This window comes from Malaclemys terrapin, chromosome 11 (genome assembly GCF_027887155.1).
Source record: "Malaclemys terrapin pileata isolate rMalTer1 chromosome 11, rMalTer1.hap1, whole genome shotgun sequence".
In the NCBI taxonomy this organism is placed as follows: domain Eukaryota; kingdom Metazoa; phylum Chordata; order Testudines; family Emydidae; genus Malaclemys; species Malaclemys terrapin.
The window spans coordinates 71,797,951-72,030,659 of record NC_071515.1 but is presented as its reverse complement, the minus strand read 5'-3'; the positions used below and the strand labels follow the sequence as shown (position 1 = coordinate 72,030,659).

The following is a 232,709-nucleotide window of genomic DNA, read 5'->3' as shown; positions in this document are numbered from 1 at the left end:
GAAGACTCTTGCTAGCAGTGTCCGTTAGCCTGTGCCTGCACCCCTCTCTTCCTCATGCTCCAGATTAAAGGCATACTGGGCAGTGTAGACCAACCATCTCTCCATTTCTTTTTTACCACCTATGGTCTGAGATGGAACTTCCTCAGTGTCCACAGCGCTGGCATAGCTTCTTCTGTCTCAAACTGTAATTATGTATAAACAGTTTTTAGATCGTTTTTTATAGTTAAGTATAGTTTTGAGGAGTAAGGGCCAGGGGGTAGGGAGCCTTCCCGTACCTCCATATGAGGTGATCAGTATGTCTAAGATCCCAGGATTCAAGAACTGCATCTTCTGCTCTCTGGCCTTCCTGGTCGACGACAACCACCTCTACTCACATCCCATTGAAGTGTGGCATTTGCAATCCTTCTCTAGATCAAAATCTCCTGAACCTGCGCCATCAATGGGCACTCCCAAATCCCCTCTGTTCCCCCACAGCAATTTCCATTGCAAGAGGAGCAAGAAACAAGGTTTCTCCTGAGATTAATATTTCATCATCCTCTCTGAATGAAATGATTATGTCCCTTCCTTCTACTGTTAGATTATGTCAAACAATTTCAGAAGTTGATGAAAAGGGCAGCAGACAGTCTTCAAATACTGTTAGAAGAAGTCCAAGAGACTCTGCATGAGTTCTTGATCGTTCTTCATGCATCATCTTCCGCACAGGTGGCCCTTTCTATAAGTGAGGTGGTGGTAGAACCTGCCAAAACAATTTGGCAGACTCCTGCCACTGATCCCCCTCCCCCAACAGCTAAGAGAGCAGATTAAAAAGTATGTTCTGGCTAAGGACTCAGAATTTTTATTTTCTCATCCAGCCCCTAACTCCTTGGTCATGGATTCAGTAAACGAATGCAACAGGCAATACCATTCCAAGGTTACACAGTTTGATAAGGACTTTTGGTCCCTTGATCTCTTTGGACATAAAAGTTACTCGCCTGCCACCCTGCAATTCAGAATTGCTGATCACAGGGTGATTCTTGCAAAAGGACAACTGCATTAACTGTTCAAATTTTCATTTATTTAACATCTCCCTCAAAAGCATAGGGAGCAATTTTAGGCCCTCGTTGCAGAGGGACAGCTTCTAGTGAGGACAGCTTTACAAGCTTCTCTCAATGTAGCTGACACTCCATCTCCACAGCTGTGGTCATGCATTAAGTCTCATGGTTGCAGGACTCTGGTGAAATCCAAATCACCACAGAGAACCTCCCCTTTGGTGGTCTTAAATTATTCAACAAGTCCACAGATGAGTCCCTGCATTCTCAGAAGGATTTCAGGGTGACCATTTACTAGGCGTAGATAGGCCTGCAAACAAGAGAAGGTTTAGTAAGTCTCAGCCAGCTCATGAATCCTGATCAGCTGTTTCCCAGGTACCAAAGGTGTTGGAGTCACTTAAAAAGAAATTCATAATGCAGAGGGCAAACTATTGCAACCATTGCACCTGGATTTGACACAGCAGACATCATCTACAAAGCATTCATGTTGATGCCTTAGTTGAGGGCCTCAAACACCCCCATGACCTGAATCTGATGCTGCCCCATCCTCCCTCCCACCTTTTGGGGATCATCTCTTCCATTTCTTCAACATGTAGGAGCAGATTACCTCTGACAGATGGTTTTTGAGGTTATAACATTGGGCTATTCCATCCATTTTCACTCCATACTCCTGCATCCCTTTTCAGGGATCCATCTCACAAACCTCTCCGTCATCCACATAGGAGCTGTGGAATCAGTCCCCAGTGAGTACAGAGGAAAGGGATTTTATTCCAAGTACTTTCTGGTTCCCCAAAACAAGGGTGGATGGAGGCCAATACTAGATTTCAGGATGCTGAATACCTTTGTCAGGGTGCAGAGGTTCAAGATAGTAACACTGTAGCTATCATTCCATCCCTGGATCCAGAGGACTACTTGACCTTCAGGACACATGCTTTGATTTCACAATATAGCCGTCACAAGAGATTCCTATGCTTTGTTATAAGTCAGGACCACTTGTCAGTATCGAATCCTCCCTTTCGGACTCTCTACTGCCCTCAGAGTATTTACTTATTTACTTCTCAAGCATGTGGCAATGTGTACCTTTGTCACACTATACATCCACTATACCACTACTTTGTTCCCAAAACTGGCTCAGGGAGAGTTTATGCCCCCAACAGAGACACTCTGAACAAGTTGCTCTCCATCCCCAGCCATGTACCCGTCTCCCTCAACGGTGAAATAATCTAGACAAGGTATGCTTAGGAGTTCCCTTCAACCCCTCCCTCCCACTGTCACAATAGTTTTGGATGCATCCCTCCTAAAGTGGGGAGCCCATTTACAGTACTACACTTATCCAGGGCAGATGGTCTGCCCAGGATTCTACCCTTCATATCAACATTCTGGAGTGCTAAGTGGTAAGATAAGTTTGCCAGCACTTCCTTTCCATGATAGGTCAGGCCGTCTGTATAATGAATGACAATAGGGCCTGCTATGTACTACATAAATCGACAAGGGAGAATGAGATCCCATTTCCTCAGCTCAAAGACAGGTGATATATGGAACTGGGGAGAAGCCCACCACAGCAGACTATCCCTGAATCAGCAAGAGGTGATGCAATTTTAGACTAGGTTTTGGTAAGTAGTATGGACATCACAGAATAGATAGTTGTAGGAAATTACCTTGGATTGAGTGATTAAATTAAGTGGAAGGATAATCAAAGCCAGGTCATCAACTATGGTTTTGTATTTCAAAAGGACAGGTTTGGGGAAATTAAGGGAATTGGTTAAAGAAGTCAGCTGTACTGAAGGAGCACAAGGACTTAAATGTGGAAGATGCTTGGAATTTCTTTAAACGACTATACCAAAAACTATCTGAAGTTTGCATCCTAAGCAAGAGGAAAAACTTGTAGAGAAAGGCTCCAGGTCCAGCTGAGTGAATAATATAGGAAATGGAAAAAGGGATTGATCATAGAGAAAGCTACCTTGTGGAGGTTAGAAAATATAGGAATAAAGTGAGAATTGTTAAAAGTCAAGCTGAATTAGCTCTTGCCAAGGAAATTAAAATAAATAAGAGGGTTTTTTTAAAGAGAGAGAAAGAGAAAATAAGGATGAGGTTGGGCCACTGTGCAGTGTGGATGAGAAGGAAATGAAAGATAATCTAGGTATGGCCCAAAAACTAAATGAATACTTTGCCTCGGTGTTCACTAAGGATGATCATATGGAACATGTGCATGAAAGCAAAAGGGGTGATGGAAATAAATGCCTAGACATGGAAATTGCCGCATCTGAGGTGCAAGAAAAACTTAGAGCTTAATGCACTCTAATCAGGGGAACTGGATAATTTCCCAGGGTCTAATCTTAAGAATTTCTGCTACAGTCTGGGGACTCATCAGTTGGAAGTGACAGAGGAGAGAGACTTGGGTGTGTGGGTTGATCACAAGATGACTATGCCACCAATGTGATTCGGCTGAGTAAAAGACAAATTTCAGAGTAACAGCCGTGTTAGTCTGTATCCGCAAAAAGAAGAACAGGAGTACTTGTGGCACCTTAGAGACTAACAAATTTATTAGAGCATAAGCTTTCGTGGACTACAGCCCACTTCTTCGGATGCATCCGAAGAAGTGGGCTGTAGTCCACGAAAGCTTATGCTCTAATAAATTTGTTAGTCTCTAAGGTGCCACAAGTACTCCTGTTCTTTTTTTAAAAGACAAATGTGATTCTAGGATGTATCCGGTGATGCATTTCCCTTAGGGATAAAGAAGTATTATTGCCACTGTATAAGGCACTGGTAAAACCTAATTTGGAATACTATGTTCAATTCAGATCACCCACGTTTAAAAAAAGATTAATTTAAACTGGAAAAGGTGCGAAGAAGAGCTACTAGGATGATCGAGGAATGGAGGGCCTTGGGAGACTGAAAGAACTAGGTTTTAGTAGCCAAAAAAAAAAAAAGGCTGAGAAGGGGTATGATTGCTGTCTATAAATACATCAGGAAGGATGCTGAGCTATTTCAGCTGAAGGACAATGTTGGCGCAAGAACAAATGGATATAAACTGGCCATGAACAAATTCAGGTTGGAAATTAGAAGAAGGCTGTATGACTGGGTTGTTTGTGATGGTAGCAGGCGGGGCTCAGCCGCCCTGGGGCCCACTTCTGGTTTATGTCTTACAGTACTAAAAGCTTATGCTTTGGGGTTTCAGCTGGCCACTGGCAGGAGTCAGGAAACTATTTTCCCTCCTGCCCAGGTATTGTGGCTTTGTTTTTGTTTTTAATGTCCTTTCTCTGAAGCATGGGGGATAGCCACCGCAGGACATGGGACATTAGATGGGATGGGCTGTGACATGGCACCAAATATTCTCCCTCTCAGGTGCTTGGCTGGCTGGTTCTTGTTTACGTGCTCAGGATCTAAATGATCGTCATAATGTGGGGTCAGATTGGCAGTGAACTTGTATTTTTTTTTGGCCTTCCTCAGCAGTATGTGGTTATTGGTCACTTGCCAAGGTATATCTGGATATATATTGTTTAATTATTTCCCTACCATTGCAGGGGCCTCAGGCACTGGTGCACCTTGGTCCCGCCTATTCTCTGTGGCACATAAAAATCTAGTTTCCTTGGGGACTGAAATTCTTTGGTTCAATTTCAGTTGGGGTTAGCGGGTGAGTACTGTGTGGTGATCGTGGCCTGTGATCTCCAGGAGGTCAGACTAGATGATCTGGTGACCCCTTCTGCTTTGAACTCTGTGAATCTGAACAGTTTATTTGCCTGGTCTTCAAAACACCATAGCTGACGCCCTCCACAGACAATTCACTCAGGATCATGAGTTGGGATCTCAGCACATCCACCCGCACATAGATATTCCTTACTTGGGGTTTTCTGTACATAAACCTTTTGGCCAACACTGCCAAGAGAAATATGCAAAATTCTGGTTAAGGGATGCCTCAGGTGCCATTCCCTTGGGGATGCCTTTTTTCCTTTCCTGGATAAAGTGTTTGCTGTATGCCTTCTCTTCAATGCTGCTAATCCTCAACAAAACCAGATGGGACAAAACTACAATAATCTTGATTGCGCCAACCTCGCCGAGACAGGTGTGATTTCCATATCTGCCTTGCCTTTCCTTCTGGCAGGCCAGCAGATTCCCAGCCTCCTCCTTCAGGACACGGGAAACGTTTGTTATCTCAGCCTGAATACTCTCTGGCTCAAGGCGTGGTACCTAAATGGCTCTCGGGTTAGAATTCTCCTATTCTTCTTTGCGTATATGTCCCTATGAGTGCTCCACTGAAGGATGTGCAGTGCCTGTGAACTTTCGATGAAGGCTGTAAAGCAGTGTTCATTGGTCCATGCCTATGCAGAGCAGCAATTTGTGCTCCCATATGAGGGCATATAGGGAGGCGTGGGCATGCTGCCACTCGGTTCCTTCTTAACTACCTGATGCTTGAGATGGAGCATTTGGAGTCTGCTGTTCTACAGTTTTCTGCCTTTTCTTGCTTACTGTGAATTTTTTTCTCGTTGTATGGAGTGATGTGTTAAAGGGACATTTGTTCATTGGACCTTCCCACCACAAGGTGGGAAACTGAGGAACAGGGCACTGTGGGGTCTTGATTTTGCTTATGGCTACATGCTTTTGAACGTGGTTTTGGTCTTTTCCCAAACTAATGCTTGGTTCCTTTTCCCTTTTATTAAAAGTTATCTTTTGTTATACACAGACAGAGGCCTGGTCCAAACTGAAAGTCACAGACAGGTCACAGGCAATAAATGAAAAATCACGCAAGTCCATGGTATGATGGGGATGACTGAAGTCCATGTGGGGGCGGGGGCGGAGGGAGGGAGAGAAGAGAGGAGGAAATTCAGCACCCACTGTTGAGGAAGCTCAGAGCTCTGGGGTCCTCCCATGGCGGCTTGGGGCTCTGGGGTCCCCCCGCCACCCACAGTGGCTCGGAGCTCTAGGTTCCCCCCATCCCCCGTTGCCCATGGTGGCTGACAGCTCTGAGTGCCCCCCGAAATCTGCTGAAGCGGAAAATGTTACTGAGGTCACTGAAAGTCACAGAATCTGTGACTTCCATGACCGCCGTGACATAATCTTATCCTTAAACGTGGGTCACTGTAAGTCTTTCCTAAAATGGTCAGCCAGTGTTTAAAGTCGTTTGAACTGTAGGGGGCGCTGTCATGAGAGCAGCAGAGGAGGAGGGAGAACTGCTTACCTAGATAGGGGGAGGAGGGAAGATGTGCCCCACCCATCCCCCTATCCGTGTTGCTATCTTCTGTGAGACATAAATATGTGACAAGTTCAGAGGGGTAGCCGTGTTAGTCTGGATCTGTAAAAAGCAACAAAAAGTCCTGTGGCACCTTTAAGACTAAGGCCTTGGGTACACTGGCAATTCACAGCGCTGCACTTGCTGCGCTCAGGGTTGTGAAAAAACACACCCCCTCTGAGCGCAGCGAGTGCAGCGCTGTAAAGCACCAGTGTAATCAGCGCCTGCAGCGCTGCACGCTCGCTCGCAGTGCTGCAAGCTATTCCCCTCGGAGACTACACTCGCCGAGGCAGCGCTGTGAATCCGCAAGTGTAGCCAAGGCCTAACAGATGTATTGGAGCATAAGCTTTCGTGGGTGAATGCCCACTTCGTCAGACACAACGTAAATATTTAATTTTATTTTCTTTAAACTAAGTGTCTAAACCTTAGGGTAGAGGGGGTAAAAAAACTTGAACATGTGACCGGGGTGAATCTTAAAGACTCAAGAAGCAGAAGGTAAGTTACAACATTTTTTTTTCTTTTTCTTTTTTTTTAAATCTCATGGTTAGTGGAGTCTGACTCATAGTTTTTGAATGGCTGGGGTTGGCAGTGCTGCATACTGTCACTCCTGTAATCACTGTTTAACTGAGCCTGGAGAACTTTGTTCAGGCTGCTCCTGTGCCTTTGGTAGTCAGAGGGGTAGGAACAGTGGTGAGTTTCACTATCATTGCCACCAGGGCGGGCGGGGGGGGGGAAGGGAGGTGTACTGGGGAGGGCGCGGGGGGGGGGGGGAGGGAGGTGCACTGGGGAGGTTCCATGACATGTCAACTGTAAAAATGTCTTAATTAGGCTTCAGAGTTAACAAGAGCCTAAAGTAGGGGTAGCACCTAGTAGGGATAGCACCTCCCCCTCAGACTTTGGTTGCAAGCGTGGGGCGTGCCCCGGGGGAGGGGTCCTTCACTTAAAAGGGAGTTTCCCCTGCTCCTCCAGCCTCCCTCCCCAGCCCCACTGGAACTGCTCCTGCTTCTCTGTGGTGACTCGGCCTGGTGGCACTGTCCTGCTTGGAGCGGCCCTTTTAAGAGGAGCAGATACCACAGGGCCCCTTAAAGGTCAGGGCTGTTGATAGGAGCGCGGGTATAGGTAACAGGACGGGTTACCTATACCCGCGCTCCTATCAACAGACCTGACCTTTAAGCGGCCCTGTGGTGCGTGGCACTGCCCCTTTAAGGGGAGCTGTTCTCTGGGGGGGTGGCACTGCCCCTTTGAGGGGAGCTGTTCTGTGGGGGGTGGCACTGCCCCTTTAAGGGGAGCTGTTCTCTGGGGGGGTGGCACTGCCCCTTTGAGGGGAGCTGTTCTGTGGGGGGGCGGCTCTCTGTGGGTCCTGTGGCGCGTGGCACTGCCCCTTTAAGGGGAGCTGTTCTGGGGGGGGTGGCACTGCCCCTTTAAGGGGAGGCGGCTCTCTGTGGGTCCTGTGGCGCGTGGCACTGCCCCTTTAAGGGGAGCTGTTCTGTGGGGGGGTGGCACTGCCCCTTTAAGGGGAGGCGGCTCCCTGTGGGTCCTGTGGCGCGTGGCACTGCCCCTTTAAGGGGAGCTGACGCCCCCGGGCGGCATAGTACCTTTAAGGGGAGGCGGGGGAGGGCTCTCCCGGGGCCGAGCGGCCATTTTTGGCCCGCCGGCCGGTTCTGTGCCCGCCCCCGAAACCGCCCCAGTCTCCGCCCTCCGAGCCTGAGCCGCCGCCGCCGGGGCCGCCTCGCACTGCAGCAGCCGGGGCCGCCTCCGCTCCCGCGCGGGGCAGCAGGTGAGAGAGGCGGGGCGCTGCCGGGAGGCCCCTGCCCCGGGGCCGCTTCTCCCCGGGGCCGCTTCTCCCCGGGGCTCCCCACGGGCCCCGGCAGGCGGGGGGGGGCGGCTGTCAGGGCAACCCCCGCGTGGTGTAGTGTGAGGGCGAGCCCCCCCCACCCCGTTGTACCGGGACTCCAGCCTCGTGGGCACCCCCCCCCCCCCGCGCTGTGCCCTGGCCGGGGATTTGCCTCTGGCTGCTGCGCGAGGGACCCCCCGAAACGGGCCGGCCCGTCCTGGGAAGAAGGGGAGCGGGGCTGCCCCCGTCTCGGCTGGCTGGGTCAGGGCCGCTCAGCCCGGCCCTACCCGCGTGACCGCACTGGAGGCGCTGGGAGAGTCTCGGTGTACAGGGGGGAACCGCTGAGCTCCAGTGCAGTCAAGACCTCTTCCCTCGCCCCCCTCTGGGACTCTTTCATTGCAGAGCCGAGGGAGGCAGCGAGCAATCCCATCTCCAGCGAGGTGTGACACGAGGTGTCTACACAGCCCCCAAAAAACCTCCTGGTGACACAGTCTCAGAGCTCCTGGCTCATGCGGGGGCTAGAAACAGCCGTGCAGATGTTTGGGTTCAGGCTGGTGCCCCGGACCCAGCTCAAGCCCGAATGCCTACCTTGCTATTTCTCGCCCCGCAGCAGAAGCCAGGGTCAGTTGCCCCAGGCGCAGAACCCGCTGCCCTGGGTTTTTGTGTGTGTATTGAAACTCTTGGGTGGACCTAAAAAGAAGTCTGTGACTGTCTGCTGTATAAGGGGCATACGTGCATCAGCTTTCTCCTCTGAAAATCCAGGCAGGCCACATATGCTTTTTGTAGTTTGATTGCATGTGTTACTTAGTGATTATTCATTTTCTAGTTTTAAGCGCTTCAAGTGTTATTTAAAGCTGTTTCAATGGTATTTTTATGGGCATCAGATAGGGTAAGAAGCGATATGTATCTGTTTTCTAAGCAACAGAGCTCTCTTTTGTAGGCAGCTGCTGTACACAGGAATCGGTTAAAGCTAGCGATCGATCACTGGAACAGTCCAACTTGTGAGGCAAAATAGTTTTGTACACTGTTTTGTTTTTTGTGTGTATCTTCCTCTTCAGTTGCTTTTGTCTGGGTGGATTTGCCAAGCATGAGCATTGTCGGGGAGGGCCAGGGGAAGTCTGAGCTGCTCAGCAACTCCTTGCAAGCAACCTGTCGGATGTGTCTGTGAACAGTGATAGCAGAAGCATGTGGCTTCCCACAGTCCTGTTTAAATACTGAACTGCAGTGGGTATCTTTGTAAATTCTGCTACTGTTTTTTGGGGGTGGGGGGTGAAGACAAATCGGAGACAGGGCTGGGGCAGGAGACAGAAATGAATTGATGTTCGATTAGTTAGGTTTTCTGACTCTGTCCCTTTAAACCATATATTTTTCATTTTAATTAAATATGAGACATAGGCCTCATCCTTCTAGTCTACTGGTTTCAGTAAAACAGACGTTATGAATGGCAGCAGAGGTTATTAGATTATGTTATGAATGGGAGTGGATATTACTGTGTGCTTAAGTCATATTTGTAATTTTTTTTTTTACGTCTTTCTGTTGGTCTTAGTTAACCTTATAGGAATTTCTGATTTGCAACGTGATAGCATGTGGCAGGCAAGTCCAGACAGAAGACGAAAGATACATTTGGTGTTTTTTCCTTTTGGGTTGTGATTAAGGTTGAAACTTACAGGGAACCAGCTTGTTTTGTCTCGAGTGTGATTCATGCAAGGTGCAAATTCCCAGGTGCTTGTCATAGCACAGTTTAAATCACTCACTCAGGGTGACCAACCCTCCCAATAGCAGAGTTCTGGGCCTTGTGTGCATTACAAATGCTATGTGGTTTGAGCATTGGCCTGCTAAACCCAGGGTTGTGAGTTCAATCCTTGGGGCCATTTAGGGAACTGGGGTAAAAATCTGTCTGGGGATTGGTCCTGCTTTGAGCAGGGAGTTGGACTAGATGACCTCCTGAGGTCCCTTCCAACCCTGATATCCTGTGACTCCATGGAACCTGACTGCAGAGGAGGCATCACATGAACTGGTTATAAACATGTTTTCACTTTGTAATGTAGGCTGGCTATTACCCGTGTTTAATAACCAGCTTACGCCTTTTGTGTGTTTAAGGTCCAGATCATACTACAAACTGGATCAGCTTTTAGGTTCCCTGGTTCTAAACAATTGAATCCCTGCATAGAACATAATTGAAGTCAGCGGGCCTGTGCTAAGGTACAGGCTTCCACCTGCAGGATGGTGGCCCAAGCTTGGAACTAACTTAGGAGACTGTTGTGACCAAAGTCCCTGATGGGATTGTATTTGTAGTTTAGACAGGAACTTGCAGCCTGGGTAGGTTTGCCAGCTCAAAAGGCACAGACACTCATCCACCTAAATCAGCATTTCTGTGACTGAAAGGGAGTAAATGTGTAAAAATCGTCTGATTTGTTTATAAATTGGATTTTGTGTAAAATCCCAAGAGTATTATGAAGAATTGTTTGTAACTTGTTCCATATGCAAAGGGGAGCGTATCAATCAGGAAAGTAGCCTGGGAGAAAGCGTAACTAACTAATTTAGGGACATGGAGAAGTTTGACTGGCATGGGTATAAGCTCACTGTTAACCGTCTGAGATCTGAATAAGGAGTCATTGGATTTTCCTAAAATACTTTACTTTAGGCACCTGAATTGTCTTAATATGGTGCTGTGAACCAATCCTTGACTCCCATTCAGTGTTTCACTACGACTTATAGTTGGGATTTTCTAAGGAGCCGAAAGGAGTTAAGCACTCAGATCCCTAAACAATTCAATTGAATTTGAGTCCCTAATTCCCTTAGGTCCCCTGGAAAATCGCAGGCTTCATTAAGTGCTGTCTTAGATTCTTTCACTTTCTTGAAACGTTAATATCTGTCCTTTCTGTGTCTTGGGGCTCCATAGCAAAGATGTTACGTTTCTTTCGACGGACTCTGGGGCGTCGGTCTATGCGCAAGCATGTGGAGAAGGAGCGGCTAAGAGAGGCCCAAAGAGCTGCAACCCACATCCCTGCAGCTGGAGATGCAAAATCCATCATCACTTGTCGAGTATCGTTGCTGGATGGAACCGATGTCAGTGTGGACTTACCGGTATGAGAGAGAGACAGCTGCTTTTTAAACACTATTGACTTGCATCAGTCAGATTGAGTTCTTTATTTTCTATGAGCTGGATAAAGATATGCCTGATTGTCATAGCAACCAACCCAGATCTATTAGCCTCTGAGTATAAATAGGTGCTGAAAGGATAATATAGTGGTTAGTCAGTGCTGTCAGTTAACATGTTCATAGAGGTATCATAGTGCTGTAAATCTTGAATGTTTTTCACTGTGCTACTGTGTGGTGGCATATTGAGGGTATGTCTAGCTTAGAAGGAGAGATGCTTAGCAGCATTTGGGGTGATTCATATTCCCTTTTCAGTCCTGTGCATGCACATTGAGGGAGAAGTTAAACCCCTTGGTGTAACTCAGTTAATGGGAGTGATGTGCAGGGAAATGATGATGGTTTCTGAAATTCTGCAACCTTTTCATTCAGCAGCTTTCTACTTGATATATATGGAGACAGATCACTGTTGGCATGTACCAGACTATTGAAAGTTCACATCCTTAAAAATCTGAATGCTGACTTCTCTGATAAGCTTGCATAAAGAACCTTAAATAATCTATTTGATTGTGTGTAGTGTGTCTGTTTAAAAATACAGGGCAGCCTAAAGAGCTGAAGATAATTTGTGAGTGCTTGTTTGCCAGCAAGACTGACAATGGTGACTGCTGCCACTCACCTCTCTTTAGTTTATAGCTATGTCAGTGATGGCTTGTTTGAGTTTGACCAACCCAGTGTTGAGAAGCTGTGGCTCACTGCGGCCCTCTTAACATATGGCTAGATCACGAGAGCTGTTGACTTCGGTGGGAGTTGTTCTGAGGCTAAAGTGAATGCTCAGAATGGTTGCTCCGCATGTCCTGTCTTAAAGCAAATGGATTTTCTCTCGTAATTAACTGTTCAAGAATATGTTAAAATTAGGGCTGTCGATTAATTGCAGTTAACTCGCGTGGTTAACTCAAAAAATGAATCACAATTAATCATGGTTTTAATTGCACTGTTAAACAATAAAATACCAGTTGAAATGTATTAAATATTTTTGGAAGTTTTTCTACATTTTCAAATATATTGATTTCAGTTACAACACAATACAAAGTGTACAGTGCTCACTTTATATTATTTTGAATCCAAATACTTGCACTGTAAAAATGATGAACAAAAGAAATAGTATTTTTCAGTTCCCCTCATACAAGTACCATAATGCAATCTCTCTATCCTGAAAGTGCAACTTACAAATGTGGATTTTTTTTTTTTTTGGTAACTGCACTCAAAAACAAAACAACATAAAACTTTACAACCTAGAAGTCCACTCAGTCCTACTTCTTGTTCAGCCAATTGCTAAGAGAAACAAATTTACTTACATTTATGGGAGATAATGCTGCCCGCTTCTTATTTACATCACCTGAAAGTGAGAACAGGCGTTCGCATGGCACTTTTGTAGCTGGCATTGCAAGGTATTTACGTGACAGATATGCTAAACATTCTTATGCCCCTTCATGCTTTGGCCACCATTCCAGAGGACATGCTTCCATGCTGATGACACTTCTTAAAAAAATAATGCGTTAATTATATTTGTGACTCAACTCCTTGGGGGACAATTGTATGTCTCCTGCTCTGTTTTACCTGCATTCTGCCATATATTTCATGTTATTGCAGTCTTGGATGATGACTTAACACATGTTCTTCGTTTTAAGAACACTTTCACTGCAGATTTCACAAAACGCAAAGAAGGTACCAATGTGAGATTTCTAAAGATAGCTACAGCACTCAACCTAAGGGTTAAGAATCTGAAGTGCTTTCCAAAATTTGAGAGGGACGAGGTGTGGAGCATGCTTTCAGAAGTCTTAAAAGAGCAACACTCCAATGCAGAAACTACGGAACCTGAACCACCAAAAAAGAAAATCAACCTTCTGCTGGCTCAGATGATGATGAAAATGGACATGTGTAGGTACACGCTGCTTTGGATCGTTATCGAGCAGAACCCATCATCAGCGTGGAGGCATGTCCTCTGGAATGGTAGCCAAAGCATGAGGGGCATACGAATGTTTAGCATATCTGGCACGTAAATTGACAGAATTAAACCATTTCGTAAATCCCCTAGGCTATTTGTTTCTACTACCGAGAGATCAAAGGGTGAGGCTATCTCTAAGCAAAGACTCTCCAAGTGGATCTCAGACAGCATCAGATCCTGCTATCAGACCCAGAATGTTCAACCACCAGAGAATGTTAGGACTCATTCTACTAGAGCAATGTCAACATCCACTGCCTTCCTCCACAACGTGCCTATTACAGACATATGCAAGGCGGCCACTTGGACTCTGACCGCACATTTGCCAAACGTTATGCTATCACACGGGATACCATGGCAGACACCATAGTAGTCCATATGGTGCAGTCTACCATTGTCCCTCGCGCAACTCCAAAATCCCACCAAGCATAGTGAGTACTTCTTCACATTCACCTGGAGTGGAGCACCCACAGGGACAGCACTTGAAGAAGAGAAAGTTACTCACCTTGCAGTAACTGAGTTTCTTAGAGATGTGTGCCCCTGTGGGTGCTCCACTACCCACCCTTCTCCCCTCTATTTTGGAGTACTAATCAGACAACTCTACGGTAGAGAAGGAACTGAGGGGGGTGCGGGACGCGCGTGCTCAGGCAGACCCTAATGACACCGCGAGACAGCAGCTGAGCGCGTGCGTCCCGACCAGGCACTGCTACCAAAGATCTCCGATCAATGGCGCTGGGACGCACCGTCACCTAGAGTGGAGCACCCACAGGGACACGCATCTCTAAGAACCTCAGTTACTGCAAGGTGAATAACTTTCTCATCAGTCTCCTTCCTTTCCTGTTTGAATGTTTCCATAAATATTGTCAGATTTTAAATTTTCATCACATGCTCTCAGCCTACAAAAAGGGTATTTTGAGCAAATGAATATGCATTTGCAAAAACACATTTCATGACCACAAGTGGCAGTCCTGAAAATTTGGCTCTCTTAGTTCAAGGATGTGGTCCCTAATTCTCAAAGCCTCAAAGTACGTCTTTACCGGTGGAGCACTGAAACTGAATAGGCAGTCCTAAATCATATGACATAAAAGGATAACAGCGAACATTGTCAGTGACACAACTTTCCAGTTGAATTGAATAAAGGTTTTCATTACTGCAAACATGATGTGACTCTTGTATGCTTCTATCAAAACAAACTCCTGAAAGATCCATAAATGGGATAAAAAATAGAATTCTTCCATCTGCTGAAGCCGAAGCGTGAACAACTTAGCTTTGTGGGCCCCCTGTGGTGTGGGTCCCCAGGCAATTGTCCTGCTTGCTACCCCTTAATGCCAGCCCTGGCTTTTAATCTACTGGATGTGCGAAAAAAGAGTTGTTGTGGCACAGCTGAGCTGTGGAGTTTTTATAGCATGTCGGGGGGGGGGGGGGAGCTCAGAAAGAGGTTGAGAACCCCTTGCCTAGAGGACAAGTGTGGTAGAAATATATGATAATCCCTGCCCCAAAGAGTTTACAATCTAAAGGACAAGATATAGCAGGTGGATGAGATAGGCAGGTTAGGGCGGAGTGTTTGGTAAATGCAGAAGGGACGTTTTTTTTTCTTTCCTGTCAGAGTATCAGAGGTCAGTTATCTTCTACAGTTCATTTTTCCTAGAAGTATTGTGACTGCAACAGGGAGCTGGTTTGGGGAAGAGTGAGTTTAGTAGACTTAATGGAGATGCGGTGGAGATCTTGTGTTTTTCAGGCATAGAGAATCCTTTCTTTCCAAAAGGGGTGGGAGTGCAGGAAAGAAATTACCTCTAGATAACTTCCTTGGGTAGTAAAATGGTTGTGGGTTTAAAAAAAAATAAATCTTTATTTTGGGTTATTCACAGGGGAGAGATGGGGGGCAGCAGTGTAGAATAGTAAAAGTGTGAGCTGCCCAGCCTGTGAAAATGCACTTATCCGTACAGTGTAAGGGTCATATCCTCAGGTGATGTAAGTTAGTATAGCTCCATTAAAGCGGTCTTACACCAACTGATGATCTGACCCAATTACTGGGAACTTTTTTTTGGAAGGATGCGGGTTGTGAAGCACTCCCGTTTTCTGAAACTGAGCAGGTGCTGGCTTATACTGCAAGTACAAATCTGACACACACGTGAACATGGCTGATGGTCCATAAGGGTACCCTTCACCACTGGTGACCTAGATATGAACCTTGGTTTCCTTACCATTGACGATTGGTTGTTTAACTCCAGTCTCTGTATCACCAAACAACTGCACGTTAGTACAATTGTTGACCTTTGATGAAGCAAACCATGGGACTGGACTAGTAAGGGGTGATGCATGGGAGTGTGCAGTACTGCATCCTCCATGGAGGAGAGGTGAGAGCCATACTAAAAGGGCTCCTCCCCATTGTTAATTTTTTTTGGGGGGGGGGGGAGGATTATTTCCCACTATGAGGACACTTCATGTGTGTCTGATATAGAAAGTCATAAATATCCCTCAGTAGAAGCGTTTGGGGATCTAGTACGTGGTATTCCCTGATTGTTTCCTCCTAAAGAGTGGTGTCTCACTCTTCAGCAGGAAGCTGACAGTTGATTTAGGCCCAGGGCTTGTCTATGCTTGGAAACTTACCCAAAATAGCTGTTCCAAAATAATTATTGTGGAATAATTATGTTAGCATAAGCCCTGTGTGGATTAACCTAAACGAGTAAAGGGCACTCTTATTCTGGAACAAGCGTGTCCACACAAGGCATTATTCTGACATAGCTATTTTGGTAAATTTCAAATGTAGACAAGCCCTTAGCTGCCCTGCACTATTTAAAGACTTATTTAAACAACCCAGCCCACTTGCTGGCTTTCCGGCTGTTAGAGGTTTTTTTTTCTCTCTCTCTATTAAACTAGGCAGGAGGTAATAATCTACATTAATCAAGCGTTGGGATTTCAAGCAATTAAATATACATGAGGAGGTTAATTTGACCCCTGAAGGGAGAACCAGTCACAAATTTAGGTCTGTTTGTGGGTGAGGTAGTTAATACTTTATTGGAAATCATTAAGCAACTTGGAAGTGCTTAACTGCTTGTCCTTTGAGGTAACCCCAGGTCTGCCAAAACACACAAGATAAGAGTGAGATCAAAATGCCACTTAAATAAAATTGAGTGTTTCTCAACTGAGTTGTTACTTTATAGTCTCTTGAATGGAAATGCAATAGAACTGTATCTTTGCTATTTCTTTGGAGCGTGCTGGGAATGGCAGTTTTAATGAACACAAGTAAGTTTATGTGACCCCATAAAAAGTAACTTATTGTAGAGTATTGTTCATCCATTGGCTTCCATTACTTAAACATAGACCGTATGAGAGTGGTTTAACAAACCTTTGGGAATGTATGTGTGGCTCCCAGCCGTGGAGTTTTCAACTGAAACTTTAAAATTTGTTTAACTTACACCAAATGGGTATTTTACATTTATTGTTTGGTATAAGTTGTGTACATAAAACTGTGCGTGAGGGATGCCTGTAGCTAAGTCAGAAGCACAGTACAGGCAGTAATGCAGGCTTTCCCACCAATGCCTTAAATCCCATTCTTGAGGGACTGCCTCCCGCGGAGTTCAGTCTCTGAGTCCATTTGGTCCTTTGTCCCTCTGCTTAGACTGCCAAGATAGGTGCCACTTGTGATGTGGACATCCTTCCACTGGGAAATAAACATCCATGAATTTCAGGTGTCACTGAGTGGCTTTTGGACAATAAAAGCTTTTACAACCTGAGCCAGAGTCAAACTGACATCCTAGATGGAGGTAAAGGACTCTCATTACCTGTTTGTTCAGCTATTCGCATTATAAAGCTTGAAACGTAGCTTGAATAGCTGTTTATATATATATATATATATATTTTAATAAAAGTAAAATCTAAAATGTAGTTGTTGTGGAGGCTTTCCCTTGGCTTTAGACCAGCACCAGGCCCCTAGTGTGAGCTGATGCCTTTTGTAACTTCACCTTTCCCAAAACCTGAATTTATTTCACTTTGATCAGCCTGTCTATTGTTTATGCTGCAGAAAACATCCACTTGTTAAGATAAAATATTAATAGCTCAATGTCTTTTGGAAGAAAGAGGACCTTGGCTCAAATGTCTTTAAAAGTGGAAGAAATTATTATTTTAAATAAACAGATGAGCTCCTGTTGGTTCAAGAGTTGTAACAAAGTTGTTTGGAGAGTTTTTTGGTCAATGTTTAATACATTTTTTGGTAATAATGAATCTATTAACTGAAACTAACCGAAGGGACTGATGCACTGTCCCCAGTGCCTCCTCTTACACTTGATTATTGCTGTGCATATATGTGAGATCACTTGTTGTTCCAAGTCCTCCTGATACTTAGTAACAAGAGAGTGACAGAAGGGCATGACAGCCTGAAATCAGTATCTAGGCCAGAGGTCCCCAGCTGAGAGGCATGCCCCCCTAGGGGGGCCTGAGCAACATTTGGGGGGGCGGCGGGGAGGGAGCGCCACCCAGCCCCGCTTCACCCCTAGCTCTACTGCCACCCTGGCTCCTGGGCCCGCCCCCAGCTGTGGCCCCAGCCTCTGGCCCCTTACCCCTGTCCATGGACCCCCACCTCTGGGAGCCGCAGCCCCACTTCTGGCCCCAGGGAAGGGCATGGACAGGGGTGAGGGGGGGCATGACCCTGAAAAGTTTGGGGACCACAGGTCTAGGCTTTTGTCATTTGATTTAGAGCTTTCAGTATAAAATGTAAGTTTGAATCATATTGAAAAAGAGGTTTAACCCAGGTTACATTTTATTTAAATGCAAAGTATTTAAAGATCAGAGTACTATATAGGGTGGTGGTAAGTTTGCTTGCTCTTTTTAGTATGGGATTTAGTGGTTGAAGCAGAGATGGAGGAACTTCTGAGAATAAAAATTATAGTTAGCTCTCTATTACTTTGTAAACAAAGCAAATTTTGTAGCAGAAATCATTAGAATGGACTCAATGGCTTTTATATCTGTGTTCAACTCATTTGAATACTTTTCCCAACAAACATAGCCAAGAATTCTGTGATACAGACTCTCTCAACCTGGTAGTGAGCTACTAGTGAGTTGGCATATAGTATGGTACAAAAGTTTTTGGGTTTTACTCAACTCATAAGTGTATACACCTGTTAAAGTTGCTGAGTGACAACAGTGTATTGACAATCACATCAGTTGTTTACAAAACCCAACCACTTACAAGCAAGGAAATAAATAGTTAAGGACCTTAAAAGTTTACACTGCCTGACTAATAAACATAAATACATTTATTTCTACTTGATGATAATAATATATCTTTCATCACAGCATAACAATCTTAACTCTTACCCATGGATTTTCTTAATGGATTTTTATTATCTTGGTGTTGTATCTAAATATTTTCTCTTACAGGAGACTAAGTGAGAAATACCTGTCAAGATCAAGCAGTAGACAATAAAAGTTTTGATAAAGTGCTTCCTGGAGAATAGTGTTATTAAAGGAATTGACTAGAAAAAGTGTGTAGCATTTTTATGTATATGTAAATTTGACTTGTTTGAAGCTGATCAGTTGACACAATATGCCAAATTTTTAATGTTTGATTTTCAAATGTTTTCTGTTCATACTTTATAGATGAGGCTGTTGCCAGCTTTGTGTTTAGAAACATTTTTTTGGCATACTCAGTTTGTGCATTCGTAGCCTTGAAAAGGCAACTGCAATAACAAATCTACCTGTTTCATGCTAATTCATTTTGCAATTTCAGAAAAAAGCCAAAGGCCAACATCTGTTTGAACAGATCATGTATCATCTGGACCTCGTTGAAAATGACTACTTTGGACTGAGGTTCATGGATTCCGCACAAGTGGCAGTGAGTAACAAAAAGGCTTGTTTTTTCTAGTGACAGTCATTAAGTTTAAACCTTAACGTGACAGACCAACAGACTACCAAAAAGCAAATGTTTGTGGTTTAAATTATCTTGGATGCAAAAACTGTAGAGCATACCAAAGTTTAATCAACCCCATGTTGGCCACCACAGTCCCTTACATATTCTTGTCCTTCACTTTTCTGACCCATTCCTGTCTCTCCTTTCTGGTTTTAAAGTCAGGACAGTTGTTGCAGAAGGACTTTGATACCACAGTACTTTTGTCCAGTAAATGTTAGTTACTAATGATTGCAGAGTGGAACTAGCTAGGATTGGGTTTGCCTGGTCTTTCTTCTATAGGCAGTGATGCAGTGAGAGGCCTTCTCTGCCAGTGCATGGTGCCACGGGCATTTTTATCTGCAATGAGCATCCTGTCAACATCCACTGTCAGGTTAAGGGCAGGAAGGCAGACAGCTGGCTTCTTTAATGCCATATTAATGCCCAATCCTGCAACTAATCAGCACTGAGAACACCTCTTGCCTTAGTTAGAGGTAAGGGGAGAGGTGACTGCAGCAGTCCGGTGCTTTGCTATTTAAATCTTTTGAGAGATTTGAGCAAAGATTCACACAAGTGTGACTTTAAAGAAAAAAGTAAGGTTTTTTTTTTTTAAAAAAAAAGCAGCTTTTGCTTTTGCAACCACAGAAAGGGACTATTAAAGTATTTGTCAGAAGTGCTGAGCACCCACAATTCTTGCTGACTGCAGTTGGAGGTGTGGGTGCTCCACTGTTCTGAAGATCAGGCCCCTAGTGAGAACCAGGCAATGCGACTTTTGGACTGGCTACTTAGCTAGCCTTCCTTTCTCCATTTTGGTTTCATTTTTCTCCTCCTCTGGAGGGGAAAAGTGACACTTTATACTGACACTTAAGTGTTTTTAAAATAAATAGCTATGATGTTTCATGAGGAGCTAGGTAGGGAATAGATTCGGATCTCAGTAATGTAACACTTTAACCTGACCCAGGACTAACTCTTCCTGTAACAGGAGGGAAAAGTGCCCTTCTAAGATAAGGGGCTCTGTATCTAGATTTTCAGATTGCTTGGGTGTCCATCACAGATCTCTTTGGTACAGCTGACCAGGTTGTCCAGGCATTTCAAAATCACTTCAGATTTATTTCAAAAGTAACACACCAAAGTCAGCAGGGTAGGAAAGGCAGCTGCTGGTGAGCTAAATAGCTGAACTGCTCTAGTTCAGTCTGCAAGATAAAGGTACTGACACTAGTCCACTGACTTCTGAAATATTTGTCAAAAGTTGAAATTTTTAGGGGCAGACATGAACTATTTATCTTAAAATAGCATGTTAGTTGACTTGCTGCTAAAACATGAAGTTCTCCTTGTTTCCTCCCCTGGCAGACAAGGCAACCAAACAGGCTGGCTGGCCTCTCTAGATTCTGGATGAGCTGTCCCCAAATCCCTGCATATCTTGGTGGTATCCTACATAAAGCAGGCTCCATGGATCTGTCGTCACACTTAACTTGTATTGCAGAGAGGGTTTCCTTTAGGAAAATAATCTGACCTTGAACATTTGATACTTAAGGCCAATTTCACAGATGACATGAGTAGGCGCAATTCCACTCAAGTTCTCTGAGTGGCATTCATTTACTCCAGCAGTGAATATGGCGCTTGATCTCGTGGATTACAGAGGACATCTTGCACTCTGGGAGAAAAGTCATGGGTTCTCCTTCCACCCTGGAGATGCCAGCAGGGATGGTTGGAGCAGGATCTGCCTGCCTGCCTGCTGGTGACTTGTCAGCAAAAACACTCGTTTGGAAGATTGCTGGAGGGCTAGTGATGAGAAATAATTTTCAGCACCTGAGGTCACCTTGGTGGAAAAGTAGTTAAAGAGGAGGGTGGGTACATACATGCACTACCAAAGAAAGACGTAGGCCCTCTGGCAATTTTACTAGATAAAATACACTCCAGCAAAAATACTGAGATCCCCTTCACTATTTTGCACTTTAAAGAAAATGTTCTCTTACTTCCCTTTCCTTATCTGCACCTGTTGCTTCTATTTATCCATATGCCATGGAACATTTAGATGGTTACTATCCTGATATGAGAGACTATTGAAACTGCTTTTAAGAATTTACAAGCCCTGTACATGTCTTTGTGTGCTGTATTGCTACACCTGCAATACAAATCTAGCCCCTTGAGATTGTTGCACTTCAATTTGCTCATAAACTGTTCCATCACACTTCTGTGTTCTTTTCACCAAAATAGCATCCTTTGTGCATTAGGGCATAGAGATAGTCTAACTGATTTCCATGCTGTCATCTTCCCTATGAAGAGTTTCCATGTGCCAGTAGCTTTTATTAGAGCTCAGAGTTTATTCAAGTCCACTTATTAAGCCAAGCTGTGTGACTATTTTTCCTACCCACCATCCCAAAATTTGGGAACACTGACTCCTCCTCAGGTGATGGGGTTGTGAGGAAGTATCTTTCCTACCCCAAAAATAGCTGATGGGTTAGGTTTCCTGGATGAGTTAGGTTCCCTCTGCAGGTTAGTATTTCCGGTCCAGGTGATTCCTGGTGAGTATTCATCGAGACAGTGTAACATGCTACCTGCAGGCAATTCAGTTTGGTTTGTTTCCTTTTTATAACTGTCGTGCGCATTTACACGCACTGTTTAACATGTTTCATTTTAGACCCTCGTTTATTGTAAGGTTTTTAAATACTGTAGTAAGCTTCTCATTTTGAAAAGACTAGAGCCAAATGGCAAGAAGCAAACAGTTTAATATTTCTGAAGAACTGTCTGCCTATTATGATGTCAGCTTTTCATTCAAAATGGAGCAAGTAAATTAGTGATAATACTATCCCCGTTCTACTGGTGGGGAACTGAAGTTCAGAGAGATCAAGTGACTTGCCCAAAGTCCTGCAGGAAGTCTGTGTCAGAGTCAAGTATCAGAGGGGTAGCCGTGTTAGTCTGAATCTGTAAAAAGCAACAGAGGGTCCTGTGGCACCTTTAAGACTAACAGAAGTATTGGGAGCATAAGCTTTCGTGGGTAAGAACCTCACTTCTTCAGATGCAAGCAATGGAAATCAAAGTTCTTGCGTAGTGACTGTCCAGTTTGGCCAATGTACATAGCAGAGGGGCATTGCTGGCACAAGATGGCATATATAACATTGGTGGACGTGCAGGTGAATGAGCCGGTGATGTTGTAGCTGATCTGGTTAGGTCCTGTGATGGTGTTGCTGGTGTAGATATGTGGGCAGAGTTGGCATCGAGGTTTGTTGCATGGGTTGGTTCCTGAGTTAGAGTTGTTATGGTGCGGTCCGTGATTGCTGGACAGTCACTACACAATAGGATAAATGGTCACAAGTCAGATATCAGGAATGGCAATATACAAAAATCTGTAGGAGAACACTTCAACCTCCCTGGCCACACAATAGCAGATGTAAAGGTAGCCATCTTACAGCAAAAAAACGTCAGGACCAGACTCCAAAGAGAAACTGCTGAGCTCCAGTTCATTTGCAAATTTGACACCATCAGATCAGGATTAAACAAAGACTGTGAATGGCTATCCAACTACAGAAGCAGTTTCTCCTCCCTTGGTGTTCACACCTCAGCTGCTAGCCGAGCACCTCACCCTCCCTGATTGAATTAACCTTGTTATCTCCATACTGATTTATACCTGCCTCTGGAAATTTCCATTACTTGCATCTGAAGAAGTGAGGCTCTTACCCACGAAAGCTTATGCTCCCAATACTTCTGTTAGTCTTAAAGGTGCCACAGGACCCTCTCTGTTGCTTGTGTCAGAGTCAGTAATTGAATTCAGACCTCCTGAGTCACAGCCTAGTGCAGCATTTCTCAAATGCAGTCACCAGGGGCTTTTCGTGAGGCCACAGCCTCCTGGGTGGCAATGTGGGGGGTGAGGGTGGGGGAAGCAGTGGCCCCTCCCCAGGGGCTGCCAGCAGGAGTTGGGACCTGTCCCCAAGGCCAGTGCAAAGAAGTTTTGCGCTCTAGGCAAAACTTCCACCTTGCGAGCCCCCCCATCCCCAGCTAACCGCGCCCCCCCCCACCGCAGCTAACCGTGCCCCCCCCCACCAGAGGAGCCCCCCTGCGACAGCTAACCCCGCCCGGGGAGCCCGCCCCAGCTCACCTCCGCTCCGCCTCCTCCGCTGAGCATGCCGGCGCCGCTCTAATTCTCCTCCCCTCCCAGGCTTGTGGCGCCGATTGGAGGAGACTTAGAGCGGGGGCTGTGTGCTCAGCGGAGGAGGCAGAGTGGAGGTGAGCTGGGGCGGGGAGCTGTTCCCCGTGCGCCCCTCCCTTCTTCCCTCCCCTCCCCCCGTTACTGTGGGCGGTCCTCCCCGCGCCAGCTCACCTCCACTCCACCTCCTCGCCTGAGCGGGCTTTTAGGCGCCCTCAACTACTAGGCACCTTAGGCAGCTGCCTAGTTCGCCTAGTGGTTGCACCGGCCCTGCCTGTCCCTCTCTGGAGCCACAAACGCTGAAGGAGCAGGCAGGTGGTGGGGCTTGGGCTTCAGACCTGGGGTGGTAGGCGGCAGGCTCCATTCCCTGGCCATGGGCTTTGAGCCCTGACCCCGGCCCTAGCCCCAGGCTCACCCTCCCCCCCCACCTGCTGCCTCCTCTGGCCCTGGGCTCCAGCCGTGAGGCAGAGGGCTCTGACCCCCCCCAGCCACAGGGTTTCGGACTCCAGCCATGGGGCCGCATGGTCCAGCTCTGGCCCCTAGCTGTGCGGCAGTGACTGATGGCCTCAAGCTCACCCTCCTCCCCCATATTGCCCCTGGCCCCCACTGTGTCCTCTGGCCCCAGTCCGCATCTGCAGGGCTCCGGTCCCTGGATTCATCACCCCTGACCCCCATCTGCCTCCCTACCCACCTCCCCATCCAGGGCCTAGTCCCAGCTTGCCAGGGCTGAGTAAGTCTGTTGTGAAAAGTGATATTTGTATGTTTAATATCACTTTTCACTGCCTCCCAGTTAGCTAGCAAGTCTGCTGCTGTGAAAAGTGATATTAACAAAATACAAATATCACTTTTCACAGAAACAGACTTACTAGCTAGCAAGCCTTAAAAAAAAAAAAAAAAAAAATTACCAAAAAAAAAGCAAAAGAAACAACAAAAAGACAAGAACATGGAAAACAGATTATTTGTTTCTATTCTGTTTAGATCCAGTAAAGAACAAAGAAAACTGTACATTATTTTCATTACTCAGTCTGTGAAAAAACCTACATAAATAAATTACAACGATTTGAACATGTATCTCTGCATATTTATTTGTTTTTTCCTAAAGTTAATTGAGTATTTTAGGAAAAATTATCAGAGCGGCCACCAACAATAACTGGTGGCTGCACTCTGAGGCCACCAAAATTTTTCTTGTGAAAACCCCTAGTCTAATGCCTGAACCACAGAATAATTCTTCATTTCAGAGGCGGCTAGCCATTTCTGTTGTCCTAGGCTGAGACTAAAAATTGCTTCACTGACCAGTTGTACCTAAATGAAGGATATCTTTAAAAACAAACAAAAAACCCTCCCCTGGCTTTTTGTCTGAGGTGAGGAGGGTACGTAATGTAGTAATGTGTGTGGGTGTGTGTAATAAGCAGTTATATACACACACGAGAATTTGCTTAACTACAAATAAAAGGAAATTAGTACCTAGTCTAAACTGTTAACAGGTCTGTTTTAACAAATGAAGTATAAATAAAATGTTAAGAATATCCCTTTTCTCTTATTTTTTATCTCTGTCTGTTGCCCTGGGTCTTGGTCTACTCTACAGATAAAAGCATCAGAGTTAGGAGGGGAGGTGGCAAGGAAAATTACTAAACACTCTTGCTAAGATTTTGCAATTTGAGATCCAACCACTGACCTATTTTCTTCGAATAAAATTTTGCAATCCCGTGTGAAGTGAAAGAATATCTTGCTCACCTGACCTCTGTATTCATTTTTAGTCTGGTGATTAGGAATATTTTTTGTGCTACAAAGATAGAAGCTGGCAAAAAGGAGTGTTTGTGCCTGTTTCTAGAGCATACGGGATTGAGCCAAAGCTCATTGTGGTCAGTGGGAAGGCTACTGTTAAATTCAAGTACTCTAGCTTTAGATCAATTCAACGTCAAACAGTATAACCCAGCCTAGAGGTGTCGAAAATAAAGATGACATGAGACTTGTTAGGCTAATTAGCTTATCCTTTAATAACATAGAAAACATAGTCTGTAACAAGAAGGAAGTGCTGAACTTTAAACTGTGGCAAATTTATAACCTCACTCTAATGTAGAGAGAGCATTATGGAGTCAAATGGTACATAAGTTTAATGCATTGTGGAATATACTGTTTTTGTTATACTCTAGCAAATACTTCAGCTATGGTAGTTCTTAATACTGAACGCGACTTGCATAGCATTGTCTAAATTACAGAGCAATTCATTCCACATCGCAAGAGAAGAGCTATTACTTCTTGTCAAACAAGATTTATTCTTACCACTTTGTTTAAAAAGCTGCTGTTCCTATTTATTTTGTCTCCCTTTCTGAAGTGATCAATTCCAAATTGTTTTAAGAATAACTTTTAGCGCTTTTTGTTTGTTCAGTATGCAGTTTTCATTGGTCATTAGTGATTCATTCTTCTTTGTGACTGTTAGATTTGGATAAAGGTACTAGAGCATGTAGAATAAACTCTCTCATCAAAATGTAAACTTTATGTCAGCCCCATTTGCATTCCATCTGAATCACTTGGAATAAATGTAGCCTTCTCTCTTTTTTTTTTTTTTTTTTTTAAAGTCCCTCCAAGGTTTCCTATGGTAAAAGCAGTTCTGTTTCCCCTTCTCCCATGGTCCCCTCCCCCCTTACCATTCACGCTGAACTCCTGGAGGCATTGGTGTTAGGAGCTGAGTCAAGTAAAGTGCTATCAGTGCCTGTCTCCGGCCTCTTAACTGCCTACCACTGGAATGTGGAGGAGATGAAAGAAAACAGATTGGAGATTAAACAGATGTGCACATATAGTCCTGCAGTCTGAAAATGGCCTTCCTCTCCTCCCATCCCCATCTTACCTTCTGTGAAGTATCTGAATCACCAGGCCCCTGTGTGAGCAGCGTGACCCGTAGTTTTACCAGAGGAGCACTGCTGATCTATGATCCTCAACTGTATTGGTAGCAAGGAGACATCTGAGATCAGCTGACTGAGATGCCTCTTTCAGCATTACATTCCAGCCAAAACGGTGTGCCTGGTACCTTTTTCAGCGGTTCAGCCACTGTAGTTCTCTTCTCAGATAATGCAACATCTGTTACCTGCCCTGTCACACGTTTTGGACAGATCATGCCCCTTTGACATGGGTCTGTGTTGTCATTGTGCATTGGGCCCAGCTCAGTCATTGGCCCATGGTACAACCTCTGCAGTACCGGAAGTACAGCTGCACAATTCCTTCCGGACACGCTGCATGCGTGCCTGTGCCCAGGTTTCTTTCTTACGTGTGGATGTGCAGCCTTTTCTCCTATGTGTCTAATGTGCGAACATAAGATAAGTCATGATTTTTCCCTCTGAGAATTAACTGGTATCTAGCTTATAACTAACGTTATTGAAATGATGTTGTATTTTCTACTCCCATTTTTTTCCACCGCTAAGACTTTACTATCTCATTTTCAGCATTTTTAAAAGTTATTTGTTATAAGTATTTTTCAATAAAACCAGAATTTCCTCTTAAGGAAAAGGCCCCATGTATAGTCATTAATAAATAGCACCAAGGCTTTGTCTAACCATGTATGCCTAGAGGAAATGTTTGTGAGGGAGAAAAATAATTCCTTCATTATTTTTCCCTTCCCCAAAATGTAGAACACAAACTGAGGCAGGTATCAGACATTGAAATCCTCATTTAATGCGATGTGAATTTATCTCTCACTGTCTGTGCTCCTGCAGGAATTGATTTGTTCTCCTGGAAGAATGTGGTGTCATTAATATGGATTGTTTGTGTATCAATACTCCAGACAGATAAATGCTCTGTTGAGGACTGACTTTTACATGTTGTATTGCTGCATGGATGCTGTCTGCTGTAATCACTTGAAACTAATTCTGTGCCTTGAGTTTATTTCAAGTGAAAATGATCTTCTAATGCACTGTGATGTGGTGCTTTTGTGATCACTTATTCCCCTAAAGAGTCTGCTTTATGACACACTTTTTGTATGGGTTAACCCACGTCATTTAGAATAAAATGCTTTGATAAGCAGACTGGGGCGTTAGCCATAAAGGATTCAGATTAGGCTTTGTTTTAGTGGGACTGCTCGCCATTTTAAGACAGTCCCTCCTAATGTATGGCTAACTTTTGTGACTTGTTTTACATCTGTGTTTCTTTTTGTAAAGATTTCTCCTTACCTTATGATAAAACAATTTCAACTCAAGGATTCTGTGTCTTTCAGCATTGGTTGGACAACACAAAGAGCATTAAAAAACAAGTTAAAAGTAAGTGTCCTTTTAAATTTCTTTTTTCGGCCAATCAAGTAGCAATATACGTTGTGGGGACATGTAGTCTAGTGTATTTGCTACACTAGAAGTCATCCTGCCAGGAACAGGCAGTGTTCTGAAAGGGATGATGTGGTGACAAAATCTTGGCACATGCCTACTGGTGACTTAAAAATATTCCATGGATCCTGTTACTTAATTCAATATACTTTCCTTAATGCTGGGGGATCATTAACTATGAAATGATTTATTTAGCATCATAGCCTTGCAGTTTCTTCAGCAGATGTAGAGCCTTGTCCTCACTAAATGAAAAACTGTCTCACAGCCCTCTCTGGTGGGTTATAGAATACCCTAATCCGTGTGTGGTCTGCCTATCAAATCACCACATATGGCATAAAGTTTGGTAACAGTTTATTGGATAGATTCAGTGAAGCACACGCTGATAATTTTGGATATTTTAGTATGTCAGTTTTGGCTGACTTTGTTCAACAGCTTCTTCGCTGCCAACTGTATAGTCTTTAGAGTCTTGCATGCTACTTTAATAAAATGTAAATCTTGGAAGGAATGTTAGAGAAAAGGATCCTAGTTTCAATACACAAATCCATCTAGAGCTCTGCAGTTTCAAAGAACCGTTAATCCAGTCTTTGTCTGGATTAACTCTCTGCCTTCTAGAAAGATGATGCTCCCACAGAGGGACTGTTAAACCCCACCAAAAGGGGTCTAAAACTCTGTGGAATATTGTGGCATAACCTGTCAACAGCAGGTACTCCCCAGAGCTCTGCAAATGTTTTACATAGGTCAGCAGAGTTTCTAAGAATTTGGCTGAGTGCACAGCCAAAATCCATGGCTAAGTGATGGATAGAGTGCTTAAATATTGGGATTAACCTAGATTTGTCTGGTCTTGGCAAGACAAATCAATTTAATGGTTTAAGACGGCTAGGTTGACTTGTAATATGTAAAACAAACTATTTAGTGTGTCTGTTAGTGTGTGAATTTTTTTTTTTTAATTATGTCACAAGGGAATTCTTTTCTCGAACACCTTGTGCTGGGTCAAAACCATTGATAGGCAGACTTTTGCTGTATATGCTTCTATTCTATAACAAATTTGGACCTTCCCCGGGTAATAGACCTGTTGTTATCAATTTCTTCAATTCATTTACTTTGCAGTTGGCCCACCATACTGTCTGCATCTTCGTGTAAAATTTTACTCCTCTGAGCCTAACAATCTCCGTGAAGAGTTAACAAGGTAAATTGAGTGTGATCTCCACAATTGTAGGGCATATGTTGTTTCTGTTAGCAGAGGTTGCCTACTTAATACGAGTCAACAATGCGGCGCTGTTGTGAAAAATGCAAATGTCATTCTGGGATATATTATCAGGAGAAAGGGAACTATGAAGGGAGAAGTGAATGGGGCCACGCTGAAGGGTCGGGGGAGAGTGGAGTGGAAGACTGCAACCCTGGAGTATTGGCCCCCCTGCTGGCTAGAGCCCCCTTCAATTCGGCCCTCTCCACTTCCCTGTACAGGCTTTGTCCAGTAGAGGAATCAGATTGGGCTCTGTGCCCTGGGCCACTCTGAAGGGCCGAATCAGGAGGAGGATCTGTGTGGCTGTACTGTGGGTCAGTACTTCTGAGGTCCATCCTTCCACTCCCTACTTTCAGAGTCTCTGCTGGCCTCACCAGCGGAGAATGGTAACTGCTGATTGGTGGCTGCTGCAGCTGCAGCAGTGGGGGGAGAGAGCCTGGTCCTCGCAGCCAGAACTGCCCACACAGTGCTCCATTCACTTCTCCTGCTTGACAGAGCCCCCTCTGACCTGACCCATCAGCACGGCCCGTCAGGTCTTCACGACCCCCTGATAATCCAAGGGAGCACTCTCCTTAGTTTGGGAACCTCTAAACTAGATGACCCCTTGGGATCTCTTCCAAGCCTGCAGTTCTATGACTAGAGGTGTTTGGCTGCTGTTGGGATTTTTTGAATAATATGTCTATTGTCCTTTTTCCACAATATTCATTGAATACATTATTTGACATGAGGGTTTGTTGGGTTTCTTGTTTTGTTTTGATTGCCTTATTTAATAAGCTCTGCTAATAGGATGGCCATAGGTTCGGAGCCAGTGAGATAGTGGGCAGCTTATGTTTTATCCCAGTCGTCTTCAGTCTCTTATCAGTTGTGGTTAATTTAAAGCTATGTGATATCTAGCTATGTTTTTGGACAGAAAAACATTAAAATGCATTTGTAATTGGGGATTTCTCTCTGGTATAAGTGAACTCAGGCCCCATCATTTGCAGGATCTATACAAAGCATAAGCAAAGTGAAGAAGATTATTTCACTATCATATTGAGATGCAAGTCCATAGTAGTACATATGCAGGATTTAAGTCATGGCTAAACCTGAGTTTCAGTCAGAAAAGAGCTTGTTGAAATCCCTGGGAAGTCCTCCTTTTCATCTGGGGCTAACCTACATATATATCTTGACACCACAAGATTGCTTTATAAATATATACCAGAAGGGTCATTGATTTTCCCAGCTGAGTTCAGAAAAAGAGCGAAACTTACCAGATTTGGACAACAGAGATTATTTGTAGAAGATGATTCTACTTCTGCAGAGTGGGTCAGTCCTATTAGTGGAGAAACTCTCTTGGCAAGAGTGGTCAGTTCTTACTCGTGTTCTCCTATTCCCATTAATTGTAAGCATTGCAGATCTTCTGTTACTCATAAGCAAGGCAATGGTGCACTGTTAGCTCAAGTAAGTGTCAGTGTGGATCTCAGTTTAAATGCATGTTTGCCTCTTGCATGTGAGGCTAGAGCTTTTTTTAATAGCAGCATCTGGGGCAGCTCATGCACCTTGTGCTGCTTTGCACTTCTATACCAAGGGATAAAAGACAGGGTGACTACAAAGCTCCCTCAGTTTCCTCTTCCCATGGGAGCAGCACCGACCTGCTAGTTCTCAGCTCAGGCTAAATGTCTACAAATCTTTGAAACAATCTTCAGAATTACTTCTGATTTTCTGTATCTGCCACCATGAGCCATCCCCATCTGTCTGAACTGAACTCTGCCAATCAGAGCTTGCTGAACAGTGAACTCAAGCTTAGCATGGTGAACTCAAAACCTGGGGGCTTTAAGCCCTGTCCATCCTGCGATGAACTAATTACCCAGAAAGATAAGCACAGCTGGTGACTCTTCTGTTTGGGGGAATTTCATATACTGAGCAGATGCTTGGTCTGCTTCTCGTTCTCCACCAGAACATGCAATCATAAGATGTGAGGCTAAAGTTCCCTCTTCTGGAACAATTCATTAAGATCTCATCAGACTCAGAGGAGGCAAGTTCTAAGAATTCTGCTAGCAGACAAACCAGTTTCACCTGCTGCCCCATCTAGCATACGAACAATGCCTAAGATCGGTGCAGAGAAGACAGTACCAAGGAATGACCTCTGGTGTCAGTCTTGTACACAGAAGTGCCACTCCAAACACTGAGGCACAGACTCCAGACAGAGCTCAGTGTTTTCCGAGAAGGGCAGGTGCCATAAAGCCTCTGGAGATAAATTCAAGCCCTACATGGCATCTAGGGTTGAGAAGGAGCACCCTATGATTTGGCAGATTCCTCTAGCAGTGACTCCGATTCCAGTGATGCATCCATCAGCATCAACAGACTGAGGAGGGTGAGCTAAGAGGAGAAGCAAGACCACTGTCGGTACCAAGACACTGATTTGCACCAATACAGACTCCAGTATTGAGAGCACCATACTCTTCGATGCTGCCCCTGGAGGAGATCGGTGGTTCACCATCACTGGGGCATACATACCCTCCATCTTCCAGTAGAGAGACTTCTTCTCTGAGGTTAGTGGTCAACACTGCAGATAGTTCTGCCTACAGATAGTTACCCTACAGGCTCAGCTTCCACCAGCTCATCAGGAAGAGCTCTGGATTGGCCAATATCCAACAAGCCAGCCGCACTTCTATGGCATACCACCATTGTCCTATTGGGGTACCCAGGGCCTGTCATCTCAGGCATTGAGAAGCTCATCTCCACTCCTCTTGAAAAAGAGGCAGAGGATGTTCCTCATCAACATCCTTGGCCAGAGTACCAGAAAGCCGTATCCAGGGACACAGCAGTACCAATACCGTGTATTGTTGTCAAAGGACTAGTCAAACTTGTCACCTGATGAAGCAGTATTTTCCACAGCAGTGCCAGCACCAGATGACTAAAAAAGCATTCCAGAAGTTCCTTTTGATGATTGTAGAGACTTTGGAGATCAAGACTTTGGAGTTCAAGACGACAGTCATATCGGAGAAAACCCGCAAGCTTTTTGATACCTTGTTTGCCTCCAGTTCTGCCAGTATTGCCTTCCCTATAAATGAGGGACTGCTTGGCCCTGCAAAAGTCGCTGTGGCAGATACTGTGAAATGAGTCATGAAGAGGTATTAAGTACCTCCTGTGGGGTTTGAGTGTTTCTAGGCTCTCCTCACCCAGTCTCCTTAGTTGCGGTACAAGAAAAGTTGAAGTTAAGAGTTACCCAAAGGACCTCAAAAGGCTCAACTTATTTGGGAGAAAGTTGTACTTCGCTGCACATAGCTGTGGGTGGCTAACTGCCAGTCCTTACTGGCCAAATATGGCTTTTTAACATGGGACAGGGTGACACCCTTCCTTGCTATCACAGACCTGGTGAACCCATTGGTGGACACACACCAGGCTTCTGTAGTTGGAACCATGTATTGGATCTGTGTGCTTCTAAACCCCCATGAGACTGGACAGATGCCAGCCACAGTCTCTGGCCTCTTGTGCACACGTTGTGGTCTCTCTCACTCTCTCTCAGGAATGGAACCCAATGGTCCAGGTCAGACAGGACAAGGCTATAATCATGTCGATAGCCCCATGCTGGCCAAGACAGTTTGGCTGTTTGACATACTGCAGATGTCCTTGTGCCCCTCCCCCCCCATACACTTTCAGACCTGCTTGCACATAATATCTCAGCACAACAGTGAGATTCTGCACCCAGATCTGCAGTCGTTGCACTGATGTTTTGGATGTTGACTGGTTGAGCACTACTGACAGACTGCTCCCTGCAGGCGCAGGAGATTCTCAGACAAAGCAGAAAGCCTCCCACTAGGAAGACTTGTTCCTCCAAATAGAAAACTTTTCTATATGGGCAACCGAAAACCAGATCGCCCCAGTGGAGGCCCCAAGACTGATGATCCTTGTCTACATGCTGCACCAGAAACAGGTTGGATTAGCATTTAACACTCTCTAAATTCACCTGGCAGGAATATCAGAGTATCACAGTCCAGTACAGTCATACTCAATCTTCTCAAATCTGACAGTATCAGAATTCCTCAGTGACTACCTTCATGCTTACCCTCTGGTTAGAGACCTCACTCCCACATGAGACCTCAATTCACAGATCCTCCCTTTGAACCACTGTTGGAGTGTTCACTACACCACCTTAACATCACAGTGGTCTTTTTTTATGACATCACTTCAGCTCTGAGTCAGTCAGCTCCAACCTCTTATGGCTGAACTACCTTACACATCCTTTCATAGGGACATGGTGGGGTTGAAACCATGCCCCAAGTTCACCCTAAGAGGGGCGCATGCCCAGCCCAGACAGATGCTGCTATTTTAACAATACCTCTCCAGTCTTCCACACGTGAGGCATATGCACACCTACAGTGAGATCCACACTGACTACAGTATCTAGAAGAACCACAGTTATTGTAGGGTAAGTGACATTTCTTTCATGTAGCTTCTTCTTGGGGCATCCCCACCAGAAGAAGAATAAAAGGGTAGTGCTGTTTTTTACTGCCAGGTACACTAGTCCCCCCCTTCCTTCCCAATTCAAAGGAAGAGCAGTCTGTAAGCCAAGATTTTCTGCAGGGCCTTGCTATGGAGAGCAAGGTAATAACCTGACACTTTACTTTCTTCCAGTTCCACTCTCCTGTGACCGGTTTTCAGGATGGGATCTAGGCAAAGGCACTTATGAGAAAAATTTTAGACATTCATGCTTTTGAATGAATGGTGGTGCTGACCGTCAAATGGTGCATTACTGAGTCCTGGTGGGGCAAGTGAGAGAAATGAGCAGGACTAATCCTGCAGCATCTTTCTCTTGCTCCTTTAGGTCCTTGATCTGAATTCTTATACGTCATCATTTGGGTTTTTCTTCATTTGCACTGGGCTCAGTCTATACAAGCCCAGACTGAGAGACCTTGAAAGATGAGTGTGCAGCATCTTAAATCTAAGTTGCACCTTACTGAGTTCTTAAATGTCAGGTTATACCTTCTTCTGTCCACCTTGATTTTGTCCTTTTTTTTACCTTCATAGGTATTTATTTGTTCTTCAGCTAAAACAGGATATTCTCAGTGGAAAGTAAGTACCATTAGTATTACTTCAGGGGGAATTCTGTGCCAAAAAATTCAAAATTCTGCATATTTTATTTGTTAAAATAATGCAGTATAATCACTCTGATTTAAATAAAGTACAGAAATAATTGAAACTACAGTACAATGAATGGAGAATGGGAGTGGGGCGCAATGGAGGAAATCCCCAACCCCCCTTGCCAAATAGTAATGTAACTAGATTTGACCCTTTATATGTAGTTATTAGTCAACAAATATATGCAGCCATATGCTCAGTGTTACATCATAAGCAACTGAAGAGCAAGTGAGGGCTGTGGAATCAAACTCACAATTTATGTTGGCTACTGACAATCTCCAGAAAGGTCAGTAGCAAACAGTTCATGGAGCACATTTTGAAAGGAAATTTTTTCAGTGCAAAAATTTAGACCAGTTCTAATCACGAAAGCACCATGTGCATTTATAAGGCCATACTGTCCTTTACACCCCTCTGGCAATGTGAAGGAGCCTTAAAATGTTTACACCTCTTTTATACTCCTGGGGGAATTCACAAAGACAATGGAAACAATTCACTAAGCAGGCATGCCACTACATTCTGCTCTGCCTGAGGGGATAGAGCCTGCCCCATGCCTACCTCCTCAGAAACACCCTGAAGCCCTGCCACTCCACATGGAGTGTGCTGCAATAGTGAGCAAGAGGGCCAGTGTGTGTGTGTGTGTGTCTCTCTCTCTCTCGCTTGCACGACTGCCCAGCCCCCCGGCCCCTTCAGCGGTTATTTACATCTCTACGAGCTTCACCGGGCACCCAAGCCAACCTGCCTCTGCTGCCGGGGAGGGGGCGCATGACCGCTCTTGCAGCTTCCCTTTGCTTTCCTATCAGAAGTCATTTTTCTGCGGGGAAGCAAAGAAATCTGCAGGGGGACATGAATTCTGCGCATGCGCAGTGACGCACAGTTCTCCCAGGAGTATAGTATGTGTGCTGCATTGAGTCTCTCTGGCAATTACAATGTGTTTAACATGAGATTTAACAACACAGTTTCTTAGGAAAACTAGGAAACCCAGCATTCAGTTTGTTGAGAATATATTTTTCTCTTGATACCTTGTGTGTATGCAAATGCGTATTCTTGGAGTGCTGGCTCAAAGAGTCAAATTAGAGTAGCCTGGATATTATAGTGCTTATCTCAAGCATCAATTTACCAAAGATCCGACATTCACTGGAACCGCAGCTCCTCCGCTCTCAAATGCTTGAGTGTTGTCTCCTCTTTGCAAACACAGTCACTCAAAGGTTTGTCTAATGAGCCATTTTTCCTGTGGCAGGTTGGAATGCCCGTTTGACACAGCAGTCCAGTTGGCAGCTTATACCTTACAAGGTGAGTGGGGTGGGGGAAATGACTGTGTGGACTTTTCCTTGTAGTCTTGCTCCCTTTTCTCTCTGCCACTGTGGTGCAAGGATAAGCCTCTTGCCCAGGGCTCGATAATCCTAAAGTGGCAAAATCTTACTTTCCTTGCCTGTTAATTTGTCAGCATATATTACAAAGTGCTTTGCCACATCAGGGAAGGGTGCAAGGAGCTTCTGAAGAAACCATTTCCTTGGCTAAAATGTAATTGGCACCAAGCACTTTGCAGAATGCAATATGAACTGGACGTGTTAGGTTTTATTTTCCACTAAAACTTTCTTTCCTCAGACATGTAAGTGTGTCCACTTTCAGACTTCAGAGTAGCAGCCGTGTTAGTCTGTATCCGCAAAAAGAACAGGAGTACTTGTGGCACTTTAGAGACTAACAAATTTATTAGAGCATAAGCTTAGCAGTTCACAGGGCACTCTGCTTGAACTGCCCTTGTACAGGAACAGGGCTGTCCCTCTGGTGTCTCAGTGAAGTCACTTCCTGAGGTTCCGTCCTTGGTCTGATGGAATCACACACCAAACTACAATGGTTCCAAACAGGGGGGTTGTTTACACACACATTGCATTGGTTTAACCAACGCTGTGATGTTGCACCAGTCTAGTTAAACCAGTGCAGTTTTGTGTATGGACACTCCATGTTGGTTTATACTTGGATCATGTGGGTTTAGCTCACGCCAGCCTCGCTACATTGGTACAACTTCTATGTGGACCAGGCCGCTGTCTGCTTCCTTCCACTTGCACTTGAGTTGACAGTTCTAGGGTGGATGGGATCCACACAGAAATGGAAGGCTATAGTTTCTGTTTGTTTTTATTGGTGCAAAGGGAATTGTGCAGGGAAATTCTTTTCAGTTATGTGATCTGTGTTTAATATATCAAACTCCGCTCTGGAAAAATGTCCCGCTCTATATACTCCAGATACCTTATAAAAACCTATTTGGCACCATGCTTGTTCTTGCTGTGATTCATAAACAAGACTAAGTCAATCACTGAAATCTTTTATTCTCCTAGGTATTTTCTAAAACATCTGCTCAGCTCAAGTATGAATAGTGCTGTAGAATCTACAGTGTAGATCAGCGGTTCTCAAAATGTGGGTCAGGACCCCAAAATGCGACCCTGTTTTAATGGGGTCAACAGGGCTGGCATTAGACTGGCTGAAGCCCGAGCCTCACCGCCCAGGGCCAAAGCATGAGCCCCACCACTCAGGGCTCAGGCTTTGGCTTCAGCCCTGGGCAGCGGGGCTCAGGTTGCAGGCCCCCTGCCTGGGGATGAAGCCCTTGGGCTTTGGCTTTGGCTCCCTGCCCAGGGCAGTGGGGCTTGGGCAGGCGCAGGCTTTGGTCTCCCCTCCTGGGGTCGAGTAGTAATGTTTGTTGTCAGAAGGGGGTTGCAGTGCAATGAAGTTTGAGAACCCCGGGTACAGATAGATAATCAGAACCAGTAGTTAAGGTAGGGAGTGCATTGCAGAGAAACCTGTTGCTTTTCCCTTTAGATTAAACAGTTTTTGAATGCATCCATTCTAAGAGATACTGGCATTGATAAATGCCTTTGATCTAATAGTGCAGTAGATCAAGTGTTTAGAAACACAGGGTGAACTTAATAGGTCATATATCCTATTCTTAAATATTGGCATTTCCTTCCTACTTTCAGTCTGTTCTTAATTCCACAGTGAGTTCTCGAGCAGTGCTTTAATCTTACTGCCTGTTGGAAAGCTGAGCAGATTTTATTTAAATCAGCTGGAACCTAAGCAGGCTTTGACAACATTCCTTTCAACAGAGGCAGGTGGCAGAGTGGGAGTAAATTACTGTAGATCTACAGACTTCCTCTGGGTCAAAGTCTTTTTTTCAAAGTATATGAAAAGGCTGTGTAAAGGTATTGTGTTCAGAACTCCAAGAAATAAATGTGTGTATAGTAAATACAACAAAATATTGAATTAACTCAATTTTTACACCTTTCAGAAATTTTAGATATTTAATTGGCTTTTCCATTTTTTTTCCAAAAAGTTTTTCCCTTTATTTTTTGCACAAAAAACTTGCACTTTTCAAGCAGGTCAGTTTCTTGCTTTCACTTTTGACCAGAACTTGGGGGCCCAAAATTAGGTTCCTGATTCTCAGAGGTGAGTGAAGCACCAGCTACTCCCTTGAAGTTATTGGAGGCAGTGACTGCTTAGCCCCTCTGAAAATGAGACCACGTTAATTTAGATTTCTAATTACAAATATCATCACTCTTCTTTAGGCAACTATGTTTGGAAAAGGTTGGCCTTTAAGTGTTAGCAGCCGTGGAAAAAGGAGTCAGTTCTCTGATGTCGTGCAGCCATTGTGACACTAGTGTGCTTACACTGATAGAAAGAGGAAAAATAGTTTCTCTTCCCTACTCTTGCCTTTGCACCCCTAAGTTATTTTTTTGCAGAGAGATCTGTAGGCATAGCTGGTTGAAAAATGGAAAAACCGTTTTGGGGGAAATTTTGAAACTCCTTTTTACAGGATTGAAAATTGGTCCATTTTCTTGAAAGTTTTACTTTTTTTCTCTTTTTTTTTTTTTTTGGTAAGTCAACAATTTTTACTGAAATATTGCTTGGTAACTATTTAATAAATATAGGGGATAGGGAGCGGGAGAAGTTTTGAGTCTCAAACACTTAACAAAGTAAACAAATCATGGTAGACACTTCAGCTCATGCTAGTTCTTGTTATTGCCCTTGAGCTAGGAGTTATCTTGAATGGAATGTCACTTCACTGAGTTCTTTCTTTGTAGCTGAACTTGGCGATTATGATCCTGCTGAACATGTTCCTGACCTGGTGTCTGAGTTCAGGTTTATGCCCACTCAAACTGAAGAGCTGGAACTGGCCATTTTCGAGAAATGGAAGGAATACAGGTACTGTAGCTCCAGATCCGTGCTTGCCAAATCAACTTTCTGACTCTTCCATGGGTAAAGCATATGCAAATGATACAACGGGGATGATGCTGACATTTCTATGTGGTCTTTCACCCAGATGTAATCTTAATGTGATTCCATCATAGAACATAAGAAACCAAATCTAACAGTTCTTGATTGAGAATGTAACATGAAAACCGATATTTTTACATGTCTGCCTCTTCAATGCAGGGTGAAATTCTACTCCTGTCCATGAATGGTAAAATTCCATAATTTCAGTAAAATCATTAATTTGTCTAATGCTTTGTTTGAAAAAGCAATCAGTGTTTCAGATTAAAATATTCAAAGGTGGCCTTGGTGCTCATGTAAAGTTTGAGAGGGAGCCAGCAATGTTTGCTTTTCGCAGACCCACAAACATCAGTTTTTCCCCTCTTTCTCTCTCCATATGCTAGTTTTTCTTTTCATTGCTCGTAATTTTACAGGATTCTGCTTAACTTTAAACAAATTTATTTCAGGGGGCAAACGCCAGCCCAAGCTGAAACTAACTATTTGAACAAAGCTAAGTGGCTGGAAATGTATGGGGTGGACATGCACATAGTCAAGGTAAGGGTGATGACCTCTTTGGAAATGGTTATTCTTGCAGACCAAATGTTCCAAGTGTTGTGCAAAGCTAAAAGTGCCGTATAGGAAAACAAATGAGATTAAGGTAATAATATGGTGCTTTTCTAAACTGTATAGCACTTAGGCTGATTATGTGCAATCACTTGGCACGAACTAATTTGTGTGTGTTTCTAGAGGCTGTAATTTTAATCTATCTATGTTTATATTGTGTTTTAAATATGTAATAGGTGCTGCAGATTTCAGTCAAACTGAAACCTATGTGAAAATCATAGTAAATTAAATCAAAATTGGACTGGGATTTAATCTGGTATCAATTCACAGTTGTCTATAGAGAGACTAAATAGATTGTAAAGGAAGAAGGGTAGAGAATAACACAAGGAGGTTCTTTAGCCCATAAGCATATAAAGAAACCCTTTCTTCTCCTTCCCTCTTTATCCTGATCTCTAAAGAGTTGTGGAGTAGAATAAGCTATGTAGGAGGCTTTGTAGAGTTTTGTTGTTGTAATAAAATAACAAATAGTATTTAACCTTAACACTGAAGGAAGGGATACATTGCCCATTGGAATGATTTATACATACGTGGGATCCTACACGTGGGACTCAACACAACCTGTTTTGGTCTGTGATACTTAGGCGAGGGACGGCAATGATTACAGCCTTGGACTGACCCCGACAGGAGTTCTGGTCTTTGAAGGTGACACCAAGATTGGTCTGTTTTTCTGGTGAGATGGCTAATTGAAAGACTTAAAACTGTGCATTGTAAAATACCTAACTCTTTTACACTAGCCAAGAATCCTTGACTGTCACAATGTCTGAGACCATTAGTCAATATTAGTAATCTGCAAAATACTCCATAGCTCAAAATTATGTTGGTTTTTTTTAATGTCCAAAATGTTATCTTCCTTGGTTAGTGTCCTTGACAAATATGTGAGTGGGTTTGGGGTGTTTTCATCTCTCTCCCGTATGTCAGTGCTAAATATATACACAATGAAACCCCTCCAGCATCACTAATAATATCAAGTATGCCTTCCCAGGTTGTCAGGCTGCTTTATTGGATTCATGGTATATGTGTTTAGTACTGGATATGTGGGAAAGCGTTCAACCAGTCAAGCTGGCATCTTAGCAAAATGTTTTCTTTTTCGGGAGGAGGTGTGGGTATTGCAATCCTTTGAGTGCAAAACATCCTCCAGGTGGTTTCTTCCTTTTTTGGAAATGACCCCTTTCTGCCCCACATGTACCACAGAAATGGGTTCAGGCCTAGATAAAAGCACATAACCATATAGTGTGGTAAAGAGTTGAAAATGCTTACCAACACCTGTAGTTCCATTCTGCAGGCTTTTGTTGGGGTAACACGTTTGTTGGAGGTATTTGGAGCAGTTCCATAGGACTTGTACAGTTGCATATGGTTGAAAAGCGGGCGGAAAGATGGGGAACCCACTTTCAGATTTGGGTGTAGGCTTAAGCAAGGCTTAAGGGTCCAAAGTTGTTTTCCCTGGTTCCTGGTCCCTATTTCTCATGCTTATTCCCCTGCTGGTTAGGTACAGGCAGGAGGGTGGTCAGGCAAGTTTGTTTGACTGGATCCAATCTAATTGTATAAAACACCGTTTGCCTTAATTATCTTCTCCCTGCCCGGAAACAATAGACTGTACTGATGTCAGCTAAAAATCCATTTTAAGACTCCCTATAGAAGCTTCATCTTTTTAAAAGTTGCTATAGTTTTTGAACTCTCCTCAATTCGTATCTTCTTAATGACAAAGTCTTAAACCACCGGCTAATACACACCTCACTGGGACGTTTATTGTAGGATCTCAGTCTGTTTATATCAGTTTTTAAAATGGGTGAGTTCTAGAGCAGAACAGTGAATATGACTCTTTTGTATGGACCAACAAAGATGTGTTTACACATTTCTATTCTTCTTCATCTGACAGGCCAAAGATAACCAGACTGGACTTCAAGAAGAACAAATTAACACTAGTTGTTGTTGAAGACGATGAGCAGGTAATTAAAATTTGCTGTTAGCTCTTTTAGCTGCTGTGTAACTAAGATTCACGGGCTCTAGTTAGTCACTCCTGCACTCATTTCACACTTAAGTTTGCAGGAGTAACATGGCAGCATAGGAGTGGTTTTAGTTGTGACTTCTTGGGGGCGGTGAGTTTACATGTAAAAGAAATTTAGCAGTGTGTCTGATTTGCTTTTCAGCTTTTAAAAGGGCAATGCCTTGCTTAACTAGTATGGGCCAGAGAATTTGGAAAGAGCAGGTGTACTTTGGTGTGTTATGTAAGAAAGCTAATAAAGGTAGGCAGTGTAAATGCCACACAGTTGGAACTCGTTCCTTAAACAAATGCCAGAAATGCCCCCCAAAGGAGAAATTGCTCTGACTTGAGCAGATTATAAAAGTGAGGATTGGTATCACATGGAGGTGGATCTGATTTGGAACAAGAACCAGGAAGTCAGCCACAGCGAGAAGTACCTTTATGTTGTGATATTCCTATCAGTCCACAAGTTGTTCTGAGCTTGGCCTCCTAGGGTATGTCCACACAAGGATGAAAAACCCACGGCAGGCCTGGGTCAGCTGACTCGGGCTTGCAGGGCTAAAAATTGCTGTGTACACGTTCAGGCTTAGGCCTGAGCTCTGGGAACCTGTGAGGATGAAGGGTCCTAGAGCTCGGGCTCCAACCTGAGCCCAAATGTCTATATAGTGATTTTTAGCCTTGCAGCCCAAGCCCCATGAGCCCAAGTCATGACCTAGGCTAGGTGCAGCCATGCTGTGGGTCTCTTATCCCTGTGTAACATTTTTCATCCATCTTGCATACAAATCAGTTTATTGTAGGATCTCTTTTGAGTGCAAAGTTGCCAACGTACATTTTAATACTCAGTTTCAATGTTGCTGCCCCACAACCACATACTCTAATGCAGGGGCAGGCAACCTATAACAAGCGTGCAGAAGGGGGCACACGAGTTGATTTTTCAGTGGCACTCACACTGGCCACGGTCTGGGGGTGCTCTGCATTTTAATTTAGTTTTTAAATGAAGCTTCTTAAACATTTAAAAAATCTTATTTACTTTACATACAACGATAGTTTAGTTATATGTTATAGACTTACGGTAAGAAACCTTCTAAAAACGTTAAAATGTATGACTGGCACGCGAAATCTTAAATCAGAGTGAATAAATGAAGACTCGGCACACCACTTCTGAAAGGTTGCCGACCCCTGCTCTCTAATGTGTATACGTTTTGGGCAGGCCAGGTTGGACAGTGACCCTTTTAAGATGCCTCGTGCAGTGAATTCATTGTTTAGTTACAGTGCTATTTGCTAACTTGTCAAAAGCAAATCTTAGCTGATGTTGGTGATGCCCTGATGTATTGCTCCTAGCATAGAGCTGTCCTGGCACTAACAAGTATATTTAATCGTAAATTTATTCCATGAAAAAGAAATGGCCAAATCCAGTTGTTCCAAGAGTTAAAAATACTGAATATTCTCTCTAGCAATTGCACTTGTATTTGGAGTATTTCATCTATCTATTCTCAGGCAGAGATGAAGGGGGGGGGGGGAGATTTTTCACCACAGATGAATAGAAATTTTATTGAGCATTCATTAAATTGTGGGGAACTCTGACTCACTCGAGGCTGTTTGAATTCATGGTGTGTTTTATGTGCTTTAAGGGGAAGGAGCAGGAGCACACTTTTGTGTTTAGGCTGGATCACCCCAAAGCCTGCAAACACTTGTGGAAGTGTGCAGTGGAACATCATGCTTTCTTCCGCCTAAGGGGACCCGTCCAAAAAGGCTCAAGCCGATCAAGCTTCATTCGGCTGGGATCACGGTTCAGATACAGGTCAGAGTCATTTCTCATTCACTGTGTCTCTTCTCTCCCCATTTCCAGTCCCTTGGGTAATGCACAAGTGAGGAAAGTGGCATCCAGTTTCCATAGTGTACAGAAGATTGAATGTCACAAACTGCATTTAGATAAATTATTTAAATTAGGCTTTTAAACTGGCCAAAATAATGCACAATCTTTACTAAACAACACTTTCCAGATTTGCTAACTGAACTTAGGCTTTTTCTGATCTGTGCAGTAAAATGTACTAGGGGTAGTTTCCCAAAGTCAACAGGTGGTCCTGTTTCTTACATGCAGTATATTCTACCTGTGCTCCGTAGACGATCCTGGCTTCCCATTTACTTCCAGGTACAGTTCAAGTGGTTGGTTTTGGTTCATGAAGCCGTGCGATTTTGGTTCTGGTTGAGAGTCCACTTCGTGTCCCATATGGTGCTTGTAACTGACACACTGTAGACTTACACATTTGATGGCAGAGCAAGGCTTTTGACTCTGGAATTGGTATTATTTGTGTTGCGGCAGTGCCCAGAAAGCCCAATTGAGATCTGGGCCCCACTGGTTCAGACACTGCATAAGCATATAACGAGGCCTCGTCTTTGTCCCAAAGAGCACACTGTACAGGGTCTTTTACCTACGGGGTGGATTTGCTAGTGGAGGCAGGTTTAGTTTCCTCTGTTTGGGATTTTCTTTTTTAGTTCTCTTTATTGGGCCCTGGGTCAATTAAGCTGTTATCATTTCGCTTTATTGATCATGTGAAGTCCATCTGCGTACACATTGTGATAAGTGCGTTGTGTTAATTGAAAAATATAATAAACATAGACATCATCACCATTTGTAAAGGGTATGAGGGTCACTTTAAGGACATTGTCAAATAGAAGTAAGTAATTTACTTGCCCATCTCTGGAAAGCATAATCTGCAGTTTGGGCAGAACCCCTAGAAAATGTTATAGAGCTATTAAGGAAGTGAATGTAGGGCATGTTGAAAACATTGGCTTGTCAGTTCCGGAGAATGAAGTGACTTATATTCACAGAACAGGTAAAGTACAAGCAGCGACAGTGCAAACTCACCACGTGCTACCTTGCTTGAGCATACAGGTGGTTCAGCTGCTCCCCAATCCTTGGCCTGTCTGCTAAGCAAAGGAGCTGGAGATGGAGGCTCTGTATCACAAGCCCAGGGTTCCTCTCTAAGTAGGAAGACCGGGCTCGAGAAAACAGCATAGGATTGGGAGTCAGAGCATCAAAGTTCTAATTTCTAGCTCTATTATAGTCTTTCTGTACGACACTGGCTGAGTCTCTTGGGCTCTGATTTTTTCCAAGATGTGCACACAGTTACTGTGATTGCGTGTTTAAAATGACTGTGTGTATCTTGAGGAATCTAACCCTTAAGGAATTATTGCTTCAGTTTCCCCTGCTGCAAATGGGGATAATACCTCCCTCAGCAGGGGATGAGACTAAAATGTCTGCAAAGTTCTTGAGTCCTTCTATTGTGCCTTTCATCAGAAGTGTAAAGTTGTTTATGTCTCTGCAAGTTAGGACTGCTGAGCCATAAAGCAAACACCTACAAGTACGCCAGACAAGGTATTTTGTCCTTCTGTCTATATTCTGCCTTTGTAAACAAGTGCTTTGTCCCATCATTGTATACCTTAACTTGCACTTTTAGTGGGAAAACAGAATACCAGACAACCAAGACCAACAAAGCTAGAAGATCAGCATCCTTTGAAAGGAGGCCCAGCAAGCGATATTCAAGGAGAACACTACAAATGAAAGGTAAACTGTGACCACACATTGTGGGCAGCACAGGCCACAATGAGATTGATAGAGTAACATCTTGTGCTGATTCTAGACAGGAGTTCTTGTGTGGATGTTTCTCCTCATCTTGGATGATGATTTTTATAATGATCCATCTTTCCTTTGAGTCGTTGCTCTTGGGACATATTTGCAACACAGCATGCTTAACAAACTGGATGACTTCAAGTTGTCTTTGACGTTTTGTGAGGTTACCTAACAGCTAAGTCACCTGTGACTACTGTAAGATGTTTATATAGAAAAATAATTGGTCTAATAAGTAAAGAATTAACCAATATATGACCATGATCCCTCACTGAATCCCTTTGCGGTCTGTCTGTACTTTGTGTATTAGCTTAAAACTCCCCATCCTTGCAAGACCCTGAACAACTCTTTCCCTGCTTGCATCTCAGCCATTGTCCCACCTTGTGACCTACTTGCTGCCAGTTTTTCTTGCCTTGATATTCCCTTTGTCTCCTTCTCTCACTCTTGCTTATGCCTGGAATGACCTTCATGTCTGCTTTCAGATCCCTTCATAAATCCTAGTCTCCAGTGTAAAAATGTGTTTTGTCATGCTTCATACGTATTTGCTTTGCAGCTCCTTATTTGTCTTTACTCTAGTCTTTTCCTGTGTTTGTTTAATTTAGGTTGTAAGCTCTTTGGGGAAGAGATCTTATTTTTAAATGTCATGGATATTTATGGTGCTATATAAATACTAACTAACAGAATGAATGCAAATTAAATTTGTAATCAATCTTGTCTGGATTTTTTTGCAGCAAACGTTGCTAAACTTGAAGAAACAAGGTAGGAGACATTCTGCTACTTAATTTCCTTTCTGTTCAGTCTGTATTTAGTCATGTGTGTATATGGAGGCAGGTTATAAGGTTAGTTCAAATCTAAAGGAGCACTGTTCAATTAGCTTTTAAGACCAGAATGGACCATTTGATCATCTAGCCTGACCTCCTGAATAACACAGTGAAAGTTGCTTTTTCAGTTTGGGTAGGTCCTTCCTATTTTTCAGTGGAGAGCTGCTGGTTTTAGGTGATGCTGTCTCATTGGAGGATATTGCCAAGCATGCGTCCTAGCAGGCAAAAATACTTTTGAATTCTGGGGTAGTGGGTTTATGACTAACTCCAGCCCACACTTGCTTTCAAGTGTTGGTGAGGAGGATAGCAGGATTTTTCTGTTGTGCCTTGTGAGAGGGTCAAGCAGGCAGGAATAAGAGGATTTCTTCTTGCTGACGTCTGTCTACTACAATGATGTGATTGAATTACAAAGCTTGTGGAATTCAAGAGTGGGGAGGAATACTGTAGAACTAGACACTTCCACGAAAATTATTCTCTTCATTTTTACACTTATGCCTTGACCTGTAATAATAATCAGAAGGGAGAGTGCCTAACATTTTAGGAGTGAGGCTGTAATTTTCTTCTGCATTTGTACAGCCCCTAGCCCAGTGGAATCCTAGTCAATGTCTGAGACTCCTAAGTACTACTGCAATACAAATAATAAGTAACGTTCTTCAGTTCACAATTCTCTTTCTACACCTTAGAAATCAACCCTTTTAATTATTTCACATTCCTCCTCTTCCTTCTTGAAAGAGGTCTTCCAGGATTGTATTATCATTATAGTAGTAATGTGCATCTCTAAAGCTCATATCACTGTAGTATCTATGCTCTTTTCACATAAATGTTCACATCCACAAGGAACAGCGCTCTCTTTTTCAGCCCTCAGATTCTGGTAACTTGTAGAGTCATATTCCAAATGCAGTTGGGGCAACCCCCTCAATGCCTACTCAAAGGAGTTGTGAAATGTACACCAAAAGTGGTAAGCCTTGGACTCCACTGGTTCTCACCTCTCTCCCTTGCATCTCCAAGACCTAGCATAGAAGGCCCTCCCATTGAGGGCCTGCGTGTTGCTCTCTGTCAGCCAGAAAGGGTCACAAGGAAAGCCAAGGGGTAGGTTTTGTTCACGATGGTTTCTCACCTTTATTCAGTTTCCAGAGTCTCTATCCCGCCCCTTGGTTGAAGGACCCATCTTTCTCTGCTTGTAAGAGCTCTGTTCCATTTTGTCTGTCTAGTGATGAATGCCAAAGATGGCTTCTGTCTGCTTATATCTACTTTGTTTCAAGAGGCAGGATGGCTTTATGCTGTTTTTCCTTTCCTGTGGACTTTCCACCTCCCTGTATGTAAGTAGGGCTTCCACTGTTTTGATTCCACCATGCTGAATTTACGTAGGAGACAGGTGAATAACTGCTTTCTCTCCTGTCTGGGAGGGAACCTGTATGGCCACAGACACTTAACGATATTATACTTTACTGTCTGTATTTCCTTATATTATAATAATACATACATTTCACAACAATATAAATTACCAGTGTAATTACCCCACCCCCTCCCCCAATGTTTGTACACCAATGTTTTTGAAATGAATTTTTCTGAGGGTTACGCTCAAAGTAAAGTTTAGTCAGGCTGTGAGGAAGCTGACATGGAGTCTACTGATGAAGGAAGCTCCATACTCTTTCTTCCCCCATTTGTTAGCTTGATAGCTTTTTTTTACCTAATATGTAAAAAACAGACCTTCATTGTCTTTGCCTGAGGATCGGTCTGGTCAGAGAATCAAATACTCATTCCTTTGTCTAAGGGAGACCTGGTTACCAGCTCCCTCTGATATGCCCAATTTAAATACACTTTAGTCATAATTCCAGCATGCAGCCATAATTCTTAATACAAACCATGTACATACATTATGCAAGAATATAAATGATCAGTGAGTTATTAGTTTTCAGATGATACCTTACAAGGCATATTTTTGTACAAAGATCAGTACACTAGTGGGTAGAGTGTGAATACTGGGGTTCTTAAGGTCACACATGCTTATAAATACAAGGTAACCCACTCAAACACTCAGTGTACTCGCACTCCAATGCCCATGGTACATAGGCCTGGATATTTTCCAGTGTGAGGCTGGCAGATCGTTCTTCCCCCACAGTGCCTCCTGTATAATGACATTCTATAGGGGCTTCATCTATTTCCAGAGCCAAAATCATATTCCTTTCGAGGCTGACTAGATTATTATAACAAGTTATTGGCTCTTCTTCCGTGACTCAAGGGGGAATTAGGTTTGTTTAGCTCATTGAATTTAATGTTTCAGAGTAGCTGCAATGGCCTCGTTTTTCTTTGATTTGTTTCTTCCTGTTCCTTAACATTCTCCCCTCCTTTTCAGTTGGGTTTTCATTTAGTAACTCCATGTGAATCCAGCTCATTAGGTGGTGCTAGCATGGGGACTGAGTGGTAGAGCAGAGAAGAAAACCCAAGGTGAATGCGGTCACTTCCCTGGCCTGTCTGATTGCCACCCATTAACTGGCGCCAAAGAAAGCAGATTGAAAATCCCCTTGTTGAAGTATTACATAAGATTTAAAAACATCATAAAATCCTCAGTATTTTGTTTTGTTGTGGGCTGTTTTTTATTCTCCACCATTCAGTAATCACTGATGCTGAGGGATATTTGATCTGGCAATTTCTGTGGGTAGAGGCAGATGAAATTTAAAAGCAGTAAAAGTGCAAATGCATGCTGTGGCAGGGAAGCTCAAAGAAAACCGGGTGGAGGTAAGATTGGGAGAGCGGAAAGAGTTTTTAAGGTGAATTTGTGTTGGAGAAAGGATAGGCAGTGTTTTGAGTAAACTATAGGTTACAGTAAGGAGGAGATTTTTTTGAGGTGAGACTTGAATGGTATGAAGGATAAGCCTACACCAGTGGTTCTCAACCAGCGGGACACGTACCCCAGGGAATATGCAGAGGTCATCCAGGGGGTACGTCAACTCATCTAGATCAGTGTTTCTCAACCTGGGAGTTGCTGGATGGGCTTTGGACGGGGAGGTCGCAAGTCCAGGGCTGGCATTAGCGGGTGGCAAGTAGGGCAGCTGTCTCGGGCCCCACGCCACAGGGGGCCCCCCAAAGCTAAGTTACATGCTTGAGCCCCGAGCAGTGTGGCTCTGGCTCCTGACTCCTGAAAGGGGTATAGTAGTAAGGAAAGGTTGAGAACCACAGCCCTACACAGATAGGCCACTGCTAGTGAGAGAATGAGATTCCTTCTCCATTCAAGATATTCAGAGTAATAGCAACTGAGGACCAGATTGGAGGAAGTGAGTGGGTAGATATGAAGTCACAGAGAGCGGGTTAAGTGTAGCCATACTTCGAAACTGAAGTGACAAGGAAGCTGATAGATTCCACAGAGCAAGGTTGCTTTTGCTCCATCTTCATAGATAGAGGGTTGTAGTAATATTTGGTTAAGGGGCTGAGCCTCTGGGTTCTCTCCCTTAGTATGGTTCTGGGCAAGTCTCTTCACTATTCTGGGCATCATTTTTCCCCATCTGTAAAATGAGGTTAATACTGACCTACCTCCCAGTGATGCTGGGTGTTCGAAAGCTTAATTAAAGTCTGTAAAGTGTTTTGAAATCCTCTGATAGGGGTGGTAGATGTATAGCTTATTTATTAGTGCTAATAATTGCTCTTCACATTTTGTCAGTGTGCCATTTGACTTGAATCTCATGTTCAAACCAGCCTGGGTGCAGGAAGAGGAGCTCAATACAATTTCCCCGCCTGCCTGTGCTGAAGGCTTTAGTTTCCCTGATACTCAGCTTGGTGTTGTGTCATGGCACATTCACCCCCAGAGCAATCAGTGCTGTTTCTGAAACTGCACACTCAAGCATCACTAATTAAAATGCATCATGAAAGATGCATGTTGTTCCTTTCTTTTGTATTAACTCATCGGTGAGGAATGTGTTGATTGTACAAGCATTCCTCAGTATTATTTTTTTAAAGGTGCAGTATTCTGTGCTTGTAATGCCACTCTGCACTTCTCCCTCAGTGCAAAGAGCGTGGTAAGAGAACAGCCAGAGTGCAGCTTGTATGATCTTGGTTGGTGTTATACCTAAAAGGCTATTCAAGTAAAAGGACTTCAACAATATAGAAACCAGTTTACTTAGCAGGTTGACTGACAGGATGGTTACTCTATGCAAATGATACCAATTGTCCCAGGCCAGAAGCAACTGGGGCATTTATTGAATTAATAGAATCTGGTTGAAACTCTTTTTTAAGTGGGAGATTGGAAAAGAAGCTTTTTTAGACCAAGTCTTATTTTTGGTTAAGAATCACAATAGCATGAATGTGTGTTGTTGTGGTGTTTTTCTCTTCCATGTCTTTCTGCCCCACGCCCAGCATGTGAGGAAACCCTATCTGAGACTGAGCCCTGAATTCCTTCAGCATCCCCTCCCCTAAACCCGTTATTACAGCTGCCATCCATCTAGTGAAGAAGGCAGGAGGGAAACACATTTGGATTTCCACTTCTAAATGGATTGGACTCAGTGTTACCATCTCCCAGGATATATATTTTTTTCTTATAGCCCCAGCTCTTGGAGTCATGTGAATACATGAAAATCTCAGCTTTCATTTAAATATAAAAAGTTTCTATCCCTTATAATTGTGGAGAAGACCTTAAAAATGTGAAGTGTGCGCATTCTACATACTGAAATATTCGAAGACAAATAAAAAGAATCCCAAATGTATTTTTTTAACTCATGAATTTTTTGGTGGCCTGACTCATTATTTTTGAGTATCTGACTAGGGCTAGCAATATTCTGGGCTTCTGAGGAGAGTAGCCTTGTAATATACAATGTGAACGGTTGCTTTAGAACCTTCCTTCTGAGCAACTTCATGAGACTTCAGGTAATAGCAGTTATTTTTGTCCAAAGTTAATTATACAATGAGCGTATAACAGTAAGTAATGAATAGGGAAGGTATTTTTGCCATCTGTCTTATAAAATCTGGCTCTGTATATGCAAAAATTGCATTAAGTGTTAAAGGCATGCCTTAGTGTTGTCCTCGCCTCAAGGAGATTTCATATAATCCAACTAGACATCATGCAATGGGAAGGGGAAAAGTGAGACAGAATATAGTGAAACTCCAGCCGTAACAAATTGGGAGTCTGCTACCCCTGCTCTCATTGGCCTGAGGTTGCTGACCACAAGCGTAAGGTTTTAAACTTCATTTGGATAGTGATTTTTAGATTAAATGGGGGTAGAAAGACCTCTAGTAAATTGGCATGCTACTTGAAATCTATCTGATTTTGGTCCCCCACAATATTTATAAACACATATCTTGATCCCTGAAAGATTCTGATTTTAAATTTTTCTTGCTTTTCAGCATTCCGAACAATGTCTTACATCAAAATAATGGATCACAACAAGTAAGGCAACCTCTAAGTCATTCATTTCTGAGACTGTTTCCCTAAACACTAAAGCTTCATTGGTCTTCACAGGTTTCAAGAGTTGGGGCCTTATGTTAACCTTTTTAAATGCAGTGGCTTCCTTTGACTCTGACTCTAGATTCTAGAGTGACACATTAAACTAAACTCTTATTTCAGCTACTAAGTGACAAATGGGATCATTGGTTAACTTGGCATGGAGGATTTTAGCTAACTACCTGGAGAGGGAGATTCCCCACCCCCTCCGACATGTAAACATATTAAATTATGCATAAATTGTTTAGCTGTGTATGATCTTTGAGTACTATAGTAACCCGCAAAACTGTACTAATGCTCTGTATGTTAAACTGCACACAAAGGAGAAGGGCAGAGCCTGCTGGCAGTTTTGCTTCCATCTCTTGCTAGTGTTCTGGGCTACTGCTCTGGTATTTTTGAAGGGACATGTACTTCTGCTACATCAAGGATAAATTACTGGCAAAATCTAAATTTTTTTGTGTTTTTAATAAAAGTTTTGATGCACTCATCCCCTCAGCATCTGTGCATGGTAGGTGCTTTGTGTCACTGAAAATAACCACTACCAAAACATAACCACCTCCCTCCAGAGTTATTAGAATGATACACCAGAGGGGTCAGGTTCCAGAGGCATGGACTCTTCGATTGGAATGCCCTGCCACCCATTCTGGAGTATGTTAGCTGAAAGGGCAGACAGTAAGTGCAACAGAGCAGATCACCACAGATAGATCACCCCCTGGTGGTGTCCTCCTAGGATTAAAAGTATAATCCTTTCAGCCACATCTGGAAGCAAACAGATGTGCTGGTGCTCTGTGTTCATAACCAGTGACTCGAAAGGTGAGCTGCTTTATTCAGCACCAGTTGGTGCTTCCGGATGCTATTCAGGGCTACATGAATTGCAGGAATCTAGCTTTTAGGTTACAAAGTTGTAGATCACTGTTGCAGAGCTAGTCACAGAGGGGAACAGTTGGTGCATCCAGGTCAAACCATGAATGAAAAAGGGCGCTGCCGCTGTTACCTGCAAATGCAAGAGCAGCGCTCTATCCAGTATGACCCTGGTACTGTTACCAGCACTTGAAAAGTGGGACATTCATCTCCAATGGGGGGAAGTATCTATGGGAGAAGTCTTGTCAAGCCTCATGTTTGGGCAGGAGGAGGAGTTGTGTTTTTCCAAGTGTCATTGTCATGCAGTAAAGTGCTTAAGATGACTTGCTTGTTTTTGTTTTGTTTCCCAGAGCTGGAATGCAAAGCCGACCCTGCCTGTCAAAATGACAGTTCCATCTGGCCCAGTCTTAGTGGAAATAGAAAATCTTCCTAGGAGCCCTGGAGCCAGCCAGCAAGACATGAAATGGTGCGTTCTCCAGGCCCTTCCTAGTTTTTCTTTGATTGAAAAGGAAAGGTCATTTGCTTATGTACAGTCCAAATGCCTTTCTTTTTATAGTTAATCTGCGGTTAAACTACTTGTATTGTCTCTTTGAGGAGAATAAATTGTGAGTCAGGTTAGTGGTGATAAAGGTGGATCAGTGCTTTGAGACCAGGCTGGGAGTGCTGCAGAGGCACCCGTCTCAGCTTCTGAGGGAATCTTTGCTGCTATTCCTATGGAGGAATCTGCTGCCGCATTTTCTAGCTCTGGTGGGAGTTGTTCCACCCTCTCCAGCCAACATAGTCTCTGTAACCCAGTGCCTGGAGGCATGCAGCCCAGGAGCAGAGACTTGTCCTGTTAGATCCTGGGGAAAACGTGCCAATCGTAAATCAAGTTCTTTCTGGATGTCTCCCAGAAATCTTATGCAGTGGGTAAACTGATTCTACAGTGCAAAGAGAGGAGGAGTTTGTTTGGGGAAACTGAAATAGTTGAAGGATAAGAGCTTGATTTCATTTAATAAAATGTCTGCTCTTGGTACTCCAGCATTTGGGTGAGATTGAGAGAGTAGCTCGTAGTCTTTTAACCCATTGTATCCTCTAGCATGGGTTGTGACTTCAAACGGGGATACAGTAATCTCAGAAGTGGAGCTCTGATTTGTTAGGCTTTGAGGAGCAGCTGTGATGGGATGCAATGGATTTAAAGCTCTTATCCTAAGCGGTTTCAATCCTCAAAAGAAAAGGTCCTCCATTTGGCTAGAATCTGATTCTCTTTTGCTTGTATGTCTGTTAAAGACAAAACTATGTAACTATGGTTAATACCGGACAGTAATGGTGTAAAGAAATGCATTATACAAATCTAACTAATTACATATTAAGTGGGGTTTTTTTTAAATATACTGGATCTTAGATTTAAAGAGGGAGAGTAATTCTGCTCTGCATCTGCTGCATTGAAATTCTGCTGCAAAACATTTGATGAAATGGTGCTTTCTCTTTTTCTTTTGCCCATGATTTGCCTAGTATCTGAAATCTCTGGGTTGTCTGTGGTGATCTCGTTGATCGGTCGATTCCTTCCCTGGTGGTGGTGGGTGAAAGGTGGTTGTATCTTTATTCTTTCAGCCTTCTCAGTATGATTTTGTTTTGTATTTACTCAGTCTAACTGCAAGGTGCTTGCTAGAATCTGGTAACGTCTTTGTTCGGAACATTTGACTCCAGCTCCAAACGGCTCTACATAGGTGTTTTATGGTGGTAGCAATACTGTTATGTAGCAGTAATAAGGTTTCTGTTCTACACTAAAGTTCCATTACTTCTGTCCAGAAGCTGAGAGAACTTACAGGCCCATCTGTGGCAGTTTTGATCCCAGTGTGCCTGGGTTGGGATTAAGAGCCTGAACCTGTGTTGCTGACAGACCTTGTCAGGAAACCTAGGCTTCTTTGCTAGATTCAGCTGCAGAAGGAAGTTTGTCTGTAGAAGATGCTGGCTGAATATAAAATTTATCTGTGTTACCTAATGTAACATACCCCAGAAAACATCCATTCCTACTTGACACAGTTTTAATATATTCACTCAGAAGAAAATAAAACTTTCTCTGTGTTTATAAAAAATATTGTAGTAACTCATGGAGCCAGTTTTCTTTCTGGTAATGTGGTTTTAACATGGTTTGCTAGCAGCTGTTCTGCCTGCTGTGGTAAGGGATGAATCTAGCCTTAAAATGGGGAAATAAAGAACAGTTTGGAGTTGTGTTGTCAACTGTGTGTGCTGCATTCAAGTTTCACAGGCTGGAAATGGGGTTAGGTGGACGCATTGTCGGAACGTATATGTCTATTTGGAGGGCTGTGACTTACATGACTTGATATCTTAGTGTCTTGTTGCAGCTAATGGGTTTTTTCCTAAACTGCCCTCTGCCTTTCATTGGCCTATTTCCGCATGAATTGGCTTTGGCTTCTGTCACAGAAAAACAGTCCTCCTTTTTGAAAGATAATGTCCATGGATAGCTGAAAACACTGAAATATTTCAGGTTATTTTTTTTATAGCGGTGGTTGGGGTGAAGGGATTAGGGTTAAGGATCTAACCTGTCAATTTCTGGGTATTGTTCCTTGCAGATATCTCTACTGGCTACATTACAGCCCTTCTTTTAATTTAAAACTGGAATGTTGCAGGTGTTGTCAAAAATGATAAGCCAGATCATAAGAAGGATTTTCAGTCTTTTTGTTCTCTGATTTGAAATCCTCTGCTCCATTGTTTAAATTCCTCAGTACAGAAGAGGTTTCTTCACCCTTTTGGCCAGACAAATCAAAATGTAACCTTCAAACAAAGTGAGGTATTAGCTGCAAAACTGGAGGTCCCCAAACACAAACAGCATCTTTCTGGCTTTGTGCTAGACTAAAAGAGTTGCTTCTGGGATAAAATAGGGGAAGAAGCAATAGCAGGTTAGCAAGTCTATTTCGGTGTCAGGGAGCAGGCAGACGTCTTACTACCTCCTACTGTGAGCAGTTTTTAATTTGGTTTCTTAAATTATGAAAATTAGGGAATAATTTACAAACAAACCATTTGATGGCTGTTTTAACTTTTGGACCTCATATGCCATTTCTTCACAATATGAATTGCAAAGAACAAAATTCTGAGCACCTATGGGTGAATATCATGCAAATTTTCTCTCCTTTCTGAAGGAGGACTGTCTAATCATTTACCCCTGTTGTGAATCCTGCATGTCTTTTCTGCTTTCCTGGCTAATGTGATCTTTTAGCTGCCTGCTCAATTGTTTTGGTGTGGTTAAAAGTATTAAACTGAACTTACTGGGGCATGAGAACTCATGAAATAGGAACACTTTGTAGCTGTATCTGATGATCCACTGACTTGTTTATAGTTAAACTAAATGACTGACTCTAAAATTACCCTATTTAAAGGAGGATATTTTAGGAATTTGCTCCGTTGAATAGCTTAGAGAGAGAGCTTGTTTTTTTGTGAGCAAGTCTTACGGAAGTGTACTTGCCTCACGCAAACCATTCTAATGCAGGGTTTCGAGTCGGCTAGAGAAAACGGCTGGAGCAGTCTCTACATGTTGGTTCATTTTTTCCATCTTGAGGCTTCTTATAAGAAAACGCTGCATGATCTGATTTTGGAATTATTAAGGTGTGTCTGTTTCAGTGGAGCAAGTTAATTATCCCAAGGCCTTATTGCTTCCCACATAAGAATTACTTGGCACTTGCATAAATATATTAATGTCAGGACAGTGCTTTATACATGAATCGTGCTGTATCCTGTTAGTCTTCCTAACCCCTTGAGGACTTTATTCCCAGTGTGGAATGCATTCGCACTGGTTATGTATAGTCACTTTTGTATTACTACATTTTTCAAACAAATTGGAAAACAAAGTCTTGGCCTTTTCCTAAAATAATCCACCTCCAATCATATTCTCATATTCAAGGTAATCAAGTACAGCTATGATCAGGTTCTTCAGTAATGTCCACTTCTTTAGTGAAGTCTGCTAATGAAATGTGAGAGATGTGCTGTAGTGGGTAGTGCTATAGTCCCCCTTTTGACTATAATGCTTGTTTTTATGATGTCCTCTTTCCTCCTTTTCCCCCCTTTTCATTTGCCTTGAGAACCTGCCTTCTTTGGTAGCTTTGAACCTTGCTGTTGCATGTAGTAGCTTGTTTTCACTGTGCATTGAGACATGTCATTCAAATCCTTTAATGCTGCTAAACATGTAAAGCACTCTGTCAAAGAGGTGTATTCCTTCATATCTTTGCCTGTTTTCTCATCTGTAAAATGGGGATAACACTTATCTTTGTAAAATGCTTTGGAATCTGTAGATGAAAAGCATATTGTAAGTTACAAGCATTACGTACATGGGATGCCTTAACTTTCCGTTTTGAAGCTTTTGCAGAACTACATGTACAATCTGGCAGCAGCAGTGAAGGGGTTAATTTGACATTCCAGCTATTTTATTCTGTGTATATCCTTGCACACTTCCTTTATTAGGTGTTTGACATTCGGCAATTTAGTTCTTCCTTATTACTCTTTTTTTCACATCATTCTTCCCTCCTTTCCTCTCACCTCCTACTGTCTTCCACCCCCTTCCCCTTCCGTTGCTAATTACTAACTGTGCCCCCTCCCAATCCCCAATGATCCAGGCCCTTTGATGCTGCTGACTGCCGTCAACGTGGTGGAAGTGTTTGGAACGCATGGGCCCCGCCCTCGACCCAGTCTGCGGATAGACACTACACTGATTTTGTCCATGAGCGCAATGTGAAGAATGCAGGAATTCATAGTGATGCCATTGGTTATGCTGTCCAAACTACCATGACCGATCTATGAGACGTTGGCCTTTTTGGAGCTTGAGGCTGTTCTGTAACACAGGCTGGAACGTTACCTTTTCTGAGTTGTCTCTAAGATAAGGACAATGGACCCAGAGCTGATTAGGAAAACCCAGACCTTGTGCCAAGGCCCCTGCATATGGTGCTGTTGTATTGAATCTTTTAAAGAAAAAATAGCATATACACTACTAGTCTGTTACCCCAGGTATTCTTGTACTGAAAAGAGTATGTGTATCTTTTTAATTGTGTTAAGATTTTTCTTAACGATTAAAGGATTTTAGCTGGTTGTAACTCTGAGGACCCCTGCAGGAGTTTGCATCTGTAACAAAGTTGGGTATTGCACCTGTGGTATTAAGTGTGGTTTCAGGAATCAAACTAAATCAGAGGACCATCACTGTGTATAACTGCCCTTCCTATTGCACCATAATTGTTTGTTTAAAAAAGCATGGGAGAAATGGGTGACTTACAATTCACGCACTCTAAGTCTGTTGGTAACAAGTTCTGTAGTTATTTTACTTGAAAATGTTTCTTGGAAATTAAATGAAATTGTTTTATTTAAAAAAAAACAAACAAATCAGAGCCCCTGAAAAGGTAGAGTCCAGAGTCGAATTGGGGGAGGGAGGGAGGGACGGGACAGGGAGAGTATATTTTTGAAGGATGTCTTAGTTGCTTGTATAGGAAAACCATGTTTATCCCCGGTTTTCACTGTAGGGAAGGTTTTAAGGCTTTTGCTATTAGTGGGACAGCTCAGTCCATATCTATATGTACACTTAAGAAGAGCTCAGTTCTTAATACACTGAACCATAGGCTTGATTCTATGCCTGTTGTCAGTGTCCTCCTAGCAACACTCCACCCCAGTTTGGATAAACACTATTACTGCTACTCCAGAAAACAGTTTGCCATGAGTTTTTTAGCTCCCTAGTATTTTGGTTATTGTTACTAAAATAAGCAATAGTTTGGAAACTGCTCTAACTTTGGGAAAATACCATTTTAGTCTCTGTAAATGTCAGGGTGAGTTTACCTCATAAACGGAAACATTTTGAATAGTCTGAAGTAAGAGACGCGCACGTATGTGAGGGAGAGAGAATGAGAGAAAGATCTTAGGCTTGGTCTACACACAGACTTACGTCGGTATAACCGAGTCACTCAGGGTACATCTACACTACAGCGGGGAGTTGATTTAAGATACGCAAATTCAGCTACGTGAATAGCGTAGCTGAATTGGACGTATTGCAGCCGACTTACCCCGTTGTGAGGACGGCGGCAAAATCGACTTCTGCCGCTTTTTGTCGGCGGCGCTTACTACCACCTCCGCTGGTGGAGTTAGAGCGCCGATTTGGGGATCGATTGTCGCGTCCCAACGGGACGCAATAAATCGATCCCCGAGAGGTCGATTTCTACCCGCCGATTCAGGCGGGTAGTATAGACCAGACCTCAGAGGTGTGAAAAATCCACAGCCCTGAGAGATGCAGTTGTACCCATTGAAATCCTGATGTAGACAGCAATGTGTCAACGGGAGTGCTGCTCCTGTCGACAGAGCTACTGCCTCTTGGGGAAGTGGAGTATCTATGCTGACGGGAGAATCTCTCCCGTTGGTGTAGGTTATGTCTTCATTACGCGCTGCAGCGTAAACTTGCTCCACATTCATAGTCAATACAATATACTATCACGTTGGATCACAGATTTTCTTTCCTTATTTGGCAATTGTCTCTACCCACGGGTCTGCTACACCCCTCTCACCTGATTTAGGAATAGGATCTATGGGCTCTGAAGGTCATGCCATACAAACATCTTTGGTCTAAAGGGAGTTTGCCAAACTACAAGGTCTATAGATGCCTCTCTGTTCTCCATCCTGCCAAAAGAGGACATTTCCGCCTTAAAAATGGCAATGGACCTTCTATTGTTTGTGGTCTTGCAATTAGGAAATACACTTCTTAAAAAAGTCACTTACTGACATCCGAACCAATAACTCAGTTCACTGGCTTAGTGAGAATCTTGAGCCTGCTCTAACTTTGTTGGTTTTATAGCCAGATGCTGCTGCAGTTTGGAGTCTCAGAATTCACACTAGAACAAGGACGGGCAAACTTTTTGGCCTGAGGGCCGCATCGGGTTTCGTAAATTTTATGGAGGGCCAGTTAGGGGAGGGAGTTATGGCCCCACCTCCTATCTGCCCCCCTCCCCGGGACTTCTGCCCCATCCAATCCCCTTGTTCCCTGACGGCCCCTGGGACCCCTGCCTCATCCACACACACCCACTCCCTGTCTCCTGACTGCCCCCGGAAACCCTGCCCCTGCCGCCCCATCCAACCCCCTCTCTTCCCTGACTGCCCCCCGTAACCTCTGCCCCCATTCAACCCCCCTGTTTCCTCCTGGACCACCATCCACACCCCCGCCCCCTGACCACCACCCTGAACTCCCCTGCCCTCTATCCAACCTCCCCCCCGGCTCCCTGCCCCCTTACCGCGCTGCCTGGAGCATCAGTGGTTGGTGGCGCTACAACCACACCACCGCCGCTGCCACCACGCACCACAGAGACCTAGTCAGGCTGGGCTCTGTAGCTGCGCTGCCCCATGAGCTCTCAGCCTCGCGGCCCAGAGCATTGCGCTGGTGGTGGAGCGAGCAAGCTGAGGCTGTGGGCAAGGGGGAATAGCAGGGGAGGGGCCGGGGGTGAGCCTCCCGGGCCAGGAGCTCGGGGGCCAGGCAGGACGGTCCCGCGGGCTGTAGTTTGCCCACCCCTGCACTAGACCCTTTCAGATAATGATTTTAGCTTCAAAGGTGTGTGAATATTTCCAGAAAATCTATGGAGTGTATCCCAAACTCATCTGGGTTTACAGAAACCATATGCATTATTAAATGTCTTTTCTCCCCACCCTTACCTGAAAACAATAATAGAATTATGTGTGACCTGCAGCCATGAGGACCTGAAACTGCACCCTTTGCTCATGCACGTGGTCTCATTGACTCTATCCAGAGTCAGAGACCACTCAGGTATTTAAAAACTGACAGACTGGTCCCAGGCGTCAAACAAGTGTTACTGACCATCAAACTTAATCTTTTTCCAGGCTAAACTATAACTTCTCTAAAACATATATCAAAATGCAAAGCTGTGACACTGTTTCCTCTGTGCTTTTGTCCAGTCCTTACTGCTGTGCTCCAGATGAGATGGAGCAGGCTGCCTGAAGACCACCCATTCTACCGAATGATCCATGGAGACGACTGTTGGGTCAAAGGCTACAATTCTTGTAGGGGAATTCTCTAAGTTAGTTCTTTTAAGAACAGTAATGCTCTCTACCTCCTGTCCAAAACCAAATGGGAAAATGGGTACAAAGGTCATTTAAAAATTCTCCTCCGTTCAGCTTTAAGAGTAGAAAGTGTCCGTGTTGCTGAACGTGTTTGATCCATATTGTTCTATGAATAATTTTCAAATTGCTAATTGCAAATTTAAAGGTAAAAGTTCCTTTTAAAACGGATTAAAGTGTTTTGCACATGGAAGGTGCTAACAAACTAGGTGTAGTCAGGGCATAATTGAAATTTCTCCATAGATATTTTGGCAGCAGTGTAGAAGGGGAGATAAAATCAGATTACTTATGAAATTTAAGTTTTCATTTACTATTGTATTAAAAAAAGGATAGGATCGCTGTGTATAAATGATCTATAAGGTGAGCAGAGGTGACTAGAGTAGCTTCAGACTCCTTTTAGTTAGTTTTATTTGTGCAGGCGTTTGATGGTAGTGGATAGTAGGTTCAGACGAAGGTTTTCTTACTAACGCAAATACTACTTCTTTTCAGTGTTAGTTTCTGTATTTCAGAAGTACTTGAAGAACTTAAAAATGAAAACTATCATACCAAGCAGGTACAGCACTCTACCTACCAGCTAAATAGTTCATGAGTGAGGGAGAGAGTGTTTTTGTGTGTATGTAATGGAATGGCATGGCAAAACATCCCACTTTTTAAAAGTATTTTTGGATCTTTGTCATAATGATAAATACTTATTTTATTAAAAAGTTCATAATGGCTTTATGCTTATTCTACTATGTTATCCAAGAGCCTGTGTTTAGCTCCAAGGTAAACATGTTGGTTGTTCAGTTTACTGCAGATACTGACTGAAATCCAGATGGCAGAGAGCACTCGGTGGAATGAAGAAATTAGCTACCGCTTCTAGTGGGCTGTGGTATAATGCACATTGGGTGGCTATTGTGTTACCGCAACGCTATCATTAAAGCTTGGTTGGCATATTCATTAGATAAACCTTGGTCTGGAAGGACGGCTCAGCTCGTTCAATTGTGAAAAGTCAACTCAGGCTAATGGTTATCCTGGAATGGACTAGCCTGGAAATGAATTTATTTTTGGCATTGTATATGTTACATATTATTGCCAGCTGGGTTTGAATCTCACTTTCTTCCTAAGGATCTAATGCTCCTCTGTCACTGTATTTACACTGGTGCAATTCAATGGAGTTACTGCTGCTTTCCATTAGGGTAAGTGACAGAAGACTGAGGACTCAAACTAGCAGACTGAGAACTGAAGACCTTTAGTGGTCACATTGGCCACTTTAGATGTTGGTAACACGTAGCCTGATTTTTTTTTTTGAAGGAGCTGAATATCGGCTACAAGAATATCCAGAATTGTTACAATAAATGCTAAAACAAAAGATGGTTTGGAAGAGAGGATAAACCTCAGAGATCAGTTTAAGCCAACCTCACTATAAGGGGGTAGGAGGAGAATCTCATGGGGGACAAATGATCAGACATGTATAACCTGCTGCAGAGTTTCTTGCATCTTCTTCTGAATCATCTGGTGCTGTCCATTGTCAGAGTGGATAAAGGGCTTAGACAGTCGCGCAGGTCTGATTCAGTCTGGCAAGTGCAGTGTTTGTCATTGACTGCAGTGGGAAGTGCAAATGTTCAGCACACTTGAAAATCGTGTCGTGACTCTCGGCATGGATGAATTTGAACTGGTGAGATAAACGTAAAAGGTTCTGTTTCCTATTTCCCATCCCCTGGCTCATATTTCCCTTTCAGAAAAATATCTTTTAGCCTGGAATGTATGCAACATGATAGCCGAATCCTCCATTAGTCAGTACCAATCTATTCAAGTGTCTGATTCTGGGATATACATTTTCAATTAAATCTTTAATAGCAACTGTCCTCCTACATTACCCCGGCCTTGTGGAAACACCCAGAAGTATTGCCACATGGTTTAACGGTGACTGCCCACACAACATTCATCTCTCCATTGCAACCAGCACCTGTTCCTAAGGAGCTCCTCTCCCCTTGTAACAGATGCCAGCCTGTAATACACAGTCAGTGTTGGAAATAATAATGAATGGCTCGTAACGTTAAAACAGCTTGGGAGTTGCCTTCGGAAAAGTTCAGATTTTGTCAGTCCCTCTACAAACACATGGGTGAAAAGAAGTCTTAATGATTGTGTGACCCTATCTGTTAAATAGCAACAGAGAGCTTGCAATCCACATTTGAAACTACATGTTTCCGAGCACTTTTTCTGCTTTCACTTTAGAAATCTAGGAATGCTAAGAATGGCCTTCCTTAGTTTTTCTAAACACCTTCCATTTCTTTGTAGAAACTTTAAAAAGGTCACAAACCTACTTCCTCCTCCTTCCTTTTGCAGGTCACCTTCTAATAACCAAAAATGAAAGAAGTAAAAAAGATACTCAACTTCTTAATGCATGATATACAAAAACTACATCAAAAGAACATTATTTGAGTTGTGAAGTCAAGCACATGGAGGCTAAGAAATGTCAGAATTAAGGTCGTCTGTGCAATCTTAATTTGGCTCACTTGTGCATATGCATTATGAGTCAGTTGGTAATTGCGCATTGACATAATAGTTTTTCCACAGCATCTCTTTCAGTCCATAGGCAGGACCCCAAGAGGGCTGAATTAAGCCACAGCAAATCTGGCAATTCTTAACTTTCAAGTGCTTGACTGTGCAATCTAAATAATGTTCTTTTAACATTTTTGCATGTTATTTCCCATGATTTCTTGAAGGAAAAAGGTTAAAATACAAAACATCCTATTGTGTGCAGCTGTAACAACCCACCCCACTCACATCATCACGGTTTGAACCTTGAGTACCACCGCACAGACAGCTTCCTCTTGCACTACACAACTAACTACATCAGCTGGCATCAAGAGAGAGCTGTTTTCCCAGAGGGGGAATGAAGAGCTGGGTCTTGGGAGTTGTTAATGGGAAGGAGCCTGTGAATGGATTGCTTGCAGAGGAGTGGGGGTTCCGTTATTAGAAGAAATCTTGCCTGGTGTACTCTCACACACTCCCTTCCCTCCCCTCCTTTAAAAAAAGATTAAGGGTACTCCATCCCCATCTGCTGCCACTGGAGGGAGGAGAGAGAGATGGGCTGCTGGGCTCAGCACCCCAGCCTGGCCCATGAGCCCTCAGCGGTGACATGGGTCACTGGGTTATGTGTTGGGTCCAGAGGAGGTAGGGAACCCAGTCCCATCTTTCTTTCTCCACTCCTGGTATAAGTGCTCTGTCAGTTCCCAGTCACTCCCCAGCCGCAGCCACAGTTCTGGCATAAACCTGGCCTCAGAATGTTTGAGTTTAGTTAATTGTTTTGGTAGGTGCATTAATGATAGTGTTTTCCAGTGTGCAACAGTGCTACCTACCTGGTTTGGCTTCAGGCTAGCTGTGGTGTCAGTTTATTCAGTCAGGTTGTATCTCCTGAGCGTCCCAGGAAGGATTCACTGCCATGCTCAAGTCTCTTTCTGAGCATAGTTCAATTCCTAAAATGAAAAACTCCAAAACCAAAAGCAGTTCCTTTGCCCCCTCTGGGCTACAGCTCCCATGGGCTTTTCCCCTTCAGCACTAAAAGGAGGACCTCCCTTCAATCCCCCTGCTTCAGAGACTACTGCTGGAACCCGTCTCCCTCCTGCACCTCCTCTCATTTGAGCTCTCAGCCCTTTATAGGGATCTGAACCCTTCCCAGTTAGGTCTGATAATTGAACCAGATTGGCTGGCCCTTTAAAGGGGATGGCCACCCTGTTGGTGTGGCTGTTGAGAAATCAAACAGAATCAGGAAATTTCAAAAGCTAAGGTTCTCTCTAACTTTCTTTTAGTTACGTTACAAACTTTGTATATTTTGTGACATACATTGCTATCAATACATTTAACAGGCAAAGAGGAATACAGAACACTACAACCAATACTCCTGGACAGGACATGTTATTGGAGATAGGAGATTTTAATGTGACAGTAGGATCGGATTGGATTTCCTAAATTGGAGCAATCGGCAGATTTGGAGTAGGTGGAGAACATGGAAAAAGGAGAGAGGCGATTAAATTTCTGCCTAAGTAACAACCTGGTGATAACACACTAAGCCAAAGAGGAAGTGGACATGGATATCACCTGATGGGCAAACAAAGAACATGATAGATTTTGTACTTGAGAATTGCAGATAGAAATCACGTGTGGTTGTGGAGATCAGTTGCGGCCGATATCGGAGCAGACTATGAGTTACTGCTGTGGCTGAAAGCAGTTGAAATAGTGCCAAAGAACTAAGATCTATGATGTGGAAAAGTTGAAAGAGCAGATACCAGAAAAGACTAAAAAGAAGCCATGTGGAAAAACATCACCTCTCTGATGAAAGAAGTGAACATTGAAGAGATGTGGAACAGTCTTAAAAAATGGGATTATGAGAGTGTCTGAAATTGTGTTGGGCAACGAAGTCAAAACAAAAAAATCAAGGTGGTAACAGATGAAGTGCAACAAGCGTAGGAAGCTGATGGATTATAAAAAGGAGGATGAAAGAGCTGAGTTCAATAGAAATAAAATAGAAAGCAAAGAGACCTAGAAACAACTGGATAAACAAACAGTGTAAATAAGCAGAAGAATATTTGAAGAGAAATTTGACCTGTGTTTTATCGCACGATATGAGAACTAAGCCATCAGGCTTTTGATAACTTGCTATAATCCTTTCTACCAAATGCTATGATAATGTATGATTGTGACGGGTTCGGTAACAGACCCCCTTGAGACTGTCACCTGCTGTGCTGAGATTACCTCTGAGCCTGTTTCACCTGCCAGCTTGGGACTCCAGAACCCTGCCTTGTTGAGCCAGACACGCTAGCCCCAGGGTCTGAAACATGCCCCCAAAGCTGAAGACTTTAACCAAAAAGTGCTCGGCAGGTCACCTATCTCCAGCACCCAGACACCCAGTCCCCAATGGGATCCAAACCCCAAATAAATCCGTTTTACTCTGTATAAAGTGTATACTCATAAATTGTCCGCCCTCTATAACATTGATAGAGATGCACAGCTGTTTGCTCCCCCAGGTATTAATCAACTTAGGGTTTATCAATAAACGAAAGTGACTTTATTAAGTATAAAAAGTAGGATTTAAGTAGTTCCAATTAATAAGACAGCACAAAGTAAGTCACCAAGCAAAACAAAACACACAAGTCTAAGCCTAATACATTAGGAAACTGATTACAGATAATATCTCACCCTCAGAGATGTTCCCATAAGCTTCTTTCCCAGACTAGACTCCTTCCTAGTCTGGGCCCAATCCTTTCCCCTGGTACAGTCCTTGTCAGTTCCAGCAGACATCTTAGGTGGAAACTAGGGGTTTGCTCATGATTAGAAGCTCCCTTTGTTCTGTTCCACCCCCTTTTATAGCTTTGGCACAAGGCAGGAATCATTTGTCTCCCTCTGGGTTCCCACTCCTCTTTCTAAATGGAAAAGCACCAGGCTTCAGATGGATTCCAGTATCATGTGACATGTTCACATGTCCTGTGAGACCCCCTCCATTCTTCCTTGGCTGGCCCGCACATGTACAGTGGAGGCTTGCAGGTAAACAGAGCCATTTACTGTCAGTTGTCCTAGTCAATGGGAGCCATCAAGATTCTAAACCACCATTAATGGGCCACAATTTGCATAATTACAATAGGACCTCAGAGTTGTACCTCATATTCCTAGTTTCAGATACAAGAATGATACAGTCATACAAATAGGATGAACACACTCAGATTATAAGCTTTGTAATGATACCTTACAAGAGACCTTTTGCATAAAGCATATTCCAGTTGCATCATATTCACACTTACAAAACATTTTTGTAAAGCATATGGAGTGCAACGTCAGAATGGTGTTCCTGAAAAATTGATTAAGGTGATAGAAAACATCTACTGTAAGTCAGTGAGTACAGTGGGAGTAGAAAACTGATGGAATGGTTCAGGACAACTGTAGGAGTGAGACAAGGATGCACACGATTACCAGATTTGTTTGGCTTGGTACTAGAACCAATAATGGCTGTAGCACTAAGAGGTGAAATGGGAGGAGTCGCGTTATGGGGTAAGACCGTGCATAATCTGAGATTCACAGATGATATTGACCAAGGAGGATTTACAGAGAATGACGAGGTAGACCAGGTGTGACATTGTGCAGTCTATATGGTTTTATAAAAACATAAGTGAATATAATGCAACTGGGATATGCTTCATGCAAAAGGTCTCTTGTAAAGTATCATTACAAAGCTTATAATCTACCGAGTGTAATCATCCTATTTGTAGAAATGTACCACTCTTGTATCTAAAACTAGAAATATAAAATATAACTCTGAGGGCCTATTGTAATTATGTAAAGTATGGGCCATTAATGATGGTTTGGAATCTTGATGACTCCCATTAATCAGGACCATTGTCTGCAGATGGCTGTGTTTACCTGTGAGTCTTCCTGTATATGTGTGTGCTGGCAAGTGGGCAATGAAGTCTTGCAGTGACATGTGATCATGTCACCTGAACTGGAATCCATCTTTAACCTAGTGCTTTTCCAGTGGGGGGTGGAAACCCAGAGGGACAAAAGGTTCCTGCCTTATGCAAAAGATATATAAAGGGGTGGAAGAGAACAAAGGGGGAGAGGAGCCATCATGAAGAATCCCCCACCTGAGCTGGAACAAGAGCTGTACCAGGGGAAAGAATTGTGCCTAGGCCTGGAAGGTGTCCAGTCTGAGAAAAACTTACTGAAGCATCTCTGAGGGTGAGATTATTTGTATTTAGCTTGATTAGACATAGATTTGCGCATTTTATTTTATTTTGCTTGGTGACTTACGTTGTTCTGTCTGTTACTATGTGGAACCACTTAAATCCTATTTTCTGTATTTAATAAAATCACTTTTTATTTAGTAATTTACTCAGAGTATGTATTAATACCTGGGGGAGCAAACAACTGTGCATATCTCTCTATCAGTGTTATAGAAGGCAAACAATTTATGAATTTGCCCTGCATAAGCTTTATGCAGGGTAAAACGGATTTATCTGGGTTTAAACCCCATTGGGAGTTGGGCATATGAGTGCTAAAGACAAGCACACTTCTGTGAGCTGTTTTCAGGTAAACTTGCAGCTTTGGGGCAAGTGATTCAGACTCTGGGTCTGTGTTGGAGCAGATGGGAGTGTCTGGCTCAGCAAGACAGGGTGCTGGAGTCCTGAGCTGGCAGGGAAAACAGGAACAGGGGTAGTCTTGGTACAGTGGGTGGCAGCTCCCAAGAGGGTTTCTGTGTTTCAACCCGTCACACCAGGAAAGTAGAAAATTTAGATTGAAGATCATCACAGAGAAGACAAAAAACATGGCATTTGGAAGACGAGAGAGGTAAAGATCAAACTCTGAGACAAGACGAGAACAAATGGAAAAACACGTGTACTTTGGAGGACTAGTATCAAAGAATGAAAATGGTGAAGATGACATAAGAGGAGTCAGAGTAGCTGCTATTCCATTTGGAAAATTCAGAAAGCTCTGGAAGAATAGACATTTTGAGAAAAACAAAAATTAGTGTATATGCGACAACTGTCATGCCAGTACTGATGTATGAGTTGGAATGCTGGAATATGAGGAAAGGCAATGAATGAAAGATTTTTGACAGCAGAAATGAACTGGCTCAGGGGACACTTTGAGTTTCAAGACTGCAGAAAATAAAAAATGATAGGAAATGGCTAGGGCAAGAAATAACACTTACCGAAGATTCAAGAAAGATTACTGCAATTGTTTGGAAGTGTGTCAAGAATGGACCCAGAGATAATATCATACATGGTGATACATACCAGAGTGCAAGGAACTAGAAATAGAGGAAGACCAAGGATGCTTTGAATGTAATTGAAGAATAGCATAGAACAAAAAGGTTTAAAGATTAATGAAACTGAAACTGGCACAAGGTAGAAAGTGATTGATGGATAGACTTCATTTGGCCCCATCATCACTTTTGAGTTGACGGATGGGAATCAAAGATGAAGACAATGACCAGATGTTACATCTGGCATTTGAGATGCCACCATTATTTCCAATTCAAAGCATAGGGCAATCTGTGGTACCTCGGATCCCAAGGTGTGGTATCTGCTGGCAAATATTTACTCTTTTGTGGCAACCACTATGCATCTAACTGGCCATGTGAGTGCAGATTTGATTTCCATGAGCAGATGTGGTGCTTCCACACACAGATTAGGAACACACAATTGTACGTGCCCGTCTTTGAAAATCAGGCTCTAATCTCCATACCCATCTGCAAAATAAGAATAAATAATATCTACCTCACAGGGGTGGTGTGAGTCCAATCAAAGCGCCTTTTAGATCCTTGGACATAGAGAGTAGTCTTACTGTCTTTGCCCTTGTCTTACCCTTTCCTCATCCTCTCCCTGTGTTCTGGCCTTAACTTAGATTCTGAGCTCTTCTGGGGAGGGGAACCCATCTTTGTTCTGTAAAGTGCCATGCATCTCTATAACTCTTTTTAAATAATATTAAGAAGGGGGGAAATTTTTTTTTTTGCAAAGGGATACATTCTATCTTCGTTTTAAATTTTGATTAAAAAGTACTCAAGGATTTGACCAAAGCTAAATTTACATAGCTGCTTGTCCACCTTTACAATGGATAGATCTGCTTTTCAAAGCTTGGCTCCAGATCTTGATTCGGGTTCCAACTTCCCCATAGCTGGGAAGGATTTGGATTAGCTGTTTGAGTATTATAAGAAGTAAAGGTGTCGCACAGCACAGCCATTCCCATTTGCTATGTTTGCATGCAAACTCCATATAAAAGACTTCAGTGAGATTGTTTGTAGACACTTTTTTGCTTCCAGTCTGGTCATGCTGTGCTGATGATCACACTTCACAGAGAATTTTTCCTCTACTATGAACTGATTTTTCATATAGCGGAAGAAGTGAAGATAATATATGGACCTGTCCTGAGTTTTGAAGCTCGTTCTTCAAGGTATCTACCTTGTAGATTTTAAATTCCCTTGAAACCCAGTGTAAATTTATCTGAAACACTTTTTAAAGAATGTGCATGGGTGCTTAAAAACAACAGGCAAAGGAAAGTGACCTGCTTTTTTTACCTGAGGTTGCATATTTTAAAACCTTGCCTTGTGTTGTCACCTTTCTGAAATGATTCTACTTATCTCTGTCCATCTTCCTACTTTTGCAGCATGCCTCTGATTGTTGATTTACTAGACAGCAAGGAGTTGCTGGAGACTTGCATTGATGAGCCTGCTGCTAGTTTGACAGCAGGAGTTCCAGAGGAGGCAGATCTTAGCTTTGTTCCTCCGGGCACAAAGGAGACAGCTGCTGAAAAAATAGAACCTGCTGGTAAGGAAACTTCCTGAATTATTGCTGTTCTCATCCCATATAGAGACAGTAATGGAATTATTGTGATGACTGAGTACTTTTCCTCCAAAATCCCCAAAGACTGTACAGATGTGACACACTACATATATAGGAGTCACTTTGCTCAGCACTGAAATACAGCCACCTCCTGAATATAATATAGGAGCTGTTTTAATAGCACACAGCAATATTGTACCATCGGTCAGGAAAGAAAATTAAGTATCCCTGACAGTACAGGCGAAAGGTCTTGGTAGATAGAACATGCTGTATAACTATATTGATGATTCCAGTAAAAAATACATTTCAGGATTCAGAAACAGCACAAATACTACTGGTATGTTTACCACAGCCTGCATTTCCAACCATATTGTGTGCTGATTGCATCAGGGCTTATAATCCTGATAGTACGTGATCCAAGCTGTCACTACTAGAATCATGGTATTATTGGTGTATCTATCCTATCTATCTATCTATCCTTAGATACTTAAATAGCTCCTGTTACCTTAGTGTCTCAGTGCCTCACATTTTCAGTGTATTTATCATCACAAAACCCCTGTGAGGTAAAGAAGTGCTGTTATGCCTGTTTTACAGATAGGGAACTGAGGCACAAACAGATTAAATGGCTTGTCCAAGGTTTCACAGGAAGTCTGTGGCTGAGCAGGGAGTTTGAACCTGGATCTGCTGAGCTTGACAGTCAGTGGTTTCAGCTGGGAGCAATTTATTTCTCAAATCAAGTATGTATGAGTACAGAACCAAGAGACAGTATAATGGTTCTTTACAGAATATGTGAGAACACCCATAAATGGTATAAATGCACTCTCTTCTGAGGAGCTACTTTTGTACTTGCAAATAATTCCTGAGAGACAGATTCACTTACCTTCCCACACTTGCGTTGAACTTTGTACTAGTACAAGACTCCCTCTTTTGGATTCAGCGCATACAGCCCAATCCATGGAAGTTAAATTGTTCAAGTGTAAACAAGCAGCTTTATTTCATACTGGCCCAGACAGCTTGATCTTCTGATAATTTGCAGTCAGGAAGGTTAAGGTGAAATGCCAGATAACCCCATAGCTGCACTAACAGGGCCTTGGGTTGTCTCTGCCATCTTTTTCAGCATTCGAAGACACGTTGAAACTGAAACATCTGGAGACAGAACCCAGCCCGATGCCAGCGCCCCGCTCCAACATAAACATCAATATCAATAAACAGGTACTCGGGTTGCATTCCTGAAAGTTGCTGAGCATGTTGTGATGATTTTGAGAACCCTTTTGCTTTCTGGTTAATGTGTCCCACTTGCAGGCTGTTTGAAAATGTCTATCAATGATGTTGGGAGACACAAGAAAATCAAATGCATATACTTTGTTTTATAGACTGTTTTGCATGATAAGTGAATAATTTCTGCTGGAAATTAGCTAAGGACCAGATTTACAAAGGTTTTGTAAATGTCTAAACATGTAGGTATGTGCCTAGTCGGGTTATCAAAGGTGCTTAGAAACCTAACCATGTATGCAAATTGTGCACAATCTAGTACACTACTCAATTTCATACAAGGACAGAGTTGAGGGAGGAGGAGAGAGGAGTTTTTTTAACCTTTTAGTATTGTTTCCAATCCAATACACAACAAAGCATACACTATAACAACAGTTACTTCAACTCCCTGAAAAAAAACTCTCATTGATTTCAGTAGGGTCAGGATTTCACCCCCTGCACCTCATGTTCACCATCTGCAAAATATTATTTTTATTATTACATGGGGATAATAACTTGATCTTTGATGGGAGACCACTTCTGTTAAATAACCTATATTTATCAGTCCTTTGAATATTTAGAGCAGGTTTCACTGTGCTTATTTTCCTTACAGGAGAGTTGTGCATCTTAATTCATTAATGTCAGTAATGCCCTCAGAGCAAATATAAGAAAAGGTACTATGGGGGGCAAGGCATGGGGCCATGGTCTATAAAGCATTAGCCTAATAAAAAGTATTTATAAACAGACAGATCACATAGAATAAAAGGTGACATGTCTGGTGACATCCTTTGCCCATAACAGTCCCACAAGCCCGTTGGGATTTCCCAAGAATTTGGGTTAGTTTTCCCTTCAGATGCTGCTACAAAGCAATCTGCTTAAAAGCAACTCAGTCCTCTCCCCCTATGTTACAAACCCAGGATACTCACTGTATTTTGAACAGGAAGAGCAGGCAAAAGAACACACACCACACCACAGAATTAGCCCAGGAAGGCTAAGGGTTTGCTCTACCTCCCATTGAAGTCAATGGGGTTTTCTCTTTCAGTTAAGTTGGCTCAAGATCTGTTAAAGATTTGGAGAAGTACATGTGTAGGCTGAGCCCATTCCTATGTTTCTTCCTTGTTTTAAGAAAAGTCCGTTGCTTCTATATGCTCATAGCTACTGGGTGTGGTGTTCATGTCTCCTTTAAGGGCTGACAACTGGGATGCCTTGTGTACCTTTCTGTTTCGCGACTGAATTACAAAGATTACCAAATCTCTAAGAAGATTAGTGGGTAGCTGTGGGTCTTGTTATGCCGAATGTAAACAAAGGCAAATGAACACCATTTATTTCAGAATATCTTGACTTATTCATCTCCCTGTTGGCTTTAAACAAAGAGGGAAACAATTCTGTAGATTAAATCAAGAGAGAATAGAATGAAACCCTCTGTTCATAGTGTTAAATTGTGACTACGGTAAACTAAACACACTGAGACTTGTATAATGAGCTAGTCTAACAAACAGATGCCTGTACCGTACAGCCCTGATTATGCATATGTCACACAGGACACTGAATAACTTTGGATAATGGAAGTTCTGGATAATCAAAATAATTTTCAGTTTAATAGCTATTGGGCAACATATTGCTGTTTAGATTACGGAGTTTTGCACACCTCAGGTCTAGATAATTAAGGATGAATTATAATACTACTACTTAGTTTTGTAAGCAAAGACACCTATCAGTAAGGACCTGCGGATAACATTCTAAAACTGATTATTGAAAATGTAAGGTGTAAACTCTATTTGAATCAGTATTTTTCCTCTGGTAGAAAAGGAGAAAGTTGTTTGGCTAAAGCTTTTCAAGCTAGGCTGACTCTAAGCAAGTGGTAATTTGAGAATGATGGTTAAAAACAAAAAGAGCTAGAGATTGTTTGAGGAGGTCAATTTTGAGCTGGACAGAAATTGCAAGGTCATTTAGAGGGTCACAGCTCATAGATCAAATGTTTCTCATGAAATGATCCCCAAAATGGTGACCCAAGAACAATAGTTAAAACCAGTTTGGGAGTTGCCCACTTTTTGTTTTAAACCTACTGTTTTTGAAAGCTGCTTCAAAAAATCCTGTGTATATTTTATACATAAAATCTATTACAAAATGCATATGTACAAATTATGGACCTGATCCTGCAAGCAGTCCCATTGTTATCATCTACTCTGCTCATGTGAAAAAGGCTTGCAGTACCTGTTCCTGTCAGACAAGTATAAATTGCCACAGTGTATTACTATAAAGAGAAATAATTAAACTAAAATCTTGAAGTTAACTATATTTTTGATTATTTTATTATCCCAGCTATTTCTCTTTCTCTGTTTTTACTTGCTAATTTCAGCATGCAGTGTCTTTTTCTCTTTGTAATAATATATAAAATATCTCCAGTTTTGTTGTAGCATGCTGGAATGTACAAGGCAAGAGATTGTAAGAAGCATGACAAATTGCATTGCCAGCAGAATGGGTCAGTAGTTCTCTGCTTGTGAAAGCAAAGCAGTGTCTTGTACTAGTGAGCAAAAGAACTTCACCAAATGCCAGTGAATTGTTCATCAGCTCTGTTAGCTGAAAAACTTGAACGTTCTTCTCTAAAGATCAGAGCTTGTCTCTCAGAATCATCTCTAGATAATTCCAGATTTACATCCACTCTTGATTGGTTCTTTGGTAGGGAAATATCTACCTATCTATCGGTCTCCTTAGAAAGGGCAGAAACTATCTGGAATAAGAATTTGCAAATGTGGAATGAATGGCTTTATTCTTCCAAGCCAGTTGCTGGATTTTCATAGCTGCTCGCTGCCAAACTTTGTTTGAATGGAAGCATGTAACTTTGTCATTCCCAAGCTTTTGACTAGCACATTGGCCGAATCTCAGCAGCCTAACAAAGGAGAGCAATTAGTTCTTAAATACACTTTCATCAGCTTCTAGAATTAAAAGAACAATGAAACCTAGCCCTAGTTCCTGAATAATGTTTTTACTCCCAAGGTGGTTTTTTGGGGTTTCTTAGTCTTGTGCTCTTTAAACTGTCATAAAGAAAAGTGGGCAAGTTACTTGACAGTGTGGATGTACCAGACTCTGGGAGATTTTTTCAAAGGTACCAAAAGCAAGCAAGTGCCAAGCTCTCATTCAGAGTCAATAGGATTTAGTTTCCTAATTCTCATTTGTGCCTTTGAAGATCACCCCCTCTGTCATTACACTGAAGTGTTTGTATAGTCTTCGGATGTAATTTGATGTATTATAGATATCCTTTATAGAACAGATACCTACTAATGAACAAACAGTTAGTCTATGCTTATTCCAGTATGCAGGAACAATGAGAACTGCCATGGACCTGGGATATTTACAAACCTGCAGAGTTAGGTATCTTTGCCAACTACCCAAATTAAGTGTCATGTGCCAAATACTTTTATCCCCCACCATTTCTGATTTCTCTACTCTGCCCTTTCGTTAAACACAGAATAAAACTAGTGCAGGGAGATGTATGTTAATCTGAATAGAAATGTTTTCGTGTCATTCAAAGAAAATCAACAATACTTTTTTATTTAAATATTTCCCCAACAATGTTGGGAACCTAAACACATGCAACTGCATGAGAACCAGAAAGTGAAACTGGTGGTAAAGAAGAGTGAAAGTTACTGGGCTAGATTCATTGTCCATACTGAGGAAACTGCAACAAAAATAAACCACAGAATAGTGAAAAGTAAATATATGTATATATTTTTAGTTTTAATGATCAGTTACTGTAGCACCACTGGAAAAATGAATTGTAGAAATTCCATACTATAATACCGATTGAGAGTCTCTAGATTTTTTGTAATTCCAATGTTTTCTGCAGAATGTAAAGTTTTCATTTATAAAACAATCTGGTTGCAGCAATAACCTTTTAAATGTGAACCAGACAGAGAAGATGTAGTGAGTCTGCCGACATACTTGGGGCCAGATTTTGAAAAGAGCTCAACTCTGATTTAAGCCTTATGAGTGCTCAACATGAAGCAGCTCCCACGAAAAACAATAGGAGCAGCTGGGTGCTGAACATGTCAGAACATCTGGCCCCATTTGTGGATGCTATGCACTTTAGAAAATTTGGCCCTTAATGGTCAGCTCAGAGAGATCAGAAATGTCTCCTGTTCTTTTGAGTGGGATGTTAACTCTGAAACCCAGTGTGGTTGGATTAATTTGTAAGGATATTCCACAGGAATAAGGTTGGAATGACATTTATTAGAGACTTTATTCTGTTGAAGTCAAAGCAGTGAAGGAGTCAGTATGACGACCATATGTGTGATTATTTTACTTGCTTCTGTCAAATATTGACCACTGTATCCACAAAACACTCTAACTAGGGCTGGAAAATTATGTGAAGATGCTGCAAGTATCTGAACATTCTAACTTTTTTCCCCTTGGCCCTCCACGTAGCTCTCAGCAAGAGTGGGCAGTAGGGAAGATATCGCGAGATGGAAAGACTGAGAAGGAAAGGATAGATCTCAAGGATATGGGGAGAATTAATGGGGAGGGTTAATAACTTGGTACAATAGAAAGCTTGTTTTTGTTAAACTATTCCATAAAGTTATAAACCATCCACTAAATATTTTTAATAGCATTTCATATATTTAGTGTGAATGTGTGTCTTTCTTCCTTCCCCCCCTAAAATTTCTTTTGGACATAATGATTGGAAACAATTAAAAACAACTTATTTTACATTGACAGTAGCCCTTTAAGGTTGGCCCAACTTTTGCCTTTGGGTATTGCTGATTTAGGCCAATATTTTAAAATCTGTGTGCCTAAAGTTAGGCTTATAAATCCATACTTGGACATCTAAATAAGTGGTCTGATTCTCAAAAGAACTGAACATCCAGCAGCTCTCACTGAAAATCTTCGTTTGCAATTCCAGTTAATTGACAAGGTTAAGAGTGAAGGGGGGATGTCAGTCAGCAGTGAAGGGGTTACCTTTCTCTTGTTGTCTTTGGTGATGAGCATGTGTAGGTTTCCGCTTACAAGCCTATGGGCTAAATACTGCTCTTTCTATGCACGCCAACAGCTCCTCTGGCTTCAGTGGGATTTCTCCAGTGTTTAAGGCTTGCAGTATTTTGGCAATATGTTGAGCACTGTAGGGGGAGAAGATCTGCCTAAAGAAGAATCAGTCTTGCTTATCAAGTGACTAAATATATGGTGAGGAACGTAGGGCTCTGGAACTTCCCCTGCTGAGTCGCACCCTGAAGAGAAGGGTCATAAGGTTTAGTTTCCACTCAGTTGATTAGCCTCTGTCACTAATCAAATAGCAGTTAGCAGATGGAAAACTTAACACTTTGCAATTAAGAAAAATAGTACATATAACCAAAAAACCCCAAACTATTGTAGAATAGATATTGCAGATTTTGACTGATCTCAGTGTGTGTCTGTCTAGTACTTTACTTCTGAAGTAATTTAGTGGGAAAAGTATTGTGATAGCATTATATGTCTGGCAGGTTAGTCTAATATACTACTGGAGTCTAAGGAAAAAAATCTCTTGAAGCTGCATTTGAGAGCAAATGTTCAGCTGCCTACTTAAGATAAATTGATTTAAGATGGTAGGTACCTTATTGTTTACATTAATAGGATTTAAAACTGTATTAAAAATCCCGTCTGGTTGCTAGGTGAGTAATTCCATATTGTTCCACTCACCAGAGTGACATAGTGTGGAAAGTTGTGCATTGCTCATGTAAATTCTTAGCTCCTGATTTTCAAAAGCCTTTATATTCGTACAAAGCATTATGTGCACAGGGTTGTAGAAACAGATCTGTGCCAAGATGCTATTAGTAAAACGCATCATTTTTCTAATGATAGGATTTAGAATAGTTAGCACCTTTCCTCTTGAGAGTGTTTTGTAAGCACCAAGGCCTTGATCCTGCATGTCCTGGTGTACTGTCCAGTATTGTGCACAAGGGCTGTGCTCCACAAGGCAAACGGACGCTGCACATAATACAAGTAAGGTTAAGCAGCAGGCACAATCATCTGCACTGAGCAGTGGGTGAGTCTAAGACCCCCATTGTGCACCTAGTCCCTTATTCACCTGTGCAAGGTGGAGAAGAGCTGAGTGGGGCTAACAAATGACTAAGGAGACATGGGCTAAAACATGTTTCTCAACATGGTAACGAAGAACTTCACTCAGTGCTCCCCCGAAGTCTCACTGCTGTTAGGAGGTGTTACTGTGGCCTTGCAGCAGTATGCTCATTCTTGCGGGATCGGAGTCCCATGCTGTCCACCTCTTGCATACTGCATCTTGCCTGGCTTTAACTGCAACACTCAACCCCTGTGCTGTGTAGGATCAGACCCTTGCTAGTTAACCCTTTAACTACTGTTTTACAATCAAGTTTCAAAACAAAGTCAGAAATTGTTTCTCTGTTTGAATATTCGCCTTTTCTGATATTTTTTTCCACTGAAGCCTTGCTATTTAACGTTGGGTGTTGATGTTTATGGACTCAGCCCAGCCCAAGTTTTGTCATGCAGGGGATGTTCCTAATGAACATTTTCCATTTCTAGGATGAGGTGGTGAAGTTGACAGATAAGTGTCTTAATAACGCAATTGAGAGCCCAGTAACAACACCAGAGCGTCTTCCTGCAGACATAAAGAGCAACATCCTGAAGGCGCAGGCAGAGGCAGTGCACAAGGTACATACTTTGCTCAGAAGGATTATGCCATTCTCAGGTGTTCCCCTTAGGACTGGCTAGAAGGGACACCATCAAGAAGCCTCAAAGCATAACCCTCTGCTTGAGTTTGACTCTCTTGATAATCTGCTGTCCTGGAGAGGCTGCTGTATGGGACTAGTCTTTAGGTATAAAGGCTCTGTGTAACTAGGGGGTCAAACAGTGGCAGAGTGGAACTGCCCTTCAGAGGGAGATCCACTGACCATTCTGCCAGTCTTGGGCCTTAATGGGGTCCCTCTCAGCATATTCCAGCTTTTCCTTTCGACAGAGATAAGGATCTGAATATGTTTGGTGCTTGCACTGCTAGCAGATGTATTAAGAAGTGATAATTGTTTCTTGGAGGACCTGGCTGGATTGTTTTACATTAGCACTGAGGTTTTCATGAGAGAAAAATAATTGACTGTTTTTTGTTTGAATAGCAGACACATTGCGCACTCTCCCCTTGGGAAGGGAAACTCCAGACTTCCGTGAGTCTCTAAAGTGAGACAAAGATGGAATTAAATTTTGGAAACTTATTTTCGTGTTCATTTCCTTTTAGATCACAAGAGAGGATAGCATGTTGGACAACAAGAAAGCCAATATTCACGATGCCACTGCCAGGTACTACATAGGGCTGGAGGAAAGAAGCAGTGTGCTCACGTGACCTGAGCACAGGACTGGGAGTCTGGAGTGCTGGAGGCATACTCCTGGTATTCTTACCAGTGGTTTAGAGCAAGTGATTTAAGTCCACCTGTGAAAAGAGGACAATTTAAGTTTCCACAGCTGTTAATTTAGCGTCTTATAAGGTTTAATTCTTTAATATGTGTAAACACTTCAAAGAAAAACATCACTATGCACTGTACTTGCCAAGCGTTGTTTGTTATGTACAAGATAATTCAGATACTCAATCTGAGCTTTCCATCTTTTTCTTCCTTAACCCATTAATGGCTTTTTTTAGGTAATTTAGCATGGTGAAAGTTGCTACCTGGGCAGTTTGACACTGAAGTCATATCCTGATACACAGAACAAGCACAGTATGCGCAGTGACCCTGCATACTGTGCCACATTGCCCCACTAGAGTTAGCCACACTGCTCAGAGTGCCAGCAACCATATCAGTTACAACGGAGTTTATATAAAGTGAACACCTGTGTGCAAAAAAACTGGCACTGACAGCTCATTTCACACAAGTCATTGCCAGGGTTGGCTGGATTTGAACTAGGTACATAGAGGTTAAAGCAGTAACTTTGTGACAAGTTATCTGAGATAATTATGTGGCAGGCCCCAGAACATTTGCGTAGTCAAGTAACTGACAAGAGTTTGGTTTAGCAGGGAAGAAAATGTCTCTCCTGAAGACAGATAAAGAACTGGCAATGAGGAGTTGTACCTGTTCCTTTTTGCAGGGGCATCCTGATCTCAGGGAAAGCACAGAGCAGCCTGCTGGCAACCAACCCACTATTTCAGGAATCAAGAGAAGTGCTGAAAGAAATCCCTGCCTCAAATGCCTTCCTTCCGTAAGTGCTCTGGGAAGGAATGTTACTGGGATAAGTAAACAGCTCAGAGATTAGCCTGGGAAAGATGAGAAACAGCTGTTAGCTAGCAGGATGAGCAGTCAAACAACACTTCCTCACCAATGAGAGGAGGAGGAGGAGAAAAGCTTGGCTGGCTTCATCTGCTGACTTTTCTTTATCACACACTCACTAGGGTCTTCAGGGTGCATGAAAATAAATGGCAACAGAGGAGAATGCTGCAGCAGGGATGTGCAGAAATTGTTGTTCTTAATATTATCCTTTAGCCTGTGTAATTGCCTGTTAAAATATTTAAAATCAAATAAATAGCTAAAAGGAATTTGATCAAGGAAGTGCAGTCAAAAACATACCTGTATAATTGCCTGTTAAAATATTTAAAATCAAATAAATAGCTAAAAGGAATTTGATCAAGGAAGTGCAGTCAAAAACATACCAAAAGAGAATAGAAATACAAGTGTGTGTGAGGTTTTGTAGATTGCGGTGAGAACAGGGTATTTTTAGTTTAAACATCCCCACATGAACCTAAACGCAACAGCAGTGCCTGAGAACTGATTGGGAAAGAGAGTGAAATTAAGCAAACTAGGAACGAGCACCAGCCCTGGAGTTAGGAGGCCTGGATTCTATTCCTGCTCTGCCAATGACTCACTGAATGGCTTTGAAGGAATCATGCCTCAGTGTTCTCATCTGTAAAATGGGGATTAATGCTTACCCACCATAGAAAAGTACTTTGAGATCTATGGATGAAAAGGGCTAAAAATGGTCATTACTTGTTTTATTTGCAGGCCTTTCTCTGACACTCAGCTCTGTAGCATGTGAGCCATTCATTCAAATTAATTTATCCTCACAACCCACCTGTGAGGCCAAGCAAGTATTATTCCCATTTTATAGATGAGGTACTTAGGCTCAAAGAGAGAGTGTGAGTGTCTTACTCGTGATCCAACAGGATGTCTGTAAATGAGTGGGAACAGAACACACATTCCCAGTCCAATGCCTAAACCACATGACCTTTTTCTTCCGGTAGAGTTAAGTTAAACTCTGACAGTAGTTGGTCCTCCAGCGCCTAGAGAGCATCACCTGTGCTAAGAGTCACTAGTTTAACTATGCTGGCTGAGTGGAATGCAAAAAGGTAAGCAGCATAAATCATGGAAAAGGTGTGCATTAGCTTTTAGTGATGTGTGTAAGTGTTTCTTCCCCAGTTAGATGGATCTGTATCCAGCTCTCAAAATAGGGGTGTAACTAAGATCAGCATTTGGCCTCTAGTGTCCTTTTTGTAAATGATTCTGTTGATATGCTGAGATACATTAGTACACCAGCTTCATTCTAGTCACATCTCTACAACCTCCATGGAAATCAGTGTGTTAATGAAGATTTTCAGTAGTTTGTAACATTATTTCTTGAGCTGCTGACCTTGATGCTAGACTTCCCTTGTGCATAGACTAAATACTATAATTACACGTGTTTATGGTGGGAAATGTGTATCCATGTGGTTCCTCATTTGCTTAATCTATTACCAGGTAAAAGTGAGGATTTTTTGTGATTTACTGCTTGTAGTGCCTTCATTTCTAAGAGGTTTTTCCAGCCGTATCACACACAAACATGAAGAGCTGATGAGCATTTTGGCAGTTGTCTGAAGTGGGGTCAGCAGCACCCCATATCAGAAAGAGAAAGTCATGTAATCTGAGAGAGCAGATAATCATAAGATTTCCATAGGGGACAAGGATGATTTGTCGTCTTCGTTCCTATACTTAAATAAATTTGTCTGCATTCTCTCTTTGTACGAATAACTCCTGTTAAGTAGGAACACATTAATTGCTAGACTGGATCAGACCCGTGATCAGTCTAGCCCAATATCCTGTCTCTGTTAGTGGCCAGTCCCAGATTTTTCAGAGACAGGTGGAAGAACCCTACAGTCGGTAGACATAGGCTAATATCCCCCCATGAAGGTCTCATCCTGATCCCTTAGTTTGAGACTGGCTGAAACCCTGAAGGCACATGGTTTATATCTGTTCCAAATAAGTGGTTTGAGCATTGGCCTGCTAAACCCAGGGTTGTAAGTTCAATCCTTGAGGGGGCCACTTAGGGATCTGGGGCAAAAAAAATCAGTACTTGGTCCTGCTAGTGAAGGCAGGGGGCTGGACTTGATGACCTTACAAGGTCCCTTCCAGTTCTAGGAGATAGGATCTCTCCATTAAGTTAAATTTTTTGTTAGCATTAACTGTAACCGCTCTGGAAATTCTTGTTATCCACATAAATGTCCAATCCCTCTTTAAACCTTACTAAATTCTTTACCTCAATGGCATCGAGTCCCACAGTCATTACATGTGGTGCGAAAAAGTATTTCCTTTTATCATTTTGGAATTTGTCATCTTTCAGTTTCATTAACTCCTGTTGTTCTTTTGTGTTGTGAAACAGTGAGAACTGAAGTTTCTGATCTGTCTTCTAGACCATTCCTTGTTTTAGCACATCCCCTTTTATTTGTCTCCTTTGTAAGGTAAACAATCTGTCTTTTCAATCTCCCTCATAAGAGTGTCTATCCGTGTCCTTGATCATTCTCGTGGCTGCTTCTGTGAACCCTCTAATTCCGCAGTACCCTTTGTGAGATGGGGTGACCAGTACTTCACACTGTAATCTAGATAAGACCATATAATTTGAGATGGAATTGATTTATATAATTGTATTATAATATATTCCTTATTCTCCATGGTACTAGTTGTGCATCCTGACCTCGTTTGCTTTTTCTCATCATAGGCTGAGGTCTTCATTGAGTTGTCCAGAGTGATATCCAAGTCTCTTTCCTGAGTTGATACAGTTAATTTAGAACCCTGTAAGGAGTAAAAGTAGATAATTTTTTCCCTTTTAATGTGAATTAGTTCGCATTTATCAACATCGGCTTCATTTGCCATCAGTGTTGCCCATTCACCTAGTTTAGATTCTGAAGTTTCTGACAGTCTTCTCTAGACTTGACACAGTTATCTAGGTTAGCCATCTGCAGATTTTTCTACCTCACAGCCTACCCCCATTTCCAGATCAGTAGAACCTCAGAGTTCAGTTGTTCATAACTCTGAACAAAATGTTTTGGTGGTTCTTTCAAAAATTTACAGCTGAACATTGACTTAATACAGCTTTGAAACTTTACTGTGCTGATGAAAAATACTGCTTTTAACCATCTTAATTTAAATGAAACAAACACAGAAGCAGTTTCCTTGCCTTGTCAAATCTTTACTTAAACATTCCCTTTATTTTTTTGTAGTTTATGTTTAACACAGTAATGTGCTGTATTTGCTTTTTTCCCCCTTTGTCTCTGCTGCTGTCTGATTTCTTACTTCCAGTTCCAAATGAGATGTGTGGTTGACCAGTCAGTTCCTAACTCTGGTGTTCATAACTCTGAGGTTCTACTGTAATTAATAAATATATTAAAACAACACTGGAGAATCGAGAGGGCTTGTATACATACAGAAATTGCAAAGGTTAAATTAAAGATGTGATGTTAAACTGATGCCACTTTGTATATGGGCACTTTTACCTTGGTTTCAAGTATATGTGCAAACTAAACCAGTGTAAGCTCTGGCTAAACCAATGTAAGAGTGTCCACACACACAGCTGAACCAGTTTAACTAAATGGGTTTAATGTTATGCCTTTAGTTAAAATTATACAATTTCTGCATATAGACTTGGCCTGAGTGTGGGCATACACGCATTACAAAGCAGAAGGGGGAATCTTCTGGATCTTTCTGAGATTGCCATGCTCTCTCTGAGAAATCTGAAATACCTGGCATTCTCCAATTTTGCCCCTAAAGATGCAGAGGACACAGGTGAGAAGGAGGCAGCCATGAAACTCCAGTTCTTCTTCAACTAGTGCCCTTATGGGTGCTCCACTGTAGGTCTGCTTGCGTCCCTGCGCGGCTGATTGGAGAATTTTGGTAGCAGCATCCATTCGACCCACACGTGTTGTTCCCCACCCTTGTGCTCTGCCACAGGGCTAACCAGCATTGCATGGGCGAACCCTCCTACGTTCTTTCTCAACTGACCCTGGCTAGAGGCAGCGCTCTAGCTGTCAGTTAACAGATTAACTTCTACAGACTTGCTAATCGTTTCCCTACTTTAGATACTACTTAGAGTTTTCTTTACGTTCTTTTGGTCTTTTATTTATTTTTTTTAATCTTAAAATTTTGTTTTTGTTCGACCCCCCTGGACATATGCCCGGTTCATCACGTTTCAAGAAGTGTCTCAGTGGCAAAGAATCTATCCAAGGGACTGGTGGACATTCTTAGTGTGTCCACCGTCTGGGAGAAAACCACATTCCCCAGAAGTGTGGTTTATGCCAGCAGTTGAAACCCAGATCCAGAAAAGATAGAGAACTGAGACTTAAGCTTCTTCTAATGGAAGTGGCCCTCCAACCAGCCTCAGACCCGTGCCAAGACTTCACACGTCGAGAATCCTCATTGCAACCCTCTACATCTAAGGGAGAGCCTTGGCCTTCTATTTGGACAGGACAAAGGTTTTTAGAAAATCTCCTACGCTCTTCCTCTCCATTGGGGATAGGTCTCAGGGCACAGCGATTTCAGCTCAAAGACTCTCCAAATGGGTCTCAAACTGTATCAAACTCTGTTATCGGATTTGCAATTTAGCGCCTCCATCCGTAATCCTTATGCACAACATAGAATTCCTCAGCTGTTGCATTCTTCAAAGGTATCTCTATATCAGAAATCTGCAGAGCAGTTACCTGGGCATCTGCACATACCTTTGCAGAACACGGCGCCACCCTGGGGGACTCCGCTGCAGACGCCAGATTGGGCACCCCAGTACTATCATCCATAACAGACTCGACTCTGAGGCCCCAGTCACTTATAGGGGATGCTGCTCAGGAGTCACCGACAGTGGAGCACTCATAGCGACATACTTGAAGAAGAAGAGGAAGTTACTCCCCTGGTGCAGTACCAATGGTTCTTTGGTTCAACCCACCCTCCTTTCCTCTACTTTGGAGTTCTCATCATAAACTCTGTGGTAGAGAAGGAACTGAGGAGGGTTTACCTGCATTAACACCGGTTAGCGTTGTGCGGAGCACAAGGTGGGGACAGGACACTGCTACCAAAATTCTCCGATCAGCAGCACAGGAACGCAAGCACACCTACAGTGGAGCACCATGGGGAGGGGACACCTTAAAGAACTATCATTACTGCACAAGGTGAGTAACTACACAAGTTTGAGACAAGCGCTGTAAAAAATCCCCTCTGGGATGAAGATGTTGACATTGTTCACTGCCTGGGATGTCTGCAGTACAGTGCAGTGGCAGGTGCTGAGATGGCTACAGGTACTTGGCAATCACCTCCGCATCTTTCCTCTTCATAAGCATGAATCTCCTCCTTGCCCTATATTGATTTGTTATGTTTCTAGGCTAAACTGTCATAAAAGCAGCACTGGTTATTTCACACGGCCTCTGCAGTGTGGTGAGAATGTTTTCTTCTTTCAGTAATGCATTAGAAGAGGATAATGCTGCCTCTGGCCCTGAAGAATCACAGATTCCAGCTATTCTGGCTCCAGCAGAGGAGACTGCAGTTTTAAAGGTATACACCACCTGTTTGTCTGTGTGCAAGGCTCTTCATTTCACACTGAGACACTGACACTATCCGTTTAATACAAGAGGAACGGCTCTGTGCACATAATAAACTTTACAGCAGCATATTTGTTGTAGCCACACATTTACCAAATCGTGATTTCTGCTGTAATAACAAATACCATATGACCCCATTTTAAACCCCTCTCTGGGTTATGTCCTTTTGTGTTGGCTGTCCAACTCTCCGGTTTCCATAATACTCCAGGATGGCAACCTGGAGCACAGTATTTTCTAAACTGGCGTGTGGATGAATCTGCTTTATCCCACAGTTTTGGTGTCTCAGGGAACAGATTCTAAGAATGAAATTCTGCCACTTGACTGCACAGGTGTAGTTCCCACTGAAGTCAATAGCAAGGGCAGGGTTTGATCCTGAAGTTTTTATTGTGTTGCTTAGATTTTTATTCTGATTCAAAGATAGTGTGTTCTCCATGGGTGCACCAGTGAGCACAAATAGTAGATGTTTTATGTGCATTTGACATGGTCAGCATCTCTGTGTCCATCTCCAGACAATTAAATGACAGTGACATGGAACTCCTGTGATATTTCACTAGGCTAAGGGGTTCCGTGTATGATTCTGGATCCCCAAAAGAGAAGGCTTCTTAGCTGCTGCACCGCTAACCGATTTTATGCTGCTGATTCCAGTGCACGGCTATATCCACTTTTCCCAAGTTTAGATCTTCAATCCAGAGACTCCACTTAAACAATTGTATCATCCACATGCACAAGTGCAGTGGATGATTTTACACCTACACAGCAATGTAGGTGTAAAATCGTCTAGCACAAAGCCTAGGCTGGAGAGATGAGAACAGAAGGACTTGTTAGTAAAGATCTGATAATACTCGTTTTTGTTTAAAAGATTAACAAAAATCAGGCCTGGCAATGGAACGGTAAATTGACGAGGGCGCTCAGGAATCAAGAAATCACTAAAATACTCCATCTGGTGACTAATGGGGATTTAATTAATAACTGATTTATTTTACAGAGCAGTCCAGATGACCTTGATGTTTTGTTAACATCACTGACGGAGAATCTAATTGACTTTACAGAAACCATTCCTCGGGTAACTATGTTTCAAAACCAGTTGCTTAATGGGAGTCTCCTTCATGCATACAGATTTGATTTAACTATTGACTATTTCTAAAGGAAAATGTAATCTATTTCTAGATATGTCATTTGGTATCTGTCCATTGGATTTGTGTCTGATTGTAGTAGTAGCATGGTTGCTGGTCTGATAATCCATGTGTGCCTTAGGTTACCACTCTGATCTGTTGGGGCACTATATGGGTGCTCGCCACATTACGGCTCTGGACCAGAAGTGAGGTCACCTGAATTGGTTACAAGTATCATAGTTTAGTTTGGAGCAGTTTTCTGCCCTCCCCACGAATACTGCACTGCTTATCGGTGCATTCTGGAAAAATCTGGACAGCTGCCCCAAGCACCTCAGCAGGGATAGGGAGTACTTGGAAGGCATGCACCCAAAGCAGCACCCATGACAGTGTGCTCTGGAGTGCCTTTACTGCACAGAGAGCTGGGGAGGAGGAGGAAGACCTGCCAAACCAGTTGCAGAAAAGGGGTCCGAGACACACTGCAAAAAAAAAAAACTCCCAAAAAACTGGTTACTGGAAGGCAGCTATGTGCTGAAACCTAGTCAGCTGACCATTGTACTAATCAATTAGCCATGTGATGTGCAGACACAAATCATGTTTAAAGTCAGTCACTGCTACAAGCAACTTGATTGAAAACCATAGTGATGGATGGGCCCTTAGCAATGGTGCAGGCTGACAAGAAATAAATAATGTGATAGTGCTGCTAGCAATAAATTAACTTTTGCATCAAATTGTTTTGAGGAAATAATGTTTCTAAAGCATTTTGCATTTCATTGAAACTTTTCCAGCATGTTTATTTTCCTTTGGCAGGTGTCTTCCCAGCCCACAATTACACCCAGGTGGATCGTGCCAGTGAGTTATTCAATCATTCTTTTTATTTATAATTCAGAATGAAGATTTAATGGGATGTTCTCAAAAATAGTTTAGTTTTGTGTTAAATTTTATTTAGGTAGCTATTTTTATGGGATTTTTTTTTTTTTAAATCTGTGCCAATGGGTTTTTAGATGTAATCATTCCTCTTTGCTGTTCAAAAGCCATATACAACAGTATTGTGCTGTTGGGATCCAGGCAATGAAACTGACAAGAAACAAAACAAAACTGACTTGCACAGTTTCATTGTCCAGTCTGAGTGAAATGAATCTAACAAACATAGGGTAACAACATCAATAACACATTTGAAACTCCTCCTGGCCATGACTAGTAATGCTCAGATGTGGGATTATTTCTATTTAAGAAGATAAATTTCATTTTCACAGTCTTCTATTTGAGTTATTTTCTATAAAGTTTCTTTAATGATTTCCATTTGGTTGACACCCCTTCCTTCCCCCCCACCCTCCCAAACTCTAGGAGCAGGTTCATTTCCTCTAACATTGTGACTTCCAACCAGTTAGGCACTACTGACAAATGTACTTGTCCCCTCACAGCAGTGCTTTTGACCCCAGTTTCCTTTTTCATTCTCCCTAATTCAGAGTGGGCTGGTTTCCAATGGGCCTTTGGGGAATGATGTTGTTTTAGCTCTAAAGGCAGTGAAAGGCAGCACCGAAGCATTGTCACTCCCAGCTGGATCTCCCTCATCACAGCAGTCAGCTGAAATCCTTGCAAGGTAAGGGCTCTTTCCCAGCTATCTGATGCATTGAGTGGAGGTTGGGGAGAATGGTGTCCTGCTCAAATTCCAGCCTGAGTGGTTACATTCTGCCCATTCCTGCAGCTGGGTATAGTATGTTTCGTTTCCTCTCCTAAACTTCCGTGTACTGTGGGGGTACAGTGGTTTCATTTCACCTTGCAGTGTTTAAGTAATTGCTGTGTATAGTTTGTATATCAATAGATAGAGCAAGTGATGAAAAGCACTGTATAAAAAAATAAGCTTTTTATAAGAAAAGACGTTAACAGACCAGGAAAAGGAAGTACAATGAATAATAGAAATGCAGCTGTAGAGTTCAGAGGTAAATCTGTCCCCATACAATCTGCCAATAACAAAGCAATTTACTCAGCTGTGTATGGAAAAGAAAAGGAAACAGAAGTTGTGAATTTCTGGAAATCTCTTCCACACCCCACTGGAGCAATATAAAACAACATATCCAGCAGGTTTAAAAACCTAAAAGACATCAAGAACAGGCACATCATCATTTACAGGTACAACCTTTGAAACTGATCCCCCATTGAAAAAGAAAGATGAAATACCAAATAAGCATAAGACCAGCCATACTGGGTCAGACCAAAGGTCCATCTAGCTCAGTATCCTGTCTTCTGACAGTGGCCAATGCCAGGTGCCCCAGAGGGAATGAACAAAACAGGTATTCATCAAGTGATCCACCCCCTATCACCCATTTCCCAGCTACTGGCAAACAGAGGCTGCCTATCCTGGCTAATAGCCATTGATGGACCTATCCTCCATGAATTTATCTAGTTCTTTTTTGAACCCTGTTATAGTCTTGGCCTTCACAACATCCTCTGGCAAGGAGTTCCACAGGTTGAGTGTGCGTTGTGTGAAAAAATACTTCCTTTTGTTTGTTTTAAACCTGCTGCCTATTAATTTCATTTAGTACCCCTAGTTCTTGTGTTATGAGAAGGAGTAAACACTTCCTTATTTACTTTCTCCACACCAGCCATAATTTTATAGATCTCTATCATATCCCCCCTTAGTGGTCTCTTTTCCAAGCTGAAGAGTCCCAGGCTTATTAATCTCTCCTCATACGGCAGCTGTTCCATACCCCTAATCATTTTTTGTTGTCCTTTTCTGAACCTTTTCCAAGTCCAATATATCTTTTTTGAGATGGAGCAACTGCATCTGCACCAGTATTCAAGATGTGGGCGTACCACGGATTTATATAGAGGCAATATGATATTTTCTGTCTTTTTATCTATCCCTTTCTTAATGATTCCCAACATTCTGTTCGCTTTTTTGACTGCCGCTGCACATTGAGTGGATGTTTTCAGAGAACTAGCCACAATGACTCCAAGATCTCTTTCTTGAGTGGTAACAGCTAATTTAGATCCCATCATTTTACATGTATAGTTGGGATCATGTTTTCCAATGTGCATTACTTTGCATTTATCAACATTAAATTTCATCTGCTATTTTGTTGTCCAGTCATCCAGTTTTGAGAGATCCTTTTGTAGCTCTTCACAGTCTGCCTGGGACTTAACTGTCTTGAGTAGCTTTGTATCATCTGCAAATTTTGACACGTCACTGTTTACCCCTTTTTCCAGATCATTTATGAATATGTTAAATAGGACTGGGCCCAGTACAGACTCCTGGGAGACACCACTATTTACCTCTCTCCATTCTGAAAACTGACCATTTATTCCTACCCTATCATTTAACCAGTTACCAATCCATGTGAGAACCTTCCCTCTTATCCCATGACTGTTTACTTTGCTTAAGAGCCTTGGCGAGGGACCTTGTCAAAGTCTTTCTGAAAATCTAAATACACTATATCCACTGAATTCCTCCTTGTCCACATGCTTGTTGACCCCCTCGAAGAATTCTAGTAGATTGGTGAGGCATAATTTCCCTTTACAAAAACCATTTTGACTATTCCCCGGCAAATTATGTTAATCTAGGTGTCTGACAATTTTGTTCTTTACTATTTGTTTCAACCAATTTCCCTGGTACTAGAGTCAGGTTTACTGGCCTATAATTGCTGGGGTCACCTCTGGAGCCCTTTTTAAAAATTGGCATCACATTACCTATCCTCCAGTCATTTGGTACAGAAGCTGATTTAAATGATAGGTTACAGACTACGGTTAGTAGTCCTGCAATTTCACATTTGAGTTCCTTCAGAACTCTTGGGTGAATACCATCTGGCCCTGGTGACTTATTACTGTTTAGTTTATCAATTTGTTCAAAAACCTCCTCTAATGACACCTCAATCTGGGACAGTTCCTCAGATTTGTCACCTAAAAAGAATGGAGGTTTGGGAATCTCCCTCACATCCTCAACCGTGAAGACTGATGCAAAGAATTCATTTAGTTTCTGCACAATGGCCTTATCATCCTTGAGTGCTCCTTTAGCACCTCGATTGTCCAGTGGGCCCACTGGTTGTTTAGCAGCTTCCTGCTTCTGATATACTTTAAAAAAAAAAATTGCTATTACTTTTTGAGTCTTTAGCTAGCTGTTCTTCAAATTCTCTTTTGGCTTTCCTACTTATATTTTTACACTTCATTTGCCAGAGTTTATGCTCCTTTCTATTTTCCTCACTAGGATTTAACTTCCACTTTTTAAAGGATGCCTTTTTGCCTCTCACTGCTTCTTTTACTTTGTTGTTTAGCCACGGTGGCTCTTTTTTGGTTCTCTTACTATGTTCTTTAAATTTGGGTATTCATTTAAGTTGAGCCTTATTATGGTGTCTTTAAAAGCCTTGTTATGGTGTCTTTAAAAAATTTCCATGCAGCTTTCAGGGATTTCACTTTAGGTACTGTATCTTTTAATTTCAGTTTAACTAACCTCCTCATTTTTGTGTAGTTCCCCTTTCTGAAATTAAATGCTACAGTGTTGGGCCGCTGTGGTGTTTTCCCCGCCACAGGGACGTTACATTTAATTATATTATGGTCACTATTACCAAGGGGTCCAGCTATATTCACCTCTGGGACCTGATCCTGTGCTCCACTTAAGACTAAATCAAGAATTGCCTCTCCTCTTGTGGGTTCCAGGACTAGTACCCCAAGAAGCAGTCATTTAAGATGTCAAGAAACACTATCTCTGTATCCCGTTCTGAGGTGACATGTACCCAGTCAATATGGGGATAGTTGAAATCCCCCATTATTATTGAGTTTTTTAGTTTAATAGCCTCTTTAATCTCCCTGAGCATCTCACAGTCATTATCACCATCCTGGTCAGGTGGTTGGTAATATATCTCTACTGCTATATTTTTATTATTTGAGCATTGAATTACTATCCATAGAGATTCTGTGATACAGTTTGGTTCATTTCAGATTTAAAAGCATGTTGTAAATGAGAACAAATCTAGATCTCATAATTAGATATTTGGTCAGAACTGTTGCCAGAAATTCTTCAACTGAGTGTATACAATCTCCAGCCCTTGCCTTCATTTTTTTTCCAATTCACTTTGCAAGCCAATAAAATGTGCTGATTATCATCAAAGTTGTAAAAGCCCCATGCTTCTGATCTTTAAAAAAAGAATTCCTATTTTGCCATACTGCTCCTGATAATGTCCACCCACCCCCTCTTGAAATTGTTTTGTAATGAACATTTTCCTCTGATCATAGGCAACTCTGACTAAATCAGGAAATGTATTTATTTCTTTAAGCCAAAGAATACTCCTTTGACTTCAAATTAACAACATAATATGTTGTTTTTTTCCCTCTGTGGAGGAAAAGGACAGAATTAACGCACAAAAAAGTTTGCTTAGAGCACTGATCAGAGACCCCTTCCACATGAAAGGACCTAACAGATTCAGCGTTGGACATGTCCATATCCAAGTTAAAGGAAGAATAATCTGGGCCTCAGCTCTGTCAGCTGTTCTGTGCAGATGTACCCCCATCCATACACAGATTGGTGTAGCCTCTGTGTTATGTACGTTTGTTATGAGATTTACAAACATCTCTCCCTTGCGATGCAGGTGCACATGTACCTGTGTATGGAATCCTAGGAGTGGTGTAGATTAATCAGTTTCAGAATGCAAAAAGATTTCCTCTTTACATGATTTTGAATCTACATCTGTCTCTCTCTTTGATCTCCAAATTAACAGTTTGTGGCATTTTAAGAATCAAACTTTACCTCTAAGCACTTTGAGATCTATAGATGTAAAACTCAATACAAGGGCTAAGTATTGTGTATTATTATTGAAATAAGCTAATTGCTTGAGGGGTCTTTGAGGTTTTAACAGCACTCATAGGAACGTCCAAATCAGAAACATTTGCATTCACTGTCAGAATGCTATTACACATTCATTGGATCAGGGATGGGGTGGGAGAAGGGTTGATGCAGAGAAATAACCACATGTGTACGTGTGTTATGGGTTCATGATGAGAGTAAAAAGTGTCCAAGCGAACTTGGAATTACTTCATTCTTCTGACACCTTTAGGTGATATTATAGCTATAATTATTATTGCCCAAAATATAAAAATCAGGCAACCACTAACAGACCCCAAAAGAGGAACTCTGCATAAAATGTCTGTCAAGCACAGATGGCAGTTATTATAGAGAGCAGCACTGTTACAAATACTCAGCAGAAAATCCTTGCCTCTATCACTCAGGCCATTCATTTAAAAAGAGGGTTCTAGCCACACTCCCCAAATGGAAACATCACTGTAGGCAAAAATACCGGAGAGGAAGAAAACCTCATAATCGGCCTCAACACATGGGTCAGATTTCAGTTTCTGAGAGCAAGGATTTCAGTATCACTATGCAAACAAGGCCACCAAACCTCCAACACCAAAAACAATGAGCATGTTTCTCTCCTTGACATGGTTAACTCCTCTGATGCCAGGGAGGGGACTACTAACTGGAAGGCAGACAACAGGAGCCCATTGGTAGGTGACTCTTCTCCCCCATGGATCACATGCTAGTTGGGTACTTGGAGTAGCAGGGCTTTCTGTGATTCTCAGCATGGCAGTTCCCACTCTGAGTTTCAGCTCAGTGGATTTTTCTTCTGTTTTGTACTTCACTACCAATAAAGATTCTGCAACCAGGTCTCAGCTGGCAGTGCTGTTGCTGATGCACAAGGCAAAATCCATTCCAACTTGTCCTTCTGCAGCTGGTCCCTTTTGGAGAAAATAGAAAGGTCTGTTCCTCCTCCCAGTTATTATACAAAGGGAACGCAACCACTGAAAACAACCAACACAAATCTGGATCTTAGACGTTTGCTGCATTACCATGGAAGCTGCTAACGTTCATAGTTCTCTTTCAAGCAGAAGTAAACAATGTGCAACATTGCCTGCTCTCAGAAATAAATACAACTCCTAACGGGCAGGTATCTACACCCCAAACATAGGCCCTTACTGAAGTTTGTTGGAATCTCAGAGGAGAAGCTATGGAGACTGAACTGCCCTTCATCCCTAGGGACCTCTCCAGGTCCCAGGTGAGATGCACTGCTGAGCTAGTGTGGGGAAAGATGGTACTGCTGCTACTTCACCGGCATACCAGTACAGGTGCAGTACAACTGTCACCCTGGCTCCTTTCACATGCAGTTGACTCACTTCAGATGAAAAAATAACGTGCCTTAAATTAGCATTAAAAATCTGCACCCTTCCCTGCAGTCAGATTTGGAGCAGAGTTAAACCATGCTAGTGTGTGTTGGTCTTGGAAGTCCAGGTGTGCCGAGACATCATAGTGCTAATCGTTCTTCTGAACCTTCCTCTTGAGCAGCCAAGAATGTAGGCTAGCTACTAGGTGTACTTCAGGCAGCAGACGGTATCCTTTTCTCCTCAGCAGCTGTGAGCTCTTACCATCCAGTCAGTGCCAGCTTTCCATAGAGTTGTTGGAGCACAGCTAAACTCATGGTCTTTGCCCCAGTAGTAGCATCCTGCACTCCTCCCAGCAGATGGTTCCATGGAAGAGCATATTTACAGGGTCTTTGCTTTGCTTTCCTCTCTTTAGCCCCGTCACGGAGGATCCTGCGATAAAGCCGAAATGTTTACTCACCACTGAACTCTGAGAGGAGGGAGCTTCAGTGCTTCCAATCTGCTGAAAACTCAAACCTTCTAGCATCTTCAAGGAGCCCTTTGGAAGGACCTACCTGGGATTAAGCTCTTGCTGGATGTGGCCACAAATGACCAGCTGCTTTGCTGAGAATCTGGAGGGAAACGTTCATCTTTATTGAAGTTCAGATAGAACTATAGTATAAACTAGGATGTAAAGCTTCAAGGATGCATGAGCTTCTCTCAGGAGCGATGAAACACACACTGGAACTAGTTCTGGGCATGAATAACGAAATCTAGGAGTGTTCTATCCATATTCGACTTAGTCTCCTTACTTTTTACTGCTTCATAGATGGAAAGTGTTCATCTGATATCAGCCCACTAGCTTTGTGAAAAGTCATGGCCCAGAGCTTCATAACTTGACACTTGGGGAAATTAGAAGAACTTCTAGGGCCACCTGCTGGTTATGAATATAAATGGTGACTAATAGCGATAATGGTAATTTTATACAGTCAAGGCCATTCTTTTCTGTGTGAATGTCCCTTCTCTGTTTTTCTTTGTACCAACGTGGACAAGCCTTCTTGGCCTTAACCCCCTTTGTAGTCTTTGCACCTTCTCTTTACAGCACCTGGAGAGAACTGAAAATCCAGCCCATGGGTGCACATTTACCCCAGTAACTGGATTTAAGCTGCTCTTCATACCCAGAGAAAGGAAGAATTCTTCTGCCAAACAGTTTAGGATTCCCAGAGAAAGGTAGGGAGGTCCCATATTTTGCCCCAGGTATCTTCATTTCCTAGAAGACTTAGCAAACATGTTTTGATGTATTTTAAGCCATAGATATGCATCCTAGTTTGGATCCTAAAGCGAGACCTATGGATGAAGGGCATGAACACTGGGACTCTCCAAAGGCTGGTCTCTGTTATATATTTTAGGGCTAGGAGGGACTTTTCATTGTTCATCTTGGTTTGGTGGGTGTTTCCAGCTGCTGTTGTTTAGGAACACTCGACTAGCTTGTTAGTGACACAAGTGTACAAACAGAACAGTTAATATCCCGCCTGTATTCAGTTCCAAACTTCAATATCAGGTGTGGATGGGAGTGAGAGTGGAAAGAGGTCAGCTGGGGACAGAATGAGGATCAAGGGTCAAATGTCTCCTAATGGCAATTCACCCATTTGGATAGGTGGAAGGTAGGAGCATTTGTGCAAGAATGGTGACCGGACTACACACTGCAAAGTGCTGACCTTCCTGTACTAATGGTAAACGTGTTTGTTACCACGTACTAAGGAGGATTAAGATACAGACAGTAGGTCAGCTTGAAGAGACCATTAGGGCTGCTGGCAATAGGGTCCCCAGCAGAAACCACACAGATGAGTATTTAGATACTATGGTGACGAATGCCATAGAAAACTTTTAACAAAAGGTCAAAGGAAAGCAAAAAATGGGAGCCCAATTGGACAATAATTTGATGTCCTTTATCATGCCAGGGTCCTAACAGGAATGCCTGGTTGAAATAGCAAGGGGGCTAGGTTTCTGTGTTTGTGACTGTAGTGCTGTATTTTATAAATATTTACATGCAGATAGTTCATGTTGGCGGAAACACTTTTAAAGACAATTCTTAAACTTTTGCCCAATTTCACTCCTGCACATTTCTAAATGTGGAAAATTAAAAACTGGACTAAACCACTGTAGTGGTGTGAGAGAATGGGTTAGTTTTGGGCTGGTTTTCCCCTCAGCGTAACAGAGTTTGCTGCTGCTGAATGTGGCTGGTTCTGTCAGGGGCTTGTGCTTGTGTCTGCAAGATGCTTATTGAGAGTAATGTTGTTAAAGAAGGAATGGCTCATTGTACATGGCCCACTGTTTCTCCTCAGTCTCTTCTCCCCTCTTCCCCCTCCAAAAAATAAAATAAAATACAGCCTTACATAGGGAAGAATAGAAAACATAAGTAGCAGTGGGGCTTGGAAGACCAGCCCGTGACTGTGCGTGGATAGTGGTTCCCAGGCACTGCTACAGGAACCAGTGCTAGGGATTTGTGACTGGTACCACAGGTTTTCCCACGCACTGATTGTGAGAGGAATTGAGCTGCCCAAGTCCTCACTGACTCCAGCACTTCTCATCCTCAAAGTGAACTTCTGTCATAGGCCAAATGTGGTGGTTCTGCTCACTCCCCATTCAACTGTATCCACTGTAGTAGAGCTCTGGATTGTTTACTCTTCATGCCCAAGCTTTGTTGCAGGGTAGAATAGATATGGCTTCCTGGCTCATATCTTAGTCTGGGTTACTACATTTGCCCAAAAAGGTTGCTTCAGCAATGGGAAGCTACAGGTGCAGGAACAAAGCCATTACTGTGATGGAGAAACTTGGCACTTCCTGTTAACCTGTTTGCCCAGTAGCATCACCTGCCAGAGAGATTTGTTGGTTTTGTCAACAAACAGAAGACTGTAGAATTTTAATTTAAAACAAGTTGTTAATTGATACAGCAGGTTGAGGTGAACTGTGCACTAGCCATAAGAGCCTCTTAACAAAATAAAATAATTAAGCATAGAGCATAGTATGTGCAGTCCCTACCCAGTGACCATCTGTGTCCAATAAATTATACATGGTGGTGAAAATATTGTGCCCCTAAAATCTAAATAATTTAATGCTGAATTAATTAGTGTGATCTTTTTAATCCCTTCTGTGGCCAAGATTTTTCCAAAGTAACTAGTGATTTTCAATGCCTGCATTTTGGTGCCCAGCTTCAGTTATTTGGGATGAAATCTTGGCCCCATTGAAGTCAGTGGCAAAACTCCTAATGACTTACAGAGGGACAAGGATTTTACCATTAATTTTCAGAGAGTGAGTGCTCCCCACTTGCTGAAAATTAGGGCCTTTTAAATATCAAGTTGGGCACCCACAATTGCTAGTCACTCTGGAAAATTGTGACCTGTAAATCCTATTCTGTTCCAATGATGATCTGACGCTTATAGTTTTGTTTCACTAAAATGTTACTTACAAAATGGCAGATGTAAGTGCAGTAGCCATGATTGGCTGTTGAATCCGTATTGTAACATTACAGAGGACCCATATTTACCAAAACAAAGAAAAATACAGGAACCGTGAAACCTACAGAGTATCAATTACTGCCTTTCGTCCACTCAGAAGGGGACATTTCTTATCATTTCTTGTTTTCAACTGGTTGTGTAGAAGGCCCAGCTAGCCTGTAAAATGTTGCCCATTGGCATTTAGTTATTTTAACTTGAGTGATTCATCTATAAAATTCTGCCGTCCAGGTTTTGAATTTGTTGTTCGGACATTTGATGACATTGTTGAACAGTTACAAAGTACAGCAAAACAGCCCTTTTAAAATTTGAAAAGAGTGAGAAATAGGCAATTTGTACCACCCAATATGTGGCGTTCAAAGAGGGAAAAACCCAGTTTCCAGAACCAAGGAGTTTATTTCCATTTGAATTACAAAACTATCACCCCACTTTTTACTGATGCTTATTCCAGTTTATAGTAAGTAATTAAATGTTGCATTTTGCCTCTTCTTTTACTATGTTGGTGTTTAGTTTCTAGATATCAAACAGAGCGCAGGATCTTGGAGACCAAAACCACAGGCCTCTTTACCACTTTAACTATGGCTCTGCTAGTAAGAAAGACAGTATAAAGCAGTACTTACACATTAGCCAGTTACAGGACATACGCAAGGATGAATTTCTTCAAATTTGAGCATTAGCCTATGTAGCACAGTAGGACTTTATTTTGGACTGTTATTTGAACAAATAACTTTGGGAAGGAAAAACTTCCTGCTCCAGGAAAGAGACTCTGGATCATAGCCCAGTTCAAATTTGGGTTTCGTTCTACAGCCTCTTCTTTTCAGTCTTGTTCCCCTTCCCAGTCTCTCCCCTGCCCCACACCTCGCTTTTTGTCTTCAGCACATTCCTGCCTCTTGCAGGAGATGCTGTACTACGCGATCATCCTTCCCCTTCACAAGCAGCATGGGGCTATCTTGTCAAGTACTAAACGTGCGCTGCTAGAAACCAAACCTGCTATAGGTCAGGGCATTCACCTAGCAGGTGTCTCTCTTGACCAACTGTCAGCCCAACACCTTGTCATGTGAGATGTCTTATCAGAACTTCTTGGATTAGCAGCAAACTCTGTTAGCACTACTCTGTCACACCCACGGCTTTTCACAAATAGCTGGACAATAGTACATTTTTATTTAAAAAATCCTTGTCGTTAATGGCCTTTTAATGATGCAAGTGTAACCCAGTTTAACACAGAGTAGCAAAGAGCATGGGTTGCACAAGATGACTCATCAGAGGCATGTTTAAAAATTTCTATAACAGAACAGCCATTTGAAAATGTGAAAAGCTGGGAGCCACATTATGGTCTGCTAAGCTCTGGGAGTTGTTTTCTGGCCCAGAGCAGTCCTCCTTCTACCTGAATCTTTCTTAGGACTTTAGAAATATTGCAAGCCCCTTACTCCAATGCATTAAAATTAAATGACTTTTGTAAGCACACTAGGTTTTTATGATTAGAGAGCGAAATCCAGGCAGTTTGAAGAGTCTGCATTTGAGACCTGTGATCTGGAACACTCGGCATTAGCATTTGACACTGGGCATCAGTATGTTCCCCTTCAGCTCACGTGCTGAAGCCCCATGTAACTGTTCGCGGTAGGGAGCGGGTATTGCACAATGTGGGAGGAAGGTAGGAGTCTTCTGTGAGGTTCTCAGCCATTTTACTTTCTGGCTGAGCACTTCATTTCTCTGGTTTCCTCCTACACACACACAACTAATTACACTTAACTGGACAAATGTATTTCGAAGTATGCAAGAATATTTTTTAGCTAGAGAGTTTTGTTAATCACCCTAGCTACTGTATTTTTACGTTTTATATGTAAAGCTTGACAATAGCTCAACGTATAATTTATTTGTTTTTTATAAAGTTCACCCTCCTGCTTCACGACAATAGCCAATGTATAAACTGTATTAGAGGCACTGCACTGAGCTTCGTATTGCGTCTGTACATGGGAACAAGAACTGTGATTTGTAGTCCACTCAGAATCAATTGTGAATTGTTTTTATTGTAGTTTTCTCTTAAATATACCACATCTGTGCAAAACAGTCTCCCAGAGTCATCTTTCCTTCGAATGTCACTTCCACAGAATTGTAAGGCAGCGAATGTGACTTTAGCAGGACAGGCTCGCCAAGAGTCGGTGTAAGAAATTAACCATCGGAGATCAAAAGACTGCTCCAGTGAAACCAAAGCAAAGGGGCTTTTTGCAGGTAAACGGTATGACTGTCAAACACTCTATCCTTGTTATAGTTCGTGTATCATCTATAATAAAGCTTTAGCCCCAGCCAGTACAAGCCACATGTTTCTCCCCAAATGTTAAGGTTTGCTGGCAGCCCCTTGCTTGAAATAGCGTTGCTGAAGATACTCTGTTCATGGAAAGACTTTTAACTCATACTCGGCTAAATAAGTTAAGACTCTGACCCCCATCGCAGACTTGTCTGTGACCGTTTTGTGACTAAAACTAAAATGCAATTTAAGTAAGATATATTAAAACATGTGGATAACTCAGAGTATTAAGTGCCAGATTTTTTAATGGGGCCTATTGGCAAAACATTTGTGAAAAACTGGCTATTTAAGTGTGTAAATGGGAGCCTGAACACGTTTGAAACCTCTGTCACAGGGTGCACTCACTGCTGGTGGTGCTTCCTCCTGGTCGCACTGGGGATTAACTCAGGTGTTGTACTCTCCTCAGGCAGTGTCCCTCCCGGCATCCTCTCACCCTGCAGACCCTCCTCTTCGTGACTCATTCCTCCAGCCAGGTCATGGTGTGTTTGCCTCTTCTGGGGGAAGTGGGGGTGTTACCCAAAGTCTTTCCACAATGTATCAGGCAGTCCATTGTCCTCTGCCTGTTGATGCCACATCCCTAGTGGCTGGTAGAGGAACCTGGGCCTACCTCTGCTCCAGCTCAGGGGCCCTTCCGTCAGCAGCCAAGGCCTGCAGGGCCCTGCTTTGCTGCTTCCCCCCTGAGCCTCTCCTACCTTCCTGGCTTCCCCCTCTGGGTTCACCAGCCTCCCAACTCCCTCTTCCCAGGGAGTGCCTGCTGCCCCTTTCCATTGCTAGCTCCTGGGTTTTATATAAGCCCCTCCTGTTTCTGTCCTACTGAGTCAGCTCCCAGTCAATTCCCTGGCTGCTCCTCCAGGTGCAGCCTGTGGAATTAATTAGCCCACCTGGCCGTCTTAACCCCTTCCAGTCTTGTGTGCGCTAGACACCCCATCACAGTCCCTAAATGTACAGCTTAGTTGGAGGTTTATAATATCTCTTTTTTTATTACTAGTTCCTTAGCCCAAGGTAAAGACTTGGAGATGTCAAAAAAAAAAAAAAGGGGGGGGGGACTTGGGGGGGCTGGAAGACCTGTTTGTAGACAAACAAACATAGGCCAATTATTGCTAATTAAATTCAGGAAAGTGTCAAAATAAATGGCATTCTTTTTTTGCTCGCACTCTCTCCCCTTTCACAGCTACATCCATTTAAGAACATGACTCCCAAGAAGGCGCTTCTGCTTACCCCTTACTGGAAAAATGTGAGAGCTGAGCAGGTCAAAATTGTCCTTTAGCCATGTAATTAAAGGGAAGAGTGGGTTAAATCAGAAGGAAGTGAAGAGCTCTAGCAAAAGCTACAAAGTTTCCATGTCCTCTAACTCAACTATATTTTTCAAACCTGCTCTAAAGTTTATAACAAAATCATGAAACAGGTTGACTTAACATACTTTTATTGAATTAGAAAACGTACATTTACTTTTGCCTCTTATCATTCACAATAAAATGTCCATTTTGCAGCTAACTGCCTTGCCCTCGATATTGATACACAGTTTCTTCTGTTGCTCAGAAGTAGCCAATGGTAAACAAAGAATCAGAATATTCTGACCTAATGTAGATTTACTGTGTCTTACAAAAAGTTATTAAATCAATAAGGATTTGTTCTTATATCTTAATTCTATAAATATACTAGACTTTAAAATAGTCTCACTTTTCAAGCTATAACAATACATTTGCAGTTCCAGAACAGGTTAATACAAATAGCCTGGTTATACCCTTTCACTTTATAAAGTGAGTGTACTGCTTAGGAAATGTTTCAAGCATTGGAAAATAGTATGTTTAGGCAGTGAAGAGGTCCAGAACAGATGGCAGCAGTGCAAACTTCTGCCACGCTGGCCTGCTCCCTGTGCTTAAGTGAGCAGCTCTAGTGGAGAAATGAGTCCCTTCACCCGACTTGCCAACAAAGATGCTAATGGCGGTGATAGCTACTAACTGGAGCTAATCCACTGATTATTTCACACAGACCACTGCAGTGCCACCAGATGGTAATGACTTTTGGTCATTACTAACTTGGGCCAGAGTTAAACGAATGACAATTCGTGAATCCTTGCCAAACGCATATATAGATAGGGTGAGCAGCTGTAACGGGGTTATGGAGCGTTTTGTTCAAGTCGGCTAACTTTTCCCCTCCTTTTAGAAATAAACATTTTCATTAAAAATCTTACTAGGTAACAAGCAAGGGGAAGGGTGACGCTATTCAAGGTTTCTGGAAAACATTACCGCAGCCATTAACTACAGTAACTGTTACTAAGGCACTGAAATGCAAGCTGCTCCAGTTGATAGTAATGCAGTGCTGAAAGCAAATATTGCTTACTGAGGGCTCAGTTCAAGCTGCTTGCAGCAGGCTAGGAATACAAACATTCATGGCAAAAAGGCACGCGTGCCCCCGCAGAGGAGAGCTCTTGTCTGTAAGGGACTGTGACGCACAAGGCTGATCTCTTTGAATTTCAAAACCTCCCTTCCAGGATCAAATCACATTTGATTTTAAAGATTTAGAAGCAAGACAGCCAGCGAATGAACAGTCTCTGCTGGCATCTAGGGGTGATCTACAGCTGCCCTTTGCAGCTACATACCCCTTCCCTCCCCAGTCAATCCTAGAGAAGATAAAAGTCAATATGGTCCATACAGCTCACTCTGGCTGACATAAAAACAGACCCATCAGTAAGCCAGGGAAAAACATGCATCTGATTTAAGATTAGTGGGCTCTGCCTATGCTTAACTCTGATGTCACTGAGCCCAATTGTTAGGGAGCTGGGTTCAGTCAGAGCCTGCGCTGTAACCAGTCACTTCACACCAACCCAAAAGATAGCACATATATACATCTCTACTGAAGACTTGAGACTGTTTTGTGGGTCTAGGCAATCCTAGAGGCTCCTGGAACCTCCACCGTCTAATCAGTGGTTGGAAATGTGTCTGTGTCAAAAGAGGTAAATTCCTTGTTTGATGTTTAGAATGTGTAAAAATAAGTCCGTGATTCAGACTAGAAACCCCTTTATAGAAAATCACGAATTAGAGCGTAGAAAAGTAATGGAGGCTTAGTACAGTAGAACCTCAGTTACGAACAGACCTCTCAACCACATGCCTCGTTTGGAAAGAACATACTCAGGCAACAGCAGACAAAAAAAAGCAAGTACAGTATTCTGTTAAACATAAACTACTAAAAAAAGACAGGGAAAGCAGCATTTGTCTTCTGCATAGTAAAGTTTCAAAGTTGTATTAAGTCACTGTTCAGTTGTAAACGTTTGAAAGAACCACCATTCAAACAAGTTACAAACAACTTCCATTCCCGAGGTGTTTGTAACTCTGAGGTTCTCCTGTACTCTGATGGTGTAGTTAGAACTGTTCCTTTTCCAGATGTAGGAATTAATGTACATCTCAGCTGCCTTCACAGCGATCTGAAATAATTCCATGGTTACGCAACTTACTACCCTCCTCCAACCCAGTATTTGGATTAAGTACCTGGTATTAAAATAACACTGCTACCAGTATCGTTAAAAGTTTGACTTCAGTAATAAGAGAAGCTAAAGATTAACCATTAAGTTAAATAACTCTGTAGTGAATTTATATGGAAATATCAAATAGCTCTGTGGGCTAGGCTGACAAATACATGATATAAAGGCAGAAGTTTTGTGACAGTATTTTAAAAAGTGATACATCTAGTTAATGAAACTAGATGGAGGGGGATTTTTTTAAATATACTAAAATCCTAAATAAAATGAGGGCCCAAACACTTTTGCCATATATCTGCACCTCATTCATTTATGCTACATTTGGCCTTCGTTACAAGTTGCACATTCAGGGGTCATAAAAATACATTATTAAAAACATCATGAAGTTGAGAAAAATAGCCTGAACTTGCCAGGTACTGAATCTCCTGAAAAGTGCTGAATATCCCTAGTTGCCTTTGACTTCAGTGGCAATTGAGGGTGCTCCAAACTCTTCAGGTTCAGGCCATGAGATGGCAGCATCTGGCAAAAAATGTTTGCAATAGCTTGTGTATGTACATTCAGTACTTTTACCTTTCAACTTTTCCCAGCATTTGCAGGAGAGCCACTACTGAGTTCTATGGAGATGCTTTTTTTCTTTTCTTTGCACTCGCTGTAGAAGGGAAATGTGTGATATGCACTTTGCTATTTTAAGGTATGTGAAAACAGTTTTTTAAAAATGACAGAGCTGGAGGATTAAAGCAGAAATTAGAAAGGAAGTGGCATTTCCCCTTGACTCTGGCCCCAATTTTTGAGCTCTGTCAGCATGAACAGTTTCTCAGTCAGTTTTGTTGAACCAAAAAGCTCACTTAAAAGCTCTCTTTTTCCAGTAAGAAAATGTCCAAGCCTTTTATCATGTCCTTGGTCCTAGGATCTACCTTGCAGCACTATGTTATACCTTCCCCATGGCCACATATACTTCCTGCAGGATGGTGATCAGTACATCACAAAGTATTCAACTAGGGTCTAAGTACCACCAGGGCCTAACAATATAACTCCTTTGGTGTTATTGTCAGTCCCTGTGTTAATACAACTCAAGACCTCATTTGCTCATTTTATGGCTGCTGTATGCTGGTCTGTCTCTATTTCCAAAACCCCCAAATCTTCCATTTAAATAGCATAATACTGCTGCCCACTTGGCCCAGACAATTAGCCAATATTCAGGACCTTGGAGGTTTGTTTCAGTTAGAAGGATAAATTGGTAATATGAGTCAGGAATATTTTTTTGGTGCAATCTTGTTTCATTAAAGAGACTGAACACAAGGTCCTGTTTCCCTGAACACAGCAGAAATAAACAGGCAGATTCTTTATTAACAATTTCCAAGTCTTCCTCTGCAGCAAGCTCTCTCTCTGGGATCTCCTCACTTTCTTTTTGAACACATACACAGCTTGCCAAATAATCTTCATGAACCACGACTGTATAAAAAGTTCAGGTCAGTTATTAGGAAGACTGTTTTTCACCCAGAATGTGCAGTAGGCCACTGAATATAATACTTCCTGGTTAGTTCTGCTGAGAAGCAGGTGGGAATGGCTCTCTTCTCCCTTCTTATGTGTATGTCATTTAAATGCTGTTCAGCTCCATTTGCCAGAGTGAGATTTCACAGAGACTGGACAGGGGCTTGCCCCCAATCAGGAGCAGCATATCAGGATGGTTGGTAACTGCCATGCTCCCAGGTCTCTCAGGCTGACAGTCAGTTCCTCTCCTGTTTTTTGTAACTTCAGCGGCAGTGAGACCTTGTTCTTGGGAAGCGATGAGGTGGGAGAGATGCTCATTTTTGGAAAATATGCTCTGTGCTTTGTCTGCGCACAGTTCTGCCTCGGAAGAGGTTTGGAATGAGCAAAAGCCCAATGGCTCCAGAGGCTGGCTAAAGGTTTTCATTTCTATCTCGTTGCCATCGTCATTGCTGAATGGTTGGTGTACAGGCTGCTGGCGAAAGTAGCCATGAAAATGGGCACACTGCTTTGAGACCGCCGCCAACTTTTGAGGCTCTTTCCCCTTTGGACACCAGTGATTGATGGGGGATACCCCAGAGAAACCTGGCGTCAGTTGGAAACCAACACCAATTCCCAGGATGCGGTGATACCTTTTAGAAGAAAGAATTACCTCTGTTGTACTAGCCAGTTTTTCCCATATCTGGGAACTGAAATGGTACTTCCACAAGCTGTTGTTAGGCCTAGAGTTTGAAATCCCTCCGCCAAAAGTCAGCATGGAGTCTTGAAAGACCACAGAAGAGTGTCCCACCACTTTTGGAGGACGTTGGCTAAACACAAGGACAGGCAACATTTAGTGCTTATAAGAACAACAAGAATATTAATTATTTCAGTTGGAAAAGAAAATGGTCATAACACTTCTGCCTGCCCTGGGGCATCAAAACTTTGTCCGGCTAAGAGCTGCTTTGGCAACTTGCCCAAAGATCAAGGATATTTTCCTGACATAAAATGCAGCAGACTGCAGCCACCTTCATCTTTATATGGAAGGGTGATCCACAGAGACAAGAGGTCCCAGGATGCAATGCTCCCTCTCAATCTGGACCGTTTTTACTTCGATTAAAATCGCAACATCCCACCCTGGGCCCAGTAGTCTCTGCAGCCTGCCTCTTCCTGTTAAAGATAAGGGCAACCAGAAGCCACACCATTTCCATCCTTGCTGTATTTCCCTGTGTCTCAAACTCAAATCCAAGGAACAGTGAAACCTGATCCAATGTAGTTAGCTTAAATCCCTAAGAAATCATAGAAATTGCAAAGATTTTCTTGTGTGTTACAAGGGTGAACAATTGTTCCAGGTATTCTATTCCTTAGTCCTCTGTCTAATTTTCAAAGATTCAAATACTTCCACTACTTTAAGCGCCGTTTGCCTGGATACAGTGCCATGGGTGGGGCCTCACTCTTCTCTCGCTAATTTAGTTAGTATGACAATGAATGAGGTTTACCTTGTTCTGATAGTGGACCACTTGCAGCTTGTAAAGTCCCACTTCCATAGGTCCCTCTGTTCACTCAGCCCCATCAGTCCTCCGAACAGGTACATGCCCGTGCCGTAAACCACAGCTGAGTGACCATGCCGGGGTCCTGGACCAGCGTCACAAGTCAGTGGAGATACCTGTGACCACTCTCCTGTATCTGAAAGCAAAAGGTAACATTACAGAGATATCAAAAATGTTTGATAACTGAGAAAAACAGTATTTAAAGACCAAAGCAACATGTAGCTATGAGGATAGTTTCATTTCCTCTCCATTCCCTAAAGTTAATCCGGCATGAGATGCCATAGTAAATATATGAAATCAAAAGTATAGTGGATAAAAAAACCCAAAACCTATTTTGAAGTGTTAGTGTTAATGAAAGTTCCAGATGGGCAACCCTGGAGACTGGAGGCATTTATTTACAGAGCAAGTACTGCAGGCTTCCTAACACTGCCCTGCCCTGCTATGCGCTTCAACTCTGAGCTGGAAAGACTGCTTTGCTCTCCAGGGATGAGAGGGTACATCAGTCATCATGCACACTTACTCATTAGTGCCTCTGCTGGCAATGGGTAGGAGGAACCCAGGATGATACAGATACTCCAATCCATTCCAAACAAGCCATTGAACAGCCATTAGATGACACATGCTTTCAGTCACTCTGAGCCTGGGATTTTCTGGTTTGCAAACCAGGATAATAGAGACTGGTGATGCAATATGCAGATGAAACCATCCCCTGCCAATGCAGGATTTTGGTTCCTGTTGTATTTTATACTGAGTCCGAGCAATTAGAGATGCTTAAAATTCTGCAGTAAAACACACTTTGTCAGAGCAGACCCTGTCTGTTGAACAGCTTTTAGACACATGACTGAGGGCAGGTCTTCACTACGGGGGTGGGGGGGTTGATTTAAGATACGCAAATTCAGCTACGCGAATAGTGTAGCTGAATTCGACCTATCGGAGCCGACTTACCCCGCAGTGAGGACAGCGGCAAAATCGACCTCCGCGGCTCCCCGTCGATGGCGCTTACTCCCACCTCCGCTGGTGGAGTAAGAGCGTCGATTCGGGGATCGATTGTCGCGTCCCGACAAGATGCGATAATTCAATCCTCGAGAGATCGATTTTCTACCCGCCAATTCAAGCGGGTAGTGTAGACCTAGCCTGAGAATAGCTGTCTTCCTTTGCAGTTTAAGACTCCAGTTGAAAAGCCAGTTGCAACGGCACCAATTTATGGTAAAGAGTGGCAGATTAAAAGTAGGGTTCTAATTCAGGAATTGAATTCTGTTTACAGAGTGGATGTTTATGGGGATGTAGATAAGGGTTCACTTCTAACAAGCATTGAGGCCTTGCCCTGAATATTAACACCAGTAACAAGCCATTGGTATTGCTGCACCTTTACAAACCCCTAATGTAGACACGCAAAGCCACTGAAACAGGGATAAGATGCACCAATGCAAATTGCAGCTTACCCAGCCTACATGAGAGGTTTGAATGAGTGCAGTTATAGTGGAGAGTGACCACTGAATCGTGGAATCAGGGAAGATCACCATTGTAGCTGAGGCTTAAGGTTTTTAGTAGTCCTGTTTGAAAACTTGAAAAATATGACAGTAGACAGCAAAAGCTATTAGCTGATCTCTGTACAGTGAACTCTCTGAAATTGTGTTGGAGACCACAGCCCAAAGGACTAGTGCAGAACAGGCAGACTCCTTCAGAACTACGTTGCCCTGCTAGCATTAATTCCAGCCTAAAATGGGTTTTCTCTGCAATCAGAGTGTGAGGGGAAAAAAACTTTTTAAAATGAAGGATTAAATTCTGCCCACCATAGCAAAATCTGAGGATTTATACAGGTTTCTATACCATCCCTGTTGATAAAGGGTTTCTTAAGAGGCCGATCCACATCCCACTGAAGTCATGATGGAGGCTTTCCATTAACTTTACTGGGCGTTGGATCAGATCCTAAGAGAAGCTTTAACTTACCAAAACACAAAGCCCAAAACTCTTGTGAAATCCCTTTGATGTCGAAGTATCCCCCATAGATGTACATGCTGGAATTGTACACTACTGCGCTGTGGCCCTTTCTGTTAGCTGGAGCAGTGCTCTGAAAACATTTTAGTAATGAAATGAAAAATCACTTTAACAAACTTTGACATATAGACATCCTGGATTTATGTAGGTTTATCTCAGTACCACTTTCTGCCCCCGATTAAGAAAAGAAAATCTAGTGATATCTGGGTGAAAATCGTAGCCATTTTGATTTGGGTGATTCCATTTTCCGAATTGTATGAAATATGAATTTTTGTACAGAAACATGAAAGTTCAAATCTTCAGATGTGCTGATGTGAAAACTGATCCCATAGCCGAACAAAAAGTCAACATTTACATTTTGAGGTTTTTATTCAAAAACAGGAGTGGGCTTTTTGTTTTTGTGTGTACTGATTCACTTTCATCCAAATAAGTCTCTAATTTAGACTGAAGAAATGAAAAAATTGCTAGATTTTTGTGAAAACAGTGCACATCAAACTGAGGTTTATGAATATCGTCAATATTTTTAAACAATCCTGGTTTTAAGAGAATAAGCCTCTTGTAAAGTGGCAACCCAGGCTTAATATTGGCCCTCTTGATTGAAGTGTTTTAAAAGAACAGTAGAGTTAATAACATTCAGCATTTACATCCTAGGATCAAAGTGTTTTGCAAAGGTAGGTAGTATCCCAGTTTTTCAGAAGGGGGAAACCTCAGCTATTAAAATTGAAGGGAAAGAAAGCAGTGTACTTTACAGCAACATATCCCTGAGGAGTCTAGTCTGGAACTGTTTTGGGGAACCCATTTTAAAGCAATCAACATGCATTTGATTCACGCATTCCCTGGCTCCCCTTACCTCAATCTCCACTGCTGTGTGCCTGCACTCAGTCCATCTCGCTGAATCTAAAAGGATTTTAACAAAGTGTAGTTTATATCTAAGAACACAAGAGGACACTGTTTCTTAAAAAAAAAAAATCTGAATAGCAATTTAAAAGTGGCATCCTGGTGTATTTACCATATAGCAAGGATGAAACACATAACACTAACATAGCAGTATCGTGAGCTACCAAAGGGCATATTGTAATCGCCTTTATCTTAGTTGTCTTTTCATACTCTGAGCTAAGAAAATATTAGATTGTATTATAGACTTCCTACTTGGGTGACCAGATGTCCCAATTTTATAGGGACGGTCCCAATTTTTGGGTCTTTTTCTTGTATAGGCTCCTATTACCTCCTCCCCCCCCCCCCCCCCCCCCGGGTCCCAATTTTTCACATTTGCTGTCTGGTCACCCTACTTCCTATACCAAGGTTTCTCAATGTAAATATCACCATCACTATTCTGTATGTTATTCATTAAAAGTTTGTGTTTTCTGTTGGGGAATGCTCTTCTTTTGTAACATCGTAATGTAGTCTAGATGTTCAAAAGTTCCATTTACCTTGAGATCTTGGTAGTGAATATTTTTAATAAGGGGAATTTAAAAAAAGTCAATCTTTAACTGATACTCTATAGAGTCCAATTTTTACTGATGGGCAATTTAGTACTATGACGCAGGGAAGCCTATTTCATGTGATGCTTTACACTTTGATAGGCGTTTTCATCCGAGGATCTCAACATTCATTAATTCAGGTAGGTGAGTGAGTATTTCTACTTTTCATGATGGGAAACTGAGGCAGAGATAGGCAAGAACTTGCCTAAGATCACATAGTGAAATCAGAAGAGAGTAGTAGCAAGGGGGCTTCACTCCCAGTTTTCGCCTCTAGCCACTAGCCATACTGCCCCTCGTGGGAAAATATATATACTACGCTTATGTAATGTTACATTGAACTATTAATAGTAAATTATTTAACAGCATATACAATTAAATACTGTAATATTTCCCAGGGAAAATATGTAAAATATTATTGGCTATAATATTAATGTCCCATTGCCTTTATTAGAGCTAAATCACTGATAATACAAACAAAAATTTGGTCCTTCAGAAAATTTTCAGAAATGCAGTTTTCATTTTTCCCTTTTCTTCATCTCAAGTAGTTTTCTACTTTATTTGACCTTTTTAGGGCATGTCTACACTTACCGGGGTTCGACGCTGCTGCAATCGATGCACCGGGGGTTGATTTAGCAGGTCTAGTGAATACCCGCTAAATCGACCACAGATCACTCTCCCGCCGACTCCAGTACTCCACCGGAACGAGAAGCATAAGGTAAGTTGACGGAAGAGCGTCTCCCGTCGACACAGCGCAGTGTAGACACCACCATAAGCTGACCTAAGCTATATCGACTCCAGCTACGTTATTCACGTAGGTGGAGTTGCGTAACTTAGGTCGACTTACCCCCGTAGTGTAGACAAGGCCCTGGTGCCAGCCCTTCTAAGTGTTTCTCAGAATGCAAAATATGTTACTATTTTTCTCCCATAATAGACAAAAACTTGTGTTTTCTTTACCATTGGACGTAACTGAGAAAAAAAAAATCCCCTCATCTCTAAGCCTGCTATTTCACTGCTAAAGAACTTTTTAAAGATCAGCTTATAAAATTCTAAAAGTCAGGAGTCTAATGAAAACGCTGAAAACCTGGAGTACAGAAATGTTGCTACAAAATATTTCCCAGTGGAAAGGAAAATTGATTGTTTGGCAGTTTCACAGCCTAATTTTTAAGACAAAATTCTATCTGTGGTTTTGTGTGTAAAACTCCCAATGAAGCCAAAGGGAAATGTGAGCATGTGTACGTACACGTACATCAGAGAACACAACTGGGCCCTTACTATTTATTACCCTCTGTGGAATTACTGTATATTTGAGCAAGCCTGTTTTGTTGCCTCTTGGAAGAAAACTGGTTATCTTGTTCCATACCAATGTCATACATCCAGAGAGGGATCTTCGCCTGTGTAAAAGCAGAATCCAACATCCCACCGAAAATATAGAGGATGCCCTGCAAGCACAATGATATTCGTGTATCACCCAGAGGCGGCCAAGTGCAGTACAAAAATCTAAAAATAATTTTAAAAGGACAAAGCCCCCATCACCAAATAAAGAACCCCAAAATGCACAGCCACCAGTGAACAGGAGTGCGACTAAGCAATTTTTTTTATTATTTGAGTGCTGTATAAGGATAGCAAAAAAAATCATCCAGTGATACAGTTAGTGATAATATAGTAATTCTTATTTATCTCCTTTATCAAAACATTTTACAAATGACATACAGATATCACCACTGAAATGCAACCACATCTGTGGGGGAAGGTGACAACTATTTCACAGGGCACAGCAACACTCCTCAACAGTTTGTGCCACAGCACCAAAGAAAAACATCTATTAGGAGCAGGACTAATTTAAACTTACCTGATAAGCCACCATTGAATGTTCTTCCAGTTCTTCTGGGCCATCTTCTGAACAATCCAGTTTTTCCCATTTGTTGCTTGCTAGGAAACAAAAGGGGAGCTAAAATGGATACACACAAACCACGTGGAAGTCAGCAGTAGGGTGAAAATGAGATGCTTTGAAGGAGGCATCTTTGGTTCTGCCTGCACTTCCAAAATGAGCCAAGATTGATATTGGGATCAAACACATTTTTCCCCTTGACTGGTGTGGGAAGGTAAAAATGTAAACAACTTTAACTGGATTGATCATTCTCCATTTTTTTTTTCTATTAGCATGGAAGGTTGAATTAATTCCTCCCACAAAATAGGTTTGTACTTTTCTATTTGGCAATCTTCTCTCTCTCTTGGTTTGAACAGAGTTAAAATTGTTACTGTTTTTTATATATTGTACAAAGCCAATATATTTTTTATATATTGTACAACAAAGCCTTGGTACCCCACAAGCATCAATTTCAGCATAACATTGGGATTCATGCTAGTTAACTGATACTATCTGGGCCAGAATGGGGAGCCCAAAACACTGAGGTGTTAAATGAACTTCATAAAAAAAAGTGTTTGTTTTTATTTCTTTGTAATGGAAGTTGCAAATTTGATAATTCAGCCTTACAATATCCAGCTGTTTCTGTACTAAAATATTGTAGTCATTGTCTGTATTTTTAATATGTAACTTGAATCAGAGTATTTTAAGGAAAGCATTATTTTTGGCTTAAAATAACTCAGGGAAAACAAATCCCATGCTTCGGTGTGTAATGACAACAGGAACATATGTGCACCGCATTGCATAATTATCTAGGTGCATTATGGGCTTTTCACCTACGCCACAACCATTCAGCGCTGGCACTTGCAAGAAGCAGAATACCAGCTTCGATGGATCAAAATGGCAAATCCTGCCATTCCCAAACTGTGGAATGTGAACTTGATATTCCATCTATTCACTTTACAATTTAAGAAGGTAGCAGATGAACCATTAAAGTTTGGGAGCCGGTGGCCTAGAGACTTCTTATGCCATGGAGTGGCTCCGATTTCACAAGGATCCATGTGTGACTGCATCCAGTCATACAGTGGAGGGACAGGCTTACCTATATTGTACCGCCAGAAGTCACTTAGGCTGCTGTTGCACCGACCCCCGTAAAGATAAACAAATCCTCTGCAGATGCTGCAGGCATGTTTGTACCGATCGCATGGAAAAGGCTTGCTCTGTGGTACAGGTTTCCATAGGCACATTGCGGTGTTCCTTTTCATCCCTACATCTGGGTTCTTGCCAAATCTCATCTCATCAGGGACCCAATCTCATCTTGGTAGGGTCTGCGAATGAGAGTGAGGGAGAATTGAAAATAGTGTCAGAACTTTGATGCAGCCCTATGATACAAAATGTTCTTGATTTCTTCCTATCCCACCAAAACTTATACCATTTAAATTATGTCAGTCAATGAACTCCACAGCAACATCACTTCTTTGGTCAATTGGGATAACACACTGATTATAATACATTTGGACTTCAGTAAAGCATTTGATACATTGACTCACAAAATCTTCCTTTCCTAACCCAGCGTTTTTCAAAGTTCGGGTCATGACCCAGGACTGGATCGCGGCATGTAAGGCACTGGGTCGCCTTGCTCAGCACCCAGGGACCTTAGCGGCTCTGGTCAGCTCTACTGACTAGGACATTAAAAGTCCCGTCGGTGGTGCTGCCCACCTAAGGCAGGCTAGTTGCCTACCCGTTCCGACACAGCACTGCGCCCCAGAAGCGGCCAGCAGTGGGTCCAGCCTCCAGGCAGGGGGACAACAGGGCTCCATGCGTTGCCCCTGCCCCGAGCACCAGCTCCACATTCCCATTGGCTGGGAACTGGCCAATGGGAGCTGGGGGGGGGGGGGTGCCGCCTGTGGGTGAGACACACGCGGAGCCACTTGCATGCTTCGGCCTAGGAGCCGGACCTGCTGCAGCTGCTTCTGGGGCACAGTGCGGTCTACGGTGCCAGGAGAGGCGGGAAGCCTGCCTTAGCACCCTGGCTGCTCCGCTGACCGGGAGCCACCAGAGGTAAGTCCGTGCCTCAATCCCCTGCCCCAGCCCTGAGGCCCCCCCAACCCGAAGCCCCTTCCTGCACCCTAAATCCTCATTCTCGGCCCCATCCCAGAGCCCTGACCCCCTCCCGCACCTCAACCCCCTGCCCCAGCCCAGAGCCCCCTCCCTCACCCTGAATCCCTCATTCCCTGCAGCCTGCACCCCAAATCCCTGTGCCCCAGTCCACAGCCCCCCCCGCACCCCAAATCCCTGTGCCCCAGCTCTGTTGGGTTGCAGGCATTAACAATTTTCTTCAACTGGGTCCCCAGAAAAAAAGTTTGAAAACCACTGTTTGAATTTAAGACTTCTGTGAATTGAAAAGTGGTTGAAAGATTGCAAATAAAGGGCAGTAACAGACAATGGGCTTAGTCTGGGAAAGGTTACAGAAATAAAACCACAGGGACTGTGGCTAGGTCTGTTTTACATCCTCTTGTAATCTGTGTCTGATACCAAATTGGAAGGATAAAATATAGAGATGAAAGTGGGGCACAAGAAGTAACCCAGACTGAATTTAGACGGCCACACTCAAAGGCATCTGGAGTCAGGGTAGACCTGGAGAAAACAAAATAATACTTTAACCTAATTTGCCACAAGATGTCACTGTATTCGGTGCAAAAACAGCAACAGCAAGAGCATTCATCTACCATTTTTTTAAAGATTTAACTTGTTGGGGCATGGCTAATGCTTAAGGCTGCTTATTTTATGGTAGCACAGATCATTTTAATAGTGGCAGCCGTTCAGTTTAAAAGACACACCGTTGTGAAACTGATTGTGCCACTCTTGGTGTTGGCCAGAGTCCAGAATGACAAGAATTGAGAAAGAGGCTAAAGGTGGAAATCTAAGGTTACAGATTACAGACTAGCAGGCAAAGCACAGTTGAAAATATCAGTCAGTAGTCAGAGGTGTGCATGTAAACTAAATAGCTAGTGCTCTAGGGAGCCATCTGACCTGCTGCAGGACTAAGTGAAATCTACTCATGGGGCATCTGCTTTGACTATAATAATTACAAAGCAAAAAAGAGGATGTGTTATCACTCTCTTCAGTGACTGAGGATCTGGAAATATCCTTAAGCTAACTAGATGAATGGGTCTGAAACCCTTCCTTTGCCAAGATAAACATGCCAAGCCAAAACCCCACTCATATGCAAAAGTTTGCCCTTACCTTTACATTAAATCTATGTGGAAAGTAAAGGATTATGGAAGAGGCGAGCTGCCACTACGGAAAAAGAAAAATCTTTGGGAAGAATAAGTCAGTGGTTAATAAGATTGCTCTCCTTGTTAAGTGTTGTAGGGAGGAGATGTCTGCTTGGTTGAGAGTTAAAGACAGCAGAATCCATGGCTAACACAGGTAGGGACCTGGTGAAGCTCATTTATGTGGATAATTTTGGGACTTTTAATTACTGCTGTGTTGTGGATATTCTTGGATTTATCACTTCACATTTTGAGGAACTGAATGTGTGTTGTGATGCTATAAATAACCTGGGGTTTTAATATTGCTCTATCAGTTCTCTTTTGTACTACTGCTTCTGTGGACACAGGGGTATTCTGTACTATCCTGTAGACAGGAAGATGCTAGCCGTATTTCTGATCACTTCTGCTCCTGAAAATGATCATGGCAGGGTTTTTGTTTGTTTGTTTGTTTTAAAGGGGGTATAAAAACAGTGGTGTTTTGCTAAAGGACAGCCCTTATTAATAGTACATGCTGCTAATCTCACTTCCTCCTTATAGTCTTAAGGGACTGTGGCTACACTTCACTTCCTGTCCACTATTATTGTACACTGTTACTGTGTGCTGTGAAATAGTTGCTGCATCTTAGTGGTGAGAGAGGCTATTCCCGTGTACAGTATATGAAGCACTTTGGCATCCCAATGGATCAGAGGTGCAATTTAAATCTGAATGCGGTTTGCATATAAAGCAATTACCTCATCTGAGTCTGTAGCCAGAAAGCTCCATTGCCTCTGTTGCTGCTCACAGCTTTCCTGAGCGGCAGCAAAGTGAAATTAACAAGAGTGGAAACTTTCATAACTCTGTGCCCAGTAGTGAAACTGTCACTAACCCTGTCAGTTTCATGCTTGGCAGCAAACAGTAGTAAAAGCAGGTACTGGAATTGCCTATCTACTTCTAGCTTAGTGATTTAGTTCTCTAGCTATGGGGTTCTCGCAAAAAAAATTTGATGGCCTCAGAGTACAGCTAGCAACTTTTGCTGGTGGCCGCTCTGACAATTTATCCTAAAATACTTAATTAACTTTAGGAAAAACAAATAAATATGCATGTATACAGGTCCAAATCATTGCAATTCATTTACATAGTGTTTTTTGCGGCCTCAATAGTAAAAATAATGCACAGTTGTCTCTGTTCTTTACTGGACCTAAACAGAATAGCAGCACAAATAAGGTGCTTTGCACATCCTTCTTTTGTTGTGGTTTCTTTTCTTTCTTTCTTTCTTTTTTTTAAGACTTGCTAGCTAGTAAGTCCGCTGTTGTGGAAAGTGATACTTGTCTATTAATATAACTTTTCACAGCCTCCCAGCTAGCTACTAACTCTGCTGTGAAAAGTGATATTAACCAGCATACAAATATCAGATTTTCACAGTAGATTTGCTCAGCCCTGGGTAGGGAGGAGGGGGGACCAGGGACGATGGGTGTGTGTGGGTGTGTGTGTGTGTGTGTGTGGAGTCAGGGGAGGCAGCTGGGGCTAGGGGCAATGGGGGGGAAGAGGCAGTGGAGCCCAGGGTCGAAGCCAAAGCCTGCCGCCGGGTGGCCACAGCCCAAGGCTGGAGGAGGCAGCAGGGGCCAGGGGTGATGGGGAGGAGTGGTGAGCCCGGGGACAGAGCCCACTGCCATGCGGTGGAGCCTGCCACTCATCACCCCAGGGCTGAAGCCTGCCCCTGGAAAGTGGGGAACTCACTGGGTGGCTGCTCCTCTTGTGTTTGTCTCCAAAGGGGAGCAGGGCCCAACCGCTGCTGGCAGCCCCAGGGGAGAGTCCACTATTTTGTCTTCTCTCCCCCCACCCCCAAATCACTGCTCAGCAGGATGTGGCCACAAAAAAAGCCCCTGATGGCCGCAGAAACACTGCTCTAGCTACTAGGTGCTTAGTACATTTTTCAAACCTGCTTAGTAAGTTTTTGAGGCTCACTCAAACTATACAGCTGTAGTAGTACCATTCAAGATCATTTTGGCAATAGGACTTATTCTTTATATCTTCCTGTTTGCAGAACTAACAGAGGCATCCAGTATTGCTTCACGGGCAACATAATCAAACAGGCTCATGTGTTATTCGCTACAATTCTACTAGAGGCTTCACGGAAATCCCATAAGAAGCAGCACCATAACAAGCAAAGTGAAAATAACGGGTAAGTTCGGGAAAATATTTTTTAAATGGCAAAGGACAAACCATATTAAACTCCTCTTTCCATCAAAGCAGTGATAAAGCTGGCAATGCATTTATCCAAATTACCTCACATTGCAAGAGTTTCTTCTTTAGATTTATTTCTCTCCTAAACTTGGGATGAGCCATCTCTTGAAGTGGAATGAGGCTTGTGAGGATCTGTTCCAAAAAAAAATATTTTGCGCCATTGAACAAGGTATCGTCTCTTAATATCAGCTTTCTGTTATCATATATAGACATGAAGTTTCATCCATGCAGGTGAGGTCACAAGGACACAATGTAAGTGGCAACACATTGTTACACACAATTTTCTTTGATTAGAAGCCACTTTCCGGAACAGGATTTGATAAACTCAGCTTGCTCTGGGCCAAGATGGCACTTTGCAAACACAGTGATTAGATTCTAAAGGGCCAGTTTCTCAGACCTACATTTAGGTATTTCTATCGTGCTCATCCACATAGTATAACATAGGTGCCTGATAGTTAGCCATACTTAAGTCAATGAGGCTCTGCCCAGGCACACAGGTCTGCTCCCATAGCTGTGATTACAGGACCAGTGCCATACAGTGACACAGAAACTACAAAAGAACTTGGACCTCTGTCAAGTTGCCGTTTGTTCCTATGTTGTTATAAAAGGAAAACTGATGCTGCACTAGATTCAAGGATTAATGAACTCTTTAATACACAAGAAAATCCTGATCACAGAAGGATCCCGTAAGACTGGCTCTCTGTGTTCGTAAACACGCTGGCTGAGTAATAGCGGTCAGGAATGATCCAATTGCATAATCCTTTGTTTGTTCTTACAACCTCCTATAATCAACCTACCCTCTTTGTTTTCCCCTCTGAAATGCTACCGAATATCTTAGATTTCACTACCATGTTGGAACCCAAGCTCTTGTTTAGTAGCGTTCTAAGTATTCAATCACATATGCCAGCCTCCCTCATTCAGAGAGAATGTCACACACAAGGAACAGTACAACCAGACTTTTTCAAACATTGGGTCCCCTATTCATTTCCAAAACCCATTAAAAATGGCTGTCCTGGTTTTAAAAAACCTCCATGGATTTATTCCAGGAAACCTCGTGGCCCTTATTTGTCTTTTCTTCTTTCTGCTCCTTCCCTCTACTCATTAAGCACTACCTTCTTCTTTGCCCCTTCAAACAATCTCTCCGCTGTTAGTGCAATAGCTTCATTCTCTGCAGCTCCTGTCACCACCTTCCTATATCTCTTCAACTCACATCAACCGTCCATCTTGCCTTACATTTCATATTTAAAAAAAAAAAAAGAAAAAAGTTTCCTCCTTTGCCTATACCTCAATCTCTCTCTTCCTCTGCTGTTACTGATCTCTCTTCATACCTTCATTAGTTACACATGTAAAATAGTTCAGGATACAGTTTGTAACAAGTATGGTGCACAAAGTGAATCTATACAGCACAGCGTAAGGCGTTACCAGGACTCTGGAGATCACAATAGCTCATGCTCAGATTATTGCCTACGTACTGTTTGGAATAAAAAAAATCATTTTTGATTTTTTTGAATATTCTATTTGCAACAAAAACCAGCAGTGTCGTGTAGGGGCCTGAACTACTATACTAGTGAGCATAGTGCTGCCTATTAAAGAACACCACTGCAGTCCCTGGGACTAAACTCACCAGTACTGTAAATGCAATTTTGATAGCTAGTGTTATTAGAATGTGCTAATCTGTTTTATACAAAGTAAGCAGAATTTTATAGCTACACTGCAATCTCCTTTCCTTAGTAATATTTTTAAACACGCCTCGAACACAAAGTTTAAGGACGCTGCTTAAGAATGAGTGTGTCTTTTCTTTCTAGCAAGGCCACACCAGCAGGTGTCACTTTGAAGGACTAACCAACTCGATGCTTGTTTAGAGTTCCTAATGTTTTATGGTGTAATGTGGCCTACTGGATAAAGCACTGAATTGGCACTCAGGAGACCTGAGTTCTATTCCTGGCTTCGCTATTGGCTTTTGGGTAAGTCCCTTCGCCTCTCTATGCATCAGTTCATGTGTCTTTAAAATGGGGACAGTTATACGTACCTATTTTGCAAATTGTTTTGAGATCTACTGATGAAAAATGCTATATGACAGCTACATTTCTTCCATATGTTAGTGCAAACATTCAGAAAGGAAGACATCCCGGTATCTATGTGGTCCATTATGGATCAAATCATCCTTGCCTTACTTGAGTCCTATTCTCGTCATTGGAACTACTTACGTCGTGAATAAAGTAAGGTTAAAAATGGAAAACTGGGGCTGAACGGAATTCATGCCTTCTACAATTTTGTTTCTTGTGCACTATTTCAGGGGTGCCCAACCTACAGCTTGTGGGCCGTATACAGCCCACCAGAGCATTTAATAAGGCCCACAGCTTGCTTCACTACAATATACTAGCCGTCGATTCATTAGCTTTTTGTTGTCATGTTTACATCATTGTAGTTTACACAAGGAAGTATCAGAAAATGTGATAAAGAATGGGTTTAATTAAAAAAAAGTGTCACGTTTCATATAAGCGCAAACCTGTAAATAATAACTCTGTTCGCAGCTCAGATATAGGGCAACCAGACCAATACTTCCTTAGCGATTGTTGCTATAAAAATTCAGGAAGACGCCTTTGGACATGAGCATACTAGCTATAGCCTGTCCCAGATGCAATACGTTTGATGGGCGATGCGAAAATGCCTCCAACAAAAAACAGAACATGGACATTGAATGTTGTTTTTTTCACGGTAAGTGGACCAATCAATTCTTTTTTGTGCCCCATCAAGACAAATCAATAGGTCTGATTTGTAAAGAAGCAGCTGCGGTATGGAAGGAATATAACGTCAAGAGACACTACGACATGAAACACAGGGAAAGTATGATGACTACAAAGGTGCACACTGAACTGCAAAGATCACGTCTTTGGAGAAAAAAGAAGTTGGAAGTTTACAGCAAATGCTAAGAAGAAAATGCAGCAGCAGTGAAGGCAAGCTACAGTTACGTATTTACTAAGTGTAAATCTTTTTCTGACCGGGAGTTCATAAAAAAGTGTATGAATGTGGTTATGGAGGAAATGTGTCCTGACAAAAGGGAACTTATGGAAGCAGTAAGTCCGTCTCGCCAGATCATTACTTGAAGAAGATGATATTGGTGCAGATTTAAAAGAACAGCTCTGCGATTTTGAGATTTTTTTTCAGTGGCTTTGCATGAAAGCAATGACATTACTGACCGTGCTTAGCTGCTAATTTTCATTCATGGAATAGACGAGGCATTTCAAATCACTGAGGAGCTTGCAACACTCCAGACGCTTCATGGGAAAACTACAGGTGAAGACTTGTTTTGGAGATTTGCCAACACTATTAGGGAACTCGGTCTGTCTTGGAATCAACATGGTAGACCACAAGACTGGACTGACTGGGCTGGTGCATAAGGAGATTGATTTGTGCAATGCTGAAAGGCCAATGGCGTTGCATGGTATTAATCACCAACCTGCTCTGTGAAGGAAAGTTCTAAACTTGGAAAATGTAATGAAAACTGTGGTGGCCACTGTCAACTTGATCAGGGCACATAGGTTGAATCACCACTCTTTTCAAGCATTCCTGAAGGAAATTGATTCAGAATAATGAGGTATGTTGGCTTAGTCATGGAAATGTGCTCAAACATTTCTTCGCCTTGCAGAATTAAATCAATATGTTCATGAATGAAAAGTCTAAAAATGTACCTAAACACTCAGATCCAATGTGGTTGTAGGGATTTGGCAATTCTAACAGATTTAACACACCATTTGACCTATCTCAGATTGAAGTTGCAAGGTAAAGAAAAGCTTGTTTCCCAGTTATACTCAGATGTGAAAGCCTTTCACGCAAAACTGAAACTCTTGTGACAACACTCAGAGAGGGGAACACTATCTCACTTTCCTTCTTGTGAAGAACTCAGGATGAAAATGTCAGTGTTCCGGTTCCATGTGCCCAAATGGTAAAATTACTAGAGCTCTTGGATGAGAATTTTGAAGTCAGATTTTCCAAATTCAAGTCATATGCAATTGACATCCATCTGTTTGAAAACTGTTTTGTTTCTAACGTGGATAATGTCCTTGTCTCTCTGCAAATGGAATTGACTGAACTTCAATTTAACTCCTATTTAAAAGACATATTTCACAAAAAGAAACTGGTGGAGTTTTCCTCACTGCTGCCCAATAATCGTTTCCAAAATCTGCGCAAATTTGCTAGATGAATGTGTACAATTTTTGACAGCACATACATCTGCGAACAAATTTTCTCAGTTATGAAGCAGAATAAGTCTAAGCTGCGGTACCTTCTAACAGATGACCACCTGCATGCTGTATTTCAGATGAGCGTCTCTGACTTTGAGCCAAATTTCAACAAACTGGTTGCTGAGAAACCACCTTAGACTTCTCACTAACTCAGAAAGTGCACTCTTTGTTTGTGATTACGGAGACGGTTATTTGTTCTTTACTGTTTACTGTCATCCTGATACACATTTTATTCACTGATTTCTTTGTTTTTTAAATAGACAACACTGTACATAGAAACAACCTGTCTAAATATATACAAAACAGGCTGAACTTAAAATATAAATTAATACAGGTGACTGTAAATCTTACGAAAATATGTAGAATCTGTTTGATCCACATAAGGTTGTGCTTAGGGTTATGTGGACCTCTCGTGTAGAAAGGTTGGGCACCACTGCTAAATGACCTTGCAATCTCAATGCATTTGGCCCCTTAATCTCCTAATTCAAATAATTTCTGAGGACTCTGACACCAGGCCCACAAGCCATTAACTGAGCTCTCCATCCCATGATTTTTAAGGAAGAGTGTAAGAAGGAAAAGAAAGTTTTATTAGAAAATATATGTAATGCTCTAACCACTTTCTCTTCTGGGTCTCCCAGTGAGTCTTGCCTTATCAGTGTCTGCATTTTAAACTGTAAACTTCTTGGGCATGCATTGTCTGCAAATGTGCCTTTGTTCTATGCCCATCACGAGTGCTTAATAATCTCCATTTAGAGTGCTGATTCCAAAGGAAAACTGCTACATTTCTGAAATGAATGGCTATAGTGAAAACATTGCTGAGCAACAGTTATTGTCCCTAAGGCCTGGTCTACACTAGGCGTTTATGTCGAAGTTAGCGCCGTTACATCGAATTAACCCTGCACCCGTCCACACCGCGAAGGTATTTAGTTCGATATAGAGGTCTCTTTAATTCGACTTCTGTACTCCTCCCCGACGAGGGGAGTAGCGCTAAATTCGACATGGCCATGTCGAATTAGGCTAGGTGTGGATGGAAATCGACGCTAATAGCTCCGGGAGCTATCCCACAGTGCACCACTCTGTTGACGCTCTGGACAGCAGTACGAGCTCGGATGCTCTGAACAGCCACACAGGAAAAGCCCCGGGAAAATTTGAATTTGAATTCCTTTTCCTGTCTGGCCAGTTTGAATCTCATTTCCTGTCTGGACATTGTGGCGAGCTCAGCAGCACTGGCAATGATGCAGAGCTCTCCAGCAGTGATGGCCGTGCAATCTCAGAATAGAAAGAGGGCCCCAGCATGGACTGATCGGGAAGTCTTGGATCTCATCGCTGTGTGGGGTGATGAGTCCGTGCTTTCCGAGCTGCGCTCCAAGAAACGGAATGCAAAGATCTACGAGAAGATCTCTAAAGACATGTCAGAGAGAGGATACAGCCGGGATGCAACGCAGTGCCGCGTGAAAATCAAGGAGCTGAGACAAGGCTACCAGAAGACCAAAGAGGCAAACGGACGCTCTGGATCCCATCCCCAGACATCCCGTTTCTACGAGGCACTGCATTCCATCCTAGGTGCGGCCGCCACCACTACCCCACCAGTGACCGTGGACTCTGAGGATGGGATATTGTCCACGGCCGGATCCTCGGACATGTTAGCGGACGGGGAAGATGAGGAAGGAGAAGAGGTGGACGAGGCAGTCGACAGCACTCACAACGCTGGTTTCCCCGACAGCCAGGATCTCTTCATCACCCTTACAGAGATCCCCTACCAACCGTCCCCAGCCGTTACCCCGGACACAGAATCTGGAGAAGGATCAGCCAGTAAGTGTAAGTAAGGTGCCACAAGTACTCCTGTTCTTCTTTTTCCAGTAAGTGTTGTAAACATCTAAACATTTATTTTTAACAGAACAGGAATATTAACAATTAAAAAAATGGGTTTCTCATGATTAGTTTGCCCTAGGCGCTTAACGGTTCAGTCATGGGCAGTGCAACTATTGAAAAAAAAATCTAGCAATGTCCAGTTTTGCATGATTGTCCTGCCCAAGCCGCTCTACTGTTTAGTCACTGCTACAGCAGCTAGAGTAAAATGCGGTCTATATGTCCGGGGATGGAGCAGAAATCCTCCTGTGACATCTCAAGGAAGCTCTCCTGGAGGTAATTGGAAATCCGTTGCATTAGGTTCCTGGGGAGAGCGGCCTTATTGGGTCCTCCGTAGTACGACACGTTGCCGCGCCACGAGACAAGCAAGTACTCGGGAATCATTGCTCTGCACAGCAGGGCGGCATACGGCCCTGGTCTTTGGAGGCTTTCCCGGAGCATTCTCTCTTTCTCGCTGTCAGAGATCCTCATGAGGGTGATGTCGCTCATGGTGACCTGCTTTGAATGAGGTAGGGGAATGTTAGTGTTGGGACTGCTTTACCGTTCCTTTACAGAACTGTAACCGCTGGTTTGCAGCCACGCGGTGGAGGCGGGAGAGGGGCAGCCGAAAGGGATCGTTCCCGGGGACAGCCGCGAGGGTGTGGGACAGGAGCAGAGTTCCTGCTTGCCGGATTGCTGGCAGCAGGGACCGACATTGATTTCAATGTGAAATGAGGCCATTGCTAATATTAAAGTTTTAAGCTGCCACGAGTCTACGGCTTACCATGTCTGCCTGCAACAGAAATTCCGTTGTCCTGACACGGTTCTCAAATGTGCTGTGCAAGACCCCAGGCACTGAATGCGAAGGCCGAGAATTCGACCTTGTGCTGAGTGCGCATGTGATAGGTGCTGTGCATGGTCTTGTTCACAGAGAAAGACTATGTTCTTTGTTCACAACTACATTTATCTTTCTGAGGAATTCACTCCCTTTTTCCCATTCCCACAGCCCCATCTGCGACTGTCTCACAACCTAGCCTGGCATCACACTCCCAGAGGCTAGCGAGGATTAGGCATAGGAAGAAGAGGACACGGGAGGACATGTTCTCAGAGCTTATGGCCTGCTCCCGAGCCCAGGCAGCACAGCAGACCCAGTGGCGGGAGAACTTGTCCCAAATGCAGCAAGCAAACATGGATCGGGAGGAGAGGTGGCGGCAGGAAGACCAGCAGGCAACTCAAACCCTGCTTGGACTACTGAGGGAGCAAACGGACACGCTCCGGCACCTTGTGGATGTTCTGCAGGAGGACAGAGCCCCACTGCAGTCCATCTCTAACCGCCCTCCCCCGCCACCAAGTCCCATACCCCCTTCACCCAAAGTGCACAGAAGGAGAGGCGGCAGAGTCCACGCCAACTCTCACTCCACCCCTGCAGAGAGCTCTAGTAGCAGAAGGCTCTCATTCCCCAAAATTTGACAAGTTCTTTCCTTCCCGCCTGACACAAGCCCCCGTCCAAGTTTCACCTCCCAGTTCCATGTGTAGTTGATAATAAAAAATATGTTTCTGTTAACTAATGTTTCCATCATGTTCTTTTGGAGGAGGGGGGGAAAGGGGGATGGTAATTGGACAGGACAGTCACCTTTGGCAGGGTACATAGGCGGGGGCAGGTACAGCAGCAGGGCACATACACAGTGCAGTGACTAGTTGCCCTGGTCAGTCTGGGAGGTGGTTTTCATGTTCTGTAGTGGGGGGTGGGTTGCTCTGTGACTTTGTGGCGGGGGAGGGCAGTTACAGATCTTAAGCGGCGGTCCTTATGCAGGATCACAGAGCCACACAGCAGGAGATCTGTAACCGTCCTCCCCCTGCCACAAAGTCACATAGCCCCCCCATACACACAGTCCCGATCAGGAGGGGTGACAGGCTCCGTTGAAAGAACCAGCCCACCACAGCGGAGCCTGTCAATCCTTGAGTTTAGAAGCTTTCTTTGCGTCACTACACTACACCCGCTCCGCACCACAATCCGCGTCCCAGTTTTAAAAAATTCCCGCGAAAACAGTAGTAAAGAAAACGGTGTTCATTAACAAAGTAGAACTGATTTTATTTCGAAACGTGTGTTGGAAGGGGGGGAGAAGGGGGTATGTAACTGGAGAGGATAGTCAACATAAACTGGGTAAAGAAACGGGGGCAGGTTCGGCTTCTCTGTACACAAACTTTACAGTCACAGGTTACCCTGCTCACTCAGGAACTTAGCTTTCAAAGCCTCCCGGATGCACAGCGCGTCCCGCTGGTCTCTTCTAATCGCCCGGCTGTCTGGCTGTGCGTAATCAGAAGCCAGGCTATTTTCCTCAACCTCCCACCCCGCCATAAAGGTCTCCCCCTTGCTCTCACAGAGATTGTGGAGCACACAGCAAGCTGCTATAACAATGGGGATATTGGTTTCGCTGAGATCACAGCGAGTCAGCAAGCTTCTCCATCTCCCCTTGAGACGGCCAAAAGCACACTCCACCACCATTCTGCACTTGCTCAGCCGGTAGTTGAAGAGTTCTTTTTCACTGTCCAGGGCGCCAGTATAGGGCTTCATGAGCCAGGGCATTAGCGGGTAGGCTGGGTCCCCGAGGATGATTATAGGCATCTCCACATCCCCAACAGTTATTTTGTGGTCCGGGAAGTAAATACCTTGCTGCAGCCGTCTAAACAGACCAGAGTTCCTGAAAACACGAGCGTCATGAACCTTGCCCGGCCATCCGACGTAGATGTTTGTAAAACGTCCCCTGTGGTCCACCAGTGCTTGCAGCAACATGGAAAAGTAGCCCTTTCTGTTAATGTACTGGCTGGCCTGGTGGTTCGGTGCCAGGATAGGGATGTGAGTTCCATCTATGGCCCCACCGCAGTTTGGGAATCCCATCGCTGCGAAGCCATCTATGATCGCCTCCACGTTTCCCAGGGTCACTACCTTTGGCAGCAGTACATCAACGATTGCCTTGGCTACTTGCATCACAACAACCCCCACAGTAGATTTGCCCACCCCAAACTGGTTCGCGACTGACCGGTAGCTGTCTGGCGTTGCAAGCTTCCAGAGGGCTATGGCCACTCGCTTCTGGACAGTCAGGGCTACTCGCATCCGGGTGTCATTGCGCTTCAGGGCAGGGGACAGCAACTCACAAAGTTCCAGGAAAGTTCCCTTCCGCATGCGAAAGTTTCGCAGCCACTGGGATTCATCCCAGACCTGCAGCACTATGCGGTCCCACCACTCAGTGCTTGTTTCCCGTGCCCAGAATCGCCGTTCCACGGCATCAACATGACCCATTGCGACCGTGATGTCCTCGGCGCTGGGTCCCCTGCTTTCTGAGAGGTCTGTGCTACTCTCAGACTTCAGGCCATCACCGCGGTGACGTAGCCTCCTCGCCTGACTTATCTGCATCTGCCTCAGGGAAAGGTGTATGATAAGCTGCGAGGCGTTGAGAGCGGCCACAACTGCAGCGATGGTCGCAGTGTGCTCCATGCTCGCAGTGCTGTGGCGTCCGCGCTGTCACTGACTAGAAAAGTGCGCGAACTGATTTCCCGCCGGCGCTTTCAGGGAGGGAGGGCGGGAGTGATGGACGGATGACGACAGTTACCCAAAAGCACCCTGGACACATTTTTTTTACCCAGAAGGCATTTGCGGCTCCACCCAGAATTCCAATGGGCAGCGGGGACTCCGGGAACTGTGGGATAGCTGCCCACAGTGCACAGCTTCCAATGTCGACGCTTTCCCCGTTAGTGTGGACTCACAAAGTCGAATTACTGTCCTTAGTGTGGACACACACGTTCGACTTTGCAATATCTATTCCAAAAATTCGATTTAAGTAAAATCGAACTACTCTCGTAGTGTAGACAAGGCCTAGGATTAAATACTGATCTCCGTTTTACCTTTGTGTAAATATTCACTTCTCAAAAATAAATCTGGATAACAAAATCTGTTGAGCTGAACGTTGCTTATTATTTGAAACTTCTGATACTCTCCCATCTCTAAATAGCAGATGTTTATTCAAGTAAAAAAACCCCAAAAACCAGACATACTTGCAGTTGGCAACACACACAGAATGCACATGCAGATCTGCATAAAATCTCCTCTCCAAAAGAAAGTGCCACCTTTGTTGCCCAAGTGCCAAGTAAACTAATAAATTCAAAATCTTTTCAAATGACTGTTTCCAAAGCAGTAGTAAAGAACAAAAAATGGCTGCTGCTTTTAGAGCCCTTTTGCCCCTTCATTCTTAATACCTACCACACAATCTAATTGCAAGCTTGGAGTGTGGGGGAAGAGGAGCTTTTTCCCTAGAAGGCAATAATACAAAGTGTTGACCATAGCACAGAATACACTTTTGAATTAATGGTGCCCCATTGGTATTTCATAATAGAAAAATTAAGAAACAATTTCAGGAAATACAGGGGGGAAAATAAATAATTTCAGGAAAGGCATATTACATGATCATTAAATAGCTATTTGTATATTTACTAGAACATGATTTCTCAAGCAGATGAGAAGCTCATGTTTCCTGTAATAAAGTATTAATTAATTGAACTATACAATCTGATTTCCCAGCACCGGTCTTCTGATTAATTTTCCTCTGTTTTTAATATGCTGTTGAGAAAAGTTTCAGATTTTAAGAGACTCAAAAGATTTAGAACTGTAACAATTTCTCATCCCAGCATGTATGTTTCATGTGCACAGAAACAAAGAAAATTTCTGTTAAAGTTTTTTCTACTTGTTATTTTTTTAAATAATATTCAACATCTTATGCATGCAATCCTGCAGCCTTTCCACCCAGAACTCCCATTGCAAATGGTACTGTTTGTGTGTTTTTCATATTGGGCAGCCAGATGTTATAGTGGTGGCACTTTTTAGAAGTGTATATATACATTACAGCTTTTGGTGAAACCTCATGAGAGAACTTATGCTGCGAGCCCTTTCTCCAGTGAATAGTCTTATTCATGCAAATATTGCTGTTGGGCTCCTTGCATGAGAAAGGATGACACTATGAACATTGGTTTGCAGGGGGGATTAGGAAGTATTACCCTTTTAAAAAAAAACCCACCTATTTAGAATTAATTGATAGTCCCTACAGAGGTTTGGTTCCACTAAATCACATTTGCTTGCAATGTCAGAATATTTCTGTTACAAATTTCAATGTTCTTAGGATGCAATTGTAGTTGTTCTTAAATTGTGACTCTATTAAAATCATACCACATTTCCCAGGATACAAGGCCTAATTTTCAGAGCTGCTGAAAATTCAAAATGAAGTCTGATGTGGCTCTGGGTACTAAGCACCTCAGAAGCACAGGTCTGTTATTTCTTACATACATTTTGATTCTTTATTTATATCAGAGTCAGGCCTAGATGCCCCAGCCAAAGTCAGGGCTCTCTTGTGTTTAGGTGCTGTGACAGTCTCTACTTTGATGAGTTTACAGTCTAAACAGACAAGACAAAGGGTGGAAGAAGGAACTACTGTTTCCCCATTTTACAGATGGGGAAAGAGGCATCATGAGAGAGCCAGCAGCTGGGTTCAAGAGCAGAGTTGGGTGGTGCTCCCTCCCAGCCCAGCATGGGGGCTGGCCCAGACCTCAGCCACACACCCCTCAATGTGCGTCCATGCCCTTTGGCATGACATCTCATCAAGATTAAGCCACTGCAAATCCAAAATGCTAATACAAGGTTATTAAGGAATCTTTAAAAAAAAAAAAATCGGAGTCCAGACAAGGAAATTCCATAAGGCTATGTGCTGCAAAGTTTGATACTAATATAATTGTTACACCAGCTCTCTTACAGAACTCAACAATAGCAGAGTGTACACACTACAAGCAAAAGAAGTTGTCAGAATTAAGGCTGTGTCACTTCCTGTATAAGGTAAGCACTGAAAAGTTGTTTGCTTAGTTTTGCAGGACTTTAGCATAATGTTATGTGTTGAATGGGTAATTTTGCTGTGTTCTAAATATGTTGGGAGGGAAAAAGACTCGCAATCCTAGTGCTTCAAGATTAAAGGAATCCCTCTGTGAAATCAAGAAGAGACTCCCTCTTGCACAATTCTCACATTTTTGCACCTCCCTTTGAAGTATACAGCATTTCCCACTATTTGAGGCAGGGTATCTAAGTAACTGAATCATTGGCCTTTTGGGAGATGGGCAATTTTTGGTTCCTAGATTTCATTCAGGGATGTCACAATAACTGCAAGCAACTTAACCACTAGTCCGATTCCTCCAAGCTACAATAGGTTAAATGCCCTAGAGACTGAGTGCCATAAATCTGCAATCAGTTGTGATTGCACATATCTTCCTAATAGTGCACGAGGTTCTGTGAAGTAACTCCCAAACACTTTATCTCCTAAGGGAGACTCTGCTTATTGCAACTTCCAAAATCCTCAAGGCTCCGGTGAGATAAATAGATTTATTATAGAAATTAATGGCTATTTATTCCCCTGCCATCAAAAAATTAGGCCAAAGTTCATAGAATGTGTGTGTACTTTGCAGATGAACACATACTGTACTTCTATCTTCTGTAGAGTCCACAGTGGAATAGAATCTTATAATACATTTACTGACAATCACTAATTTATGCAGCACTCTATAGAAGATATAATGTGCATTCCTTGCCCCCAAAGAGCTTTCAATCTAAATAAAACATAGGGCAATGGCATACGGCATGGCGCGTCAGTGAAGGTATTAATTATGATAATAGAAATAGGGTTACTTGAAGGGGAGTTTTAAGCAGGGATTTGAAAGTGGGGAGAAAGGACACTTGACCATGAAGTCAAGAACCAGATGGCAGAAGCTAAAGCGCTCAAATGGGATGTCGATGGATGTATAAATGTAAGTTGGCAGTGGGGCTAGCATGGGGAAAGTACTGAAAGAGAATGGGGGAAAGGAGCTGCATGGCGCAACGGGGAAGAGTGTAGGGAATGAGTAGAGGACAAAATGAGAGCTAAGACGTAGCCTGGGACAATCTTCAGTAGTAAGGACATTACAGAGGAAGATGAGTTTAAATATTACAAAGTAAGAGACAAAAGCAGCAAAGAGTCTGTGGCACCTTATAGCCTAACAGATGTATTGGAGCATAAACTTTTGTGGGTGAATACCCACTTCATCAGACGCGTGACAGAAGTAAGAGAGAAGCCAAATGGGAGATTCAAGCGGGGAGGGAGGTGAAAGGTTGGACTGGTGAGAGAAACAGATGGATTTTGGTCTGACTTGACTGGAGAGACCCGAGAGGCAGGGAGAGAGGCCAGGTAGGAGAAGGCTACAGTTATCAAAATGACAAGGGCTATTGTTTGAGTGCACCAGCAATTTAAAACAATCTTTAGTTGATTAGCTTATCCTTACCCTGAACTACAAGGGCTGCGTTTCAGGATGTTGTTGTTTTCCTTTGACCCTTGGGCTGCATTATGTGCATCTCTGTAATAGAGCCTGCAGCTGCAGACACTGAGGGCATGGATGTGAGTGACATTTACTCACAAAAATAATCCCAACAACTTCAGTGGGATTACTCATGTGAATGAAGTTGGTGATGTGCATGTATTTGTAGGTTCTGACAAACGACCTTGCTAGAGGGCTAGCAGAAAGGGTGGCAAGTTGTTCTCACATCAGATAAGGACCAGAAAGAGAGGGTCTCTATTATCATGCATGAGCCTAACTTTCTGAAAAATTCTCATTTACAACTAAAGTTGTCCAAGCTTCACCTCAGGCAAGAGGTAGCTGGGGCAGGGCAGGGCAGTAAGAGGAAGTAAGTAAAATGGTCTTGAAGTGAAGGCACTGAACTGAGACTCAGAAGATATGGGTTCAGTTGCTGGCTTTGCCATAGACTTTGTGTATTTTGGGTAAGTCACTTAGTGTCTCTTTTCTTCAGTTCCCCATCTGTAAAGTGGAAATAACACTTCCCTTCTCTCACCTTCTGTCTATCTTTTGTAAGCTTTTAGGGGCAAAGACTGTTGCTTACTACGTATCATTACTGTACCTAGCACAAAGCAACAGAGGGTCCTGTGGCACCTTTGAGACTATCAGAAGTATTGGGAGCATAAGCTTTCGTGGGTAAGAACCTCACTTCTTCAGATGCAAGTAATGGAAATCTCCAGAGGCAGGTATAAATCAGTGTGGAGAGTACCTAGCACAGTATGCCCTGATCTCAGTTGGAGCTTCTGGACATTGTCAATTCTGATAATCTCATCTATTTTTGACCCCTATGAAGATGTGGAAGAGAATGTACTTTTCTACTGTAAGAAAACATCAAGAAGCTACTTTTTGGCTTACATGTTACCACCTGAAATGCTCATGTTGACTGTCCCTTAGCAGGGTCTAAATGCCAAACTCTTCTAACAGTATGAATGGAAATGCTGTAGCCTCATTGATTCTACACAGGGTGGGATAGGATGGCTTGCCCCTTTAAAGGCTGGAGGTCTGGAATCAGCCAGCCTTGGCCTCTTACTCCTGCCTGTCACACCTGAGATGAGGAGTGGGGTCTAACTATTAGAACCAGCTGAGCATTTAGGAGCTGATTCCCCAATGAAGAGCAACAGAAAGCTACAGAGTGAGAAATGCTTAAGGAAACTAATCACCACTATGAAGTGGGAGTGAAATACACCTCTACCCCGATATAACGCAACCCAATATAACACGAATTCAGATATAACGCGGGAAGGCAGCGCTCCAGGGGGGTGGGGCTGCACACTCCAGCGGATCAAAGCAAGTTCGATATAACGCGGTTTCACCTATAATGCAGTAAGATTTTTTTGGCTCCCAAGGACAGCGTTATATCGGGGTAGAGGTGTACTATAGAAACTGCTAGGAATGAACAGAACACAGTAGCAAACCTTGAATCTTCAGGGCAAAGTTTTCAAGCAGGAAAGGCCTAGGAGTATGGTCTTGAGGGGGATTCTGAGAACTTAATTTTGGGAACTGTTTTATGTTAATAATTTTAGCTCTGAGCTGGGGTGTTGATGAATCAGAGATAAGTTTGTGCTGATAATCTGAGTTCAGGGGCCCTGAATTAAAGACAAGAGAAACGGAGGCAGGGGCCTGCAAAGCAACCTCAGACCATGACAGGAACAGGGGGCACTTGGGAGGCAGCCAGTCGGTTCACATGTGTTCTGGCAAATTAAGGGATGGGGATTGTTGTTCTGAGAGAATTAATATAAGGGATGAGTTAATGCAGTCTACATCATTTCCCCCCCCCCTTTTTTATTACACCATATTTTTGCAACCATGACAACTGGACCCTTGATAAGCTGCCAACCCAATGCACTAATCAAGCAGTTCAGACCCCTTTTGCAAAAGCAGAAGGGCTCTGGTGTTCTCCCATAGCACAAACTGGCTCTCTTGTGCTCTCTCCCAAAACATATCCTCAAAGCAGGGGATCCAACTCCATCCCCCAAAGTCAGACTCCAGTGCCCACAGACGTGTGTAACTTTTGGCCAAGATGGAGTCTGCTCTGCATCAGGAAAAATCCCTTCTACCCAAGGGACATCTGTTCCAAACCCCCCAGAGTGAACACACACACACTGGAATAGTACAGTGAATATAGGAAAGGGAAATATTTATTCACAGAGGGATGAATGGAGGAAAATAACGGGGAAAGACATGGAGAGCGGTAAAACAGAATTGCATTCAACACAAGGCCCTGCACAGGCCCAGTGGTAGCACAGTCTGAAAGGGCAGACACTGAGCAATGCATCTGCACTCAGAGTTCGGGAGCCCTGGGCAAAGTTCCAGTCCCGTGGTGAGTCTTGAGTGCTCCTGGTCGTCTTCGGCGCTAGTGAACTTTCCCCAACAAACCCCTCCGGGGCCCTCTTCTGCCGCTCTTGCAAAGCCACACAGAACGACCCCCTCCCCACTTAACTAGCTAACTGCCTCCCTCCTTATCCCCAGTGCAAGGCCACAAGCTCCAGTACTCACAGCCCCATGCAGCTCTGGGCAGCAGTGACACCGGGTCCAGCTCCGGCCTGTCTTCGGGTGATTCCTCCCTGGCCCAGTGCTCCCCCTGGCTCCTGTCCTGGGGTGTCCCGGTCGCTGCTCTGTCCCTCGCAGACTCCGGCTGCTGCTTTCTGTGAGGGCCCCGCTGGCTGCAGCCCTTCTGTCTGGAGCTCCAGACACACACCCTGTCGCTCTTCCCCCACCCCCCTGCACTTCCTCCTTCAGGCACAATCAGCACTCCCCCCCCTCAGGGCAAAGATTTAAAGGGCCATGCGCTCTAAACCCCAAGGGGTTACACACAGGTGGTGTGTACTGGAGCCTCAATCTCTACCCACCTCACACAAGGCCTTGGTGCCCATAAAAAAAACACACTGGAGGGACTAGGCACAGAGAAAAGCCCCCCTCCAATCTACACAACCACTGAGAGGCTGGGGACAGAGCCCACTCTGAACAGACACACTGAGGGGGGGCAGGGATGGCCAGGGACAGAACCCCCTTCACAAAAACACTGAGGGGGGCAGGTTAGGAGCAGAGCACACCCCACAGAACGGGGGAGGGGGGAGGCAAAGCCCCCTCCCCAACCCAACCAGTGGGGGGAGGAGGAGAGGGAGGAACAAAGGCCCCTCCCCCCACCCACAGCTGCAGGAAACGGAGGGAACCAAAGCTCCCCCAAATAGCCAGCAGTGGGGGGGAGACAGCAGCCTCCTCAACTAACAGCCGGGGGGAACAGCCCCCCGCTCTCTCTCTCACACAGAACGGTCCCCACCCCCGTATAACGGCTCTGGAACCCTTGCCATGGGGCAACGCACACCTCAGCCTTGGGGCCAGGGCCGGCTTTAGGCCAATTCAATCAATTCCCCTGAATCGGGTCCCACCCCTAAGAGGGCCCCGCGCCCAAGCCCCGGTACAGCGTACCGGGAAGAGCTGGTGTGCTGGACCCGGGTGGCCTGGCTTCCCCACACCCCCTGCCTGCAGCCAGCCCCTGCCGCACCCCCTGCCCTGTCTCCAGCCAACCCCTGCTGCATGGCCCTGCCCAAAGCCAGCCAGCCCCACACACACCCCTGCCCGCACCAGCCTTGCACCCTCTGCCCTGCCTGTAGCCAGGCCCGCGCCCCCTGCCCTGTCTCCAGCCAACCCCTGCCGCACCCCCCTGCTGCCCATCGGGGATGGAGGTGAACGTGGTAGCACATGCCAGACAGGTTTGCAAGGCACATGCTATAATTAATGTAACCAGTGCAGGGTGTAATAAGTAGGGATGGGTTAATAAATCTACAGCAATATACTAGTACAGCTGTTCACATTTTAATCCTTGCTAGCAAACAAATGCTGAAAAATTCAGCCCTGATAGCGTGGCTGCAATAGTGCAATGCCGTAATCTTATCATTGTCAATAATAATTAAACCCTGAACTGATAAGCCCAATGGAGTGGCTTTAATGGTGCATGCAGTAATGTTACAATCATTAATAATCAACTGGTAAAATGATAACCCCAATAGCTGCTGTAATAGTGTGTGCAATAATGTCAAACTCATCGTTAATAATCAAACGCTGGAACAATAAACCCAATAGCAGCTGTAATAGTGCATGCAATCGTGTTATAATCATTAATAGTCAAATGCTGCTAGAATGATAAACCTAATAGCAGCTGTAATAGTGCATGCAATAATGTGAAAATCATCATTAATAATCAAACACTGGAACAATAAACCCAGTAGTATGGCAGTAATGTTATAATTAATAATCAAACCCTAGAATAATAAACCCAGTAGCAGCTGTAATAGTGCATGCAAAAATGTTATAATCATTACTAATCAAATGCTAGAATGATAAACCCAATAGCAGCTGTAATAGTGCATGCGATAATATGAAAATCATCATCAATAATCAAATGCTGGAACAGTAAACCCAATAGTATGACAGTAAGGTGTGCAGTAAACTTATCGTCCTTGATAATCAAACAGTAGAGCCAATAGAGGGGCTGTAATTGTGCACTCCATAATGCCGTAATCATAATTAATAATTAAAGGCTAGAACGATAAAACCAATAGAGCAGCTGTAATTGTGCCTGCAGTGATGTAATAATCAGTCTGATTAATCAAATGCTAGAACAATATTTCCAATCACTAGAGCCCTGCGCAGATACAAAATTTGTATCCACAGACATGGTCCGCAGATGTAAAACAGATATCTGCAGATTTGCAGGGCTCTGCCAGTCACACACCTCAGTCCTTAGGCTCCTCCCTATGCTCGCTGCCTTGACAGTATAACCCAATTTCTTTTTTTATTTCCTAGTGGTCAGCCAAAAACATTACTTGCTGTAATTACAGCTGCTCTTTCTACCTGCTCTCAGAAAAGGTGGCAGTACAGAGCAGTGGCTCTCAACCTTTTCAGACTACTGTACCTCTTTCAGGAGTGTGATTTGTCTTGTGTACCCCCAAGTTTCACCTCACTTAAAAACTACTTGCTTATAAAATCAGATAAAAATACAGAAGTGTCACAGCACACTGAAAAATTGCTTACTTTTTCATTTTTATCATATAATTATAAAATAAATCCATTGGAATATAAATATTGGACTTACATTTCAGTGTATAGTATATAGAGCAGTATAAACAAGTCATTGTCCATATGAAATTTTTGTTTGTACTGTCTTTGCTAGTACTTTTTATGTAGCCCATTGTAAAACCAGGCAAATATCTAGATGAGTCAATGTACTCCCTAGAAGACCTCTGCATACCCCCAGCAGTATGTGTAACCCTGGTTGAGAACCACTGGTATAGAGCATTGAGTGACTGCAAAAAAAGTGATTGCTATGTCAGCACAGTAGAGGAAGTGGGTAACCATGCTCAATAGCTGTTTTGAATAGGGTTTTCAGGTGTCCAGCAGTGGTTTTCGACCAGAATGGCTAGTCAAAAAGGGACCCGGCCTCCCAAAGTCCGGTCGGTGGCACATCAGGGCCAAGGCAGGCTTCCTGTGGCTCCTAGAAGAGGCAATATGTCCTGTGGCTCCAAGGTGCAGGGGCATCCAGGGGGCTCCACGTGCTGCCCCTGGCTCCGCAGCTCCCATTGGCTGGGAGGCTGGGAACTGCAGCCAGTGAGAGCTGCAGGGGCGGCACGTAGAGCCGTCTGGCTGCACCTCTGCTTAGCAGCCGCCCAGAGGCATATGCTGCCACTTCCGGAAGCCGCCTGAGGTAAGCGCTGCCTAGACACCGCACCATGCACCCTAACTCCCAGCCCTGAGCCCCCTCCTGCACCCAAACTCCCTCCCAGAGCCTGCACCCCCTCCCACACTCCAGAGCCCCCTTCTGCACCCTAAATGCCTCATCCCTGGCCCCACATAAGAGCCCGCCCCCGCATCCCTCTCCCCCCCCCCCCCCCCCCGCATCCCAATGCACGGCCTTAGCCCGGAGCCCAATCCCACACTCCAAACCCCTTATTTCTGGCCCCAGCCCAGAGCCCATACCCCCTCCCACACCTCAGCCTGGAGCCCCCTCCTACACTCTGAACCCCCCAGCCTCATCCTGGAGCTCTCACCCCCTCCTGCACTCCAACCCCATGCCCCAACCTGGTGAAAATGACTGAAGGTGAGGGAGAGCGAGCGACGGAGGAAGGGGAGATGAAGTGAGGGTGCGGGGCAGGGAGTGGGGCAACGGTGTTCGGTTTTCTGCGATTAGAAAGTTGGCAACCCTAGTTTTGAAGCTGATGTAGAAGGCTTTATTAAGGGCAGACATTCCTGCATGTATACATATAACTCCACACCACTTAGTCAGAAACTCTAAGCTCCTGGGCAATCAGTAATGATTTCTGTCAGGGGTACAAAACTGGCAGCCAGGTTGAGCACTGATCAGATCCAGCCCAGCTTGCATGGAGAAGATAGGAGCTGCCAGAGGTAACCCAGACTAATTTGAGAATTGGATCTCAATACAGTTTCCTGTAATTTTACAAATTAGTTGGACATTATTGGTCTGCAGCAGTTATATGTTAAGGTGTCTTTATTGGCCTTAATCCCAAGAAGGAAAATAAGTATTTTTTTATATAGCTGTGGATTATAGTTAAGGGGATAGGGAAGTTTGCTACTTGCCTAAAAGGCTGCTACCTTATTCTGGTTATTCCAAGAAGTACGCTTAGAATTAAGTAAGTAGGGCAATTACATTTGTGTGATATATCTATTGTTGAGATGCAAGGTATGGCCCTGTGCCCTGACTAGTAGAGCACCAGTCAGATCTAGCCCATTCCTGCAGGGAGAAGATAAAGCTGCCATGGGTAACCCAGACTGATCTGTGGTTTGGATCACAGCAGCTTCCTGTAATTTTACAGAATTCAGTGGAATTGAGACAGGGGAAACACCATAAAGAAGCAATTACAGACTGGAGGCCAAATGTCTTTGGGAGGTGTACTACATCACTGAACTAGACAGTGTGTGAGCATAACAGCTACAGTCAGTGTAAAGGTTTTTTTCTTTCTTCCTTGAAGTTGTGTAAATCCTTAATTATGTGGCTGCTGAAACAACTTGTTATGCAGAACAGCTAAATGTTTTATTTAATTGTCAATATAATACCCAGTGTGGGCCTAGATGAAAGCAGAATCTCTCTGATTGTCAGAAATGCCAATCCCTATATTGATTTTGTAAGATATTATATTAGGGGGTTAGGGCCTGTGTTATATTCTTTATTTTAAAGGAAAAATAACAAATCTTTAGTTAGTGATGTTAATCTAACTAGGGTACATTGTAACTGCTGTGCTGTAACGGTTGATCTTCGGCGTGTTATAAAAGAAATCTGAAATTATTACTTGTGAATGGGTAACTGTCTTATGGTAAAGACTGGTACTGGATTCCTAGGAAGAGAAAGAAAGTGAATCCTATTATAATTTTCACTTCTGGTATTTGGAAAGGATCCTACAAAAAATCCTTGTAATCGCTTGCAAGGATAGAAATTCTTGGTCTGTGCAAATACTTGAAGTCAGAAAGAAGAACTCTGTAGCACAGAATTGGTAAGTAAATTGACTTACCTCCCCTCTAATAGCTTACAGTAGTTTTGCTTCGTTGTGTGTCTCCGTTGTTGTCACCCCCACACAAGGTAATTTGGAAAGCATTTTATGGTAGTGCTCTGACAGATAAGGAAAATGGGGTTTGCAAACCTGCTTCAGCTATTTCCTTCCCCATCCCAACAAAGACTATGACTATCTCAGGTGATTTTCAAACTTTTCCATACTCTGACCTTCTGTTAAAAAGTTTAGGAAACCCCTTCCTGTTTAGCTATAAAGAAAGGGAGGGTGGTCTCAATCCACTGGTCATGACCCCAGGTTGAGATCTATCCAGCCTTTGCAACTAACTACGCACCCTAGCACCTTCCCTTTTGTTCATTCAAATTGTTCAGTAAAACACACATGATCTAAGTCCAGTTCTGCTGGTTCTCACCTATTTAGACAAACCAGTATGTCCTTTGGCATGCCCCACACTCTAGACTGTTCTTGACATGTCATAACAAAGACAAATGCAAAGTGCTTAACAAAGACAAATGCAAAGTGCTCCACTTAGGAAAGAAAAATCAATTTCACACATACAGAATGGGAAAAGACTGTCTAGGTAGGAGTACGGCAGAAAGGGATCTAGGGGTTATAGTGGACCACAAGCTAAATATGAGTCAACAGTGTGATGCTGTTGCAAAAAAAGCAAACATGATTCTGGGATGTATTAACAGGTGTGTTGTGAGCAAGACACGAGAAGTCATTCTTCCGCTCTACTCTGCTCTGGTTAGGCCTCAGCTGGAGTATTGTGTCCAGTTCTGGGCGCCGCATTTTAAAAAAGATGTGGAGAAATTGGAAAGGGTCCAAAGAAGAGCAACAAGAATGATTAAAGGTCTTGAGAACATGACCTATGAAGGAAGGCTGAAAGAATTGGGTTTGTTTAGTTTGGAAAAGAGAAGACTGAGAGGGGACATGATAGCAGTCTACAGGTATCTAAAAGGGTGTCAGGAGGAGGAGGGAGAGAACTTGTTCACCTTAGCCTCTAAGGATAGAACCAGAAACAATGGGTTTAAACTGCAGCAAGGGAGGTCTAGGTTGGACATTAGGAAAAAGTTCCTAACTGTCAGGGTGGTTAAACACTGGAACAAATTGCCTAGGGAGGTTGTGGAATCTCCGTCTCTGGAGATATTTAAGAGGAGGTTAGATAAATGTCTATCAGGGATGGTCTAGACAGTATTTGGTCCTGCCATGCGGGCAGGGGACTGGACTCGATGACCTCTCGAGGTCCCTTCCAGTCCTATAATCTATGAATCTATGTTCTAGTCTACAGCACACAAAAGGGCTGGAAAAATCTTCCTACTGCTCGCCATGCACTACAGGAACTGACACATCTGAAAGGAACTGTAGAATATGAGGTGACTTTTTATGGCCAGTTTGTGGGTTGCAGATCAAAACATGAAGGTAGAGGGCCAAGAGGGTGTAGCAATATTACTGCTAAACCTACCATCTATGTGTCTGTCTCTCTCTCTGTTTCACTCTAGAATGTCGGCCCAGAACCTTCACCTGACCCTCTGCCTGGCTTTCTGCTATTGGTTCAAAACAACAAACCACTCCTCACACAATGGGAATTCTGAGGCCATTTGATAACATGAGGGAAGCCCTCAACTCATCATTCATGGAGGACTCCTGACTCTGGCCAAACACCCACTGACTTCAGTGACAGCAGCAGTCCCTTTGGCAAGATGCTAAAACAGAAGCTCCCTCAGAAAGTATTAGCAATATGACCATGCATGTGAGGGGATACTACATGGCCCCAGTGGATAGAGGACTGGACTGGACTAGACTGAGACTCAAGAGACCTGTCCAAGCTCTGCCACTGGCCTGCTGAGTGACCTTAGGTGAGCCATTTGCCTCGCTCCATGCCTCGGTTTCTCCATCATAAAAATAGGGATAATGATACTGATGTCTTTTGTAAGCGCTTTGAGATCTAATGATGAAAATTGCTGTATGAGAGCTAGGCGTTTCTTGATATTGATGAATCGGTATTTATTTTTACCATTTCTTAAACACTTTATTGAAATAAGACTAAATGATAGTTTCAGTCATCTTGGTGGGATGCTACATTGCCCTCACTAGAAACAGAAGGCGACGGTTAAATCGGTCCAGCTACATACCACATCACTGTGGGAGCTGAGCACCTCTGCTGTTCTGTATGGGCTGATCCAAGTGTCCTGAACTGATGCACTACTTACTGACTGGCCTTTTTGTGGACTCTGTAAAGATTCTGTCTCTCTTACCCTCAAAGTTGGGCCTCTGTGCAGCAAGATTTTATTTTTATTTCTAAACATTAAGCATTAGCTGGGTTTAGAAGATCATAATCATCAAGTAGCATTTCAGGCAGAGCAGCTTGGTTTGCTCTATCCCCCATATGTGTTCCAAAGCTCCTTCTGAAAAAAACATTAACCCTGTCTCCGCTGCTAGCAACTGCAGTCTCTCAGCTGCAACAGAATATCTGCATTTCAGAAGAGATATGTCGCATGGGGCAGCAGTTTGCCCCATGTGACTTAGCCCTATTGAAGGGCTTAGTCCAATAAACTCATCTAGACAAGGGATACTCACCTGAGTAAGGATTTGCAGGACTGGGGCTTTCTTAGGCAGATATAATGTAGTTAGTTACAATTCTTCCAATCAAACATTAAATTATCTTTGGAATTAGTGTAATAGATTTTATTTTTTTAAGCATGAGACTAAATGTGATCTTCTGATGTTTTGAAAAAGTCATGGTTTTCACTGTCGTTTGCATGAGCCCCCCATTAGTAATGTCTGCGTTGATTTAAAAAAAGTTTTAATTTTTTTTTCTGTAATATGCGTAGTCTCAGGAAATGTACAAAGAGCTTAACCTATTGATCAAACTGTACAGTAAATCAAATTGATTACACTATGCTATCCTGCTTAGGTCAGATTGTATTAATTTTAGTCCAGAGAAACTAGACAAATTTTCAATGTTGAAAGTATTTGTTCTTCCGTGGAGAATGTCTTTTTTTTAACCCTCCCCAACATTTTAGAGATGTTTGGATATGAGAATTTAGTTTGGATCTAACTCTAGTTAAAATACGATCAAACAATTTTAGTGTAATTTGGTGCATAATTCGGCATCCTCTAGAACAGAGTAAAATGTGATGCTGAGAAATCTGGGGCCCCGCCAGTCATGACAAACGTACAAGTGCTCAAACACAACCAACTAAATTCCTCTCTCTGAATATGATCCTGCTCCCACTGAATTCTGGCAAAAATGCCATCATTTTGAAGCCAGTGGCAGCAGGGTGGGATCCTTGTTTGCTGGGTTCCAAACTGAATTATTATCCATGCAGAAAATAAAATGGGTTTTACATAGATGTAAGATTCCTCTTTCACCAGCTTTTTCTAGCTACTGAGAGGGTCCACTGCAGAAACTGTTGGTCTCTGGGAAGCAACTCTTTGCCCTACAAGGATTATCTGCAGCTCTGACCTCAGAACTCCAGGTAATTGAATTTCAGTTCAAACTAAGATGAATGTGGAACACTAACAGGAACACTGCACAAAATGATTTAATCAGTGTGCAATCAGGCCAAACAAATCCATGAATCATTGTAATGCAGCTGTACTGCATGAGATGCCGATAACTACAAAGGGAAGCATTACAGACTGGAGAGAAAAATGTAAGTGGATCATTATCTTCCACATCAAATGAGTGGCTATTACCAGAATTGTTTTGAAGCTGGGCAAACTTACTTTAATGGACCAAATTCACATTGATGGAGGAACTCCGTTGACTCAAATGGAGTTCCAACTGGGAGGAACTGGAACCGATGGCCCTCTGTTGTACCCTGTGGTGGTACTCAATAGAAGTTTGCAAATCAAGTAGTTGGGCATCTAAATGGGTGCAGAGTGCCATTCTTTGTCACAATTTAGCATTCATGTGCAAGTGCAGAAGAAAAATTTGCACCTGCAGTATTGGAGGCCCTTCATTTTTAAAATGTAGGTCAATGACTTTAACAGGGAAGGATGGGTAGTTAAGAGAAACTTTACATTTTCTCTTGACCTCTGAATTGTCAGCTATTTAAAGGGGAGTTTGCATTGACTCTTTGTTTTTGAGGTTCTCACGTTTTCAGTTAAATATTTCTTCATATTTGGTTTCTGGCCAGCACTAGAAGCAGAAAGATCAGGAATCTCATACCCAAGCTTGTTCTTATGGGACTTCCAGCCCAGTTTTGCAGACCAAATAAATTCCAATTATTCTCAGAACAGCATTTATACATCAGGATAACAATTCCACTGAACCCAAATTCTGAGTCTTTTGCTTCACCCGTTTCTAATCTTCATAGTTATTTTTAAACAAACAGCAAATTTAAATTTTGTGTCTAAGTCACTTCATTATGGGAAAATGACTAAAACCAGTTACCTTTGCCCAAGATGATCATCTTGACCCAGGCAGTAAATGCCCAGATTAGTTCTGATTATCAAATTTAAAGAGCAGTCTTTGGCTACTGATAACTTCCCTTGGGACAATTTCTGTAATGCACATTTTGGAATAGCCACTGGATGGCACTGTTGTGCTATAGAGTATACAATTGTATGTGATTTTATTTGGCTGTAAATATAGAGTTCCTTTAAAGACAAAAGACCAACTTCATCTTTTGTATGCATCATAAATTTGAAGTAACTTAATCAAGGGCAGTGATGTTATATTAGATTTACACCAGTGTACTAAGAGCAGAATTTGAACCAGATGATGGAAAGCAATATTTTGGATTTTTTGTCAGTAATGTTTATAGAAACAAAATATGTGCACCTTAAATATATACAGCAGTCACAGAAATAGGTGCAAAAGAGAGAACATCCAGTCCCAACTCCACCCATGGTGATAAATGCTAATCCTTACATTGAATCTAATAATCTCACCACGATGGGGCTGGAACTCACAAACATTTTTTTAGGTGGTCACAATGGTTTATCCTTTAGACCACTGGGGCTATGAAATCAACTACATTTCAATTCAAAACAGACTCATCTTTCTTTTTTAAATCATAATTTGAATTTTTTATGGAAAACATTAATGAAGTTTTAAATTTACCAATGAAAATTTTTGATAATGTTTTTGTTTAAAGAAATTGAAAAATGGCATGACATTTTTCACACAAAATATATATGTGTGTGTGTGTGTGTGTTTTTCACAAAGAGATTTCATTTTCAAATGAGACGCTTATTTCTGATGAAACTTTTAATTCAAAAAACTTTGACCAGCTTTGATCTCTAGTAGGGTGAAAAATAGAATCATGAATATAACAATTTATTGTTCATGTGAACCTATTCTGATTAACACACCCTGCATGTGTTCTATATCAGTATGGGATATGGAAGAGTGTAAGAGATGTTCTGTAGATATATTTGAAGAACAGGGAAGTAAATTTATGCCATGTTGTGATTCTTTTCCTTTTCTTACGGTGATGGTGGGCAGGGTGGTGGAATTCCTTTCAATCTGATGAGCATGGCTGCCCTCCACTGCTAACCAGTCCATATAGCACCCTGAAGATCACGGATGGCTGAATCAGTCCAGGAACTCCTTCACCATACTCAGTGGAAAAAACCCTGCCCTTTTTCATTTTAGGGCTGTTTCTTTACTTCTGGGTTCCAGCCAGGGCTGGAAGTAGAAGAGCCCGAGCACTGTGTGGGAGGTTGTTCTCATGATCTTTCTGCCTAACCAGTAGCAGAAAGTATGGTGAATCTCGGGAGAAGTCTGTTATGCTGATCCAAGAATTTGGGTTCTATTCCTGGATATCACTGATTTGCTGCCATGTTTCTGTTCCTCTGCTTATCTATTTGTAGAATGAGTATAGTTTTGATAATATTTGCAAACCTCATGAGTTCTATGGTGCTTGATTATTTAATGTCTATAAGTGCTGTATGTGTATAGAAGCACAGAACAGAACTCGTAGCCCCTGGGAAAGGCGGGAGAAGGTGGCTCAAAGCCAGCTTCGGTGCCCTCCTGATTCTGGGCTGCTTTGGGGGTCAGAATGGCCCCCTGCATAATTTAGAGCAGCTCTGGGAGACTTGCCTGGACTGCTTATGAATAGCTCTGCATCTTGGATCTACTTAGAATGGCGTTAGCACTGGAAGGGAAGACCCTGCTCCAAACACTCCCCTTATATTTTTGCAGTCCCACCCCTTATATGGGCTGGGAGGCTCATAGGGCAATCTGCAGCTGACTTACCCAGTGACTCTACCAGGGGAGTTCTCCTCTCCTCCAGCTCATCAAGGGGCTCTGATAGCTCTGTACACTGTTTCCACCACCACCTGAATAACTGGTAGTGAACTTACTTTTATTACTTCTTTACAGTAGCATCTTGGGGCCCTGATCTCAGCTAAGGCCTCTTTGTGCTAGGCCCTGTACATACACATAGCCAGAAATTCGCTGCCCTGAAGAGTTTACAAGCTAAATAGATAAGGCAGATATAGGAGGTATTATTATCCTCATTTTACAGATGGGGAACTGAGGGCAAATGAATTACAAGTTAAAGTAGAAGACTTTGAGTCAGAGTTCCTGCTTTGTATTCCCAGAACTGATGCTTACTCTGTAGCCTTTTCTACTCTAGGCCTTTTTCCACTGCTACAATTTCCCATTATTGCTATCATCAGTTGAGTTCCAGGTGGTAGCAGGTTTGGGAGCATTAGTGTATACAATGCGCCAGCAGCCCCTGGCTCTCCAATCACTGTGTCTTCTAGACCTACTCTGAGAAGGGTTAGAAAACACAGTGATTAATACCCTGGAACCTACCATACACTAGTTCACCCACCATCCCACCATTTAAGGCCAAATCCAAAACCCGCTGAAGCCAATGGGAGTCTTTCCATTGACTTCAGTGGGCTTTGGATCAGGCTGTTGATTCCTGCTGATGTAAGAGGAAGTACCATTGGGCTCTAAATCTCCTGTCTTCCTGCACTCATCAGTATACTTCCTAGGCAATAAGCCAGCTCAGATGAGTTTTCAGACTCTTTGGCCTACAGTTAACTGTTTTGTTTCCCTTGGAAATATGTTTACGTTACATAGCAGCTTCACTCCACTTCTTCTTACTATTATTGTTTGCCATCTTTTTCATAGGCAGCTGACAAACGGAGAGAGCAGAACGACCTATTGATGAACTGCTTTAACTCTGCACCAGAGCTGGCAGGAAAAAGGCTCTTTTAGCTCAGTGTTTTGGGAATGGAACAACAGATGGTCCTTGGTCACATTTTACAGATGTTATTCCAGTTTTCACTGAAAATTACAAAATGTGGATCCCTGGAGTTTATACATTTCCAAAGTATTCTAGGAATGGGAAAGTGGAAATTTCTTGCTGTAGTGCTCAAGGCTTCAGCAGTGCCAGGCATTTCACTCTTTTTTTTGTTTTGTTTTTTTTGTTTTCATATGGAGCCTCTACAGCTTTAACGCACCTACAACTGATTCATTTGTCCAGTGCAGTTCATACACCAGAGGAACATGTGCTGGTGCCTAGATACTACAGCATGGCTACGTTAGATTAAATAGTCGTGTGGTTATGGCGCTGGAGTGGGACTCGGGCGATCTGGATTCAGTTCTTAGCTCTGCCACAGACTGTGTGACCTTGTGCAAATCACTTAGTTTTTTTGGTCCTCAGTTCCCTGGTATCTTTGTAGCTCTGGGGGATCAGCAGTGTGGAAGGGCAGAACCTCTTGTTTGTACTATGAGGTGTGGGGGCAAACCCAATCTCCCAAGAACAATCTGGGGGAAATGGGGCAAGAGAATGCTTATCATCTTCTCCTGAGTATTTTGGTCAGAGTAGTAAGCTACTGAGGCCCTGATTCTATAACAGGAATCCTTCAAGCAGACCCCTGCACCCATGTGGAATCCTATTGATTCCATACAGGCCCAGGGATCCCCCGGTACACATGTAGTTGCAGGCTCAGGCCCTGAGTTTGTTCAGTGTTACTGAAAAGCCAATGTAATTGGGGGGTAGCATTTGTCTGGGTGGTTTTTTTTTTTTTTTTTTTTAAGCTGTGATCTTTTCCTTCCCGATCCATTCCTGTCAAAGCAGGGAGGAAGTGGCTCCTAATCTGAGAGAGAATTTCCGAAACGGAAGCAGAGACACAGCATTTTACATAGCAGGACCCTGGAAAATGCTGATGGGTTTGGCTGTAAATTTCCAAAAGGTCAGGTGTGCATGCATAGAGGAAGCTTGCTGAATGCAGATAGAGTGCTGGAAGGGAAAAGGGAGTCAGGCTGCCTGTTGGCAGCTGCAAGGAGTTTCCTGACCCTGCTTGTTTACTTGCTGAAGAGTTTGATCCCTTTTGAATGAAATCCCTGTAAAGTCTTTTCCCCAGGGCATAAAGGGGTTGGCTTGATTATTGGTTATTTAATGTCTTTGGGACAGATTCTCTTCTCAGTAATATCAGTGTAACTCCATTGACTTCAATGGTCTTGTTCCTATCCTCCACCAGTGTGAGTGGTCAGAGCCCTTCGTTCTTGGCCCGCAAGATGGAACTACTTCAGATTTGTATTGGTATGGCCAATACACTGCCCCATTCAAGGTCATGGTTGCAATATATGCTTTAATTAAATAAGACCTGCTCTGCCTCTCACAGGGTAGTGTGAGCATTAGCTCCTGATTGGTGCGCAGCACTTTAAGCTCCTCTGAAGTCAGATACTATATACATACAGAGTATTATTATCAGTGAGTGGTTTGGAATGGGATAGTTCAGTTACTGAGGGTTTTTTGGTGAATGTTGTCTTCACTTGCACTAAATTGCCCAGAGCGGGCCAAACACTACAGCAGCCCACCCTACGTTCTGTTTTTCTTTGCCTCCTTCTTTCCTGAGCTAGCTAGTATCTTCTCAATGCCCAGATAGTCTTTGTGCACCTCATCTACTGGCACAGTATCATGATGGTCTCCGATGGTAGTTTGTTGTCTGGGAGTGAGCCTCGGCCGTTAACTTTGTCTGGGGCCCAAGACTGGTGCCCCAAAATACATGGTGGGTTGAAATTACCCTCCCTCTCAGCACTGAGGGCATGACAAGAGTTGTGGTCTAGGGTTTCAGCAAGGCATGTTGGGAGAAAGGACTATTTTAACGGTATTGGATACATTCAGAACTGAACAGCTGTATGTCATAGTGCCTATACTGTTAGAAGTCAGTGGAGATTCTCCTTTAGCAAAAGTGCTTTTGGAGCAGGAGGCTGTAAATTATGTAGTCATTGCAGTCATCATGAGTTCTGAGGGGTCATGGTGTGTGGTACAGTGACATCCTAGGTATCCATGGATTTGATACAACAATACCGTGCCAAAAAAAAAAAAAAAAGGAAATTACAGTGAAGGGAGTTTCCAGACGGGCTTTTCTTTTGTGGCCTCTCACTTGTGGTTTCTTTAACCTCTGTGCACAGAAATTACAAAATCCTCTTTCTGACTGGCAGAACAGTGAAATTACACAGTTACCAGTACAGGAAGAAGTTGGATTGGGTTTGTCTTAATTGTGAGGTAATCAAATTATTTCAACTAAAGAGATGTGGGGAATGCCTTTGGGCAAAACCAGTGCAGCAATGACCAGTTAGTTGATGTTGGCCGTACGGTTAACAGTCCGAAAGGCAACATGGTCTTATAACTGACCACAGGGTTAGGAGCTAAGGAACTCCTGAAATCTATACCTGGCTTGGCCACTGCATGGCCCTGGCTACTTTGGGCCAGATGATTGATTACTTAGGGCAGCACAAAGTGAATTTAAAGCTGCTGCAGGTTTGGACCAGAGAATTTTCCCCTGCGTAAAGGGGATATCCATTGATGGCAAGCTGATCACAGAATTAGGAGCTCAGAATACCTGACACTTTTACCAACTGCTTCCCCCACCCCTGTGGTAAGGGCAAAGAGGGGATTTGATGGAAGCAGGCTGAGGGCATGTCTGGGATGGGACGTGAGTGGGAGCGGGGAGTGGAGGAGCAGAGTTCCACTACACCTGATTCTCTGCAGGCATAGGCTCCATTAGAGCGACTAGTCTAATTTTCACTGCTGTAACTTCCACTGGGGCTCGGCCAGCAAGGAACAGATAGCTATAATCAATTCCCTGAGGCTCCCACCCACCCAGCAATAAATTGCAGCTCAGACAATGTGGAGAATTGGGGGCCTTAACCTTTTACAATAGATTCACTGAACCTGGCACAGGAAGGTGTAAGTTGCACCTCTTGGACCAACCTCCCAACCAAAGGCTCTTGCATAAATTAAGTTGTCATGGGATAAAAGGGAAGGTCCTTTCATGGATTGAGAACTGGTTAAAAGACAGGGAACAAAGGGTAGGAATTAATGGTAAATTCTCAGAATGGAGAGGGATAACTAGTGGTGTTCCCCAAGGGTCAGTCCTAGGACCAATCCTATTCAACTTATTCATAAATGATATGGAGAAAGGGGTAGAAAGTGAGATGGCAAAATTTGCAGATGATACTAAACTGCTCAAGATAGTTAAGACCAAAGCAGACTGTGAAGAACTTCAAAAAGATTTCACAAAACTAAGTGATTGGGCAACAAAATGGCAAATGAAATTTAATGTGGATAAATGTAAAGTAATCCACATTGGAAAAAATAACCCCAACTATACATACAATATGATGGGGGCTAATTTAGCTACAACAAATCGGGAAAAAGATCTTGGAGTCATCATGGATAGTTCTCTGAAGATGTCCATGCAGTGTGCAGAGGCAGTCAAAAAAGCAAACAGGATGTTAGAAATCATTAAAAAGGGGATAGAGAATAAGACGGAGAATATATTATTGCCCTTATATAAAGCAATGGTACGCCCAGATCTTGAATACTGTGTACAGATGTAGTCTCCTCATCTCAAAAAAGGTATACTGGCACTAGAAAAGGTTCAGAGAAGGGCAACTAAAATGATTAGGGGTTTGGAACGGGTCCCATATGAGGAGAAATTAGAGGCTAGGACTCTTCAGTTTGGAAAAGAGGAGACTAAGGGGGGATATGATAGAGGGATATAAAATTATGAGTGATGTGGAGAAAGTGGATAAGGAAAAGTTATTTTACTTATTCCCATAATACAAGAACTAGGGGTCACCAAATGAAACTAATAGGCAGCAGGTTTAAAACAAATAAAAGGAAGTTCTTCTTCACACAGCGCACAGTCAGCTTGTGGAACTCCTTACCTGAGGAGGTTGTGAAGGCTAGGACTATAACAGCTTTTTAAAAGAGAACTGGATAAATTCATGGAGGTTAAGTCCATTAATGGCTATTAGCCATGATGGGTAAGGAATGGTGTGCCTAGCCTCTGTTTGTCAGAGGATGGAAGTTCACTCCCTCTGGGGCACCTGGCATTGGCCACTGTCGGTAAACAGAATACTGGGCTAGATGGACCTTTGGTCTGACCCAGTATGGCTGTTCTTATGTTCTCGTTCTGGAGGGTGGAGCAGGAGATTCATCCCAAAGAGGGGGACAGGTTGGGTTGCTGCTACCTGCCCTCCACTGGGTGGGGACATCTTTAAAATCCGCTGGGGGCTTCACAGAGGTAATGCTAGCATGGCCCAGTTCTGCAACAGATCTGACCTCCTTTCCCTCCCCATGGTAGTAGAGGGAAAGGTTCGGTGTTCTCTCCAGCTTCAGGCTTTCTTCCATCAGAAACTACTCTGGGAAAGTTGGCATGGAGTGTGATAGGAATGTAGCCCTTTCTAGCTGTGTTTCTCCATCTGTCAAATAGACACAGTCCTTTCCTACTTCACAAGGGTATTGTAAGGATTAATTAGTTAATGTGTTTATAGCACTAAGTATGATTTATTATTCAAATATCCGTAACCATAGCATTTCCCCCTCCTGCTCTAAACCTCTTGGGATTTAGCTCCGAGAGACCATATGCTCGCGGCAGGACGTAAGGCTAAGTCCTCTGTGCTATTTTCCGGCATCTGCATCCCACTTAACTTTTTCTGCTGACTCTTTTGCCTCTGGGTGCCTGAAAGTAATTGTAACATAGTCGCACTGAATTCTCCTGAGTGCAGAAATAGCAAGTAAAGGCAGAGGATTCCTTTTCCAATTTATGCTTTTTTGTTTGTTGGTTTCAGTGTTGGGAAATTAACACTACCTCCCATTGCTCACTGCTAAATATTTAGAATTTTTAATTACTGCAGTAACTCATGATGTCATAAAATAACAATCTCAGTATACATTTGAAAAGCATGCTTCAACTAGAAGGACTTCAATAGAGTTACTCCTGATTTGCAGAGGAATGAAAGGAGAATCAGATCCTCTGTGTGTTGTAGGAATCACATCACCGAGTACTGAAATGCAGCTACTTCTGGGGTGGAACACGGCAGCTGTTCAATAGTTCACAGCAACTCTTTGCAGTAATTTAAGAGCAAAGAATGCAGTATACACTTGAAATTATCTAGAAACCTAAGGAAGTAGAATGAACTTCAGACTTTTATAAATCAATTTATATGCCAGCCACTGTCAAGAAACTGTAGAGGTTTCATTTAGGAATGTGACAGGTACCTAGGCAATAACTAATTTTTACATGGTGGCCATTTTAATTATAGTCCTGCTGCCTCAAGGTGATTTCCTGATGCCACTCGCTGTCTGTCCCCAACTCCTGAGAATCTCCTTCCTTCTCGCCTCTATGGAGGCTTCCTCCCTCCCTCTACCATTTCATTTCCCTCTACCTCCTACTCACCATTGCTCTCTCCTGCTGCCCTCCACAACACTAAAGTCTTCTTTCTTCCATTCTCACCAGCTGCAGTTCCCTCTCATGGCCTTCTCCAGCACCTAAGATCCATCACTTCCCAGAGTATCCAGATCAGTGTTCACTGTCTGATAATGAGAGAAGATACCCTGAATCCAGAGAAAGGAGGCTCTTTTTGTATGAACTGGCCTCAAACACTCTTGAATCACTATATAGGAAGCACCTTCTGACGTACCTGTAGCGCCATATAAATAACAACACAATACGTCAAATCCATGCGGTGCCTCAGTGCTTTACAATGAAGGAGTCAGAAGGTTAAATGAAACTCAGCTCCTAAATTAAGGCAAGGTCCAGCTCTTAAGATCAAGGCCCTGGATAGGCAGAGCTCAAGGGACTGAGCCTTTGAGAATCAAAGAAAATTGCAAACATTTAGGAGAAGGAGGCCCTTCTAACAGAGAAAAGAGCATGAGAGCCCCCAAGGAATGCATGCAAGGGACAAGCAGAAATTGGTAGCATAACAAAGGTGGCTTAATAAAAGTGGAGCAGAATTTTACATCGTAGGCCTTATTCTAATCATGTTTACACTGGGGTCAATCAGGTCACACACAGGTGAAAAATCAGTGTGTAACTGAAAACAGAATTGGGTCCAATGTGTTTGGAGCTACTCTGGGGTAGCTTCTTAAGATAGGAGGTTGCTTAATAAGGGTGATCTCTTGTAGAGGTTTCACCATACTATTAAAAATCAAGGTGGAGGAAAGAGAAACAAAAATGTGTGCATGTTTTTTGTGGGGGCAAACTTCATAGTCTCCAAGAGGGGATGCGTGTGTCTATTGATCTAGATTCCTACACCATACTCACCACCCTAGTATCAGAGGGCCTTACTTCATCAGATTTGTCTGCCCAATTTCAGATGCCACCAGCCTCCACTGCTCAAAGCCCCCATAGTAATTGGAGATGTTTAACCATCCATTCTGAAGTGGAATCAATTAGAAAAGCCCCAAAATGTGACCATAAAAGCTTTACAACCAAAATGTTTGTGTGTTTCAATTTATTCTGTTGGTTGTTTGCTCTTTTGGGAGGTTTCTTTGGATACCTTAACATTTGAGAAATAAGCATTTTACCAGCTGCCGCGATTAGGCTGTAAACTATTCTCTTCTTAAATAACATAGACTAGTTCCTGAAAGTGAAAGGCTGTGACTTCCACTGGCCAAGAGCACAAGCAGAATAAGAACACTGGCACCTAAGGACTTGTTTAAACACTGGAACTGAAAAAGCAACACTGCTGTGTGGATCAGAGTGGAGGGTTTTTTAACAAATCTGAAATATCCCAAGGACCCAGCTACTGAAATGCCTTAAAAGTCATAAGCCAGGTTCTAAAAATCAACACAGATTGCGACTGAAGGCCGATACAAGAGTGCTGAAATAGGAGTTACTGTATCGTTTGCTGTGGAGGCCCAATCCCGGTGAGTAGCCTCGATGGTGAATCCTGAATGAGCTGAAGCCAGGAGACCAACTAGAGAGGAAGTCCAGCAAATGGGGAATTGTAAACTTGGGAAGGAGATTTGGAAGGCGTGTGCAGTGCAGTGATGCAATAGTTGGCCACAGCAAACAGCATGGAAAACATTTTTATGTGCTCAAAGATTGTGTAATGAAATTATATTGCTTTTTCTTGACTGCTATTTGAGGTCATTGTATAAACAAGGGGTATCCTGACAATGTGAGGGAGAAAAATGGGTGACAGTTAATTTAGAACATCTGCTTTGCTCCAAAGACTTACTCATTCCTATTTTAAAGAATATAAATGGTAACCTGAGAAACAGACTATAGTGACATGGCCTGGATTATTTTTACATGGGATTACAATTAGAGATTGTCTTGAGACACAAAGTCTGGAGCTGGATCCAAACCTGCACAAAGCGTGGATCTGAACTTGCACATTGACTTTCAATGAAATTTAGGAACCCAAGTGCTAAGTCACTTCTGAAAATGGGGTTTAGGCTCCCCAGTTACTGAGGGGCTTTTGAAAATTGTACTCATGGTTTCTTCACTGAAGAATTTAAAAGATAAGGTCCTGGTCCTGCTATTGGATCTATGCAAGTGGACTCTCGTGCCTGCATGAGCTCTGCGGGAGTCAATGGAACCCTGTGCAGGTACAAGGATGTCCCTGCATAGATCTGATCACAAGATGAGGGCCTACTCCTCATAAAATGATGAATGAGGGCAACAAACGAAGCAGGAAAGGAGGACAAAGACCTTAGCAGCAAGTCCATGATGTTGCTGGGCTGTTGATATCTTAAATACTGGTTTATAAGTAGTCATGTCTGTTAGTTGTAACTTTTATTGAGAGGGGGAGGAGGGCCAGAGATATTGTCCATCCCTTGGCTCAGAAGAGTTGACATTTCAGTTCTCTCCGTTTCCTGGTGTTTAGAACGAGCGTATGATATCACATCCTGAGCCCTTCCCCTTTCTCCTTGCCCTGTGAAGCACTAGGAGGAGTCCAGCCGCAGTCACTGTGAACTGGCCTGGAACGCTGTAGCTGATTGTGTGGGGCTGCTTTTGCCACTGACTGCCTGCTTCATGCGTGCTCTCTGAGGAATAGCAGCTAGAAGACTAACAGCCCTTCTGAGCACAGTGAGTATCAGCTAATTAAGCTAACAATTTCTCTAAATCAGAAAGCAGTATCAAGAAAACTGTGCTTGCACCCTGGGATAGTTAATAAAACCCAAAGAACAACACCCCACTTTCGCTTTCCATCAGTGAAGCAAACAAGGAACAGCTGAGTTTCCTGATATACCTGGAGTGAAAGGGGCAGCGGATGGGCTGTCTAGAGTACAGAAATTAGATCATTGGTGGGTGCCAGTGGCAGGGGAGGAACGAGGCATACTCATTGTATGAGGCAATGGAGCACTCGCTATGGAGATACAGGAAAAAAACTACTACTTTGTTTACATGTGACTGAACGAAAACTTGACATTGCAATAATGCTGTATGACAAGCACATCTTACTTTTGTTGCATCTCCTTTGACTTAAATGAGCTTCAGAGTATTAGATGGCAGTAAACTTAATATAAAGGGACTCAAAAGGCCATTTTCTTCTGCTAATCTCGATTCATCCCTAAAGCTCACAGACTGAGCAAACTTATCAAGAGTGAGTCATTGACGCTCCTTAGCATAACTACCAAATGTTATTGCTCCTTCTGCATTAATCTATATCTGTTTCTAGCTCTGACATTTAGAGCAAAGGAAGATCTAAATGTAAAGAGTTCGACTATTCTTGGTGGTGCAAGGACTGGACCTTCTTGTATTAGTTGTCTGTGTAATGCTAGAATATCTTAGAAATACAATGTGCAGCCACTTCCAGTATAAGGAGTTTTATAGTGAAGACAAATCTTCAGCTTGCCTTCTGCAATGTGGTTCTGTAGATACAAGCTAAGTTATTCATTAACACAGAAAGCTGATTTATTTTAAAGGGATACTGTCCAATTTCACATTTCACTTACTTTAACAGCCTCTGAAACATAGCGCCAGAATCTGCTACTCTTTACTCACATTGAGTATTACCTTATTCTGACTTTAATGGGACTGCTCGCAGAATAAGGTACTACTTGATAAGAGTGGCAGAATCCAACCTTTAGGTTTTATGTCACTCATACACTTCATAAAACTTAAAATATCAATATTCAGTATAAAATTTATAACTGCCATATAAAACACTCAAATCAATCCCCATATCTAGTTCATGAAGCAACCCCCTTCCTAGCTGCTTGCAAAAGACGTGCTGTTATAGTATAGGGTTACCATACGTCCGGTTTTTCCTGGACATGTCCGGCTTTTCGGCAATCAAACCCCCGTCCAGGGGGAATTGCCAAAAAGCCAAACATGTCTGGGAAAAATACCGGCCGGGCACTTCCTCTCCTGCGGCTGCTCTGCTCCTCCCCGGACTCAGACTTCGGCTCTGTTTAAGAGCCAAGCTGCCCGAGCCACCACTACCGGCTTCGGGCAGCCCCCGTGCCTCCGGACCCTGCGCCGCCGGAGCAGAGCAGCTGGAGCCAGGGAGGAGAAGTGCCCGGCCGGGGGCGCAGGGTCCGGAGGCATAGGGGCTGCCCGAAGCTCGAGTGCTACCGGCTTCATGGTTTGCCGGGCAGCCTCCAGAACCTGCGCCCCCGGCTGGGCGCTTCCCCTCCCGGGCTCCAGCTGCGCTGGGGAAGCGCCGGCCGGGGCCGCAGGGTCTGGAGGCTGCCCGGCAAACCGTAAAGCCGGTAGCGCTCGGGCAGCCCTTTTCGCGTGGCTGGGAGGGAGGAGGGGGAATTAGGGCGGGGACTTTGGGGAAGGGGCGGGGAAAGGGGCGGGGCTAGGGCCCGTGGAGTGTCCTTTTTTTTATTTTTTAAATATGGTAACCCTATTATAGTAGCAAATGCCAGTCTGATTCCAAACTGTTCCTTTCAAAACAAAAAAGAATTGCTACACTTTCTATAAGATACATACAAGCTAGTAACGTGCTCCTACTGTGGTTTACATGCATGCACTTCATTTTGAGTCTGACCTACAGATAGCATGGTGATATTTTTGTGAATGAAAGGGAGGGACCAATAATTGTGGCTTGACTTGCTAACAATATAGGCATAGTTTAGCCTATCAGAGTTTAGCAGGAGCTGCACCTCTTTCATTATGTGGTGCCTGAGTGCATCCTCCAATACCTTCCTGCTGTGCTTCTTATCCACCTTTTCTCTGCTTACTGCAGTTCTATCAGCAGTTGTATAGGGGCACCTGAGCAGGAGAACAGTAGAGAGGATCATCTTTGTCTACTGTCATCTCCTCTGTCTTGTGAGTTTTCCAGAGAAGACTCAGAAGGTAAGGGGTTTAGAATTGTCTTGGAAGTTAAAGGCAGCTGACTACTGGACACTCATCCATTGCAAACAGTTATTTCTCTGGCTCCTCCTCCATTTTGATAGTTCCACTCAGATCTAGAAGGTGAGGGATACCTCTTACATGCTTGCTCTTCACTCAGAAAGGTCTGCTTCTCCAGTGCAGCTCTGCATGAACCAAAGCATGCTGGTAAAGATGTGGGAGCACGGTGCATCCGGTTCCATGATGTCTGTCTAATGTCCTCCTATGTGCTGCTGGATCTAGACTTAGGAATATAGGCGTAGTTGTACCAGATCAACTCAGTGGTCCACCTAGTGCAGAATCCTGTATCGGATGCTTCAGAGGAAAATGCAAGAAATCCTGTAGTGGAAAATGTATGGAATAAATTGTTCATAGAGGAATCTTCTCTCTAATATCCATGTGTTAATGGCTGACTTATGTCCTGAAGCATGAGGATTTATATCCCTTTTATCTCATCTGATGTAACTGTGGATATTCTCTTTACCATATAAATGTTCAGTCCCTTTTTTGAATCCTACTAAGCTCTTAGTCTCAGTGATATCTTATCATAGAATCATTGAAATGTAGAAGTGGAAGGGACCTTGAGAAGTCATCATCTCCAGCCCTCTAAACTGAGGCAGGATCAAGTAAACTTAGACAATCCCTGAGGGGTGTTTGTCCAACCTGTTCTTCAAACCCTCCAATGATGGGGATTCCATAACCTTGTTGGCAATCTATTCCAGTATTTAACTATCCTCATAGTTAGAAAGTTTTTCCTAATAGCTAACCTAAATCTGCCTTGCTGCAGATTAAGACCATTACTTCCTGTCCTACCTTCAGTGGGCATGGAGAACAATTGATCACAGTTGTCTTTCTAGCAGCCCTTAACATATTTAAGTCCCCCCTCAATCTTCTTTTCTCAAGAGTAACCATGCCCAGGTTTTTTTGGCCTTTCCTCATAGTTCAGGTTTTCTAAACCTTTTATAATTTTTGTTGCTGTTCTTTGGACACTCTCCAGTTTGTCCATATCTTTCCTAAAGTGTGGCACCCAGAATTGGACACACTACTCCAGCTGAGGCCTCACCAGTGCTGAGCAGAACAGGACAGTTTCCTCCCATGTCTTACATATAACACTCTTGATAATACACCCCAGAATATTTAGCCTTTTTCGCAACTGCATCACATTTTTGTGATTCACTATAACCCGCAGATGCTTTTTAACAGCACTACTACCTAGCCAGTTATTCCCCATTTTTAAGTTGTAGATTTGATTTTTCCTTCCTAAGTTAAGTACTTGGCTCTTATCTTTATTGAATTTCATCTTACTGAATTCAGATCAATTGTCTAATTTGTCATGGTCCTTGTGAAGTCTAATTCTGTCCTCCGAAGTGCTTGCAACCCCTCCCAGTTTGGTGTCATCTGTAAACTTTATAAGCATACTCTCCACTCCATTATCCAAGGCATTAATGAAAATATTGACTAGTATCGGACCCAGGACTGACGGCTGCGGGACACCTCTAGATACACCCTCTCATTTTGACAACAAACCATTGATAACTGTCTAAGTATGGTCTTTGAACCGGCTGTGCGTCCACCTTATAGTAAATTCACGTAGAATGCATTTCCGTAGTTTGTTTATGAAAATGTCATGTGGAGACTGTCAAAAGCCTTACTAAATTGAGATATACTATATCTACTGCTTCTCCCCTGTCCACTAGGCCAGTAACCTTGTGACTATGAGTTCCAAAGATTATGATTTTGATAAATCTGGTAATGTGAAATTGTTTTTAAACTTGATGCCTTTCAATTGCATTGGATATCACCTTGTTTCTGAATAACTAGAGAGGACAACTCATTTTACCTTCTTATAATATACCATTTATCCTTACTCCATTTGCTATAGCCTACCCATGACTGCCAAGTTTCTTTAAATAGCCTTTTCTGAGAGCCTTTGTTGACTGTTTCTCCTGTTGTGCACTATTTTATTGTCTAATAGATTGGCGAGACCTGACTTTCCTTTATAGATGCCATGCTAGTGTGACCCTATAATATCATGTTCATCTCTGTGTTTAATAATTTCTGCACTGCCTTCTATCCAAGAACCTATAAGTGTGTCACAAACAATTAATTAAGTCTCACAAAGAACTTGTGAGGTAGGTCAGTATCATTTCCCCATCCCCCATTTTACAGAGTGGAATGGGGAAACTGAGGCACAATTAAGATTTGCCCAGCATCACACAGTGAATCAGTGCCAGAGCTGCAATTGGAATCCAGTCTCATCTCCCTGTCCTGTGCTCTACTCAACAGACCACACTTATCCCCTATATAGCTTAAGATAGATCTCTAAGATGATGAAAACAATTGTTTTGAAATTGCATGCTTGATTATTATATTTTAATTTCTCCTAAATAAGGAGAAATTTTAGCAACATGGTTGGTTGGTGTTTTGTTTGCTCAGTTAAGAAGTCATTTTTACTTATCAGTTTGCCATATTTTGCTCATAGTAGCACTGACTGTCCCCAGATAACTATTCTCAAAGAGATCTCTGCTGAAAAACAAGGGACACACTTAAAACACATTTTGGTCTCTTTACTGACAACATGGCAATGCCCTTTTTCATGCTCTGCAGCAGTTACACATAATAACGCACATAACTTTAACAAATTGAGCATAACAATGTTATTGCCCCTGGTGCCTAAAAGATCTTGCTGCTGGCTATGTTCTCTCTAAATGAAAATGTAGCCTTAGGCATGTGAGAATAATTGGATCTTTAAGAAGTATCTGCTTGGATGTGCAGATACTGTGTATTATGTGTATTGTATTGTGTTGTGTCATCTCTGAATAAAACAGTGCACAAAAGGATACAATCTTTGAAAACAGGTTTAAATTAATACTGCCTAAGTATAGACTTATAGCAAGTCACAACAAGCTTTATAGATGTAGTGAGCATACTCTGCATATTTGTCTGGGTTCATGTGATCCATAGACTTTCCTATCACACTGCTAACAAGGGATTGCATACTTCACTTTGTTGTCTAATAGCGGGAAGAATAAATGGGCCAAAAACATGTTTAGGTTGGGGTGCGGGGAGGGAATAGTGTCACCTTGGCATGCTCCCAAGCCCCGGAGACTGTGGAAGCTGTTAGACTGAACATGCATGCCTGAATTAGAACTAATTTGAATCCTTTGGTTGCTTAATTAATATTAAGTGCCAAGCACGTCTTAGTAGGTATAGGACTCTGCCTTCAGTTACACTAGTGTAAATCAATGGCCCTGCATAGTATTGAGTATCATGAGGCATGCCTGTGATGTGGAATTCAGTGCAAGGCAGATGGCACCAAGGGTGTTATCCACAACAGCTGTGTTGACCTACAGGATACCAATATAAGCCAAACTACCTCTTGACTTCCCCCTCAAAAGGTGTATATAACATCACACATACAGAGCAAGGCTTTGCAAACAACCTCCTAAACTAATTGTAAGTAAATCAGAAAAATAAACTAAAAGTTTAGCTGTTTCACCACTGAATGCAATTCAGATCCTGTGTGGTGGAGGCATTCAGAGATGTTCTTTTAAGGGTTGGCATTCCATGGTATGTAGGCAATTCAAAAGGAACTCACCATATTATGAATATAATGCAGAAGCGGAGGTGTATTTTATCCCATGTATCGGAGGTTAGGTAAAGCCAAGCAGCATTCAAGTGGTTCATTCAGTTCTGGTGAGGGGAAGTTACATCAGAAAGCTAATGCCATTCTATCTCCTCCTTTGAGTTAACATATCTAACCCACCGTCTTTTTTTTTTTTTCTTTCTTCTGAATGGTTTTCAAATTTTAATGATGAGCATATTCTGCATGCATCATTATGGCTCAGTCAACAGCACTCACCTTTGGGTGAGAAAATCATTGGTTCAAGTACTGCACCAGGGGTCTGATGGAGCTACCATTAAAGTCCAGGGGAGTCTTTTCACAGACTTGAGTGTTGAATCAAAATCTAGAAAATGGTCTGATGTCAAATGATGACAGTACGCAAGGCAATACTACAGAGATGTGCATCTAACAGTGGTTGGAGGGTCTGTCTTTTGGAGATGATGGGCTCTATTGTCTAATGCTCATTACTGGGCAGATGGTATTTAATGGCCCGATCCAAAGCCCACTGAAGTCAATGGAAAGACTCCTTTTGACTTTAGTGGATTTTGGATCAGATGCAAATAAAGCTGAGTAAATAACTAAAAAAAAAATTCCATGAATATTCACTATGCTCCCTTTGTGTACAGTTGCTACCAGCAATCTAGCAAACAAGTTTACCAGCAGGAACGTTTGTGGAAACTGCAAATTTTAATTAAACACTTGAGAATATTTGCGCAAAGCAAACTTGGGAATCATAAATGTGAGTATTCTGACAGAAACCCAGGTCTGAGTTACTCGTCTAATCCAGAAATGGAAACAATATGTGGCCGATGTGTCTGATAAAAACTAATGAGAAGAGCTAGAATGTTGACAACTGAATATTCACAAAGAGCTATGCATGAAGAGTCTATAGACTAAGAAATATATTCACAGAAACTATTCAGCAAATATCTTTGAATAATGAATGACTTTGAGAAAATTGCCCATGGACAGTCTGAATGAGAAGGAAGGGTGTTTAATTTATTATTAGGTGGAGAAAGCTCTGGCAAAGAGATGGGGCTCATATTTTTGTCCTGGAAGCAATGGAACTTATGGATATTCTCATCTTTTGGGGAACAGAGTTAGGGAGTAGATAACCTACAAGCTTCTATGACTAAGACATCATGTCACTTCACTTTAATCCTCAAATTTATTTTAAAAACGTACAGTGAAAACTCGAGTAATCTTTACTCATGTAGCTCGTCCCATTACTAGTTGATGTTTCTAAATAGGTCCTGAACGGTCTTGTGATAGTGTTTCAGCACAGAAGGGAAGCATTCAGGGGACAGTAGTTCCTAGAAGTGATGGGAGTTGTAGACATGGCAGCAGTGCGTGCTGGGAAAAGGATATAAAAGAGATCCCTTTTCCCCTGTTGGAGAGTGAGCAAGAAACTGAGGTACAGCCACATCTTTGCTCCGAGAAGGTAAGCCAAAGTATTCATCATGCAAGGCTTGCAAAAAGGGTCCTTGAACTCTCCCTGCAGAATTAAGAATGCAAATGCAACACTGTGTTGCTAGTGCATCCGAAACAGAAAGTGAAATTGAGAAGAAACCGAGAATAAATGAAAGTGAATTGACTGGTCTGTTTTCATTGTGCAAGTTGAGCGAAAGGCACAAAGTAAACAAACAGCATAGATGTTGAAAAATGAATTACCTCATTATCTTAAACTATATTAATTATCTAACGTGGTGTTAGCAAGGTAGGCAAGGTACAATTTTTCCCCAGCATTCCATCATCATGTGCTAATCATAGCATCATAAGGAAAGATTTTAAAATATCTTGGCTCTTTCAACATACAAATACCTATAGGAATGTTTCTTGCAGAAACTGGGTTCAGTTAGACAAATACAAGATGAAACTATTAATCTTGGGGGAAAGTCTTTTGTGTTTGTTGCGTTTCAACGGAAACTATTTTGCTTGAGGACTAGCTTCCGTTTCCAACTATGGCTGGGTTTCAACAATGACAGTTTAGAAGACTAGCTTTGGGCCACACAGCGGTGTTTGCACCTTGCTTTAATGGGCGGATGTGCTTAATTAACCTTTATCTCTGAAGTAGCAGACATTCTGGCAGTATCAAGGAATGTTTAAGGGAAGACAGTCGTCATAGCAATAACCCTAGACACATTCTATACATCCAAGAGCACTGTTAGTACTGTTAATATATTTGTTTATGTTTAGCCATAGCAGTTCCCTGGAGATCTGCCTATTAGTTAGGGTTGCCATCTGTCTGGGTTTTGGCTTCTGTGTCCGGGTGCCATTTAGGGTTGCCAGGTGCCTGGTTTTCAACTGGAAAGTCTGGTCGAAAAGGGGACCTGGCGACCCTACGTGGCACTCGAACCAAAAGTCCGGTTACTGCAAGGTAAGAGGAGGTGCCAGTTTATTAAGCTGTACCAGCTCCTACTCAGCCCAGACCACCTCTTACCTGCAGGCAGGCTCCTTGAGACGATCCAGCAATCGACAGGGGGAGGAGTGCATGCAATGGGGGTGGGGTCTCGAAGGAAGAGGTAGAGAAGGGGCGGGGCCTTGAGGGAAGAGGTGGAGCAGAGGCGGGGCCTTGGGGAAAGCGGCGCGGTCGGGGCAGGCCTCAGGGGTCCGGTTACCAGCACTTCGAATGGTGGCAAGCCTACTATTAGTCATAATACTAAGCAGTTATTTCTCCATAGTGCTCTACAACCATTAATTGGTGAATCCTCACAAGATCCCTGAGGATTAGGTAAAAAAAAATATTATCCCCTTTCTATAGATGGATCAACTGAGAGGTTAAGTGACAGGCCAGGTATACTCAAAAAAGTTAGGTCAACCTATCCACATCGCTCAGGGGCATGAAAAATCTACACTCCTGAATGACATAGTTAAGCCGAGCTAACCCCTGGTGTAGACAGTGCTAAGTCGACGGAAGAACTTCTCGGGGAGGTGGTTTACCTACCTGAACCCCTCCCATCAGCATAGGGAGTGTCTATACTGAAGCGCTACAGCTGCAGCTTTTTAATTGTAGACATGTCCACCGTGTAAATAATCAGCAGTGCTAAGATTGGAATTCAGTTCTTGGCGTCTAGTTCTGTACTCTGGCTGCTTGGCCTACGTTTTAGCAGATAAAGAGTTGATTTCTTCTGATAACTGATCAAACTTAATTGCCGGATTAAGAGTTTGCATTACAAATCTTCAGATGGTTCTGACTCATCTCCGTTGGTTTTTACTGGAGGCCAATAGCTCCAGCATCATGTAGACCCTGGCTGTTAACCCATTCTGGGCAAGAGCCAATAACATTTTTGTTACTGCCCATTGGTCAGCATTACAAAGCTAGGCTCACGTAGGCTCCTCTACCAACAGTGGATTTCCCATTGATGACGGGAGGATTGCATAAAGATTGAGGTTCGACTAAAACCCTTATGTAGTGATTTAGGGTGAGATTTTCAAATATTGGCCAAAATCTGCAGTAATTAGGCCCATGCTGACTGCTTTTGAAAATCCCACCCTGGACTTTTAGTGAATAAAATTACTGTTCGATTCAGTATCACTCAGTGAGAAAACAAAATCTGCAGCATACTTTCAGGACAACCGATGTTCCTTCCCTTTCTTTAGCCATTTGCATGTACCTGCTTTCCACACACAACTGCAGTAATTACGAGTGCATAACTCCCATGAAAATAAATGGAAATCTTGCATATGCATGGTCTGCAGGATCAGACTATGGATTGATTCGGCAACCTTTCACTTGTATGAATAATCTCGTCAGTTTCAATGGGTTTGGTAGTTCGGGCCATGTGTATTGTTGATAATAGAGGCTGAGCAGGGAGGAGAGAAGGTGAGCAAGGCTAGAGCTTGTTCCCATTGAAATTTATGGCAAAGCTCGAATTGATGCCACTTGGACCAGGATCAGGTATACATGACTGCACATCCTGAGCTAGTCCAAAAATTAAGAGTTGTTGAGAAGAATATTACTTGAACTAGCAGTGTAAATCTTACTACCAATTACCAAACTGAACATGGAAACAGAAATACAAGTTGAAACAATTACTTTATCTTCAGGGAAACTCTTTTGTTAATTGATTGAGATGGATGGAGTTTCAGCTGAAACTCCTGCTTAAGCACAATTGATACTGGATTCCTCCCTGGCTCAATTTCAATGCAGGCAGCCAGTTAACACACAGTGGAAAACTACAAAAACTCTCAGTTATGAAGTTCATCCCCTTACTTAGATGGATGGGAGCTAATTACATTTTTCCTCTTTGGACGAAGAACACGTTTCTGGTTTTGTCAGCATGTCTGATAATGGCAGGGGATTTTCTGAAGGTAATCCTGTAATGAAACGGCAGCCAGAGTTTGCTAATGTCACTCCTTGCGCTGTGTCTAAGAGCACTCTTTGATAATAATAAAAATATACTATAGGAAAAGCTGCTTTATTTCTTATACTCTCATTCCTCAGGAAGTCACTTTTGGTGTAAAAGCGTGTAAGTTACTTTATCTGGTGTAAATCTTTACGGAGAAGTCTTTCTGAACAAATACACCTTTCTGTCTTCATTCAAATCCCTTCTTAAAATGCATTTCTGCTATAAAGCATTTCTGTGCTTATCCACCAGGCGTTGCTATCTACTTCTTAACAAAAAAACCCTAACTCTGTCCAGTTACAGATGATGAGTTACTAATGCATGTTCAGTCAGGTCTTTGGAAAAGCACACTCCCTGGGCTGGATTCCCTTGCTCATTGGCATCCGCTGTTCTTTTTACTGTGCATTTTTTCGTTTTTTATTGTAATCTTCACAGGGAAGGGCCGTGTGTTTTTCTGCACCTCTTGGCACCAGGCATGTCTATGATTTGATGTAAATCAATAAAAATGAACCAGGAAACAAAAAGGCTCCCTTACAATGGAGGATAGGTCCATCAGTGGCTATTAGCCAGGATGGGCAGGAATGGTTACCCTAGCCTCTGTTTGTCAGAAGCTGGGAATGAGCAAATGGATCACTTGACGATTACCTGTCCTGTTCATTCCCTCTGGAGCACCTGGCACTGGCCACTGTTGGAAGACAGGATACTGGGCTAGATGGACCTTTGGTCTGACCCAGTAGGGCCAGTCTTATCTTAATGCAAATGAGCCTTACAGAAACAGCTGGCAAATTCCGCTCTTGGTTATACAGGTGTAAATCCAAAGCAGAACGTGACCGTGAGTCTCGATATAGAGTAGATGCTAATGGCAAGCACAGTAATGCCCTCTCTGCCACATGTATGTGCCTATTGTAATAATACTTAGCATTTTATATCTTAGAAGTGCTGTACAAATATTAAATAATCAGGACAACACCCTGTGAAATAGAAAGGTAAACGCTATCCTCATTTTACAGATTGGGAAGCTGAGTTATTGAATGCTAAGTGAGGCCACAGAGTGAGTCATTGTCAGAACCAGGATGAATACTGCAGGCTCTTAGTCTGGTGTTCAATCCATTAGACTACTCAGCCCCTATACTGCCTCCTGCAGTATGGTGCTAAGAATTGTCATGCGTAAGGAGCATGCATGTTTCTCACCTAATAGCAATGTTTAGAGTTTGTAAAAGGGTGGGTGAAGACTCCATTTTCTCTTAGTCAATAGGGGAAAATGTCCATAGCTATAGGGGCTAGACATGTACAAGTGTCACAACTGGGATAAAAAAAAACCCCACAAATTGTAAGCACATACCATGTTAGTAATAAGTATCAGGGGGTAGCCGTGTTAGTCTGTATCTACAAAAACAACAAGGAGTCTGGTGGCACCTTAAAGACTAACAGATTTATTTGGGCATAAGCTTTCGTGAGTAAAAACCTCACTTCTTCGGATGCACTTTCACTCTATGCATCCGAAGAAGTGAGGTTTTTACTCACGAAAGCTTATGCCCAAATAAATCTGTTAGTCTTTAAGGTGCCACCAGACTCCTTGTTGTTCATGTTAGTAATGAAAATTAAGAAAATATCTTACATTAACATAGCTCCTTCCAAGCCAAAAGTTGCCAAAGCACTTTACAAACTAATATAGGTGCCCAGCATGCTTAGGTGCCACAATCATCATCAACATAATACAATTATATGGTGATCACTTCCCCCACAATTGAAATGCATCCACTGCTGGGATGAAACATGGCAGTTGTTTAACAGCACTACACAACAGCTTATGAGAGGGAAGTAGTAAGACGACGCTCTCCATCTGAAACCGCAGGGAAATTTTCAGGAAGGCAGAATGTAATTACTTGCACTGGAATTTGGTTGGGATATCTTGCCAGCAAAGGCAGGGGCTGTTGTGGAGGCAGCAAGCTGAGACCGTGGAAGGAAGAGAGTGCATCCTGTTGCTTCATAGCTACCCCAGAGGAAAGAGGGGGCATCCTGCCCACTCATGCTAATCAATCAGCAAGGCGAGGCTAGCATTAGTTGTGGAAAAAGTGCATGTACCTTCCTCACTGAGGTAGGCGCGTGGGCAATACCTGCCAGAAAATTGAAGCAGTGCTCTGTTATAAAAAGATGTGCAATGCTTCGCACTAATTCACTGGGAATTAACTATTCAGAGGAAATGCAAAACTGAAGTTTTGACCACTTATGTTCATCAGTAAAAAGCAACAGAGGGTCCTGTGGCACCTTTAAGACTAACAAGTATTGGGAGCATAAGCTTTCGTGGGTAAGAACCTCACTTCTTCTCTTGCATCTGAAGAAGTGAGGTTCTTACCCACGAAAGCTTATGCTCCCAATACTTGTGTTAGTCTTAAAGGTGCCACAGGACCCTCTGTTGCTTTTTACAGATTCAGACTAACACGGCTACCCCTCTGATATATGTTCATCAGAGATCCCATAGTACTTTTTGCAGGTACAGGGTTGTTAGCCATGGTGTCCTGGGCAAATTCCAACTTGCATAATTATTGTCCTGCCTCCACAAAAGGCTTCAACTGAAGAAGTTAGTCCTTACTTCCTTTTCTAGAGAGGTATAGTAGAGTGTTTTTGCCCACTGTTAAATAGCTGCTGCATTTTGTTAGCTCATTTGAAGTATATTGCGTTTTGGTCATAGGTGGCAGTGCTTGGAAACTGAAAGCCTGTATTTATCCACAGAACAGGCAGTAGCAGTGTGAACTTCCCCCCACTATGCCATGCCAATATGCTTTAATTCTGACCTGAGAGCAGAGAGCGTTGTTCAGTTTCCGGAGCCCACTCAATCCTTTGCCTCTGCTGAGACTGCTAAGGTGTCCGTTGCATTTGTAGTTTTTGTGATGGTAACAACTTCCAGCCACTATTGTCCTAGGCTAGGTTTGAACCAGAACCCAGTCCATAACCACTTCCCTGATGGACTGGTCTGTATTCCATAGTAGTAGCCAGAGGGGTGGTGTCACCTCGGAGGTCTTGCTGTCCAGCTGGGAGCACCTCATGGGTCTGGGAGAGTGCATGTTCACATCAACTGTAGTCGCTGTTGCAGAGCATGACAGTGACCTGGGAGCTACCCCTCCAAATCTGCAGGGGAAGAGCAGCAAGCATCGCTGCTGGAATTTCGCTCGGCGAGATGGGATTAGGGAGCTAGAAAAGAAGGGACAGAGATGCATTAGTCTGTAATGTTCAGGTTGGTGTATCTGTGCAGCATGGCCCCAGCGGTCTGAAAAAAGTGAGGGCCTGTCATCAAAGGGGAGCAGCAGCTTCAGTAAGACAGAGCTTAAAGTGTGCCCCTTAGCAACCTGGCTCCCAGTAAATGTTGTTTTTGCTGGGTCTGTGACCCCTTGCAGCACTTTCCCTTCCCTCTCTTCCCCCCCACCCCACACTTTAAGCACTGCATGGCCCTGTGCTGCATGAAATGTGTGTCACCCACTAGTAGCTGGTCTGTAAATAATAAGCCTTACTCTTACCCCTACAGCCAGTAGAGGTATATTTTTAGCTCAAGTGGTAAGGGGCCTGTCTCTTGGAGAGAAAACTTGCACTGTCTGTTGCCCTGCCCCCCCATCCCCAGCTTGTCACGTTGATGGCCATGTGGTGCCTGCTTCATTTGCAAATTTAACACCATTAATCTGGGCTTGAATAGGGACTGGGAGTGGCTGGCTCATTACTGAAGCAGCTTTTCCTCTCCTGGAATTGAGAGCTCCTCATCTGTTATTGGGAGTGGACTACATCCACCCTGATTGAATTGGCCCTGTCAACACTGGTTCTCCACTTGTGAAGTAATTCCCTGCTCTCCATGTGTCAGTATATAATGCCTGCATCTGTAACTTTCACTCTATGCATCTGAAGAAGTGAGGTTTTTACCCACGAAAGCTTATGCCCAAACAAATCTGTTAGTCTTTAAGGTGCCACTAGACTCCTTATTGTTTTTGCTTATGACTGAAGTCTTTAGAGCTAAAGATTTATTACAACTGCCTTGGCTTGGCCTTCTTGCTATCAGTTCTTGCAAGAGGAGGTGAGGTGAGGAGGTGAAGGAAAGAGCTTATTCTACAGCTTGGGGATTTCTCTACTGGAGGTAGAAGAAAGAAATTGGTGAAACTGATGCGGTAGGTTGTAGGACAGCAATTAAAGGCAAAAACACATCAATCTATTCTACTTGTTTTTACACTGGGAGCTTCTGTGAACCGACAGACACATTCCTTTTAATTTATACCTGCTACAGAGAAACAAAACCCACTAATTACAAGAAAGTTCACCTGTGCCATGTTATAGCTGTGTCAAGGATCAACAGTTCAATCATGAGGTACAGTGAACTTGTTGCATGTGCAATAATCGCATGAGGATGCAGACAGATTTAAATCAACTTGGAAAGCTCTGGAGGTAGAGGAGAGTTTGTTTCCAACAGCTAGGAAATAAATCTCATTTAACCAGAACACGGTAGCATAACTGAGGTTGTGTCAGGACACACATGCTGGCATTGTAATAAGAATGCATGACCAACACAGATTCAAGAATTTATAAAAGGATGTTTCTATTTTAATTTATACAGATGATTTTTGAGGATGCAGAAGAGAGTCCTAGCTATAGACAAGAGGCTCAAACTTTTTATTTCCATTGCCAAAAAATTCCCCATGTTTCAGTTTTCAAATCTTAAGGTTTTTTTGTTTCTTCCTCCTCTGTTTCTTCTGTTATATTTACCTGCTTTTATTTTTAACTTTCATGCGAAGTAGCATATTGGCCTTATCTTTTATTTAAACAAAGGTTGCAGCAAGATGATGCTTGAAAGCACAGAGTGGGAAAACTTGAATGTGATTTATTCATATAGTGAAGAAGTTAGTAAGAACTAGGAGTCTTGCTGAACAAAGCATTCTGGAAATAACTGTAAATATCAATTCAATGTCAACTAACTATCAAAGATGAGCATGAGGCAAACTCCCACATCTGAACAGCCCTGAACTTTTAAGTTTGAATTTTGCAAATGGTCCCCTATTTTTGTAATGGGCAGAACCAAAACACTGGGTCTTCACCGCTTCCTGCCACAAGACAGGAAAGATCATACTGGGACATGATAGCTCAGGCCCATCTCTGCTAATATCAGCCTCAGATGAATAAAATACAAACTCATTTTTAAAAAATTCAGCTGAATTTATATCCATTTCTTGCTGAATTGAAACCTCCCCAAAAAATCCCCTGAGAAATGTTAAGAAAACCACCACCACCACAATCATTGCTGAGTCTTTTGTCTGGAGGACTCTGAGGATCTAAGGTGCCACAAGTACTCCTGTTCTTTTTGAGGATCCTCAGTTGATTCAAGCAAAGCACGCTTCCCAAGCTAATCAAAAGAGAGCTGCAGCAGCAGGTGATCACATTGCTTAGGCTTTGCAAAGAAAAGTGAAAAAGGTGGGTTTGCAGCAATGTGACATGGTTACTCCATTTGGCATCTGCCTGCATGTCTCATGCCACATAGGCAAAAATTTGGTTTCCAAAGTGCATGTCAGGATGCACTGTGTGGGGAAGGAAGTGACAGCTGCCTCCACTTTGCAATAAGCTCTCAGGCTTGTTTTATTTAAAGACCCTTTCTGAATTTACAGTGGAGTAACCTGATGAGTTAATACACTTGTATAAGAAAGTATCAGAGGGGTAGCCGTGTTAGTCTGAATCTGTAAAAAGCAACAGAGGGTCCTGTGGCACCTTTAAGACTAACAGAAGTCTTGCTTGCATCTGAAGAAGTGAGGTTCTTACCCACGAAAGCTTATGCTCCCAATACTTCTGTTAGTCTTAAAGGTGCCACAGGACCCTCTGTTGCTTTGTATAAGAAAAAAATCCATCTTTTAAAATATGGGTCTATCTATCTGCCTCTCTTGCCCATTCCCAACTATGTACAAGCTTCTGAGCTGTCCAGTATGCCTGGAATATCTGCCCCTATTCATATCCCCACTAAGCTTCCCATGGGAAGCAGCCCAAGACCAACACTTGCTATGTGCCACCAAACATCTATTGGTAATGATTTCTGATGACTATTGTGCTGGGTTCAGCATTATCAGCTAGTGTTAAAGACCTCTAGATTCTCCTTCCTGAGCCATCATTCCACTATTGAAGAGAGGTACCCTTTCACTCATTTTTGATCAGAAAAGTAATGCCGATTTGATTGTCAGAAGATACCAGCACATGAGAATGAGGTAAATATAGATTACAGCAAGTAAAACTGACGGAAAATCTAACACTCACTAATATGGAAGTGTTTGGATGCTGCACAGTAATTAACCGCTTCTGGGCTACATTTGCATTTTCTGGCCTGACTTTAATGAACTTTGGATCAGTCTGTAGCGCTTAATGCATACATTATGGCCCCAATTCCCCACTGTCTTGCACTTTCTATGTCATTTTCACCAGTACAAGGTGTCATTTTGATCTGGTAGCATTTTACATCCACTTTCTACAGTATAAAAGACTACAAAAGATGCAAGGCAGCAGAAAGACAGGTCTTGTGTGTTCAGATGCTTGGCTTTAATCCTACTAAAACTATTAGAGAGGCATATATAAAGGGTAAAGCCCTGGTTTGGGTTATGAAAGGAATGTAGCTCTACGTGACAGTTCAGATGCATTAGTGTTCTGGTATTAATAGTCTGATCAGACAAATGAAGCCAAAGTTTCTAGAGTTGTCCTTCACAAATCTGGCTTGAGGATGAATTGCAGGTCTGAATAGATTTGAGCACTTTACAATCAGAAATGTCAAATTTTGATTAATTGTCCCCTAAAAGCTTGTGTAAAGCTACCTAATAAACATGATCCCAAAGGTGATTGTATGATTAAAGTAAAATCATAGTTCTCAAGCCTCTTAACAGATAGAGACATGTCTTGGGCACATTTTTTTCCATTTAGGTGTACAGATAGCACCTCCTGAAAGGTATTTGTTGGCAGTCTTCAGCTACATGGGGCCAGATTGTGGCCTCAGTTACACTAGTGTAAATCTGGAGTAATGTCAATGGGCTAAAACTGAGATTGGATTCTGGCCCAGGGTTATCATCAAGACTTTAAACTTGGTTTGACCAAGGAAGGGTGGGCAGTCCTAAAATGTTAATCCCAGGGACAGGACAAGATCTGCAAGGCCAGATGTGTTATACTACAAATCAGACAAATTTAGGATTACTGGCATTTATTTTTGAAAAAAAAATAACATATAAAGCCAGATCCTCAGCTGCTGTAAATCAGTGTCGTTCCACTGAAGTCAATGGTGCTATGCTGAATTACACCAGCTAAAGAACTGGCCCTACACAGTACAGTGTATGCAAGTTTGGTGAATCCCATCAGCAATCCTCAGGTTTGCAAAATTTGGGCACCTCTACTTCAATTTAAAGTGTCGTTTGAAATAAGTTGTCAGCATATTTCTGTTCTAGTTAACTTGGGTATTAATTTGTTTCCTAATAAAACTTACCGCCCTCACTAAATCAAATATGGAACCCTATTCAATGCAAAATACAGACATATTATCTAGCGTGAAGGTTCTTGACTTCTTCTTTGGTGCCTAGACTCGCATTGTATGTTGTGTGTAACATTATGTGCTAGCCCTGGGCTAAGAATCATTTATGGTTTAATAAGTTCTTATTGAGAATTTCCTGGCTTTTGTTAATTGTTCCTCCTTCAGCAGAATTATATGCTTTTGTGCTTTACATTTTTATGTTTATGCAAAAAAATAAATCCATCATGGAAATCCGGAAAGCATTAAATTTCAGGACTGGAGAGAGAGAGAGAGAGAATGTCCTGCTGTACTCAAATTATTTTTTATTTCTATACCATGTGGAGACTGTTACATAGAAGTTCAATAATCCATTCCATGCTTTTTTTTTAAAGGAATATCATCCCTGAGTTTTAACGGTATCTCAACATAGCAGCAGGACATACATCAGAGGAATAAAATAGAAATAAGGGATGTCACTTAAAAGATATATATTTTGTGACCATAGGCACTTAAGTATTCATTCATTATCTGAGCTAATTAATAGGATGAGTAAGGCCTGTATAAGCAGGAGGAGCACTAGTAATTTATACTAACATAATTAGCTTCTAGCAGTTAGGGTTGTAATGAAAAGTTAATTTCAACCCCTTTTGTCAGGCCCATAAATGTAGGCTATAGTTGATTGAGAAGATAGAGGAGCTGTTATACAATACTGTTGTGGTACAAGATACATTCATTTTTAAATCACTTTCCTTAATCATCAACCCTAAAGTAATCATACTTTTTAATCATTTTAGTCAAAGGGAAATGAGAAGCTGTTTGTGGGTATATTGGCTTCCCTATCACAAGAAACATGTTTCTATAGAAGAATACTGTGTAAATGAACATATGAATACTGAACAGCATTACTGGTAAATGTCCCCTCCACTGTTCCCTCTAAGCTCTGCGCGTGCACACAGATCTTAACCCCCCCCCACACACGGCGAAACACCGTGCACAGAAGAAATTTTGCGCACATGGCCTGTCAAAAATTAGAGGGAACATTGGTCCCCTCTGTAGTAAAAATGTTCTGAAGCCCAGAAGATTATCATGCAGGTTGTTTCTCCAGTACTACTTTGAACAACTGAATGATTTAAGATGATTAGAAATCATGTCACAATGATACTACATTTATGTAGCACCTTTCAGCTACTTGGATCTCCTTATCAACTTTACTAATTGGCCAAACTACAGAAAGGAACCACTTTACCCACTGCTGAAGGGCTGTCACCTCTGGGGTGAAATGCAACAGCTGATTAACCGTGCACAACACATTACACAAGCTTATCAGGGGAAGAATCTATACCAAAGCGAATTTACAGGAGGAAATTAAGTATGCAAAATATAACTATACAAACTGGAATGTGCTCAGTACACCTGGGTTAACACTTTCCCCTTGGTAAAAGTTAAGGACTACAGCTTACTGGTACTTGGATTCACAGCTCATGCAAAAGGCTGCATAGTTGGGAGTATGGTGCTTTCTTGAAACCTTGTTGGGACGATGATTCAGAAATGACTTAGAGAAAAGCACGTCATTTACTTAATCACCAGAATCACTTCCTGCAGCATCTGGATTTTCAGGGGAGCTCCCTCAGTCAAGTATTAACCAACCCTTAGACGGGGAGATTTAATACACCTCTACCCCAATATAACGCTGTCCTCAGGAGCCAAAAGAATCTTACTGCATTATAGTGAAACCGCATTATATCGAACTTGCTTTGATCCGCTGGAGTGCGCAGCCCCGCCCCTCCGGAGCACTGCTTTACCACGTTATATCTAAATTTGTGTTATATCAGGTCGCGTTATATTGGGGTAGAGGTGTAATATCACAGTGCAGAGTGGTATTGTTGCAAGTGCAGTGAAAGCTATAGAATATCAGGGTTGGAAGGGACCTCAGGAGGTCATCTAGTCCAACCCCCTGCTCAAAGCAGGACCAATCCCCAACTAAATCATCCCAGCCAGGGCTTTGTCAAGTCGGGCCTTAAAAACCTCTAAGGAAGGAGATTCCACCACCTCCCTAGGTAACCCATTCCAGTGCTTCACCATCCTCCTAGTGAAAAAGTTTTTCCTAATATCCAACCTAAACCTCCCCCAGTGCAACTTGAGATCATTACTCTTTGTTCTGTCATCTGCTACCACTGATCCATCCTCTTTGGAACCCCCTTTCAGGTAGTTGAAAGCGGCTATCAAATCCCCCCTCATTCTTCTCTTCTGCAGACTAAACAATCCCAGTTCCCTCAGCCTCTCCTCATAAGTCATGTGCTCCAGCCCCCTAATCATTTTTGTTGCCCTCCGCTGGACTCTTTCCAATTTTTCCACATCCTTCTTGTAGTGTGGGGACCAAAACTGGATGCAGTACTCCAGATGAGGCCTCACCAATGTCGAATAGAGGGGAACGATCACGTCCCTCGATCTGCTGGCAATGCCCCTACTTATACAGCCCAAAATGCTGTTAGCCTTCTCGGCAACAAGGGCACACTGTTAACTCATATCCAGCTTCTTGTCCACTGTAACCCCTAGGTCCTTTGCTGCAGAACTGCTGCCTAGCCATTTGGTTCCCAGTCTGTAGCAGTGCATGGGATTCTTCCGTCCTAAGTGCAGGACTCTGCACTTGTCCTTGTTGAACCTCATCAGATTTCTTTTGGCCTAATCCTCTAATTTGTCTAGGTCCCTCTGTATCCTATCCCTACCCTCCAGCGTATCTACCCCTCCTCCCAGTTTAGTGTCATCTGCAAACTTGCTGAGGGTGCAGTCCACACCATCCTCCAGATCATTAATGAAGATATTGAACAAAACCGGCCCCAGGACTGACCTTTGGGACATTCCACTTGAAACCAGCTACCAACTAGACATGGAGCCATTGATCACTACCCGTTGAGCCCGATGATTTAGCCAGCTTTCTATTCGCCTTATAGTCCATTCATCCAGCCCATACTTCTTTAACTTGCCGGCAAGAATACTGTGGGAGACCGTATCAAAAGCTTTGCTAAAGTCAAGGAATAACATATCCACTGCTTTCCCCTCATCCACAGAGCCAGTTATCTCCTCATAGAAGGCAATTAGGTTAGTCAGGCATGACTTGCCCTTGGTGAATCTATGCTGACTGTTCCTGATCACTTTCCTCTCTTCTAAGTGCTTCAAAATTGATTCCTTGAGGACCTGCTCCATGATTTTTCCAGGGACTGAGGTGAGGCTGAGTGGCCTGTAGTTCCCCAAATACTCCTCCTTCCCTTTTTAAAAGATGGGCACTACATTAGCCTTGTTCCAGTCATCTGGCACCTCCCCCGAACGCCATGAGTTTTCAAAGATAATGGCCGATGTGATGCAGAGCCATTAGCCAACTCCTTTAGCACCCTCGGATGCAGTGCATCTGGTCCCATGGACTTGTGCTCGTCCAGCTTTTCTGAATAGTCCCAAACCACTTCTTTCTCCACAGAGGGCTGGTCACCTCCTCCCCATACTGTGCTGCCCAGTGCAGTAGTCTGGGAGCTGACCATGTTTGTGAAAACGGAAGCAAAAAAAGTATTGAGTACATTAGCTTTTTCCACATGCTCTGTCCCTAGGTTATCTCCCCCATTCAGTAAGGGGCCCACACTTTCCTTGACCACCTTCTTGTTGCTAACATACCTGTAGAAACCCTTCTTGTTACTCTTAATATCCCTTGCTAGCTGCAACTCCAAGTGTGATTTTGCCTTCCTGATTTCACTCCTGCATGCCTGAGCAATATTTTTATACTTCTCCCTGGTCATTTGTCCAAGCTTCCACTTCTTGTAAGCTTCTTTTTTGTGTTTAAGGTCAGCAAGGATTTCACTGTTAAGCTAAGCTGGTCGCCTGCCATATTTACTATTCTTTCTACACATTGGAATGGTTTGTTCTTGCAAAGGATTCTTTAAAATACAGCCCGCTCTCCTGGACTCCTTTCCCCCTCATGTTATTCTCCCAGGGGATCCTGCCCATCAGTTCCCTGAGGGAGTCGAAGTCTGCTTTTCTGAAGTCCAGGGTCCGTATTCTGCTGCTCTCACTTCTTCCTTGTGTCAGGATCCTGAACTCGACCATCTCATGGTCACTGCCTCCCAGGTTCCCATTCACTTTTGCTTTGCCTACTAATTCTTCCCTGTTTGTGAGCAGCAGGTCAAGAAGACCTCTGCCCTTAGTTGGTTCCTCCAGCATTTGCACCAGGAAATTGCCCCCTACACTTTCCAAAAACTTCCTGGATTGTCTGTGCACCGCTGTATTGCTCTCCCAGCGGATATCGGGGTGATTGAAGTCCCCCATGAGAACCAGGGCCTCTAGTAACTTTTGTTAGTTGCCTGAAGAAAGCCTCATCCACCTGATCCCCCTGCTTCCTTTTGACTTTTAGAAAGAGTTGTAAACATCACATACGCTTTCAGGCACTGTCAGAGTAACTCTGTGACGGTATTATAATGAGACATGAATAATACAATGAGAGAAACTAACTACCGTTACTCAATTTAGATCCAAAAATCTATCGTGTGTAAAATACAGTGCTTGGAAAAAAGTCCTACTCGGTTTAATTGGATAAAAGGCCTCCATGCCTCACAATATTTGCAATACCTGTCTATAAAATTAAAAAGAGAAACCTGCATTAAACATAAATAATGACATTAGAGCCAAATATGCAGGTCTCTCTTTAATGGATAACAAGCTATGGTTTTTATTTCTAGAAGAGGATATTGACCTGGTCTCTTTGTAAGAGAATAAATCAGTTTAATTAAATACTATATATACAGAAAGATATTTTGAGATTTCTTAATGTATTTTGTATTGACAAGGCTTCATTTTGAAATATTGATCACCTCATATTCAATGTCTGGTTGCTATCACGTCCAGTTACTCATGTTATTAACTGATACATATATCAATAATGTGATCTGGACAATTTAATTTTAGTTCCTTATTATAGAGACTTATGAATAAGTGACAATTGAGATTTGATCCTCTCCCAGCATGCAACATTTTCCATACTGGTTCAAATCCCTATCCTACATCCCTTACTCAACTGAGTCGTACCAATTAACTCAGTAAGCCACATTCTCAATATTGTCTGCTCCACTGTTACTGAGGAAAAATTCTCCCTGCCTTTTATAGGAGTTTTTCCTAAGCAAGCTCCATTTTCATGGAAATTGATAGCTAAATGCTATTTGGCTTCAATGGGATCAGGATCAGGCCCTGATTAAGGGGATTAGGATCAGGCTCAGTGGAACTGCAAGTATGAGTAAAGACAGCTCATATGAGGTTGCAAGATCCAGCCCTAAATTTGTCATGTTACTGATTACTATGCTGACCTGCAGGTGCAGGACTCTTAAATCACTTGGAATGTGAAATCCCTTGCCTCACAAACTAGGAGAGGTCATTAAGAATCTTCCTCTTACAAATTACCTTGGGGTTTTATCCTGTCACAAATCTCCGCTTTAGCTGCAAGATGATTTTCCATTGAAAGTCTGTTTCACTGTGATGACTTCCGCTGTCTGTGGCAAAGAGGAAATGGCCGAGGAAATCAAACTGCCATTAACTCCTTGGAGGCCAAAAACAATTATATTTCATAGACTACGAGTTGTTTCCCACATGTAGCCACTATTTCAGTTTACTCCACCTGGGTTTTTTGAATCCTGAAGTTAGTAGAGCATGACAGAGCCAGACCCAACCTTTTAAAGGTCCAAAATCATCTTTACAGTATGGTTGGTGTTATACTTCTCCATGCACAAAGACCAAACAGATCTTTGTGTTGTTTTACATTGAGAGAACAACAAAGTAAGAAAGAACAAAAGTCTGTATGAGTCTCTCTTCTGTCAGGATATCTGAGAATAAACTGGATGACAAAATCTGCACATGGGAAGTGTGCTTTTAAATGTAAGGTCTAATACAATGAAAACAAAGAGCATCAAAGTTTCATAGCCACATGCAGCACAGTTCTAGTCTGAAAAGTGATTCTGCTAAAAAATAAATGGCATCCCAAATGTATTCTTTAGCAATCCACCTCATTCTGATCTCACCAGTTCTATACTAGTGTAACTTCCTTGATTTATAGCCCTATTAATTAAATTATCCTGTATGTAGGATCAGAATCAAGCTATGACTTTTGCTAATTAATAACTAAAAAGTGATGGGCCTGATCCACTCCTTTGTGCCACTCAGATACTGCAGAACATTGACCACTCATGGCCAATTGTGAATACCCTCAGTGAGTGGAAGGAAACTCTGTGCAGGTGTAGCCAACACCCCTTCACCCACACCCCAACTCCAGTGTAGAAGACATCCTGGGAATGTAGATGGATCACAGCTAGTATGTTCCTTCACTTCTCAGATGTCCTGTAGTCCCTTAGGAATTGTTGCCAGCTAGCATAGGTCAGAGCAGCCCCTAGGTCCTTCTACCCTATACCAGCGTTGGGGCTGGAGTTATGCAAGGCAGAGAATCAGGGAGTTGTAACTGACTCTCACAGCCTGCTGTCCCTTGCACTGAGCAGATCTCAGCAGAGGAAAGAATCTTGCCCTGTTTTTCTAACTTCCGGTGCCACAAACTACAACTAGGCTCTGCAAATCAAACTTCCTCAATTATAAAGGTTTTGCAGTTCCTGCTTAGCTGACAGCTACACTGATAATACTCAAGGCAGGGACGATTACAAACTCATTCTTCCTAACTTGTATAATCTTCAGTGGAAACAGTGCCAAAAATTTGTTCATATCAGTAAAACAAGTATCTATGATTCAAAGTCAAACAGGGATGAATCCTGAAGCCCTTATGTTGGCAAACTCCTACAGCCATCAATGGGATTTTTGCCTTTGCTGGAGCTTCAGAATGAAGTTTAGATCCAAGCCAAGAATGTCAGGAAAACTCCAATACCTTTATGTGGCACTCAAGAATTTAACTCCTGGAAGGGCAGTTGTTTCTTAACTTTCCTAGGTGGAAGCCCTTGGTATGAATAGTATCGGGGGTAGCCGTGTTAGTCTGTATCTACAAAAACAACAAGGAGTCTGGTGGCACCTTAAAGACTAACTGTTAGTCTTTAAGGTGACACCAGACTCCTTGTTGTCTTGGTATGAATATGCTCTCTTCAAAATATCATATGAACTGTTCATTTCTCAACTGATCTATTCTTACAAAATCCCAGGTTCCACAAACCAAAAACTAATAATGTCTTTTAAGATGTCGGAAATATGGAAGGAAGTTTTCTGAGGGACCTTGCAGCACTGATCCACCCAACCAATATTCAGTATTGCCACTATTAGGGATAATTCCAGATGATCCCAGCTAGTGAAGAGAAACTGGAATGAGACAGAAAGGCATTCATTCTCAACAGTATGGAACATTATCATTAAACTCTGCATGTAAGGAGTTTTGTATTAAACACAATGGTCCAAATTGAGAATTGGTATGAGTGGGTGGCACGGCCATTGAAGCCAATGGACTTGATTCTCCACTTACGGTCTCCTTGTGTAGTCATTTGCACTTGTCCAAAGGGGTGTAAAACATTGCCAAATCAGAATTCTCTACTCACACAGATGCTGAAATTTCATGCCCATTTTCTGCAAGTGAAAATGACAACACTGGGTGGGGAGAGTAAGGCTGTGGAGAATCAGGCTCAATATATTGTGTCTTCTCATTCTGCCTCCTCTACCTGGAACATCCTCCCTGAACCCATGTGCTACCCAATCTCTCCTTCAAATCCTTACTTAAAACCCACTTCTTTTGGTCAACTCATTTCACTACTAGCAAATCTAACTTACCTATCATGTTCATCACCATGATTTCTAAGTTCCTTCATGCCAGTTGACATTCTCCCCAGATTTTAGTTTTACACTTATAAAATGTAGCTGTTGTTCCAAGATGTCTATATATCTTACTCTTCCTTTGTAAAACAAACAAACAAAAACGTTTACTGCTCACTCACACAGGCTATTGTTGTTAATTATTATTGCTGTAGCACAAAAAGCACACTATCTAGCATAATGGGAACCTGACTGGGTATGCACCTATAAGAAATACAGTCCCTGCCACAAGGAACTCGCAATCTAAACATATGATGAGAGAGAACAGTTGGAGATAAATAAACCTCCATCTGTTTGAATGTTATCTATGATTTTAACCCCTCTGAGGCAGGGAATTTGTCATCTTACTGTCTGTAAAGCATCTGGGATACAGTTGGTGCAATGCAAATAATAATACAAAGGAACTTATTCTCTAAATTGATGTGTAAAATTCTTTCCCAAAGTACTGAGGCAAAAATACACCCTATAATGCCTATGGTAACCATGCACATAATACTGGTCACAACACATACTGATTCAAATCATTATAGCAAACAATATGCTTTGATATGCCTGGATTACTTTACAAGTCTACATTTCCCCTTCACCTGTGTCCAATAAATAGAGGATAGATGTGGTTAAAGGTCACACTAGCATGTAAAAATAGCAGTGTGGATGTTGCAACTCTGATGGAGAGTGGGGCTAGTCACCAGCACTACGGGTGGGCTTGAGAGCCTAAGCTGCCACCCAAGCTGCAACATCCACATTACTATTTTTAGCCGCTAGCCCGACTATACCCAGGCTGGAAGACTTGATCCCAGCTGGAGTGCAGACACACCTGCAGTCTCCACAAGGCAGGCGATGCTCGGGTTAAGCCAATGTGACATGCTGCAAACTGTCTCCATAGGCTACTACTTTAGATTAAATATGTAGGCAGCTGTAGACTGCATTGAAAAACTTTGCAAGCTGCTATTTGGCTGCTTATCTGATTCATTAGGTGAGGATGGGACTCCTAAAAAGAGAGAACCTTGGACCTTTAGGAACTCTGTCCCCTCACAACAAAACTATCTTCTCCCATCTCATCACTCATCCATCCCTATCCTCTTACTACCCCAATTCAAATAAAATAGATTTTATTGGCATCTTATGATGTATGAGAGACACACACGCAGACTCTGGGTGTGTGTCAGCAGCATCCAGCATTCGCCCAAGACAAGGCCTCACAGTTTATTGTTTGATCCCCCTCGCCATTCCTGATGGGCAGCTGGCTGCTATGCTGAGCAGTGGTATTGCTGCCATCTTTCCCTGCCCGCCCCCCAACCCCAGCACATTTTTCTTCCTCATTTGTAGAGTGTCTTTAAACTGGGACAGTCTGAGGGAGAGTTCATGTCGCACTCCTTGATATCTCAGATGGTGAAGTAAAAAGTATCTCTGGGTTTTAATCTCTAGCATGCTGGATCCAAAAATTCCCTTCCCCTCCTCCTTCTTGCCAACTCCTTCCCTTCCCAACACCAGCTCTCCCTCAGCCACCTCCCTATACAATCCTCCCATACCAATACCAACCCCCTCCCAACACCAGCCCTGCCCCTATCATCCCACCATCCCTCCAACCCTCCCCCTGCCATCCCAACACCACCCCTCCCTCACCTCTCCCAGCACCACCCCTTCCCCTCCCTCACCTATCCCAACAACAACCTTCCCCTGCTATCCCACCACCACCCCTCCCCTTCATCCCAACACCAGCCTCCCCCATTCCTCCCACTGCCATCCCACCCCTCCCAACACCAACCCGCCCCTGTCATCCCAACACCACCCCCTCACCTCTCCCAGCACCACCCCTCCCCTTCATCCCAACACCAGCCTCCCCCACTCCTCCCACTGCCATCCCACCCCTCCCAACACCAACCCACCCCTGTCATCCCAACACCACCCCCTCACCTCTCCAAGCACCACCCCTCCCCTTCATCCCAACACCAGCCTCCCCCACTCCTCCCACTGCCATCCCACCCCTCCCAACACCAACCCGCCCCTGACATCCCAACACCACCCCCTCACCTCTCCCAGCACCATCCCTCCCCTTCATCCCAACACCAGCCTCCCCCACTCCTCCCACTGCCATCCCACCCCTCCCAACACCAACCCGCCCCTGTCATCCCAACACCACCCCCTCACCTCTCCCAGCACCACCCCTCCCCTTCATCCCAACACCAGCCTCCCCCACTCCTCCCACTGCCATCCCACCCCTCCCAACACCAACCCGCCCCTGTCATCCCAACACCCCCTCACCTCTCCCAGCACCACCCCTTCCCCTCCCTCACCTATCCCAACAACAACCTTCCCCTGCCATCCCACCACCACCCTCCCCTTCATCCCAACACCAGCCTCCCCCACTCCTCCCACTGCCACCCCACCCCTCCCAACACCAACCCGCCCCTGTCATCCCAACACCACCCCCTCACCTCTCCCAGCACCACCCCTCCCCTTCATCCCAACACCAGCCTCCCCCACTCCTCCCACTGCCATCCCACCCCTCCCAACACCAACCCACCCCTGTCATCCCAACACCACCCCCTCACCTCTCCAAGCACCACCCCTCCCCTTCATCCCAACACCAGCCTCCCCCACTCCTCCCACTGCCATCCCACCCCTCCCAACACCAACCCGCCCCTGACATCCCAACACCACCCCCTCACCTCTCCCAGCACCATCCCTCCCCTTCATCCCAACACCAGCCTCCCCCACTCCTCCCACTGCCATCCCACCCCTCCCAACACCAACCCGCCCCTGTCATCCCAACACCACCCCCTCACCTCTCCCAGCACCACCCCTCCCCTTCATCCCAACACCAGCCTCCCCCACTCCTCCCACTGCCATCCCACCCCTCCCAACACCAACCCGCCCCTGTCATCCCAACACCCCCTCACCTCTCCCAGCACCACCCCTTCCCCTCCCTCACCTATCCCAACAACAACCTTCCCCTGCCATCCCACCACCACCCTCCCCTTCATCCCAACACCAGCCTCCCCCACTCCTCCCACTGCCACCCCACCCCTCCCAACACCAACCCGCCCCTGTCATCCCAACACCACCCCCTCACCTCTCCCAGCACCACCCCTCCCCTTCATCCCAACACCAGCCTCCCCCACTCCTCCCACTGCCATCCCACCCCTCCCAACACCAACCCACCCCTGTCATCCCAACACCACCCCCTCACCTCTCCAAGCACCACCCCTCCCCTTCATCCCAACACCAGCCTCCCCCACTCCTCCCACTGCCATCCCACCCCTCCCAACACCAACCCGCCCCTGTCATCCCAACACCACCCCCTCACCTCTCCCAGCACCACCCCTCCCCTTCATCCCAACACCAGCCTCCCCCACTCCTCCCACTGCCATCCCACCCCTCCCAACACCAACCCGCCCCTGACATCCCAACACCCCCTCACCTCTCCCAGCACCCTCCTCCCCCGCCCATATCAATACCGCCCATCACCCCTCCCCCCAGGGGGCGGCTCTGTTTTTGCCGCCCCAAGCAGGGCAGTCAGGCGGCTTTTGGGCGCGTTTCTGCGGCTGATCCGCCGGTCCCGCGGCTTCGGCCACCGAATTGCCCCCGAACCCGCGGGCCCTCCCGCCGAAGGCCGCCTGACCGCCGCCCTCACAGCCACCGGCCGCCCCCCGCCGGCCCAGGCACGCGCTTGCTGCGCTGGTGCCCGGAGCCGCCGCGCCTCGCGCCTCCCCACCTCACCTCCCGCTGCGCCCCGCGGCTCTCCCGAGCCCCCGCCAGGCCCCGCCCTCTCCAGCGGCTGCGTGGCGATTGACCAGAGGGCGCCACGTGACCCGGAAGCGGGCCCGCCTCCACGCAGCGGGCGGTTGTGCGGAGAGAAGGGAGGGGGCCGCGCGCGCGCGGCCGGAAGTGCCCCGCGGCGGGAGCGCGCAGCGGAACCCCAATGCAAGGGAGCGCAGCGGGGCGGGCAGGCAGGAGCCGGGTGTCAGCCCCAGGTAAGGGGCGGGTCAGGACTGTCCCCTGGGGTCCGGCACCCTGTCACTCCCCGGGGGCTGGGCGCTCCGGCCCCAGCGGCTTCTCCCCGCGGGGTCAGGGGGACCCCCCTTGCCGGCTCTGGCCCAGGCCCCCTCTCCAGTGCGGGGGTCTCTGGCTCCCGCTCCCTCTCAGGCAGAGTTCCTGAGCCCGCCACCGCCCCTCATGGGCTGCCCGCAAGGGGGGGTCCCCCGGGTCCCCCCTTCTCCTCAGAGTGCCCGGGGGGTCCCAGCTGTGCTCAGCATGGGGGAGTCCCTGGCTGGAGAGAGGATTGGGGCAGCCTTGTGTGTGGGAGTGAGGTGGGGCGCCCTGCCCAGCCAGGTGGAGGTGAAGGCGGGGCTGTGAGGAAGGGTGTGCTTCAGAGGATTCACAGCTGCATAGAGTCCCGCGCCAGCAGGGACCATTGTGATCAATTAGTCTGATCTCCTGTATAACACAGGCCACCTTTGGAGAAGTCATGGGCTGGAAATCCCTGCCCTGGCATGTGGGTTGGGGGCTGTCCCTGTGCTTTGGAATGGGGCCCTTGGAGACCCTTCCCCAGGAGTTCTCAAACTGGGGGGTTGGGACCCCGGAGAGGGTCGTGAGGTTATTACGTGGGGGGTCATGAGCAGTCAGCCTCCACCCCAAACCCCGCTTTGTCTTCAGCATTTAGAATGGTGTTAAATATATTTAAAAAGTGTTTTTTAATTTATAAGAGCGGGGACGTACTCAGAGGCTTGCTGTGCGAAAGGGGTCACCAGTACAAAAGTTTGAGAACCATTGCCATACCCTGTTTGGAATCCAGCTGGGGATGACCTTTGTCCATGTATAGGAGGTTGCTCCCCCAGTTTAATTCAGAGAACCTGTGTCCCTTGGGCCTGTATGAAATTCAGAATTTGGGGTGGGGTTGTCTTTCTGCCATATGTTTATGAATACAACATTTGCTTTAATGTCTGATGCTGCTTCTTTTGAGTCCCCTGGGAATTGTGGATTGTGTCTTAGGCTGCCACTCCCACCGTGATGTGTGGGGAGATCTTTATTTTTCCCAAACTACTGTGGGTAGGTAAGAGAAAACACTTCAGAAAACTGGGCAAGATGATGTGGGAGTTTGAGATGGTATCATCCTTACCTGAGTTGGACATCCCCTGAAGAACATGGCTGGGTTCTCTTTACCGGTTGCAGATTTGTAAATGTGCTTGCTTTCTCCCTGAAACCTTACTGGTATAGATGTTGAAAGAGGAAACGGCAGTGCCCAAATGTTGTGTTACTGTAAAGGGGAGGGTGAGATGTGGGGCAAACTAACCAGCCAAATTATGCAATTTAAGGGGGAGGTTAGGCTAGATTTTACCATTTTTCCAAGGGTGGGACCTGAGGTCCTATGGGGCCACTTGCAAGAATTAAAATAGATATAGTCAAGCCCTGCTTCTTAAGCACTGACTCTGTGGGTGCTCTGGGGCTGGAGCACCCATGGGGAAAAAATGGTGGGTGCTGAGCAACCACCAGCAGCCCTCCTATCACCTCCTCTTCTCTGCCCCCCCAGCACTTCCCACCTACCAGCAGGCCCCGCAGATCAGCACCCCCCCCCACACACACACACACACTGCAATTTGTTGTTTGGCGACATGCAGGAGGCTGTGGGAGGAGTGAGGATGCAGTGCACTTGGGGGAGGGGGCAGAACTGGGCAGGAAGAGGTGGGGCTGGGTGGACTGGGGGCAATAAAAGGTGGGGTGGAGGTGGGGCCTTGGAGGATGGGGTGGGGGCGGGGCAGGGTCTGGGGCAGAACCAGGGGTCAAGCACCCCCTGGAACTTTGGAAAGTCAGCATCTGTGCCCTGCTTCCTTTTTGGGTCATGTATGTTTGGGTGGTGGAAGGGAGGCGTACAGATTCAATAAGTGTTTAGGACCATCCCTATTCTTTATAATTTAAAGCCCAGATTTTAGATCCTTACTGCAAATATGCATAAATGTTGCATGTGGGGGTTTTGTTTAATAAAACCTTGGAAATATTTAATATGTCCTGCTCCTTAAGCATCTGTTACTGTGAGAAAGGCCTATTTTCTTTTTTTCCCCTTCACCAGAAGATTGGGAAGTTGTGTGACTAGTATTCTGAAATTTTGGAGATTTACTGTATTCAGAAAGCACACTGTCTGATGTTCTCTTAAATTTTCCCATATCGGTAGTTAAAGCTGCAGGAGAGACTAAGAGGTGCAGACTGGATTGTAATTGTAGATATTTCTATAAATGGATTGACTACCTTGCTTGGCTGATAAATGAGGCTATGTCTACATTACCGGCTAAATCGTCATTGCTGGGATCAATACAGCGGTGTCAATTTAGTGGGTCTGCTGAAGACATGCTAAGTTGATGGGAGAGCGCTCTCCTGTTGATGTCTATACTCCACTTCCCAGAGAGGCGAAAGCTACATTGACAGGAGAGGGTCTCCCGTCAATATAGGTCGACTTACAGTGGTGTCTACACCGCACTAAGTTACATGGACTTCAGTTATGTAATTTATGTAATTGAACTAGCCAGGATGGATTTGATTTAAATCCTTAGTCAGGAAGACTTGATTTAATCATGGATTTCTGCATAAGTGCATTCTTGTTGGTTGTTATAACCTTAATACATATTCTTCACAACTCAGAGATAGATGGTTTCATTTTTAGAAGGTATACACTATATATTTAAGTGATCTGTTTTGAAAACTTTTCAGATTACTTTTACAGCTATATCAGAAAATGAATGATTGTTTAGTAGTTGAAGCAGGTATTTATGAAGTCATTGGGAGGTGAACGATCTCCAATTCAACAAGTTAATCATTACTATTTGGAGGATTTTCTTCCCATGCTGTATTAGGAGGAGAGCATCACCAGACAGACATTTAAATTGTTTTATTTAACTAAAACAACAACATTATGTATTCTGGATTTTTTTCTTCAACAGCAAACCTATAATATTTTAACAAAACAAGCATATTAATTTTTTAATTTAGTTAAACATTCAAGTTTTTTAAAATCAGGTTTGCTTTTGTTAAATTGTTTTTAACTAAGATAGTTAAATGAAATATTTTTTAAAAATCGACTGTCAGCCACATCAACATGAGAAACTTAAAATTTTGGATTCTGCAGCTAACTCAGTCGTCTTCACATTCATTTTCCTGTTTGTTCATAATCTGAAAGAGAAAAACAAGCTTTCCTGCTTTTTCAGGTCCCAAACAATTTCTCAATTTGGAATGAATTTGTTCAAAGGAAGAAAATATTCTTTCTACCCTGGCAGAAGAAGCTACTGCTGTTAAAGTGAGATTATTACTTCAACAGTCTCAAGTGCTTAAGTGACTTCCACCAGTTCACTGGTATGACTTTTTTTTTTTTTTTTTTTTTAAACGTCATCAGCAAACATATATTTGTTGAATGGTTCTTATTCCCGAACTGGCTCTCTTTTACGGCTTGCTGCCATTATAGGGTTTCCCTTCCAGTGAGAGATTGGTATGGTAGATCTCAAATCAATGAAGGCTACGCTCAGAAAAACCTCAAGACTTCTGGAATATGCTGCTCAAACAGTTTAACTTTGGTTTCTACTCCTGTCCCTCCCTTCTCACATTTATATCCAGATTTCTTCTCCTTGTCGAGATCTATTCCGTCCCCAACAATCTTCTATTCATTGAACTTTTTCAGAGTAACAGCCGTGTTAGTCTGTATCCGCAAAAAGAAGAACAGGAGTACTTGTGGCACCTTAGAGACTAACAAATTTATTAGACCATAAGCTTTCGTGGACTACAGCCCACTTCTTCGGATGCATATAGAATGGAACATATATTGAGGAGATATATACACACACATACAGAGAGCATAAACAGGTGGGAGTTGTCTTACCAACTCTGAGAGGCCAATTAATTGAGAAAAAAAACCTGTTTATGCTCTCTGTGTGTGTGTATATATATCTCCTCAATATATGTTCCATTCTATATGCATCCGAAGAAGTGGGCTGTAGTCCACGAAAGCTTATGCTCTAATAAATTTGTTAGTCTCTAAGGTGCCACAAGTACTCCTATTGAACTTTTTGAAACTTTGCACTTTTAGAGAGGGGTAAGGGATTACAAATTTGCAGAGGGACAGTAGGGTTGAGGTCTGTTATTTCTCACCTCTATATATTATTTATTTAAAAACATTTTTGCTGTTAACAAGCATGTTATCTCTGGAGACACAAATCCACAGTTTGAGAACTGCAAAACTAAGCATCTCTGATGGTATCTTCTAGACTGAGCACTGAGTCCCATTGGGTAGATAGAAAGATTAACCTAAATACTCTATACAGAAGCCCCTGGAACCGCATAAAATTGGGTTCCTAATCCATGAACTATTGGAACTTATTTACAAAACTTTTCTTAAACATTACATGAATATATTAGAATTTACAATCCCTATTCTATGATGAGATCTTTGAGCTATAATGTATCTTAATTAAAACTATCTTTAGAGATGCTTTTTGAGGAAAAATCTTTTTATCAAAAAAATCCAGTTTAAATAAAAAAAAATCATTTTTTTTCTTTTTATTTATTTTTAAATCATTGATTTTTATCCACCCTGGAGCTAGCATAACTTAGATTGATTTACAGTGTTAGTGTGGACCAGCCCTGAATAATGGTGTTAGAAGACTGAAGTGCAACAATTCCAAATCTGTTTTCTTTATGCTAATACCATATAGAAGACAATATTTACTTTCCACTTTATTCATTTGTGCTGGATTGGTCAAGGACAGCGTTGATGTAAACAACTTGTAATCCTGAATCATGATCATCTATCACGATCATAAAGGGAATCGTTAGCACAAACAAGGCATTTATGACATAAATTCCTGTAAAGACAGTTGCTTGCCTCTTCTTCTTGTTTTAAATATTTAATGAGAGTTGACTGAATATTTACTTACCTGTATTACAAATAATACCTTGGATTATTTAAACTAATTAAATCTAATTTACCCTTTTTAATTAGTTTTTAATACTTTCTACATTTCTCTTATACAATGAAAATAGGTCAGTTTCACACTTTTTCCTCTAAGTATTATGTTATCAACTTAAATGTCTCATACAATAGCATGTTTGTTTCATGCATACAGCAGGGGAATTTTTTAAAATATTTTCTATGGGAATAAAAAATTTGCATTTCTACTAGTCTTGGTTTTTGTAAAAGATTATTTTTACAAAACCCCAGTTTGGAGCATAATTTGACCTGACAGTACCCTTTTTTGAGTATTTCATTTGCTAATTGATATGTCAGATTTTTAACATCCGTTCAGGTGTACAGTACTGGGAGTCTGCTTAAAAGAACAGTCAGCTACAGGCACTTCAGTTCTGTGCAAGGCAGTAATGAACTGGTATATCTCAAGGGATGACTACTTATATGTACATCTAAGTGGCATTTCATGGCTGAAATGTTGATTCTGCTATCTACATTGTACTTTCTCTTTATGAAGAGACCAGTCTTTCAAATGAAAGCAATATGCTGCAATCATTTGTTTGAGAGTCTGTGGGCTCGTTGCTATATGAAATGCTGCATAAAAATTGTCCCTTCCTTGTGAGACTTACACTCTAGCCAGGCAGTGCAGAGGAGATGCTGTGCAAACAGGGCACAGAGTGGCCTAATAATTGAAAAAAACCAGACTGGGAATAAAATTCTAATCCCGGTTCTAATATCCTCTGTGGAATTTGGTGAAGCATGTGATCTTACACTACCATTAAATGGGAATAACAACATCTATTTCATAGGGGTGTTGTGAGCTAAACTAGAGAAGGCTTGTAAACATTTTTGAGCACTAACTGCTAAATACTATAATGTTGTTACTGTGCCTCAATCTTGACCAGTAAGAACAGCTTCCAGGGGTGAGAGCATAGTTCAGGTTCCATGTCGATTCAGATCTTGGCATATATGAATCTGCGAACAAGGGGGGCAGTTGAGATGGCTTTTGAATGGGAACACCTGTCCACTGGTAAGGGTGCTAAAACCAGTCTACCTCATCTCTGAATTAAAGGAAATTCGGGATGGTAGCTCAAAACATAATATAATAGAGTCAAAGCATTTCAGACAGTTCTTGTGCTGACTCTACTGAATTTTAGACCAAGTGTTGCAGAATAGTAATCTCCTAAATATTAGGGTTTCAATAAAAAACTTTTTTTGGATCCTTAAATATAACAGCATTACTGAGTTACTCAGATTTCTCCAGTGATTCTCAAATTGCTTGTTTTGATGGAACACATTGTGGTTTCCCTGATTCTGTGTCCTACCTGCCTAGGGCAGAGCTAGACTTGTACTAACAAAGGCCAGATAGGTGTGCTTTTGAAACTAATAAATGATTGCCTAATAACTAGTTTTCATCAAACCAGTTTCTGTGTCAAACTTGTGATCCTCCTCAAATATCTGTTCTCTTACACGCCTTTGGATTTTGCAAGGTTAAAGAAATGGAATACAGGGGCTTTTGGGAGGATGGAGTGGCAATGACTAAAATGCTTGTAAACAGCACTACATTGAAAACTACTGATGTTAAACACAGGAAAGTTCCTCCCTCTCTAAGGGAAATGTCTATGCTAGGAAATATTACCAAAACAAACCCAAAAAATCCCCTCTAGTGTGTGGTTGAGAAGATTGTATCTGAACCTTGATCCATAAAAGCTAGTAACTCAAAAATCAAAACTATATAAAAGTACAGTACATAAGCGACAGAAATAATTCTGGTATTAAATGAGTGTTGAGTATTTTTTATTTGGATTTAAATGTCAAGAGCACATGGATAGGCAATCTTTAAGTGCCTTTGATATTAACTAAAAATACAACTGATTTCCAAACATAACTAGAGAATAGCAGCAATCCAATATAACCACACCAACTTAATTTTAATCTTGCTTTAAACTCCACACTTGTGTGTGTTGCAGTAAACCAGGATTTTATATTGTATAATGGAGGTCACAGCCCCAATACAGTTTTCAGGATTCAGGTTAGTGGGTTATGAGATACTTTGGCAGTTGGGGAGAAACAAAAAAATGCATTGATTATTTATTACAGATGTTAGGTCCCAGGCTGGGCTTTCAGTAACCTTCAGTACATAGTATTATATCAGTCTCCACTGGTGAAATTACTACATGATTGACCCTCAGGTGGTGATAAGTTGAAAAACATGGATCTAAATGCCTCTCTGATGTAAATCAGAGTAAGCCTGTCAGAAAACAGATTATTCATCAAAATACAGTGTACTTCTGTGACTTTAAACTCTCACTTCCAGTGATCTGAAGAAGGAGCTTCCTCCCCAAGATTTTAAGGAAGGATAGAGTCAAAGGAGGAATTGGTTTCAGTGCTCCCCAAATATGAGGATTTGGTGAAGAATCGTAAAAATGACCGTTTTGTTTTTTATTTTATTTATTTATCTGCTGCTATTTCAGACCAAATTGAAAGGTGGGATAAACTTTCAGGGATGGGATTAGAAAGTATAAGCAGATGGAATCTGCCACCCTAAGGGAAAACTCTGTCAAGCGCAGGCTGCAGTGGCATTACTTGGGATGTCAGTGTACAATGTGGTCTGACGTGACCATTTATGCTAACAAGAAATCAAGATTTCAATAATGTCACTTCATTGTGATGATGGACATAGGTAAGAGGCTTTCTGGTTACCTCTTAACAAATATTTTTATAATGGAACCCTTTGGAAATATGTTCATCCCCCCATCTCTTTTAAAACTGGCTTCCTATGGGTATTTCTGCTACAGCAAGAGACTCTTCCCCACTGTCCTGTTTTGCTGCTATTAAGCTTTTAGCTTACTACAAGAGCCCACTGTGAGTTAATGAGAATTCCACACTTATCCAGTTACCCCTGACAACAGGACTTTTTGGTGGTTAGTTGACTTTCCCAGCAGCTTCACTCTCTTGTTTATTACATAGTCAAATGCTTTTGCTGAGTATGTATCCTTATGGGATTACCAGAAATGCGTCTTCCAAGAGCATAATATTGATGGGACATTGCTTTGTTTTTCTCTTCCACTCTAAGGCACTATGCTCCATCTGATTTCTCCTATTTGTTTCAGACTGCCTTTTGACCAAACTAGATTTTCTAACGAAATATACAACTTTCAAACTTGTACGGATAGGTGGGAAGCTTTAGGGGACTAAGTAGCATGGAGCTAGAAGGCTCGTGCTTCTGGGAGCACAATTTAGGCCTAATACTGCTCACTTTACTTGCATGAGTAGTCCCATTGATCACCTTTGGACAATCATGTGAGTAAAGTGAGCAGAGTTGTGCCCTTCTCATTGCATCTTGGGAACCTTTCCTCTTGTGGCTTTTTAGGTAGAGATCAAATGCTTAATCAACTCTGAAATCTAGTAGAAAAAATACTGTTCATTAAAAGCCGCTTCAGTTGGTTGTCCCACTTTTTGACCTTAGTTACATGAGAAGTCTAGTGTAAGGAAACCACAGTGGTATGTGCCCTTATAATTTAACTTGAAAGGATAGAGAAATTATACAGTAACTTCTGTTAAGATATTGTCATCCTGCACTGGTTGCTTTTATTGTAAAATCTCTACTTGAGGTATCGAGTCTTCCTTGATGTTTAATATTGTATCTCATTGGATTACTGTCACAAAGCCATTGAACTGTGCAGGTAGAAGTATGCATGGAGTTACAATCCGTGAAACTTTGTAGGAACATCAGTTCCAAACTTTTTTACCTCCGAAGTACCACCTATGTTCTAAGTGTCTTTATTAGAATAATGTTGGTCATGATGCATTAGTTTGGGGTTCTTAATATTATAACCAGGAATGTTAGATTTCAAAAAAGTAACACTGATGTAAAATATTGCTCTGCGTAGGAACTTAAATAAAAGCTTTGAAGACTACCTGCAGCTATTTTTTGAAAGACCCCTTCCCCCGTCCCACTTTCCATGCACCCCAAGTACACCACCAGCCCACTTCCAAAAATGCATTTAATACAAATAAAGCATGTATGAATTTATTATTTTTAGTGCATAAACATTAATCCAGTGATCTTTAGCTCTGTTAAAAATTGATTTTTTTTTTCTCATATGGAACGTATCAGAGCCTTTAAGGTTTAAAACAGCAGCATTTCCAAAAGAGTGCATACCCCAAAATATGTACTTAACTAATGCTAGTGCTCACCTAAATACATGATGTGCATATACCGTGAAACTAAAATGACTCCAAATAAATCACTCTTGGTTTTATTTAGCAGCAGGAGACTATTATCCAGTGATGATTTTATAGGGTTACCATATTTAAAAATAAAAAAAAGGACACTCCACGGGGCCCCAGCCCCGCCCCTTTCCCACCCCCGGCCCCGCCCCAACTCCACCCCTTCCCTGCCCCTTTCCCAAAGTCCCCGCCCTAACTCCGCCCCCTCCCCTGAGCACCCGCATTCCCCCTCCTCCCTCCCAGCCACATGAAAAGGGCTGTCTGAGCGCTACCAGCTTCACGGTTTGCCGAGCAGCTCCCAGACTCTGCGCCCCCGGCTGGCGCTTCCCCAGCGCAGCTGGAGCCCGGGAGGGGAAGCGCCCAGCTGGGGGCTCAGGGTCTGGAGGCTGCCCGGCAAACCGTGAAGCCGGTAGCGCTCGGACTTCGGGCAGCCCCCATGCCTCCGGACCCTGTGCCCCCGGCCGGGCACTTCCCCTCCCGGGCTCTGGCGTCTGCTGTGCTCCCTGAACTCCTGGGCTCTGTAAGCGCCGTGCTGCCCGAGTGCTACCGGTTTCGGGCAGCCCCCATGCCTCTGGACCCTGCACCCCCGGAGCCCGGGAGGGGAAGTGCGCGGCTGGCGGCGCAGGGTCCAGAGGCATGGGGGCTGCCCGAAGCCAGTAGCGCTCGGGCAGCTCGGCTCTTACAGAGCCCAGGAGTCAGGGAGCACAGCAGCCCCCAGCGCCCGCTCTAAGGTAAGCCAGGGAGTATTTTTCCCGGACATGTTTGGCTTTTTGGAAATTCCCCCTGGACGGGGGTTTGATTACCAAAAAGCCGGACATGTCCGGGAAAAACCGGACGTATGGTAACCCTAGATTTTATATTTCACTGATACTATCTCTTAAGTAATCTTGATACTTTTGTAGCAATATTCAAACTCGAAATCTTAATACTTTACTTCCCATAAAACAAATAGGAGTCAATTAAGGTGGGCAACTTCCAAGGTAGAAAAATGAGATTTCAAATGCATTTGTTCAATTTAGCTTTAAATAATTTACTAAATTTACACTTCTTGATTATCTGAAGAGTATGTACATCACCAGTGACAGGTGTAATAGGCAAAAACCCTAGCTCCAAACATCTGCATTTTAAAAAGTGGAAACATTCAGTTTTCCATGATCATGTTCTCCTGGAAAGTAATATGGAAGCAATAGCTTGGAAATACACAGCATGAATAGATATTGCCACTGGATGGTGGGACTAAAATAACGCAAGTTCCATGCAATAAGTAGGTCTGAGTAGGTGTTTAACAGTGTTCCTGAACTGTTTAAAAGCAGTTCCCAGTGTTCCATTTAATATGATTCTGAACGGAAAACTTTAAAAACATTGTAGCCAAATAAAGTGACATAGTGAACATAGATATTGGTTAATACTGAACATTAATGTTTCAGGTTTTTTTAGTTTAGAACATTTACATGAAAGTGTTTCCTTTGCATTGGTTGGAAGAAAAATAAATCCAAGAATGTCTGCAGAGTAAGATGATAGCCAGCATTTGATGCTGCACTGAGTTTCTGCTTGATGCAGTGGAGTGTGAGGTAGGCCCATCAGGGCGCTTGGTCCCACTCTGTGATTCTTAGGGCAGACTTGTGGATGTAAGCTGTGCCAGCTGGCAGTGGTCCCCAGGGGACTGTGCCAGTTGAGGATACCCAGACAGTAGTGTGCTCTTGCCACCCCAAAATGTCCCTTGTGCTGCACCCAGGTCTGGAGGAATAAGGCGGAGGGTGATGTAGAAACCTGGTGTGATGGCACCATCAGCAGAATTCTCCCCCATGCCAGAAGAATCCTTAGCAGGCTGCATATGGCTGCTTTCTGGCCCCTTTTTACTTCTAGAATGAACTAGAGAATCTTGCCCCATAATACCAGTGCTATTTGTGGTTCAAGCCCTTTAAAATAATCACTAACTATTCTTGCATCACCTCTGTTATCCCCGTTTCACAGATAGGGTGACTGAGGTAGAGACGGTGATTTGTCTCAAGTTCCACAATCAGTAGTAGAGTGAGTGAATCATGCTCAAGTCATTTAATGTTGATAAATATCATGGAATTGAGAGAGAAGTTATGTGAATGAACCTAATACATCTAGAATAAGTCCAATTGCAAAACTATCATTAGAATCATAGAATTATAAGACTGGAAGGGACCTCAAAAGGTCATCTAGTCCAGTTCCCTGCACTCATGGCAGGACTAAGTATTATCTAGACCATCCCTGAGAGGCGTTTGTCTAACCTGCTCTTAAAAATGTCCAATAATAGAGATTCCACAACCTCCCTGAGTAATTTATTCCAGTGCTTATCCACCCTGACAGTTAGGAAGGTTTTTTCCTAATGTTCAACCTAAACTGCCCTTGCTGCAATTTAAGCCCATTGCTTCTTGTCCTATCCTCAGAGGTTAAGGAGAATAATTTTTCTCCCTCCTCCTTGTAACTTGAAAACTGTTATCCTGTCCCCTCTCAGTCTCTTCTTCTCCAGACTACACAAAGCCAATTTTTTCAATCTTGCCTCACAGGTCATGTTTTCTCGACCTTGAATCATGTTTGTTGCTCTTCTCTAGACCAGTGGTCTCTAAAATGGGGTGTGCAAGAAGATCCTTCAGGGTGCGCGGCAGGAGGAGCGTCGCCGGAGCAGCGCCGCTTCCCCCCCCACCCCACCCCTCGGCAGTTCGGCCAGGAGTCCGAGTGGTTTTTGCTTCGACAGTTCGGTTGGAAGCTGGGCATGCGTGCTCAAAAATTTTTTACTTATAGGGTGCGCGATCAAAAAAATTTGGAGACCACAGCTCTAGACTTTCTGCAATTTGTCCACATCTTTCCTGAAATGTGGCGCCCAGAAATGGACACAATACTCCAGTTGAGTCCGAATCAGCGCAGAGTAGAGTAGAAGAATTACTTCTCATGTCTTGCTTACAACACTCCTGCTAATACATCCCAGAATGATGGGGGTTTTTTGACAGTGTTACGCTGTTGCCTCATATTTAGCTGGTGATACACTATGACCCCCAGATCCCTTCCTGCAGTACTCCTTCCTAGGCAGTCATTTCCCATTTTTTTATGTGTGCAATTAATTGTTCATTCCTAAGTGGAGTACTTTGAATTTGTCCTTATTGAATTTCATCCTGCTTTTTTTCAGACCATTTCTCCAGTTTATCCAGATCATTTTGAATTTTACCCTATCCTCCAAGCATAGCTTGGTATTGTCCGCAAACTTTAAGTGTACTCTCTATCCTATTATCTAAATAATTGAGAGAGACATTGAACAGAACCGGACTCAGAACTGATCCGTATGGGACTGCACTCGATATGCCTTTCCAACTTGACTGTGAACCGCTGAAAACTATTTTCTGGGAACGGTTTTCCAATCAGGTATACATCCATCTTATAGTATCTCCATCTAGGTTGTATTTCTCTAGTTTGTTTATGAGAGGGTTATGTGAGACAGCATCAAAAGCCTTACTAAAATCGAGATATACCACATCTACTGCTTTCCCCCCCCCTTATTCACAAGGTTTATTACCTTGTCAAAGAGAGCTATTAAGTTGGTTTGACGTGATTTGTTCTTGACAAATCCATGCTGACTGTTACTTATCACTTTATCTTTTAGGTGTTTGCAAATTGATTGCTTAAGTATTCGCTCCATTATCTTCCGTGTTTAATGAAGTTAAGCTGACTGGTCTGTAGTTTCCCAGGTTATCCTTATTTCCTTTTTTATAGATGAGCACTATATTTGCCCTTTCACAGGCCTCTGGAATCTCTCCCACCGTATGTGACTTTTCGAAGATAATCACTAATGGCTCAGATACCTCATCAGTCAGCTCCTTGAGTATTCTAGGATGTATTTCATCAGGCCCTGGTGACTTGAAGACATCTAACTTGTCTAAGTATTTTTTTTTCTGTCTGAGTATGTCTAAGAACATAAAAATGGTGATACTGGGTCAGACTGATTGTCAGTCTAGCTCAGTATCATGTCTTCTGGCAGCCAAATGCTTCAGAAGGAATGAACAGAGCAGGGCAATTATGGAGTGATCCATCCCCTGTTGTCCAGTCGCAGCATCTGGCAGTTGGAGGTTTAGGGGTTCCCAGAGCATGGGGTTGTGTCCCTAACCATCTTGGCTAATAGCCATTGAACTTCTCTAAATATCCATTCACTAAAATAAGATTTAAATAAATCGAGATCAATACCAGGCACCCTCGCATGCTAAAACAATGGGGGCATCAAGACCCCCAGGGAAGAAGGAAAAGGCCTATAGTAATTTTAGTAGCTTTCACTATATGTATGTATGTTGAATAATCACAGTACAACATATCAAACCAGAAATGTTACACTTCAAGAACTAGGGTGTCTCTCATTTCTATTTAAGTGATAAGAGCAGCCATGCTGGGTCAGACCAAAGGTTCATCTAGCCTAGTACCCTGTCTTCCAACAGTGGCCAATGCCAGGTGCCCCAGAACAGGTAATCATCAAGTGGTGATAAGGCTACTAATCACGAATTCTTGACTTGTAAATTAATGGCAGCTCTGTTTAATGAGACAGTGATAAATTAACTGTACTTGGAAGAGTAATTGCAGTATATCAGTCATTAAAATTTGTTTTGTAACTTCTGTGTGGGTGGGGGAAAATGTAACTGAATTTGGAGTAACCTGGTAAATTGTGGTTAGTCAAAATGTTAATGACAATGTCCTAGGTGCTTCTTACAGACGTATACAATCCACTGAAATATCTGCAACTATATTCTCAACTCAATTTGTTATTATATGAATGCATATAGAAAATCTAGAACTCACCAACACGCAGCTCTTAGGGCTTTTTAAGCTAATGAAAACAAATTACTCTAATGATGTGCACATACAGGTGTAGGGTTATTAAAGTGAAATGCCAAGAGAGTTTATAAAAGCTTGTGTTTGATTAAAACCACATCTTTGAAGTACACATTAATTTCTCATAGCACCAGTCTATGTACATCTGTAATTTGGGGAGTCAGTGGTAACAAGCCTCCATTACGGCTATGTTGCTAGAGAGCTGTAAGGAGGAAGGGGGTTCAGGAATTGATGTCAAAGCACAGAGCCTCCCAGCACATGGTGCTATGCAGATCACCTGGAATACCTGGTGCTGGAAATCTGGCTTCATTGCTGTTCCAAAAGGGAAGTGTGCAACATCAATTCTATCACCTCCACTGAAGGATGAGTCTGGAGAGGGAGTACTTCAGCAGGAAGAACTTATGGGAGGTGGTCAGGAGACTGAGTTTCTCCATCTGTAAAATAAGGCTAATTGTAATTGCTCTTTTTTTGTAAATTACTTTGACATTTGTGGGTGAGAAGCTAAATGAAAGTTTAGTAGTATTGAATTCAAACATTCCTCAGATGTGAATCTTGAAGATTACAAAAGGATGTACGTGCATCTGTTATAATTCATACAACATAAAGATTCACTTCCAGATTCAAGAAAAGAGATCAAAGAACAGTGACTTAGAATTGCTCATATTAAAGACCATGTGAGATGACAAACAGATCCTAAAAATACCTCTGGTGACTATGTTAACGAAGTCTCAATTGATGCTTAAATATGGAACCCTCCTTCAGACCTGTATCAAATCTCTTTTGGATACTTTGTATGACTGTAGTTTTCATAGGCTGTTGTTGTAATTTACTTTCAAGATTATACTCTGAAACTGCTGCTCATAACTTAAAGTCCCATCTACTTTTTGATGTCTTAGATGATTAACTATTATAACAGAGGGAATGGGAGATTTTCTAATGTTTTGATTTCTTATGAATCTGTTTCCATAAGTAAATGCCTGCTGTTATCAGTTCTATATTTTGTTGAATTTTAATGGCACTCCTGCTTAGAGAACGATTCAGTCATCTGTATTTCAGCACATGATTTCTAAAGAAATCTGGCTTGCATTCAGGGTGGGGAAATGCACAGATTGAATATATATTGTGTGCTTTTTAATGCTCCAGTTTAATGCAGAAAGTGTAAAATAATTAACTGATCTATTTTTGGGTGCAATCATGGAATGTTAAGCAACTGGATTTAAATAGTTCCAGTAAAATTCAAGAGTACTGCTGGGTAAAAAGTAAAACAGTGTAGTCAATTCATTAACTGTGTTGTAAATTTCTTGCCTAGATAAAGAAAATTTACTTTCAGTCTGTCAAGGGTAGATGTTACCTACATATCCCAGCATTTTAATACCTGTACTTACAGGAGGTTTTCTTTCATGACCCAAATTTGGGGATCCATGTTGGCTAACTAAGATTATCTGTTGTATCCATGTAATGAAGCTCTTTCTGGAAAGACTAGATGACTGAATCTTCATAAGTCAATATGCCAATATAACAATCTGATATAGAATAAGATATAAGGAAAGCGGCTTCTTGGAATCCATGAGTCATCTGGGACTGTCACAGTTGTTACATGGCTATAAAAAGCAACAGAACTTACGATCTCCTACTATATACTGTTGTAAAAATATAGGTGTGGGGACAAGGGCCCTCAGGATAATTGGCTTAACTTGCATATTTGCCATTGAGCAGGACATATATTGGTGTTAGTGGGGAGTCTTTTGACAGAGGCTGTCTCTGAAGGATTCCCAGCTGATTTAGTATCAGTAATATTATGGAAAGAGAAACTGGATGTCATCCAACTGTCAGACAACAGAATTCATTTTGTTGACTGTCTTACAAAGATGTTAGTTCTAGGGTCTGACACAGGAGATTGAGTTCACCCTTAAAGGTGTACTGAATTTCTGTATATCTGCTTAAGATTCCAAATCACTGATGGAATATACACCTCTACCTCGAAATAATGCTGTCCTCGGGAGCCAAAAATAATCTTACTGCGTTATAGGTGAAACCGCGTTATATCAAACTTGCTTTGATCCACCAGAGTGTGCAGCCCCGTCCCCCTGGAGCACTGCTTTACCGCATTATAGCCGAATTTGTGTTATATCGGGTCGCATTATATCGGGGTAGAGGTGTATGTGGATAAATTAAAAAACAGATATCTATAAAATGCAGTCTGCAGGACAGCAAGATAGAACAGAGATAATCCCATGTGATCGCAGTGAGACCAAAATAGTGATAAGATCATAAACTTATATAAAATATTTTTAAAGTATTAATGTACTCTAGCTTTTGTTTTCTCTCTTAAAAAAGAAAAAAGAGAGATTGAATACTTTAACTTGGGCTGTGCTGATACTTTCCTTTAATGGTGGCCTTTTTAAAGTCATTCTTCCTCCTGAACCAGTACCTGCTTAAATGAACTAAGTTGATTAATGCATATAGTTTAGGATTTAGCTTTCTGACAGTTTGTATGTTCTATCCTTCTGCTATAAACAATGTCTCACAGTACAAAAGATATCTGCCCAACATGTAAAGTTAACTTCTTCAAGCATGTTCTAAAACTGCTTTAGAATGCACTGTACATTGTGATTGCAGGGCATATAGATAAATCTTGTATGGTAGAGGCATTTCAGCTTTGGCCTTGTGCTTCATGCAAAGTCAAGACTTGCGTGTCTCTCATTAAGAGTGTGTATTGAGTTACAGCTTTTGGCATACTTAACCTGTGAATGACCCACCAACTGGAGGTACTACACAGTCCGATTACTCTAATGTAACTAAGGGCATGTCTACACTGGCAGAGTTACTGCGCCGCTCGGAGAGTGTTGAAGGGAAACCGCTGTTGTGTGTTCACACTGTCAGCTGCCTGCGCAGTAGCGTGTTCACACTTGGGGCACTTGCAGTATTCGGAGCGGTGCAATCTGGGCAGCTATCCCACAGAGCACCTCTTTCTCCTCTGCCCCTAAGAGTTGTGGGAAGGCGGAGGGGGTCGCGGGGCATCCTGGGTCCGGTCCCAGTGCCCCGTGATGCATTGCTTCGCATCCCGGCAATCCCTGTGTTTCCGTCCGCATTTGGTGTGATCTTTCAATGGTTTGTGTACTGCGCGCCCTGCCTTTTTGGGCTGCAGGAATGGATCCCGAACTGTTGACCAGTATGCTGCTTGCTCTGACCAACACGTCACGAGTGGCAGTGGAGTTATTCCTTAAACTACAAAGGCAAGAGGAGTGTGACATTGATATCGCCACGCGTAGTAGCTACGACATGAGATTGCTTGGGGCATTCATGGAGGTGCTGACCACAGTGGAATGCCGCTTTTGGGCTTGGGAAACAAGCACTGAGTGGTGGGATCACATCGTGATGCACGTCTGGGATGACAAGTAGTGGCTGCAGAACTTTCAGATGAGGAAAGCCACATTCATAGGACTGTGTGGTGAGCTCGTCCCAGCCCTGCGGTGAAAGGACACAAGAATGAGAGCTGCCTTGTCACTGGAGAAGTATGTAGCGAATGCACTGTGGAAGCTGGCTACTCCAGACTGCTATCAAATGGTCACTAACCAGTTCGGAGTGGGAAAGTCTACCGTTGGACTCATGATGGAAGTCGGCAGGGCCATTAATCGCATTCTGCTCCGAAAGACCGTGGCTCTGGGCAACGTGCGTGACATTGTAGATGGCTTTGCACAAATGAGCTTCCCTAACTGCGGAGGGGCGATAGATGGCATACATATTCCAATTCTGACACCAGACCACCTCGCCACAGAGTTCATTAATCGCAAGGGGTATTTCTCAATGGTTCTCTAGGCGCTTGTGGATCACTGTGGGCGTTTCACAGACATTAACGCAGGCTGGTCCAGAAAGGTGCATGACACATACATGGCCTGTTCAGAAAGCTGCAAGCAGGGACTTTCTTCCCGGACCAGAAGACCACCATAGGGGAAGTTGAAATCCCCATTGTGATCCTGGAAGACCCCACATACCCCTTAATGACATGGCTTATGAAGCCATACATGGGGCAACTGGACAGCAGCAAGAAGCTGTTCAACAACAGGCTGAGCAAGTGCAGAATGACTGTGGAGTGTGCATTTGGCTGTTTAAAAGCCTGCTGGCGCTGCCTCTATGGGAAGCTGGACCTGGCCGATGACAATATTCTTATGCTTATAGCCGCGTGCTGTACGCTCCATAATATTTGTGAAGGGAAGGGTGAAAGCTTCACTCAGGGCTGGACCACAGAGACTAAGCGCCTGGAGGCTGAGTTTGAACAGCCAGAGACTAGGGCTATTAGAGAGGCGCAGCGTGAGGCCATAAGGATCAGGGATGTCTTGAGGCAGCAATTTGAAGCTGAAAACCAGTAATATTTGTTGCTCTGCTCAGGAGTGCAGTGCTTGTAATGCTAGGAGGTGATTGTGATTGGTGCAGATGATGCAATATGAAGGTTTAACAGAACTGTCTGTTGCTTTGCAGGGCTCTGTTTGCTTTCAATTAATAGAATAAAGATTGCTTTCAAAGCAACACAATTCTTTTATTTAAAACAACAACCAGAGGAGAGAGTCAAACAAAAAACCCCATAAGCACTGAGCAGGAAGGTCCCAGGAGGAGGTGGGGTCCTGGGGTGGCTCAAGATTTGTGTATGTCCAGGGATCATATCCAACCTTCTCCTTCAGAGTACAATGCAGCAGGTACTATACTTCAGCAGAGCCAAACTGGAGAGGGATGGGTGTTGAGTGCAGTGGGTAGTGGGAGTCGGCAGCACTGGACTGTGAGGGGGGAGGAGTGGAATGCCACGCATATAGACTGAAGTCAGGAGGTTGATAAGAGCGTGTTGGTAGCTGCTCGGTTTGAAGAGCTAGTATTGCCTCGAGCATGTCTGCTTGGCACTCCACAACCTTTAAGAGCCGCTCCATGGCTTCATTCTGGCATGCCGCATTCTCCTTTTGGTCCCTCTTCTCACTGTCCCGCCACTCCTTCAATTCCTGTTTCTTGGCAGCAGAGTGCATCATAACATCACACAGAAAGTCCTCCTTAGTTCTTCTTGGCCGCTTTCTAATCTGCACAGCCGTTCAGCCACCGATAACAAAGAGGGAGGCTGGGCTCCCAAAGTCATCTCTGTGAAGTTTAAACACGACATTTTACAGAAGCAGTATTATTTGCAACACAGAGAGCACTGATTCAATGATTTTAAAACACAGCCAGTACTCACGCACCTGTCAGTAACTGGCTGACCCAAGGCAAGCACACATGAGCCACAAGACCCCCAAAATGGTGAGTAGCCACAGGGGCAGAGGAAATCACTCTTCCCGGACCCTGCTGTACACTGGGTACGTGGCTCTTGGGGAGAGCCAGCACTATGGGGGGGCCTGATAATCATTCCTGTTCCCACACTTTCCACAAGATGTGATCATTTTGGAAGATATCTTGCTGCTGAGGGTGAGGAAGGAATCAAGGGAGAGTCTTCTCCAAGACTACGGCTTCCGCCCTTCCCCCTATACGGCTCGCCTGTGTGCAGCAATGGTTTCACACACACCCCGGGACGGCACAGTGGCATGGGAAAGTTACCATTAATGGGGCAAGAAACAAAGCAGCTCTGCTGAAGAACCTGCGGCAGCAGATTACCCAGTATCTACAAGAGTTTCCTGGAGATCTCTGAGGGAGATTCCCGTGAAGTGAGGGAGTCAATCAACAGCCTGTTCCGCCACTCAGACGAGGCCTGCGGTGGGAGACAAGCCTGCTTTCTGCAACCCTCCTTCCCCCAACAACTCGCTTCAGTGATTCCCAAAATCAAATCCACTTACCAGAGGCCTTCTCTCCTGTTTGCGCTTCGCCAACATTCGACAGCTGTGACTGGCTAGCCTCCTCCGGGGTAGAAAAGAGCTCCTGGCTGCATGCATCTCTGACCTCTGAGTCATCCTCTGCCTCTGGGTCCCTCTTTCCTCCACATCCTCATCCAAGATTTCCTCCTCCTGGCGCGGTCCACTTTCGACTGGCATGCGAGCCACCAAAATATCCACAGTGGTCTTCGCAGTGGAGGTGGGGTTGCCACCGAGTATCACGTCCAGCTCCTTGTAGAACCGACAGCTCGTGGGCGCAGCACCAGAACAGCGGTTTGCCTCCTGCGCCTTGTGGTAGGCGTTCCACAGCTCCTTCATTTTGACCCTGCACTGCAATGTGTCCAGGTCATGGCCCCTTTCTGTCATGCATCGTGAAATCTGTCCGTAGGTATCATCGTTCCTACAGCTGGAGCGCAGCTGGGACTGGACAGCCTCCTCTCCCCAAATGCTGATGAGATCCAGCAACTCAGCATTGTTCCAAGCGGGGGATCGCCTGTGCACGGAGCAGGCATGGCCACCTGGAAAGATGCGCTGAGATCACTGCGCACATCACCGCACAAACAGGAAGGGGTGGGGATGACGGTTGGTCACCTGAGGGCAGGGCAGTAGAGTTCACACCAATGACCAGAGAGGCGAGAACAGGCATTATGGGGCACCTCACGGAGGCCAGTCACAGCACTGTAATCAACCACGGTGTCTACACCGGCACCACAGCAGTGTAACCCCGGCGCAGAAAGCTGTATGCCTCTCGTTGGGGTGGGATTTTATTTTTTTTAAGCACTACAACTGCACAGTTTCTGCGCACTAAGTGGCTTGGCAGTGTGTACACCTCAGGAGTTACAGCACAGAAAGCTGCTTTACTGCACAGAAACTTGCCTGTGTAGACAGGGCCTAAGTGTTATAATTGCTGCAGACGTCTGATCACTGAAACATTACAGTAGTGGAAAGTGAGGATTTCTTGCTGCACTTGCTTTTGATGTCATGAAATCTTTATTCTTGGAGCTAATGGGTTAAACATTGTATCTTCAAATAGGAGATGCAGGTATTTGAACAGAAGTGCTTTGTTAAATCCTTCCGTCATTGGCCATGCAATTCCAGATTCCCATTTAAAAAAAAAAAAAAAAAAAAAACAACCATAGAATAGCTGCTTTCAGTGGCAGGGTAGCAACAAAAAGAAACATTCAAGGGTATCAGTTGCACAGCAAGAATACAAGAACAAGATTAATCTTGACAGTTTCTCCCACTGCATTCAGAGGCTAAAAGTAGAATTTTAGAGCTGTACCCAAGTTTTTGTTCTACTTGTAAAATTCTAAGGTTTTTTTTTTTTTTTTCTTGTCCAAACTATCTGGGTGTATTTACATGAATGTATGGACTTTTGAGTCACAAAAGAAAAGTTAAAATGAACAAAAGCTAAGCTTTAGTTTAGTGAGGCTATAAAAGTGTTTTAAATGGTCTGTGGTGTAAATTCCTTATCCAGTAAAACATAGGGCAGTTACTGTAACAGTTGTTGATGCTTGCGGTATCCTTTTTTTGTACTCATCTTATTTTCTGCTAAGTATTTGGGAAGAAAATAATTTGCAGTTGTATTGTGAACACTGCTGGTGAAAAGAGAAGCTTTTGTATTTCGGGAAGGTTTTTAATGTTTATGGAACCGTACATGAATCTTTCAGTAAAGATAAACTAAAAGGGATGCTGCATGTTAAAATGTGGCTCAAAATGTAGGCTCTCACAAAATGGTCTCTGCAGATCTATACAGTAGGAGCTGAACTGAATGCGGTGCCTCACAATCGAAGAGCCACTCTGAAGCCATTTAATCATTTTGGAGAAAGGGTGGCGAGACTTGTTCTCTAGTCTGCGGATCTGGTGTTCCAACAACTGTTGAAAAAGGCCTTACTCTCATAACTGCCCTCGTTTTTTCTTTCTGCTGTTTATATTACAGTAGTTCTTAGGGGGCATCTTAGAATGGAGCCCTGTTGTGCTAGGCTCTGTACAAAGATGAGTAATAGACAGTCCTTATCCCAAAGAGTTTACAATCCAAATAGACAAGACAAAGGGTAGCAGAAAGGGGTGTAATTTATGAGCAAAGGGATGGTTTGCAAATGTCACAGTTGTTCTGTGATTTGTAGTTTCTTTTTTTATTTTACTCCTTAGGGTTGGGTTTAGTTAGGAAACTCTGCAAGCAGTCTTGGAATATTAACCTCCCATTGATTGCCCAGTTGGTTTAACTTACTTTTTAAAAAAGTGATCTGGCAAGAATTTTTGGAAGACCAGTAATGGAATCCAGTAGATCTTGTGCAGCAAGCACTATGGGCTGCTCTACACTAACGCTGTAAGTTGACCTAAGTTACGCCAGTTCAGTTACGAAAGTTACGTAACTGAGTTCAATGTAACTTATGTCGATTTACAGCAGTGTCTACACTGCGCTATGTCGACGGGAGATGCTTTCCCGCCAACTTACCTTCCACCTCTCAGGGAGGTGGAGTACAGACTTTGATGGGAGAGTGTTCTGCCATCAACTTAGCTTGTCTTCACCGGACTTGCTAAATCGACACCGCTGCATTCATCGCACCAATTAGCCAGAAGTATAGCTGTGAGAAGTTTCATGTGAGACTATAATGTCCCCTATGGACTAGCACCCCCTTTGATGGTCTTTTGTTTGAACAGCTCTTTTATTTTCAGAGCAGGGAAGCAAGTGGGAGAGGCCCCTTAGGGTCCTTTTCCTGGACAAAGTCTTGTTTGTGCCACCTACTGTAATTTAATCAGAGTTTTCAAATGAAAAGCTTCAGATCATCACAGAAAAAATTCTACCTGCCTATTCACTTCCGCTCACAGATGGTTAGTCTTTCGCTACCTAACAATTGGTTATTCAAAGAGGTTTCCTCTTTGTGTGCAATTTAAGCTCTACATGTCATTTGCTGTGTTTCAGAGCATTGGGTTAAAGGTAAACTGAGATCAACCTGAAATGTACTTGCAGTGAACTTAAGTTTCTCTTAAGTACCTTTGGGTCTATCAGAGACTCACTTATTTAGTGGTCCAAACTTCACAATATACTTAGTTAGCTGTCCCCAAATCAAAGGACAGATATACCCATAAGACTAGTCCTCTACTCACCTGTCACTAACGGAACCATCATTTGCTTATGGGAAAACATGGCTGGTAGGTACTATCCAACCCAGCAAGGGGTGGCGGGATTTGTTCTCACTAGGAGATGGTTTGTGGGAATATTCATTCAGAACCGTGCCCTTAATACCATTCTTCACCCTGTTAGCAAGGCAAATTTCTTGGCAGATGACTTAAACTGCAAGGTTCAGGACCAACGCAAGTGCTTTCCGAGGATGCTGTGTTGATTTCCCTCTCTTCCAGGGGAGGTTGATTTAATTGCATTTCAGAATAATGTGTCTGTTTTAGAGAACACTGCTTTTCACTCATTTATATATTGTTTTGTGAAATGGCTCTTGCATTTGTACCCTGTATCTGATTTAGTTCCTATGACTTCATTTATCTTTTTTCTAAGGTTTTGTCATCTTGGAGTGTAAGTAACTCAGAAACCCTGTTACTGTAATAAATGCTTCTAGTATGTTTGTTTTTACTCTTTATCAAAGCAAAACCTGTTTATATGCTATTAGATTAGAAACTTAACAGTATTGGGGAGAAATTGCACTAATAGCACAAGAGGTTAATGCTAGACTTTGTGATAACCGTGCAGGGTGGACGATGTGTTAGACTGCTTCAGGCAAAGGTCTCTTTAAGCTGTCTACTCTAGGTGCTACAAAAACAAGATTAGTGAACCTAATTCCATAGCAAATGTTTCCTATTAAAACAGAGAATTGGAGGTTTAATTTTCTTTTTGAAAGGAGTTCAAAATCTGCTTTTTCTAATTCTTATGGCCTTAATCTAGAGTCAAACAAGTTTTAAAGACAACAATCCGAAGATCTTGTCTGTAAGTACAAATGTTTCTCATGAGGGAGGCTGCTGACATTCCCCTACACTTCAACCAAATGATAAAGTGGGTGGAGATTTTGAAACAAAACAAATTGCCCCAGACAAATTAAAGAGGGGTGAGGAGAAAACCATTCTGTCTCCTATCCACTAAAAGATGGCTCCCTGTTGCACAACTTGCAGTGTGTTATGCAGTCTTGTTTTAACTGACACTGCACATGTGCTGTCACTGTGTCTGTGGCATTTTGAATTCTGCTAAGCCTTTCAACATTAATCTGCCGTTTGGAATGGAGAGTTATTGAGGGTGGAACAAAATGATGTATTGCATTAAAAAAGAGGAAACTGCAAAGCAAATGACATTTGCTGCCTTCTTTGGGAGTACAGTTTTCTGCAGAAAGAGCAGTATTCCCACTTTTGTATATTTTTTTGGTGGCCTAAGCCCTGTGGGCAAGGGCCCAGTATTCATATTTGGGTATAAAGAGCCATACATACACTGGCTTCCAATAATTGGCTTTCTTAAGTAACATGCACATAATTGTGTGGGCAGATGTATGCAGTGTGCAAATGTCTATGGCAATAAATACGTTGATTTTGATTGTAAATAACCAGTTACTCATCTTACTGGCCACTTGTAATCATCCAACTGTAGCCGGGAGCGCCGCCAGCTTTTTTGCCGCCCTAGGCGGCGGAAGATCCCGTCCCCGAAATACCGACGATGACCGGGGCGGCCGAAGATCCGGTCGCCGCCCCCCAAATGTTAGCGCCCTAGGCGACCGCCTAGGTCACCTAATGGGTTGCGCCGGCCCTGGCTGTAGCTGCACAGCTGTAGAAATTCCATGCACAGAGTAGGAATCCAGTTCTTAAAAGCTTGTGTGACTTAATTAATTTTAATTAATTTTTAATTAATGGAGATATCCGATCTCCTAGAACTGGAAGGGACCTTGAAAGGTCATTGAGTCCAGCCTCCTGCCTTCACTAGCAGGACCAAGTACTGATTTTGCCCCAGATCCCTAAGTGGCCCTCTCAAGGATTGAACTCACAACCCTGGGTTTAGCAGGCCAATGCTCAAACCATTGAGCTATCCTTCTCCCCCCCCCCCCCATCCTCCCCCCTTGCTTGATATGGGCAGCCAGGAACAGGAGGGATTTAGTTGTAGAACTCTATGAAGCTTTAATATGATGCGTCTTCTTGGCTCACGCTGCCCTGACTTGGAGCTGCATGTACTGGATTTTGGAGTATGCAGCAGATATGATGAGAGACTGTGTGAAATCCAAAAACTTATTTGACACTTTTCTTAGCATAAATTGCCAAGTTAATTGAGCAAACATTTTAATGAACCCTTCTCTCACATGAGTGAGTATTAAATTGTCATTTAATACTTAAGCAGGGTTGTATTTTTAGTTTTGTGCAGAGGAGGACTCTTCTCTAGTGCTGAGCAACTTAAAAACATTTATATCTCTATAAGGACATAATGTGTGGTACCTTACTGCAGAAATAGCAGCGGCACACTGGCATTTCGCAGTCTCTCACGTTAGTGATTGTATGTTAAAACTCTGATTAAAAAGAAGGCTTTTTTATAAAAGCCACCTTCCTTTCTAGTATCCAGTATTTATCGAAAGCCTAATTAACTCCTGTAATTAGGCAAAAGCGAATTCTTTAAGACTACTTCTGTTGAAACACTTTCAAATAAGGGCCATTGTTTACTGCCCACTCTTTCCTGTTTTCTCTCACACATGGTACAGCTAGCCTCTTTCTTCCTCATATCTAATATAGGCATATGTAAAAACATCTAAACAAGCCACTCTATACTGCATAAGATAAATCCTTTCCCCTACACAGCCATACAAATGTGATGTGCAAGAGATTTTCTTCACATTTCTAAGAACTCCTCAGTGCCAACTGGCAAAGGGTTCACTGTTCTGTAACAGTGACTCCTGACAGGTGACAAACTCACTACACCCAATAAATTTCTTTCATAGTAGTTATCCAAAGAGGGCCAAGTGAGAGCTCTAATAAAAGCTTGTCATACTGATCCTCATAATCATTGCGAGATGTATGTACGGATAACATTTAAAGAGCGCTGTGTGTGTGTGTGTATGTATGTGTATATATATATATAGAGAGAGAGATGTTTTAAAGTCTGAATCAAAGCAGAGTTGACAAGGAGGTTTTGACCAGGTAAAGGATGCATATTCACCTGTCTGCCTTGGTTCACATGTAAAATAAGGATTGTAAGCCTATTTGCATATGACATCAGCATGAGGATATGAAGTCAGCACCTAATTTCCCCGTGCAGCACCCTGTTTAGTGCCACGCAGACACTCAGGGAACCCGCCCGGCCAGGACCTGCCAGGGAAGGGGCAGCCTGAACCCAGCCACGGCCTGGGCCTGTCAGGGCCAGGGTGCCCTCTACCAGCCCAGACTGGCCAGGGGAAGGGGCACCTCTCCCAGGGCCCCAGCCCCAGAGCTGCCGCGGTGGGGAGAGGCACCTCTTTCCCCCTCCGTGCCCCCCCCCCCCAGCCCAGGTGCTGCTGCAGGGAGAGAGAGGTGGGATGAGTCCTCTCTCCCCGTCTAAGCACCTTCCTGCACCCCAAACCCCTCATCCCTTGCCCCACCCCAGAGCCTGCACCCCCAGCCTGAGCCCTCACCCCCTGCACCCCAACCCTCTGCCCCAGCCCTGAGGCCCCCCTGACACTCCGAACCCCTCAGCCCCACCCCCACCACATGAATTTTAGTATGTGTCCCAATATGGAGGTGATGTGTCACACATCACCTCCATATTGGTGCACATAACAAAATTCATTACACGTGTAGGGGGGAAATTAGAGGGAACACTGGTCAGCACCCCAGGAAATAAACCACATGGCTCATCTTGACCCTAGGGACAAAATAACTAATTCTGGGGATACAATGAGGCAAAAGAACGCCTCTCTGTGCTTCACCGGGGAAGCAAAAGGGACAGCACTTTCATGAATGCAGTAAGAAGAATCCCAGCTTTGTTGGATGGAGACTCTGGGTGACTGCTTTAGGTGAGAAACTACTTTACACAAAGGTTTTAGCATGTTAAAGTTTAGATTCTGGGAAGCACTTTATACTTTTTTGTTTTACATGTAAGAATTTGTTCCTATCATCATCCTTATTCCTGATCTCTTAAATCTTAGCTTTTGATGATAATCTTATGATTGTTTTCACTGGAGATATATCTCAGTGCTGTGATGTTATATTGGCGCTAATCGTCAGTTGACTCAGACAAGCTGGTGTGTGCACTGGGGGAAGCTTACCTTGTAATTTCTGAGAGTCTTGACACTGCAGGGGAATGCTTCAAGGCAGCTCGGGGATTGGGGTACACCTACTGTCCTGCAAGTCAAAGTAAGGGCTGGCAGAGCACAGAGGAGATTGTTTGGGTAGCAAATGCACTGGTGGTGTCAGGGAGCTGACATCAAGTGGAACACAAGCAGATCTTCCTTTCGTTGGAGGCAAGGGGGTAAAAAGGTGACTAAGTCCTGAGCACCCCGATTTCCTATTGCATTAACATAAAGTTTGATAATCTGTACCGTTACATGCTATTTTGCTGCATGCTGGTCTTCTTGGAACTCATTTTTCTACAGTCTTGGATATGCCATTCTGAAATTGTTTGGTCAGTAACTTTTATCTGGTTGGAGATTTGTCCTATTTCTTGCAAAAGCGGTGTTTCCAAACATCTTGGAATGAAGTTAGCTCCACCAAAATGAGGCTGATGTAGCCACTTTCCATTGAAATCTCCCTTCTCTGTCAATATCCTTTTTCTCCTTCCCTTCTTCCATTGTATGCCATTGCTTATGTCTTTTCACTTAGGGCCTGGCCCTGCAGCCACTACTCAAGTGAGTGATTTCGTTGACTTCAAGGATCAAGCCCTTAATTTTAAAGTCCTCATGATAAGGACCCTGTTGTCCTTGTATATCTGTATTGCACTGTATATGTCTTTTGGACCATATAAATATTTATTCCATTAACCTGGTGGTTCCTAGTTTGTGAGCAACTTATTCATCCTGGACTCTAAATCAGCATGTCCCTGTCTCCCAAATGGTTCAAAGTGGAGTCTATCAGAACTGTGATTCTGTCAGCCGACTTACGAGATGCTTACCTCCACAGGCTGACAGCCATGCTAAAAATATCTAGGATTTTCTCTGAGTTGTATCTGCACACTATCATTGGGCCTACCATCAGATCCCTGCATTTTCATGAAGCTGATGATGTTGGTTACATCCTGTTTAAGAAAATGGAGCCAATAAACCTTATCTCTTCTCTCCCTCCCTGCCCCCACCTTTGCCCCATGGTAACCTGGTGACTTCTGAGTCAGGAGATAGTGGGGCTTAGTTTCTTCCCTTCCTCCGGCTAGTCTGTGATAGAATAGGATTAATTGAAATCTGTCACAAGTGAAAGTCTTAAACAGCCAGTTTGCACTACACACAGTACTTACTTTGCTTCTAGTTTTGTGTCTGGGGGTAACTTTTTCCATGTTCAAGTATGGAGGTTTGTTATGGGTTTATTTTAGCCAGTCACTTTAGAAAAGGAATGCAAATTGTGATTAGCACTTCCTCCTTGTTGTTTACAAGAGAGACCTGGGAATGAAGAACTAGACTTGCAACATCAAACAAGCAAAGAGATTGTCAAAAAGAGAAGGCAGAACTACATAAAACAAATAGTATTATGTCATAACTAATAGAGATGTTCAGTTAAATGTATGTTTCTGTCTTGTCTGCCAAGATTTGCTATTGATCTTTGGCTGCTTTTAATTTGTCTGTAGACAATAACAGCAAAAGTAATCCCATTATTTTTAGGGAGATCTAAGACATAGCACTACTGTCAGATTATAAGTTTTAAAGAGCAAAACATTGAGAAGAAATACTTTAGGAAGGTGTTAATAATGTCATAATAGTATCTTTATAGTTTATTATAAGCATAATCTTGACCATTCTTCTACCTTTTAGGTGGAAGGGGAGGAGGCAGAAGTCTCCTCTCCACAGAAAATTTCTCATGTGTAGTCCTTGTCCAGAAGATAAGTGGTTTTTTTTTTCTTTTTCTTTTTTATTAAACTCTTCTGAATTGAGACTTAATCACACCTCTTGAAAGTTGTTCTTTTCAGACTGAGTCTATTTGTCAACAGGCTCCTACTGGTTCCTATTTCTGACAGCACTAACAGTTAAAAAGTATGCTTACAATAAATGGCAATGGGTTATCCTAAATGAAATGTAGTGTGGCAAGAAAACATGCAAACTGGTTCAGCCATACCATGTTCAGACTCTTCCAATGTGATAACTTTTTTTTTTTGATTGCTAGAGGTGTTTAGCAATGTTTTTGTCTCTGTAACACCAAGGATGCTGTTATATTCCATGCACAGACTTACAAAAGATTGTATACTTCATTTATGTGACTACTTCTATCTTTTTTTCCTGCAGCTGTTGGCACTTGACAACTGTAGATAACCAAGACGATGGCTGCCAACAAGAACAAGAACCAGAGTTCTATGGCCCTGCACAAAGTAATCATGGTTGGCAGTGGAGGTGTGGGCAAATCAGCACTTACACTTCAGTTCATGTATGATGAGGTAAGAAGAGTTAGCACAAATTGCTTGTTAAGCTCCATGAATAATTGACAGTCGTTCTGTTGGATTTTCCTTGTGCAATGAGTAAAATTCTTCTAAAGATGTTTGGCATATCGAGAGAGTCTGATGCTGTCTATCCAGGGATTAAATGCAGTGTCCGTAAGTTTTAAAGACAAAGTACAAAGAGTGCGTTGAATAGGGAATGAAGGATATTTCAGTCCATTTTCATCCATTTCAGTCCACCACACTGTCTCAAGTGGTGTTGGTGCAGTTAAACTGTGAGGTTTTTTGAGACAAGTTAGGATTCAAGTAGAAGTAAGCGTTCTTCTTCTTACCTATTTTTGAGGCAGATGTTGATGAAGAAACAATACAAAGAAGATTGCAGGCTCCCTTTATGCTAGTTCTTTAGTACTAATATACTGAGCTCAGGCCTGCTTTCAGGTTGCAGATGGATGTCTTGTAAATCAGTTTGTTCTGTAGCTAATTTTGCAAGGTGTACTCAGGGAAGTCATGTACATCAGTTAAAAGGCAAGATCACAACTCCAGTGAATATGTGAAAAATGCAATCTATAGTTCTGTTTTAAATAGCCTATACCCCTACTCTAGGCATTCTGACAACTCTTTGTGATAAGTCATTACAAGAAGAAAACACACACTAAAATACACCCCACTAAAAAAACCCAAGAGGTATATCAATGGATGGTCCTGGGAGTCTGTCCTAACGATCAACAGATGTGGACTATTTTGTACCAAGTTAGGGGAGTAAGTTCCAGAATCAAGCTGCTCTCATAGTAAACATTCTGGTGGCAACTCTTTCTCTTTCTCTATGTGTAGTGATCCCGGCTGGAGCACCTCAGACCACAGTTGGTACAAAGATGTGCCTGGAACAGTATGGTTGCCTGGCACTGCCTATCTGAGTCGCTTATGTTTTTGTAGATCGGAACCAATACCGTAAACCCCACCTAGAATTCATTCACCATTTAGTGCAGATTACAGAGCACTGATGTACGTACTCATAACAAGATGCATCACTTAATAGTTGAGCTGCTGTGTTCTGCACCTGCTTCAGCTTCTGAATTGATTTAAGGTGTATCTCCATGAAGAGGGCACTTCAGCATTCTAACTGTGAGGTGACAAAGACTATAACCGTACCAAGGTCTACATCTGAGAGAGAAGGTCAGAACTTCTTGAGCTACATCAATTTACACTGGCTGAGCATCTAGCCCTTAGCTCATTCTGGAATAAACTCATAGTTTACCAGTTACCCTGTAGCAATGGCTACATTCAGTTGGCTACATTCTGTTGGCATGCAGACTCTCTTTCATAGTTAAAAATACTAAAGCCATAAAACTGGCATTAAATAGTTGACAATGATTAAAATAAAAAGACCCTTCAGGAGTGTATATATACAGCTTATAATGGCCATTAAAAGTGGAGAGGAATGCGCTGAAGCAAATATCCAAAGGGAGGAGTGCCATATCTGGAAAAGTCAGGGGCACTGTAGATTTTATTCTTTCCCCCCCTTCTTATGTTCCTCAGTTTGTAGAAGACTATGAACCTACGAAGGCTGACAGTTATAGAAAGAAAGTAGTTCTGGATGGGGATGAATTCCAGATAGACATTCTGGATACAGCGGGACAGGAGGATTATGCAGCTATTCGAGACAACTACTTCCGTAGTGGGGAGGGGTTTCTCCTTGTCTTCTCAATAACCGAATACGAATCCTTTACAGCAACAGCAGAGTTAAGGTAAGCACAGTAGTTGGATGGGGGAGATTCAATTCCTCATGCTGCTTTTTGATATTTTGCATGTATTTACATAGATCTGAGTAGGTTTGATAACATGATTATGGAATGTTTGTTTGTTTGAAGCTCAGTAATGGGTAAAGGAATGAAAGGTAAACTTAATGTTCTGTTTGTTTATGCAAATCAGGAGCAGTGAGTGTAAGACATCAGAAATCTTGTATCTGAGCCAACCCATTTTCCCTATTTAACTTCAGTTTCTATATTAGGACAGTAAGCAACTCTTCACAATTCTTTAATTTTGGTTTGTGTAATTCTCCATTTTCCCCTGCCAAGTAGCTTGAAAATGTTTCTCTTTTGTCTTCTGTACTAGTTCAGATACTTGGGCAATCTTTTCACAGCCAGCAGATGGCTTAGTGCTCAGTCTCTGTTGGCCACTCTCTTCCCCATTCCCCACATACGCACACTACAAAAGAGGTGTAACCATCTCTGATGTCAGTTGTATCCCAAAGGCATGCTGCCCAAAGGAAAGCAAAACAGGCCTAGTAGTCTTTGCACATGTCTGTGCATGCAGACATTGTAACAGCTTGCATGAAGTGCCAGTGGCCTTGTCAAGAGGTGCCGAGCTGGCTCCCAGGCTGGGGTAGGCACATTCAGATGCAGTGGGGCCTGGCACTTTTTCCACAAACTGTAGTGCTGTAAATTCTGAAGAAGGGGCTTCTCTTGAGGAGTCCATCCAAGGCAAGAGGTCAGCCATAGCATCCTTCCCAGGAAGGACTCCTCATGCCACTTTCAAGCATTTTTTTCCATTCCTCCTTTGAACAACACTCCTTCAGACTCTAACTCTCTCACCTCCATGCACCCACAGTAGCCCTCCTAACTCCTCCCTATCCACTGTCTCTTGTTTTTGGTACCTGGATCTCCCTTTTCGAACAATCAGCTCCTCTTATCCTTCAGTGTTCAAGTCACTGACGCCCTATGCATCCCTCTTAGTCTATCTGCCTGTTTTCTTGCCCTCGCTTGCTTGCAAGTCCATTAACAAACAGTGAATTCAAGCAAGTTCCTCTGATCCATGGACCTGCAAAATGTACATACACATTGATACTCTGTACCTCAAAATATATTCACCACGGTGATATGATTGTGATATGTTTTGAACAATGTATGCCGTGAGAGGTGGTATTTAAAAAGTCTTGATCTATTGAATATTAATTCCTGTTGAATCGTATGTGATGTTATGAAGTATTACTGTATATTTGTTACTGAAATATGTGATAAGTGGGAAACGCCCAGCCATTCAGTGGCAACAAAGGAGCAACTAACACTGACAAAACAGATTTACATAAAGATTGGCTAGACAGGTGTTGATGGCCAATTAAGGAGAATCCAACTCTCTGAGAGGGCCACTGGGAGACTCCTCAGAGGGCACGTACAGAATGAAGGCAGACTAAGCCCTGTGACACAGCAAGGGTCTTTCTAGCAGCTGGAAGAAAGTATAAAAGAGGACAGTGACCTCACCACTTGTCCTCTCTCCTCCCCATCTCAACACCTGGAAGATCAGTTGGAAGACAAAAACTTTGAACTAGGGAGCTTGGTCCCCGGCTGAGAAGAACTTTCAGCCTGTGTATTAACTGTAAACTGCCCGGAACATTCAGTGGGTTGAGAGAAACTGATTGATTGAAATCTTACTCAGTCGGATACATTTAGGGTTGAGATTGCAATTTGATTTTTATTTCTTATGTAACCAACTTTGACCTCTGTGCCTAACACTTATAATCTCTTAAAATCTCTTTCTGTAGTTAATAAACTTATTTTAATGCTTTATCCTTACCGTGAGTTTGTCTAAAGTGCTTGGGGAATCTGCTCAGATTACATAGGCTGGGTGCATGGTCACGATTCTTTGACTAAGTGGCAAACTACGTATATACTTGTTCATTAGCCCGTTCATTTATAAGCCGACCCCCCCAAGATGGTTAGGTAAAAATATCAAACTGTATGACCCTTTCATAAGCCGACCCTATATTTCAGGGGTTGGCAAACTTTGGCTCCTGGCCCGTTAGGGTAAGCCGCTAGCGGGCCTGGACGTTTTGTTTACCTGGAGCGTTCACAGGCGTGGAGCCCCTCAGCTCCCAGTGTCTGCGGTTGGCCATTCCCAGCCAATGGGAGCCGTGGGAAGTGGCATGCCACGGGCTGGGAACGGCCAACCGCGGACACTGATAGCTGAGGGGCTCTATGCCTGCAGACGCTCCAGGTAAACAAAATGACAATGTATTAGATATTCAATTCAATGATTCTGTAGAGTTTAAAATCAGCAAATTTTGGTGTAGACCCGTTTATAAGCCAGCCCCCGCAGTTTGATGCGTCACCAAAAATATTCGGCTTATGAATGAGTATATACGGTAATTAATGAGCTTGCATTGTTCAAGAGAATGTCTTGAGCAGTGCAAGAACATAGAACAGCCATCCTGGGTCAGACCAATGGTCCATCTAGCCCAGTATCCTGTCTTCTGATAGTGGCCAATGCCAGGTGCCCCGGCGGGAATGAACAGAACAGGTAATCATCAAGTGATCCATTCTCTGTTGCCCATTCCCAGCTTCTGGCAAACAGGCTGGGGGGAATTAGCTAGATTCTTCCTGTATATAATTCATGTATGACTTAGAGAGCATTCCAGCTGGGTGTGTGTAGGCCCTCTTTCTACTATATCTGCCTATCCTATTAACAGATACTCTTCGTTGACAGGTTTCAGAGTAGCAGCCGTGTTAGTCTGTATCCGCAAAAAGAACAGGAGACTAACTATTTATTATGCTCTAATAAGTTTGTTAGTCTCTAAGGTGCCACAAGTACTCCTGTTCTTTCTTCGTTGACAGTGTATATGCCACAGTAATGACACTGTTAATCTTCATTCTGACACCTCATTTTCCTCTGAAAAGTCTCACTGCCTTGATCTAAAGACCTGTTTATAGGCCATTTTGTTTCAGCTAGTGTCCATCATCCCTGAATCACTCATGGTCCAAGCATCCAGCCAAAGTAACACTCCACCCCTGGAGTGCAGAGTTGAGATGAGGGCACCCATACCATACCATAGATCTGTGAACTTGCTTGGGTTCCCACCCTGGGATGTGCTGTGCAAGCCCAGAAGATCACATCAAAGAGGAGGCCATGATTATTGAACATGTCCATGGACAGTCTAGTTCAGCTGTTATCAACAGTATTAATGGCAAAACGGTAGGATTTACCCTTACAGCCTGACAGTTGTGTGCATGAGCCTGAAGACGAGGTCTGGCAGACAAAGATACCAGCTATATTATAGTCTAGGCAATAATTAGTTTCACAGGCGTACTTGAAGAGCCTTCTCTCTCTGGTGTGATAAGGCAAAGGTAGACCCTGTGGTCCTGGTATCCTGGAATTTTTTCAGGCTGGGCTAACTGTACCAACTAAACCAAAGTCACAGAATTCAGAGAAAAGGTAAATTCAAAACCTAATCGGAAACTGAGGTTTCTGAAAGCCATAGAAATCTGAGCCCCTGAAGGCAACACCGTCTTCTGCCCTTGTTCCTGCTTGGGACTTTGATCTTGGTGTTTAATTCTCTTGCGCCCCTTCCAGCTGAGCCTAGGAAAAGGATTATGTTGCATCTTTTTATTACAGAATTTGTTTTTCATCACAAAATGATTGGCCAGAAGGCTTGAAGAGCTAAAGGTGCTATTAGAGAGAGAGCTTTATATGATTTTCATAAAGATGAAGTTTGTTCTTAAGAACCTTTCCAGAAATCACCCCAAGGATGATATCTGTTTTCCATTGTAGAATGGAAAGTTGCCCTGCCCACTTTCTGTCCAGTCCCCAGAAACTGCAAAGGAGCATAGACCTAGTTGCTTGGATGCCTACATGGCACTAAGAGCTCACCTAAAAAGAGTGGCAAAACTTGGCTTTTAGAGACTGTTCTTTGTATGCTAAGGACCAAGAAAAAGCCAAGCAGATTCCAAAATGGGATAAAGAATTAATTAGAGGCCGAAGAAGCACTAAAGAAATGTAAAGCATGTTTGACCCAGTGGATTAATTGTGGGTTGGGTTCGGGTGGAAAGAAGGAATGGGAATATTTGGGTCTAAGTTGTTGGCTAACGTTCATGAACAAAAGTGGCCCACCAAGTCTTCCTCTCAATGAGCAGATGGACGACTAAGATGAGCGATCTCTATCTGAAACACAAGCATCTGAACTGGTGTAAATCATCTGAGAGTGACTGCAAATCCCAAAATATTCCTATTTAACATAGATAATTTTGTCTTGTATAGCAACATACTGTATGGCAAAACCTTTTAGTCTGTGCATAAGAAACACTGATGTCAGCATTGCTTTAAAGTGTGTGGACCCATTATTTCTTCTGAGCATTGCACAAGTTGTAGTGTCACTTAGATACTCCCAACTGAGAAGGAAAACAAAATATCTGTTTTCTAGTTTGGAACTAGTAATTTAGGCTTCTTGGTCTGAAACCTTGACACAGTGCTCCTAGGTAAAAAGCCAAGAGAGTTGTTCGGTTTTTGTTAGAGAGTTGTTCGGTTCGTTTTTTCTTGTTGGTAAAAATGATCCATTAAATGCTTCAGGAGTTAGTATTTTTGCCTCATTTTTAAAATGCCAGTGGTATATTTTGATATTGATCTGAATTTTGTCTTCCATTGGAACATCGCCCCCGAGCTTCTCTCACTTTTATGGAACATCTTCAATTTATAGTCTTAACACCAGATATTTTGAAATGACAATATCTCTGATTGCTAAGCCAGGAAAGAGAATAGAATCTTATTTTTGGTTCTCTCAAATAGTTGCTTAAAAATAACTGCCTACAGGTCAAAGTGGTATTTCTGCAGCAAATAAAGACAGCTGAAAACCAATACTTATATTGTGTAAAATGAAAAAGCCTTGTGGATAACAATATTAACAATCTGTAATGGGAATTGTGTACATATATGCTATAAACAAAGTACCAATAACTTGGAATAAGATACAGGACCCTTTGATTCTTAACAAAAATACTTGAGAACTACAAAAATACTGAATCTGCTCTCTGAGGTCAGGTCTATGCTACAAACGTACACTGGTGTAACTGCATTGCTCAGGGGTAAAAAAAAAAATCCACACCCCTGAGCGACATAGTTACTCTGACCTAACCCCTGGTGTAGAAAGCACTATGTCAACAGGAGAGCTTATCCTGTTGACATAGCTACTGTCTCTCTCAGAGGTGGATTAACTACCCCAACAGGAGAAGCTCTCCCACTGGTATAATGCAGCTGCGCTGCTGTACATGGAGACAAGCCCTGAATAAAAACTCAAACATAGCCCCTCACAAACCTTGCCATCCTACTGTGATTTTTTTTTTGTGTGCGCAATTGTTGCACCAACATTCCAGTACAAAGAAATAAACCAAAACACTGGCCCTGAATCTAGCTAGTAATAAAACTCTAGTGCATTCTGATGACAGACAAGGAAATTTGACTATCTCATCAACCTATGATAAAAGTGGGGCTCTTGGGGTTATTTATTTATTATTTAATCTGTCCTTCCCCCTGTGCTTCCTAGGGAAAGAGAAATGGATGCTTTAAACTTGGAATTAATCCATAATCAAGAGAACCTATAACTCCTATACCCCCCTGCTTTTCAAGTTAGAAGGAAGGTGCCCAGCAATGAGATGGATACCTTGAGGGAACTTGAGGGAACACAGAACAAATTTAAATCTTATGCTAACAGCCACTTGACTTCTTTAATCTTTTGAGTTTTTGCAAATTGTATAGAAAAGCCCTGACATGACAAAATTCATGTAAGTGATTATTAAATTTTCTGTAATCAGATTCTTTATCACAGCTATTTCAAGTCAGGCTAGAAATCCTGCTGATATTCAGATTTTGATCGTTAATATGTATATTTGCTGTTTTGTCATTTTACCTGCCTGTGTGACTCTCAAAAGCCAACTGTTAGTATCTTGTGATTCTAATAGCTGGTTGTGTTCAAGTGCGTCATTTTTCAGTTTTGTATAACATTGTGCACTTGAAGTGACCCCAATTGAAGCATCTGTTAAATACAATCCGCTATTAATGGGAAATAAACTGCAAGAAGCTACTTGTACTAGCTTCTCTGCCTAATCTTGATAGATTGGATATTGTATTAATTTGATTGCATGAAAAAACACGTTTGTGTGTGTTTATTATATATTGTTTCATCACATAAGGAAATGGTATGAAAAATGAGCTAAAAAGAACTATACACTTCATTTCTTAGAAGAATAAAGAGACTGCAAGTTGACGCCAGCATATGCTTCTAACACAAGATTTCCTAGTTTTGGCAGGAATTCGTAACTAACTAGTTTCCTGGATGTTTACACAATATCTTTGAAAATTATGCTGCTTGCTATTGTCTTAAGCTCTTCTTTTTATTAATTAAAAAGGTTAGATTTTTCTTAAAGTAAATCAGCTTGAAGTGGTAACAAAAGATGCCTTCAGATATCGAACTGTAACCTTCCATACATATTTCATTGGGCCTTAAAGTGCTCTAGTCAGACTTTTAGTAGAAGCAAACATACTTCCTTGTGAAGGAAGGGATAGCTGTGTGGTTAGGTCACAGGTCTTGGCGCCAGGGAGCAGGGTTTTGTTTGGTCACAATGTGACCTTCTACAAATCCTCGAACTCCCCCCCCGCTCTGTTTTCCCTTCTGTAAAATGGGGATACTACCCAATTCAGAGGGAGACCTACCTATTTATAAAGCCTTCTGAGATCCTCTAGTGGAAGGTGCTATAGAAATGTAAAATGGTATTTTTTTTTTATAAAGTTTAATTTATTCTTCTATTTGTGTAGGATGGAAAAATAAAAATATACATTAGATGTCTGACAGATCTTACTAATCCTATCACAATTTTTCTGTTTAGCACTTGTCTATACAAAGACAGTGCCTGGCAAGCCGGGGTGTAAATCTAGAGCGCTCCAGTCTGCTGCGCAACTGAGTTGCTGTGTGGACGAGCCCTTAGATTGATCAACCAAATGAGTATAAATATATTGTACAAGACTTTTTTGTTTCAAAAGCCATTTGTACTCCACAATAGAAGCTCTCCTTTATTGGAGTCAGAGGAAGTGACAGATATGGTGTTCAGCTACACACAGCAAAATGTAACCTTTTCCAAGTGCTGCTTCCTATGTGTATCCCGCATGCAACTGAGCCTGGAAAGCCTTGCAACTAGTGTCCATTGGTCCACTCCTGTGTTCTGGATCTCCTTGTGCTCACTACCGAGCGTATATAAGGAGGTGCAGGCTGACTGCCTCTCCAATTGCTTCTTGCCACTGCATGTGCTGAGTCGGAATCCTCTGTGTCCGGAGTTATCCCTGCATTGTCTTCATCTCTGTAAATATAATGGTATATAGTTTTAGTTTTTCATAGTGTTTTTATAGCATCTGCAGAGTTAATTAGTTCCTCCTCCCCAGGGATCATCTCTGTCCCCACTTTCAGGAAAAGGACTTTTCCTAGAATCTCAGGATTTAAACACTGCATCTCCTGTCCTCACTCCTTCTCAGTCAGCAATGACACCAGTGCTGCCTTTACTGCTTTGGGGAGGCGCATATCCCTGCCAAGTGCAGGATTTGTCACTCCTCCTCACCCCAGACCCAAGAGGGATGAGGGTTCTGACTGAGAGAATACCTCATGGAGAAAGCCGGGAGATCCTCCTGTATACTGGCAGCAAACCTCTAGCAGCGTGTCTGTGAGCACAAGCTCTGCAGCAGAGGCCAGAGGAAACAAAGACCCATTACCTCTGGCTTCTCTTGAGAGTAAGGAACATTCTTAGAGACACAAACTGATTCCCCTTTAAGTCTGCTTCCAAGAGAAGGTTTCCCTCTCTGATGCCATCCAAGTTGGGTGAGTTTTCACATACAAGCCCCAAGGACTTAGGTCTACCTAAGCCTGCCAACCACAAAAAGAAAGCAGAGAGCATGTAGGAGCAAAGCTCCAACAGTTCCATCCCCCATACTGACACCAATGCCAACCGGGATTTCTACCAAAGCGAAGGATCAGCATCCACCATTGACAGACAAAAGCTCCAAGAAGGAGACTCTCTAATGATACTGGCCAGGCCCCATAAGGATCTGCCAACAACTAAGTTATTGTGGCACAGAATCTGGCATAACCAGTAACCGGGACCCCTCATAATCTGGGACAGGCTGAGACATGTACTACCCCAAGGGGATATCATCTTCTTCCCAGACCCACAATCGCCTTTACTTTCAGACCCAGTTCTTCTGAGGAATGTTCTAACCCCAGAAGAGGATACTACTGGAAGGAGGAGGATGTTATCTCACCCACCCTTCTCTCTCTAATGTTCGGATAATGTACATAACATGACTGTCTTCTATATAAATAAACAAGTCGGGCAAGGCTCCTCCCACTGTGCATAGAGGTGGTCAACTTATGGAATTGGTGTATCCAAAATCACTGTAACGTACCTACCTGGTGCTCAGACACTTTTTCACCAATCGTGAGTGGGATTTACACCATTCAGTGCCGGGCAGCATTTTCCCCTCAGTGGGGAACACCATCTTGGGAGCTATTCACCTCACAGAAAAACAAGAAGCTCAATGTACGTTGTACCAGAGCAGTTCAAGGTCTGGACTCCAGGCGCGATGTCCTTTTCCTGTCCTGGACAGGCTACATGAGATACACCTTCCCTCCAATCCCACTATTACCCCAGATTCTCTAGAAGATTTGTCACAACAAAACACAAGTCATTCTCATCTGACCCAATTAGCCCAGACAATTCTGGTTTCAGGACCCTGCTACAAATTTCAACCCAGCAACCTGTTAGCATTCAGTCATTCCCAGACGTGCTAATTCAGGAGACTGGCAGGATCAGACATCCCAACCTGGACTCACTTCACCTCATGCTTTGGTATTTGGATGGGTGTCAGACCTAGAGCTTTCATGTTCAGAGGCCATTCAAACTATTCTTAATCACAGCAGGAAAGATTCTACCAGAAAATGTTAACTAGTCAAATTGAGGCATTTCTCTACCAGGGCACCTCAGGTATCAGGATCAACAGGTATTCCTGCTGCCTTAGACTTACCTCCTCACTCTCACTCGGGTCTTTCTAGTAGCTCTCTACAGGTCCACCTAGCAGCAATCAGTGTGTTCCACTCCTGGTAGATAGCTATTCTGTTGTTCACCCAGTAACAACCAGTTTTGTAAGTGGTCTGACTAGGACCTTCCCACTAGTAGTGAAGCCAACGCCACAGTGAGACCTTAATCCTCATACTGGCCACCTTTTGAACCATTCGCCATGTGCTCAATGTCTCATTTATCCATGAAGGCCGTCTTCCTGGTTGCCATTACGTTTGCCAGGAAGGTAGGTGAAGGAAAAGCCTTTGTGGCAGACTCACCATACGCTACATTTCATAAAGAGACGGTACCCCTTCACTCCACCCAAAGTTCATCGCAAAGGTATCTTCCAAGTTCCACATAAGCCAATCAGTTCACTTACTGTGCACTTATTCACTCCAGGTTCTTTTCAGAGCCTCCTGCCTCCATCCAGCAAGAAGAGGAAACTTCACTCTGTCGATGTCAGATGAGCATTGCCATTCTACCTGCAAAGGATGAAACCATTTAGAAAATCTCCTAGACTATTTGTCGCTACAGTAGAGCAAGCATGGGGACAAACAATATGTGCTCAGGCTCTCTAAGTGGATTCCTGGCTATATCCTCCTTTGCAATCCGTTAGTGTATTTCCCTCCCCCGGATGGGGTGAGGGCTCATTCTGCTAGAGCACTGGCAACCTCAGTAGCATCTCTTCAGGAAGTACCTGTGCTGGACACTTGTAAGATGGCAACCTGGAGCACGATCTGTACTTTCATGAAGCCCTATGCTTTAGTCCACGTCTCTTCTGTCAACACAGCCTTTGGAATTGCAGTGTTAGATCTGTACCACCGGCATCCTTCCTCCCCCCCTCCATTTGATCACTACTTGACATTCCCCCATATGTGAATGCACACCGGGATTAGAACTCGGAGTAGGAATGGAGGTTACTTAGCTGCAACTGGAGATTCTTTGAGATGTGTGGTCTGTCTCTGAATTCTGCTACCCAACCACCTTCCCCTCTGGTTTGCCTCATGACTGGATTTGCGGTAGAGAAGTGGTCAGTCTGCCTCTCCCCTTACATTCTCGGTACAGAGCACAAGGAGATCCAGGGCACAGGCACGGACAAACAGACAATACTTGCAAGAATTTCTAGTCTCAGTCACGTAGTGCACATGCATATCCCGCTTATGAAATACACATTGGGATCACACATCTGAAAGAAATTCCAGTTACAAGTAAGTAACCTCCATTTTCTGTAACTTACAATTTGGGTTCCTATATTCCTTGGGCAATATTGGCTCAGAGCTTGCAATGTTACCACTCTAAATTTGGAAACCTTTACTCATTAGTGATGGCATCAGGCCATCCTGAAATGGCTTTTTAGAAGTACAATACGATACTCCTTGGCACAGTGTGAAGGCTGCTTGCTTATTCCTGGTGTCAAGTGTTTTATTTTTGATGCTCTCAGGAAGCTAACTCAGCTGTTCTGTTTTTAATATCTGATGAATTAGGGAACAGATCCTGCGTGTGAAGGCTGAAGAGGACAAAATCCCTTTGCTTGTGGTGGGAAATAAATCTGACCTGGAGGAGCGGAGGCAGGTGCCTGTAGAGGAGGCCAGAAGTAAAGCAGAGGAGTGGGGTGTGCAGTATGTAGAAACTTCTGCCAAAACTAGAGCAAATGTAGATAAGGTAAGGCAACTAGCTTACATTTTTACTGCAATAGAATCTCAGTCATTCAGTACTGAGAATGACTGACTAATTCTTACTACTTTCTGGGACAGGCACAATTCATGGTTGGGTTTTTGTTCCTCTTACAATAGTCTACACTTGTAACCTTTGAATGTTTCAGTTAATGAATATCCTGCAAATTAAAGCGAACATTTGGTTTTTGTTGCCGTCTATGTAACATGTCAAGAAAATCCCATTAATTTACTTTATTATAGATACAAGTGTAGTGAGTCCTTGTACAATGGCAAACTTTCAGATGATGGTTTGAAGTATAGTAGATTTATTAGCTCCGAGAATTCACTGAAGTGCAGGGTTTGATTTAAATTATAGCTTGAAATGCTTACTAGTGATATATATTAACTGTAGTTCAGCCCATCGTAAAATGAGGATAATTAAAATGAGGATAATTTCAGCACTTCTGAATTTTGGTTCTTCCCTCTTTTTGTCTCCTCAATTCACATGTGGTGCAGCTGATATTTTGTTAAATATCTGCCAAAACTCTGACTAACTCTGTTCTTTGCTTTCTGATTATTGAGATTATCTTCAGTTTCTGAGAAACAGATATACATTTTTTACCTCATACCTATCCTGTAACATGATTCCCCACACCCTCCATACCTGCCTTTCCGAAAACTCCGTATTCTCCAGCTTGATGTCACTTGTAGTGGTTTTGGATTGAAATTGCTTTTCAATTTCTGAACAGATGGATTCTCATAACCCTTCTAGCAAGTGAACATACATATGTGCTTCCTGAAGTGTCTTGGATATCGGGATTCTCTTCCTTTTTCTGTGGGAAATATGAAAATGTGCATCCCCTTACACATCCACAGAAGATGATTTGCAATGTTGGTTGAAGTTTGAACAAATATAATAAAGGACCCTTAGTGGATCCATAGTGGTTGAATTGCTTACAATCTACAGTCTGAAAACAAAGCTTTTATGGCTCTTCTTCTAGGGATGAACGTTTTGAAGCTTAACTGTACCTGAGGGCTGGTTTTGACTTTTATGTTCAGTAAACTGCTTCCTGTTCAGTCTGTTAGAAAGTCCTTATAAATCATGAGGCATATTCACTGTGGCAGCATCTGTACTATAGCTTTTTAGACTAAATTAACATTCCCATCCAAATACATATACACTCGCTAGGTAACGTTTTCAGATTTCTTGATGAGCAAGTTAAAATAATCCATATCTTCCTAGTTGGGCTTACCAATGGTCTAGTTATCAAGGTGGCAGCACAGTTAGAGCATGGGAAGGCAAGCCAAGAAATCTGGATTCTAAGACCAGCTCTGACTTGCAGCATGACTTGTGTGTTTCAGTTTTCTAATCTGGAAAATGAGAGAGTTAATATCGTAGACTTTAAGCGGTTTGGGTCAGACACTTGTCTATGTTTGGAAAGTGCCAAGCACACTGTACTTGCCTTGTAAATTCACCCTGGATCGTAATTTTTAAGTCTTAACTTTCTCCAAACATGTTGTTGATATCTTTCGGCATCTGTATAGCCTGAAAATAGGCATGTGTTGGCCATGTTACTTGTTACTACACTTTGTTACTACACTCCATCTAGATGGAAAATGACCTCTGTGCAGACAGCCCAAATCGAATCCCTCCCAATTCCATTCAAATTAGGGGCACTCCTGCAGCAGCAGTGGCTTAAATCTAAACAGTTTTATATTTGCCACATAAAGAACATCTTTGAAATGTGTCAGTGGCAACCCATGTGCAGTTAGGAATCGCTAGGTCTTATTTTACATCTCCTCGTCTGGAGCAGTGTGAAGCATTTTCTTCTTCTTTTAGGGAAGACCTTGTACTTGTGCTTTCCAGATGCAGTATCTGAAGGCCTCGTTTTTGCTATGTCTCAATTACTTTGTTCCTTGTCTATTAAATCCAATAAAATATCTACTTCTCGGAAGTACAAGAGCTACTTGTCACCCAAATCTTCACTCGGAAGGATTATTCCAGTAGACGTCTATAATCCTGAGAATCCCATTTTCCCAGCCATAAGCGGTAGACTAGTCAGAGACCAGCTTTTAACAGTTCAGCAGGTAATTTTGTCCATCTAAACATTGAAATGGAGTAAAATTACACTGTTAAAAAGCATATTCTTGTGTGTCTAGAATTTTTTGTACACAGGGGAGATAAAAACCCAAGTTTGACTCTGGCAATCTTTTAAAATGTTGTTTTTTTCCCTTCTGTGTTCTGATTTTAGTTGAGGAAGGATGTTTTTTTCCAGATACCATATGGGTTTAGGCTTAGGGGTTGGGAGAAGTGGATTCTACTTGACATGTGACCTTTGTTTATTCACTTAAATTCTCTGCACCTAAGTTCTTCCTTCCATAAAATAAGGTTAATATTTCCTGGTGATGTTGTATTAATTCATTAAGGTGTTGAAGGTGCTATACTAAGGTTTTTATTGTCTCCTGGTTTCATTTTTCATGAGTTAATTGTAAACGTTCTCCTATGATTAGTATAAATCTCATAGATCCCTATAAAAACCCTGCATGCCACTGCATATTGCTTTGCCTCAATTAATAGTGATACTCATTAAAAAAGGCTTTTATCATTTTGAAACAGGCTGCCGAATGACTTAGTAGCTAGGTAAGTCCTTCTCCCTTCCCCTGATTCATTTACTGCATAAACACAGGTGTTGAATTTGTAGCATTGGGATCTATGTTTAGACGACTCATTTTTATTTTGTTAGGTGCTTTGTTCTTGTGTTACATTTTTGTTTGCCAAATACTCTAGTTTATACATCAATATACCAATTTATTTTCTGCTGGCAGAACTGTTGTTTTAATCTCCCATATGTTTAACTTTCCAGGTATTCTTTGATCTAATGAGGGAAATCCGAGCAAAGAAAATGTCAGAAAACAAAGACAAGAATGGGAAGAAAAGTGGCAAGAACAAGAAAAGTTTTAAAGAAAGATGTTGTTTACTGTGATCCTTAGGACCTGTAAATATCTACAGATGGAATGAATAAGACTTACTACTATGGATATAGGGCTGGATTCATGAAAGGAAATTTGTATTGATTCCCTTATGATATTTGTATTCACTTATCGCCTTTTTAAAATGAAAACATGTAATTTGTGAACCATTAGTCAACCGAAATATGAGCTCATGTACACTGAAATGGACTCACCTTGCCAGCAACTTTCAAAGTTAGAATTTTGCCAGCAAATATGGTTCTTTAGGCATTTTATTTCTGTCTGATTGCAGGAAATAATCTCATGTCAATTTCAAAGTAGTAGCTTCTTGCTGTCTTCTCAAAACTGATCTCCCCCACCCACCCAAAAAAAGAAAAAAAAACACACGAACAAAACACACACACACACACACACACCTGTATTGGCCTCACCAAACATCTCTGGTTGTCTTTTATGTTCAACCACGTTTTTCAGTGTCTGTGCACTCACGGACATTGTCATTTTTGTATTAATAATAATTATAGACAAACCAATATCTGGCAAGACTTTGAGGTTTTCAGAGGCTTTAAGTGACTGTTGATATTTTCTCAGACTGTTAGTCTACTTAGATGCCAACATTTGAAGATTTGGGAGTTGTTACTCAAAAGCAAATTAGCTGTGTCTGTTCTATTATTAGTCAACGCAGTATTCATGAATCAAGCCTACTGACTGAAATCGGACTTCGTTTGGTAATGCAATATTTAGTATTTAAATACTGGTTAGTTGTATTCCCAATTGGCTTGTTTCCTCTTTGTTTTCTGCTTAAAAAAAAAAAAAAAAATTATTTTTTGGGTGAGGGAACTGACCTAAAACAATACTGTATTTTTTTTAGAAAGGAAACAAATTGGCACTGATTTAAAAAAACCGAACACCCCCAACATTTGTATTATTCTGTATTGAGTCTAGACTCATACAGCTGCTTCTATTTCATCTGCTCTTTACTCACCTTCCTCAAAATCGTTATCTTAACTGTTTCCAGTGCAGATTGTCTATTTTGTAATACAAGTATTCATGCCAGGGAGATGTGAAAACTGCATCTCTGCTTTCCAAGTTTAAGATAAACTTTTTTTTCTTTTTGAGAAAGGACATAGGCCACTGATCACAAAACTATGCGAGTGGAACCAGTGTGAGGCTTTTGTGCTACCTCGCAACTTGACACAGTTACTTGGCTAGTAAGTAAGTTGCTAAACGTCAGAAACAAAGCTGAACTGAAGTTAGGCAACTGTCATTATGGCTATTTGCTGTTAATTTTTACTGTACTATTCTTCTGCACATTTATTTAAAATATGGAGACATTTTTGCTGAGTTTTGCTGTCAAAGCGGCAGTTGAAATTACAGTCCTTAACGATCAGCTACATTCAAATGGAAATGGGGGAAATATATGGGAAACATCAGTATTTAGCAGTTCTTGTCTCTGTGTCAGATGTATTTCACTTAAATACCTTTTTCAACTTAATGGTGTTAATCAAGTACCGTTGCCAAAAATATGTATTTCCATCTTGTTGCTGTAGCAGAGATTGTCAACCTTTATAATTACCCTGCTTCTGGAATACGTTTTGTACAGTTTCCTAATGAATCATAGAAAAACTCCCTTTCGAATTTGAAAAAAGTAGACAAATCTATTATCTGAAAACTAATCATTTGTCAACTTGTCATCTGATTTGTGACTTCAAATACAGCTACAATGAGAAAGGAATAAGATGTAGAAAGGAGCAGTGTAGTGAAGGGTGTTTAAGCGCTAAACAAACTAGTATTGTTAGCTCAAGCTTTAAATGGGTGGGAGCAGTGCAGAGGCAGGAAGGGCTTCATTCAAAATTTAATCAAGTATCTAGGCTTGGCAGAATTTTTTTTTATAATTTTAACAGATCAATTATTCTTAAGCATTGTTTTTTATTTTTATCGATTTTAAATTTTTGCAGTTGTTGGAATTTATGGGGAGGCACTAGCAGTTTAGTGACACTGATTAAAAACAGTTCGTTTTTTTTAACCAGACGACACAAATTGTCAACATCATATTAAAATTTACAAAATAAATATCCTTATGTCACATAAGTTCTCAAACAGCATTTTTCTTTGTCTGCCTTTCTGTAAATGTTGATGATCATCAATGGAAATATTTTTTCCTTTGTTTGTGCTTGTGTCGGGACATCAACATTTACTAATAAAAATCGAATTCTTCCAAGCCTGGACATAAGAATGGTTCGGTAATCCTAGATATTAGTTATCAACTGTGCTAGATTGCTGCTCTCCTGCATTCCACTTAGAGATTTGAAAAGGAAAACAAAGTTCAATATGCAGTGGCTCTTAGGAGGCTGAGGTCCTGCATGGACTTCTGAGTTTCCTATCCCATTAATTCATTGTCTTCCACATCTTGATTTTACTTCTTGTCAAGCGACATGTCTGAGTGGGAGAATCGTATTAAATCAAGGTTGCTGTAATCCGTTTTATTGTCAGGTTAAATTCATATATTTTTTAGGCTGACCCCTTTTTCTAGCCATAAAAGTTTGAAAATGTTAGCCTTTAGAATTGGACAGTAAGGGTAAAATGGCATTACAAAACGAGCTTGATTATAGAGCATAGAAACATGAAAATGTTGGAGCCATTTGGCTCTTAAAATATCGGTAAACAAGGTTGTTGTTTTTTATCTAAACCCTGTGCAAGAGCACTGGGTGCAGTTAGATATTACATAACTAAAGGGATGCAGTTGGGTGAGATGTTTATAACATTTCTTTATAGTGTCACTCAGTGGGTTAATGCTTAAACTTTTCATTTTTAATAGTCTGACTTTTTCATTGACTGTCCACTCTTTGCATTTCTTGATCTGAAAAATGGATATAGGCTAGTCCAGTTTTACTTCTGTTTATAGTCTCTGCATACAAGTCCCTTTCCAATTCTCATGGGTAAGCACAATGCTTCTGTTTGTACTGAAAATATAGCAGGTAAATCTTCATTCTTGGAATAAACTGTTCACTGGAGTTTTAGAAAGATTGATGCGAACACTGGTATTGGTAAGCTGTTTAAGTAACTTGTGTATTTTTGGTCCAAATCTCTCTTCCTAACCTCACTTTAAAATCTTAGCTGTACTTAGACTTGTAAGAATGTATCATGCTGACCTCTGGTTTTCTTGAATAGCATTGAGAGTAAAACAAGCGCATAAAATATGCCTAATCAAGGTTTACTGGAGTGTAAGATTTAATTAAAAAGTGATTTAAGTTGTTCACAAATCAGAGTGCACTGGGCAAGGGTCTGAAACAGGAAGCTCACTTAGAACTGATGTAGAAAGGAGTATGTATGTTGAGCTAATACCCAAAGATCCCATTAATCTTTTTAGAAACTTTGCAGTATTTGATAGGAGAGACTTTTAAAAACAAAACAGATGAATTGTTATTGCACAAGGCATCCCTGTGTGTGTTGTAATCCCCCATCAGACTCACTGGGGAGAGTAGCAACACTTATTCTTAACGTAGAATGAGGACAGTGCACTTCAGGTGACTTTCAACAGGAGTAAGAAATGATTGTCCTTTTGAGTTAGACTTGCTCGTGAGGAAGATGCTTAGCAGTTTTATGTTCATTCACTACTCATTAACGCTTTTTTCTAAACATCACAGCATTTGCATCAGTGGGGCAGAAGGCTTGAGAACACATTCGGTTAGAGCTTTCAATGTGTTCTCTTTTCCAAAACCAAAAAGTAACTTAAGAACTTGATGCGGCAGCTTTTCCGTTTTACCTTTCAGTTATGACAAATGCAGAAAAGAGAACTTTCATGGACGTCTTTTCTCAGTTCAGTGGCTGTGAACAAGTTAGCTACCTTGGTTCAAACAAAATTTCATAAGTGAGCAACATTTCTCTTCAGAAATACTTGTGTGAGGAACTACTAGTCTGATTTTAATATACCAGCCAGGCAATAAACTGTACCCCTGGCCTGGAAGTTGTGTGGAGGTGATGCATTCAACCCCTTGTCTTGGGAAGTGCCTTACACTTCAGCTGTTCTCTGCAAGCAGAGGGAGTACCAGAGTGGCCTCAACTTTTTTCCTTTTCTGTTTGGCTGGAGGTACATTGACTCAACAGGGGATTGTTGAGACTGCAGTAGTAATTTAGGGGTGGAGGAAAGAAATATGGCTTCTTGTCATGGGGCTTTAAGAAGGGGCTGAAGGAAACTAATTTCTGAACTGTTCCTAGTCTAGATGGGCAATCATAATTCAAGTGTGGAAAGTGAAGAGAACGTGGTAGGCTAGCAAACAAGTGTATCCTCCTACCTGTGTGAATTAAAGCAATTGAAGGTTATACACCTGCAGGTTTTGAAGGTCAGGTTTAAGCAGGGTTGGGATCACAGAAAAAACTCCCATCAGATTAGAATGGAAGAGCTTTCCAGTGATTATCTGCTCTCCTTAAAATATGGATGCATAGAACAAGTATTTATGAAATCGATCGGAGCTTGATAGTCAAGCAGGACTAGAATGCCAGAAGAACTTGAGTATATTACTATTGGAAAATGTGATTTAAATATTAAAATGGGGTGGGGGGTAACTCAATGCTATGTGAATGGGAAATACACAATCTTTCCTTTGCTGGTGGTCTCAATTCAGTCCACTTCAATAGATAAGGTGGTTACACTCTGAAGACTGTCTACCATGTCAGAGGTTTCATTTCTAGTCTGTATAAACAGTTATCCACGAGGCAACCCACCAGCATCCTTGGATCCTGTCTCTGAAAGGTGCCAAGAATTAAGTGTTTGGAAACTGACCTGACCCCCTCATCCTTGGAAGGGTCTCTCCAGGTCAGGTTGAGATACATTGATAAGACAGTGTGGAGAGAAGCTTTCACTGTTGCTATCCATTACATACTTGTTCTGTGGATGGATGTATATCAGATATGTTAATCCAACATATGAGAGAGCCCTGGATAAATTCACATGGGGTTTGTTTGAGTCTGTGGGAAGAAGCACATCTATGCATTTACTGGGCATTATATGTTGGAATGACTTCAATGGCAGCCAATTAAAGTTCCAATTCTAGCCTGTAAAGCGGTTTGCAATGCATTTTAGAATAGAATCAAATTAAAATAACCTTGGATATTAAAATTACAAAACATGAATCTTTTTTCAAATGTAATAAAGAGGGTAATTCCTCATCATACCAAACTACACAACACACCATCATGTCAAATCCATTGTGAAAAGAAAGTTTAACAAAATTATGAGTTAGTGGTTTTGGTAAGAGCCAATAGAATTATGTTACACTACCTAATATTTCCCCCTCTCCCCCAAATGAATGACTATCCAACACATTAAAGCAGTGAGGAAAGTGGGTTTGTTTTTTTTATAATAGCAATTGATTAATGGGACTTGATTCTGTTACATAGTTTGTTTGGGCTTTTAAATCAAGGTTCCGCCATATGGTTCATTCTAATAGCACTTCCATTGTAAACTTCAGACTGTACAGGAATAGCAGGAGTTAATTTTGGGGTGAAAAAGGAAAGCTTATCCTTTTTATTGGAGCCCCAAGAGCTATGTTTACCATAATGAAGTGATACAAATGACAGGAAGGATTAAAAAGAAATTGCCTTTTAAAATTATGTATGTTGTGCTACACAGTACAAGTTCTACTTTTCTTCTGTAGATCAAGAAAAGCTTTGTTCTCAAATGTTGCACAAACATTTCTTTAAATGTTCATAATGTATTTTAGTCATTTTGTATTCATTATCATGCTAATCCAACTGATTTGTATTACTATTGTTAATAAAAAAAGAGAAATAGGTACAATACTCTGTATCTTGGGCTTGTTTTGATGGTTATTTGTATTAGTGTAGCACAGGGGTAGGCAACCTATGGCACGGGTGCCAAAGGCAGCACACGAGCTGATTTTCGGTGGCACTCGCACTGCCTGGGTCCTGGTAATTTTAAAAACCTTATTTACTTTACATACAACAGTTTAGTTATATTATAAACTTATAGAAAGATCTTCTAAAAATGTTAATGTATGACTGGCACACGAATGCTTAAATCAGAGTGAATAAATGAAGACTCAGCACACCACTTCTGAAAGGTTGCCGACCCCTAGTGTAGCGCCTTCACTCATCCTTATTGGACTATAAGGTCACAGAACTATGTAACTGTTTACGGTTATCTTGGCAAACACTTATCCCACAGCTATCTATCTGGTTGCTTGCCCTAGGCTAGAGTCTTTCAAGACCATTTTTTTTCCCCATAGTAACCTGGCTAAAAGCAACTGTTGATTAAGTAAACGTGGCACAATAGGAACTTGGAGACATTCCTCTCTGGTCTTCCAGACATGCAAGAATCCTTTTGAGTCTATCCTAAAGTACAGGGCCTCAAAAACTGTGGGTGCCATTTGTTGACAGAAGGCTGTAATGCAGGTCTTGGGCCAAAGTACTGCAAAGACAAACTGAACAGTTTAAAAAGCAATTGATTTTTCTGTCACATGAAGACAACATCCGGCATGGGTTGGAGAGTCAGGTGGTGATCAGGATTCATTCCAAACTCTGCCCCTTGCAGAGAAATTTAAGTTAATCTCCTGTTTAGGCATTTTTTTAATGCTGGGGATGAGGACT

The 232,709-nt window shown here is 42.8% G+C and overlaps 3 protein-coding genes across 13 annotated transcripts; 2 read left to right on the top strand and 1 right to left on the bottom strand.

Annotated features, from left to right (window-relative positions):
• The first annotated feature begins 7,924 nt into the window (after window positions 1-7,924).
• EPB41L5 (erythrocyte membrane protein band 4.1 like 5) lies at window positions 7,925-122,989 on the top strand. 7 transcript variants are annotated; one of them, XR_008446615.1, is made up of 31 exons: window positions 7,925-8,032; window positions 10,992-11,176; window positions 18,916-19,020; window positions 27,423-27,465; window positions 28,633-28,711; window positions 33,779-33,823; window positions 35,127-35,179; window positions 37,960-38,080; window positions 38,596-38,683; window positions 39,334-39,422; window positions 40,629-40,698; window positions 42,365-42,534; window positions 44,195-44,301; window positions 45,096-45,123; window positions 50,520-50,562; window positions 51,828-51,943; window positions 68,707-68,867; window positions 70,000-70,094; window positions 76,662-76,790; window positions 77,365-77,426; window positions 78,207-78,317; window positions 83,803-83,896; window positions 84,929-85,006; window positions 85,863-85,904; window positions 86,522-86,655; window positions 97,801-97,921; window positions 108,543-108,686; window positions 115,134-115,271; window positions 117,139-117,297; window positions 121,747-121,955; window positions 122,432-122,989. XR_008446615.1 is itself a non-coding variant. In XM_054043289.1 (26 exons), exons 2-26 carry the CDS (start codon window positions 10,997-10,999, stop codon window positions 92,669-92,671), a joined length of 2,301 nt encoding a protein of 766 aa, XP_053899264.1. In that variant the 5' UTR covers window positions 7,925-8,032; window positions 10,992-10,996; the 3' UTR covers window positions 92,672-97,785. The 7 variants fall into 7 exon arrangements, 5 of the variants coding, with proteins under 5 accessions (XP_053899264.1, XP_053899266.1, XP_053899268.1 ...); XR_008446614.1 differs by lacking the exon at window positions 121,747-121,955; XM_054043289.1 differs by lacking the exons at window positions 97,801-97,921; window positions 108,543-108,686; window positions 115,134-115,271; ... (1 more) ...; window positions 121,747-121,955; window positions 122,432-122,989 and adding an exon at window positions 92,614-97,785.
• On the bottom strand, window positions 101,298-180,991 carry LOC128845079 (uncharacterized). 2 transcript variants are annotated; one of them, XM_054043296.1, is made up of 10 exons: window positions 180,946-180,991; window positions 164,690-165,086; window positions 115,376-115,465; window positions 110,938-111,163; window positions 109,821-109,900; window positions 109,332-109,410; window positions 107,341-107,387; window positions 106,443-106,563; window positions 104,442-104,628; window positions 101,298-103,772 (listed from the first exon to the last, which is right to left on the bottom strand). In XM_054043296.1, exons 4-10 carry the CDS (start codon window positions 111,128-111,130, stop codon window positions 103,073-103,075), a joined length of 1,407 nt encoding a protein of 468 aa, XP_053899271.1. In that variant the 5' UTR covers window positions 111,131-111,163; window positions 115,376-115,465; window positions 164,690-165,086; window positions 180,946-180,991; the 3' UTR covers window positions 101,298-103,072. The 2 variants fall into 2 exon arrangements, with proteins under 2 accessions (XP_053899271.1, XP_053899270.1); XM_054043295.1 differs by lacking the exons at window positions 164,690-165,086; window positions 180,946-180,991 and adding an exon at window positions 131,338-131,528.
• On the top strand, window positions 151,529-231,902 carry RALB (RAS like proto-oncogene B). 4 transcript variants are annotated; one of them, XM_054043300.1, is made up of 6 exons: window positions 181,074-181,199; window positions 184,422-184,566; window positions 210,465-210,613; window positions 212,150-212,358; window positions 222,960-223,137; window positions 225,995-231,902. In XM_054043300.1, exons 3-6 carry the CDS (start codon window positions 210,500-210,502, stop codon window positions 226,112-226,114), a joined length of 621 nt encoding a protein of 206 aa, XP_053899275.1. In that variant the 5' UTR covers window positions 181,074-181,199; window positions 184,422-184,566; window positions 210,465-210,499; the 3' UTR covers window positions 226,115-231,902. The 4 variants fall into 4 exon arrangements, with proteins under 4 accessions (XP_053899273.1, XP_053899275.1, XP_053899272.1 ...); XM_054043298.1 differs by lacking the exons at window positions 181,074-181,199; window positions 184,422-184,566 and adding an exon at window positions 151,529-151,667; XM_054043297.1 differs by lacking the exon at window positions 184,422-184,566 and having other exon boundaries at window positions 181,075-181,199.
• The last annotated feature ends 807 nt before the right edge of the window (window positions 231,903-232,709 follow it).

Coding starts and splice junctions, on each gene's coding strand:
- EPB41L5 (XM_054043289.1), top strand. CDS start 10,997: ATGTTACGTTTCTTTCGACGGACTCTGGGGCGTCGGTCTATGCGCAAG. Junction 33,824..35,126: donor CAGGATATTCTCAGTGGAAA/GTAAGTACCATT, acceptor TTCCTGTGGCAG/GTTGGAATGCCCGTTTGACA. Junction 78,318..83,802: donor GCCTCAAATGCCTTCCTTCC/GTAAGTGCTCTG, acceptor TTCTTCTTTCAG/TAATGCATTAGAAGAGGATA.
- RALB (XM_054043298.1), top strand. CDS start 210,500: ATGGCTGCCAACAAGAACAAGAACCAGAGTTCTATGGCCCTGCACAAA. Junction 210,614..212,149: donor TTCAGTTCATGTATGATGAG/GTAAGAAGAGTT, acceptor TATGTTCCTCAG/TTTGTAGAAGACTATGAACC. Junction 212,359..222,959: donor ACAGCAACAGCAGAGTTAAG/GTAAGCACAGTA, acceptor CTGATGAATTAG/GGAACAGATCCTGCGTGTGA.
- LOC128845079 (XM_054043296.1), bottom strand. CDS start 111,130: ATGAGATTTGGCAAGAACCCAGATGTAGGGATGAAAAGGAACACCGCA. Junction 107,388..109,331: donor TCTCTGGATGTATGACATTG/GTATGGAACAAG, acceptor AAATCCTTTTAG/ATTCAGCGAGATGGACTGAG. Junction 106,564..107,340: donor ACACAGCAGTGGAGATTGAG/GTAAGGGGAGCC, acceptor AAATGTTTTCAG/AGCACTGCTCCAGCTAACAG.